General features: G+C 43.5%; 16 protein-coding genes, 1 long non-coding RNA gene and 1 other non-coding gene across 25 annotated transcripts in view; 6 read left to right on the forward strand and 12 right to left on the reverse strand.

Annotated features, from left to right (window-relative positions):
• hs3st1l2 (heparan sulfate (glucosamine) 3-O-sulfotransferase 1-like 2) overlaps nucleotides 1–11,600 on the forward strand; it is a 26,199-nt gene extending 14,599 nt beyond the window's left edge. Inside the window, exons 2-3 of the mRNA XM_084467925.1 lie at nucleotides 9,491–9,931; nucleotides 10,277–11,600. Coding sequence (XP_084324051.1) covers nucleotides 9,647–9,931; nucleotides 10,277–10,942 — 951 coding nt within the window. The 5' untranslated portion in view covers nucleotides 9,491–9,646 and the 3' untranslated portion in view covers nucleotides 10,943–11,600. The remainder of the gene's footprint in view (nucleotides 1–9,490; nucleotides 9,932–10,276) is intronic.
• A 1,168-nt stretch (nucleotides 11,601–12,768) lies between these two features.
• Nucleotides 12,769–14,998, reverse strand: LOC311343075 (histone H2A.V). Its single transcript, XM_084467930.1, has 5 exons — nucleotides 14,859–14,998; nucleotides 13,796–13,873; nucleotides 13,595–13,708; nucleotides 13,343–13,472; nucleotides 12,769–13,114 (listed from the first exon to the last, which is right to left on the reverse strand). Exons 1-5 carry the CDS (start codon nucleotides 14,859–14,861, stop codon nucleotides 13,053–13,055), a joined length of 387 nt encoding a protein of 128 aa, XP_084324056.1. The 5' UTR covers nucleotides 14,862–14,998; the 3' UTR covers nucleotides 12,769–13,052.
• A 902-nt stretch (nucleotides 14,999–15,900) lies between these two features.
• LOC311343072 (transcriptional regulator protein Pur-beta) lies at nucleotides 15,901–19,012 on the forward strand (the record flags this gene model as incomplete). The annotated part of the gene is made up of 1 exon (XM_084467927.1): nucleotides 15,901–19,012. The coding sequence occupies one exon, from the start codon at nucleotides 15,901–15,903 to the stop codon at nucleotides 16,819–16,821; it is 921 nt and encodes a 306-aa protein (XP_084324053.1). The 3' UTR covers nucleotides 16,822–19,012.
• Nucleotides 19,013–43,724: 24,712 nt separating this feature from the next.
• Nucleotides 43,725–45,445, reverse strand: LOC311343123. The gene is made up of 3 exons (XR_014633463.1): nucleotides 45,235–45,445; nucleotides 44,973–45,061; nucleotides 43,725–43,987 (listed from the first exon to the last, which is right to left on the reverse strand). It is a non-coding gene; the product is annotated as an uncharacterized lncRNA (long non-coding RNA).
• Nucleotides 45,446–62,111: 16,666 nt separating this feature from the next.
• Nucleotides 62,112–75,958, reverse strand: ckap2l (cytoskeleton associated protein 2-like). 3 transcript variants are annotated; one of them, XR_014633452.1, is made up of 10 exons: nucleotides 75,821–75,958; nucleotides 73,121–73,187; nucleotides 72,965–73,019; nucleotides 71,497–72,659; nucleotides 70,667–70,862; nucleotides 68,793–68,951; nucleotides 68,062–68,116; nucleotides 67,017–67,179; nucleotides 62,973–63,064; nucleotides 62,680–62,722 (listed from the first exon to the last, which is right to left on the reverse strand). XR_014633452.1 is itself a non-coding variant. In XM_084467681.1 (9 exons), exons 1-9 carry the CDS (start codon nucleotides 75,858–75,860, stop codon nucleotides 62,407–62,409), a joined length of 2,214 nt encoding a protein of 737 aa, XP_084323807.1. In that variant the 5' UTR covers nucleotides 75,861–75,958; the 3' UTR covers nucleotides 62,112–62,406. The 3 variants fall into 3 exon arrangements, 2 of the variants coding, with proteins under 2 accessions (XP_084323807.1, XP_084323808.1); XM_084467681.1 differs by lacking the exon at nucleotides 62,973–63,064 and having other exon boundaries at nucleotides 62,112–62,722; XM_084467682.1 differs by lacking the exon at nucleotides 62,680–62,722 and having other exon boundaries at nucleotides 62,730–63,064.
• Nucleotides 75,959–78,232: 2,274 nt separating this feature from the next.
• Nucleotides 78,233–82,306, reverse strand: il1b (interleukin 1, beta). The gene is made up of 6 exons (XM_084467852.1): nucleotides 82,273–82,306; nucleotides 82,029–82,082; nucleotides 81,302–81,506; nucleotides 80,373–80,543; nucleotides 79,304–79,437; nucleotides 78,233–78,632 (listed from the first exon to the last, which is right to left on the reverse strand). Exons 2-6 carry the CDS (start codon nucleotides 82,059–82,061, stop codon nucleotides 78,414–78,416), a joined length of 762 nt encoding a protein of 253 aa, XP_084323978.1. The 5' UTR covers nucleotides 82,062–82,082; nucleotides 82,273–82,306; the 3' UTR covers nucleotides 78,233–78,413.
• Nucleotides 82,307–85,121: 2,815 nt separating this feature from the next.
• LOC311343680 (metal transporter CNNM4-like) lies at nucleotides 85,122–107,954 on the reverse strand (the record flags this gene model as incomplete). The annotated part of the gene is made up of 7 exons (XM_084468601.1): nucleotides 85,122–88,388; nucleotides 89,049–89,230; nucleotides 93,242–93,338; nucleotides 98,639–98,808; nucleotides 99,716–99,850; nucleotides 100,030–100,173; nucleotides 106,559–107,954. 7 exons carry the CDS (start codon nucleotides 107,952–107,954, stop codon nucleotides 88,131–88,133), a joined length of 2,382 nt encoding a protein of 793 aa, XP_084324727.1. The 3' UTR covers nucleotides 85,122–88,130.
• Nucleotides 107,955–108,951: 997 nt separating this feature from the next.
• LOC311343031 (SEC14-like protein 2) lies at nucleotides 108,952–120,846 on the reverse strand. 2 transcript variants are annotated; one of them, XM_084467886.1, is made up of 12 exons: nucleotides 120,679–120,846; nucleotides 120,039–120,114; nucleotides 119,075–119,118; nucleotides 117,469–117,531; nucleotides 117,001–117,189; nucleotides 115,372–115,467; nucleotides 114,818–114,878; nucleotides 114,156–114,239; nucleotides 113,353–113,459; nucleotides 110,897–111,036; nucleotides 110,346–110,515; nucleotides 108,952–110,058 (listed from the first exon to the last, which is right to left on the reverse strand). In XM_084467886.1, the coding sequence occupies exons 1-12, from the start codon at nucleotides 120,730–120,732 to the stop codon at nucleotides 109,859–109,861; spliced, it is 1,284 nt and encodes a 427-aa protein (XP_084324012.1). In that variant the 5' UTR covers nucleotides 120,733–120,846; the 3' UTR covers nucleotides 108,952–109,858. The 2 variants fall into 2 exon arrangements, with proteins under 2 accessions (XP_084324012.1, XP_084324013.1); XM_084467887.1 differs by lacking the exon at nucleotides 119,075–119,118 and having other exon boundaries at nucleotides 120,679–120,743.
• A 401-nt stretch (nucleotides 120,847–121,247) lies between these two features.
• On the forward strand, nucleotides 121,248–124,766 carry rnf215 (ring finger protein 215). 2 transcript variants are annotated; one of them, XM_084468272.1, is made up of 10 exons: nucleotides 121,248–121,517; nucleotides 121,721–121,870; nucleotides 122,108–122,179; nucleotides 122,336–122,421; nucleotides 122,695–122,749; nucleotides 122,880–122,984; nucleotides 123,304–123,420; nucleotides 123,606–123,746; nucleotides 124,127–124,229; nucleotides 124,653–124,766. In XM_084468272.1, exons 1-10 carry the CDS (start codon nucleotides 121,272–121,274, stop codon nucleotides 124,673–124,675), a joined length of 1,098 nt encoding a protein of 365 aa, XP_084324398.1. In that variant the 5' UTR covers nucleotides 121,248–121,271; the 3' UTR covers nucleotides 124,676–124,766. The 2 variants fall into 2 exon arrangements, with proteins under 2 accessions (XP_084324398.1, XP_084324397.1); XM_084468271.1 differs by having other exon boundaries at nucleotides 124,127–124,716.
• A 125-nt stretch (nucleotides 124,767–124,891) lies between these two features.
• ascc2 (activating signal cointegrator 1 complex subunit 2) lies at nucleotides 124,892–139,335 on the reverse strand. Of its 2 annotated transcripts, none has more exons than XM_084468270.1 (19): nucleotides 139,218–139,320; nucleotides 138,612–138,713; nucleotides 138,237–138,395; nucleotides 137,657–137,830; nucleotides 136,724–136,853; nucleotides 136,315–136,382; nucleotides 136,045–136,158; nucleotides 135,112–135,224; nucleotides 134,941–135,015; nucleotides 134,260–134,364; nucleotides 133,806–133,874; nucleotides 133,563–133,637; nucleotides 132,327–132,552; nucleotides 131,569–131,765; nucleotides 130,950–131,069; nucleotides 129,460–129,678; nucleotides 129,095–129,185; nucleotides 128,884–128,987; nucleotides 124,892–127,343 (listed from the first exon to the last, which is right to left on the reverse strand). In XM_084468270.1, the coding sequence occupies exons 2-19, from the start codon at nucleotides 138,693–138,695 to the stop codon at nucleotides 127,172–127,174; spliced, it is 2,295 nt and encodes a 764-aa protein (XP_084324396.1). In that variant the 5' UTR covers nucleotides 138,696–138,713; nucleotides 139,218–139,320; the 3' UTR covers nucleotides 124,892–127,171. The 2 variants fall into 2 exon arrangements, with proteins under 2 accessions (XP_084324396.1, XP_084324395.1); XM_084468269.1 differs by having other exon boundaries at nucleotides 124,893–127,343; nucleotides 138,612–138,716; nucleotides 139,218–139,335.
• A 513-nt stretch (nucleotides 139,336–139,848) lies between these two features.
• Nucleotides 139,849–154,718, reverse strand: slc39a14 (solute carrier family 39 member 14). Its single transcript, XM_084467684.1, has 10 exons — nucleotides 154,565–154,718; nucleotides 150,443–150,543; nucleotides 149,618–149,976; nucleotides 148,761–148,938; nucleotides 145,553–145,722; nucleotides 144,324–144,446; nucleotides 143,734–143,907; nucleotides 142,972–143,212; nucleotides 142,157–142,341; nucleotides 139,849–141,819 (listed from the first exon to the last, which is right to left on the reverse strand). Exons 3-10 carry the CDS (start codon nucleotides 149,942–149,944, stop codon nucleotides 141,667–141,669), a joined length of 1,551 nt encoding a protein of 516 aa, XP_084323810.1. The 5' UTR covers nucleotides 149,945–149,976; nucleotides 150,443–150,543; nucleotides 154,565–154,718; the 3' UTR covers nucleotides 139,849–141,666.
• A 1,304-nt stretch (nucleotides 154,719–156,022) lies between these two features.
• Nucleotides 156,023–156,094, reverse strand: AC3HAE_014457 (transfer RNA proline (anticodon UGG)). The gene has a single exon. It is a non-coding gene; the product is annotated as a tRNA-Pro (tRNA).
• A 226-nt stretch (nucleotides 156,095–156,320) lies between these two features.
• Nucleotides 156,321–163,436, forward strand: LOC311342747 (STAM-binding protein-like A). The gene is made up of 10 exons (XM_084467569.1): nucleotides 156,321–156,447; nucleotides 157,710–157,951; nucleotides 158,617–158,692; nucleotides 158,785–158,880; nucleotides 159,256–159,685; nucleotides 159,912–160,036; nucleotides 160,511–160,648; nucleotides 160,952–161,064; nucleotides 161,210–161,309; nucleotides 162,363–163,436. The coding sequence occupies exons 2-10, from the start codon at nucleotides 157,749–157,751 to the stop codon at nucleotides 162,417–162,419; spliced, it is 1,338 nt and encodes a 445-aa protein (XP_084323695.1). The 5' UTR covers nucleotides 156,321–156,447; nucleotides 157,710–157,748; the 3' UTR covers nucleotides 162,420–163,436.
• A 533-nt stretch (nucleotides 163,437–163,969) lies between these two features.
• ppil2 (peptidylprolyl isomerase (cyclophilin)-like 2) lies at nucleotides 163,970–186,605 on the forward strand. The gene is made up of 20 exons (XM_084467780.1): nucleotides 163,970–164,108; nucleotides 164,849–164,898; nucleotides 165,043–165,088; nucleotides 165,348–165,410; nucleotides 165,709–165,760; nucleotides 165,866–165,917; nucleotides 166,611–166,702; nucleotides 167,743–167,832; nucleotides 167,949–168,024; nucleotides 168,563–168,723; nucleotides 171,410–171,485; nucleotides 171,574–171,680; nucleotides 172,962–173,051; nucleotides 174,406–174,439; nucleotides 176,548–176,665; nucleotides 177,315–177,371; nucleotides 181,888–181,960; nucleotides 183,190–183,252; nucleotides 183,459–183,601; nucleotides 186,327–186,605. The coding sequence occupies exons 1-20, from the start codon at nucleotides 164,077–164,079 to the stop codon at nucleotides 186,442–186,444; spliced, it is 1,593 nt and encodes a 530-aa protein (XP_084323906.1). The 5' UTR covers nucleotides 163,970–164,076; the 3' UTR covers nucleotides 186,445–186,605.
• Nucleotides 186,606–198,721: 12,116 nt separating this feature from the next.
• ypel1 (yippee-like 1) lies at nucleotides 198,722–210,831 on the reverse strand. 2 transcript variants are annotated; one of them, XM_084467889.1, is made up of 5 exons: nucleotides 210,776–210,831; nucleotides 206,811–207,095; nucleotides 201,000–201,043; nucleotides 200,382–200,490; nucleotides 198,722–199,068 (listed from the first exon to the last, which is right to left on the reverse strand). In XM_084467889.1, exons 2-5 carry the CDS (start codon nucleotides 206,925–206,927, stop codon nucleotides 198,979–198,981), a joined length of 360 nt encoding a protein of 119 aa, XP_084324015.1. In that variant the 5' UTR covers nucleotides 206,928–207,095; nucleotides 210,776–210,831; the 3' UTR covers nucleotides 198,722–198,978. The 2 variants fall into 2 exon arrangements, with proteins under 2 accessions (XP_084324015.1, XP_084324014.1); XM_084467888.1 differs by lacking the exon at nucleotides 210,776–210,831 and adding an exon at nucleotides 209,713–209,836.
• An 8,969-nt stretch (nucleotides 210,832–219,800) lies between these two features.
• mapk1 (mitogen-activated protein kinase 1) lies at nucleotides 219,801–238,063 on the reverse strand. The gene is made up of 9 exons (XM_084468523.1): nucleotides 237,762–238,063; nucleotides 228,063–228,245; nucleotides 226,781–226,970; nucleotides 226,243–226,359; nucleotides 225,757–225,871; nucleotides 225,154–225,285; nucleotides 224,261–224,370; nucleotides 222,852–222,980; nucleotides 219,801–222,752 (listed from the first exon to the last, which is right to left on the reverse strand). Exons 1-8 carry the CDS (start codon nucleotides 237,893–237,895, stop codon nucleotides 222,864–222,866), a joined length of 1,098 nt encoding a protein of 365 aa, XP_084324649.1. The 5' UTR covers nucleotides 237,896–238,063; the 3' UTR covers nucleotides 219,801–222,752; nucleotides 222,852–222,863.
• Nucleotides 238,064–242,106: 4,043 nt separating this feature from the next.
• Nucleotides 242,107–247,174, forward strand: grsf1 (G-rich RNA sequence binding factor 1). Its single transcript, XM_084468808.1, has 10 exons — nucleotides 242,107–242,572; nucleotides 242,673–242,817; nucleotides 242,906–243,061; nucleotides 243,411–243,572; nucleotides 244,214–244,352; nucleotides 244,748–244,872; nucleotides 245,601–245,683; nucleotides 245,907–246,042; nucleotides 246,715–246,762; nucleotides 247,036–247,174. The coding sequence occupies exons 1-10, from the start codon at nucleotides 242,321–242,323 to the stop codon at nucleotides 247,047–247,049; spliced, it is 1,260 nt and encodes a 419-aa protein (XP_084324934.1). The 5' UTR covers nucleotides 242,107–242,320; the 3' UTR covers nucleotides 247,050–247,174.
• A 907-nt stretch (nucleotides 247,175–248,081) lies between these two features.
• rufy3 (RUN and FYVE domain containing 3) lies at nucleotides 248,082–259,305 on the reverse strand. Of its 2 annotated transcripts, XM_084468807.1 has the most exons (18): nucleotides 258,891–259,305; nucleotides 255,449–255,622; nucleotides 255,185–255,302; nucleotides 254,396–254,497; nucleotides 253,626–253,749; nucleotides 253,251–253,315; nucleotides 252,869–252,934; nucleotides 252,697–252,766; nucleotides 252,431–252,523; nucleotides 252,016–252,111; nucleotides 251,646–251,813; nucleotides 251,341–251,438; nucleotides 249,473–249,592; nucleotides 248,972–249,107; nucleotides 248,800–248,882; nucleotides 248,682–248,709; nucleotides 248,460–248,537; nucleotides 248,082–248,236 (listed from the first exon to the last, which is right to left on the reverse strand). In XM_084468807.1, the coding sequence occupies exons 1-18, from the start codon at nucleotides 259,144–259,146 to the stop codon at nucleotides 248,093–248,095; spliced, it is 2,019 nt and encodes a 672-aa protein (XP_084324933.1). In that variant the 5' UTR covers nucleotides 259,147–259,305; the 3' UTR covers nucleotides 248,082–248,092. The 2 variants fall into 2 exon arrangements, 1 of the variants encoding a protein (XP_084324933.1); XR_014633498.1 differs by lacking the exon at nucleotides 248,682–248,709 and having other exon boundaries at nucleotides 248,097–248,236.
• Nucleotides 259,306–262,568: the final 3,263 nt, after the last annotated feature.

A 262,568-nucleotide genomic window follows, 5' to 3' on the forward strand; every position in this document is an offset into this window, starting at 1 on the left:
CGTAGCTCCTTATGGAAATGTGCAACAAGTGAGCGAGCAGAGAAAGTGACTAAAGTGATAAAAGCGAACAGAGCGGCAACAGCACAGAAAGAGATTAGCAGGAAGTTGGCAGATCATGTAGTTTGTCAGTTAATAAATGCTACAGCTTCTGAAGCCAACGGTAACAGTACGTTTTTAGCTGCTGAGTAGCATTAGCTACATTAATTAGCTGCTTGTCATTACTATGTGTGTGTGTCCAGAGGAGCAGAGAGAGATGCAAGGAGAGGTTAGAGGAGAAGGATCTAGAGAATTTTCCACAATGAATATAATTCATACTTCATAAAAACGAGTGTCCATCTAAAAACAGCCCAGTGCAGTACTTTGCCCTAGCCACCTGCATCAAATATCAAACAAAGAATATATTCTAATACTCACTTCATCAGCTGGCGTGTCAGACGTTGCACTGCTGAGTGTCAGAGCCTTGCTCGTCTCACCACAGAATTCCTGGAGATAAGAGATAGGTGCAAATAAAACAATTGGAATAGTAATGAACAGTAATAATGAATTGTCATGCAGCAATTATTGTGCTACAACACTGGCAATATGTACAACAGACATCACATTGCAGCAAGTAGGATATACGATGGTCCTCACAAGGAGAGCTGTCCTTACAACTCAGTTTAGAGATGCACCACTGACACACAAGTGACACAACTTACTCACACAATGGGCTCACCTCTATTCAAATTTGACAAGTTATGTGCTGTCCTTACAAGACACTGCGACCTGACAGCCCTTAACCTTATCAGGTATTTTCAAACATTCCACCAGCTTCTGTCTGACCCAAAGTGCAGAGATACTGGAGTGCAGTGCTTCCCCTATATTCATTCAGACTACGCTAGATTACGAGCGCCACTGCTAATGTCAATGGGCTACTAAGGATTTTTACTCACACTGTGTGAGCACAATGACACAACGTTATTTTGGACTTTTGAGTCATTAATTCGCGCAGCAAATCATGTGGGACCCTCCTCTCATTCTTCAGAGGACATTTACGTAAAATGTAACGCTCATGCTTATAAACGTTAGAGTAGCGAGTAGCATGAGTAGCGTAAAGTCAGCATAACGTAGAGTAGCGTAGCTCCTTATGGAAATGTGAAACAAGTGAGCGAGCAGAGAAAGTGACTAAATAAAACAATTGGAATAGTAATGAACAGTAATAATGAATTGTCATGCAGCAATTATTGTGCTACAACACTGGCAATATGTACAACAGACATCACATTGCAGCAAGTAGGATATACGATGGTCCTCACAAGGAGAGCTGTCCTTACAACTCAGTTTAGAGATGCACCACTGACACACAAGTGACACAACTTACTCACACAATGGGCTCACCTCTATTCAAATTTGACAAGTTATGTGCTGTCCTTACAAGACACACTGCGACCTGACAGCCCATAACCTTATCAGGTATTTTGAAACATTCCACCAGCTTCTGTCTGACCCAAAGTGCAGAGATACTGGAGTGCAGTGTTTCCCCTATATTCATTCAGATTACGCTAGATTACGAGCGCCACTGCTGAAATTTCACAAGGTCATTAATGTCAACGCGCTACTAAGGATTTTTACTCACACTGTGTGAGCACAATGACACAGCGTTATTTTGGACTTTTGAGTCATTCATTCGCGCAGCAAATCATGTGGGACCCTCCTCTCATTCTTCAGAGGACATTTACGTAAAATGTAACGCTCATGCTTATAAACGTTAGAGTAGCGAGTAGCATGAGTAGCGTAAAGTCAGCATAACGTAGAGTAGCGTAGCTCCTTATGGAAATGTGCAACAAGTGAGCGAGAAAGTGACTAAAGTGATAAAAGCGAACAGAGCGGCAACAGCACAGAAAGAGATTAGCAGGAAGTTGGCAGAACATGTAGTTTGTCAGTTAATAAATGCTACAGCTTCTGAAGCCAACGGTAACAGTACGTTTTTAGCTGCTGAGTATCGTTAGCTACATTAATTAGCTGCTTGTCATTACTATGTGTGTGTCCAGAGGAGCAGAGAGAGATGCAAGGAGAGGTGCGAGGAGAAGGATCTAGAGAATTTTCCACAATGAATATAGTTCATACTTCATACAAACGAGTGTCCATCTAAAAACAGCCCAGTGCAGTACTTTGCCCTAGCCACCTGCATCAAACAAAGAATATATTCTAATACTCACTTCATCAGCTGGCGTGTCAGACGTTGCACTGCTGAGTGTCAGAGCCTTGCTCATCTCAGCACAGAATTCCTGGAGATAAGAGATAGGTGCAAATAAAACAATTGGAATAGTAATGAACAGTAATAATGAATTGTCATGCAGCAATTATTGTGCTACAACACTGGCAATATGTACAACAGACATCACATTGCAGCAAGTAGGATATACGATGGTCCTCACAAGGAGAGCTGTCCTTACAACTCAGTTTAGAGATGCACCACTGACACACAAGTGACACAACTTACTCACACAATGGGCTCACCTCTATTCAAATTTGACAAGTTATGTGCTGTCCTTACAAGACACTGCGACCTGACAGCCCTTAACCTTATCAGGTATTTTCAAACATTCCACCAGCTTCTGTCTGACCCAAAGTGCAGAGATACTGGAGTGCAGTGTTTCCCCTATATTCATTCAGATTACGCTAGATTACGAGCGCCACTGCTAATGTCAACGCGCTACTAAGGATTTTTACTCACACTGTGTGAGCACAACGACACACAACGTTATTTTGGACTTTTGAGTCATTAATTCGCGCAGCAAATCATGTGGGACCCTCCTCTCATTCTTCAGAGGACATTTACGTAAAATGTAACGCTCATGCTTATAAACGTTAGAGTAGCGAGTAGCATGAGTAGCGTAAAGTCAGCATAACGTAGAGTAGCGTAGCTCCTTATGGAAATGTGCAACAAGTGAGCGAGCAGAGAAAGTGACTAAATAAAACAATTGGAATAGTAATGAACAGTAATAATGAATTGTCATGCAGCAATTATGGTGCTACAACACTGGCAATATGTACAACAGACATCACATTGCAGCAAGTAGGATATACGATGGTCCTCACAAGGAGAGCTGTCCTTACAACTCAGTTTAGAGATGCACCACTGACACACAAGTGACACAACTTACTCACACAATGGGCTCACCTCTATTCAAATTTGACAAGTTATGTGCTGTCCTTACAAGACACACTGCGACCTGACAGCCCATAACCTTATCAGGTATTTTGAAACATTCCACCAGCTTCTGTCTGACCCAAAGTGCAGAGATACTGGAGTGCAGTGTTTCCCCTATATTCATTCAGATTACGCTAGATTACGCGCGCCACTGCTGAAATTTCACAAGGTCATTAATGTCAACGCGCTACTAAGGATTTTTACTCACACTGTGGGAGCACAATGACACAGCGTTATTTTGGACTTTTGAGTCATTAATTCGCGCAGCAAATCATGTGGGACCCTCCTCTCATTCTTCAGAGGACATTTACGTAAAATGTAACGCTCATGCTTATAAACGTTAGAGTAGCGAGTAGCATGAGTAGCGTAAAGTCAGCATAACGTAGAGTAGTGTAGCTCCTTATGGAAATGTGCAACAAGTGAGCGAGAAAGTGACTAAAGTGATAAAAGTGAACAGAGCGGCAACAGCACAGAAAGAGATTAGCAGGAAGTTGGCAGAACATGTAGTTTGTCAGTTAATAAATGCTACAGCTTCTGAAGCCAACGGTAACAGTACGTTTTTAGCTGCTGAGTAGCGTTAGCTACATTAATTAGCTGCTTGTCATTACTATGTGTGTGTGTCCAGAGGAGCAGAGAGAGATGCAAGGAGAGGTGCGAGGAGAAGGATCTAGAGAATTTTCCACAATGAATATAGTTCATACTTCATACAAACGAGTGTCCATCTAAAAACAGCCCAGTGCAGTACTTTGCCCTAGCCACCTGCATCAAATATCAAACAAAGAATATATTCTAATACTCACTTCATCAGCTGGCGTGTCAGACATTGCACTGCTGAGTGTCAGAGCCTTGCTCGTCTCACCACAGAATTCCTGGAGATAAGAGATAGGTGCAAATAAAACAATTGGAATAGTAATGAACAGTAATAATGAATTGTCATGCAGCAATTATTGTGCTACAACACTGGGAATATGTACAACAGACATCACATTGCAGCAAGTAGGATGACGTGTTGTGTAGGTGCTTTTTTCACACTATAACCAAAGACAACAAGTGGCTGTGATTTTACAAAACACAACTTGCCGTTTTATTTTCTGTTGAGGCTGTTTTTTTTGTCTTGGACGTTTGGGGTTCCTTATGTGGTGCCTGCAATTGTACAGAGGAAATGTATGCTATTGTCATATAATTTCTCTATAAATCTGACCTTTTTGTACATCATATTTCATAATTTACAGGGATGTGTTGATTCACAACATATATACACTACAATACATTATTTCACTCTAACAACTTTGACTGCTCAAGCCCCCCAAATTACTGATTACTCATTGTCTGTTGCTCTCTTACCATTTCAGTGTTTCCCATAAGTTATGAAAATAAATGAAAATTAAATATATTCCTACATGTATTTTATGTAGGGGGACCATATTTTGATTGCCAAAAAATAGGAACCTCGAGACACAAATTTAGACAGGTTAATGAATAAAGTACCGCAGTATTCTGTGCAACGCGCCAGTCAATTCAAGTACATTTAAGTACAATTTTGGTCCCATGGAGGAGGCACATAAATGACGTAACTTAAACGCTGCTGCTTATGTGTATGTATGTATATATAGCACAAGACTGTAGCCCACTGTTCTTATGGTTTCCTCGACGATCGTGTGAGGCATTGGAGCAGTTTTTAACGCAGCAGTTATTTCCAGGCATTGTTAAAACAGTACAGAGTTGCATCAACCTCCTCTGCTAGCAGCTACCGCGTCAACAACAACGCAAAGCTCAGCTGCACTCGGAGGGGCGTACCTTCCAACATGGCGGAAAGGGGAGGGGCTCTGTGCCGTGACGACAACTCCTCATTCTCCATGAGGAAAATAGCCTACTATTTCTCTAGATAGCCTCGTCAAATTACAGTGGTGCCAAATAGTGACTTCTCACTAAATAAACCATAGCCTACTCATTTGACTTATTTGATTGTCACGATCATGAACGTGATCGTGTTATCTTTCACATACTAACCTGTCGGTCTTTAAACTCCTTGTACAACTCTGCGTGCTTGTCGGCTACGCCAGGTTACGCCAGGTTCGAGCTGTTGGCTCCCTTTGCTTATATTTGTTTGTAGCACTGACGAGAAACAGGTCTCGGTTCCTAAGCAAAATTGAATATACGACTGCACCCAGCGTCTCTATTAACGTTGTACCAGAAAACACCGTCTATAACGGAGACTCTCGCCCGCCCCTCCCTTGGTGCTTACCTGCAGCTACACGAGAGCGAGTGCCACTGCCCACTAGTTAATCACTCGCGGATAATTTTCTCAGACGGATAAAATAAAACTTATTATAAATGGCCCACCAAATGAAGCCTATTTGTGGGAAACACTGCATTTACCTAGTTTATGCTATATAGATGCTGTATATTTTAGGTGTGTTAAAACGTGCTTTCATGCTTGCCCTCTTCGCTGCAGGTAATAGCCACTGCCATGTACTTACCGAGGAAACTAGGTTAGAGCAAACAATTCACTGCTCACAAACGGCTGGCACAAACAGCCAGTAAATTAAAATATTACCATCCCTAGATACATTTTTATTGCTAATACATTTATAGTTCGTCAGTATCACTTACCAATTTTGTTAATCCAAGTTTCTGCCTGGGGCCATGGAAAAATGCACACTCTCTCCGGTGCCACTTCGCGCCAGTAGGTGATGGACAACTCAGCAGCCAAATCACAGATCAGAATCTGCCTGATTGACGTCAGCTTCAGCCAATCACTGATCAGGTGTTCAGCCAATGAAAGGCTCTCATTCAGTGTAACCCGATCAAGAAATGTGTATGGAGCTGCGGTACCACAAACCAGCAGTAGTAGGCGATTATACACAACGGGCACACACACACACACGCTAGAAATCAGGTCAACCGTAACTATGAGGACAATTCGAGAAAAAGCGGGAGGGAGTTATTTGCATCATGCTAAGTGCTTCTACGCTGCGAGACTTATGAGGACATCGCAACTGTCCTCACAATTACGGTATGTCCTTATAAGGTCGGTGCGTAAACGGATGAAATGTCCTCATATACCGGTGAAACCAACGCACACACACACACACACACACACACACACACACACACACACACACACACAAAACATACACCTTTCCGAATTGCGCATAACGGTGGCATCTGCTTTTCACAGATAATTAGCTTCAACTCAGTCTCCTGCTCTGTCTCCCCAGCAAACTCTCCTCTTTGTCATTATCGAAAACCTATGCTTCATTGACAAGCCTGGCATTGTCGTCCTTGTTGTTGTTGTTGCCAATATCCATGCAGGCTCATTTGAATCAAAGGAAGCAAAACACCAGGCAGACAATTGCAATGATTTATCTGAGCCTCATTAAACAGGGACACAGAGTACTAGCTCATATGGTGATGACAAACCGATACCCAGCTGTTACCCGCTGCTGAGCTAGTCAGCCATTTTGTTCCACCATTACCGCCAACCCCACCGTGATTCACAAACACACAGAGATAACTTTCTATTGGGAATTACATCATATCATGTTTCTGGTGCTTTAGGCAACGATATTTTCTCCCACAAACCAATAAGTATAACTTTCCACTCCACTTGCAAGTTGCAAGTTTAGATAGATACAAGTTTAGATTTTGCTTGCAAGTTTAGATAGATACAAAATTCTCCAAAAAAGTTACAAAGTTTCTTGAATAAGAAGATTTGAGGGAAAGAAGTGAGCCTGTGATGAACTCACGAGGAGCTGAGAGGTTGCCTACGGGCGAGCTCATTAGCATTGGAGCCACATTTGTTTGTTGCCTAAAATCTGCACAACAGTAGTGTTATTATATATACAGTATAATACACAGGCTGCCCAGAGTACATACATTACCAACGGGAGCTGACACAGACACCGCGACGTCATGGTTGAATTAGGCGAGGTGGAACAGAGGAAGAGGTGAGATGCAGACGGGGCCCGGGGGGAGCTGGGAGACGAGCAGGAAGCACGACAGCAGGGGAGCATCGCGGCGCAACGCGCTGCAGCCCGGGAATTGTGAACCCACTGACATTTGTCAAAACATACATACGACAAAACACACAGCACTTTTAAGAGAATGTATCGGCTGACTTTTGTGTGCTACAAAAGAAAATCGACAAATAAAGGCAGGGAAAATATCTCTCTATCACCACCAACAACACACACACACACACACACCTCCAAAACACGTTTTAAGGTAGATTCCGTTTACGTGAATTGAGAATTCAGCCGTTTGCCAGAGCACTTCCCGAGCAACATTTCCAAACCGCCACAGGCCACAACAACCACATCTTTATAAGACAGCCGCCACATGTATAAATCCAAAGAAGGCAAAGAGACATTTTCATCCACTTATACAGTTTTGGAAGAGACTAAACAGACACAGATGCTTAGGCAGCGTGCTTTACATGCAACTACGTCAGCTGCATCCGTTTGGTCTCTCACCTACATTCTTAATAGGGCGAGGTCACCAAATGAGGACACATACACATACACATATGTCCTCTGATGTGAGCACTAGAGGACATTTTGACCGCCAGGGGCCTGCAGAACCCTGCAGGTCCAGGTTTCTTACTCACTCCCTGAAGGTGCAATTAGTTCCTCGCCACAGGAACCATGCTAGACAAGTTCCTCCCCTGACCCTGAACATCGCTACACTAATTAATAAGTGGGTTGTGTCAAGGCAACAGCAACAACAATAACAACAGCAGGATATCATAGCACAATACCTCCTTCTGTTCAATCCTGAGGTTAACCTTCATGAGCTGTGATGCATGTTGACTATTGCTTCTGTAAAGATATGGTTAATCTTGATGGAAAACATTGGTCAAAAGGTTCTACTGTAACCTATAGCATTGCTGACTAAAAGGCAACACGGTATGAAAATGTTATCAGCACTAATAGCTTTGGTATAGTTTATAGTGCACACAATAAATCAAAAATATGGGAGCCAACATTGTGAGGCCTGTGAGGCCCAAAATTGAGGAAGTCAGGTTCTGAGTAACTTATTTTCTAAGAAAGATGAGCACAAACATTTAAACACACAAGATGAAACCCCATTCTCCGTTATCGTTGCTAAAACAAACAGAGACAACCCAAAGCAAGAGCAGACAATAGGCTACACTTTCAAATGATGAGGCCTTGGTTATTAAGGTAAAGGATAAATAAAGTGTACGGTAGGCTAATATTGCAACAGCAGGCTACTGATTTAAAGCAGCCTAATATAAAATTAAAACTAAGCCATAGGCTAGTTTACGGAAGAGGATTAGGGACTGACTTTAATCTCAGAATTCTGAGATTAAAGTCAGAATTCGTAGAATAAAGTCAGAACTCAATTTTATTTATTATGTGTTAGCCGCAGACGTCATTGCATTACAAATTAGCTATATTATCGTAGCTGCCTGCTAGGGTTAGCCCTAACCCTAACCCTTTTTTTTGGGGGGGGGGGGGGGGCTACGGTGCTACGCCCCTGGCTGACCTTACGTCAATACATCATCAATATCCCCCTAGTAATATTTAGCTAATACCCGACACACAATCTCGTAAACAAGCTCAAGAATGAAGCAAAACACATGCTTATCACAAGTTGAACATTAGAAATATGATGCGCTAGGAAGTGAAATATGCTACGAATGTGAGCTTTATAAATATGAAAAATTTCAGCACAGCGCATATGAGGGGAGGGGGGGGAGGTGGACTGGGCCCCTTTGGGAATGGTAAACCTCATTTTTTAAAGTACTTGCCTCCCTGGTTCAGATGTCGATGAATATTTTAAATTCCTTTGGCCATAATCATAACCACTGCCCTATATCCAGGGCCTATGGGCCTCTGAATGCATTAAGAGAGCATGGACATAGTCATGGCTCGGTCTGAATACATTTAAACGGTCTAAGAATTTGCAGAGCAAGCATGTGCAAAAGCAGTAGTGCTTAACTTTGCACTTATATATCCCCAACCTGAGTATGTTGACAATGCTTCCTTCCTTCCACTGAGGAAATTCTAAATTATTAACAGTGTGGTTATTGTAACGATTTGGGATCTCCTTCATCCTGTACGGCTTAAGTGAACCCCAATGTGGACTCTATTTATGATTTATAGATAGGCCTATTTTTACGGTAGAGTTGATAATAACATTTTTACATAAGGCCTATGAACAAAAAAACACAACATCAGCAGCACAGACATAATATTGTTATTTTTGGCTTTCGACGTCAAATAAATGAAAACAGTTAATATATGTGCCCTGCTTTGTTTCCATTTCCTGCAGGCTTGCGGCCTGAGGACCTCTGCTCTGTCGCCCCCTGTTGTCAGTTAACAAGCAGGACCAACGGCTTGCCCCTCTGGGAGCTGCATAAGACCCACCCACACCCCACCCGGTGTGTTCCTGTGGTTGTGTGTGTGTGTTCTTGGACCCGAGGTCACCATGTTCTGGACTGTGGTCTTTGCGCTGCTGTTTCTCCTGCTGGAGACTCAGCTGTGTCTGTGCTTGCGGGAATTACGCAACGGGGGTTCCAGATCCACCAACTTCATGACGTCACTTTTTTCACTGACATCATCATCGTCATCTTCCTCGTCATCCTCCTCTTCCTCCAACCACACCCAGCAGCGCCTGCCGGGCGCTATAATCATCGGCGTGCGTAAGGGCGGCACCAGAGCTTTGCTGGAGATGCTGAACCTGCACCCAGATGTGGACGTGGCGAAGGCTGAGGTAATGGAAAGTCCCTGATGGTGGCTTTTACTCAGACACTTGTAAAACCGTTCTGTACAATAAGCGACCAGGGTAGTATCTACACAATCAGGTATGTGAATGTTTCACTAAAAGCTTTCACATGCTGCCAGGCAAGACAATGTAACATCACAATTGCGCAAAGTCTCCAAACCAGGTGGTTCAAATATAAACAAGCTTTTAATTTTTACCGCAAAATTATGTCTTCTAAACATGGGTTCAAAATGCCCATTCCTCATGTTAAATGTAAAATCAGTACATCAGCACTCACAATGGAGGAAATGTTTTTCATAAAGAGCCCATTTCTTTCTCAATCCTATTTGTTAGGTGCATTACTTCAACGTGGAAGAGCATTACCAGCAGGGGCTGGACTGGTACCGGGCCCAGATGCCCTTCACCCGGGAAGGGCAGCTCACAGTGGAGAAGACCCCTGGTTACTTCGCCTCACCCCAGGTCCCAGCGCGGGTTTGGGACATGAACCCGGCGGTGCGCCTGCTGCTCATTGTCCGCGACCCCGCTGAGAGGCTGGTCTCCGACTACACCCAGGTCCTCCACAACCGGCTGGAGCGCCACAAGCCCTACCAGGCCCTGGAGGAGATGCTGCTCCACCAAGGAGACATCAACCCAGAGTACAAAGCACTGCAGAGGAGCCTGTACCACCAGCACCTGGCCCGCTGGCTCGAGGTGTTCCCCAGGGAACAGATCCACATCGTGGACGGCAATGCCCTGATCCGAGACCCCTTCCCTGAGCTGCAGAAGGCGGAGCGGTTCCTGGGCCTTCCGGCCAGAATCAGCCCCAGCAACTTCTACTACAACAGCACCAAGGGGTTCTACTGCTTGCTGTCCGCGGGTCACGACAAATGCCTGGATGAGTCCAAAGGCAGGCCACATGCACCGCTCAGCGCGCAGGCCTTCAGGAAGCTCTGTCACTACTTCAGGAAGCCTAACCGGCTGTTCTTCGGCATGGTGGGGAGGTCCTTCTCCTGGTGCTGACCAATCAAACACAGAATGTAGGGCGGTGAATGCAATCTTCCCTAGACAATGTTGAACGCAGGGGTGAGGGCTGGCAAGCGGACATTATACTGAGCCACACTGGGTCTAGAGAATGGACGAAAGACCAACAGAACAACTAATGACAACATTGTGTCTGAAGAGGGGTTGTTAAATTCAGAAAGATAGATCAATAACTTTGCATGTGTTTTCAATTAATTACTTAGATCATCTGAAATTAGGATGCTTTTTTTTCTGATACAAAAATAATAGATATTGAGGAAACTGATAAAGACCTCGGACAGAAAGAGGACTGTAAGATGCACTGATTTAACAGTGTTGAAATGGTGACTTGTCGAAATGAAGTTTAACTACTTGCTCTGGTATAAGCTTGATGCCGCATAAAACACCAACCTCTGTGAACATTATGATTAATACAATAGTTAAAAACTTAACCAGCTACTTAAGTTATTACCTTAACTGTAGTTATGTATGACATCAATATTTTTCATGCTATGTTGACTTTATAATTTTTTACTACTACGCTGATGTTTGTTCTATTTTTAGACTGCTTGAAAATAATACTAGCTAATTAGTTAGGCACTTTTTTACATTTGCTTTGAAATCATGTGTAAATAAATGGATGTGTATGTTTTCTAAGATGTTGTTAATAAATGTTTTTCAACTAAACAATGTTTTATTTCCATCATTACTAACAACTATTGACTGTAAAGAAACTGAGATAGAATCCCTACATGTAATGAAGGCAATATAAAAAAACTAGCAAGGAATTATTGTCTTCTCTAGTCTCGCAATCTCTTTACAACATACTGATGTCATCAAAAGGAGTCTATGCTTTGCCTTTCACCGCACGAATGCAATTAGCATCAGGTCTGATAAAACAGTGCTATGATTCCACATTAAAAAAGATTCAATGTGCCACATCAGAGGAGTCAACTGCCCACATAATGCAACTGAAGACCTGGCCTCTCCTTGTCATCCGCCCACCTGCGCCAAGGTGACGGCAACAGGGAGTGAGATGTATGCATAAACACAAATGATATCCTTCCCCTTTGAAGATGTGAGGCAGCCACTTCTTTCATCCGCTTCTTTTACTGCCTTGCTCCTCCTCCGAGTATGTTGTGTCATGCAATAACTAATCACTGCGGAGAAATCTTCTTTACAGTGAGACGGGTACCAAAGCCTCATTCTTTCCCTGACTTTTCGTCGACCCCTCGCCTGTTTACTTCTTTAGTCATTGTTGCAGTACATAAAATCACTGCTCTATTTGTGAACTCAAACATGGTTTCCTGCCATTCATATTCTAAACTCATGTTTATGTTATGGTTAGTTACAAGTGAGCATTTCGCTTCACGTCTGCAAAACTGGGGTACTTGCACTTCTCATTCTATAGCGGGGGACCTCATACGGTCATTATTCTACATTCCAAAAGGTCATACTTTACATATATCATATACCGTAACTGGTGTACGGTTTAAGATGTGAAAAAGGCTTTTAGTAGTACTTATATAGTAGTCCCTTAGTTGCACTTGTTTACAAGCCGACACTCAACTAGTTTGATTCAGCAAATTTTGAATAACGATATGAACATCACTACCACCTGCTGGTGCATCATATGCTTACAAGATAAAGCCACAATTTGCTGTGCAAAGTTTTTTGTTACCTAGTTCAATCGCCTCTCCTTATAATCATCGATTTATGAGGACAGGGTTTGGGTTAGATGTTTAAAAGTATGCAAGTTGTTCCAAGGAAATGACCACAACACAGGTTGGTTTTTTGTATAAAAATGGTTTAACAAGTCCATTTTTTTGTATAAAACATTACAGAATCCCAGGCCAATCAAACAAATTACAATTAACAAATGAAGAACTCCCCAGTCAGACGTTCTACAGTAACAATGGGTCCCCCCCATCCCTCCCTCTTCCTTCTATTGTGGGCTTTTTCCATGTTCCTAGCTATGGGAGAATATTACAATAACAAATTCTAACAATCACTCTTCTTTAGCTATAATATTAATTAAAAAAAAAGGAAAAATGAAAAAAAAAATATCTGGTCCAACCCAAGCACCAACATTTCAGCTAAAACACTGCATCTATGCAGTCTTCTGCTGACCCTTCTTTCCAATGAGGGACTTGTGGATGTGAGGGATCACACCTGAAAAACACCAAGCACAGAAAGTCCCATCAACGCTTGCTTCCTGAGCTCACATGCACTTCCATTATCGGAGTACGGCTATTAAGAACACTGCATTGTGCATTAGTCCATTATTGTAAGGATAGCACTGAGGTCTCATGAACCACAAAAAAAAAAAAAACACAACTGATGACAACACATGCACAAATTCGAGCTTATAGGAAAACCACCGTGGCTCAGGGAACTCACCGCCTCCTGCGATCGTTGCCTTGATGAGAGAGTCCAACTCCTCGTCCCCACGGATGGCGAGCTGCAAGTGACGGGGGGTGATACGCTTCACCTTGAGATCTTTAGAGGCGTTTCCCGCCAACTCCAGCACCTGCCAATCAATTAGGAACATACGTGACTCAGGTTCCACATCCCTCAGCATGCGCAGAGCGGGTTGGAGCACAGAATAGCATTACGAGTTGTATGCTTATTAAGACGGGGGCCTGTTTTTACTTCAGCAGTGAGGTACTCGAGGATAGCTGCACTGTAGACGGCTGCTGTGGCTCCTACACGACCATGGCTGGTTGTGCGAGTCTTCAAGTGCCTGTGGATACGTCCCACTGGAAACTGACAAGACAATCGCGAGAGCATTAGTTAACTAGAGGCATGAGATCTGGCATCACAAATTCAAAGTAAGATAAATGGTGGCAATACCTGCAGTCCAGCCCTCTGGGAACGAGATACCGCCTTTGCTTTCGCTTTGCCACTGTCTTTTCCGGCCTTGCCCCCAGCCTGTTTGGAAACGGAGCGCAGCATTATACGGTGGAACTTTGTGGAAAGTCATGGTGTTTGGATAAATAAAAGACGATTGTGCCCCGCTGTCATTGTCACAATGACAGCAGCTGAATGTCCAAGCACAGTAGCCTCACTTAAAAGTCAACACATTAGAAAATACCCCAGGGGCCAACAAGGAACAAAGCTTTGATATAGAGAGCGTTAGAATATCAACAAACGTGCGGGTGTGCATGGCAAAAAAAAAAAAAAAAAGCCACTCGGTGCAACAATTTTCCCGCCAATCGAATGTTTGTGCGGTCGCCGTCTATTCCAATGCACCATATCACACCGGCAGAGACTAGAAACACGAAGTTTGTAAACCAGATAAAAGGACACATTCAGGTAGACGTCGTTCAAACAAAATGCAGATTTTTTCATCATGCATGACTTATTAGTTATATAACATAATAACCATGTCTACACCAAGCCCTACGTTACATTCTAAACGTGCCGTGCCTTTTAAACCTGTCCAGGGAAGTAAACTTGTCTACAGAAAGACGCGTTGCACCGTGTACCTTTCGTGGACTTTATGAAACTAAATAAAGAATGCACACAACATAGAATACTTTGCACCTAGCTCTCTGCCATGGAACAGTGTGTGCAGCTATTGCAGCTAATGTTAGCTTGTCCCGTTTGGGGGGAAAACCGCGACTAAAGTGGCGGGTGTTTTAGAAACACATTAAAATCACTGTGTGGCATGTTAGAAGATTGCAAATACGAACTGTCTATATGGTTATCTTAAACAGTTAACTCAAACTACTCAAGATAACATTATTGTAGCGGCGTTAGCCTACAGTTAGCGCTTGGCAATCTTTTAAACAGCCGTCCAAGTCACATCTTGCACAGTTCTCTTGTTAAATGGCGTTTCAGAATCCTTCAAATTACACAAATATAAAGCGAAAAACCGCAGGAATACAGAAATAAATAACCATTAAAACATTACCATTTTTCGCCTTATTTGATTGTAGAACTGTTATGAAATAATTTCGGCTCCCGAAAGGAAGAAACAATAAACCCTTTCGCAAATCTTTGCTTGCGACCCCTCGCGGGTGTCAGAAGGACCAATCAGAATCTCTGTTGTTGCTTCGAATCTTTGTTTTGGCCAATCGGCGCGTGCCATACAGTCTCTACCCATCCCCCACCCAAGAAGCTCTTGCTCCTTTGCGCACGACACTACATGTAGGCGGGACTTTCAATGATACAGTTTTGAGTAGAGTGTCCTTCCTGGGACATCCTTCCTCCGAAAATAACATGGGTTTTTTGAATGATCGTACATAACAAACTCTGTAGGTGACGAAGAAGTAAAAGATGCGTCATGTTTTGAACTACACACATTTTCCATCTAGTTTCGACTGGCTTTTTGGATTATCGGTGCCGTTAAAGTAGTAAACGATTATAAATGCTATTTCAACGGCACCGACAATCCAAAAAGCCAGTCGAAACTAGATGGAAAATGTGTGTAGTTCAAAACGTGACGCAGCTTTTACTTCTTCGTCACCTACAGAGTTTGCTATGTACGATCATTCAAAAAACCCATGTTATTTCCCATAGACATTTGACCGAGGGAACCGGGAGCCTCGGAGGCGGGACATATTCTTCAGAGGTCTATTGACGAAACACGTTATTAAGAGGTTGTAAGTCTAAATGAACAGTTCTAGAGCTTTAAATTAAATTTGAATTACGTTACATAATTATAGAAGCCCTGATGGAAGCTAAATATACAATACAACTTTTACGTGGTTACAAATTCACTGTCAATGCAATGCCAATTACGGACAGTAGGCTCGAATATCATCGAATGGGCGGTTACGTCCTCTTGGAAGACAGACGAACCCACCAATTAAAACATTCGCTTGTCATCTGATGTTTTGATAGACACGCGTAGCAGCCAATCGCTGTCCAGTTGCAAGCGTCCGGTTCCTCTGTGAGCTTGGCGAGCAAGGGGGGGTCAGAGATACGCAGAGAACTGGCTGCTGGTGGTGAAGATGGCGGATGGGGACAGTGGCAGTGAGCGCGGCGGCAGTAGTGGTGGTGGTGGAGGGGGTGTAGGCGGCGGGTTTCAGCACTACCAGCGAGAACCGGAGACCCAGGAGCTGGCCTCTAAAAGGTTGGACATTCAGAATAAACGCTTTTACTTGGATGTAAAGCAAAATGCCAAAGGCCGGTTTATCAAAATCGCCGAGGTTGGCGCTGGGGGCTCCAAAAGTCGACTGACCCTATCCATGTCAGTTGCGGCAGAGTTTCGCGACTACCTTGGGGATTTTATAGAGCACTACGCCCAACTCGGGCCTAGCAGCCCGGAGCAAATAGCTCAATCATCCGGTGGGGATGACACTGGGCCTAGGCGGGCCTTGAAAAGCGAGTTCCTGGTTCGAGAGAACCGAAAATACTACCTCGATCTGAAGGAGAACCAGAGGGGGAGGTTTCTCCGGATCCGACAAACCGTCAACCGTGGGCCTGGCTTTGGAGTTGGGGGAGGTGGTATCCCCGGAGGAGGCATGCAGGCCGGACAGACCATCGCCCTCCCTGCCCAGGGTCTAATAGAGTTCCGTGACGCCCTGGCCAAGTTGATAGATGATTACGGAGGAGATGACGAGGAATTGACCGGCGGCGGAGGGGCCGGGGGTTACAGCGAGCTTCCGGAGGGCACCTCGATCATGGTGGACTCCAAGCGGTTCTTCTTTGACGTGGGATCTAACAAGTACGGAGTTTTCTTGAGGGTGAGCGAAGTTAAGCCCAGTTACAGAAACTCTATTACCATCCCATACAAAGCATGGAGCAAGTTTGGTAGCGCATTCAGCCGCTATGCCGAGGAGATGAAAGAAATCCAGGAGAGGCACAGAGATAAATTGTACGAGAGGAGAGCAGGAGAGGAGTCTGAAGGGGACGACGTGGACGAAGATTGATCCAGATCTCTGCTTGTTTTCAAGCTGATAACATGATGCAAAACCCGGAGATAGAGGGGAAAAAAGCGAGGCGGGCTATATTGTGCATGATGAATTGAACTTGAAATGGTAAAACAATGGATAAAAAAACAGAAAAAGTAGGCCTATATTTGACTGAGAAATTATTGTCTATATAAGAGAATCGTGTTCTAAAGTTGTAGATGGTGTTATAGCTAACTGAGTGCAGACTGCGGTAGTGTGCTCCAGTATGAAATTCCCTTTGAAGAAAAAGAAATATCCATTTGATAACCTCATAAATGTAGCCCAGCGTATTCAGTTTGACAGTGCTCCAGATACAGCTGTGGTTTATTATAGTCCCAGTAGGTTTCATGGACTGCAATGGCTGGAGCCCTCCCCAATCTGACCTGTGATCGATATTTTAACAAGGAAAGGTGTGATGTATCCAAACCATGAGGTGTGGAGAAAGTCCTCCCACCTTCCCCATTTGTCTGTGTTGTATGTCCCAATAGGCAAGTATAATAGTATAGAAAAAGATCATCAGATCCATGTTCTTTGCTGTAGCGGGCATCACGGGCAGGGCCTTGGTCCACCAAGGTGTCATGAGGGGATCTGATGAAAAGCACACCAATCATTTGGACTATGTGCGCCGCCTACTTCTGTCGGGATAGGCACACCAGCAAGCGCATCATTGTGCTGCCTGCCCTGCTCCAACAGCCGAAATGTGTTCTGTATGGTGAATGCCTATGTGTGTTTTTAGAATACATACATTTTAAACAACCATATTACATTAAATGTATATGGTTACATTAGCATTGCCTACACTGACTGATGATCGCAAGCCATCTTCAAGGTGTTGTATATCTAAAGCTGGTTTGGCACCGATAACTGCTACCAGTCCAGACTCTGGCAATCTAATATCTTGCGTGGATTGCAGGCCCAAGAATGACCCCCATCGTGTCCTACCCGGTGCATCCATTCATAGGCACACCCTCCTCCCCACGCTGAGCTAAAATCTGTAGCACTAGTCTTAATGTCAGAGTTGGATTATCAAAAGTTAATGTTGCTAGGCTGGTTCTATAGCCCAAGGAACTAATCTGTGGCTATTTGATGGCTGTTCGGATCCATTGGTTATGAACTCTGAACTTAATGACTGATGCAAAATTCTGTCTGATTGTAAAAAAACAACAAAGAAAAATTGGTGCTTTTGAAAATCAAAACCCCCAATTAGGTGCTTTATCTAAAGTTACACTGCAAGAGATTTACTTACTAAAATACTAAGTATAGATAGAAATATTTTTCAAAAGAGATATATTGAAGTATGTCTAAGAAATAGATTCAATTTATTAAATAACGCTGCCTAAAGTGGCTTATTGAAAACACTAAACTTGGATGCAAAGTACCAGGGTGATATTTCACACCTGCTTTTTTTTCTTCCTAATATTTGTTTTATTCCTTAGAGGAAATTTTAAAGAAAAGAACAATGATGTTCAGAACTCAGTATAATATAGATTTTTAGAGAATGCTTGGTATAATTTATGTCATGCTAACACTAAGCACCCTCGGTTACATTGAGTTTTCCAATCATCCTGGTTAGCCCATTGTAATGCTTTATGTCACTGATTGGTTTCCCATCAGTTGCCATAACACGCAAGCATCAACAATGATGCTCATTTTGTCTGTAGTGTTTTTTGAAAGTGTTTATTTTGCATGCCTGCTATTTTGCCGAGCCGCCTTGGGTATATTTTCATTTTTTCTTTTGCATATTCTAATAGCTGTATGACGGTATTTATCCATGTTCGGCGCACATTTGTTTTCTGTATTGCAATGGAATTAAGGTTCAAAGTTTACTTCTCAGCATAATAATAATGATCATTAAAAGAAAAAGATCCCAAATGCTTATGGGAAATGTTATTCACTGGCCCACTTCCTTTTAAGTTTAAGTGTGCAAACCTCGTTGAATTTAACTTTACTTTCCCGTTCTTAAACACAGCAGAAAATATGCCATAAACAACACCTGGGAGCAATAGTTTTTTTATATTGATATAAATATATATAATATACACATGACATTGAACTACATCCTTTTTCCTGTACTGTGTTAAGTGAAATGGCAGCTGTTTCAGTCATGTGTGTTCTGCTGTAATATTCTACCAAGTTCCTTTCAACGAGAAATAAAAAAAGGTGTTTTTTGCTCAGGAGCTGTGTGCTTTCTTTTATTACTACACTAGTGGGAGTTAATGCTCTATTGCCATCATTAACTTTCTCTCGTCAGCGCGTCCCATGTGGCATTTACCATCCTTAATGCCACATTGTGTGATGGTTGGTTGTGTCGGCAGAAACATCTTGACCTTGCTTTTGTTGCTCTTTTGTCCACTCGTCATTTTATTAGAGAGCATCGGATATGTTTTTTAATTATAAACAGGTTGTCACAATACTATTGAATTGGTTGGATTCGTAAAGGGTTGCAACTAGCCTGCATATACTGTCAGCCCCCAGATATATAGATATTTTCGGGGGGCGGGGGTCCTCCCCTTTAACAGACTTAATTTCTTGCATCACAGAATTTTGAAGGGTTTGAAACAGAAAATAAGAATCAGACAAAATCGGTCAAATATATACGAATATACCTTACTAGAAATATCAATATATTTATTTATTGCATACACCTACTTTAATATTTTATTCTTCATGCATTGCTTGTGAAGTGTTTAGCCAGCACTAGCAGTATACCATTGGCGTTTTTCCACTATACTGGTCCGGCTCGGCTCGGTTCGGTACTGCGCGGCTAGGATTTGCACTTTTATCGACACCGGGGGCCTCTACATTAGTCTTTTTTGCATAGGAAACGTCCTTTCCTAAGGAAATGAACCGGAAGTACGTGGACGAAAGGTGGTTCGAATATTTTAAAAAAAACAGGCCACCGACGAAGTTTACCGTCTCTACGCGAAGACGCATGAGAGACGCGGTAAAGCAGAAGAAAGAAGAAAATACAATTGATAATAATGGATACCAATTCCAGAAACATTATTTGCATCGAAATTAATTAATTTATTGCTGGTTAGCAAGCACATAATATACACCATAAGAAAATAAAATGCATCGAAATGAATTAATGTATTGCTGGTTAGCAAGCACACAATATACACCATAACAAAATAAAATGCTGGCTTCACATTTATGAAAGACTACTGGGGGCAGATCATTTCAACATCTTGAGCCTCTTTTTTTTTTTTCCACATATGAATTGGGATTCAAGTGGCCTGAAATATTCCCGTTGGCCATATCCAACCTAAGTGATCTCACTGTTGGCGAGAACCTGATTGAAATCAATACGAGAAGAACGCATGGATCAAAAGAGCGCTTGTTGTAGTCCCATCTTCGGAAAATTGTAATTCCACGTTAGAGACGCTAGAGGTCAGCAATACCCACCGTCGCGCAATGACGTTGGTTAGGAAAAGTGGAGTCGAATTCGTTTTAAACAGTGCGGTCTTTTCCTATGTTCGAAAGGAAGCACCTTTCCATCTCTCCTTGACCCGATGACGTTTTCCACAAAGGTTGAGGAGGGGAGGCATAAAGGTTAGGGGATTTGACTATTCGTAGAAGCCCTGGGCTTTCTGCGTGAAGTTGTGTCTTTAACTGATAACGCGCTTGTCTTGGGTTGACACTACAGCATTCACATGTATTGCCAATTTAGTTTCAGACGGACGAGGACCCTCACAATGATATCCGTGATGATGAAATTAGTTTGACTTCCAATATAATAGTATCCCATATCCGTCTGACTTCCAATATATTAGTATGACGTCCGTTTGATTTCCTCTCTCATCATTTCACCTTTGTTGCTTCCTCATCTAAATTGCTCGTCGAGAGACAATTTATTTCATGAGTAATTTTTACATATGACAATTTTTTACATATCTCCCCGAGCGCCAAACGATGTCCTTGATGTAAGGAAAACACCGCGTTGAATATCGCTATGATCTAATAGTGGGAAGACCACTTGTGGTTGCTGCACCCATTGGTTGGTTGCTGCACCCATCCTCCCCCAGCCCCTTCCTCTTCCATAATTCTCGTAACAGCATGTGAGAATTACTCACTCACTCTCAGGAAATCTACCATAGAAGTGTTTTGTATCTGTGAGTAAGAGATTTATGGAGAGAGAGATAGTAAAAGGTGGTGGGGGGGGGGGGGGGGGGGGATAGAGAGTTAGAGGAAGAGAGAAGGGAGTGTGAAGGGCATGTAATAGCACACTGGGCCCTGGGCCAGTGGTAGAAGGGATTATTCAGCATGGGCCTGGTGTGCCGGTGCTGGCTTGCTTTAGAGATACACACCATGCTAAGCCCAGGGGCACAGAGACAAGCTCAGAGGCTAACCCAGTTGTGCTCAAAATATCCTGTTATTGTGATAGATGGAGTGAGTTGAAGTAATACAAGTGTGATAGTAGCATAAGTTGTCAGCGTTGTAACGCACTGATAAGGGGGAGGTATAGGTGTTTACACTTGGATCTGAATTTAGTTCATCTTTACAAAACGGCGAGATGTCTCAATGTTCCTGACATTCTGTCGCCAAAACACACTCCTTGCTGTCATTTTTCCATGAATGACATACTTTCAAATAAGATGTCTGACTTGTTGTCTTACTTTCTCCCACTAGTGGTTGAAAAAATATTGCAAGAATGGTGGTAAGAATGGAGTCAAATATATATATTTATTTGTTTTATTTGGGATGTTTTGTGTTGTAGCTCTTGACCCCAACACAGATACCAAGAACATAGACGTTTTAACATTGGTTAAGAAGTTGTAAGTATTAAAAGTTTCTGTCTGAAATGTTTGTGCTTATCTTTCCTCCAGTGTTAGTATTGAGCAAGATAAGCAAGACACTCATACAATATATAAAGTTGATACACAAGTTGCATTTTGTGGGGGATTTTCACACTTTCTACCATGACAACTATTCTCCCGTGATAAACCACAAAGGGGATGCTCCGATTACATGGAAAGACAAAAAAAAAAGGCTGAGTACACCACATATTGTACATCCCCACATTGTCAGCCCTATGTGTCTTCTCTGTGGCTTTTCACTCCCGCTGGGTTTCCTCTTTCCTCTTCCTCTTGTGTGTTTAATACTCTTGCCTGATAAATTACTGCCTGGTGCATTGGGCTCGCCACTCCAAACCCAGAAGCTCCCAACAGAAATAAGGTGTGTGTGTTTCTATCGCTCTCTCCATGGGCGTCAGTTTAGTTTGAAATGTGCTGGGGACAGAGACACATTCAAAAGTGCATTTTCAGAAGTGCTGGGTACAATGAGGAGGCACTCTTTTGTGCAGGTAATGAAAGGTTCTGAAAGACGGCATACCCATGTAGCTTACTAATGAATAAAATGTATACAAAAACTGATGTCTGACGTTTTACGAATAAAGCGTTTCCAAAAAGCATTGGATATAGGCTATGACCATGTGCCCCATGTACCCAATGTTGACAACGTGACATGACTAAGCTACCAACATGAACAAAGAGGAGCTTGTCAGGAACTGCTACAAGGTTTGATAGGACCCAAACACACAAGGTTTTTTTTCACAAAAAAGGCTTTACTTACTGAGACACATGACAATGGGCAAGGGCAAGGGCAAGGGCAAGGGCAAGGGCAAGGGCAAGGGCAAGGGCAAGGGCAAGGGCAAGGGCAAGGGCAAGGGCAAGGGCGCACCATGACCAATACACCCACAATAGTGCAGGTAGTATTTACAATGACCACGCAGTGAAGGGAACAAAGGGGGAGACATAAATACACAAGACTAAACAAGACACAGGTGGGCAGGCAACGAGGTACAAACGAGAGGCAGGCGGACATTGGACAAAACACAAACTAGACACAGGTGAGGGGCGGAGACACATAATCACAAGACAAACCAGGGACGACAAGGAACAGGAAGTGAATTATGTGACACCAACCCAGAACCGTGACAGAGCTAGGAAAAGAAATTAACTATGTGTTTAAGTTGTGAAGGCAAACGTGTGGCTACACACATACTACAAATGTCATCAAGATTGAAAAAGAAGCTGATACAGCTGAACGCTGTATGTATGTTCGCTGTATGAATGCTGTATGTATGCTCATGATGTGATACAGCTGAACGCTGTATCACGAGCTGGCTGTTCTCAATTCACAACATGCATCCATCCAATCCACATCAGGCATTCTGACCAAAACTCATGCACTCCTCACCACAATTATTCCACTAATATTACTCCACTATCGTCATCTCCACTATACCCAACAACACTGTACAAATGCAAACCATGGATAAGTTAGGCTACTTGGTGGCTATGGCTAACATCAATTGCAAGAGTTAAAATGATAGTTATGTTATTATAACTATTATGTTATTATAACTATTATAACTCATAGTGCACTGAAAATTTCAGCTATGCACCAATCAATGTGGGCATCGCCCACATTGCCCACTGTAATCGAGGAGCAATGTTGCAAATCGTGACAGCTCCGAGAGACAAGCCTAGCCAAGCCTGGCATCAACATGAGGCAGTGCCAGACGGCATAGCCTACATGAAAATAACAGGGACAAAGAGCAGCTTATATGGCGCAACAACGCAACAAGTAGCTCTAGCTTGCCGGTGACCACTCCGTGTGTGTCCCGGCAAGGAACGAAAGCGGTGGTGGACTTAACGTCCACACAACACACATAACCCTCTCAATAAACGCGAAGCATATAAGAGACACAGGTAACGTATTCATAATTAACTTGAATTAATTCATAAATTAATTCAAAAATCCCAGCGTAATGCTGTGACGCCGCTAGGTGACAGTAGAGATAGACTTAATCGAAGAGCAACTTACGAATCGTAACAGCTCCAAGAGACAGGCCTTTATCCAAGCCATGGAAGGGGTCGCCGACTCAAACACAGAGTGGAGCCCCTGGATATGTCTAATATGTAAAAAATGATAAAAAGCGCCAGGGGAGGACCATGACGCATCCGCTCAAAAGTCTTCCACCGAAACGCCATAGAATAGAGCCGTCGAAGTGGCCACACCCTGTGTAGAGCAGAGTGTAGCGGCTCTTGGCAGCATCGCTATAACACACAAACAACTGTTGTGTGGCGTGCTGGCAGAACCAAAAGGAAATAAAAGTGCCGTTTTAAAAGACAGCATCCAAAGGGGCTTGAGACAGAGGCTCGAAAGGGTCCCTGGATAACCCACACAACACGGTGGGAAGATCCAACCGTGGTGCAAGCATCTCTTGACCAGTGGGTGACTGAAAAATCGGTTACCTTCACAGCCTGCGGGGCCAGCCGAAACAGCTGCCGCAAGGACTTGATAGTGGAGAAAGCAAAGTGTTTCTCCAGTAAGCACAGAAGGAAACCAAGCTCACTGCCCACCTCACAAGAGATGGGTCAACGTGGTTGTTGTCACACCACGTAGAGAAAGCGCTCCACTTCACCGCGCAAAGGACGGAAGAGGAAGGCACTTAGGCACTCTGGTTAGTGTTGATAACCACTGCTGGCAGTCTGCCCTGCAGGATCAACCAATCCAAAGCAACCGGTCTGACTGAGACCAGCCAAGACGCCGCTAGCAGAATGAGTGACAGATCCTCCTGTTTGACCAGCTCCAAAAGAGGATGGATCAGTTGAAGCGGCGGGAATGCAAACATGAGAGCCTGCGGTTTAGGGGAGTGTCAGCCTACGACTAAGTGGGGGAGTCCCTCCCCAATGTGTCAACAAGGTCTCCGTAAAGACCACAACATAAGACATCACTCAAAGGGAATCCCCTTGAGAAGTGCAAGGGGGCTTCCCCAATATTCCTGGTCTGGCAACACAGAGCCGGAGACAGAGAGTACCCTGAGCTTATGTCGCCTGGGGTTAGACACAGGGGCAGACACAGGGGAACCATATGGTGGGCAGCTGCCATCAGCCCCAACAGGTATGGTCACAGAGCGGTCAAGCTCCTGCGAAAGCGGGAGAGTGCCAAAGGACTGCATCTCGCAGAGGAGGCTAGAGTCCCGCTGTCATCGTGGCCGAGTCTAGGGAACATTTCTCAACTTTTGACGCAGGCCACGGAGCACAAAGAACGGACAGACCCACAATGCATTTCGAGGGCGCCCCATGCAAAGTCAATGAGATGCGTCCGTTGACGGAGGTAGTTTGCAAGAGGCGTTACCTCTGTGGGCTCCATCACGCCGCCGCTGCGTTTCTTCATGTAGATAGTCGAAGTAGTTGACTGGTTTCAGCAATTGCTGAAAGAAAAGGGAGGACGAACGCTGCTCTGCGCCACGTTATATACACGGTGCTGTGGGGAATGTGGGTGGTGCCCGCGTTGATTGGTGCATAGCTGAATTTTCTGAATTTTCAGTGCGCGCGAGCACGCTCACGGGACAAGCCCATAAGGCGAAGCCTACATGAAATAGAACAGCCAACCACTTGAGTGCAAAAAACACAAAACATCGCACCAGCAAATCTTAAGCAATAAATATCGCGTCTTACCTTTATTTATGTGGCAGTGGTCTGCAGATGCATCCCGTGGTGTAGCCTACCACAGGGTTCGAATTATCTTTTCATCTTTAAGAGGGTCTCTCTATCTCATAAAAGTTGGCGCACCACGCACATAGCCCTACCATGCGCAAAAAAAGCGCCGGTATTCGTAACCTCTTCGTAAGTTCTACCTTAACATTTCTTGTGTTTTTCGAAACGTTCTTTGCTACAAATCTCTTTCGTAGCCTACGTCGTTCATTGGTAAGGTTGGTCTGAAGCGCTCGTAGAACCTTCTTAGCTCTACCGTAGTGATGATTCAGCTCCTAACGCTAGTCTCCGCCACTGTACAGTAACCTTTAGAAATCCCTGTTGCGCATGTTCATTCCAAGTTTGCATCCGTAGCCAATTGAGGCCAAATGAAACGCCATGTTTGAATTAAGGACACTGTCTCGGCTGTTTATCTTTATATTAGGCCATGGGTACAGTAGGCAAGTTCAGCCCGACTCGCTTCCAATAATTTCAAAAACTCGCAACTAAAAACACAATAAAAATATATATATATTTAACAATTCAAAAATGAACAAAATTGTCTTCTAAATTAAGGAAATGATACTGGGAAACGAATAAACCATTATAAGCAACGAGTGAAATTAATAAGCGATCAAAATACTTTTTTCAACCACCGCCTCTTTCCCTTGACATTTCAACATTTCTGTGAGACCAGGCAACCTGGTCTCACAGGAATCCGTGAAATGAGTCGGTCCCGTATAGTAGCCTAACCTATATTTAAATTGAACGTCTTTAATGGTAAGAGACCGCACGGGAATGCATAATGAGCATTGTTTAAGATTAAATTACAATACCACATATGGCAGACACCTTCAGATATGAGAGACCCCCTCAGATTTTTTTCGACTTTGTTGCCTTTATGTTGCCTTAATGGGAGCTCGGCTCCCTCTGGCTCCCACGTAATTCGAACACTGGCCTACCACATCCATTTAGTTCAACAGGTCATCCCTCTGATACTGTCCATGGTACTAGCAAACTGCTCTGGTGCTTTTTACCTATGTATTCAGGCTAAAATTATTTGATTGTCTGATGCCTAAAGCCGCCAAAGACATTGACGACTTGACGTCGCTTAGCAACCAAATACGCTGGGGTTGATAAATTACCAGACTACTTGCAGAGTGATACGAGAGACGTGAATCAGAGCCACTTTCCTTGACAGTGGTCATTAGACGCTTAGTAGTGATGACTCGTTCGCGAATGAATCAGTTAGAACGAACGACTCTTTAACATGAACGAACCGACCTGATTCCCCGTTTCAGTTCGTCTCGTTCGTATCGCTCGTTCGCAGAGACTCGACTCCCAGCTCCACCCACTCACTGACTCGCGAGTCGCCGTTCGTTCACTGACTGTGTTTAGAGGTGAAGACTCGAGGACTGAGAAGTCACGAGAGCCAGCCGGGCAACAACATCCTGATTCCGAACATGAAGCGCTCCTCAGCTAAAAGGAACTTTGTTAATGTTGTCTTGATTGATGACCGTTTGCACCATTGCACGATCGTGATTTGTTTGAGAATGAGAACGAGGGAGGAGCTGAGTCTGACCGACTTGGCTGAGAACTGTGCATTCGCGATTCGTTTGAACGAGAACGAGGGAGGAGCCGAGTCTGACCGACTCAGTGACTGAGAATCATGATTCACCACTACCGGAAATGCGAACAAACAAACAAACAAACGACTCTTCTTGGTGAACAGACCGACGCGAACTGATTCATTCAAACAAATCATGAAATCCACCACTAATGCTTAGCAACGGTCAATTATCGAAAAATAATTCACCGCAGGAAGTCGGGAAGGCCCATGCAAGTGAACGGCGCATTCCATCCACATCATTGAGAAGAGCCGTGTAATAATCCATAATAATTCAACTCGAGTTTTTTGTCTTTTTAAGTGGTGGGTACAAAATGAATCTTGACGAAAACTGGTGGGTACTTGTCCCCAGCGTCCCCAGCATCATCGACGCCCATGTCTCTCTCACTCTCAATGTAGAGAGAGAAAGAGAGAGTATATACACACGCAATGTATGCAGAGGCCAAAATTACAGCAGGGATTAAGTGCCTGCCCAGGAAATATCCTAGTAATAACTGGGAGGCTACTGAGCTATTTTTAGCCAGTGTTGCCATGTGCAAGGAATGCTCTTGGAGAGAGCTCTCTCCCTGTATGCAGAGGAAACAAGACCTTTTATATGAGCATGAAACAGTGTCATCCTTACACGAGTGAAGACATTGCTAAGAGCCACACACACACACACACACACACACACACACACACACACACACACACACACACACTAAGTGATGCTGCTTTTACACTGTAGACATTGCCTGTCACTGACTAAAATCAAAAGGAAATATTTTTTGTATTGCACTTACTTACTTATTAATTTAAAAAAAAGGAAAAAGGAAAGATGCAATCAGTTCTATTTAGTTCTCATTTCCAATCTGTTATTCCAGACAGGAAATTAGGGTGTAAGAAGAATACCAAAGTAAACACACAATAACAGCAGAAATATGAAGAACACAAGATTATAAAAAAGCAAAATAGATCTAGTAAAATGATATTCATATTGGTGATGCCGAACTAAATCGATGTGTACATGTATAGAACACTGTCTTGCAATACACTGTAATGCCACATGTACGCAGCTCCACAGTAAGATAACACCATGGCTGCTTCTTTCCACTTTTTAACTCAAGTCTTATCCCTATTTGATTCAGTACAGGAATTTAATGAAGGAACCCAATAAATATATATGAAAACATAATTCTGAATTGTCTCTAGTAAGGAATGGCAAGAAGGTTTCTGTAACAAAAAAACAACATTTCCTTGTGGTTGTCATAAGAAAACAGACATGTACAAGCAGGGATGTGCTTAACAAGGTAGAAAATGTGAAAGATACAAAGAAAAAAATGTATATTTTTTGTTGTATCTGTCTATATTTGTATTATATGCACCATAAAAATAATAATGAATTGCATTTATAGAAATAATTAAGGCATCAGGCATCAAATCGATACAGGAAACAATCTGCATTACTTTCAGATTGGTCCTTCAAGAAAAGTTTGCCATCTTCAGCACAGCAGAGGAACTTTACCACGTCTCCGTTTTAATGCTTCAGAAGTTTCCACCCTTCTGGGTCTGCATCGGCCCACATAAAGCGGTTTTCATTACCCAAATTATTTGGCAAATCAGCATGTTCATCCAGCTGCGGACACAAAAGACTGGTTAAACTCAAAAGGTAACTGTAAATAATGACCACGTAAGTGTTATTGTTGAAATGGAAGCTTGAAAACTAACCAGTTAACTATATGATTCAATCAACATCACACAATATTCATTTGTCTCAACCTGCCTGTCTTTCTTGGGCATCTCCCCAATTTGTGTTTAATATGAAATCAGAGTCAACATCCATGAATATAAGGCTGATATGGGAAAGCTAACCTGCTGAAAATGATTTGCAACTGTTAACTGTAAACTGTTAATTGTATGTTTAATAAAAATGGACGTGACAATAAATAACATGAAACCGTGTCAGCTAGGGCTTTTTAATATGAAGTAATCCTGTCTTGGGAACTAGCCCACACTCCAAAACGAAAACACCCAACTGGCCTGGGCCCTGTGCACCTCAAAGCCAAAGCCTTGGTACTGTTTTAAATTGAGAAAGATGGTCACATACATTGTTGAATGTAACGGGTTGCCCAAAGGTATGATGCACAAAGAGTACAGCATAGGTAAAACTATAAGGAGACTATGAAAGTTGCTTATAAAATACGGGCTCCCAAGTCACCACTGTTAACCATTGGTTGTATTAAAGAATTATTGTCGACAAATCAGATTACACCACTCTTGTGGTGCGGGTCAATGGCCAATCTGTACCCTGTTAGGGACACAGTGAGTAGAATATTGTTTTGTTGAGTTTGACTTCCTTGGGGTTGAAGCTGAAGTGCCAACACTCGCACCAGTAGTTGAAGACCTGTGTGAAGCTACTCAGGCCCCGGTTGGTACCAATACACTTGATATACAGTATATGAAACTTATTACAACACTAGTCCAGAAATTAATCCTTACTATACCGACTGCGATATATTGTTTCACCCTCTTATGACAAATGTATAATGTAGGTTGCTTTGGATAAAAGCGTCTGCTAAATGCTTTAAATGTAAAATATCAAATATAACTTTATATTTACCTCCAGGCCGTTTCCGACTTTTGGACAGCAGTGTTTTCCCTCGCACTTGAATGAGAAAGCCACAGAGTTTTCCCACTCATAGACTGTCGCTGTGTAAGAAATCAGCAAGCAAACATTATAATCATGCAGGGGGCTATGGTAATTTAACTTATCTCAATATATAAATGTGGCCGAATGAGACAAACCTGCAAGTTTCCATTTTTAAAAAGAAAATCCAAATCACTTCACTGCTGAGATCTGAATTTTAGAGGCTCATTTACCTTTGTACTGGCTCTGGATTTGGGCCGACTTGGCCATCAATCGTTTTTTTCCTGGAAACATTTTAATGACAATCACTTGCTTCCCATTTTTTTGGGTCAAGCAGCCCTTCTTCTTCAAAGGTGCAGTCATGAGGATAGTGGCAGCTGAAAAAACTCTGCTTTGGACACCAGGTCGAATAGATAATTAACTTTTTTTGTGATAAAGTGATATATATCTGAAAAGGAGGAAAAATTACGATATTAGGCTTTGGCAGGGATAAAATGTTGATGTTGAATAAAATGTTGAATGAGCATTCACTTCTGAGAAGTATGTAAACCGTTCACTCTTCTCATTACATCATTACACAACTGCCACAAATTGGGAAGTCTTGTCAAGTCTTTCATGTTTTAGAGCATTTCAAAGTTCCATATTACTACATTAAAATGACTGTCTTACACTTGCAGTAAAAACACATTGCATGAGATATATTTAAGATCAGGACAACTCTGATTATACACTTTTGAAAATAAAGTTTTACCCACTCCAAAGTACACCCGAGGCCCTCGGGTGTAAAACTTGGGTAAAACATTAACAATGTGGGCATGTAACCACATCCACATTCCAATGTTATGCTCAATTAAAGGTGTGAAAAAGTGAGAGTGAGAGAGTGAGAGATCCCAAATCCAAATAAGGAACTGGATTTCCGGCTGGATGTTTAGACTTCAAATGGGATGTGCATGAATTTGCATGATCTATTCACTTCTACATCTCTACTGGTTATTAGAAGCTATGAAATGACTGACCCAAGACGTTTTAACCCCTGAAATACTGGCCTGAATTAGCCAGCGGAGCGTCTTTATCTCATGCAGCATGTGCCTATGCAGTTGATTACGGTGGAAAAGTGACACAGCGAGAGAGAGAGAGAGAGAGAGAGAGAGATCCATTTCCCAAATCCATACAAGGATGCATGCATGTTTAAACCGCCCCTCCGTGAAATATTCACTCGAATATATCTGCAAACTTTGAATAAACTATTATACATACGAAATAAACAAAAATACATAGCGTTTATCCTCGTTTAATTATGTGATAGACAGTAGGCCTACTTGCAACTGCCAGCAACCATTTAAATGCGTCTGAACGTCTTGGGCTACGCTAGTTATTGGTCATTCGAAATAAAGCCCTCCTACAGGTCAGGGGCGCCGGCCAAGTTGAAATCAACGTAAGCTCGCAAACTTTTTGCTGTCTATCAAGCAGAGACGGCTTTTCATTGGCGCAAAAAAAAAAAAAATCGCCATCGGGGCGCACCAGTGTGTGCCCCTGGCCAATGGTATGGCTTTTCTTTTTTATTATTATTACCACACGATTGGACAATTCAGCGAATCAATCAAATAGGCTACCTCCCTCAGCAACACTCGCGCAACACTACAGCAGAGAAGAGATGGATCGGTAACTAGGAGAGAGTTGTAAAAGCACTTTCCATCCATTTCACTGGAGTGAATTGGACTCCCCAGGCAATGTTATACTTAAAAGGAGCAAGTAAGTTCCATATTAATTTAGTCTTTCGGCCTGTAGCATATATAAACAATATAAAGCAACTGTCCCATATTTCTAACTGCATTTGAAATAACCATTGAGACACAAAAATTGACGCCATAGACCGAGTCGGCAAGCAAGGAAACGTCACATCCGGTCAGGGCCGTGGGGGAAAACAAACCGTTTTCCCCATACACACTCATGCAAAAAGGCGGTATTTTAAACCTTTGTCAAACGCTTGTCCGCTGTCATTTCTTGGTTTGAATCACTTGTATATGCTGTCAAAGGGCTATATATTAAAAAAATTATCATGATCGGGTCGATTGTTGTCCGTATATTTTTTAAAAAGTGGATCTTTCACAGTTGGTCTTCCCCCACAGCGTTGAGTCTAGGTGGGTGTTCCCTTGGTCGCCGGCCGGATCTATATCGTAAAAACGCGGCAAGTGTTTGTCTCTTGCTGTCATGTCTTACTTTCAGTCACTTGTATGTGCTGACAAAGAGCTTTATCTTAAAAAACTTGATATAATCGGGGTCGATTGCTGTCCTTACGCTTTGAAAGAATGGATAAATGATCCTACACAATGGCCTGAAGTGTCATTCCCCGACATCTTTTGTTTTCTGATCGAGTCACCTGGTAAGGGAGTATATCACTTTTACTGACAATATGATGAATTAAACTTAACATAATCTCAGTGATACAATACAATACACAATACAAGTGACTGAAAGTAAGACATGACAGCAAGAGACAAACACTTGCCGCGTTTTTACGATATAGATCCGGTGTCGTGCCAGAAGTTGATTTTTGCCAGAAACTGATTTCCGGTCCGCGGGAGCGCGCACGGTCTGTTAAAGTTGTGTTTCTGCCTCAAAATGGCTTGATATCACTCAGCAAAGTAATACTGACAAGATTTGATGTCAACCAGTGCTTGAATAATGTGTAAAGGGCCATTACAATGTAAAAATCAGCGGACCGGAAATCAGTTTCTGGCAAAAATCAACTTCTGGCACGACACCGGCCGGCGACCAAGGGAACACCCACCTAGACTCAACGCTGTGGGGGAAGACCAACTGTGAAAGATCCACTTTTTAAAAGATATACGGACAACAATCGACCCGATCATGATAATTTTTTTAATATATAGCCCTTTGACAGCATATACAAGTGATTCAAACCAAGAAATGACAGCGGACAAGCGTTTGACAAAGGTTTAAAATACCGCCTTTTTGCATGAGTGTGTATGGGGAAAACGGTTTGTTTTCCCCCACGGCCCTGACCGGAAGTGACGTTTCCTTGCTTGCCGACTCGGTCTATAGGACAGTGATCATGATTTGCTTCAATATCATAATAACAACAATGGGCTTAGGCCCTGCAAGTCAGGTTGTAGGCTATGAATCTGAATGAATAATAGGTAATAGGTAGTGGCCATCTCCAAAATGCACCAGAATACAGGAAATCAAATCTACCAAATATATTTTTTTCTATTAGGCTACTGCACCCCACCAACATTTTTTATCACCAGCTGCCACTATATGACACTATGATAATATTACAAGTAGGCTATGCATGAGTCAATCGTCTAATCAATAAGATAGCCTACATTCGACGAGTCCGCGATGGTTATTTTAAAAATAGTTCAAAAAGTTAAAAAAAAAAAAAAAAAGACATAGGCCTATATGTACATATTGAATAGGTCCTTGTCGATAAAAACACATCCCCAAACACCGCTGCAACAATGTTGAAGGAAGTCTGTTTGGAAGTCGACTCCATCCTCAGCAGTGACAATCCTATAGTAGGCCTAGCCTAAACAACGCAGCGTATACTACTTACAGCAGATCTTTGCTCTCTCCAGCAGGTGAACGCGGTGTGACGAGCTGTGCGCGAGGCGTCTCGAGGCTCGGCTATTAAAGTTAAAGGGCGTTCAGCCTGCATTATATAGGCAAGCGACGCCACGTGTCCAGGTACCGCAGCCAATGAGTGAATCGGTGCTATTACACAGGTTAAAGCAGTCACGCATTGTCAACCACTGTATTACCCATAATAAATTTTATTTTAGGTTATTTGGTAAAATACAGTATGGTCAGTGAGTCAGCCTAGCATCAGTCTTCTGTACAGCAGTGTGTCATCATTTGGCCATTCCATTCTGCCAGCCAGTATTTAGCAATGGAGATTAACAATATTAAAACATCTTAGTGTGTACTACAGAAATTATCAAACAACGTGTGTGTGTGTGTGTGTGTGTGTGTAATATAATGTGGGTGGAGTTTTTTATTGAACATTAACACTCAAATTAAAACTTTGACCCCATCATTTAGCCAATGATGTTTTTATAAGACTCAACTCAAAATCCATAAGTTTCTTCAGCAGTGAGGAGACATGTGGGTTTACCAAAATAGATTTATTCTAAATTGAAATATAGATATTTTACGAGTGTATTTATTGTTGCTTAACTCAACGGCATTGAACCCATACCGAAAACTAGGCTTCCAATTAAGTTATGAATCAGCATTTCTTTGGTTTTCACAAAACCAACATTTGTCATGTATGACCAGCTGTCTGGCAATAAGTCATGATTGGAGAAAAATACAAGAAGTATGCAAGAGAACACTGTAATAATAACAGTGAACTTAACCTCACCTCCATGTGACCTCAACACCCCTAAAGCCTCGATTTCATATCTGTGTTAAAAAACAAAACAGAATAGAACAAAGCTGCATCCTTGCCAACTTCTTCCCTTGTCAAAAAGGTTATCGGAGACTTGGTACAAGCAGGGATGTGCTTATGTAGCCGGTCTGCATTTCGCCGACTACTGTGTTGTGTTCTGGTGCACTGAAGACAGGACGCTGACGTTCTTTTGTGGCATTCTTTATTCTGTACAAGTTCAATGAGAGCATGATTCAGGATTCTATCTTCACGGAATGAATCAGCCTCTCTCAATCAAGTGGAATGCAGACTCACTACTGTCTAATAGTATTTCAAAACCAGAAAACATTTCAATGAACACATTACATTCTAAACCTGGTATTGGGAGTAGCCTACATACCTGTACAAATTCAATGAGAGCAAAGATTTAGGATTCTATCTTCACGGAATGAATCAGCCTAACATAAGAAAAAGGACAACTGAAACATTTGGGCTATATTACACAAAGATAGAATGGCGAGCACTAGCATACAGCAAAACAAACCACGAGGTTAGCTATGTTAACAATCTCTAAAGCTCTAAAAACATCAATGTTCTCAACAAAACACGACTAAATTTAAGTGCACTCATCCTGAAATACATGTACAAGTTACCATGTAGTCTAGTGTATACACCTTAGTCGAGCTAAAATCCAATCGAATTGGGTTACTCATAGTCGAATTAAGACCCCTAGATAATGCGATTCATAGTCGAGTTAAGCGTGCATGTACGGAGTCTAATTGGATTATGCGTTGAATTGCGTTCTGCGCATGCTCAAGATCTTTTCCCGGGGCCGTGAGCCGGAAGTAGAAGGAGACGATAGTTGTGTTGTTGTTGTTGTCGCCGTCGGAAAACGAGAAACGGCGATTTATTTAAAAAGGTGGCGCAGAAGATGAAGCCGGTGAATGTAGTAACCCCCTATAAGAATTGTGTCCCGGCCGCAGGAGTGCGCATGGCATGCATTCATTAAAGGTGGAAGCACACAGACACTACGCTTCGATTTCACGCTTCCAAGGCTGAATTAAAAGTACATGTTTTTCTAAATGTGGGTCATCAACGAGGTTGTAAAGTAGTAACTTCGGGCACATCTGTCAAAATCAAAGTTTTTTTCTCCCGACGTGTTTACGATCTTTATTCATTCATTGCGCCGCGGCGGGGAATGCCGTATACGGACGGGTGGCAGAGGGGCTGCTCCGGCGGGAGAAAGATGTTTTCAGTAGACAGCTGAGTGTCAACTCACTTCGGATAGGCAATTTATTTAAGAAGCTGGCGCAGAAGACGTAGGAAGCCGGTGTCGTGCCAATGTAGTTGACACTCAGCTGTCTACTGAAAACATCTTTCTCCCGCCGGAGCAGCCCCTCTGCCACCCGTCCGTATACAGCATTCCCTGCCGCCACCCCTATAAGGAGTGTATCATCATCAACATGCATTCAGTACACACTACGCTTCGATTTCATCCAAGGCTGAATTAAAAGTACATGTTTTTCTAAATGTTTCTCATCAACAAGGTTGTAAAATAACTAAGATCTTTATTCATTCATTTGGCCGCGGCCGAACTGACGGGGGTATTCTCTGATATTATGGATCTTACAGACTGCGTCGGGTTCTCAGACTCTCTGGCATCAACTATTTTATACAGGAAACAATCTGCCTTTATTTCAGATTGCGACTGCGATTTGTCCTTCAAGAAAAGTTTGCCATCTTCAGCACAGCAGAGGAACTTTACCACGCCTCCGTTTTGATGCTTCAGAAGTTTCCACCCTTCCGGGTCTGCATCGGCCCACATAAAGCGGTTTTCATTACCCAAATTATTTGGCAAATCAGCATGTTCATCCAGCTGCGGACACAAAAGACTGGTTAAACTCAAAAGGTAACTGTAAATAATGACCACGTAAGTGTTATTGTTGAAATGGAAGCTTGAAAACTAACCAGTTAACTATATGATTCAATCAACATCACACAATATTCATTTGTCTCAACCTGCCTGTCTTTCTCGGGCATCTCCCCAATTTGTGTTTAATATGAAATCAGAGTCAACATCCATGAATATAAGGCTGATATGGGAAAGCTAACCAGCTGAAAATTATTTGCAATTGTTAACTGTTAATTGTATGTTTAATAAAAATGGACGTGACAATAAATAACATGAAACCGTGTCAGTTAGGGCTTTTTAATATAAGGTAATCCTGTCCTGGGAACTAGCCCACACTCCAAAACGAAAACACCCAACTGGCCTGGGCCCTGTGCACCTCAAAGCCAAAGCCTTGGTACTGTTTTAAATTGAGAAAGATGGTCACATACATTGTTGAATGTAACGGGTTGCCCAAAGGTATGATGCACAAAGAGTACAGCATAGGTAAAACTATAAGGAGACTATGAAAGTTGCTTATAAGATACGGGCTCCCAAGTCACCACTGTTACCCATTGGTTGTATCAAAGAATTATTGTCGATGAATCAGATTACACCACTCTTGTGGTGCAGGTCAATGGCCAATCTGTACCCTGTTAGGGATACAGTGAGTAGAATATTGTTTTGTTGAGTTTGAGTTCCTTGGGGTTGAAGCTGAAGTGCCAACACTCGCACAGGTAACAACACTCGCACCTGTGTGCAGCTACTCAGGCCCTGGTTGGTACCAATACACTTGATATACAGTATATGAAACTTATTACAACACCAGTCCAGAAATGAATCCTTACTGTACCGACTGCGATATATTGTTTCACCCTCTTATGACAAATGTATAATGTAGGTTGCTTTGGATAAAAGCGTCTGCTAAATGCTTTAAATGTAAAATATCAAATATAACTTTATATTTACCTCCAGGCCGTTTCCGACTTTTGGACAGCAGTGTTTTCCCTCGCACTTGAATGAGAAAGCCACAGAGTTTTCCCACTCATAGACTGTCGCTGTGTAAGAAATCAGCAAGCAAACTAATCATGCAGGGGGCTATGGTAATTTAACTTATCTCAATATATAAATGTGGCCGAATGAGACCAACCTGCAAGTTTCCATTTTTAAAAAGAAAATCCAAATCACTTCACTGCTGAGATCTGAATTTTAGAGGCTCATTTACCTTCGTACTGGCTCTGGATTTGGGCCGACTTGGCCATCAATCGTTTTTTTCCTGGAAACATTTTAATGACAGTCACTTGCTTCCCATTTTTTTGGGTCAAGCAGCCCTTCTTCTTCAAAGGTGCAGTCATGAGGATAGTGGCAGCTGAAAAAACTCTGCTTTGGACACCAGGTCGAATTAGGAAGATAATTAACTTTTTTTGTGATAAAGTGATATATATCTGAAAAGGAGGAAAAATTACGATATTAGGCTTTGGCAGGGATAAAATGTTGATGAGGCACTCTCAAGAATGAGCATTCACTTCTGAGAAGTAAAAACCGTTCACTCTTCTCATTACATCATTACACAACTGCCACAAATTGGGAAGTCTTGTCAAGTCTTTCATGTTTTAGAGCATTTCAAAGTTCCATATTACTACATTAAAATGACTGTCTTACACTTGCAGTAAAAACACATTGCATGACTGATATATTTAAGATCAGGACAACTCTGATTATACACTTTTGAAAATAACGTTTTACCCACTCCAAAGTACACCCGAGGTGTAAAACGTGGGTAAAACATTAACAATGTGGGCATGTAACCACATCCACATTCCATGTCATGCTCAATTAAAGGTGTGAAAAAGTGAGAGTGAGAGAGTGAGAGATCCCAAATCCAAATAAGGAACTGGATTTCCGGCTGGATGTTTAGACTTCAAATGTGCATGAATTTGCATGATCTATTCACTTCTACATCTCTACTGGTTATTAGAAGCTATGAAATGACTGACCCAAGACGTTTTAACCCCTGAAATACTGGCCTGAATTAGCCAGCGGAGCGTCTTTATCTCATGCAGTATGCAGCACGTTGATTACGGTGGAAAAGTGAGACAGCGTGAATACGCGCGCATTTGACCATGCAGGATCCTTGATCCCTTCAGACTACACCACGCTGTCGGGGTTTGTGCATTATTTACTTTATATATGCCGCATGTGCCAGTATAAAGATAACAAAAGAAAGAAAGAAAGAAAGAAAGAAAGAGAGAGAGAGAGAGAGAGAGAGAGAGAGAGAGAGAGAGAGAGAGAGAGAGAGAGAGAGATCCCAAATCCAAATAAGGAACTGGATTTCCGGCTGCATGTTTAGACTTCAAATGGAATGTGCATGAATTTGCATGATCTATTCACTTCTACATCTCTACTGGTTATTAGAAGCTATGAAATGACTGACCCAAGACGTTTTAACTCCTGAAATACTGGCCTGAATTAGCCAGCGGAGCGTCTTTATCTCATGCAGTATGCAGCACGTTGATTACGGTGGAAAAGTGACACAGCGTGAATACGCGCGCATTTGACCCTTCAGGATCCTTGATCCCTTCAGACTACAACACACTGTCGGGGATTGTGCATTATTTACTTTACATATGCCGCATGTGCCAGTATAGAGAGAATATATATAGGCCTATATATACATTTCCCAAATCCAAATAAGGATGCATGCATGTTTAAACTTCAAATCAATCAGCCAAGCGAAGTCTATTTTAGTCTTGGATAATTCGTTTTAGTTTTTTTCCACATAGCCTATTGGTGACATTGACGATAACTATGATAACTCTCCATACACTATGACACTATGATAATAGTATTACAAGTATATGCATGAGTCAATCGTCTAATCAATAAGGTAGCCTACATTCGACGAGTCCGCGATGGTTTTTTTTAAAAATAGTTCAAAAAGTAAAAATAAAAAAAAGACATAGGCCTACATATTGAATAGGTCCTTATCGATAAAAACACATCCCCAAACACCGCTGCAACAATGTTGAAGCCGTTTGGAAGTCGACTCCATCCTCAGCAGTGAGCCTAAACAATGCAACGTATACTAGCCTACTTACAGCAGATCTTTCTTCTCTCCAGCAGGTTAACGTGGTGTGATGAGCTGTGCGCGGAGGCGTGTCGAGGCTCTTATTAAAGTTAAGGGGTGTTCAGCCTGCAGTATATAGGCAAGCGACGCCACGTGTCCAGGAACCTCAGCCAATGAGTGAATCGGCAGTGGTGGGCCGTCAAGGCCAGCAGGGCCTTCTCTGCTGGCCCTGACAAAATCTAAATAATATATTTATTTTATATTTTTTCAAAATTACATTAATGTGTGTCTGAACGCATCTTAATTCCATACATTTTTTCAGCATGTTACAATATATTTAATAATCAAATTTTGATGTGTAGTGATAGAACGCCCCCAGGGACCAGCAATATGCCGGCGCTGGCCCCCGTTGATGTCATCAGCAAAGTTTGAAACGTTGGGAGGTAGTGAGAGAGAGTTGATATGAACTACTATGGCCACCGCCTTCACACCACCTAGCGATCCTGTTTCTGAACTCCTTCGTTTGCCTTTTTCAAGGCGATCGTTTAGAGAGAAGACAGTTAATTTCAAGCGATCTTTCTCAGCTCTTTAGTGCATTAAAACGTACTCGCAGAGTCGCGGAATGCAACCAGACAGACCCGACTCTTTGCACTGGCATCTATTGCCACCCAGAAAAGCCACCACCAAGGGAAGAAAGAGGAGGACAACAGCTATACTAACATACACACCAACAAAACGGGCCTTGGAAGAGGAGAGAGAAAAGCAAGTTGCACCACGCAGTTCCAAGCTCCAGAAGAAAAAGCGAACAACAGCTACCTGGGAGAAGAGAAATGCCGAATGCCAGGTCTGTGGGGAGGACTTTGTTTCATCGAAGCCTGGAGAAGTGTGGGTGCAATGCTGGAGCTGTAAAAAGTGGGCCCAATAGTGCACAGAGGGAGGGAAAATCTACACATGTCACAATTGTTAACTCGTTAAACCTACAGCAGGCAATTCTGGATGAAATATTGTTTATGCACTTTTAAATTAATTATACTGTTTAATGAAATGTTATGAAAAATGTTAGTAAAAAAGTAATTGACCAGCTCACGAGCATTCCTGGATGAAATATTGTTACACTTTTATGTCATGTTATGATGTGAACACGCACATTCTAATGTTTTGTGTTGTGTGTGTGGATGAAATATTGTTTATGCACTAATTAATTATAGCCTACTGTTTAATGAAATGTTATGAAAAATGTTAATGAATGTTAATACACTTTTTAATTAATTATAGGCCTACTGTTTAATGAAATGTTAAAATGCTGACTGGTTTTTTCATACCATGGCCTTGTATATCTGTTTTTTGTCAATAAAACTGCAAATATAAATGGACTGTGTGGCTATAGCATAGACTGTAAAGCTAAGTGGGGTGTTGCTACATTTTTGACCCTCCAGGGCTCAGTGCGCAATTAGGCGGGCCTCCCCAAAAAGCATGCGCCGTATTGGCCAATAGGCTACTCTGTGTTCAGTCAGATGTTATTCAATTATAGGCTATTCTAAATCAGATTAGGGTTGTAGGCCTATAGTATTTTTACAACTTCCATCAATCAAATTCGCTAACTATGTAGGTGTAATCAATGTAGGCTACTTGCCAACAAGGAAGGACAGGAATGCGCCAACTCATTCGGTAAGTTTTAATAATATGTTTTATACATTATCTGATCACATCCTTGGTATGAAATCAACGTAAAAACAGTTGCTTAACTGAAATATTGTTGATTTGCCATGAAAACTATTTGTTTAATGCTGTTTTTTTTAGCCGTGTTACAACCGTAACTCACGCTGTTACAATTGAGACTCACATGCGCTTCAATTGTAACATCGGACAGCGTCAATTTTTGGTTTAATTCCTCACGACTTGTTTTCTCTATTGGATAACTTTAAGTAGGTTATGATAGCAGACACATGTAGGTCGTTTGCCTGAAAATATTACATATGTAGGTAAATGTAGGTAAAAAGGAAAAATGGTTCGAAACAAAAATATATTGGTGTGTTTCAGTGTTGATGCCGCTTAATAAGAATATTAAATAAACCCGTTCTCATAGGCCTACTCCTGGGCTGGAGGCGGTACACTTGTAATATAGGCCTAATTGAATCATTTGAAGTAGAAGTTGCGAAAGCATCCGGTGATCTGCTCGTTGCAGAGTGACATAATGAAAGATCTGATGGTGATGCAGCTGCGGTAATGCACAGTGGTGTGTGTGTGTGTGTGTGTGTGTGTGTGTGTGTGTGTGTGTGTGTGTGTGTGTGTGTAATATAATGTAATGTGGGTGGAGTTTTTTATTGAACATTAACACTCAAATTAAAACTTTGACCCCATCATTTAGCCAATGATGTTTTTATATGACTCAACCCAAAATCTATAAGTTTCTTCAGCAGTGAGGAGACATGTGGGTTTACCAAAATAGGCTTATTCAAAATTTAAATATAAATATTTTACGAGTGTATTTATTGTTGCTTAACTCAACGGCATTGAACCCATACTGAAAACTTGGCTTCCAATTAAGCTATGAATCAGCATTTCTTTGGTTTTCACAAAATCAACATTTGTCATGTATGACCAGCTGTCTGGCAATAAGTCATGACTGGAGAAAAATACAAGAAGTATGCAAGAGAACACTGTAATAATAACAGTGAAGGTAACAGTGTTATTAGGTGTTAAAGTGCTGTTTGAAGCCGGAGCCCTCCAGCATCACAATATGGAGAGTCAGGGTAAAAAAATGTCTTAGCATCCACAGAACGGATCCAGCTTCACATGTGCAGTTCAGGGGAAATCTTCCCAATTTACAAAAAACACTGCATGATACTGTAACTTAAGATACTTTGGACAGTTGATAGCAGTAACATGCTGTATTGTAGGAAGGCATTCAAGTTCTGTTTAAAAACAGTCAATGGAGGGTGGTTTAGCAGATTTATTAGGCCTACTTAAAATTAACAACTTAATAATGTTGTAATCTGGCTGTAAATTTGAGGCAATTATATACAGTGTAGTTCCCATAAAACAGTTTTTAACCATATTGACCATTGACCATTGACCATAAAAAAAACAGAATAGAACAAAGCTGCATCCTTGCCAACTTCTTCCCTTGTCAAAAAGGTTATCGGAGACTTGGTACAAGTAGGGATGTGCTTATGTAGCCGGTCTGCATTTCGCCGACTGTGTTGTGTTCTGGTGCACTGAAGACAGGACGCTGATGTTCTTTTGTGGCGTTCTTTATTCTGTACAAGTTCAATGAGAGCATGATTCAGGATTCTATCTCCACGGAATGAATCAGCCTCTCTCAATCAAGTGGAATGCAGACTCACTACTGTCTAATAGTATTTCAAAACCAGAAAATTTAATACAAGAAAACATTTCAATGAACACATTACATTCTAAACCTGGTAGTGGGAGTAGCCTACATACCTGTACAAATTCAATGAGAGCAAAGATTCAGGATTCTATCTTCACGGAATGAATCAGCCTAACATAAGAAAAAGGACAACTGAAACATTTGGGCTATATTACACAAAGATAGAATGGCGAGCGCTAGCATACAGCAAAACAAACCACGAGGTTAGCTATGTTAACAATCTCTAAAGCTCTCAAAACATCAATGTTCTCGACAAAACACGACTAAATTTAAGTGCACTCATCCTGAAATACATGTACAAGTTACCATGTAGTCTAGTGTATACACCTTAGTCGAGCTAAAATCGAATCGAATTGGGTTACTCATAGTCGAATTAAGACCCCTAGATAATGCGATTCATAGTCGAGTTAAGCGTGCATGTATTGGATTAGTAACTTCGGGCACATCTGTCAAAATAAATGTTTTTTTCTCCCGACGTGTTTACGATCTTTATTCATTCAGTGCGCCGAGGCGGGGAATGCCGTATACAGACGGGTGGCGGAGGGGCTGCTCCGGCGGGAGAAAGATGTTTTCAGTAGACAGCTGTCAACTCACTTCGGATAGGCGATTTATTTAAGAAGCTGGCGCAGAAGATGGAGGAAGCCGGTGTCGTGCCAATGTAGTTAACCCCTATAAGGAGTGTATCATCATCAACATGCATTCAGTAAACACTACGCTTCGATTTCATCCAAGGCTGAATTAAAAGTAGGCCTACATGTTTTTCTAAATGTTTCTCATCAACGAGGTTGTAAAATAACTAAGATCTTTATTCATTCATTGGGCCGCGGCCGAACTGACGGGGGTATTCTCTGATATTATGAATCTTACAGACTACGTCGGGTTCTCCGACTCTCTGGTACTTCCACAACAAGTAAAGACTCCTAGTCGGGTTTATCTTGCCCATGGGGGAAAACGTACCGGGGCATGACACGTTTCGGTGAATCGATTGAATGAATCGATTTACTCACCGCCATGTATACCCGGACAATTGCAGTTGTCCAATTGCGGAGCATAGTCGAACTATGGCTTTAATCGGATTAAGCAGTGCATGTAAACGTACTGACTCAAGTGGAATGCAGACTGAGAAAGGAACGCGAAAATCCAGCATATAGCCACCACTATCCAATAGAGGGCGCAGTTACACAACAAATAAATCTCCCAATACCTATAAGCTACCATGAACAATACAAGATTTTGGTGAAATAAAACTCACATAACCACAAAATATAAAATGAAAGGTTACAAAAATATTTGCCATTCTTTAACCTGTTACACTTACCAAGGTAAAAAAATATGAAAGATACAAAGAAAATGTATATTTTTGTTGTATCTATATATTTGTATTGTATGCACCATCAAAATAATAATGAATTGCATTTATAGAAATAATTAAGGCATCAGGCATCAAATCGATACAGGAAACAATCTGCATTACTTTCAGATTGCTTCTGCGATTCGTCCTTCAAGAAAAGATTGCCATCTTCAGCACAGCAGAGGAACTTTACCACGTCTCCGTTTTGATGCTTCAGACGTTTCCACTCTCCCTGGTCTTCATCGGCCCAGATAAAGAAGTTTTTATTACCCAAATTAATTGGCAAATGTTCATCTTCAGCATGTTCATCCAGCTGCGGACACAAAAGACTGGTTAAACTCAAAAGGTAACTGTAAATAATGACCACGTAAGTGTTATTGTTGAAATGGAAGCTTGAAAACTAACCAGTTAACTATATGATTCAATCAACATCACACAATATTAATTTGTCTCAACCTGCCTGTCTTTCTCGGGCATCTCCCCAATTTGTGTTTAATATGAAATCAGAGTCAACATCCATGAATATAAGGCTGATATGGGAAAGCTAACCAGCTGAAAATGATTTGCAACTGTTAATTGTTAACTGTTAATTGTATGTTTAATAAAAATGGACGTGACAATAAATAACATGAAACCGTGTCAGTTAGGGCTTTTTAATATAAGGTAATCCTGTCTTGGGAACTAGCCCACACTCCAAAACGAAAACACCCAACTGGCCTGGGCCCTGTGCACCTCAAAGCCAAAGCCTTGGTACTGTTTTAAATTGAGAAAGATGGTCACATACATTGTTGAATGTAACGGGTTGCCCAAAGGTATGATGCACAAAGAGTACAGCATAGGTAAAACTATAAGGAGACTATGAAAGTTGCTTATAAGATACGGGCTCCCAAGTCACCACTGTTACCCATTGGTTGTATCAAAGAATTATTTTTCGATGAATCAGATTACACCACTCTTGTGGTGCAGGTCAATGGCCAATCTGTACCCTGTTAGGGATACAGTGAGTAGAATATTGTTTTGTTGAGTTTGAGTTCCTTGGGGTTGAAGCTGAAGTGCCAACATTCGCACCAGTAGTTGAAGACCTGTGTGCAGCTACTCAGGCCCCGGTTGGTACCAATACACTTGATATACAGTATATGAAACTTATTACAACACCAGTCCAGAAATGAATCCTTACTGCACCGACTGCGATATATTGTTTCACCCTCTTATGACAAATGTATAATGTAGGTCGCTTTGGATAAAAGCGTCTGCTAAATGCCCTAAATGTAAAATATCAAATATAACTTTATATTTACCTCCAGGCCGTTTCCGACTTTTGGACAGCAGAGTTTTCCGTCGCACTTGAATGAGAAAGCCACAGAGTTTTCCCACTCATAGACTGTCGCTGTGTAAGAAATCAGCAAGCAAACATTATAATCATGCAGGGGGCTATGGTAATTTAACTTATCTCAATATATAAATGTGGCCGAATGAGACCAACCTGCAATAGTTTCCATTTTTAAAAAGAAAATCCAAATCACTTCACTGCTGAGATCTGAATTTTAGAGGCTCATTTACCTTTGTACTGGCTCCGGAATTGGGCCGACTTGGCCATCAATCGTTTTTTTCCTGGAAACATTTTGCTGACAGTCACTTGCTTCCCATTTTTTTGGGTCAAGCAGCCCGTCTTCTTCAAAGGTGCAGTCATAAGGATAGTGGCAGCTGAAAAAACTCTGCTTTGGACACCAGGTCGAATTAGGTTAATTAACTTTTTTTGTGATAAAGTGATATATACCTGAAAAGGAGGAAAAATTACGATATTAGGCTTTGGCAGGGATAAAACGTTGATGAGGCACTCTCAAGAATGAGCATACATTTTACCCACTCCAAAGTACACCCGAGGCCCTCTGGTGTAAAACGTGGGTAAAACATTGACAATGTGGGCGTGTAACCACACCCACATTCCATGTCATGCTCAATTAAAGGTGTGAAAAAGTGAGAGTGAGAGAGTGAGAGAGTGAGAGATCCCAAATCCAAATAAGGAACAGGATTTCCGGCTGCATGTTTAGACTTCAAATAGAATGTGCATGAATTTGCATGATTACATCTCTACTGGTTATTAGAAGCTATGAAATATAATAGAATAGACTTTATTTGTCATGTCACCATGAAAATTGTCTTTGGTCTCACTGAATAAAAACACATAGGATACATAACAAGCACATTCACCCCATTGAGTAGGCATGTCCACCAGATTGACACATCACATGTATACCCCCTGACACATCACATACAGTATACCCCCTCCTCTAGCCCCCACACACAAGTATACACATCAGGTACAAGGCAGCCAGCAACAGTGCCAGCCCGTTCAAGGCACTCTAATCTACACCTCCCTTTCATCTAGCTTTCCTTGGTTTGTTGACCATGAAGATCGCATTTGGGATAAAAGAGTCTTTGTATATTTTTTTCCTTGTCATATGTGCTCTATAGCGCCGCCCTGAGGGAAGCAGTTCAAATTCAGAATGGAGGGGGTGGGTGTCATCATCTAATATACTCATGTTTTTTCTTGACTGATCCAAGACGTTTTTTGTTTTTTTACAGCGGAGCGTATTTATCTCATGCAGTATGCAGCACGTTGATTACGGTGGAAAAGTGACACAGCGTGAATACGCGCGCATTTGACCCTTCGGGATCCTTGATCCCTTCAGACTACACCACGCTGTCTAGTTTGTGCATTATTTACTTTACATATGCCGCATGTGCCAGTATAAAGATGACAAAAGCCCCAAATCCTTTGGAGATTATATATATATATATATATATATATATATATACACACATTTCCCAAATCCAAATAAGGATGCATGCATGTTTAAACTTCAAATCAATCAGCCAAGCGAAGTCTATTTTAGTCTTGGATCAATCGTTTTAGTTTTTTTTCCACATAGCCTATTGACTATGTGGTGACATTGCGATAACTATGATAACTCTCCATACACTATGACACTATGATAATAGTACAGCCTACATTCGACGAGTCCGCGATGGTTATTAAAAAAAAAAAAAAAGACATAGGCCTACATATTGAATAGGTCCTTATCGATAAAAAAAAAACACATCCCCAAACACCGCTGCAACAATGTTGAAGCCGTTTGGAAGTCGACTCCATCCTCAGCAGTGACAATCCTATAGTAGCCTAAACAATGCAACGTATACTAGCCTACTTACAGCAGATCTTTCTTCTCTCCAGCAGGTTAACGTGGTGTGATGAGCTGTGCGCGGAGGCGTGTCGAGGCTCTTATTAAAGTTAAGGGGTGTTCAGCCTGCATTATATAGGCAAGCGACGCCACGTGTCCAGGAACCTCAGCCAATGAGTGAATCGGCAGTGGTGGGCCGTAAGGCCCAGCAGGGCCTTCTCTGTTGGGGGGATAATTAATAATCAAATTTTGATGTTAGAACGCCCCCAGGGACCAGCAATCCTGATCAAATCCTGAGCAAACCTAGCGATCCTGTTTCTGATCTCCTTCCCTTCGTTTGCCTTTTTCAAGGCGATCGTTTAGAGAGAAGACCGTTAATTTCAAGCGATATTTCTCAGCTCTTTCGTGCATTAAAACGTAGGCCTACTCGCAGAGTCGCGGAATGCAACCAGACAGACCCGATTCTTTGCACTGGCATCTATTGCCATCGAGAAGGAGCTGCTCATTGAACTGAACTGATCGCTGCCACTCTAATCAATGAAACCATCCCCACCGGGCGCGCCGCGGCGCGTCTCAGCAGCGTCCCAGGAGCGGCGCACCGCGCCGCAGCGCTATCTTTACGCAGCACTTCTATTTTGACGCGAGCCGCTGCTGAACCGCGTCAATTTCCACAGAGCAGATCGAGCCGGGCAGGAAGTGAAATAATAAAAGCCATAGAGCATCCGGTAAATTTTCAAAATAAAACACAATACTCCGCTCATGTAGCCTATACAACTTCACATCAACATTATGTCATGACCGGTGGCACCAGGTCAGCAGTCAATCAATCAAAGGGTCTCAGAGGGTCGGCAACATGGACGACGAGAGACTTATTATCTAAGTGGAGCAACATAAAATCATTTACGAAATCAATCATCCTTTTTATAAAGACAATGTGAGAAAGGATTTCCTTTATCCACACAGTTAAAACGTTCAGGATTATCGCGTGATCTCGTGATCTCGCATGAATACGGCTGGCTCGCAAGGCAGCGCGCGCTGCCGTTACGCGCCCGGTGGGGATTGACGCAGGGCACAGGACGCAGCCGTTCCGCGACGCAGCCGTTCCGCGGCGCTTACGTCCCCGGTGGAATACGGGCGTAGACCACTGTAAATGTGCATTTAAATATAGATTTAATATATAAGTATCTTCACTCATAACACTTGGTAACACTTTACAATAAGGTACACAGAAACGTAGGTAGTTACTGAGGAACGAATGAGTAACGAATGAGGAACGAATGAGTAACGAATGATGAACGATGAAGTGACAGTTACTCAGTAACTACTGAGGAGTTACTGCTAAACAGACCAGGGGACTACTGAGGAACGAATGAGTAACCATGAATACCATGAAGTATACCAATGAATATAACCATAACCAAAAACTTTTTTTATTTTCTACTTAGTAGACTAACTTAAAGTGGCTTAACTGACCTCAATCTAATTTATGTCATTGCTGTTCTAAGTTCCTTCCCATTCCCAAAGCATTTTCCGGTTACGATATCATGTAAAGGTAGATACTTGGTTACTGCAATGTTACAAATGGAGTAAATATTACTAGCATCCTCTTGTCTTGGATCCCCTCTAGACACTAGCCTTCAACCAGTTAAGGTGAGCACCCTTATTTTAACATCATAAAACCAGGAAGTAGAAAAGAGGTTTAAAAATAACACTATTATAGTGTTTTCATAGTGACGTTCATCAGTTATTAATCATTACACTGTGTACAACTACATTTCACAGTCACATGAATCTGAGTATATCTGTTAAGTATGTTTAACATTTAAAATAAAAAAATAATTACCTGCTTCCTCTGCTGCAGTTTGGCTACTGCGCTGTTCGGATTGTTCCCGCTGACTCGATGGCGCTGTAACATTTTGGAGCACAGAAAGAATGGTTGGTGTAAGGGGCTCAAAACCTTATGAAGGATATTGATGAATGCATACAGAGTGACGTTTTTGTTCATTTGAAAATTGTATGGATACCTTAAAAAAATATATATACAGTTAGTTAAGAAATAAGGGTTTTATTCACTTTGGGCAATGACATTATCCATTGTCTTTAATGTTATAATATGTAATAATAATATGTATGATCATATGTCATTTTGATTTAAGACAAATCATCATCAACTCATTTGTCATGGTTCCACATGCAGTCCATTGTGTAGAAGACATGTTTGAGAGATTCAGTTGTTAACATTACATACTGTAACTATGGACTAAAATGAAAAGAAAAAAAACAGGGAGAAAGGTATTACCTTAATAGCACTATAACAGTGTAATGTAGCAGTCTTCGGGTTTTTTAGTAGTCAAAGACAACTCCAAAAACTATTCAAAGACGTGGTAACTGGCGCTAACAGAATAACTTTACAAGTCCAATTTCAAAGCTTGGACCACATTTTCATCGCATATCGCCTAATTTAACATTAGATAAGTGGTTGAACCGTCTGTCTTTTGACCTAGTTAAGAGTTAAACTTTTGTGTTTGACAGATAATTAAAATTTGCTTGCAACGTCGGCTATCTAGCCAGCTAGCAATCCATTGGTTAGTGACAAGGTTAGCTAGCAAGGCCAAAAAATACGTGATAGAACAGACGTGGTACGATGTCAAATTAGCTCATTTTAGGAAGCTAAGCAATGTGACCGAATCATTACACTCTCAATTAATAATGAAATAACTTTAAAGCATGTACTTACATTTTAACATGGCTGTCTCTACATGTGGAAGCTCTTCCGTGGGCTGCCTTTTTCTCTTACTCTTTCGCAGAGTCTCCATTGTCAAGTACTTCTGCACGACCTCCTTGCCCGTTGACGGAAGAGAGTGGGCGTGTCCGACGCATGGGGTAAAACGATCTGCGTATAACGTGCCCCTACCCACTGTACACGTCCGTCGACGACTTTACAAGGGACGCTCCCGAATTGCATTGTGGGAAATGTGTTGTCTTCTGTAGGCAGTGCCGACGTAATAAACATAGAGGGAAAACGACGAGGAAGTCAGTGAGGTGCGGGTCACTTTTTGAGAGGAGCAAATTGTCCCTATTCAGCTGGATGAAATACATTTATATGTAAGGTATGCAGTAGGGCTGTACGGTATGGACTACGATTTATATCACGGTATGATTTGAGGCATATACGGTAATGCCGTATTATATCATGGTATGTTCATTTTATCTTCTAATTTCTATATAAATGTTTCTGAAGGGGTATCATCATCACTACCATCATCCTGACAAAATACTACTGTTAATACATGTTTATCATTTTCTTTGTTTCAGTCCTCACCCCAGAAGAGGCGATGGATCGCTACAGCCGTGTCAGATGAAGAGAGCTGGTTTTTGTTTTGTTTTTAGAGTGCCTTTTTTTGTTACATTTTAAAATGCCTTTTTTTGTTTCTGTTTGTGTTTTAAATTGTTAATATTTTCTATATTATCCTGTTATTATGTTATATGTTATTATGTGTCATGAGCGCAGTATATGTATATATATTTCCCTATGTTGTATACATTTTTAACTAAAGTGGCTGTAGATCCCTCATTGTCATCAACAGTTGTTTGGGGTTTTATAACTAACCCGAAAGTGCTTCACTACTGGTAAACGAATGGTTCAAAAAGCTTAACTACTGGTGAACGAATGGTTCGCGAAAGAGTAACAACTCAGTATGATGCATTACTTTACATGAAGGTACACAAAAAGCTTCACTACTGGTAAACGAATGATTCATAAAGCTTAACTACTGGTGAACGAATGGTTCGCGAAAGAGTAACAACTCAGTATGATGCATTACTTTACATGAAGGTACACAAAAAGCTTCACTACTGGTAAACGAATGATTCATAAAGCTTAACTACTGGTGAACGAATGGTTCGCGAAAGAGTAACAACTCAGTATGATGCATTACTTTACATGAAGGTACACAAAAAGCTTCACTAATGGTAAACGAATGATTCAAAAAGCTTAACTACTGGTGAACGAATGGATCGCGAAAGAGTAACAACTCATCAGTCAGATCCAGCTCTACCAGTCGATCCAGTGTGGGACCCAAGCCAGCCCTCGAGCGCTTGAAACCAAGGGAGGCAGGTTTAAAGCGTGCCCTGCCCTGCAGTGGTGGACAATTGCTTTTAAGCCTTCAACATTACTAATGCCACATAATAAACCTTAAATGTGAATATTAATGTATGTATTGTGAATATCTTTATTAAAATATGACAATCATCCCGTCTGTGCCTTGTTAATTTATTAACTAATTGTGAAATCCCAGGAAAATTCAGTTGCTTTCATAATCAATTGGTCAGTTTGCTATTTCACAGAATGATTCATTAATACAGTATCCCCTAGTCTGTTTACCAGTAACTCCTCAGTAGTTACTGAGTAACTGTTACTTTAGGGTCCCTGGTTGTTCATCATTCGTTACTCAGTAACGAATACAGTAGTCCCCTGGTCTGTTTACCAGTAACTCCTCAGTAGTTACTGAGTAACTGTCACTTCGTCGTTCATCATTCGTTACACATTTGTTCCTCATTCGTTACTCATTCGTTCCTCAGTAGTCCCCTAGTCTGTTTACCAGTAACTCCTCAGTAGTTACTGAGTAACTGTCACTTCGTCGTTCCTCATTCGTTCCTCATTCGTTCCTCATTCGTTCCTCATTCGTTCCTCATTCGTTCCTCATTCGTTCCTCATTCGTTCCTCAGTAACTACCTACGTTTCTGTGTACCTTATTGTAAAGTGTTACCCAATGTGAAACTAAAAACTGACTCATGCCCATCTATGTTGTACAAAGCGTGCTGTAGAAACTCCCAGGTGGGCACCCACTGCTTCGGGTAGTTTGTATCAAAAAAAAAAAAAAGCACACATCCACAGCCATGGAGGAGAAAGTGATTGTTGCCGTATGCAGACTCCTGTCGCCGCCGGAGGAGGGGTTGCTTTGCCACCATCGGAACAATGGAGTGTCTGAGAAATAAAATGGATCAGAATTGACAGCTGCCACCTATCGTAAAAGCCACCTATCGTACCGGGGTATCTCTGGTCTTGCCTTCAGAATGACGTTACAAGCACTGGCCCATTGGCCACTACTGTCCGTTGGTCAGCTATTAGCGCTACTGCTAGCTAGAGTGTCAACCGTAGCTACCCACGAGCTAACTGTTACATAGTTACTAACTGTACAAGTAGCTAGCTAGCAAGCTAACCGTTAGTGGGACATTAGGTGAAACATTAAATCATTAAATTAAACATTACATTAAATATAATATTAATAAATGCGGCAGATAAAAGCTTTGTAGACGGCTAACGATTAACCTATGAAATGCTGCTGACAGCCGTTGGTCTGGTCTCACCACAAAGAAATGTCCAGAATGTTCCACTGTTGAACTTTCACGATGAAAGAGCGGGAAAATGAACAACCCAACGGCTGGGTCAAAATAACCCAACCAGATGTTCACCTGCGAATAAGCCCCTTATACCATTTTAGCCTGCACAAATAACCCAGTAGTGTGTTTACAGTGCCCCAAACAACCCAGAATTTTGACCCAGCATAAATAACCCAGCAATGTGTTTACAAAAATAACCCAGCACTTTTTACTGTGTGTCATGTGTGTGATGAACAATCTGGTTGCAGAGTGACATAATGAAAGATCTGATGGTGATGCTGCATAGTCTAGCTGCGGTAATGCACAGTGGTGTGTGTGTGTGTGTGTGTGTGTGTGTGTGTGTGTGTGTGTGTGTGTGTGTGTGTGTGTGTGTGTGTGTGTGTGTGCGCTTGCGCTGTTGTTGAAGATCAACTGTCTTGTTGTTGAAGTTATGCAGTAGCGCAGAGTGTAATTCACAGGCGGTGTTGGCTGAATCGGCACCTAATATGACATTTGTTGGCATGTCTGAGTGTTTTGGGGTTGGGCGTTGGTGGAGTTCGTTAGGCCTACTGAAGGCCCTTGTCATGTCACGCAAAGTGTGTTAATTCTGTTGAGCACTTTTATGTCAAGTTAAAATCACTCATGTCTAGTCTTGTCGTTCACTTCCTGTTTTATTTTGTAGTTCCCTTTTCCCTCTTGTTTCAGGCACTTGACTTCCTCCTTGTGATTGCCTCCCCGGTCCCTGATTCATCTCACCTGTGTTCCCCTCCCTCATGTATAAATAGCCCTTGTTTCCCTTTGTCTAGTGTCAGTTCGTCTTGCGTCCAATGGGTATTGTCAAGCCTCAGTATTTGTTAGTTTTTGTGCACAGATACTTTCTGCATTTAATTGTGTTTTTGTAAACTCCTTAGTGAGCATCTTTGGTTATAGTTTTTTATCCTTGATGAGTGTTTTTTGTCGTCTTTTGAGTTTTGCTTTTGAGTCCCTGTCCCTGAGTCAAGGCGTGACAGCCCTGACTGTCCCCCACGGTACGCCCCCACGGTACGCTACTGTGAATCGGTGCTATTACACAGGTTAAAGCAGTCACGCATTGTCAACCACTGTATTACCCATAATCAATTTTATTGTAGGTTATTTGGTAAAATACAGTATGGTCAGTGAGTCAGCCTAGCATCAGTCTTCTGTACAGCAGTGTGTCATCATTTGGCCATTCCATTCTGCCAGCCAGTAGGCTATTTAGCAATGGAGATGAACAATATTAAAACATCTTAGTGTGTACTACAGAAATTATCAAACAACGTGTGTGTGTAATATAATGTGGGTGGAGTTTTTTTTATTGAACATTAACACTCAAATTAAAACTTTGACCCCATCATTTAGCCAATGATGTTTTTATATGACTCAACTCAAAATCCATAAGTTTCGTCAGCAGTGAGGAGACATGTGGGTTCACCAAAATAGACTTATTCTAAATTTAAATATAGATATTTGTGTATTTATTGTTGCTTAACTCAACGGCATTGAACCCATACCGAAAACTAGGCTTCCAATGAAGCTATGAATCAGCATTTCTTTGGTTTTCACAAAACCAACATTTGTCAACCGTCCCGTAAAATACGGGATCGTTCCGTATTTGGCAATTAAAAGACCTGTCCCGTAATTAACTGATACGGGACGCACTTTGTTCCGTATTTTGGGGTCGTGGAAGAATGACAGCTCGTTATGGTGATCAGTCACTCTCTCACTTGCGGACTGCGTGCGCACCTCCCACGGCCACACACACAAGCAATAAGAAGCAAGACACTGTACCTGGGGGGTATTCCATCAACCAAGCTAAACCCAAAGCCGGGCTTATTTTGCTTAGCCTGGCTTCTTTCAGCTAGAGTTGCGTTCCATCAATGTGGCTTAAGGGAATCTCCGCTAAGTAACCATGGCAACTTATCCGACCAAACAACCATCAAGCTAAACATAAAGCCGGGCTTCTTTCAGCTAGAGTTGCGTTCCATGAACGTCACTTAAGGGAATTTCCGTTTAGTAACCATGGCAATTTATCCGACCAAACTAACCTGGTCGGGAGCAGATTAACTGTCAGGCTAACTTGAGCGGTGTTTCAGAGAATCTGTCAGCAACAATTGTACCATCAGAAGGTTCCGCCAAGCCTAGTCCTCACAATTTTGTCATAAATGTACATATATGAAGTACTGTGACGGTTCCCTGTATATTGTGTTATAGTACTTTGTCATTGTACTCTTAGGTTCTATGGTTATTGGTTATGGGTTGTTGTTGTTTGATTTGTCCCCTATTCATTCTGTTGTCTATTTGTTTCTAGGACTGGGGAGCAGTGACATAATTGATTGGCAATTGGCGTGCACCTGGGCCCGGGTGCCAACGCCCTATAAAAGCCTGCTTCCCCAGTCCTTCCTTCTCTCTCTCTGTTCCTTTCATTTCCTTTCCAGCTCCACAGCCTTGCACACCTTTCAACACTTCTGTTGAAACAACACACACACATATAATCCACTCATGCCTACACACCACTGATTTACTGACTTCCACATCCCATATTTTGAATAATGATTTGAACACTTAAATTAGTTTATTTAATAAACTTATTTTGTTTGGAAAACTGTTGTCTCCCATCGTTTTTGTTGTGTAGCTTGGTGCCCCTAGGCCAGGTGCATAACAGTACAAACAGCATATATTTTCACTAAGGGTCTAAGATTAAATGACGCAAATGAAATAATTCAATGAATTGCTATCTATTATTACTGTGGCTATTTATTCAACACATTTTTACACAAATCTATGTATTATCGCGTTATCAGTAATCAGCGACTGGGTGAATGGTCTAGCAGCACTTGACCTGTGATACGTGCGACCCAAGTTTGCGTCTAGACTAATAGGCTGTTTCTGAAATGCTATACTACATACTACATACTGACACAGTATATACTGTGCACTACATACTACTCCCCGCCCTAGTATGCAGTATAGTATGCAAGTATGACAAGTATCATGCAGTGTACTACACAGTCACATGACCAAAAAATTTGGTCATAAATATAAACGGTTGAGCCATTTGTTCTGTTAACAATGAAAAACACGATTACAAAAACATACGAAAGCTTATCACATCAAAATAAACAACTAATTATACATTTATGTATTTGTATTTGTATTCGCCGCTCGCATTGTCCGCCATTATTTTAAATGTTCAGCGGTGCCGCGTTGCATTATGGGATACAGTATCCGACGTAGTGAGCTCTGGATGTATACTAGAATTTTTTGACCGATTAGGACATCATCCGGGTAACTGTCGCATACTGCAAAAAAACATTTTTCGCGTACTGCATACTACTTACTACTTTTACGTCACGATCAGTATACGAGCAGTATGTAGTATGCCATTTCAGAAACGGCCACAGTATTCTTGGCGTTGGCTTCATTTTGTAATTCCCTTTATTCATTTTATTAATTCCCTAATTAAGAATATTCAAAGAAATGGAAAATAAATGGCATGAAAAGTTATTTGATTTCTCTAGTAATCCTTCCTATATTACTATTACTTGCGTGGGGATAGAACCCCAGACGACCGGGTGCAAGTCCAACACGTTAACTCGAGACTATCTCCCTGCTTTTAAATCCATGGTCAATATTAAATTAAAATATGTTACGCTTAATACTACTTATGCATTCAACAGATCGCCGATTTTTGTGCCAGGCAGCCTCCCTGTTTCTATTAATGGTTACGGTGTTCCCTTTTTGAGTTATTATATGCGTGTACTCCTCATAGACCTCCACAAGCAGCTTCTGTTCGCCGCTGGAAAAGATCCCGCTCGGTCCTTTTCGGACATTTGATCCATGATTCGACATTCACGGTTCTGGGCTGGTTACATATCTCGTGAACACGCGTAATCCACGATAATGTGAGCCTGGTTTGAACAAACCTGAGCAATGCGCGGCTGACCTGCGTTGATGGAACGGCTTTAGCCTCAAGTGGAAGTTGGCGCTAGTTCTAACCAGGCTTAATCAACTAATCGCCGCTTTCGTTAGCGACTTTGATGGAATACCCGGAAACGTTCTGGGCTCGCTCATTGGTCAGTATTCTTCATGCGTGCAGCAGCAGAGCCAATCACTATGAAGTATCGTATCTTATCAACCATTTCAGCGACGTGCTCCTCCAGTCCACAACTACCGTATACAAAAAAATGGATGCTGCTAGGCAAAAAACTACCTCAGAGTCAGAAAGTGAGTTAGAAGAGGACGTCAACAACAACAACCTTCCTCCTCCTCCACCAAAGAAAAAAGAAAAAAGAAAAACGAAGTACAGAGCTGAGTGGGAAAAAGAATATGTGTGGCTAGAGAGCATAAGGGACGACGTGTACAAGGCAAATTGTACTGTCTGCCGCCGACTATTTTCAATTATAAAACGGGTGCCTTAAATCAAGCGATCTGATTGGTTCCCAACTGTTGTATATTGAGCGTATACACACAGCTATGACGCCCGTTCAGTTTACAGAGTTCAGTATCGCCTAACTTGAACTGTTGCTTATTTATATATAAAAACAATAGCATAGTTCACTGAAGCCTAAAAAACATGTTGATTGCTGGAGAGGGTGGAAATGTTGTAAAGCAATAGGCACACGGTGAGTGAACTGCTCGATAGTAGGCTAAATTGACCGTTCGCCAGGAGCGTTCTAGCCACGCCCCCCTGTCTCGGGGGCGGGTTCTGCTGTCAAGTCCGACATCAGCTGGCTTGTAACGTGAAGATGGAAGTTGGGAATTTAGGCGATATACCAGACGACTTTAGCCTATCTTATCTCGAAGGAAGCATTTCTTTAAAGAAAAAACAAAAGGCTTATGCCTTCATATCTGGATCTTATGTACATAGCGTCATAATATACAAAAATAGTACAGGTAAATAGCTATCTATTACCAAGACTAACGGTCATGTTGCTGCTAACTCTTTACTTAATTAGTTTACATTGTTAGATAATTTATTCTATTGAAATATAACAAATCTAAATTGTCAGAATAAATGAAAGTGTGAATCCTGACTGAAGCATAAACTTTCAGATAATTTATTTTGGCTACATAACATTATAGGCACAATCAGCGTTAAGGGAGAAGTTTATCCCAGCCAACGGAAATCTGCCGCTCGTCATATTGTCAATTTCGAGGTCGACTTAAAAGAGAGGAGACTGGTGGATTCGCACTGCAAGTGTCAACAAGGGTAACTGTATAGGACTACGTTTTACATGAGCTTAAACTCACTGTTGGTGTGTGCTGAACACCCTCTACCCTTGGTCGTACTTATCGCAGGCTGTGTCACGCATAATGACCGACTTTATCCACCGTAAACATTTTTCAATGTTCCTAGTTGGCTTCGGGAAAGGGAAAAAAAAGACGTTGGCAACTCGGTCACTATATCTGCTGTCAGTGTTGCAGGTTCCATGACAACACCGTTTTACCATATTGAGCTCTGAATTAAAAAATAATATCTAGAAGTTTCTAACGAAGTAAACACTGAGCAGCTGAGTTAACACTGCTGATAGCCCCGGCCGGTATGTCGGAGAGATGTCGGACAAAATGGAGGACATTAACTACTCGATAATAGGAGCGTTCTGATTGATCAGATTGCCTGTCAATCAAACTCTGGCGAACGGTCAATTGCCGGCGAACCGAGCTACCGTCTCTAACCTTCTCTCTGAAGGACGCTACAGTGTGTTGCATAGCAACCGCATTTTTTTTAACAAATACAAAAAAGTAGTCCCTCCTGGCTGCCTGCAAAGTGTACGGCGGTTGCTATGCAACACTGTACTTCAGTCCTTCAGAGAGAAGGCTAGGCTAGAGACGGTAGCTCGTTTCGCCGGCAATTTAGCCTCCTATCGAGTTCACTCACCGTGTGCCTATTGCTTTACAACATTTCCACCCTCTCCAGCAATCAACATGTTTTTAGGCTTCAGTGAACTATGCTATTGCTTTTATATATAAATAAGCAACAGTTCAAGTTAGGCACGGAGTGATACGGAACTGAACGGGCGTCAAAAACAGTTGGGAACCAATCAGATCGCTTGATTTAAGCCACCCTGATTTAAGCCACCCGTTGTCCGCCCCTCCGCTGCGCGTCAGGACGGACAACGCCCCTTAACTGTGGTATAATGAGCGTATACCACAGCCTGTCGTGATCTATTGCTTAAATATATATATGCTTTAAACCTGGTCATATAATTGTGTACATATAATCAATGCCATCTTATCACGGTTACAGAAATAAGGCCACAGAGAAAACAGGAGTAAAATCCCCCCCAATTTATTTTTGCCAGTCCCCTCAAAACACTACTTGAACGTTCCTGCTTCGGACGCAGGTACAAATCTTGCGTGACGACGAAGTGCCTGTAAATAGCATAGGCTACTTGTCGACGTCAGGACCAAGGGACACCGGCGGCAAGGTGTGTGTCGAGGTGTGTGGAGCTCTGTCCACAGTGCTTGACTGTGACGTCAAAGAAGGGTATGCTTCCCTACAACACTACGGTGGGTGGTGGGGCTCCATTGGAGTGGACGACAGGTATACAGGCAGGGATTCCACATGAACGGCAGACTTCTTTGGTTAGGCATTTCAGTGAATAATAATAATAATGATCCATCCTTGTGAACGACGCTATCCTCGATCAATGAAGTTTGTGTTCTTATTTAAAATAGCTCAAATCTTAAAGATGCACATCACATGGATTCGCTTTAGCTTTCCCCTCAAAACACTGACAGCAGATCGTCTGTGAATAGCCCCTCCTCTCCGTGTTTGTCTAAATCCCTGAATTAGAATCAGTTCAACAATCAGTGTATATGTGTTATCAAGTGGAACCGTGCACTGTTTGAAGCTGCAGCCCTGCCCGTATCACAATATGGAGAGTTAGGGTAAAAAGGTATTCCCGTCACACTTCTTCTATTCTTAGGTATGAATCATGAAGTACGTGGTTATTACTGGGGTGAGCCATATGTAGAGAGACAACTTTATGGGGTCAACTTGGAGTGAGCTAAGCCAGATGGGTTCATCTTAGTGGGGGGAGTTGGTTCCAACACGTATTTCATTTGTATAGGCAAGATAATGATTTTACTTCCTTTAACCATATGGTCATGTTCTCCCATACTGTCACCCTAGTTCAGGCAGCTATTTGGAGCGAGTACTACTATTCAGCCATTTTAAATGTCAACAAAAAGAATAGAGTAGGGAGACTATTCCACAGCAAGCCCACAGGCAGTCTCTCCCTGGTGCGTTTGGTGGCAGTTTACCAACCTGACAACCTGTCAGGTTGGTCAGGTTGTCAGGTTGGTAAACTGGTTTGATTGATGCATCCGGAGGATGCATCAAACAGATTAAACCACAATATAACATGACAGATGTCATTGAAGCAACCAAAGTCATTGACGCAACCGTCAAGAAATGCTAATAATAAGTGCTACATACTCACCATGTGGGATTGTTAGATACAAGGCCAGGATTAATCATGACAAATATCCTGTCTGTCAGGTCCTCTTTTGAAAGAATTGAAGGATTTCAACAAGCATTTATTGTTTATTTAATTTGTTTATTTAACAGTCTCAAAATAATTCTCTAACTCATCCAGGGTTTCCCACAGCACTTTATAGCTTATGTGGCCTCCTAAGCAACACATGGCTGCCGCCTTAAAAAAAATATCAAAATCAAAAAAATGCATTACCTATAGTGCCTGAAACTAATGCTTTAGTTGTAATTATGAAGACACACCGACAGGTCCTCAGAACCTCACCATTTCAACTGCAACACATACAAACCCTGTGATGATTCTTTGATGCATCCAGATGATATAACTCATTTGTCAGGATATGCAGTGGTTGTCTACCCAGATGTATGTGGGGCAGATTAGGCTACCAGTTTACATTCCAATTTGCGATGTACAGGTCTGGAAATTAGTGATTTTTCTGAAGGCACAAAGACCACATGCCAGGGCATCAAGGACTTTAGTTTAAAAACGTGAATTTATCTCACTTAAAAAGACTCATCCATTTCTAAGAGCATAAATGCCTTTTAAATCAAAATAATTGATTTATTATTCATACCAAGGTTTATTTTTGTATTCTTGGATCTGGCTAATGCTTTCAGATCAGTACCACATAGTCTGTTATGGGAGGCCTTTGATTACTTCAGAATCCCAGGTAGAATTAAAAGCCTAGTTAAAGCATATTTTCTGGATATTCAACTTTGTTTTACTATGGCAGAGTACACCACAAGGTGGCAACAGTTCATTTGGCCAGTTTATGCAGTTCCTGTCAAGGTAGAAAGGATGGAAAAATGATCAACTCTTTTGTCAGAAAATGGGTCCCACACTGCCTAAGCAGTGTAGCCTTGTATGGGAAGGGCAATGTAGAGATGCCGATATCTAGTCTGACAGAAAAATTTAAATGTGCTAAGGTTAGACTGGAAATAACTCTTACTCGGTCCAAGTTGCACCCACAGTTAAAGGTCCCATGGCATGAAATTTTCACTATATGGAGGTTTTCTAACATTAATATGAGTTCCCCTAGCCTGCCTATGATCCCCAAGTAGCTAAAAATTGCGTTAGGTGTAAAACGAGCAGTAGGTATCTTGCTCCGCCTTTGAAAAAATGACAGCTCAAACGCGCTGATTTGGGATCTGGCTCCATATGTCGTCATAAGGGGCCAGGTTACCTCCCCTTTCTCTGCTTGGCCTGCCCAGAGAATTTGGCCCGCCAATGAGACAATGAGCTAGGACCGTGCAAGCGCCACATGTGTGTGTGTGAATACACACACTGTAACGCAAGTGTTCTTTGTTATTTGGATAACCGTTCTGCTGTTGGTGTTATGGCGCATAACACGCAACACAATAACAAAAGCTTGCATAAAGCTCCCATTTGGTGGAAAGACTAGACTGCGTCGGGTTCTCTGAGGTCTCTGGTATTTCGAGATTCGTAGTGCGGGTTATCTCGGCCATGGTTGAGAAGGAATTGGGAGCCGGAGGACAAAAGGATTGCTGCCCAGGATTGTCCTCCGGAGCCCCACTGAACGCTGCCTGTTGCCCGGGGTTGTCTCCCGCCGGAGCCCCGCTGCCCACTACCGTGGCAGCCCCGCTACGGCTACCACAGCAGCCCCACTACCTGCTACCGCTGCAGCGGGCCCCAATCCCTTTCTCCTCCATTTTGCGGTTCAGTCTGTACTTAATGTTGACGTGGAAGTGGAAGAACCAGAGGCGTCTGAGAACCGTTTGAGATTCATAATATCATCCGGAGGCGCAAACAGCTTTTGACCATGATAATATATATTATATTTTATAGATATCTAAATATAATATTATTTAGATCTAGAGCTCCAGGACTCCCGCCGGAGTGTTCAGTGTTCCACTGTAAACACTAGCGCATGGTACCGTGGCCGCAAGCTGCTCAGGGCCACATCCCCACCCTCCACCTTGACCCGCCTCTAAAAATGGCACGTTTGTGGAGAGCTCATTGTGGGACTGGCTCGTAGTGGCTGTAACTCTGCACCAAGGCTGAATTTCTTGAACGCCTTAAAGTACTGTATTAGGGGCCCACTAACACCTATATTAAAGCATCCATAAAATAGTATGCCATGGAACCTTTAACGCAGGAAGGAAATGGAAACCAAAAGAAGCGACTAAGCAAGCTCAATCGGCACTTGGGCATAGAGACATCACGGGCCATGTTCAGCATGGGCGGGGGGGCTTAGGGAGGGACACAGGTAAACCTTCGTGGGGTAAGGCTTCTGCAGGAGAAAAGAGGAAAATGGTAGTGGAGGAAATACATAGACAGGAGGAGAATGTGACATGGGGGGGAGGTAAATGTAATTCAATACAATCTAGGAGGATCATGTGTTATGATTTATTGAAATGCAGATTGAACATGAATTTTTTTTAATTCATTGTCTAGCATTAAGTATTATTGTTCTTTTTTAAGTTACAAAGTTATTTCTAGAACCATATAATAATGACCAAGAAATATAAATATGTACATTTTTTGAGCAGTTCAATAAAATACAAAATTTCAAGGACCGACACAAATCTAGTCGGTGACATCTCCAGTGACACAAGGGGAGACAGGAGTGTGCGTTTCACCGGTGGGATCGGTTGAAGGATCGATTAAACCTTACTGCTGTGCTGAGCTCACTCGTCGTCATCGTAGACCAACCGCACCATCACCTGATCCTGGAGTGCCTCGTTTTCTCTGTAAACATACATGGGCGTAGCGGTGCAGTGGCCAGGGGCTTCGCCGCTCGCGCCCTGCCGCTCCCCACTCCCCTCCAGTTTGTCCTCGGCCAGGAGGTCGTCGTAGGAGGCCACGCACAGGTCCTGCTCGCGGAGGTAGGCCGGGTAGCCCAGGGAGGCCCTCTCGATCCTCACCGAGCGTCTGACGGGGGTGAAGAAGCGCACCTCCTGGCCGTCGACCCGGAAACGCCCCCTCTGCTGGCTCCGACCGCCCCTGCGGACCGAGCAAATGGGAACCGACACCCCCCGGGGTTTGAATGAGGTTCTCCAAGTACATCTGTGGCCAGACTCCCAAAAGTATCTCAACCCGTTACCCAGTACAGTGTAACAGCGTAACAAGTAGTGGCAATAGTGGAAATGTGAAAAGTAGTATAAATATATATAGAAATCTTTAATAAAAGGCGATGGAAGAAATTCTGCATATATTTTGGCGACCCAAGTCTCTGGGAATGACTGCTCCATACCAATTTGAAAGAGATCTTCATATCCTTCACGAGTTTCATCTAATGGACTTTGGTTTAAGCCCTTTCTGCAGACTCACTGCTGCTGGCCTCGTCTACAGAAAGTGTTGATCCCGTTCCAGAAATGTTACAAAAGCCAAGGGGGGAGGAATATCAGTTTACACGCAACAGGCAGTGAACCACATTAAAGAAATTATGTGACGCATGGGTAAGTGGGCCTTGACTCAATCGAGTTCCCAAACTGTTCTCTGATGAGGTCACAAATACGCACGAAAAGTAGGAGATATAAATTGTGTGTAAAAGTATGCCATTTGAACACACACACACACACACACACACACACACACACACACACACACACACACACACACACACACACACACACACACACACACACACACACACACACACACACACACACACACACACACACACACACACACACACCATCCATTCGACCCTCTGATCCAACCTGTCAAGCTTCCTTGATTTCCACTTCAAGAATTACTACTACAATTGGGAAAATACACAACGCAGAGACTATACGAACAGTTTGGAAATAAGCTGAAATCTAACAGTATCAAGTCAATACTATCTCAAGACCTTTTCGATTTATTTCAGATGTTTCCTAACCTGACTCTCGGCAGATGAATTTCGTTCCGCCTAGCTCCACTCATCCATCTGGGATCGTTCCATTGAAGAGGTGCTTTAGAACAGTGGCGGAGCCACGTGATGGCCACCCCTGGAACCTGACTGGCCACCCCAGGTGTCACCCCTAGTCACACCCCCCCATAAAAATCCCACCCGGCGGTCCAGATTGGCTCTACCATTTTCTGGTAGTCCCCAAATACTTCCGAACGGGAGCAATCCCAGATGGATGAGTGGAGCCAGATGGATGAGTGGAGCCAGGCGGAACGAAATTCATCTGGCGAGAGTCAGGTTACATGTTTCCCACTTTTAATACATCATAAACCAAATATTATTGGGCAGCTCTGTGATGGAAAAATCTACATGTTGTTTGTTTTTATAACTTAGGCCTTGTTCTGTCCTTTCGCGTATTGTCTTGCCAACTTGCCTTTCCCCAGAGTCGACTATTCATTGACCTTTGTGCTTGGGTAAACGGGTCACAAAGGAGAAGACATCCCCTTGGGCACTTTTCTACTTCTCCTCACTCTTCTCCGAAAGAAATTGAAGAAAAAAAAAAAAAAAAAAAAGCTCGCTCAACTGGAGGCCCTGGAGAATCCCAACCCCATCTGTCACGTCAAAGACCAAGAAGGCGACCAACCAAGAGGAAAGAAAAAGTTCAGTGGGGGCACCAGACGGCAAGGGCAAAAGGACACACGGAGGAAGGAATGCTTTCGTTGTAGCGTCAGGGATCATTGGTACAGAGATTGTCCCGAGGAACCTGAAATGAACAATGGAACGGCCGGCTGGCAGCACGCACCTCCAAGGGAAGTGACTGAATCATCCAAAAGGCGGAGGTGGAAAGGGGCATTCGTATTGACGGAAAGCTGGAGCAGGCCAGGTCCAAGGAGGAGGTATGAGCACCATAACACAAACACCACAAACACCCAAAATGGTAGGCTTAGCGTTAGAACGCACACAAGCACCACATCCAAATGATTGTATGGTTCTCACCAGCCTTACGTGACCTGATCAGCTCCCGCAGACAAGCATAGTTGTAAATGGTAAAAACACAACATTCTTAGTTGATTCAGGGGCAACACATTCAGTGTTGTCCTCCAAGGAGTGGAAATATATAACAGAATTGAGTGGTCGTGGTGTACGTTTGGTTGGAGCGGGTGGACAACCCTTTACGGAAAAATTCACAGTCCCGTTCCCCGTACAAGATCGCGATAAACAACTCAAACATTCATTCCTTCTGTCAGACCAATGTCAGACGAACCTGTTGGGTAGAGATTTAATGTGTCGCCTGGGGCTGACACAGGCCTCACGGTAACCTCCGATGCAAGCCCCAAGATCCAAGCATACTCGTGTGCGTTACGCGCACCAGGATGCTTTTATTCATGGGACTTGCTGCAAGAGGGACCAGGGTCAATAGCTGACATACTGATAACAAACGCACACCACTGCATGCAGAACCAGCCAGTAATTCAATCCATGCCCACAGATGAGTTGCATTGTACTACCAGAATGTCTTATGATGGACAATTACTCCCAATCAACATAGGCCAAGACAACCCCAGTACAGGTTACGCCATGAGGCGATCAATGGTATACACCTGTTTTCAACCCATTGTTGGAAGCCGGTGTCATAATTCCGTGTCCGTATTCACCATGTATTACCACAATATTCCCAGTAAAAAGGCACCTGTTGAAGGGCAACCAATGGCGTAGCGGTAGATTTAAAAGAGGTAAAAGATGCAGTGCATCCTAGAACACCCATTGTTCCTGATCCTCACACACTATTAACACAGGTAACTGGTAATAGTAACTGGTTTTCAGTGGTCGACTTAGCAAACGCGTTCTTTAGCATACCGGTGGATCCAGCAAGCCAATTTTGGTTTGCTTTTCAATTTAATGGCAAACCATATACGTTTTCCGCAGCACTGCACAACAATTTGGCTGGTGCTGTGTGTGGATGGTTAAAGCTCTGTTTGAGTAGCAATTTATTTAATGTCTACGTCTGGGTGAGGGTAAGTCCTCTCACACACATATAGTATAACGCCACAGTGTTTAAGTGTCACGCCCAGCTTTGCCGTGCTGGGTGTGCCTCCCTACCTGACGTGTCATTGTTACCCGTTGTGCCTTTTATCGCCACTAGGGGAGCTGTGACCATGGGCCGTGGCAGGCTAATGGTGGGCTGATTGGATGGGAGTTTAAAGATGGCCTTCCTGTCTGCTCTCGCTCTCTCTCACTGCTGCTCCGGCCTGACGCAGAAAGGCTGGCTGTAGCTGCGCTCCTCATTTTCACTTCACTTTGCTTTATACTCCATCTACTGATCTGCACTACACTTTTGGTTTGGCTTACCATTACTGATAACACTTTGTATTTAGTTACTTTAATAAATGTTTGTTTCACCTTTTCAATCAGCATGGTCTCCCTGATTATGTCAGCGCTACTCGAGACAAGTGGTCCTGACATTAAGGATGATGGTCTTGATGGCCTTTCTCAGTTATGTGGTGTCCCCTAACACTCCCTAACACCAATCCTTGGGGAGGAACAGTCAGAGCTGCTGCTAGGCCTGGGCGATATGGCTGAAAGACATATCACAATATAACTTGATCATATTGATCAATATCGATAACTATTCATCATTTTAATGACCTAAAAAGAATAGGAATTACTATGCTGGATTTAAACACTTCTGTTTAACACTTAAAATGACCTTCCACTGTTCCTCATTGATAAATGCTCCAATGTCTATACAACAATTAAATGAAAAACACTTAAATATTGTAAATAAGTATGGAACCGTGTTTGTGTAACAAACCCAGCTGCTACATTCGGTGGTCCAGTCTCTTATCGATATATAATGAACATGTTTTATATTGATATTGATCAAAAGTCTATCACGATAAGATAATTTATTGTTTTATTGCCTAAGCCTAGCTGCTGCTCATAATTATGATCTAAAGGCAAGAGCATTTGTTAGAGTGATGGCTCACTGTCTGATCACATTGAACAGGAAAAGCACTTTAAGTGTCTTCTTATAAATCAATGGCTGATATCGTCATGTTTGATCTTAACTACAACTAGACATGTCACTGCATGTCAATTTTTGAAGAAAATGAATGTAGTTGCATGCCAACTCGTCATGTGCGCAATATTACATGTCAGCGAGGCTTATGGACATCATTTTATTAGCTATCAAAACCAAACTACATTAGGCCTTGTTACTACAAAGGCTGTATTTATATTCATTGAATAACACAAACTTGAATAATAGTATGGTTTCACAGGGCTGGGTTAAGGTATGAATGGTGCAGCCAGGGTGCTAATCGCAACAGGAAGGAGACCAAAGATTATTCTAATAAAATCGTCAAAGGACTGCATTGAATTGGCAAAGTTAAGATGAACACATACCCAGGAGTGGCCGTTATCTTGTACTTCACTGCAGAGGAGTAGCCCTTTTCTCCCTGGATGAGGGCTCTGCCAGGCTGAGGGGTGCTCACAGCATCTGGCCCAAGGGAAGCGGCATCTCGCTGGGCCACCTCTTGGTCCTCCTCCTCCATTCGCTCTTTAGCGCCTACAGAAACCGTTCAAATGAACCACCAATAATAATAAGATGGATATGATACATTTCCAGTCAATTTGTAACCAGGTTTATGGACCTCACACAGCAGAAGATTGGACTCAAGGTCTTGGTCCTGGTTTGGTGTTCGATATAACTAGCCCACTTCCCAGTCAACACGGCACTTCCTTTGGTCTTAAAGGTCCCATGACATGCCACCAGGTGTGGTGTGATTAGCCGTTACAAGCCGTTTTGAAAATCGGTCTCTTATGGCATCACAAGTGGGCGTGTCCACCTAGATGTACACTGGATAGATCAGTCTACCAGCCTACCCAGTGGACTGTAGCAAACGTTGCTCATCTATCCGTCACACATCTAGGTGGACACGCTCACTTGTAAAGTAAGAAGACAGATTTTCAAAACGGCTTGTAACGGCTAATCACACCACACCTGGTGGTATGTCATGGGACCCTTTAAACAATACACCTGAAAGGATTTAATTTGGTCCCCATGTAACTTAACAACCACTGGTTGTTTGTTTTGTTCAAAGTTTAGTCGTCTGTCCAAATAAGCCGAGAATGCCCTTCGAGACATGCGAAGGACAAACCTGCATAGATTCCCTACTTTATAGATAGCTGGGTGGCAGTGGACACCCGCGGTGTGGTGCGCCAAGGTTTTGAACAGAGCTGGATGAGTGATTTCATTGAAAATAATGGTATGGGGTTTACACAGGGTTTACGTGTCAGCTGACGGCGCGTCCAGCGTGCGGCCCCCTTTAGACACCACACACCACACCGCCTCACTGTCAATGCGAGCACTTCTGTGTCGGTCTGGTACCGCAGGCCCGGTGAATATTGGGCCTGCTGGAGGTCTGGAGGGTGTCTGGTGCTTACTTACGCTCATCCCGTTTCTTCAGTATGTCAAACACCACGGTCCGCAGGTCATCCACGGGCTGCGATGAAGCACAATGGGAGGGTGTGTTACAAATTGTGCCAAAATTGCCTATTTTTATATGAACAAAACCACCTTCCCTTTATTTCGTAGGAAAAGGATTATTGAGGCAGTTTGTCTGTCCTTGATTACGGTGATGTGGTTTACTGGCATGCATCACATTCATGTCTTAAACTCCTGGACTCGGTTTTTCACTCTGCTCTGAGGTTCATCACAGGAGATGCCTATGGCACACACCATTGTGTCTTATATGGAAAAGTTGGGTGGTCCTTTCTAAAAGATAGACGTGACACACATTGGCACATTTTTATTTATAAAGCCCTGTCCGGGAAACTTCCCCATTATTTGTCTGAAATTCTGAAAATTTCAGATGGGCTTTTTCAAACACGCTCCACTGACATTTTCTTTTTCTCTTTAGCAGCTGGTATACTGGACTTCCTGTAACTCTCCGTTCAGCATTCTGGCCTCTGCCACCTGCTGGACCGTTAGTTGCTCAGCCCCGACCACTGAGCGGGCCTTCCAATCCTGATCAACTTGTGCAGTCTGTTGTCCGCGAAAAACAGTGCACTGGCCACCACTGAATGGTAGACTGACCAGCTGATACGGGTGAGGGGTGGTTAGCATGATGTAAACAGTAACAATGATAAACAATAGCAGGATAGTGCGTGATCAATTACCTCCAATACAAGGCGGACTGCCTCCTCAAACATCGGCAACACATCCAGGTTTCCCTGTCGTTCCATGAGTCGGGCCTGGCAGATCCAGTACTTGGCAAATTTCTTGGCTAACGGAGGCAAGCGAGACAGGACCTTGGTCACGTGCTCTGGGGAACAACCCTAATGGAGACATACCAAGACAGGGGTCAGCCAACAGACACTCCCTAGGAGTGTAAGGGATAACGTCAAAAACCTGTTCCGTACAATAGGACACGCATTATAATCGTGTCCTAATAATAGGGCTGCTACGATTCGTCGACAAAAATCGATAATAGAAATAGTCGACAATGAATTCCATTGTCGACAATTGTCGCCAAACGTGTTTTTCCAACGAAGTGAGGCATCTCACTTACATTACAATCTCTGCCGAGAGTCGCACATGCTCAATAGCGTCTCTGGCGGCGTCCTACACGTAATCTTCTTCTTGCTCTCCAATCGTAAATACAAATACATAAGATTCGAACACAAGACGGAACACCACACACTACAGGATAATCGTATCCGATTCTCGGCCGTGTAGGCTACATCATCCAGCACGAGACAAGAGATCGAGAGACAAGAGATTGTAGATCTAGAGCAGCGGTTCCCAAACTTTGGCGCACCCCCAATCCCCACTTCAAAAAGAAGAAAAAAAACCTGCAACAAAGCTTTGTTTTATCGCCATATAAAGACTCATGTTTAATCATGCGCAAATAACCAGAACACGCATGCCAACGTCAACAAATATCCAACAAATAGGTCAGCCAAGGGACACGGGAGCACCCTCGGGTCAGTGTGTGTGTGTGTGTGTGTGTGTGTTTGTGTTTCTGCGCGTGTGTTTGTGTGCATCGCTATTATGTTGACTACACACTCAACATTCCGAAAATATCTATCATGTTGGATAACCCCGATTTTGAGATCGGGTGGTCTTAAATTTATGAGATTCTATCTTAGAACACTACGGCAGACAGGATAATCTTGGCCGATTTTCGTCCCGATTCAGCTGCCATGGGAACGCCACCCCGATTCTCGTAAGGGGCAAATCAGCCACGATATCGGGACATTTATCTTGTAGTGTGGGGTGAGCTTATGGCAGAGTCGTGTTTCATGGTAACCAATCGGAGCCAGTGTTTTTACACACAAGCCAGGATACGCGTGCCACACACACACACACACACACACACACACACACACACACACACACACACACACACACACACACACACACACACACACACACACACACACACACACACACACACACACACACACACACACACTTTGATGAAGCAGTAGAAATGGCGAGTCCGGAGCAATCTGATGAAAAGTTGGCATTTTCAAGGTGGAGATATAAGCACTACTTCAAATTCATTGAGGTCAAAGGCAAGAATGTGCATGTAAAGTGAACATTATGTCCAGGAGCAAAGACTTTGTCGACATCCGTTGTAAGCAACTCTAATTTAATGAAGATTGTGTAATCATTGCTTTGCTAAAAAAAAAACTTTTAGTAAAGCCTATTACAGCTGGGGCAGCTCAGGTTTCAAGGAATGTTGAGAGGGTTATTAGGGCCCGTCCACACACTGGAACATGAAGTAGCGTGATGAGTCGTATTGAGATGGATCCGTGTGGACGCAAATGTTCTTGATACGATGCCAGGGAAAACAGAGAAAAAAAAGATTGTTTTGGTACGTGTGGACTTGGCCTTAGTCAGTAAATCTTGGCTCTTGCAACATGCTTACCATCTGGCCCCAGATAAATTAAGATTCAGATCACATCAAAAAGGTTGCAAGCATTTGTGCCACGTGTCTCTCCTCAAACTGGACCTTCATCGGTTCACAAACAGGTTGTTACCATACCTCTGTCAGCAGCTTGATGCAGTCGCCCAGGGACCTGTCCACAGCACAGATCAGCGAGTGGGCCTCGTCCTCCTCCCCCATGGTGGACCAGTAGGGCTGGGGCTGGGCCAGAGTGCGTCTCGATTGGGGCCTCACCGGCATGGGGGGGCGCTTGTAGGAGATGCCCTTGGTGTCTCGCCACTCCTGGAGCTTTTTCCTGTGGGTGAAATCATAACCCTGGGTCAAATAAAAGCAGCAGGTCAAATACGACCCCAGTTCAAGAATCACTTAAGCCTCCTGCAAGATCCACTCGTAGACCCAGGTTTGGGCTTAAATTGAAGGCAATATCAAGAGCACTTGAAGAGCACTCGCATTCACAAAATTCTGGCATATGGAATTTTCTTAGATATGCATAAAATCGATGGGTGGTCTGGACTTGTCGCATATGTCACCTATGGTTTCGTGCAAAAAACAACAACGATGTTTAGCCAAATGATGTGTATTCTTAGCTTCGGCTTTTGATTTAATTCAAAACACAGTAAATAATCATACTTGAACAATGGTAATGAAAATATTATATCATATTGTTTCTCAGTCAGATTTCACAGTTGTGAAACGTATTTCAGTTTCACATTATTACCAAAAAGTTATAATATAATAATAATATACGTTGTGGGCCATCAGGTCTACTTAATTCAAGATTTTGGCAATAAAACTCCTTGCTAGTTGACTGATATTTTAATCCTTCCTGGCTGTTGAGGTGTGTTGGCTGTGTGTGCCAGAAGCACAGATTCCAATAGCTACATGAATCGATTATTTTCCCCCCAACCAAACAGTATTGCCCTACTCACATCCTCTCCTCCTGGGCGGCTGTGGACTTCTTCCCTTCAGTCTGGGGGGCCCGGCAGCCCTGCAGTCCGGGTGTCTTCGGCACACGTGTACCACAGCGAGGCAGTGTCTGCGGGACGACCGGAGGGCTCGATGTTGCGGTCCTTTTTGGCGGTATGGTTCCAGTGTCGGCCTTGTTTACTTTACGCACTTGTCCTTTCTCCCCCAAATGGTTCCCTGGTCCCCCGGTAAACCCTCCACCACGCTGGCTTTTTGTTCCTGCTCTCATCCCAGAACCGGCCACGGCTTGTCGTGCACGACCCTCCACTTTTGCCCCAGGTCTCTCATCAGCGGTTCCCCTCACTGGCTTGCCCCGCAAGGCACCAGCTGGTTTTCCTACTCGATGGGTAAGATCCAACCTCACAGTCGCCGTTGTGGCTCTGGTTGATAGGAGGGTCTGTTTACCTGCAGCGGAAGGAAGACCCAGCTGCGACGGCTGGAGTGGTTTGTTTGAGACCGGCTTGGCGTGGCCACGGCTGACAGGTCGATCGTGGGAGATGAGGCTGGCAGCCCGCACCACAGTTGACACGCATTGGAAGGGCTTGTGTAACGCAGTGCTCGGATTTGCTTTAGGTGCTGAAGGGGCACTTGTTGAGCGGACTCGGGTTGTGTTGGATGCTGTAGTGATTGCAGAACAACCTTGTGTTGAGTTTGATTGTACGGTCCTTGGGCGGGGTCCCGCAGGAAAAGTTCCTTTCTTAGTTTCTACAACATAGTGAGTTGCGATGGAACCTGATTTGGCATGGGATGTCCTGTGGGGGTGTGTGATGGTCTGTTGTGCGGATGAGGCGCCTGACTTTACTGTGCTTGGGTGAATAGCGGGTTTCACTAATATCCCAGACTGCTTTGGGCGTTGATTGTTTGCAGCACTTACTTTGAGTGCTGCAATTGTGTATGTTTTCTTAACTAACGGTTTTCCTTCAACCGCTGGAGGACGTGTCAGAACAGTGGGTGCAGATGCACCGTTGACTCTTTGTGAGGCAGATAAGATACCACCTTTTGTGAAACTCTGTTTAACATTTGCTTTACCAGTGGTTTGTAAGACATGTATAGCTGCTTTCACTGTATTTGTCACTTCATGCTTGATGACGGCGGTCGCACGCTGGTTCTCTTTTCCGTTGGCTGGCTGTAAATGTGAGAAATAAGTGCTGGAGTCAAATGAACACGGCAAGCAGTTCAATGTGGGCCACCAAATGGGTTTTTACCCAAACCATCTCAATAGGAAAGAAAATTGCAGAATGTTGGCTATACTAGTTTAAGTACTGTACAATCCTTAATCAATGTAAATATACAGTGAAAACTTTGTGTTGCCACGGTCACATGAGAAACGCCATATAAGTTAAATGATTAACATTAGTCCCAACACAATAACTGTGTACAATGTACAAGCCCTATTGGAATTATGATTATCATAATCCCCTGAAACCTTACCTCCAGGGCAGACATGGTAGACTTCTTCCCTGGGTAGTCATCACGTAGGTAAGGCCTAAGTGAAGAATGAGTTAATCAAAGTGATCTCCATTTAAAATCACAAGTAGATTTGGTATGCATTAGCATTCATGGATGCCTCTCAAGTGTTTTGCTTACTTTGGGTTTGGTGGCTTTAACTTTCCTTTCGCTGCCAAGTACTCCATCAGTTTTTGTTTGCGCAACTCTGGAAATAGAGACAAAGAAATGTTGTATCATTACAAACAGGAGCCTATCATTACAAATGGGAGCCTATGGCAGCCCAGGTGGCGCACCGCCGCTGCTGGATTGTCAGCGCCACTGCAAAAACAACAACAAATAACAGATTTTTCTAATTCAAAACCGTTTGTCCGCAACAGTCAATCAAATTCGACCACGAAGCCGCCAAACAGGAAGTAAGCCAATTTCTCAGCAGCCCTGTGACATATCATAACCAAACTTGGTACATAGACCCATGACATCATCCTGGGGACACTCAATGAATTTTGTGACCTTTGACCTCTTGGGGGCGCTGTAATTAATGAATATGTGTTTTAACTCCTCTCTTCACATGAGTATATTTCAAACAAATGTTCACTGTCTGGTGATACTGTCAGACCTTCCCATATAGCTCATATAGCTCTTATTTTTCATGGAAACATCAGAATTTGGCCACCATGTTGAAAGTTGTCAAAATCAATAGTATATATCCACAGGCCACAAATTCTGTCTAATTGTCATGCAACTTGCCATATATGACCTTCAGCCCAAGCTGAACACATGTGTCAAACAGCTTTTTCAAATTCAAAACAGTTTGGCCGTGACAGCCAATCAACAAGAGCCGCCAAACAGGAAGTGAGCTCATATCTCTGCAAGGCTTTCATGCATCCAAACCAAACTTGGCTCATAAATTATAATCTTATGACCCTGTCCTGATGATGCCCAAGGAATTTGGTGACCTTTGACCTCTAGGGGGCGAGTGTGATCATATTGCAGTCAATCTTTTATTTTTTGACATGAAACTTGTTGAAAGTGCTGAAGGCCCCACGTCAGGCCTCTGACGTAGATCTATCTTGTTGCTGTGGCTACTCTGGTCTATTCTGCGAATTAGTTTATGGAGTCCTATTCAGCTTGACCCCCACATCGCTGCTCGCAGCTATAAATATATATATATTTTTTAAACCTGACTTTTTTTTAAACCTAACTAGCTTCAAAAGTTATAAAAATTGGGAGGCTAGTAGAACTTGTAAAGTTAGTAAGGGAATCAAAAGATGGGCCAGAATAACACATAGGTGGCACTATAACAAGGCCTTGCAGTTCAGGAATTCAACAGGCTTCAATTACCACTAGGAAGGTGCAATTTGCATGAAACTTGTTATACATGCACCATTTGTCATGATGAACAACTTTCACATCGCAACCCATATGGTCAGGCCATTGGGATATAATGCAGTGACCACAACTTGACCAAAGACCCACACATTAACTCCTTTGGTGCCGAAAGTGGGAAAAGACAAACTACAAACTAGGCACACATGTACCAGGTAACTGTGGGACTATATGGTGTTAAATTCATAGCAATAAGGCGAAAGACAGCAGAGATATGCATTTTAAAGTGAAATACATGCATATGTATACAGCTCTACAACACGTTTAAACAGCTCTAACATTGCATCCAAAACACGTAGGCGCAGCTGTTGAATATGGCTATTAAGAAGAGATTCCATAGTAAACCCATGCCAAATTTGAAGACTATATCTGAAAAAACAACCAAAAAACATTTGTTTGAAGTACTCCCTTCTGAACCACGGCCTCTCTACAATGCAGGCTGGGCCTTAAAGCGGTACACACGTCATTTCGTTAAAATCCGTTTGACAGTGGATTTTGACACAGTATAGAAACATGGTTGGTGATTGTTTAGTTTTTTAAGGCATACCAATGCCATATTACCATACCGACCAAGCTCACCATACGTCCACGTACATACTGTCGGTCATACGGTCATAGTGCCGGTCACACGGTCATACTGTCGGTTATACGGTCATACAGTAGGACCCCTTCATGGTTGTTTGCAACTATATTTTTACATATTTTCTTTTTCTATACTCATTTTTATGTACAATTCCTTCAACCTGCCCAGGAACTACAGGTGGGAAATAGCAATCTGCTAGAACCTGGCACAATGCATATTCACAGTACAAGATTAATGTCTTATTGTGCACTGTCCCTGTTTTGAAATAAATAACAAATCAACTCCACTTGTCTAACCACCATCCAAAGGCGAGTCGTTTTCTTGCACAAAAAGGGATAAAAAATAAAGAAAAGTATATCTAAACATAGCAGGGAAAATTATGCAGGAGATGTAAGAAACCCCAAAGAGTTTATAGTAAAAGCTCCCCTTTAGGATTTCCACTGTATCCTTAAGCTATGGTTATTTTTTAATGAAATAAAATAAAAACATAAAGGCCTAATTGTGATAATAACAGTAAAGTAAAACACATGCGGAGCACACTTAAAGGTGGTTAAAAAGACCAGATTAGTTGGCTGCCCAGTCCTCTGACTCCACGGGGCCTGTGTTCATACATGACACGGAGCGCAGGAAGCACTGCGCATCCTGACCTGGGATCGGTCCAATGGAGTACTATGATACTATTCAAGCAAACAATTGCGGGTTGACCGCAAATAAACACAAATGAAATATACAATCACTTGTGGGCGATGAACAGACGCAAGTACAGGCAATTGAAATCGAAACATCTAACGTTAACTATTAACGTTAGGCCTAGCCCACACAACACGTTTCACGTGTACTACACATTAGGACTAACGTGAATTAGCTACCTTTTTTGCACAGTTTGGTATCGGGTCCCGCTTCGTCCATGATTGAAGAAACAATGCAAAGTATTTGTATTTTAGCTGGAGACTATTAGGAGCTGTAGAAATTTAAAACGCTTCTCTAACAACCGACCAAAACAAAACGGGTGTGTTGTTGAATTTGTTCTTCTGGTCAGATCCGGTTTCAAAACTGCCGCGATGAGTCGTTTGAGCCTTCTGATTGGTTGGTTTGAATATCCAAATGTCAACAGACCTTATAGAGCGCCGAAGTCCCGCCTCTTCCGGTGGTCCCCATGGGTTACAATGAGGAGAAAGTAATTATTTTTTGGTCCCAGTCTTTATATGCCCCAGATTACACATATGTTGTTTGTGTATTTAAATTATAATTTTTCATGCAAAGAAAACTACAATTTATCGCGAAGAAGTTTGATAATGTGAACTACAGCCCTTCGCTGCTCTCGACGCGAATGATATAGACCGAGTCGGCAAGCAAGGAAACGTCACTTCCGGTCAGGGCCGTGGGGGAAAACAAACCGTTTTCCCCATACACACTCATGCAAAAAGGCGGTATTTTAAACCTTTGTCAAACGCTTGTCCGCTGTCATTTCTTGGTTTGAATCACTTGTATATGCTGTCAAAGGGCTATATATTAAAAAAATTATCATGATCGGGTCGATTGTTGTCCGTATATTTTTTAAAAAGTGGATCTTTCACAGTTGGTCTTCCCTCACAGCGTTGAGTCTAGGTGGGTGTTCCCTTGGTCGCCGGCCGGATCTATATCGTAAAAACGCGGCAAGTGTTTGTCTCTTGCTGTCATGTCTTACTTTCAGTCACTTGTATGTGCTGACAAAGAGCTTTATCTTATCCTATATCCTATATCCTATCCTTTATCTTAATCTATCTTATCCGAGTGTCTACAGCCGGCGACCAAGGGAACACCCACCTAGACTCAACGCTGTGGGGGAAGACCAACTGTGAAAGATCCACTTTAAAAAAAATATACGGACAACAATCGACCCGATCATGATAATTTTTTTAATATATAGCCCTTTGACAGCATATACAAGTGATTCAAACCAAGAAATGACAGCGGACAAGCGTTTGACAAAGGTTTAAAATACCGCCTTTTTGCATGAGTGTGTATGGGGAAAACGGTTTGTTTTCCCCCACGGCCCTGACCGGAAGTGACGTTTCCTTGCTTGCCGACTCGGTCTATACGCACTTGGAACTCTGGTACAGACATGGCGATCTCTCTGCTCCACTTCCAACTGTATTCCAACTGGTAGAAAACAGCATCGAAAGAGGTGTAAACCATTATAATTTGGGGCATGTGGAGAGTTTCAGTTATGCCGATGGGGAGATAGTCGGTCTTGTCCACGCCAGTCGCATGGAGCGTGACGTCACATACATGTAGTCTTTCTCGTGTATTATCTTCTACAGCCTTTAACTGAACAACTGCACAATAAACGGTTCAACTCTTGACATCAAAAATTATAATTCAAATCGACAAACACATGTGTAATCCAGGGCATATAAAGACTGGGACTAGAAAAGAATTACTTTCTCTCCATTGAAATCCATTCATATTTTACGACCCGGTGGTCCCATGGGGACCACTGGAAAGGGCAGGACTTCGGCATTTGTCAGGAAAATATATTTGTATTCTTAATCTAAAATGTATACTATAATATATTCATTTTATATGATTGTAATATAGTATACAGCTTTTTGATTATACTATTGGATCATATATATTTATATTATAAATACATACATAAAAAATAATAAACAAACCTAATTATTATTTTAAAATGTGTTACCGGTTCCGTAAACCAAAGAAAAAGCACACTACTCATACTTGTTCATTTGATCATTTTATTCAGGCAAAACAGTGTTAGTAAGCATGTAATACATAATTTCAGAAAATTACTTAAATACATAAATATTAATTGTACACACTAAATTAACATACATTTCACACTTTTAAATACTTAGTGTCCTAGGTACTAGGTGTAATACTGCAAGCTTTTTATACGTTGTTCTCTGCATTTTATGCCAGCAGGGTTCAATATAAGACCACAGGGCTCGCAGGACGTATCTCGCCCATGTTGTTGTGGATTCTGACGACACATCCATGACTTTGACTAAGCCACTACACTCCAAGTTACTGTACTCAGTACATACACGCTCAAAAACTGAAAACAAATGTTTTCATACATCTCTGCATCCAATTGACAATTACCAACACCGGACTGCATTACGATTTTTCTTTGTCAAACATGTACTCCAGGGCTTTTTGTAAACCAAAAGCCCACTTACATTTCCACCAAATAGTTAATGGACATTGATTTCAATAAAGTGTATAAATAGTATTTGATTTAATAAATATCTAGATAGCCTATCTATTATTTTGTTTTATGTTACTGTACTTAGTACATACAGGCCAAAAAAAAAAGCACAGATATGGGCAATAAATATGTAAATATGATTTCAGTAAAGAGTATAAATATGATTTGACATTAATATATATATAGGTATATATACCTAAAAAAAGGTGCATATCTCTGCATTGCATTGTAATACAAACATAGGCACAAGTCTATTCCTGAAGGATAGTGAAACTCTGGTAGCGGGATTCAGTCTCCACGCTCATATCGACTGGTAAGTTGTCCCCCGGGGCGGTGCTGATGTACCAACCGGAGTACTGGGCAGACATGAGGGAGCTGGCACTGACCCCTATGTCACTCCTGTAGAACAGGAAGCGCACCATGTCACTGTCCTTGCTGATGCTTTTCAGGTCGCTTGTGTTCTGCACCTCCTACAAGAACCAGAAGGAAAACATGAACGGCGTGTTGTTTTGAACCTTTGATGTGTTTTTAAGTGTGAAGCATGTAGAGTCCTAAAAAAATATGTACCCGCCAGGTGGACGCAAGAATTCGAAGTGATTTTCACAATAACGGAGCTTTTAAGTTATTTGTCAAATCAGATAAATACAGTGAGTATCAAAATGAGTAGGCCGACCTGTAGGCCTTACAAGTCTGAAGAGTAGAGCCTGCAGACACTTGTACAGCTTGTGGGTAGAGCTACTCACTGGGTCCACAGCTTTCCTATTGGCCGAACTGTCAATCTCACAGATACAATAATTCTAAAGTTTTAACTATTTACAACTGACACTATACTGCGATCACGGATATGGCTTTAACCCAAAAGTAGATGTATCATACTTTTAAGACCTATATTAAGTGATGGGACCCCAACAGGCGGCTTCTCCCCTGGTAGTCAGATTATGAACTATCTGAGGGATTGAATCACATGATGTGAAGTTCCGTAAAATAAGTTCAAGCCACCATCTCCGTTCTCTTCGACCAAAACATTCTAGAATAACCGACCATTATTATTTTTATTAGAATAGTAAACAAGCACCAAGATGGTGGGTTGAAAGTTCAATGGAACTGGAAGTGATCTATGCAAGCAGGTGGATGGTCTTACCTCTAAATTCAGGGTGGGTCTGTCTGCTTTCTGTGTGCACGACAGGTACAACTTGGTGCCCCTGATACCCAGGGCAACTGGCTGGGCTGAAGCACTCGGCGTGGGGTCCAGGTAGGTAGACATGTTCAAACTCACTGATGAGTGCGAGGGAAAGAAGAAGAAGAAGAAGAAAGAAGAAAAGTTCAGCTTTCACTCATCGGATAATCATGTCGTGAATCCACAGACACTTCAAGACCTCACGTCAATCCCATCGACTCAACGTCACTACTCCAAGTGGATCCAATCATTTGAAAAGGAAGGCCCAGGCTATCTAATTCTATCCAAGCTATCAAAGTAAATATCCCATTTACGTCATTCGGAGGAGAAGTAAAACCGAGGTACTGACTCACTGAGGTCATAAATGATCCCAGGGCACTTATTGCAAAGAGTAGGGGATTCCCCAGTGTCCTGGCTAAAACTGCCCAACCAGGCTTATTCAATCTGGCCCCCTAATCACCCCCTTGTATAATTGGCTGATTCATTAATTCCCTCACTCTCTACCTCAAGCTGGTGTGTGGTGAGCGTTCTGACACCGATTGGCTGCTGTGCATCACCCAAGTGGGTGCTACACATTGGCGGTGGTTAGTGAGGTCCCCCCCTTCACTGTAAAGTGTCTTTGAGTGTCCAGAAAAGTGCTATATAAATTCAATCAATATATATATACTAGTATTAATACTATTTAGTTATATAGAATAAACGTATTTCTTACAGTCAATGTATTTTTTGATAATTCAGGAGAAAACACTCCCTGCCTCTCCTTATTGACGTGTATCTAGAAATACATTGACTGTAAGTCGCTTTGGAAGTTTAGGGCATGTTGCTCAAGAATGGATGGGGAGTCAAACCCCTAACCATGACTAGGCTACCCTGCTCCTATATATGTTGTCACATTTGTCCTGCTCCCTATATAAAAAAAGGCAAAATGTATATAATATACATACACTAATGTACATATATAAACACTCACAAATGCCCACTAAATGTACGCGTATCCCTCAGAGCTCATGCTGGGCTGCATTTAGGCCCGTACCTTCGTGGTCTGTAGTGCCGCCCTGGAGCCGGATGGCATGTAGCTCCATCGCTTCCTTCACCAGGACCATGCTTCTCTTCTGGGTGTCCCTCAGGGTGCACTGCTGCGACGGCACGATTGCGGTGAAGCCTCTGATCGGCGTTGCCTCCGTCAGCTCAAACACCAGTTGTTCTGTCAGGAACAGAAGGAGATTGAGGTCAGTAAGTGAACGTGGTTCCTTCTCTGTGTTATCCCAATGAGTAATAGTGATTTGGGTTGGGCATTTGAGTATCCATGTGAAATAATTTATTTTTGTTAATATCATATTTTGTGTGTGTGTGTGTGTGTGTGTGTGTGTGTGTGTGTGTGTGTGTGTGTGTGTGTGTGTGTGTGTTCTGTGTTCTGTGTTCTGTGTTTAATAACTTTTTTTTAATTGATCATGTAGGCCTTGCAAAGGCTTGTAGCTTGATGAACCTGTCACATTATCAGTATTTCTTCCCAAAATGTTTGGATCTTTTTTCCCCTCCCCTTTTTTTCCCCTCCCCTTTGTAAGTGTGGATCCAAATAAAAGTGTGTGTGTGTGTGTGTGTGTGTGTGTGTGTGTGTGTGTGTGTGTGTGTGTGTGTGTGTGTGTGTGTGTGTGTGTGTGTGTTCTGTGTTCTGTGTTCTGTGTTTAATAACCTTTTTTAAATTTATCATGTAGGCCTTGCAAAGGCTTGTAGCTTGATGAACCTGTCACATTATCAGTATTTCTTCCCAAAATGTTTGGATATTTTTCCCCCTCCCTTTTTTCCCCTCCCCTTTGTAAATGTGGATCCAAATAAAAGCGTGTGTGTGTGTGTGTGTGTGTGTGTGTGTGTGTGTGTGTGTGTGTGTGTGTCTGTGCATGTGTGCCTGTGTCTTTGTGCGTGTATGTGTATGTGTGTGTGTGTGTGTGTGTGTGTGCTTACCGTCAAAGGCATTCTCTAACAAGAGGTTGAGCAAGTCCTCGTCTCTGAACTCAGAGCTCTGGACCTTCTCGGATTGGTCGCCCTTTAATCGGTCGATGGCAATGACCAGGTTGACTACCTGCCTCATGGTCAGAGGGTGATTGGTAATCTCCACATCCATGCCCTGGGGCATCCTGTCGCTCCAATTCTCACTTGAGGTGGTTTGCTGTCGATGAGGAGAAGATCACAACGATAAGACATTTGTTTCAGCGTCAGTAAAACCCCAGGGCAGCTGGGAGATTTATACATGCAGGGCTTAAGTAAGAAAGCCCTGAGGCCTGATAGAGTTTTGAGTCCAGTATAGAATGAACATGTCTCCATGTTATTATTATGCTGCACTCAGGGAGACGTTTGTTACAGGGTGCCAGTGGAAACTAAGAATATAGAAGTAGAAAACTTTCTTCCCCAATTATCTTCTTGAACTGGAATAACCCCAGAAATGTGAATGTTTTCTTTTCCATATCGCTGCTTTTCAAGGTTTTGGAATGTTTTGAAGTCTCTTGGTGTCTATGTGTAATTTACTTGTGTGTTGGTGTATATGCCAAGTGAAGCACAAGGTAATTTTCCCCCTTGTGTGGACAATAATAGTCTTGTATTAACTGTGTCTCCCGGTGGTTATGAATCGATGGAGGGCAACAGACAGATTGGAGTTGGGTTGCAGGTGAAGCTCTGCTGAAGAGAAACTCACCTTGATGCTGCTGTAGTCACACTGAAACTCCATGTCTTCGTAGTGGTGGGATGGCTAGCCAAGAGAACACACACTTTTACCAACCAAACATATTTGGGTTTGAGAAAAATGAAATGATAACGTTTGACAAAATATTAATTGGGATCGAAAGAATAATACAAATAAAATAATGACACTAAATGATAATAGATCATAACAATAGAATACTGTAATTTAAAGTGTATAAGACAGAAATCGAATTTACCTGTGACAGGTTTTTGGTTGACGGTATCAAGAAGTGTCCTTCGGTTTTTTAATCCCTTCAGAGTGGTGGAAAAGACTTTGTGAGTTTGTACTACAACCTCTACAACATTTATATGGGCCCATGCATGACAAGAGGAATTTCCCAGACACAACGGAAGTGGGTGGTTCACGGTTGTGGTTTTCAAATTATGTCTGGGATGTTGAAATCCTGTAATGACAGGCATCTGCACACGCAATATCCAAGTGTCAGGTGAAGTTTGATGACACTTCCTCTGTCTTATCCTCGATGGTTAGACAAGTGCACACCTTTATGGCACCTTTATCTCAGGTGCAGCGCCGTCATATAGGGGGGAAAGGTTATGACAATTATAAGGGCCCACAGCCCGCTAGGGCCCACACACAGCCCCCTAGCCTCTATGACAAAATGATTATGCATACACTGAACTAATATATATTCACATGAATGAATCCGAATTAAAACAAAGCCACAAATCATACAATATTCTAATTTTAATCATTTCAATAATCCCCTTGGCCCCTTCTTAAAAACGCGGTTCGTTCTTCCCAGGGACGTGCACACTCAGGAGTTTTGAGGGACAGGGGGGGTGTTGGATCGCGGACGAGCGCTATTGCGGGCGCGATTGTTGACGAGGGGGTGGGGGGGGGGGGGTTGGATCGCGGACGAGCGCTATTGCGGGCGCGATTGTTGAGGGGGGGGGGGGGCGTTCGATCACGGACGAGCACTTTTGCGGGCGCGGTTGTTGAAGAACACTCAGAGGGCACTTTTTAATACGAGGCAAAAAGGGCAGGGGCTCAAGCACCCCTAGGGCCCTATGTGTGCACGTGCCTGGTTCTTCCATGGTTCTTCCTCATCTGAAGTGAGTGAGCGATGAGACTTACAGTGAACAAACAAGCCAATTGAAACTTTAATTGAGATTAGATGAGGCTTGTTGTTGTTTTTGATATTTGTTTTACAACAACGTATTCCATGTGCTCTTTGTTTCACTTGCACATTTAAGTTAAATGCTACATATTTACCTGTGGACTCTCTTGAGCCAGGACACTTTGTTTTTTGCATATCAGTGCTTGATTGTTAAATACAATAAAATACCCACACCTATTTGTTGAGTGGTTAATTTTTGTTCCAGAGAAATTCCAGCCAACCTAAACAGATCTGCTGTTTGTATGCAGTTGGGTAAGAGAGGCTTATTCTTTGGTTTCCTAATTTCCTGCCTAAATCTGATACGTGGAAGGGAAGGCAGCTGTGCTTCATAAACAATTAAAACCATTACATCAATAGATCTATGCCTATCCAATAGCTTGATGTTAATCTCAAAGTGTAGAAACTCCTGGAAATTTTAGGGTGATGCCCTGTTTCAGATATCAGCTCTGATCATGGTCTGAGTCATTCCTGTCCTCAATACCTCAGCCAGGTACATCTATTTCCATGAAGGCCTTACGGAATGTGTTCAAGTCCATTTTATCTGTCTAGTCAAAGTCACTAAGGGCTAATGGGTGTAGGCAGAGAAAAACTCACTTTATACTGAAGAAAATTATTTAATCCAACCTTCGCCACTCCTGAAATCAGATAAACTGTCTATTTGGCCTACTTTCCCGCTTGAGATAAAATCTAGTGATTAACCAATAAGCCTTGCATTGTAATATAACCCGCAGGATATCTGTGATTTTCCACAGAGAAAACTACAAACACAGTAGTTTCACTTCCTTATGTTTCAAACCCCGTTCCATGCTTCCCTTTGTGTAAAACAAAACTACTACTACTAGGCCTACTTATTTTTCTAAGTTGATAACTACACCAAGATTAGGGACTGGGTTTAAAGTGTGTTCGATGATAGAGATTCAATGTTAAGCGTTGACTTCAATTATTTCCTAAATGTTTCAGTTGTATGTATCTATATTTATGTTGTCTTGTTAGCTCAGCTCATATGCTGTAACCAATACACAAAGCAGTGTGTAGCCTATTTTAAGAAGTGTTTGAACCAAATCAGTGCTTTACCAGACAGCCCTGCCCATTTTATAGCATTTCTTTAATATGATCTAATAATAATTATTAGAGTTTCCATAGTAATAACACTATTATCCAATAATGCTGGAACAGAGATTACGTTTTTAGGTATATGTAATTTAGCCTGGACACAAGCAGCATGCTGTGGGGGTGGGAATCCTGGTAAAATTGTCCAAAATAGTTTGAGGCCAGAAAAAGACTTGTGAATTGTAGTCACACATTTTCAATGATTTTACTTAGGTTAGATATAGGCCTGTAATTATTTTTTTTATTTTAATTTAAGACGCTAAATATCTACAGTTTTCAAGGCCTGCGGGAATTCCCCTTATAGAATAGAACTGTTGAATATCTGGAATGTATTTGATGAATTGTCATTTGAAACATTTGTGAAGAAGCTTGTTGGCAGAGGCAAGGCTTTCTTCGTACAGTAAAGGTGACACATATTTGAAGTTCTGACAATGTCTTCTAGTTTACAGATGTTTTTGGGAAAGATAAAAAAGGGAAGCATATCATGACATCATGAATTATTGGAAATTAATTAATTTGAAACTGGCGGTGAGTCAGCACCAGCTGGTGAACTAGGCAGTGAATAAACATTTGGTAGTTGTGGTCATTAAAATGCAACATCATTTAGCTGCTAAATGCCCTAAATGTAAATGTAAATCAGAAGATATCAGAAGAGAACACAAGTTCCATAGAGAAAAAAAATCTCAGGTTTATTGATAATGTTCACTTTCAAAACTCATCGAGAGTCATTATAAAAACAGTATTTACAACGTGTTTCTCTTTTTTAAGTTAAGCACACCAGAAAGAATGGAGGACAATCATTTTAATTTAATTTATTCAGAAGTCACTCCACTCAGTCTGCTCCCAAAAAAAAATTCAATGACATAAAAAAAATGATTGTTTACAATGATTACTTACAGTGTTCTGAGGTACAAAAAAACAAAAAACTGAGCACTCACACACTTACAGAAAACCCTGTACATATTTGAAGGGGTGGGGGTGCACTGAACTCAATGCGCGCGCGCGCACACACACACACACACACACACACACACACACACACACACACACACACACACACACACACACACACACACACACACACACACACACACACACACACACACACACACACACACACACACACACACACACACACACACACACACACACACACACACACAACGACCAGTCTGTCTCAAAGGATCAAGCTCTGTTTCTAAGATGAAGAAGTGAGAGTCGCTCGGGAATGATGGTTGTACCAAGTTGCCACATAGCAGACGTCTCGACCGCGGCATGACTTTCTCGAGCTTCAAATCATTTGACTGAAGAAGGCGGTGACTTTAAAGTAGCCTACAACGTCATGTTTCGAGTCCAAAAAAAAGCACAAGGCTGACGGGACCCGAGGTGATAAACAGCGTTGCGCAACACTCTTGTTCACTCAACGCCAGTGCGAAGCGCTGTTGGCCTAGCTAAAGTGCTTCTGATTTGCATCGTAGTATTCATCCGACGTTGCATCGTCATTATCCGCCCTATATCACGGCCAGGCACGTGGGAACGCGTCGGTTCCGGAGGGGGTTGCGTGTTAACGGTGAGTATCGGCACCGGACGAGAAGCAGACGGCCACGCTTGACACCTGAATGAAGCGGGTGAAGCGGTGAAACACGCACTGTTGCGCAAAATGTGTGTGAGTCACGCAGGAATCGTCACACAACCTCTGTGGCCTCTGTCGTAAAAAAAAGTTGCAACTTTGGGGAAAATGATTGGCATAGAGAAAATTTCCCTGGCGTCTTTGTTTTTGTGTCAACGTTTGGATGATTAGGCCTATTCAGAACAATAGAATATGATTTCATAGAAAAAAATATTTGTCACTTTCCTCCCCCAAAATGTTTCCCCGTAGATAAATATACAAATTCTGGTCGTAATTTGGCAATCATGAAACAACGATTGACATAAAATAAAATTACATATAAAACCTTGAAATGACAAACAATAAAAACTCCTATTTCCACCGAACAAGCATCAAATAGACAAGTCACATTTAGACACTACTTTTATATTACACATTTTGTTACTTTCCATAACATATATCTAGGTGTAAAATGCATAAAAATGCATAAAAACGCTTTGGAACTCAAAACGTAATGCTTTTTGACTGTGTGAACTGTCTGAAGCATGTCTCTGATTATTTCAATACATAGAAAGGCAACAAATCAAACTATTGGTTTGACTTCTTTGGCTTCTCAAAACTACTGTAAAAGAACCAAGAAAAAGTGCTTGATAATTGCCCTTTGCAGGGACTAGAAAGTCTACTTTTGGTTCACAAAGGGATAAAACAGGGCCAATGCCCTGCCAGTCCAATGCCAAGACTAAAGACGTTTAACAGGTTGTTGGTGTTTTTGTATCTAGCTTCAGTAGTTAAAAGTCGTTTTGGATTTTGGTCTTATACAAAAAGATTGCACACACACACACACACACACACACACACACACACACACACACACACACACACACACACACACACACACACACACACACACACACACACACACACACACACACACACACACACACACACACACACACACACCCCTCCATTTAAACCAATCGAAACATCCATGACCCCAGTCGTCAAGGCAAAAAACGAGGACGACACATTCAAAATCTCAGCTCCACGTCTCTGCTTGGTAGTGGAGGACCAGGCCCGGGAGGGGACCCCGAGGGGGAGACTACGACTAGCGAGGACCACAGGGGACATCGGTCCAGTAAAGCACCCCAGCAAAACGGTGTCGTCCTATGTGATTGTCTTAATCGGTCTGCATTGCTGTCCTTCCTTAATCTCTCGACGACTATGTAAGAAAGGCTGTGGGTAACATTACCACACGGGGAATGCAATGAGCGGACACACGCTCACACACGCACGCACACGCACACACACACACACACCTACACCTCTAAGGGACTTTGAAAAGATGTACTGTTGACATGCATGTGTACGTTTAGGATCTAAAACACATACATATCTGAACTATGAAATGTACGATAGAAAAAGGTCTTTGTTATATATTTCTTACAGTATTCTTACAGAGTATGTTTGACTACGTCAAGTGGATTTGAGGTCCTCCCACATGCTGGGAACTCACAGACGGTGGGTGGGGGGGGTGTGGCAGGGACATGGGTGTGCATGCGGAAGAGGTTTTGGGGGGGATGTAGGAGCGTACACGCAGTTTTACTTACACCACGTGTACACACACACACACACACACACACACACACACACACACACACACACACACACACACACACACACACACACACACACACACACACACACACACACACACACACACACACACACACACACACAGCGCAATGAACTAAAATCTGGTCAGAGAACAGGCCTGTGATTGGGTCGAGAGAGGGTCCTTACGGTTCCTAGAGCTGGTGCAAGAGGTCACGAAATTTACTGACACACGCCAACACATCCAGGGTGAAAGGAGTGTGTCTGTGTGTGTGAGGTTATATCTCCAGCCTAACATGCACTAAACAATGCGTGCACGCAATCCCGTCTCATTGGACCTTACCCACTTTGCAAGGAGTGTCTATAAATCCTCATCTTCCCCAACCCCCCTACACACACACACACACACACACACACACACACACACACACACACACACACACACACACACACACACACACACACACACACACACACACACACACACACACTCTCTAACTCATCCGTCCAGTTGGCCCACAGCAGACGCATGTGCATTCATATGCGGCAGGACGTGACTGCGGCCAGGGGGGGGGGTCAGAGGGGGTCAGATGCTGCTCTCGGATTGGCTGTGGTGGTTGGCCGTGGGGCAGGGCGGGGGACGGGGCGACCCGGCCAGGCAGTTCTGCTCGTTGAGCAGCAGGAGGGTGGTCTCGTCCGGCCCGTTCTCCGCGGGCGTGTGGCCGCGGGACCCGGGTTCGGAGGCGATGGGCGTGGCCTTGTCCGCCCGGCTGCTCTCGGGGGACTGGGGGGTGCTGTCCAGCTGGGATGCCACCAGACCGTTCTGGTACTGGGACCGCGTGATCTGGTGGGGAAGGGGGGGGCGAGAAAGAGAGAAAGAGAGAGAGAAAGAGAAAGAGAAAGATAAAGAGAGAGAGAGAGAGAGAGGAACCGCATTAACATCAACAACACCTGGCTGGGGCTTCGTACACAGTTTGAAATGGATATGATCGATCCATCCCTCCATCAACATGACTGTCCGTCAGGAGATACACACGGTGGAAGGTCATATTGAGTGTTAAACAGAAGTATTTAAATCCAGCATGGTCTTTATAGGTCATTAAAATGATCAATAGTTATCGATATCGATCAATATGATCAAGTTATATCGTGATATGTCCTTCAGCCATACCGCCCAGGCCTAGTTCAAGTGTTTATCTACATTCGTCATTCGCCTCAGGTTTGATTTGAAACCGTCACACTGTTTTAACAGTCACTGCCACCGCTGGCCAAGTTTATGCTCCCGGATCACACCCTGACGGAGCTCAGCTTCCAGCAACACGCTCGGTCCAAACAAACACATATAGCTGAAGAGAGCTAACACCCCCCTCCTTGTTGGGCCCCCATCTGGAGCCCCTCGGCCACCCGACGTCAGATGTGATGATGATGAACGGCTGATGAACTAGAATCATCCAGTGTGGGCGACTCAATGCGGCACCATGAACAATAACAAGAGCAGTGTTACCTTGACGAACTGCAGGTCGGTCAGGGCTCTGACGTAGAAGTCGGGGGTGTACTGCGGCGCGGGGCTGCCGCTGCTGTTGAGCTGGCTGTTGCTGCCGCTCACCGACAGGGCCTCGCTGCGCTCGCCGCCGCTCAGGGACGCCGTGCGGTTCAGCCCGCTCAGGTGTGAAGGGGAGCGGAAGTCTGGGGAACGAGGTCACACACACACACACACGCACACGCACACGCACATGCACACGGCAGATATCCTGTGAGTCACGGCTTGGATGAGACATTTGCCCAGTTTTCAGAAGAAACGAGATGTGTACATGCAGTACATCCTGCACACGCACACACACGCACACACACACACACACAGATGTGAACAGAGAACAACACAAAATGAGTGCATCTATGCTGTGAAGGGGCAAGCACAATGGCTCATCGGATGATGCAAGAGACAATGTTAGTCAACAGAGAAGGTAGGGTCAGCGCAAGGGGTTGAAATGGAAGGTTATAATAACGTTACAAACTTCCTAGAATGTCATTACATATTATGACGGTCCCACACACTCACACACTCGGTTAGGTCTTACAGTGGGCAACATGATCATTCATCAAGGCACACAATTTGTTAGGTGATGCCGGCCATTTCGCTAGGTTATTATTCTGAAATTCACTTCTATAATGATATTAGGGATGCTTGTCCAGGAACTGAAGAGACAAACAAGTTTTTTTTCATCACAAACAGGCTTGTCAACAGTGGTGGACAGTGTTTCAAATGCCCAATAAAGTATTTCGAAATGTAAGCTTAATTACAAATCAACAAACTTATAAAAAGGAAACAATAAATACTCTACTACTAAAACCTATTGAGGCATAATGTTTCGATGTAATGTTAAACAGATGTCTGGAAAAAGACTTGACGTTGCACAACAGAACTAAATGTGGTTTCACTTGGTATCTGAGGCAATCCATTACGTTATGCCCACAGATAGCATGCGTGTTGATTCTCACACACACACACACACACACACACACACACACACACACACACACACACACACACACACACACACACACACACACACACACACACACACACACACACACACACACACACACACACAGGCAAGGGAGGATTACCAGCCGAGTAGTTATTATTACCAGGAAAGGTGAGTCTTCCAGTGGGGGGTCTCAGGCAGTCATAGGAAACAGTTTTACCTGGACAGGTCAGTCGAGTTATCATTCAGGGACTTTAGCTAGCGGGGGGGGGGGGGGGGGGGTATCTTTTGAGCCGTCAGGCTAATACGCTAGTAGTTGGTTAGGTACGAAAGACAACACATTTCCCCCTCCGATATTATGCATTTGCTATGAGTGCCGACGTGTAAAATGGGATTAAATAAGATAAACCATGAGGTTTGCCAATATTGGTCGTCATCCCACCCCCGTTGTTGACGGGAACATTCCCAGACATTATTTATCTATCAATGTTATTCTTTAAATGATTCCATTGTTCAAATTCAGAAAAATAGTCATTACTTCAAGAATGAAGCATGACTCTCTATAATAGAAAATATAGACAGTCCCCCTTGGCGTTTTAGTGTGGGTGAGTTGGACACCTAAATTTTTGTTATATTAGAGTTAGACACATTACCCCAACATGACTATCCTTATTGGCTAACCTTCTTTAGGTTTAAACAATGAGGATAGTCACACAGGCCATCCACGTTAGTCACAAGAAAACATGATAAGCAGAACTCTAATTGCCTACGTTAACGTCTGTTGTGTACGCAGTGCTTCAACGTGCCATTTACCTGGTTGCTACGTTGAGGAGCCAACCAGGAATTCAAACAGCAAACCACTCTGTCGAAACAAACTAGGTACTCGCTAGCTATCTTCAATAGGCTAATTTCTGGGCACTAATGATACCAGAAACACCAATGTCATCCACATGCATTATGGCAGAAGCGGTGTGGTCCCCTTGGCCAAGATTTGACTGTTTATTGTCGTGGTAAAGTCTACAGTTAAACTAGATGCGAGGAGAACAGAATAGGACAAACACCAAATGCCAGCCATTCTTCGGAAAGACAATGCCAGGGTTCTTTGTAAGACCCTATCCCAGCTTGCACTCAACATTAATCAAGGCACACTTTAAGACAAATACAGGGTTACGAGTTAGGCCCTATCCCGGCATGCTCTCAACATTAATCAAGGCACACTTTAATCCATAATCCTTTAAGCAACTCCACCTGGAGTGATCATGTCCTATTCCCTTCTCCATCGACTCCCTGGGAGACTACGTTTGCTTTCTGTCTTTGGTCACCCCAGCTGTTGTGCAACAAGATGAAGTCTACCGATCTCGGCCTCTGAGCAATCAAGATCAAATATTGCATATTGTACATTTGGTTTATCACAATGGATGAGACGTTTTTGACCCACCACTGCGGATGGAGAATTAAGAAACTGATGGGACATTTCAAATAATCCTACAGACTTCCGCAGAAGTCGTTAGTACAGAGGTGAGTAGAGTAAATAGCCCACTAGGACGAGTCAAGGCAAGACTCCTACCCAGCCTAGGTGTTAAAGGAACCCAGACATGCCGAAGGTTACCTGGGAAGCGAGAAAACAGAGAGAACCTCTTAAAAGAGGCGAGAGACGAGGGACGAGGGGCGACCACTGAGAGAGAGACAGAGACAGAGTAAAATAGTGAGAATGTAGGTCAACTCTCTTCCAGGAAATCGACCACGGAGCCTGATGGCCCAGAACCAGGGTGAACTCTTTCCTGTGGTCTTATTTCATAAGCGTTTGAGAGAGAGAATGAGGGAGAGCCAAAAAAAAACAAAACCAACAGAGCGGAACTGTTCACTGGAAAAACACGTCGTAAAAATGTGTTTTTAAAAATGTCCCCCCCCCCCCCCCCCGTTCCGGACAATGAGACACTGAAGAAAAATGTCTGAGAAAAATAAGAAAACTAAGAAAAATACTTTTGGGAAGTTGTGGGTCATGACTAGTTCAGTGACACTTGCACTATGCACGTCGAGATCCAAAAGATAACTTCCGTGTGTCCGTGGGACCACAAGGGCGTGTGTGAGCTGGTACACCCACAGGAGAACGGGTCTGATCAGAACACAACGGCTTGACAACTGTCACCACATTTCCTCCTCCGCCCCCTCTCTGCTTATCTTTCTCACCTTACCCACACATTGACACCCATGCTTTCCCTATTCTCTTACCAGCCCGGGCCTGTGTACAGGTGCTCACCTGGCTTGAGTGAGTGGGTGTGAGAGTGAGTGACTTCCATATCCGTTCACCCTGTGGAAGCAATTAGCCAGACCCCCTTCAGCCATTCCCCCTGTCAACACTAGATGGTAGCAATTAGCCAGACCCCCTTCAGCCGTTCCCCCTGTCAACACTAGGTGGCAGCAGTTAGCCGGAACCACTTAACCCATTCCCCGCGTCAACACTAGGTGGCAGCAGTTAGCGGAAACCCCTTCAGCTGTATCAGAACTGGCACTCTCTGGTAACTTCCTGTTTCTGGACTGGTTGCGGTAACAAATCTCTGTCCATGCGAGGGCGCTCTCAGCTGCAGAATGTGCAGAATGAATGGGAGTCGACTGGGTTCCACCCTCAAATTCCACTTTTCTCAGGGTGTAATTTTTTGTCAAGTAATTTGAAAGTTGCTTTCAAAAGGGGGGGTGGGGGGCTAAGATAATACACTCAGCTGAATATTACATTTTTTAAGTTCACTTAGTCGCTGCCAGAGGTCCTGCTTTACGGCAGAATAAAATCTGCGATATTTCAACGACAAGCAGGTCAAAGAGATACATTGAGCCGTCTAGCCCCATAGACCCCCATTCAATCTGCACTCAGGCGATCACCCCCAGTGGAATTCTAATGGAACTGCAACCAAGTTCGATACAATGGGGCTCAATAGAGAGTGCCAAGGCTCTCCGTAGACGGGCTCTGGCTGTATCCCCTATCGTCACTACGCGGAAGCCAAAACCCCTTCAGCCGTGGCCCCCTGTCAGCACTAGGGGGCAGCATTTAGCCGCGCCGGACAACTGCTGTTGCAGCTGCTGAGATGACAGGAAACTCAACCCTTTCACAGAGAAGGCAGCGGGGAAGGAGAGGTGACGGAGGAGAAGACACTGAGGAAAGGGGGAGAAGAGAAGGAGGAGGAGGAGGAAGGGATAGAGAGGAGGAAAAACTCACCCAGCGTCGGGGCAATGAGCGCCATAACGCCGTAAAAGGAGAAGGGTCCGGTCTCAAACTTCATGTTCTCGTTGCCTGCTTCGACCTCCACACGTCCCTGATGGGGGGGGGGGGGAGAGGGCAGGCGTAAACACAACAATAACAACAGGTTCATACAATAATAAGGAAGGACGTTCCGGAACATGTCTCCGTGACGGAGGCACATTGCATATCCAAACTGATTTCCCTTCCAAAGATATGTACAGTGTTCTTCGACGTAGGCCTGGCCCGGTCACGTGCCAACACGCTCCCAGAATGTTTTTTCTTTCTCCAATCCACCTGAGGGTCAGGCTACGCTAAAGGCAAAACACGCTGTTCATTTTGAAATGGTCAGAAAACAGTATATTTTCTATTCTTTGTTGTTGTTTTTTGTAACGCTGCAATGACCACATGTCATCCGATGACATGGATTATTTCATGCATCTGTTGTCCATGCTTTAAATATTTAAAGAGTTCCACAGCAATAATGACACAGGTATGAGATGGGGATATGATGGCGGGAGAGGCTGTGTATTATTATCATCTTGAAATTTAACACACGCAGTGTGTGTGTGTGTGTGTGTGTGTGTGTGTGTGTGTGTGTGTGTGTGTGTGTGTGTGTGTGTGTGTGTGTGTGTGTGTGTGTGTGTGTGTGTGTGTGTGTGTGTGTGTGTGTGTGTGTGTTGGCTCAACCCCACATGCCGCAGGAATGTGTGAACCGCGGCAGCAACAACACATCACAGATAATCCCATCAGCAGCAGGACCTATCTATACCTCCATCCACCCCCCCACTAATCCATCTGTATCTCCGTACATTCACCCATACATCGTGTGTGTGTGCGTGCGTGCGTGCGTGATTCCCCCCCACCCCTTCAAATGTGTACAGGGTTTCAGTTTTATGCAAGTGTGTGTGCCTGCTCAGTATTTTTTGTTTATTTGTACCTCGGAACACTAAAAAATAATGATTGTTCACAATGATTACTTACAATGTCATCGAATTTGCTTTGGGAGCAGCTTGAGTGGAGTGAGTCATGTGTATTAGTGTTGTGTTGTGTTGTGTTGTGTTTTTCACATTCAAGTGTGTGAGACCAGTATGAACAGATGATCGATTCGAGGATAAAAACAGAAGTGAGAAGTGCGCTGGAGAACTCTTCCGGGGCCTATGAGCACAGCAGGGTGACACTAGTCACAACCTCGTCTCACTCAGCCCAGGCGTGCGATATGTCCAGAGTGCAGCGCTCGTATTTAAAGAGAAGGGAAATACTTTTGTGTCAGGTGCTCAGCCGTTGTGTTCTGGTCAGACCTGTTCTCCTTGAGCAGTGGGTGTGCCAGCTTTAGACACACACACACACACACACAGGAGTAGACATAAATAGGGGACATTCACACACGTCATAATGCCCACTTTGTCACACACACATACAAAGTGATGATAGATGATAGATAGAAGTCAGTGACGCATGATGCTTTGACCCGAAGGCAGCGGCAGTAGAGGACTGACTTTGGGGTCTAAACTGCCCCAAAGAAACAGCTCCTTGTTAAATCAAGTGGAGTGACGTTACAATCGGTGTCAGATCATTTCCATGGGACTGGAACTCAAGCTATTGAGGGGGATTTTGAGCAATGCATACACAATGTTAATGCAAGGACTCTCATCTAGGTGGTAGATCAGAATACCAGATATGACAAGTGATCACAATCCATTAAGAGTAGACATTAGTTTTCTTTTTCAAGTTGTCACACACGTACGTGTCACCGACGTACACTGTGGTCTCCCTGAGAGTTCTCCAAGTGTGCAATCAGGAGCCAAAGGACACGCTGACGTCGTCTCTCGGGTCCCCAGATGGAAAAGGTGTAAGAACCCCTGAACCAGTGGGGACCAGCATTGAAGACTGAGGGGATCCCAGCGAAGGACTCACTGAAAGTAAAGCGGCTGCATTGCTTTGCGGTTGCATAGGTATGACTAAAGGTCATTACGAGACTGACTAACCAAGAAATGAATGAACGCGCAATGGCTCAATGACACATCCTGACTGAACCAGAGTCAAGGAGTAATGTGCATGTGTAAGAGTGTAAGTGTGTGTGTGTGTGGGATGTACAACGGGGCTGGACATGAATAGGTGAACACGTGCAGTCTTTCTTGTTTCTTAATAACTTAGGACAAAAAGGGGGTGGCAAAACAGCTCATGGGCTGAATGTGTGTGTATTCTGGCCAACACCCTGTTGTACCCATGCCTTTGTCATGTGTCAAAAGGGAGGCATGGGTTAATGGTTAATATGAAAATGTGAACTCCTCTTAGTAGGAGGCATACATTGGCAGACCGCTTTTTGTCGTCGCTCTATATGGCATTAGTTCCACGCACTTACTGTCCTACGAACTCTTCTGTGATCTTAGGCGAGGTCGTCTTACAGTCAGGTCAATACAGTGTGTGTGTGTGTGTGTGTGTGTGTGTGTGTGTGTGTGTGTGTGTGTGTGTGTGTGTGTGTGTGTGTGTGTGTGTGTGTGTGTGTGTGTGTGTGTGTGTGTGTGTGTGTGTGTGTGTGACACACCCACACAATAGGGGCCGGGACCCTATCCCATCAGCATGTGAGATTCAGACCCTAGGCAACAGACACATAACAAACAACATAAACACATGATGACAGAGCTTGTAAACATGCATACACCAATATTCTCTCTCACACACACACACACACACTGAGTGCTATAAAAGGAGTGGAAGAAAGTTGAACACAGACAGTGAATTATGTGTCTGTGATGATGGGCCCGGTTCTCATGAAGCTGTTCCTGCTGACCTCCTACGCAATAGCCACATATACACACCCAAATATACACACACACACACGCAAATACACTAACACACACACGTGCAACTTACACATACATGCTAATCCCCACAAATTCCCACACACACACACACACAAACAAACAATCAGACACAAATCAAATGGAGCAGGATAAAGGCCAAATACTGAGTGGTTTGCTCTTGAAACATAAAAAGATTGTGTGAAGTAGAGCAACTGTGTTAACTTTGACACTTGATACGTTAATAATAAAACCAAAAATACAATTAGGTGTAATCTCCCATCAATGGTCGTCACAGACCAAACTGAATGAGGGCGTGATTCCCTGGGTGGACAGAATAATGGATGGACTGTTTTTATTCTGTAAACAATAAGTAACTTATGTTTGAACAAAAGCAAAAACATGCAGTTAAGTTTACATAGTGGGACTTTGAGTAAATGTTGGGTCGTCTTTTCACTATATGGCCATTCTGTTTCATAAACAACCATATCAGATCCTATTCTGGAAAAGAAATCTCAAATCTCTTCATACTATCAAATTGTACAAAAAAAAAAATCTAAAAAGCTGACAATCAACAATGATCAACACATAAACTGCAGTAAAAACGCCTACCCTCGCCTGAATCTCCATCAGGGGAACATTTCCCAGAGCCAACAATCCTATTTTTCAAAGCACACTTCACCTCTGTCTGCAGTTTCGATGGGTGGCTATACACTTCAGTCCATTCAGTCACGACTCTTGATTGAATGTCACCCCCCTATGCCACCTCCAACCGCGTAATAGATAAATCAGCATGTGGGGTCGCCACATCCTGCCTCCCACCAGGAAGGTTCCATTACAACGACGGTGGGGGGGGGGAGACCGCAATGATTCAGGGATTACAGTACCAAACTAATGACTGTTTAGGGACAATGACATAACCAACTTTTGGGAATGTGTGTGTGTGTGTGTGTGTGTGTGTGTGTGTGTGTGTGTGTGTGTGTGTGTGTGTGTGTGTGTGTGTGTGTGTGTGTGTGTGTGTGTGTGTGTGTGTGAGGAGAGGGGGCGGTGGTATTTTGAGCTGCAGCTCATGCAACATCAAGGAGCATTTTTCCCACCTCATGGGATTTAAGATCCTATTTATATGTAGACAAAGTGTATACAGTCAACACAGAGGCGGGAGATGTTTCTAGAACAAAAATGTTTGTAGCGCGGGGCAGAGAGCATGGCCGTGCGTGTGTGTGTACAGTTCATATTAAATATATCAATTGTATAGAAGCAAGCCAGCAAGAATGAGCGTGCTCACACACACACACACACACACACACACACACACACACACACACACACACACACACACACACACACACACACACACACACACACACACACACACACACACACACACACACACACACACACACACACGAGTGCATCCCCTTTCCCTCTCCTCACCCCCCTCCACCTCCCCAATCTGACTTTCTTTGAATTCGGTCAGTAGAAGGAAGAAATTCTAGTTATCATCCGTCTATCATTTCCGATGACCCTTCACTTAAGATAGTCATACTGGAAACAATTCCTCCTGTATGTTGGCGATCCCTTTCTCTCAGCGACCGGGCTAATGCTCTTTCCGCTGGCATTTCCTCTGCTATGTAGTGTAGGTGGCGTATTGTTAATGCTCTCAGTAGCAGCGCTGGGACCAATTCGGGATCACAAAGCTCAAAGCGAACAGCTAATCCGCCAGGATGTAGTTGATTGGCTTCGGACCAGGATTGGCCCAGTGACTGGCCAAGCCACTCCACTGTGAGCAGACCCGACACTGCACTACACTTCATTCAGCAGTGTCACAACCTCTCAGCCAATCACATTAGGGTTTGTTAACTTGAGAATTGAATCTGTTCTTTCTCCAAACTTTGGACGGACTTCGCAAGTAATGGAGATGCTGAAGGCATAGTGAAGCTTTTACATGGCAGATGTACAGCACGTATACGTTGATGTTTAATCTAATTCTCGCGAAAACACACACACACACACGCACACGCACACACACACACACACACACACACACACAGTGACAATGACTGGTGCCATCTGTCACACACCCAGGATTCTAATTGGACAGAGTGGAGATTCCACGAGTGTGTGACATGGACTAGTCTGAGCCCCCTGCCCCTCTGGGTGAGCGGGGGAATGGTACCGCGGAGAAACACACAAAGACAACTGTGACACGGATGAAATCGTCCTCACAATTGAAACGTTCCTTGACTATAACCATTTAGTGTTGATCACTTTTATCCAATTTTAAATCGCAGTCAATACAGATGCAGTTCATATACGAGCGGGAAGGTGTTGGCCATCTCGCTCAAAAAGGTTTGACATGTGGCTTTCGGAAACGGTGTCTCCCTTTCGGCAGTTGTGACCACAACCTGGTTCTGAGGCAACTTGTGGTGTGGGTGACATGAAGTATATATTTCCTAGTGTGTGTGTGTGTGTGTATATATTTCCTAGTGTGTGTGTGTGTGTGTGTGTGTGTGTGTGTGTGTGTGTGTGTGTGTGTGTGTGTGTGTGTGTGTGTGTGTGTGTGTGTGTGTACCTGCAGGATGAGAACAAAGAAGTCCACCGCCTTGCCCCTCTGGTAGACGTAGTGATGTGGCGACCGTTTGTCGTCACTGTTGAACTTGATCTCCTGGATGACGTCCGGGTGGCGCAGCATCCGCAGCAGGACCTTGTCCAGCACCTGGGACGGGCTGAACAAGCTCACCTCTGAAGGGGGGGCAGGGGGGGAGACACACAGAATTAATCATTAAACATTTAATGCATGCTCTGAATGCATGTCAAAAATTATATGCGTGCATATCAGCATCTAAACCACTTAATACTATTCAATGCAATTTACGATGCAAACAATGAACTACAGTTGCCTCGTAGCCCCTAGCTTTGAGGAAAGAGCTTTGAAGGAGTCATTTTGATCACGAACACAAACAGCGGCTATAAATGTTGCAACATGCTGAGGCCTGGCTGTGTCCTGTGGGTGCATGCTAGCAGGAATGGAATGAACAGAATCAAATAAAGAAAACATTATATCAAATAAAATGTACTTCGTATACAATTAACCGACTAATGCTGCAGTAAAGCAAAAAAAAAAAGGACAGAAGGAAAGAAGGACAGAAAGAACAAACTAACGAAAGAAAGAAGAAAAGAAAGGAAGAAAGAAGAAAAGTCTCCTGTATGAGGACTGCCGAGTCGTGCAGACGGCGGTCAGCGCCACCATCCTCTACGCGGCGTGCATCAGGTTACAGTTGCTACCAGGCAGACCCAGTACCAGGCCACATGTTGTGGAGGTATGCGGAGCGGCTCTTGTGCAACGCCCCATCAGCATGTGCTAGAAGGTGAATGGATGACATATGTAGCCATGCAGCCGAAATCCCAAACATGCTTTCACGGCACAAATGTACGTAACAACCTGCCTTCCTATACGTTGAGACGATGACTTGGCAGTTCAATTAACGGATAAGCAAAAATAGAACGTCATACTGTGGCTTGAATATGTCTGTTTGTGTGCACAAACATGCTCATACACAAGCTGCAGTGTCTAAGCACGGATGACGCTCTGATGTGATGAGTGACGCACAACAATGATGTGTGCATGTGTTGCACGTCCGTTCCCTACCTGTGGCCAGGAAGCGATGGGCGGCCAGCAACAGCTGAGGGGAAATCTTGGCTTTGGATTCGCCCTCGTTTTTGAAGGCGGAGAAGTCCCTCTTGTTCTTATTGGGCGCCACTTTTTTCCTGTTGAGGTTATCCGCTGTGGGAAAGGAGAGAAAGTAGACATTACTTATTTACTCACCGGAAGTCATTGAACTATAAATGGCTATTGTGAGTCTACTTATAGCCTTGTATTAATCAGACGGCCTATCGATCAAGGAATAACGACTACATTAGGAGGTTGTGAATGATAAGCGTAGATTGATCAACGCAACACACTGTAAAGGTCTGATTCATCCAGGATCTCTGATTTGATGATCTCCTCGATGACGTCTTCTAGAGTGACCAATCCCACGACTTCGTAGAAGGGGTCCCCCTCGCCCTCATTGTTCACCTTCTGGACAATGGCCAGGTGAGATTTCCCTAGAGTGGGGGGGGAACAAGAAATGCATGTTATCAGATGATTAGGTCGGTTAGTTACCCGTTTGCCCTCCGAACAAAAGGTGTGCATCATGTAGATGATTCAAATTAAGGAAAAATGCATTTATAAAAAAGGTATTGTGTACTGTTTGTAAAACTCTTAAGAGTTTTACAAACTACAAAAGGTTACATTTCACTAATCGAGTTTATATAAGCTGCAGTGATGTATAATGATTTTAATTCTCAAAAACTAGCCAAACTAGAATACCATGTCTCTTCACGTTCTAGAAGGCATCCAGTAAGATTCACATTGATGATTCAGTAGTTATGGTGACGAGGAAACAATGTTCACTACTTGAAGAGCCCTTCAAAACTTTTTTCTTAACGGTTTTTCTTGTTCTGAAGTCACTATTGATTTTGTGCATCGTGTCCACACACACGCACACACCTAAGCCAGGAGGAGTTAGCGCCATTGAAGCATGAAGTCACTGAAAAATGACGAATGGAACCACTATCTTCATCATCTATGTCGCCCTGACAGCCCTTTCATTTCATGTTCACAGTGGGGGAAGTACGTTTATAATTAACTTCAGGTAACACACACTCCCAAAACGAGCTGCAGACGTAGTATGACCATACAATGATGCTCATGCTCTCATTTCCCCCAAAGCAGTATTGGTGATACAGACTGAAATACACAAAAGGCAGTACTTGCTGCCAACATAGCAAACCTCTCCATCCCTATAATGGATTAATAAATGAATGGAACCTGCACAGTGCCATTAGGGTATATGAACAACAACACACACACACACACTTTGATCTATAAAATAAGCACACTAAAAGATGAAAGGGAGGAGGTGAGGGAGGGCTAGAGTGGCAGAACAACAAGGACCAGTAGCATCAAGCAGACTTTCAGAGCAGTGGGTTCATCGAAAACGGTGCTCATACGCCAATCGCTAGTGCTTAAAAGGGGGGGGAGCTAAATCCATCCTTTAACTCCTCCCTTTGGGTCCAAAGCAGACTTTTAGCCTGGGCGTTCTGGCCGGGTGCCACTCAAGACCCTCCAGACAGTGGGAGAAACAGGAAACGTTGTCCTCACTGTCTGAGGAGTCTGGCCATCCCTGTCAGGGATGTTTTTGCGATGACGACCCCGGTCGTATATATATTTAGTCGCGACCTTCAGGTCTCTGGAGAGAGGCGGTGTGGGGGAGAGGGGGGGGGGGGGGGGGGGTGGGGGAGTGAGCAGGGCAGACAGTGCACTCATCCCTGGCTCCTGCGCAAGGTCATTAGGCTACGACAGAGAGGCACCAGGGAGGCTTCTGTGGAAGATGGCCATGGTGTGATGAGCAGTGAGTCACCAGTGTAAGATGGGGGTAGAGCATCAGTCTGAAACCAAATGATTATTTATCATTATTATTTTCAACTTTAAGGGCATTCTCTTTTGTCGCAGATGGGGGGGTGGGTGGGTGTATATACTGGACATAAAAGGAAATAGAATAGAACTCATGGCTATCCCTGCTGTTATGTTCATATATATAACTTAGATTTAATTAAAACACCTTTGAGAGATGAAACAAGGTTGAGGTGGGACTCGGGAAGAAGGCTGATGAACAGCCAACACCGACCAGACACTAGGTAGTTTGATTGTTGTTGATTGTTGTTGACTTCGTAAGAGAGATCATTAAGAAACACAAGTGAAGGAGGAAATGATGCAATGGAAAGCCAACAGAAAGGATACCACTATTGCATGCACGCGTGCACGTGCGTGTGCGTGTGTGTGACCTATGCCTTAGCTCCCCATAGAGCTGAGTCAATATTTCAGAGGAAGTGTGACCACAGGGGACACACTTATTGTGCACACTGGAGAAACTTCAGTCTCTTGGGGAACACACACACACACACGCATCATCGATTTCCATTTCTATTTTTATGGGGGAACCTTCCCATGGAGGGCTGACCCGTGGCCGTTCTGTTGACCTGGGCTCCAGTCGGCTGTTAGCACGCTACCCTGCTGTTTGTTGACATGCGACCTCGTCTCTGACAAAAGGGAGCAGGGGGGGAGCTATGGGTCTGTATGGGAGAGGAATGCCATGCCATGCCATGCATACCACACACACACACACACACACACACACACAAACACACCAGTGCATAGACTGCATGCTGACTGCTGACACCAAACTGGAAAACAGGCCTCGCACAAAAACAGAGGGACAACACACACACTCCCACAGACCCATGCACAACAAGAATGCAGGTGCAGGCTTTGTACACACATACGTAAACACACACACACACACACACACACACACACACACACACACACACACACACACACACACACACACACACACACACACACACACACACACACACACACACACACACACACACACACACACACACACACACACACGATGGGTAGATCTGTTCATGCTCATCTGACCTGTTTTTCCAGTGACTGGCTAAAGCTGGACTCCCTGACAAAAAGTGTCACTATTCTGTCATGTTTGAGTCCTAACTGTAACATCATTCGTTGTATTCATCCTTCACTTATATGGACGCTTTCGCTTCTTCTGTTTTACAAATAGATGCACCAGTACATTTGTCTTTCATCATCAATAATGATATTATCATTATTACCATATTAACCACAAAAAGTCTAATGTAAATTAAGGCCGGCAAATTTGGTAGAAAGGCTGAAACAAGAATAAAAACCGTTCACAATAGTGTGTGTGTGTGTGTGTGTGTGTGTGTGTGTGTGTGTGTGTGTGTGTGTGTGTGTGTGTGTGTGTGTGTGTGTGTGTGTGTGTGTGTGTGTGTGTGTGTGTGTGTGTTCCAAGAATGGGTTTGAGGCAAAGACCCACATCCAACAAGAAATTCAACATGACACCCAACTTAATGGTTAACGGACATGGAAAGAAGGACACCTATGATCCCAGCTCAAAGGACACCGATTTCTCTATAGTGGTTCATTTACAACTGCTGGCCCCATTTCCTATTCCAACTTCCCCGTTTTTGTAGAGTGGCTCAATCTCAGCATGTCCGCATTAAAAAGGTTCTAAATCTAGGAGCAAACCATGTATGGGTACGGCTGACTGTGACTGAAGGTGGTCTTTTGTGGTGACTAAAGGCGGCGGAGTGACTCTCTGTAGATCACGCCGAAGCATGTGATACCACCACCCCAGACGGGGAGGCCTTGGAGACAATGGGCTTCAGTAAGAGGGGACGCTTCTACCATATCATAGCTCCACTCCCTGCAGAGGGACTGGAACTAGCCTTCCACCAACGGGTTTAACGGCAGGGGCATACCGGTGAACCTTCACAATAGTGTGGCGTTTGTGACGTTTGAGACGTGGGAGCACAAATCACAGCGCGCTTTTTTTTGTTCCTCAAAATAATGCGACTTCGACTTCCTCAACCGTGACTCGGCGTGTCCTCTGTGCGACTCAGCGACACGGAGCCGGCCGTAAACACAGAAACACGGAACGGCGCGTAGTGCTGAGAAAGCGGTGTTCTTTGCACACAGCTGAAATGCATTGTTGGTACAGAGACAGTGGTTTTATGACGCACCATATTCAGCGATAATAGAAGCCTCGAGTGATATGGGCTGACGAAACAGGGCCACCTGTCGGGCCGCACAGCACTATAAAAGGTAGCTGGCAAGAGGCTTCTGAATACTATACATCAGCTGAACATGAGACTGCATGTGTGCGTGTGTGTATGTGTGTGTGTGTGTGTGTGTGTGTGTGTGTGTGTGTGTGTGTGTGTGTGTGTGTGTGTTCAACTGCAAAGTTCATGCAGTTCACTATTTAAGGACACATGGCACTAGACATTGAATAACTAAAATGGTGGGGGTGGGGGGATGGGGGGGGGGTGCGGTCACGAGGGATCACTGTATGCCTGCCCAATATGTACATTGTGTGTTAAAAGGGCGTGGCAATTGAGATGGATACACAAAGCAGCCAGACATGGAGACAGGATAGACCAGCTAGTCCAGCATAAAAGAGGAGAGCCACCACGCAAGGAATTGCTGGGAAGGAGCAAACTTAAGGAACAACTCCCGTGATCATTAAACAGCCCTGGTGACCGGGTCCTTAGAAGGCGCCCTTAGGACTGGGTGGGGTGGCGAGCCATGTACCTGTGTACACGAACAATGCAGATGATGACATATGTTCTGTACAAGCCTGACAACTAAACTAGACAAAAGAGTAGAAAGAGGCCACTCGAGAGTCTTCAGTACGAGGCCGAGTGGAAGAAACCACTAAACATCTACCATGAATTAACTATTTATTTTTCTTTGTTGCAATCTTTGATAAAAAAAAAAACAATGCTTGCATTGCATGTAGCTAGAGCTTAAATGAGAAATCCGCATCCACTATTATGTCGTTACGATGAAAATGTATAACAGTTAATTAATTAGGTACAGGTAATTAGGCATTTTTATGTGTGAGATAGAGAGGAAGGTATAGGATAGAGGGGAGGACATGCAGCAAAAACCACAGGCGGGATTCGAACCTGGGTCGCTGCGTTCAGGACTGAGCCTACCGTATATGGTACCCGGTGAGCCACCGGGGCGCCCCGCAGTAATAACAAGATAAAGATGATAGAAAAGATAAAGATAATAACTGATAAAGCTCTCTTAGTAGGTCGTAATTGTGAATATTAAGTGGGCGAGTAATTCCTCTCAGTTGGCAATAACAATTGGACTGATATTGCTTGTCTCGTGTTGCTTCTTTGTGATTGTGTTGTGCTACCGTCGAATCAGGGAAACATGCTGATGTTAACATTTTCAGCACTTTTTGCAAAACCGCAAGGTCGATTAAAGACCTTTCCACTAAATGTCACTATCCAAGCCACTCCTTGTACCTGCCATGTAAGCCTAATAAAAGAGCAATCCATCACACCCCCGCGTTCACCCTCACCATGGGATGGCATCGCCATGGCAACCGGTGCAAAATAAGGTAAAGAGCAGCACTCTACAGGCCCACAGGGAGGTGGGTGGGGGGGGTTGGGTTATTGCCCTACACGGCAGGTTGTTGGTCAGTTGGTCCCGGCCGTCACCATGTCAACGAACACCCGCTAGGAACCCCGAGACCCTTAATAAACTGGTAGCACCGAGAGTTTATGTATCTATCTATGGCCGTCTAACAAAACATTAGCTCTTTAACTCAGGGGAGTGGCCATCTGGGTGTCTTCCAACCTGTGTGTCCAAGGAGAAGCCCTGTGACTTGAGAACTTTCCCAGAGCAGCAGGCCGAGTGGAGCGATGGACTTGATTCACCACTGGCGGCCATCGTGGTTCCATCTTTGTTCTAGACGCTAGCTGGGTGAGGGAACTGAATTACAAATCTGTTCGCCTCAGAGTTTGAATTTATAACCAAGATGGCCACTAGGTGTATAAGGCCAATAGAGTAATCCCTTACTGTGCATAATGATAGAGTAACTCAAAGGTTAAGCCATTACAAAGAAGCCGCTGTAGGAGATTAAGTAAGGGCAAAGTATCATTCTATCTATCTATTATATAGAACAATTGGGATGGGTGTGTGTGTGTGTGTGTGTGTGTGTGTGTGTGTGTGTGTGTGTGTGTGTGTGTGTGTGTGTGTGTGTGTGTGTGTGTGTGTACTAAACACTGTCTGTGACCTTGAGGTGCCATGGAAAGGAAAAATACACCCCAGCGGGAGATGGCAGTAGTGTGACACACACGCACACAAACACTGTCTTTTTGTATGCGTGTGTGTCTGTACTCCTGAGAATGTGTTTAGCGTCTTGGGAGGGAAGGCAAAACAAAGTGACTAGTAATTTGATGGTAATGTGGGAAAAGTCTATCCACAACCTCAATAGTGTTGACAATATTTACCAAGCCCATTGATTTCACAGGCACTCTGTTATCAGTTTGTTGTTTGTTGTCTTCTTTGTAAACTTCTAGCAGTATATATAGTTTAAAGGGACCAAAACACCATCAGCTGATAACCCAGATGCGACTACTTTGGCAAAGGATGAATAGAGCAATTCAGAGCAAAACACAAATCTCCCTGGACGCCAAAGCAAAGGTGAGGGTTTGTTATTGGCAGTGTCGAGGCTAGTCCATGATTCAGTCTGTTTGTTTATGGTGGTGGATGGTGTGGAGGCAGAAGGAATGTAAGTGTGCAATGTGTGTGGCTGTGCCTTTGATCAGACCCTCCACAATACTGTCCTTTCAATGGTGTATTTACAAATGTGATGGATGGACGGCAAAGTTGAACAGATGGAAAATGAAATGACGAATGAATGAATGAATGAATGAAAGTATTAATCATTTACACTTTTTCAAATGCATTCCACTATAGTCTAGTCACCACCATTTCTGAAACCCAACCCCCCCCCCCCCCCCTGACCGCACAAACCTTTCTTGAACTCCTCCAACATGGAGTCCAGCTTGGTGTCGTGGAACACAAAGTGCACCGGGTGGCTGTAGAACTTGGTGATGGTCTTCAGCGTGGTGCAGTCGTCCGGGTCCACGAAGGCCAGGTCCTTGACGTACAGGACGTCCACGATGTTGGAGCGCTCTGTCTCGTACACGGGGATCCGAGTGTAGCCACTCTCCATGATCTCCGACATGGTGTTGAAGTCCAAGACGGCGTCCCCTTGCATCATGAAGCAGTTCCCTATCGGGGTCATCACGTTCTCCACCGTTTTAGTCCTGAGCTCCAGAGCCCCCTGGATCATGTTCAGCTCCTCTTTCACCAGATCGTTGTAGGGCTCCGTCACCTTGAGCATCTCCACCAGCTTTTCCCGGTTGTACACAGTGCCAATTTCCTGACCGAGAACGCAGTCCAGCAGCTTGCTTATGGGCCACGAGAGGGGGAAAGTGAGGAGCATAAACAACTTAGTCACCATGATGGTGTTGGCACCCACTGCCAGGCCGTGTCGTGAGCAAAGGGCCTGGGGCACTATTTCACCGAATATGACGATGCCACACGTGGAGGCCACCACGGCACCGATCCCAGAGCCAATGAGGTCGTCCAAGAGGATGGTGAGCGTGGTGTTGACCAACACGTTACCCAGAAGCAGCGAGCACAACAAGTAGTTACCTTTCCTCCTGATGGGCTCGATCTTACTGGCGTACCTCTTCTCCTTCTCGGTGCCGCAGCTCTGCACTATTCGCAGCTCCATGGGATCCAGAGCCATGAGCCCCAAGTTCAACCCGCTGAACATACCTGAAAGCACTAGGAGGAAAGCGATTATGATCACCTGCAGCCATAGTGGCAACAGTGAGGTCTTCTCTTCCACGACCCGCAGTCTTCCGTCGTCCTCACCCAACTTGTACCAGATGTTGTCCTGGCTGTCTTTGACACATAAGCTGTACATCTTTTCTTTCTCACTTTTGCGAAGGGGTTTGACTTTCACGTTGAGCACCCCAGTGGTGCCCTTACCGCTGACGTTCATGGCTCCCCGAATGACTAAATCTTTGGTGTACTCGTAACAAGTCCTGTTAAAGGGGCCAGTATGGTCGTTCTCGTCCGGACCCGAATCCGTCTCCATGAACTTGATGATCGAGGACGTCTCTGGGAGGATATGTACCCCGTAGAACCTCAGGAGGATGTTGCTCTCCTCAGTTACCTGTATTACCCCATCGTCAGTGGTGTTGGATTCCCTGTCGCTCCTCTCCAGCCGCATGCCGATGATCCGAGTGCTGCTACCCAGGTCTGTGAGCCCAGCCTCGGCCTGTCCACCGGCCACAAAACACGAAAAAACGAATAAAGTTAATGTAAACCCCTGTCTACTCCAGTCTGTCGCCATGTTTGTTTCACTCTCTGAGAATTGGGAACTGACGTCACTTACTCATTTCGCACAGCCTCGCCCACTCTTTGCATAATTAACTAATCTAGCCAATCGACGCGTTGTACGTCATTTGAATTTCTTGAGCGAGCCCCCTTATTTTTATTTCTCAACATTAGCTGAGGGAAATTTTAAAGAGACAACGCAGCAGACACATGTCCCACGTTTAAAGCATAATACATAATGTCTTCTATGTCTATGACATGTCTTTTATCAGAGCACATGCAAGGGCGTCCGCAAATAAAATGTTAAAACATTCAACCCACTGTCAATTTCAAAGGTATAATTGCTACTATTGATATAATAACTTTTATAATAACTATTATAGTATTATGTAGAATATGTAAGAATATGTAAAAACCAGAAGATTAATGAAATTTAAGTTGTTTTTCTAATCCAAATGTTGTTTTATTGTGTATGTCTAAAGGATAAAGGACAACACAAAACGGTGCAACAAGTTAAAAGAGAGATTCTCTACTTGCGTCAATGAAATGCCTCACTTTTTATGAATGCAGTGCGCCCTCTTGTGGTCGGTACAGTTCTGTGACACTTCACGCAGAAAGAAATATCAAGTTTGGAAGCGAATAAAATTGCATTCACCAGGCAAACAACATAGGAGTGTGAATATTGAATATCGTCAACTATAGGTGTAGTTGGAACAAATACCATTCTCGCAAAAAAGCGGAATAAATATACAGACTCTAAAGACTGCTTCCTCTAATGCCCGTTAATGCGTGTACTCTGGGAAGGCCTATGCAATGAAACAAGCGAGTTTTACACACGCAATTCCTGTACACATAACATAGCCTACATTTGTTTTTAGTTTTTAGAAAATAATTGTTCTGAGCAATAGCGACCATTAAAGCCCAATAAATGGTAGCCTAATCGTAGTAATAATAATTACTCAGAAATATATTTTTTCATGTTTTTATTCACGTTTATATTTAAACATTATATACTGTGCATAGTCCAGCCATGTCGGAAATTATACATAACTTACTAACTTGAAATATTTAAAGTAATTAAAACTATTTGTTTGCTATGTATATGGAATAAGAGCATAATATCGAGGGACACATTCTTTGACAAGGATAAGCTCTCTGACCAATGGTAGAAAAACCATTTCAACCAATGCTGTTTTATATAACAGCTATTTTATAACTCTGTAATAGTATACTAATTATATACAGACTCACATATTTTTCAGTGCATGATTTGATTTCCTTGTTCTTGCATATATTAATATATAACACAATCTCAAATCACATGAAGCCCAGTATAGATATCCACCAGTATTATACCAGTATTTAAAAGCTATTCTTATTGGACACTTTTTCGGTTTCTGTTAAATCACCCATCACACACACATTCCCATGCATGCACGGGTGCACAATCTATATAACAACAATATAATTGTTGTACGACTGTTTCACGTTAAAGTACTGCACAGTACAAGTATTCTCATTCGATTGAACAAGATTAAAACCTACATTCAAACATTTTCAGAGAACTCGCACACAACAGTGCCATTAATAAAAATAAATAACAGCCTAAACTGCACCATATTTAAAGGTTATATCAAAGTCAACAATATTGCCTTTAAATTATGTTTCAAGAAAAATAAAAAAACTATATTCTGAAAATATTATCTGTGTCAAAATCAAACATAAATTATTCGTCGGAAAACATATCAGTTGAGTGCTGACTGAGTATGTCAACAATTGCATTCCATTTCCTCAAACATTTAAATCAGCCACATATAATAACCTGGAATTATATATTTATCAGATGGATCTGGAGTGTGTGTGGAGTGTGTCTCTGGAAAGGGCCAACGAAAGACCTATCATATTCAAGTATCGTGGGGTTCAAGCCATTTGTGCGGACGTAGTCTGGTCCACAACAATCTGATTTCTGAGTTCTTCTTTGCCAAGCCCATTCGCCGATTCTGATTGGATACTGCCACCAGCCTTCGGGGACTGTAATTGGCCAGGGAGCAGGACATCGACGGTAAACTTGATTCGTTTGGACTTAATGAGGCTGTAAGTGTTGTCAAAGCGGAGTACATCTGTAAACAGACAAATAAATATGGCGTAAGGTTGGGTAAAATCCAAATTGGATTCAAAACCATGAGCAGAACCTTGTTTTCTAAATACTGGATCTCGATAAAAAAGGGTTAGATAAGCCACGTAGAAAAGAGGTATGAAATAGTTTAGCAGATGCTCCAAAGCATCTCTTAATTATAATATCGTCCTCTATGGATCAAATTAATCTGGAAGCACATTGTTAACCCTTTGAGTTGACATCGATCGACTGATGAAAACTCCTTTGGTCCAAATACAACGGCACACTTACAAACTCCTGGCTGCTGACAGGTGAGTGAGGCTTCCTCAGGCACTAAATGGGAGTTGTAGCGCTGGCTATGAACAACCTCTGTCATCTGTGATGCCTTCTGCCATTGTCCTTTATGGGACTTCAGGAACACCCCAAAGCCAATGTCTGCCCCCTCACTGGCAAACTGCCACCTATGACGAGATGGAAAGTACAGGTAAACACTATTCTTAATACTGTTGTTAATATTTTTCAACAATCTATAAACAATGTCATTCAAGTAAAGACAATTTTATTTGTATAGTCCCTTATTATCGTTACGCCCAGATTATAGGACACCCCATAATCCACATTCTCTATGATTTTTGATCTTCGATACAATTCTCCCTTTTTAGGCTTTAAACATGCTTATGAACAAACAGAACACACAAGGCATGCAGGCATTCAGTTTATTGAAAATAAATGTGTACAATTGTTATTGTGGCCATCTCACAGTCCCCTGCCGCTATGGGTCGCAGCCGAAGGGTTACAGAACCAATGTGATATGAACCAATATATTATGGGAGAGACCTCACCTGAGAATGCAACCAGGAGCTAGAATTTCATACTCCATCTGCAGAGACGACCCTCGGTTCACCATCTCTGTCTGCTCATAGTTCAGCTGAACTTGGTCCCGAACATAGTAGGACTTGGGCACTGTGGCTACAAAGTGGAGCTGGAAACGACACACACACACACACACACACACACACACACACACACACACACACACACACACACACACACACACACACACACACACACACACACACACACACACACACACACACACACACACGATGAGCATTATGATTATCATGATAAATTTATATTATAATATCATCTGTTATTATGAATATCATTATCTGTAAATAAATTCATGAGTTGCTAAAATAATTTCTACAAAATCAAAAAGCATGACTTACTTGTTTTGTGGCACATTTATAATTGGTCAGGATGAGTAATGCAACATGATTTATCATATCTTGTCTTTGTTATTTAGCCCATAAGCAGTCTAAGATATAAGATTAGAGCAACTACCCCTTTTTAGCACTTCCGTTTATATATCAACCCAAACACACTGATGCTGGGAAGCCAAAATGCTATCCACAAGCTATTTATAAATACGCATACTTCTTCAATCTAAAATCAACTAAAGAGATGACAGGTTTTTGAGCGGAGAGTCTCTTTAATCTTACTTATGTTCACTTGTATCTGTTCCCTAATCCAAGAAGATAAACTGAGCTAGATGGGTTAACACAGTTTTGGTCACATTTATAAAAAGCCAGGACAATTCTAGGTAATTGTCACTCATAATACATGTTCATAATCTTGTGGACACAAACACTAACAAACTGGATATACCCGGAGAAAAAGGTGAGAAAATATTTAAAAAAACAATCTGCCCTCCAAAACACAACACACAACAACATAACAGGATGAGTCAATTACACGAGTGCAAACCCAGAGTAAATGATTTGCCGAAACAGAGAGTAACCTTATAAACAGGTCTGTGTTCATTAAATATGATTAAATAAGCAGAATAGCACCAACACACTTACTTACATTATTTTAAATTCAAATTATCGTCACAAGAATAAATTAGGAATGTAAACAAACTTAATTTTTTTTAGAATAGTAGTAGTACAAATAGTGGGTTGTACTATCTGATGCTTTGTCAAAGTTACTCTAGATGTGGGAGTGGTTCGATTCAACAACTACACTAATCCAGAGCCTAGAGTTTGTGTTGACCTCATGAACTTAGCCTCTTCTACCGGTACACAAGCCCACATAAAAGGCAACAAAACATGATTCAAAATGACACAATGTATACAACAAGCCTCTGTGGCCAAATACCTTAGCTTATACAGTACAATACAAAGTGATAACACAAACAGTCAAATTCTCCCATTTGAAGTGTTAAGAAATAATACACAAACAAAACGAAATGGACAAAAAGGGTTGGACAAAAAAAAACCCTACACTCTCTCCTTCAAAAAATTCCATGACGAAAAAAAAAATCATTCATTTTCTTCCTCATGTCTGTGCTGGGCCCAATTATTTATCTATAAAAAACAGTAACAGACTTCCAGTCAGTTTGCTAATCTAGAATACAGTCCTTGAGGGAGGAGCTACTCAAGCAGCTGTGGGGGAGGCTGTATCTTCTACAGGGGGACACTGTGCATATGGTTGTCAAGGAGCAGAGGCTATGACTATCCAATCTAATTGGCTAGGCAAAAAAAGGCAATAGACATAGAGGTCAATGAACTAATTTGCTAACGTCTTTGACTGTGTACTGAGATAAGATGTTTTGGCTGTGTACTGCTGAGATAAGACTTTTCAACGTTTCTGACCATAAGATCCATCTGTGTGGAACTTAATGATAAGAATGTCGTTGGTTTGAAACAGAATGCTGTACAAGGAATCTGTACAAGGTTTGTACAAGTACCAGTTGGATCAACCCCTTTGATTCCTCATTTAATTTTATTACTAGCTTTTCTAAACAAGTTACTTTTGCTAGCTTAGAAAATGTAAGTAACTTTCACGAAAAAATATCAAATATTTTTAATATCAATGTACTACATCAGAGAAAAAACATTTTCAGACCCATTTTAAGGAAGCCAAGCTCTAAAACAGAAAAGAACTACAGAAACAGTTTTGCATCGGGATGAACAGTTTCTCTGGTCAAGTTAAACGAGTTAAAACAGTGTCATGGTAATTCATTTAGGCCTCACTTGTTTTCACAGTTTTCCCTTTGGATATGTCCATGTACGGAATTGCCTTGTGACGTTTGTTAGAAGTTGTTAGTGTTAAAACCGATTGGTGGTTAGACTAGGCCTTCATTTTAAACTCTTTCTGACTGTTTAGAAAGACATGTCTCTCTCCCTTGCCCACTTGACCAGCAAAACTGAATCATGCTGATGCTGGCACTGCTGAAGAGGAACAACAGATCGGTTCTACTGTGTGTCCCCCGAGACCCGGGAGGACTTACCAGGGTCCGACAGCGAGGGTCTCCGTCAGGGTCCGTCAGTTTGCCCCCATAGATGGCGGGCAGCTCCTCGGGGGCTATGTACTGCTGTAATACCTCCTGCCAGTTGGCTGTGGAACCACATGCACAGGGATCGAGAATGAATGGGAGTAGAGTTGCAGGAAAGACCTTACGATACTTTGCCTTTGATACTGAATGACATTCCGTTTCTGGCTTGCTTTATCAGATCAGTTTGGAATGGATAGTTTGTATTTATCATTTGCACACACACACACACACACACACACACACACACACACACACACACACACACACACACACACACACACACACACACACACACACACACACACACACACACACACACACACAATAACAATCTACAACATCACAATCTTCTTCCAATATGCAAGCATAAATTGAACACGTTGGGGTAAGTTCTGAGAAAGGCAGATGACTCAACAAACAAACATTTTCTTTAGTTTATTTCAGAACTTCACCTTTGACCCCAGAAAACACATCATCATTACAAGTAAGCATAGACATGGATCTTGATCGGCGTGTGTATTATATAGTGTACTAAATTGGTCCTGAGTTGCCTCTTGGTTCCATCTTAGTACTAAATGCTAGTTGGGTGGGAATCACCCAGCCAGCGTTTAGAACCACGATGGCCCCTGGGTGAATAAGGCCCATAGTTCTGCGTTCGCTCTCCTACAGGTGGGATTCATTTAGAGATAGCAGAGGCCCATTAAGAACCAACAGGAGCGAACTGAACTGTTAATGTTAATTATGATGGAGATTCCTACCCCCCAGAATGAAGATCTTCTGTTGCGTGTTCTCACTTAGGAAGTGCTTGACGAGGTTGTAGGCCGCGGGAAAGAGCTTTGGGGCTGCAGAGGAAGGAGAACATTAGTTAAACTACTTTTAAGGAAAAAGCTCCCTTGTAAATGCCTGGGTTGTTTCCTACCCGTTGTGTTCACTATAATGCTTTTCTTATTCTTACTTTTTAATACTACACCTAATTGTATTTCAGCATATAGTTCAAAAATGATTTAAGGCCAAACTACAAACTAACATGTAGACAAACGGAAAGTGTATATCTAAACATATCTCAATACGTCAATGGTCAATAATTTGGACATTTGCATTCTGTTTACAATTGTGTTACATATCGTGCATATAGATATATTCTGTAGTAGATCTTTTTGTATATTTTATTTTTACATACATCTACATTTAGATTTCATTAATCATTATTATTGTCCAGTTCTTCTGCTATGACATGCTACATTTCGTGTCTGAGATTAATGAAGTAATTCGTAGCAACCCAATGCTTGCAGACATGGTAAGAGAGGGTCGGCTGTTTGGACCAGATGGGAACCAAGTCACTGTGTATATGTGTTTACTGCTCTTTGCCTTTGGTGACTATCAACGTCCAAAATGGACAGAACAAGAAAAACAACTGTACCTTTGATGACAAACAGCCTTTTCAGCCGCTCTGGGTAGTTTTCTTCAAACATCTGGAGGATCTTTAAGTACAGAATATAAAAAAAGCACGTATTGAAACCCTTCAACTCTTTCACTTTTCTATTTGAGGTACTATCATCTGAAATGGGGGATGTTTTAGCAGAGGTTTAGTGCTGTACTGGGGGAGTAATGTTTTCCTGTGTTATATTTCATGTTTTAATGACAAAATGTTAATTGAAGTGCGTTGTATGTTATACTGTACCCACTTTATGATTGTATCTCTGTCTAATTGTCTCAACTCTGTCTAACTATGGCAATTGTGAGGCAGGACAATTTTCATAATAAATCAGACAATAAAGTGATATCTTATCTTAATATGGGCTCATCCCAGAACTTTATTTAGCAATGGAAAAAGGTGTTATTGTTTTAACCAACAAAGCTATATTGACCTTTATTAAATTAGATTTATTTTTATGATGGTGTGTGTGTGTGTGTGTGTGTGTGTGTGTGTGTGTGTGTGTGTGTGTGTGTGTGTGTGTGTGTGTGTGTGTGTACCTCTGAAAATGTATCAATGGCAGGTTTCCATATGTGTTTCATCCCCAAGCCTTCAACATCAAAGACCATGGTGATCGATTCAACGTTCTTTCCCAGCTAGGAAAAAAACATTGAAATACACTGATCAAAATGTAAAAGTAAAAAAACACAACAACAACAAAAACAGACGGCGAGGCAAATAGCATTCCAAGTGTATTCATGTATCTTTACTGTTGGTACATTTTGTGGAATGTACCAAGTGTATTCATGTATCTTTACTGTTGGTACATTTTGTGGAATGCAAATGCGTGTTTAGATAGTGTGTTGTGTGGCTTCCTAAACACAAATCTGTGTTGAGGAATGCAAACGTTTGTTTAGGTAGGTGTTTGAGAATGCTGATTCTTAAACCTTCACTATGTACGTTTTCTGGTTAGCAGCCTCTAGTGGCCTCTAGTCAGCTTTTCAGATGTCATTTGATGCTTTTCGGCACTTTTGAAAAAAGTCAAGACCCACGTCAATCATTACAGAAACCAAGGCAAATTAATTCTGCGAGCATCCAGCCAGGTAACCAACGGAATTTGGATTTTTTTTTAATATATATATGGAATAAATGGCTGCAGTAGAAAATAACAGTGTAGGTTTTTGTACGTTATCATTTCGATGGCTAACCATCCCAGAGCCCTGCACTCCCTCCCAGTCTTTGTCCTCACGCTTGAGGGAGCCCAGCTGACATCAACCCAGTCCACCAAGTCTTTCATGGAATGTTATTTTAGTTAGTGTGTTTAGATGTTGAGAAGAGTGTTCCACGTAAGTGACTCACACATGACACTATTCTTCTGACTACAGCTTAAGTCAGAAGCCTCACACAAGATACTGGTGTCGGTTTAGTATATGGAACAGCTATAACCACAAAAACCTTTGAGAGGGTTGATTGGTAACCGGAGGATTGCTAGTTCAATCCCAGACTCCTCATGGAGTGTTGAGGTGTCCCTAAACAAGACCTAACCCTAACTGCTCCAGACGAGCTGGATGTCATCTTGCATGGCTGACACCGCTATCAGTGTGTGAATGTGTGTATGAATGGGTTAAAGTTAGGCAATATTGTAAATCGCTTTATGTGACCACTGGTTAGTAAAGCGCTTTTTAAATGCAGTCCATTTATTTCCCATTAAAATTTCTGTTCTCTCTGTGATACAGATTATTGACTCAAAGCTGTACCTGCAATGCAATAGTACAGTAGACTATCTTGTCAGAGTGGTAAGGTACAGTCATAAAATAAAGATATCGACTTATCGTCAGATAGCAAGGTAAGAGACTAGTTTTGGTTTTCATTATGCTTACTATAATATGACATGATACTATGATATATAGCCAGGATGGACTATTTTAAATGTAACTGCATATTGTAATAGATACACCTATTTCCTGTCTGGGATCAATAAAGTGCTTGCTACTAAAAGTAAAAAGTAAAAGTTCCCACGTTTATCCTGATTATTTATTTCAGTGGTTCTCAACCTTTTTTGAGCAAATGCCCCCCTGACCTTACCCTGATCTGGCTAATCTTATCGCATATCCCTATCAGCAACCTCCACTACATCTGAGGACCTGTAGCTTCACTTTCTGCTATGTTGTTATGTTTCTGCCCTTTACCCTCTGGGACTGCTGGTCACATTCCTTCTGCAAAATCTCGCAGTCTCTGATCTTGGACTTGATGAAGTCTTGCTTGGCCGCAGACAGGAAGAGACCTTTGGGATCCATCGGGCCGATGATGTCATACCAGATAGGACTGCCCTCCCGGTCGTAACCGCACATCGCTCCAGAGAGATACTTCTCCAACACCTGCCCGTGGTAGAAATACAACAAGGTTCAACTATAGACTAATGATACAGAGTATTATATAGCCTATATTTATATATGAAAAATATATATTAATAAGTATTGCTAGCATAATAAATAGCAATGCTAGCAATTATTAAACACATTTAATTTTTTTTAATCACAGTACAAACGTGGAGTTATTTCTTACAAAAACAACATCACTTCGTAGAGGCTGCTGGCTGAATCAACAGTCGGCGCAATAGCAACTACAAGTGTCTCAGGAGGTGTTGAATAATTTACCTCTGGAGGCCTCCATTCGGTAATGATTTTATCAACGTGCAATTGTTTTCGGAACTCCATATGCTGTCGAGGGAAGGAGAAGCGGGTTAGAATCAGCAAATAAATCCTACTCCCTAAATATGACTCCAACCTCCATATCATGTTACGACTTATATTTGCTTACACTACCCAAACAACCTTTTTTTGACCACTTGTGTTCCTTTACTCCGGCTGGCAGACGGCCCTATCTCCCTGCATATGTCTACACAGGACCTCTCTGTTCCACACATACAGGTCTGTCAGACAGCTAGCATAAACAATGGTGTAAATAATAAATATTATCGTCACACAATGTCCTCCCACCATGACCACTGTGTTCATTGTGTTTTTCCTATAAACCTCTCCTCTTTGATTTCCTCAGAAACACAGCTATGTACTTCTCTCTGTATACAAACATAACAAATAATCCTGGGTCCACTGCATCTTATTCCCATCTTCATGAATTCCTCAACAATGTGTCATATCAAGCGATTACAGGCAGCCATTAGATAGAATGGGGAGAGGTCGAGATGTTGCATACAATAAGGACAATAAGGATATTATCTTAAACTGTATCCACTGTCCGCCTGCAAGGACATGGTAATGGAATCAGAAATATATTTACATTTGTGGCTATTTGTTGAAACGGTAAAATGACTAATGATGATTACTAAAACGTCTAAAAAGTTTTCATACGTGTATGAAAACAACTTTGAATTAGGTTTTAGTCTTTGAATCACCCCGATTCTTCGCAAATGTTAGTCAAATAAATTCAACCGAACCACAAACATGAAACAAATAATAAGTAGGTTCACATCAGGTTGTGCTGGGCTCCCAGTAGCATAGGGTGTCATGTGTTGATTAGCTTACAAGATTATTGAAGCTAATTCTAGTAGTATCAGCATATAGAGGATCATCTCCATCATTAACTAAATGCACAAACTATTTATGTATGCTGCTATGTAGGTCTACGCAATACACTAAATCACAACATGTCAAACCAGTCAAACCAGTGCAATCAGTCCAACCAGTGTTGAGAACACAATGGATGTAATATTGGATGAAATATTGTTGTTAATATTGGTGACAATATAATTGTTGATGTTTTTGTTTTCTTGTGCAAAGGTTACACAACAAACATCCCAAGCAGCTAGATTATTATATTTTATATATATATATATATATATATATATATATATATATTTTAATATTGTAATATCGTTATTGAATCAATAAATGAATACAAAATAGCTAAAGCTTTCAAGAAAGACGTATAACTGCAATATTGACATGTAAGCTTTAAGCAACATTATGTATAATTCTGTTTTCTTTTTTTTCCCTAACGACTCATAAACAATCCTAGTCCTATTCATAGTGAAAAGGGTTTATCTCACTAGCTGTACCTCACTCTACTTTCAATATATAGAACAACAACATTGTGCGGGTTATGCTTGTACCTGCAATACCACATTCTCTTTTTTGAAACAATTTTTGAAACAACAGGAACTTTCAAAGACAGGATTAGCCAACCTAGCCCACAGATAGATGTGCGTGCGCAGACACAGACACAGTCTTTGAGGGGGTGTACCTTTCGTAGCATTGCTTCAGATTTCTGAAGATTAAAGTTTCGGGCTAAAGAAGAAAGAGGAAGAAAGAGGAAGAAAAAATAGCAAAAAAAAAAATAGATTAGGACAGTTGAATGAAACCTGAAACCAACTAGGGCTCCAACTTACCATGAACAAATTATTTGTTCATGGTAAGTTGGAGCCCTAGTCGGTTTAAGTGTCTATTTTGGATACAAAAGGAAACCTATCTTCTCCTTAATGACCCCGCCTCCAACTGCCGCCTCCTCCACTGTCACTAATAGTGGGGAAGTGCTTGGTCACAGGTCAAAATTGACCTAATTCGCCACTATAGTCACATACTTATTACACATACTTATACTATAGTCACATACATATTTTGATATACTTTTTTTTTAATAATTTTCTTTCTGTTGCGTTTTCTATGTGTTGCGTTTTTTGCAGCCCCTCAAGTGATCAACTTTTCACGGGAAACTATTCACTTGTTTAGTCAAGTATATAATGTATTATATTGGTTTTGGCTGCTTTACTAACAGTCAAACACAATCAAATGTAAAATTAATTTACAGAAAACTTGACACAGTGCAAACTGTGTCTGTCTGTATGTCTCCGTCTGTATGTGTGTATGTGTGTATGTGTGTGTATGTGTGTCTGTCTGTCTGTGTTGTGGACTTGAGTCGGTTCAGTCTGTAGAAATGTCCACTTTTAATCTGATTAAACATGGATTAGGCTCACGCACAAGGTTGCTCACCCAGCCAGCCTGGTTAGTGAGCCTTAACATGGCAAGATTCCTATTGCCATTGTTATTGACCGCTTAGTGCCCTCATCTATTAGCTCTCTTTTGCCCTGGCTTAAACATGTAACTGTGTGTTTTCCCATCGTGGCTTGTTTAACCGTTCACTGCATAGTCATTAACTGTGTGCAGTACAATGAGCGTGATGCAACAGGTGACCCATTGTTTTATCTTACCTCTTAGCCATCGCAATAGGAAGTGATCACTCTGTGCAGGAAGTTGAGGAAGAAGGTCGCTGACCTGCTCTCGAAACTGTAACATTGAGGCAGAGATAGTTAGAAAGAGGATCAGAGAATAAAGAGAAGTAGTGATACATTTGAGAGTGGCAAAGTGTTTGGGAAGGGGAGAGAGTTATTGATCACAGATAAGCATGTTTTTTAAATGCAACAAAATTGAAAGATTTGAATTGAATACCCGAGGTGTGACAATCATATAAATCTTGTGTGAGGAGTACAAACTTGCTATTTAAATCATGCTCTCGGTCTTCTACAACATGGATAATAATGATCCTGAAACAATATTCATGCAGACTGGATAATGCCCTGCATAGCGATTAGATATAATCTATTGTGAAAGCGTTGTCTGTGGGTAATGTCTGAAAAAACGTTACCAAAACTACGCACCAAAAATCAACATTTGACGTACCACATTTCATATCCTCATAACTAAGAAACGCTGACTCCAAGTCGTATAACAGCACAAGACACACACCAATAATAAAGCATATGCGTTATGATAACGCTATGTAAATTGGTGCAATTATTATCACCTACAATAACACACAATATATTAAATGTCTAATTCGCCTAAACTCACCTGTTCCAGGGCGCTGGCCTGTTTAGGACTTAGGTTCCCAACCACACCACTCATGGTGCCTTTCGAAAGATGCAGCTATTAAAACGAGACTTTAATCCAGAATGGTCAGGCGTTTCGCAGTTCTGCAGCCCGACATGCGACCTGCTCATCGGGTTACTGTTTGGACGATGCTGTCTGCTGCTACAGCGGCGCTGGCGCTCATCCCGACTCGAGAGAACACGGCACTGGGAACGCCCCGAGAGGCGGGCTGGGCTGCTTATAGACTCGCTTATAGAAAAAAAAAGTGACTCGATTCATTTTTAGATACAGAGATGTAAATGCGGTGGATCCTGAATTGAAGCCTGTAAAGTTTAATAAAGAGTAGCCTCAAAAAATCTCGTCTCAAAAATTAATCTTTATTCAGAAAGAAAATGTTTTCAGTCAAAATTGTACGTTTCACTGCGTCATTTCCTGCCCAGCCCGGAAGTTGTTTTCACTTGTTTACATTTTTTTCATCCTCTGTTTTCCTTAGCCACTCTGCAAACGATGGGTGACATCGTTACTTATTGATGTCATTTTTTTTTTTTACTTTGTTCTGACACACGGCTTCAGCGATGGCTCCGATCTGTTCACGGTACTATTTTTGGGTCCGATTTATTCTTTGGGTCACTTCGTCTTGGATCCAGATGTTAGTCACGGGTGAACAGGTAGCGGTGGTGGAGGTCTGTGTGACAGAGGAGCGACCGATAATCAGCGCTGTACTACAGGGACAGCTGGTGGAGGCTCGCCAGGGCGGAGTCCCCGGGCATAATGACAACTCCTTTGGGAAACAACACGACCTTGAGGGAGATCTGATATTGGTGAGTCAGTTCATTCATTCAAATTGATTGACATGCCCTACCAATATTGAATTGTATGACGATTGTGGGATCTAATTCGATCTCTATTCGGGGGAGAGAGAAATAATTTGTTGGAGTTATTTTATTAAACTCTTAAATTACTCCTGGTCTTGGTGGGGTCGTCAGTTCAGTTATCCAGCTGCTGTCATATTTTCTGTCGTTAGGTGCAGGATGAGCGATCCCAGGTAACCGAAGTTGAAGGGGAAGCTGCTGCTCAGGACAGGGAGCCATGGATTGGAGTAGTCCCTCTGAAGATGGAGATACAATCTTCCACTGGGAACCAGGATTCTTTTGCCGATACAGTAGTCAACAAAGTCAGTGCTAAATGACAAGAGCTTTTCATGTTTTTTATTTTTCTCCCTTTTGGCATTGTTCTCTGTTTGCTATAACCTCTTAATCATATATATTCCACACTATACCATTTGCTAGCCTGTTATATTAAACAATTGAGGATCACTGAGACATTCCTCAATTGTCCAAAAAAGTATATAATAAGTATACTGAAACCTATCTTATCAAAACCAAAAATAAGCATTCTGTGTATTTCCCAGATGAAACGAGCCTTGGTGCTGGGAGCATCGGCACTCATCATTCTGGCCCTCAACCACAACACCGTCAGTGAGGTAAATTACGAGCAGGAGAACCCAGTGTGTGTGTGTGAACTATGTTGAGATGGGTGGGAGGCTTTGGAAGGACACCACCCCATCGTATTTACCTGCTGGCCGTGTTCTAATGTAGTAGTGGAATGCATGATGTAAACCTGTGATGGGACTTCACAGATGGATTTGTCCCAAGTGTTGTCCAAGCCCATCATCATCATCCAGACGTCGGAGAATGTCACCAAGCTGATTGGTGCACTTCTCAGGTAAGGCGTTTCCAGAAACATAATCAACCATTACATTTGAAAAAAAAATACCACACTGAGACATCTCTCTAATGTCAATATTTAAGACATTTGAGACAAGCTAAATTCATAATCACTGTTCCTTTTTTGTAACCAACAAACATATCTGGTTTAAAATGTCCCTTTAGTGTTCCTTTTATATAGGGCAATTTCATTGGCCTATGGCTTTTACATTTGAGCAATGAGCAGAAAGACGGCAGACACCCAGTAACGAGTCAATTGATTTCCGTACAGGGGCCTTCACGCAACAGCCAAGATCACATACAAGACTATATTACAGGATAACCTGGTGAGTCGCTATACCAGCATTAACTGGTTACCGGTTAGAACACACAGTTCTGTTACCAGTTGTTTCAGTCTACTGGCTACCACATGGACCTCTCCAGTGAGTGTGTTACCACAGGTGTCTGTGTGTGCAGGGCGCCACCCTGACCCTGTGGTCATCTTGCGGCCGTTCGAGAGGTGGTCTGTACGGAGAGTGGCAGGGGGTGATCTGTACCGGAGAGACCAACTCCCAGGTTCAGGTACGTCACACCTGCAACACAGTGGAAGGCACTCAAAGAATGCACATACATTGCAAGCATGCACCTGAAGATTCTGTTGACTTACTCACTCACTCTGTTGACCTACTACCTACCTGTTTTTAGCAGTGTTCATTTGAGATTGCCTTACATGCCACATAGCTTCAAGAAATATCATTTATTTTCAGATATAATGTATTATTTATATTATGCTTTATTTACGCTTCTCTTGTCCATTGCTTTGGTTTAACCCCTAAGAAACGGTTGTCTGTCTGAATCCCTGAATGACTGAAACCCTTTGAACCTGGGTCTGGGTTGACAGAAATACCTCCAGCAGCTTTGGAACACTGTCCTGATGGTGGCTGTGGTCCTCAGCACGGGGGTCATAGTTCAAGCCCGCTGGCAGTACCACGACAACCAGCTCACTGATGACGTGGAGGTACACTACGTTAAATCCGTGTCCATTAATAACATCTAATCTTTGTTACTTCTTTAGGCAAAAAGCAAGCAAAATAGATTTGTAATCTTAATGAGACCAACCTGGTTAAACAAAGGTTAAATAAAATAAATGGATGTTTATTATTGTTTTGAGAAACTAATTTTTGGTGGATTTTCTTTGGCTAGTCATCCAAACAAGACATACTGAGGAGAATGTCTGCCCTGAAGACCAAGACATACTGCCAGCCCAAGCCCTGGTGTGACTCATCCCAGCCAATGGAGGCGGAGAACTGTGCGGTGTGTCTGGAGCCCTTCAACAATAACCAGGTCAGTGTAAGAGGAAGGAAGGTCTTCAGACCCAACGGTGATTCACCTACACGTCGCTCCATACATGGTTAGCCTGTGTATCTGCTCCGATTCTGTTTGTAAAGCTTGGAGGGGAAGTTGTGAATTGTGTTGAATGTAACAGTGATACAGCCCTCTGTAAAAGGTAAAACAAACCTTTGTTTACAACTTTGCAACATCTAATAAAAATGCATGCTTCCATCAGACATATTATTTCTATATTTCTGTTTAGGCTTTTGCTACTACCACTTGCTGCAATCTGATTAGCTTGAAAAGAAAAATGGGAAAGCACTCCTAAGGGCCCACTACCTCTGCTGTTGCTACTAATTTACTGGGTTTCTTATCTTGTGTGTGCCCTGTAGTGTCTGCGGGTGCTGCCGTGCCGCCACGAGTACCACAGAGATTGTGTGGACCCCTGGCTGATCCTGCAGCACACCTGTCCCCTGTGCAAACGCAGCATACTCGGTACGCTGATCCCTTATCCACACCTGTGAGATAGCATGAAGCGGTGTGCAGAGAAACACATTGACCTGCCTCCCAGCAGGGCAAAAGTCAGGGCGTGTACGAGCTGATACAGGGTGATCTCACAGGGCTCTTTTGAGTTACCCGTTGGCGGCACTGAGGTGCTGTGGAAATGGGCGTGGTTCATTTTTCAGTTGGCTGCAAGCTGAAGGCTAAACCTTAAGTGTGTGTGGCAAAGTTACGCAACATCCTTTATGCTTTCATCACCATTCGGCGACCACTGCAAATTTCCCAATGAAGGGAAACATTACCGTCTGTCACGCATGTTTGACCGACACAAACATTGGAACATGCTTTTCTTCAACAATCACAATCTTTCCGGATACAACCTTTAGCGCTCTGTGTGACCCTCTCCTCTATGTTCAGGTAACATCTGCAGAGAGAGTTAATGTTGGACGCAAGTTGGTGTCGCCAGCCTTCCCTGCACCACACCGGTCCTCAGCCTGGACCCAAACCTCTCCGCTACTTCCTCCATCCACAACCCTCCACCCCAGAGCATGGCTAGAAGTATGCGCTTGTCAAAACGGACCACTTGGCTCACTGCAGCTAGCCCTGTCCAGTCCCCTGACTTTGGGCCGGGCGTTGGGTAAGCCGGAGGGAGAAACAGGACGAGTCAGTATGGGTTAATGTTACAAGAGGAAACTAAAAAGTCAAATACTGTAGTACTGTACCACTGTTGTGGATGGCAGGGTACTCTTTCACAGAATCATGTTACTGTACCTGTGTATGTGTTTGTGTGTTAGACTGAACAAACCCACTAACTGCAGGCGCCTGAGAAATTCATAATTCCCTTCCAAAAATAATTCATTCATGGGAATGCAACCAGTCTCTCCCGTCGAATATTTCAGGATATTATGCATGGGCTCACACTCCAGCAAAACAAAGATCCACAGAGTTTTAATGACTACTAAACAGACCACTACACCGGCATTGCATTTCCTCCTAACCCTGTGTAAATGTAGCATCATAGAATATGAGGGGAACAGAGAACATTAAATGCAGCCATCAAGACAGACATTATTCCACAATGGAAGCAGCTTTTCATATAGGAAGTTTCAGGGCAATCCCAGATGTCGGATCAGGTGATCAGATTGGCTACATTTATTTAATGTCCAAGGATTCGGGAATCCACAAACAGAGAGGATGGGTTGTCGGGGGAAATCCCGGGAGCGCTTTACCCTGATATAACGCTAATGTAGAGGGTCACATGGTCCCTCTGGCGTGTGTGGTTCATGACGATGTCCTTGACCGTGTTCTTATGCTGTAAGAACCATTCTGTTACACTTGAACCATGCAGCCAACCACACAGCAGGGCATAGCTGGTGAGTCGCTTGTGCACAGCTGTACACTGCTCTCTCTGTAGCCGATCACATGCAGCCATAGCCAGAACATAGGATTATATTGGACACATTGATGTCAACTCACTAGAACGACCAATCAGAGAAAATACAACCGTATGATTTGCAATAATTCAGGTTCAGCATATCCAAATCCATAAACCTTAGTACAGAGATGAGCTTATTGTGCAGCGCCACATCCCAAAAGATAGATTTGAAAAATTTAAGTGTTACACTGCATTAAATACAGATGTATTTGATAGACATATTTGTACTGAATATGTATTTGTTTCAATTGAATTCAACACTTCCTATTTTCCTTCCTCTCCCTGTTCTCTGCACACTATCACCGAGCACCCTCTGGGATTGGAACCTAATACTGATGATCGTGGGTACGGGTTAGGAATTCGATACATGACTTTTAGAAAGAACATTTTGCCTTTTGAATCGGGTGCTTCCAGCATGTATCACCTACTGGAATGTATACTTGATTTGGGTGTAATTGTCTTGTTTCTTTTGGCCGATATTATCTAGAGACAGTATTGTAGTATTCAGTTTATTATGTGTTTTAATGACAACTCCAAATAAAGCAACCACAAATGTGCTTTTCTGTAACAAAACGCTCTGATAGATTTGCTATTCTGCTCATAAAAAAAACTGTGAAAAGTAGCTCTCCCTCACATTTGAGAGGGGAATTTCATGTGCAGCGTAACAGCATGTGCACTCCCGCACACACAAACACGCACAAGAGTGATGTGTGGATAAGAGCGGCTAAAAGTACTTTAAATATAGGTCTGCCTACACTAGGCATCGGTGAATGAGAGAAGATGAAGGGTGGACAAGCTCTCTCTCTCCACAAGTACTCCAGTAGAGGCTGTAGTAAAACCCGCTCTGACGTTGTTCTGCACAGTGAATCAGGTGAGGTCTGGTTGCTCTTCCAGATGCAGTAAGAGCATCTTCTCCTTCCCTTTCATGTTGTTCCTATGTTGTTCTTTCGATGTAAATGATGTAAAAAAAAAAGAAGAAAAAAAAGAATGCATTCTATATATTAATAAACAAAGAATATCTAATGAAAGAAAATTCTTGCCTTTTTCTCAAATCGAATCACTGGCGGGCACTTTGGCCTTTTTTAAAAGGAAATTGAACTGGAAGAATGGGGGGATGAAAACTGCAAACCTCTAATGATTTTATAACAAAAACGTCTGGAATTTATGCCGCTTGGTTTGCTCCGATAGCAAAACAAAACAAGATATGACCTTAGTGGAGAAAAGAAAAAACTAGGGCAACTTGTCGTCATCATCAACCTCAACTCTCAGGTCATGCCTTTTGATGGAACAGTTTAACTTCTAGTTAATATGGCAGGGCTGTTGGAACAATAGGCAGTCGGATTACATCGTCCTCCATCTTTAGTCTCCCACAAAACCCTTTCACTCACACCGAATCTGACTTTTCTATCTGCCATCAGTTTGTCAGTTTGTCCACCGAGCGGAGAGGAACAGGGGGGGTGGATATGGTTTACTGTACTTCCTGTCCTACACGCCGGGGGTTTCAGGAGGGAATCATGCCCTTGTTCCTCTTGCGGTCGGCCATGTTGCGGCGGTTGTGGTTGGCCCCACGTCCCTTGCTGGCCTCTTTCTTGCGCCGGTCCTGTACCGTCTCCTGGGTCTGGCCCTGGCCCTTGGGCTTGCCCACCACGCTGCCCGCCGGCTCAGGGCGATAGCTGTGACACGCGGGGGAGAGACGGGCAGGGACGAGGTTAGAGCTAATGCCAGCTGTGTGTGCCTTAGTGCTGCAGAATGACGCCGGTGAGATTCGTACACATGGATGGAACCGGTCAAAACTTGGATGGGTCTCTTGGGGGTTGTCCGAATCAGAAACATTTCAGCATTTGTTTGAATATTTCATTAACATGACGCCAAAACCAAACACCACTTGCATATCGGTTTGCATTAGATGACTCTCTTAAGGGTTAAGGCGTGCTACAGGGCTTGAACAAAAAAATGCATCACAGGGATTCTTTTGTTGGCCATACTCTTCTTTCGTTTATGACGAGTGTACATAAAATGTGTACAATAAGACGAGTGAGTCATGTAAAGTCCGAAACAAATGTAAATATACCGTAACAAATCAAAACGCTGTTTTGCCACGTCTCGCAATAGAAACGCTGTGGTAGTTTCAAAACACATCAATGTCTCTCCACAACGACACATCATTTCACGATTAATATCAATCAAACATTACCAAAACACCATTACTGCCCATAACATTCCTATGCTCCAATACTTCGGAAATGTAGGCGGCCATTGCAAAGTGTCATCAAAGTGGTCAAGCTCCATTGCAGGCATAACCTCCTCATTAGGTGTTGACGCGAATCACCTGTCCTCCTCTCATTGAAGCTTAATGGTCCCCTTTCCACAGAGGAGTCCTCTTGGGACAGACACAGCTGTGGCCCATAACACTCATTATGGCTCTGGTGCATAAAAGGCGCAGTCTCGTAATGAGTGTTATGAGCGCCAGCTGTGTTTGTCCTCCGATGACTCCTCTGTGAAGAGTGTCTATTGAAGGGGTGTTTACAGGGGTTAGCCCTGCCCCAGAACGGCCTTCAAACCTGGGAGGGCTCCGGAAGTTGGTCTCGCCTATAACACCTCATCATTTTTTTTTTTTTTAAAACCTTAAAAAAGGTGACATATTATACCACCAGGTGTGAGTGTGATTAGCCGTTACAAGCCATTTTGGTAACCGGCCTTTTCTGACATCACAAGTGGGCGTGTCCACCTAGATGTGTGCTGGATAGATCAGTCCACCGGCCTACCCAGTGGACTGTAGCACACGTTGCTCATCTATCCGTCACACATCTAGGTGGACACATCCACTTGTGATGTCAGAAGAGGCCGATTTGCAAAACGGCTTGTAACAGCTAATCACACTCACACCTGGTGCTATAATAGGTCACCTTTAAACCTTTCATTTGAAATGTCAGCATTTTAAAAAGGATAAGAAAACGGCGTAACCATCCCCTCTCTGCCATAACTCTGCGGTCTCTCTCTCTCTCTCTCTCTCTCTCTCTCTCTCTCTCTCTCTCTCTCTCTCTCTCTCTCTCTCTCTCTCTCTCTCTCTCTCTCTCTCTCTCTCTCTCTCTCTCTCTCTCTCTCTCTCTCTCTCTCTCTCTCTCTCTCTCTCTCTCTCTCTCAACATCTGAGATGTAAAGAGAGAGATAGCGCAGAGCTGTGGCCGAGGCGGGAGGTGTAGCGGTGCTTTACCCCCTCCTCTGGTGGACGGCGGCCCGCCGGGCCTCCGCCCGCTCCCTCAGCAGGGCGGGGTCTTGGCAGAACTGGTCCCTGGGAGCGTGGTTGGGGTTCTGGTTCTGTGTTAAGGGAAGAGAGAAAACACTCGCTCGTAAAAAAGCAACATGGGGAGGAAGGAGCCGACACAAATTAGGATTGTTGTGTGTGTGTGTTTGTGGTGGGTTACCTCCATGGGCCTGGTGTCTTCCTCCTCTTCCTCCTCCAGCTCAAACTGCGGTTTGTTCCCGGTCCTCAGCACCAGTGGGAGGGTGAAAGGCCTGCAGGGGGAGAACGACGCTCGAGTGAGGGTGTAGCCTGACGTCGACGCTTTCAGAAGCCTCAAACGGTCTACCCCTTTCATCAGTCTCTCTCTTAGTCTCCCTCTTGCACCTGTCTCCCCAGTCTCCCCCCCCTTCTCCCCAGTCTCCCTCCTTCCCCAGTCTCCCCCTCTCTATTACAGTCTACTCCCTCCGTCCCATAGCTCCAGCTCCCCATGCAGTTCCAGCTTCCCCCAGTGCTCTAGCACCACCCTCCCCCTCCCCGGGACCCTACCTCCGGCTCAGCAGGCTGTCTCCGTCCAGGTCGTTGGCCCCCACTTGGTTGACGTCGTAGGTGTCGTCGTACTCGTCGTCGTAGTCCCCGTCCAGGGTGTAGGCCGCGCCGGGCTCCACCATCACCTCGTCCACCACCGTCTCGTAGGCCCGGTAGCGATCCCGCTGCGCGTTGATGTGCTGCTTGTCGCCCAGGACCTCCTGCGCGCTCTCGCCTTTCCTGCAGCGTAAGCGGAGGAGGAAATCTTTATTTAAATCTTTATTTAAAACGGGGCCGGTCTTGACACACAAGACACTTGTTTACAACAGCAGCCGGGGGGGGAAAATGGCAGGTGTCGCTTGAGAGACCGGGAAGGGGGGGGGGGGGGAAAGTGGTTTAGATCGAACAGGAAACGGAAGATAAAACATGCAGCGGCGCAACCCGCTAACGTAAACAACCAAACAACAAAAACAAAAGAAGCAGACTTGCATAGAAAACCCAAATCACGTTGCTGGACATGATAAATGGAGGGATATCAATACGGGTTAAGAGTGAGGGATGTGTGTCCTGTTGGGTTCTGAACTTCAAAGCGGACAAGTGGCTGGCGCTCGCTCTCTCTCGCTCCCTGTGTGTGTGTGTGTGTGTGTGTGTGTGTGTGTGTGTGTGTGTGTGTGTGTGTGTGTGTGTGTGTGTGTGTGTGTGTGTGTGTGTGTGTGTGTGTGTGTGTGTGTGTGTGTGTGTGTGTGTGTGTGTGTGTGTTTTAGGACTTCCTGGACTTCCTGAATTATTAAACATCTTTTCCCCGAAACACTTGTGGCTTCAGCGAAAATGCCATCGTGGTCTTTAGAAACAGAGCTCAGTTACTGTGCACTGAGAGGAATAATTAGTGGAACCAATGATATAAGCAGCAGAAACAAAGGGTTTGCTGTCTTGAGATGACTTGGCAGATGAAACAGTGTAGGATTCACACGCAAGTAGACCAAAGGGAATCCTTGAGGCTATACAAATGAGTTGTGTTGCATCATATGCAAAACCATCATATAGCATATATCATCATATAGCATGTAACATGAATCTAACATGAAGTATTAAACAACTAGATAGAAAAAAAAAGGAGTGTTCTTCCATTATTAATGTTAATGAATTATTAGGCTTACTTCACTTTATTGCATCCTGTGAAAGGTAAAAAGATACCTGGGGGGGGGGGGAAGATAAATAGACATCAAATAAATCTCCACGGCCCACAGTCGGCATCCTTGTGCAAGATCTAGGATCCAGCAGTCCTACAAGGTTATATGGATGGATGAGGCATTCAGAAGGGGATTTTATTGAGTGTATTTCTACAGGGACCGGTCTACACAGTGTGGCTCTGAAACCTCTACAGACACCTTCCTGAGAACGTTGGTGTCCGGACTGGCTGTTTCAGCTCAACCTCCCCACCGGAGAAACATCTTCCCTTGACTGCAGAGGTTGTGCTCGCCGTCAGCCAGTGACGTGCACACATCACTCACCTCCTGCCCTTCCAGATGCGGGACATGTCCACCTGGTCCCTGTGGAAGACGTCAAACTCGTCGTCGTCAAACACGTTGGACCTTGCGCTCAGCACCGGCGGCAGCTCCTCCTTCGGGGGTCTGGGGACACGAGGGGAGCACTGTCTCACTGACTTGTACGGCCGACGGGTCACGGCTTCACATCAACACCGCCGGAATTTCTCATTTGTTAGCTAATAAGAAGCCCTTTAAAAGACCAATCAATTCTCTTGGATAAGAGATCAATCTCAACCTTTCGCCTTTCCTGGTAGATTGAATAACAATTTGGATTCAAACCTAAATTGTTCTGAGAATATGTTTTCCTACATACTCTCTTGCACGGATACTGTGCAAGATTTCCTCATGAAATCGTTTTGGAATTAATGTTATGATGGAGGGTCCGTTGTGTTTTTGGTTGGTCAGCAACAGGCCTAAATGTCCTTATTTTCATAATTCTCACACACACACACACACACACACACACACACACACACACACACACACACACACACACACACACACACACACACTGAGAAACTTCCCCCCCCCCTCTTTAAAAAGTGTGAACAGGTGCTGGCGGCCCCCCCCAGGCTGCGGTTACCTGGGCATGGCGCGGTCGAGCTGGTCCAGGCCGGGGGCCAGCCGGTCCTCCAGGATGTTGTTGATGACCAGCTCCGAGCTGTAGTCGTACTCCTGGAGGCAGGCCAGCAGGAAGCCCTCCCCCAGGTCGGGCAGCAGCTCTGTGATGGAGGACAGCAGGGACTCCAGCTCGCCCGCGCCCAGCGAACCCGCAGCGCCCTACACACACACACACACACACACACACACACACACACACACACACACACACACACACACACACACACACACACACACACACACACACACACACACACACACACACACACACACACACACACACTTAAACTCTGGGGTGCGCAAGTACACACAAATAGGCTTCAATGTTAAGAGTCATGAATGTTATGATAATACATTTAGAGCATAAGGGAATGAAAGAAAAAACGAATCAAAATAAGTTCTAGGGTCTCACCTGACAGAGGTGAGACATAAACGTTTTAAAAAAGGGGAGTTTTAAAGACATGTAAGTTTGCACTGGAGTTCTGACATCTCCCCCTAGTGGCAGTACATGCATATTACACACATGTACATTGCGTAAATGAACAACAAACTGATTCATGTAAACAATGAAGGGCTATCAAACACAGAGTCCTATTCTTTATTCAAAGAAGAGAAATGTGTGCAATGTCGTCAACAAATCCAATGAAAACAACACTTAGTAAGCGACAGTAAGCTCTTAAAGTCAAGGAAAACAGCACTTAACAGGAAGAGAGTACGTACGTTGTTTCCTTTATGGGGCATGTACTGCGAAGCTTCAGCTCCCCTGGGCGTCTCCCAGCCCTCCCCCGACTCCCTCACCCCCAGAGGGGAGGCGCGGCCCCCGGCGGCCCCTCCCTGGGCTGCTGGGAGGGCGTGGGTCTGCGTGTGGCCCTGGGGCCTCCTCCGGCCCACGCTGTCCCAGGCACTCTGCACCCCCTGGAGCAGGTAGGACGTCCGTGTCTCATCTCTGGAGGTCAGGTGGGACGGAACGAAACCATCAGTGGGGCCGCATCAGCCCTGTACTGGCCTGCCTTCATTCGTTCGTTCCCAGCTAAGACGTATCGTTTGTTTCCTCCCCTAGTGTTTCGTTCGTAAAAATACCATTTTGCCTTTTATTGACTATCGACCGGTTTTCTCATCGGTTTGGTCGTATTTCAACTTGCAACTTGGGAGTTTTATTTACTTAAGTGGAACATCACTTCGATCAACCCTGGTTGCTTATAAATGTTCTTTAGAAATACATTTAAGCCGTTTCTCAATTCGCGTTCTCGTGTGTACTCGTGTACTTGCTTTCTCGGTAAACATCATCAGTGGTAGCCCAAGCACTGTTCCAATTCCAAGTACGCGAGTACACGAGTACTGTCGTAAAACCCGGAAGTGTTCTCGATGAGGCCGTTCTACCGAGGATGCATCGGAGGTGACTCGTGTGGACTTGGGACCGTTAAATATCCCAGGATGCATCATCGAGTCCGCTGCTGTTCCAATTGCAGGTGCATACTCGCGTTCTCGGAAGTCTGTACTTGAAAGTCCAGTCTTGCCAAGTACGTACTTCCAAGTCCCCGAGTACGTAGTCCGCGTACTTGGTATTGAGAAACGGCTTTAATTTAGAGTGACACTACTAGGGTTCTGCTGTTACAGTGGTGTTCATTGATAAGGACACTAATGCAAAGTCCAAAAGGATTTTGGCATCCATTTAAGCCACAGCCAAGGCATACTTGGCAGCTCATTTACATGACTTTGAATTGTAATAAAATTCTAAAAAGGGGCAGCACACAACACAAATGAATGCATCTGATTGGCTCAAGCAGTTAGGGTGTGCCAAAAGGTACTGGATTCAATCCCCAATGTCTGCAGCCAACCTCTGTGGCGTCATAAAGCAAGAGGCCTAACCCTTACCTGCTCATCAATGAAATGCTTGCATGTTGTGAGCAAAAAAGGTTCTGCTAATGGACTAAATAGTAATATGATGATAGTTACATTAGAGGCAGAGCCTGCTGCAGTAGACTGATGTCGTCGGCTATGGGGAACTGTTCATCGTAGTCTGACAGGAACCTGGGAAGGAACAAACACACACTTTATTATTACAAATGAACAGCAACGTTTTTGAAGAGTTTTTGGATTATTAATTGATCCAATTACAAACACACAGATCTGAAAGTTCTTTATCATACATATAAAAACAATTTCTCTATGGTGTAACACCTAGAATTTTCTTCCTACCTTTTTTCAGGGAGAAATGACGTGAAATGTTGTAGGAGTTCCTCTGCGAATGTTTGGATATTGTCACCCCTGAAAAACAGCAGCCATGTTCACAGTCCCACAGGGAATCTAAACTAAATTTATGACACAAAACAAGATTCTGGCCCACTAATTCCCTAAGCTCTGATCAATGGCAAAATATTATTTACCATGCGTTAACAATTTAATATCACCCGATTAGATATTGAACATCTCATAGAAACCACCACTGTATATTCCAATTCCAAAACAAAAGTATGCCACATATATAAGCTTACAAACAGCGCTAGAACCGTTAATTCAATCAGACAATATTCCACTTGATGTTGTTAAGACGCCACAGAAAGATGTGGCACGATGGCGACAGATAACCCCGTGGCCCATGCTGTTACAGGGCTCCATTCTAAGGACTAACAGGACTTGGTATTGAGCTCACCCCTCCAGGATGGGCTGTAGGCAGGAGTGCTGCAGCAGCAGGTGGGCCACCTCCACCATCCTCTTACACGAGTGGCACATCCTCTTCCACAAGTCCTCCTTAAGGCTGGACGGGGCAGGGGGGGAGAGGGAATAGGTGTTAGTTGGACAGGCCATTGCACTTTTGTATACATTTTTCTGACCAGTTGAGATGAAGCCTGTGATGTATTGTCTGCTCTAAACTTTTGGATTGCCCAACGTGGTCTGTAACTGTAAAACCCTCTGGGATTTAATAAAGTTTGAACTTGAGCCCGTGGGACTGCTCTGGATACAGGTCAAATCGACTGGTGCCGTGGTGAGAGGTCAGGTTTATATTGCTGCCGATAGTCGCACCATGAGGTAGGCATGGAGACAACCACGTTTGTATTTGACCGGATGACGTGAATGTGGTCACGCTTGGACAGGGTTTGAACATTCAGAGTTTTTTTAGCTGGTTTTGTATTTTCATTCCAAAAAAAAAAAAAATCAGCGTATTGGCAGAAGAAAAATCCATGCATTTTGTTGAAGAAAAAAAGTTATTCGAGAAATCATTCGGTCTGGTCAAGCAGTAATTAATGAGGGAAGTACTTGTGTCAGGTGCCTTGGAAGACTCTGGTTCTTCTCGTTACCCTATGTAATTTGAATACGGACACGCATCGCTCACCTTTTGTCTGTAAAGTTTCTCTTCCTCACTGCCTTCTCAATGTCCGGTACAGCAGACTCATAAAATGAGACCAGTCTGGATTGCCATGAGGAGAAAAGGAGGGAAGAGTTACACTGACTCTGTCGTGGCTGATCAGGATTGGGCAGGGGTGACGGTGGTGTCCAGGCCTACCTGCTGAGGAAGCTGTGGGACTGGAAGGTGGAGCAGGCAGGGGGGTAGATGTCCAGGAAGGCGTGGATTGTGGTGGTTGAGTCACACAGGTACAGAACCAGGTCTAACAAGTCCTGAGGCGCACACAAACACAAATATATATGTTATATATTTTTTAAATAGATTATATGTAGTTTGGTGGACGCTTTTATATCCAACGCGATCTCTTGCGATACCCTGAGTGCATAGGGCATGAAGCTAGCGACCAGGGTGTGTGGAAAGAAGTTTGAAATGTGTTACATTCGGTTTCAATCGTGAGGAGTTAGCTCGGTCCATGTAAAACTCTATTTAAAAGTAAAACAACAAAAAAAAGCAGAGACACATGTCAGGTGAGTTCTGACAAACAAATTCAGCGCATAATAACTTTCCACTGTCTGCTTACGCACACAATGCTGTGCTTATAGTCCCTGTATTATTGAAAATCTACCACGTAAGAATCTACAGGAATCTACAAGAATCTACAGCCATATCTTGTGGGTTGAAGCATAGCCAGAGTTTAGGGTTGTGTAATGAAGGAAAAACTGACAAGCAAGTTTCTCAACTCATTTTTTTGTTGTAAATGGGGATCCACATAGAGAGAGAACACCTTGTTCTTGGCTGACACCTTGAGATATAACAAAACAACACTTTCAACAATTTCTACACTCTCTGGTCGCTTCCTTCGTGCCTATAGCCCCCTGCGTCACATTCCTCGGCTCCTCTCAACTTCGCCTTCCAGAGCGTTCTACCATTGGAAATACATGGGACCACGGCCAACCAGGTGCACTCACACTAGGCCCGTTGCCATTGCCACATATTCCTGAATAAGACAGGACAGATGGAGAGACAGAGCCAGAGATACACAGAGAAAGAGAGAGAAAGAGACGGAGACAGAGGCGGAGGCAGAGAGCGTACCTGCTGGCTCATGGTCATGGCAGTGGGCCGGCCGTTGGCGTTGAGCTTCATGGGCTCCATGGCGCCGGCTCCTTCACACTGAAGACCACACTTGTCCAGGATCGTGTCGAACACCTGGTGATCAACAGAGAGACGTCACGCATCTCAGGACGCAAATAAACCCGAGACAGTGCTTCAGCATTTCCCTGTCCTCTGGACGAAAGGTACACAGCCGCAGCTCACTAGCGGATGCTTGTTCAGTCCAGGGCCAGCCTGTCGGGTCGGACTTACTTGCAGCACCGACGGCACCGCCTCGTCCAGGTCACTGTAGTAACCGGGCTGCTGCGTGAAGATGTTTTCTAAAAAAAATGTAAGAAAGGGTATTCATGTAATCATCAAAATGGTTGCGTTAACAAAACATGGCTCTCCATCATTTATTTTAGAAGGAGCACCATGGAAGGCTGCTCAGTGTTTGACTCGAGTGAATCATTTTCTTTTCAGCAAGCAGGATAAACAGAATATCCCCGCCATGCAGTTGAGCACATCCTTTTGTTACATCGACAATCTCTACACACACCTTGGGTTCCTTGAACATTTACACCCAACAGTCTGCGTCTTCTACGATGCCGTTTCTTCAATGGTCATAGATGGGAGGAATATTTCATGTGGAAATGTCAAGAGGACAACATCAACAGCCTACCTATCATCTTATGCAACAGCTGGGTGTTGCCCTTGCCGAAGAGCACACACAGGTCCAGGATCTTGGGAATGTCAAACAGAAAGTTTTCGTAGATGATCTCCCCAAACACAGTTGGAGTCAGGAAGTTCTCCTGTGAGTGATAGGAAGAAGGGAGAAGATCACACACACGGAAGGAAGCAGCTGGTTACTCATAGATGACATAACGATGATACAGATGACACATCAGGGACATGACTCATTGGTTGGGTAGGAGAAAGGACGCAGCTTGTTTGGGAGTCCCTGGTGAGGATGAAGCAATATATGTGGCCAAATCACACAACCAACTGGGGACATAATAAAATAAATAAAAACAGTGACTGATCAAATATACAATTATTTCTGAAACCTAAACACCAAAATGAATGGCTTCTAAAATCACAGGCAGACACAGTCCAGCCCAGAAGCATATTACGCATTTATTTTATGCATATCATTAATTCTTTGCAGCATTTCTCCCATTGTTTTTCACTGCACGCCCATTGTTAATGGACAGCCCAACTCATTTCCTTTACATTAACCCAACATGCTCATCGTGTACTTTGAGTTGTTACCAGCACGTAACCATCAATATACAAGGTGTTGCATTGAAAGTTGCTAATTGTTGGAGTTCTTCCACCAGTCACTATATGGCCCATCACACTTCCAACACATCAGCACCATCACAACCCTCCTCCAATAGAGGGTTGCCAGCTCAGAGATTGCAGCGAGACCGACAGGGCGGACCTAAACAAGGTCCAAAACAAGCGTCTTCTGCTGGCATTCTTCAGCCATACCCATTCAATCCTGCATCTGTACGTGACCACAGGATGCAAGATGGCAAAAGTAACAAGAAAGAATTCAGGCTATGATTTGGGCGTGGCCTGCCGAGCCGAGGCCGAGCTGGGCGGTGCCTACCTTGGACTCCTTGTGCGTGGCCATCCTGATGAAGGTCATGAAGACGGCCCGGTGAATGCAGCGCTGCACGTCTGCCACGGCCGGGGAGCAAGGCAGCCCTGCCGGGTCTAGGCCACGGGAGGCGTGGCGCAGGTACGAGTCCAGACACTTCTGGAGCGTCTCGTCGAAAACGACCTAGCGGAAACACAGTGGGGGGAAGGAGAGGAGGAGGGAGACGGTTGAATAACAGATGAAGACACACCGTGGCTACATAACTGCAGCCCCCCCCACAGAGGTTGCGGGAAAGGGGGGTATTTTTAGCCATTTGAGAATGTGCTTATGCATAATTCAAGTACAGGATCACTAGTCTGGATACATTTGTCTTTAATGGTAAAATGATTATGAAACTGAAACAAAAGTTTTAACTAAATTACGTTCAGGCTGTTCAGACATGTCACAATATTTGTATTAATCCTTGTTATTCATCTTTTTTATTTGAATTACTTAAAGTGAGCTTTTTAAAAAGAAAAAGAAAAAAAAAGAAGCTTTTTTGGTCACTGACTGAAGGAAATACTGTGGACTCTGACCCCAGCAGACGTACCTGGCACCAGAACTTGTCATGGGGTAAGGCCAGCAACCACTCTAGGTCTTCAGTGATGAACTTGGCATGTTCCAGGAACTCCTCCACCTGAGCAGGTGAACCATCCTCGGGGGGAGGCTTGTAGGGCACAAAACACCGATCCTCCTTCCGGTCAGGATGCTAAAGGTGGAATATACGGCATGTTACTACGGACAGAGATACATGGCAAGACATCAGTTCACGTTGAGAAGCAAAGGCTGTGGTGTTTTGTTTCGGTGCCGAGAATTAATTATCTAACCAAACCGAGGGGTCCAAATGTGACACACACACACACACACACACACACACACACACACACACACACACACACACACACACACACACACAATGACTCACCAGAGCAGGCAAGGTTCGGTCTTTTCCGACAACACTCGGTTCGGTCACCTGTTGTTCATCAAGCGGTACTATGGCACAGGCCATGATCGCTACCTCACGTTGCTTCTGTCAAATAAAAACAACGGTTACATCATTTTTAAACTGATCATGATGTTGTGCTTCCTAAACCAGTCCTGTAAACCCACAGCGGTGTCCAACAACAGGGGTTTTCTTCATCAGATGAGGAGACGCAAGCAGACTATTTAGTTAAACGTCAGCCTGCCTGTCATGCACCAATACTTCTTGCGTCAAGTGTAAACACGAATCAACAAATAACATTGGGAAGGATTCCACAAAAAAAACACAGCATATTTTGAAATCCTTCAAGATGAGTGTAGCAAGTATGCTAAAGACTTCCGAACTTTGTTATAACTCATGACTATCATGTATTCATGTATTGACTTGACACGTTGTTGAACATATAAGCTGTTCAACTTAACAGCTAGAGGTTTGATAAGGGACAGCGCGTCAATGGGAAAGGCTAACGTGGCTAGCCGGCTTTGCGTTTAACACCAATGCCTCCCTTTTCAAAAATATCAGATGTTAATGTACAGAAGTCGAACTCACCTCTCACTTTAATATCCGCAATATGCAAAAGCCATTGCATTTAATCACATCACAAGCCTTGTCAAACTGCTGTTGGTGGTGTGCCCACTCTCATGGATCTTTCCGAACAGGCCAGGAAGTGGCAGGAGTTTTTACATAACGCATGCGCAAAAACACATTTCGACTCCTGACGTGTGTAGTGCCACCTAACTGGACGAAAAAGGTACTGCAGCAAGACTTCACCGTATACAAGTATTTGCTTACGACGCTGGGTGCCACCGGTTCAAAGGAGATCCCAAAACAGGAATGTGATTATTTGGCGTAGTGGGCAATAAAGTAGTTATGTGTAATAGATAATTATCTAAGTTGTATTCATGTAAGAAAAACTCATAATTACTAAATGTTTGTTTGTAGAAGTCAATTAAATAAACCCCAGCAAGTTCAAGGTTTTAGGAATAAACAGTCACAATATTTTCACAGAAAATTATGTTTATTTATAAAAACACATTCCCACAACAAAAAGAAAATGCATGTTTTTTTTTTTATAAAATAGACATTGGGTAGAACATTTCCCAGTCAAGCACATATATGCCATACAATGGCAAAATGTGTCAAATCATTATTGGTTTTATTTGATCAGCTAAATTGTCTTTTGACAGTGAAATAATATATCTATTTTTTGCAATGATTTAAGTTAAAGCCAGCATGATACACATGGAAAAGAAAACTGCACTTGAAAAGTGAATATTCACTGGGATCTTTTGCAAAGCATGAACCGTTTGACAAAGAAAAACACATGTTAAAACAATAAAAAAACAACATCAATAAGATTGACTTATTTCTGTGGACATCACTTGAGGTAAAAAGTGACGATGAATGATGTATCGTCTTTGCATACATAAGTAAAGCATTAAAGTAATGAGAAAAATGTACATAGCTCAAGCAATACATTATCCAGGAAAGACTTCAAATACCTTATGGTACACTGTTGCAAGGTTTGGAAATGCAATGCCTCAGCACAAAAATGGCTTACAGTTAATATAGGTCTGCTGATTTACTATGACAAACTTTGATTGAAATACTCTGCATGGACAGAATAGGTTTTTCCAATAAAGGCTGACTTTACTGTATAACACAAAATAATAATCATACAACTCTGTAGGTCTTGGTAGGCTCTAGCCACATTAAAAAGTTGGGGAACTAAATTTAAAAATAATAAAAAAAATAATAATCTACACACATGCTGATCCCACCATGGCCCCATTGACATGTGCTCAACTTTACTAATCCCAGCCTATTCTTAAGCCCTTTAAAACCACAATATAGTATTTCAATATCGACTGACAAGAGTAGCCATAGCGACTATCTAATGTCAATTATGCTGCTTGTATGAGTAAACTGCTAAATGTTGCACTGCCTAATTTAACTTAGCCACACCAAACTGCCACAAATCAAAAGTCTCTTCCTTCCCTCAACTTCCCTCAACAAAATAGTTTGACCTAATGAACAAGCGTTAGCCAGCTACAGAATATGTTGTTCCTATAAGAATTAGACAGACACATATTCTTATAAGATCGCACAGTCAACATATTTACCTATGTTACTCAGTATACAGTATTTAAACAAAACATTTAAATAGATCATAAAATATACAAATATTCTGAAATTCATATCTTACTATAGGAAAACAGTATACAAGATGTGCGGGGAAGCGTTCCATCCCCTGAAATATGACGGTAAGATAAATGCCGACCGTGAACTAAATGCTTTGGTAATGAAGGGCACACATGGCAGGGTAGAGTCGCTGAACTCTTAAATTACCTTGGAATTTAGATGAAGGACCAGGTTTTGAAATGTGCTTCATGTGCTAAAAACAACCTTGGATCTACTTCAAAAAGGTTACAGTATGGTCTTAAGTCGTCCACAATGGATTGAAGTACACCATCGCACAAAACAGGGATCTCACGCAAGAGACTTGAATTATGTCGTTCCAAAGAGGGTAACGTGTTCCAATACAGCCCTTCGCCATTCTTCATGGCCTGCCCATATTTGGTCTCTCGACAGATTCAGATTTTCTTCACAAAACCAAAAGACACACACACACACACACACACACACACACACACACACACACACACACACACACACACACACACACACACACACACACACACACACGGTCTAGCCATAGTAACTTCAAGGTCGACACTCCAGATCCAGTTAATTTGTACAATTAGAGTATGAGTACTGCGATGGCTGGCTTGTGTTGCGTTCCTGCCGCACCAAAGCCTCAACCGATGAGGAATGAGTTGAAATTAGATTGAAAGAGCGAAAGAACGAAAGAACAGGAGGAAAACATGTCAAGCCCGCTATGCTATCCGGTCTAGTTTTGGTACAGTTCACACCCACATACGGCTCTTTAAGCCAGGGTCCCTCTCTCCAGTCTCTGCACCCCGATGCGTTCCCTGCGCTAGTCCAGTCTCATCTGGCCCGAGTAGGTGGTGAGGAGAAGCATGATGGCAAAGCCGGTGAGCAGGCCTGCGTTCTGGATGGCGAAGATGACGATGAAGCTGCTGCCTCCGGCCTCCTCCTCCTCCCGACTCACCGCGTTCATCTCTGGGAACTGAGAGGGAGACGAGGATACGGAAAGAGGGAGAGAGCAAGCACACAACACAATGATTACTCAGAGGGGTTACGTTATTGGTCGTCTGTGATCGTCATACTGGTGTGTCCCCACACACACACACACACACTTAGTGCAAACACACTTTACCATCCCTGATAGGATGTGTCTATGAGTATTCTTAAGAAAGACCACGCACACGCACGCACACACACACACACACACACACACACACACACACACACACACACACACACACACACACACACACACACACACACACACACACACACACACACACACACACACACACACACACACACACACACACACTTACCATGTCCGCCAAAGAGATGTAGAGGAACATTCCGCCAGCCAGGGCAAAGATCCAATTAGGTGAAAAGCTGTTTCCTGCCAGGATGCCAAAGCCCATACCCAGGTAGCAGCAGCAGGCAGACAGGAAGTTGAAGAACAGCGCCTGCTGGATGCTCATGCCAGCGTTCAGCAGGATGACAAAGTCCCCTGGAGGCAGCAAGGGAGTGGGAAAGAGAGATGAGGAGAACAAACAGAAATAGTCTGTGGAGGGGCACGAGTCGATCCACAAATAGAACATCTGATGATGTTTTGGAAGAAAAACAAAAACATAAAAACATCACAAATAGAGTTGGATTGATTTAAGTTGAACAATGTAATGCATGCGTATGCATGTAGATGTGAATAAACAAACATACAGAACTATTCATCCTTTTCACTATTTCTTTTCATATTGTATTTTTGTAGCTGTACCCCGCCTATAAAACCAATTCATAAACTTCTCTGTTCACCCCAGCATCAAAAATGAGAATTCAAAGTGTGACCTTCAAAACAATTATTATCAACAATAACAATTATTAAAACAATTAATTCACCATCAATATTATTATTTGTATTCATTATTTTAGCATTTTTATGCTTTATTCATGAAGATTTAGACAGGAAGGTATGGGAGAGAGCGAGGGGAGGCAAAGGACCACGGGCAGGAATCTAACCTGGGTTGCTGTGGTACGGTCTGAGCCTTAACGGTATGCGCTCTAGCAGGTAAACTGCTGGGCGCCCCAAAGCACCGCTATTAACAACATATCTCCGACCCTTGCGGGCGGTGCCCTCACTCACCGAGCTCGTGGGGGAACTCCTCGCACAAGATGGCCACGGAGGTGCTGATGCCCTGGAACACGGAGGACGTGAAGGAGGCGCCGATGGCCAGCCCGTCGATGAAGTTGTGCAGGCCATCGCTCAGCGTGATCATCCAGGCCAGCGTGCCAATGTCGGAGTAGGCCGTCCCCTTCAGCCAGTAGCATCCCCCCCTTTTGCTGCTGGGGCCTGCGACCGCGCCCGCCTCGGGGCCCGTGGAAGCCTGCCACACAGCAGGGGAGAGAGGAGACGCTTTGAACGATGACATGACCACAGACGTTAATTGTGGGTATTGGTGCCTTTGTTTTGTTTTGCTCAACTGCTTTGGCAATGTTAACACTTGGAGGACACGCAGAGACAGATACATGTAGAGATAGAGACAGACAGATAGAGACAGAGAGTGAAACAATTTGAGTGAAGTTGGAAAGATTATATGAAATTAGCATTGCTGTTCGGACAATAATAATGTCAGAGTCCATCAGGTCCTTGTTCCTTGTTTTCCAAGCGTCAGTGAAACTCCTGTTTCAGCTTGAATCAAACACTATGAAATTAACAAAATGTGTTGTTTTTTTACGAGGGCCGTAATGAGTAAGTGATATTATACGTGTCTGAGAATCAACTGCAAGTGTCTGAAACCCTCTCTTGGACACAGCATTCTACATTAACCACAGCCCGGACACTTCTCGGTTCACTGGCACTTCAAATGCAAAGTGCGATGCCCACTCCAAGCCCTTGTTGCCCCACCTGTGGTGTCTGTGCGGGGCTTAGCATGAGCTCTCCCTCCCCGGCGTCCGCCTTGTCGCCCAGGGCTTCCCCGTTGGCCTGGAGCTTCTCCCTCACGCCTTCCGCATCACCATTGGCTGACAAGTAACACTCCGACCCGTGGAAGTGGCTGTGGCTGTGACCATGACCATGTTCCTGGGCGAGATAGAATAAAAGAAGAGTTGCCAATGAAAAAAATTAGGCATACTTTTTTTGTTTTAAAGACATAAAACAAAAACAATAGTCATAATTTGAGCCCTTCAAATTATTAGACTGTACACAACAGGGTCAGTCAATCACCGTCATAGCCCCGTGGATACAGGTGATAACAGATGAGCAGTTGTCCTACATTTGTACAGTCAGGATAACCGAAACGTGTATGACCTGCTCCTGGTAAAAGCATCCTACACAACCAGACCAACCACTTCCAATGGAATTAAAAAGGTGGGTCTAGGGTGGGTCTCAGAGTATTGACAATACCAATGACACCAATGAAGAACGTAAGCAAACACATGTAACGCAAAGATAAATTCATCTGAACAACAAAAAGGAGGTGACGCCTTCCGCCTCACCCCGTCTTTCCGTTTCAGCAGGGCCTTGAGGACTTTCTCCGTGAAGAAGAACAGGTAGAAGCCCCCAAACACCACCGTGGACTTGGACACATAGTTGTTGACAGTGGGGTCGAAGCCAAACGCCTAGCACACAAAAAGAAGCAGTGTTGGCATCGCAACCACGTTGAAGGGGCATTGAAAACCACACAATCCCAGCTGATGGGCTGAACCCAAGGGCCGCTGCCACAGCATTGGACAGTATTAACGGCATACACCAGATCCCCAGTGGCCTGTTCCTCTCATCAAATCAACAACACTTTGACTAAAGATCAGTTGTACTTCAATGAAGCCTGTTGGGAAGTTAGGTGTTCTTTTCAAGACACAACACTTGTTGGTTCCACTGACTAACACATCTTTCACTGGTGACTTAAATCGAGAGTGAACCGGTTACATTTTTTTTCACTTCACTGACGTTTGTCTGCTGGTTAACAAAGAAAAAATGCTGCCAAACAATCCAGTCCTTTTGAACTTTCTAATCCCTTTTTATCCCAGCACAGTTGGCTTCTTGCAGGGAAAACAGCCCCTGGTTTGAACGACAACCTGGCTTATATGTGTGGACGTATGGGCAAAGGGACACCCTTTGTGGTTATGCCAAAGCCAAGCAGGGATGCTGCCATCATGGATCATTTACCTCTCAATCCCCATTTTAAGTACCATGGTAAAATTATTAGATACATGGTGAACATAACATGTGACTTGGCTTGACTGAGGTTTAAACATTTTCGTCAAAGATTAGATACAACCAATATATTACCGTGACTATTAGCATGTGCTGATGAATTGGGCACTTAAAGTCCTACATTTGGATTTATCAAAATGTAGGGCACTTAAAGTTCCTACATTTGGATTTATCAAAAAAAAGCGGGGAACAAACACAAAAAGTCGCCATAGTTATACATTTTAAACTTAAAATGTGTGGCCTCAGCTTTATGTAAAACCAATATTAAAATAGCCTACTTGAAAAGAAAATCATCTTCCAGAAAATGGAAGATGATGGGATGGGATATCCCGAGCTAAATTTAAAGTGGTATCAAATAGCTCCGGATCATTTTAAGCAATTGATCCCAACGAATGGAAGACTCTATTCCTTTTGCAGGAACTGTGTCTGCATTACAGTGTGACATTAGAAGGGGAAGGGGGGGGGGGGGGGAGGAGGGAGGGGGGGAGTCTAGACCACCAGACCACTCTACCTCCGGGATGAGCTGGAAGAGCGCGTTGGAGTAGAGCGTGCCAATGGCCAGGGCTATGAAGTAGAGCAGCAGGCGCTTGTAAAAGGTTTTCCTCATGAAGGGAACCACGCTGGCGCCCACCAGCGAACACAGCGAGATCAGAGTGACGCACAGGAATCCATAACCCCAAACTGACCAGCCGGCGAACCATAGAAAGGGGGGGGGGGGGGGGGGGGGGTGGGGACGACATACCACATACAAGAGATGAACGAAACAAAAGGGAAATGAGAGAAAGAGGTTGATTAGTCAAAATGTTTAGAATGAGGGTATTCCAACGGGCCACCACAAAAGGAGAAACCGGGACAATATTAAAATAGACAAAATAGAAATAAACCACCATGAGAGATCACGTGCATGTCAGGGCGACATGCATGTCCTGAAAGAGTAAAGGTGAAATTAAGTGCAATTAATCAACATCCTTTCCAAAACGCCCCCAGCACCAAAGGAGTGATTGAGAGTGATTAGAATAGCACCCTTTGAGAACAGGGTGAGATGGGAATTTTCTGAAAGCAAACATTTCCTTTAAAGAACACACACAAACACTCACACCTCCATTTGGCAAACACTTTAACAAAGTACTTTAACAAACATGAGTCTTAAATAGGTAAACCAGAATTGAAGTGGTAGTATTGTACTCAGATGGTAACCTTCATGACACTGCAGCATTAAAAAAAAACTGCAGACTAAGCAACTTCTTATCAATGAAAGGGCTCATCGTTTGGTAAACACAGCCACCATACCAGTATACAGCAGGAATGTAAGCACTGTTCGGGAGACACACACACACACACACACACACACACACACACACACACACACACACACACACACACACACACACACACACACACACACACACACACACACACACACACACACACACACACACACACACACACACACTTCCCCGAGTTCACTTGGTTAGCAAAGGCACCTCAGGCAGAAGAACCAATGAACTGAAAACCCATTCTTCCAAGGTGCTCATTTAAGCCTGTGAAAGGAAGAGAGAAAAATTAGAGGAAACAAAAGACAAGAAGAAGAAGAAGGTGGGTGTGGCGTGGGGGGTGGGGGCGGAGAATGAGGCCCTCGGGGGCCATTTGTGCGTGCGCCCATGGGTACACCATTATCCCTCCTTCACGTGACACTAAATCCCTGAGAAAAAGATGGAGAGATACGCAGCCCGTCGGAGCATTCAAACCTTCCCAGTGGAGTTAAGGGACTGATTGTCGGATGGGTGGGGCGGGGCGGACGGACGGACGGACGGACGGACGGGGTGGCAAACCTCGGGAAGGAGCTGGAACACGGCGGTGGAGAAGAGCGTGCCGATGGACAGAGCGATGAAAAAGACGAGGGCGCGGCGCATGTAGCGCGAGGCCATGACCGGCACCAGAGCGGCCCCGGTGAGGGAGAAGACACTGACCAGCGTCACACTGAGGAAGGAGAAGCCCCACACTGGGCCCCGCCGCGCAGGGAGCAGGGAGGGGGACGCACACACATGTTAGAATGGACACACACACACACACACACACACACACACACACACACACACACACACACACACACACACACACACACACACACACACACACACACACACACACACACACACACACACACACACACACTCTCCTTGAAGGTCTTCCTGTTAAAAACGTATAATAATTATTGCAACAACCAACCACCGCCATAAAACGGAGTCTCCGAGCCGACATCCTCTATAACTTATGGAAGAAAAGTGAAGCATTACAGGAGAGATTGGGGTCAAATGTGCTCCGTTGAGTGGTGCTCCAGGGGCCCCGGTTACAGAGGAAATAAGAAGTTAGAATGTATTGTTAGGGTAAAAGAAGACCTGTTGAGAGAAAAGTGATGAAACCACAGGAAAATTTGATAAAAGATCAAAAGCCACACAGTGTATTCAATTGCATGCAGAAATTCTCTTTCAACGATTTAAATCCACAATCTACATAGAGACCATCTGAATCTACCACAACTGCTAACGAAAAGCCAAAGCAAAACATTATGGGATACTTTTGGGTTCAGTTTTCTTGTTAAACTGAGGATGAAACCAGAGCGGGGTTGGCTGTTTGCGCGCTACGGGGGGCAGAAGCTGCCAGAGTGCTCCTCGCTTTGAGGGTCAGCCGTTGTTTTGCCAAGTTAAGCAAAGGCTGGGCCCTTTAATCTCTTGTGCTGCTCTATCACCAGAATGGTCGGGTTCATGTGCTCACACGGTAAGAGGGTGTTCATTCTAATAAAAAAACACACTCCCCCAAGATTTTCGTTAGATGTGGAAGGTGGCCCGGATCCGGTATAAGATATGCAAACATCTCCATGAACGTTGGAACATATTATTTGCTAGCGTTCTAAAAAAAGCGTACAGCTTTCCCCAGGCCGTTACGCTTCCAACGCAGTCCAAGTCAAACAATGCTAAACAAACAGACAAGCAAGCAAGGATGTCGGCTATGCTGTCACGTCAGCGCTCTCAATCGCTATCTGAAAGATAACAAATACCGAGGGGGGGCAATCTAGGCCAGGATTGCCAAGGATGATATTGGGGGTGGGGGGTTGGAGGCTACATGGAGTTACAGCGAGGGGAGAGCCAGGATGACATTTGGAGAGCACCGCCGCAGTCTCACAAGACAGCATCTTCACTTCCCTTCCACGGATCATCTTTACCTGGGAGTGCTCGCTGCTCCTGGGAAGTATCTGCTGACTGCGGAGAAACAGCGAGGTCTGATGGGCATTCACGCGGTTTTAGAGGTCACAGGCGGTAATGCAATCTCACGCTGTGGCAGACAGGGGCTTTTGATGGCCCGGATATCATCACCATGGTAATGATGATGCAATGTCATTTTTATGGGGCTGAAACTGATATGTAATCTTATCTGCACCGTTAGAGCTTTTTTCCCTGAACTATTTGGTCATGTCTGGTAGTTATGAAAAAGCAGGGTTAGATTCTACATTAGATTCTAAGTACAAACAATAGGCATGAAATTGACTCGAATATGGGATAGATATAGCAAAACAAGTTTGGAATACAAATAAAAAATAAGTGATTTCATATTCTTTCCTTTCCAAGGCCAGAAAAAAACACAACCCTTTATTAATTGTGGACCGTTGACAGAGTATTTAAAAATAGAACATGTGACAGAAAGGGCATTCCATAGCTCACCTTCTAAGCCAGTAGGTCTGGGGGCGGACTCACTGCTAAGCCCCTCCTCCTTTTCCATGCCACAAGCGTTGGCGTCCAATTGCTGTAGCATGGTGGGGCAGAACATCTGTAAGCCCTGTCCATCCAGCCGCGACTGCTCGCTGAAGTTATACACGGCCAACGTGTCTGACGCCAGGCACTGAAGGGGGGACAGCCATCACACCATCAGACCTCCGGTACATTCTTCATGGCATCACATCACTTCATTCAGATTCCGGCAGAGCATGCATTGTGGGATGCCCGGCACCGCTTCGATAACAGATAAACATCACATGCAGATTGCCATTAAATATCTCAGGTCTGGTGAGAGGAGCCAGTCTAATGGCATTCCTCAGGGACTGAGGAATGCCTGTTTTATTGTTTTGTTATCAGATGATCGTCGAATGAACAATGCGTCAAAGAGATCACAAATATACACACGAGGATGCTAGCTCCAACAGCAAATTGTCCCTTCTTAGTGGCATAATACTATGCACAACCTACAAGGAACCAATCCCTGGGTACTGGCCCTGCTGAACAAAACTAATTGACCCCCTGTTCCTCAACAATCACTACCTTTCAATGTGGTTCATATTGTTGTCCAAAAAGCATTTAATTAACATATTCATATCACACAGCTCCCCAGTTCTGTTTCCCCGAATGTAATTGATTTGAGGATCACCAAGTATCTCATTGACAGTCCATGCGCGTCCATTATTCTGCTGCAGTGGAACGGGAAATTTGATAGTCCTAAATGTACTAAATGTGGCACATTTTCCATAACACTGACTTATTGACTGCAGCCCTGCTGCTTATGGGAAATCCCATAATGTCCTCACCTTGGAGCTGATGGCTTTGGGCGTGGCCACCGGAGGTCTCTCGGTCGCAGTGACGGAGGTGTTGTTGGCATCGTCCGCCTGGTCCCGACTCAGGTGGGACAGGAGTGCGCGAAGCTGGGGCACTGTGATGGTGAAGTTGTCCCCGTAGCGGGTCAGGAGACCCTGGAGGACTTCGGTGGGAGACTGGGCCTTGGCCTGGGTGTTGTCGTCTCCTTGGGCCAGCACATTGTCCAGGGGACACAGCAGCATAATGAGGAGCAACATCAGACACGGCCGATGGAGCCTGACGGTGTTGGTGGGACAGCCATGAATAGGCTGATGGGGCATGGCTTCGTCTAGGCTGGCCTGGACTCTGAGCTCTATAAGGAGAAGGCGGTGGATGAAAAGACGTCGTCTCAGTACAATCACATTAAACTCCTGCGGCTTACAGCCCTAGTGACCCATTTTTCACTCAGATGTACAGTATACAACATGCTTGGCGGATAATTGACCTACAAAATAGCTGCCATTGAAATTGTTATCTTAACAACCCAAATTTCATGCAAACAATATTCCTGGCAGTATACATAATGCATGTATTATGCTTCCACTGCACAAGAAGTGGAACAAACATTAACCGTTGTGCCAGTTGGAGGAATACAAAAGGTCAACACCCTGGTTACACCCTGCTGTAACCACCCCCAAACACACAAATACAATTAGATGACACACACAAGAATGTAACACCTGCCTTGTAACACACACCTCAGAGTTACCTAGGCGACACAGGGAGCATGATTCATTCATTCATTCATTTGTTCATTCATTTCACTGAAGACCACTCACCTGTCCCTTTTAAAGCCGTTGAGCTGGTGCTTGTTAGGTGGTATGCTAGTCTTACACCCAGAGAGGCCACAGGTCGCTCCGATAGCAGGGACGGAGTGAGGCTGTGGAAGAAGAGAGGACCCATAAGCAAATTATGCTTCAGCCCAGTGAAGGAGAAAGCGAAAACTGGCTCAAAAAATAGCTTTCTTTTTTTTCACTTTAACCCAATGCTGCAGTAAGTATACAACACAAATACAACACAAAAACTGGATTCCAGGATAAACCTTCCAACCTGCGTCGCTGCTCAGTTTTCCAAACCACACATCGCTTAGCAGTGGGAACATTCCTTGTTACTTGCGTTGCTGCTGCATACAGTAAAGGCCTTTGAACTATCCAGGGTTGGAATTAGGTTGGTGCTGTACTGCGGCATGCAGGCACTGAAAGACTTCGATAGCGAAGGAAGGGTTCCCGGCAAAGGCTTTTGAAGGAGAGAGTCGTGCTCATTCTTGGCTTATTTGCATGTCTTGCACTCTTACCAACTTTGCATGAGTGCATGAGGGGCAAAGAAGAACATTCATTTAACACCTCGCTACTCCAACATGTCAACCGTTAATGACTTATTGGCTAATATTAAAATATTTTAGCATCCATCTAGAATAACCTCAATCCAGATATTATGCAACAACAAAAGATGTGCTTTGATGAAAGCCCATTTAACATTTCACTCATCTAATACAGTAAAAAACATCCTTTTGCCTTCAGAACAGACTACATTCTTTATAGATTTAATGAATGAGCTGGACGCATTTCTTGTGTATTTTGGTTTCCATGAAGTTACAGCTTCACAGTTTCCGCCGATTTTTGGTAACACATCCATACTGTGAACCTTGGCTTCCGTTCTACCTCGTCTCAAACATGCTCTATATAATCGAGATGTGCGGACTGTTCCAGCTTCTGGAGTGCCCTGAAGTCACCACCATGTCTTTGGGACACGCAAGATAGGTATTGTGAGCTTAATTAATCTGTGGAGGACATTATGTCCCTAAAAAGGAATACACCTGTCGGTATCCAACCAGACAGGTACAGCCTGGCATTCACGTATACAACTTACCCCAGGCTTTCAAATCAGAATTCATGAAGCATGACATACTCAAAGTAAAAAACAAAGACAGCGTAGCCTTTACAAGCTACTACTTTTTTAGCAGATGTTTATTTTGCCTTGTATCATCAAACCACGCCAACTTGGCAATAACCATGTCCTGAAATGACTGCTAAATATATCTTCCAGAAAAAACCCCGAACATAACACCTCCAATTTGCAGGCAGACAAAAACTGGTCTCTAAAAGACCACCACCTTGGAAACGGCTGGGAGCGAAGGGGAGGAGGTTAATGTGGTCAAACCAAATCCTTTCTCCAGTTAACCCCTTGGGACAGAATTGGGAAATCAGGTCTCTGCAAATATTTGAACTGGGTTAAAAGCCTTGAGAGACACCAAAGTGTCAGGGCAACCTGGCCTCAATCAGTACACACTTAGCACACTATGATAACCGCACTCACGTCACCTTGGCCCACCGTGCCAACTCTGTGCGCGTGTCCCTTTGTGCGTGTGTGTGTATGTGTGTGTTTGTTTGTATATCCTAGGCCTGGGCAATAAAACAATAAATGATCGTATTGTGATAGACTATTGATCAATATCAATATAAAACATGTTCAATATGTATCGATAAGAGACATATTGGGTTTGTTACACAAACCCAGCTGCTAGGTTGTCGACATTGGAGTATTTATCAATGAAGAACAGTGGAAGGTCATATTCAGTGTTAAACAGAAGTGTTTAAATCCAGCATGGTAATTCGTAGTCTTTTTAGGTCATTAAAATGATCAATAGTTATCGATATCGATCAATATGATCAAGTTATATCGTGATATGTCTTTCAGCCATATCGCCCAGGCCCAGTATATCCTATACGATAAGAACTAGTAAAGCCTCTAGCTGTAGCTCATATGCAGCAGGTACATGAGCGTGTGTGTGTTTGTGTAACCAGTAGTCCGAGTTACAGGTCATACTTAATCTTTACATATTAGAAGAAAGAATGGGAGAGGTTGTGGACAGATATTGAAGGAGACAGGCAGACCATTCCCAGCCAGCCGTTCTCTTTGTGTACATTTATATCACTCCAAAGTAACTGCAGTGTATAGTAAATTTTCTTTGGAAGAAATACACACAAACTAACTCTGTATAACTTGTTCTTCATCCACGTGCATGAAAACGTGAGAATTCTCTTACTGTACGCATGCCGACCAACACAACACACACACACACACACACACACACACACACACACACACACACACACACACACACACACACACACACACACACACACACACACACACACACACACACACACACACACACACACAGAGGGGCCTCAATAACACAAAAACACCCTGCTGAGACAACATGTTCTCGTCATCACCTTCATACTCTGCCTTTGGGCAGAAAAAACACTTTGGGACACGTCACATGTGAAATCCAACATTGACCCCGACGTGTATTTCTGTTTCATGAGACTGGAATCGAGAGATGTTTTTATGAAGGTGGGGGCACGGTGAGGAACAGTTTGAGTTTTACTCCTGAGGGTTGCAAAAACAAGTCTATGTGATAAACATGCTGGCCTCTTTGTAAGAGTAGCCCTCAATGTATTTTCATTAGGCTCAGTCCTCCTTTATGTCACTTTAGATCAGAAAACGTGAAGTGCTCCCTGACCCGTCTGCTAATATAATTCACAGACAACTCCAAAAAACATGCATGTTAACTAGAAAGATACATCAAAATTAACAAATATATTAATATAAATGAAGAAGTTCTATCTAACCGTCACAAAAGCCTAAATGCTGTCAAATATCCAAGAAGACCGTAGTATAGAATTCAAACGGTTGAAAACAGATACAATCATAGCCCAAAATGAACAATTATTGTGACGGAGAGAGTACTTGCCCTTCTGATCTTGACTTTTAAGATTTCTCCTCTTCCAGCATATATGTGTTGCCTGTGTGTGTACTCTGCCATCTGCAGAATGAGTACATTGCCTACTTTATAGCATTAGGGTGTGTAGGGGGAGGCCAAACCACCGCAGTCCAACAGACCTGCTATTCTTTACTGACCATAATTACTGACTATAATTATAGCATCACCTGGTACTGGGATGATTGCATCAACCACCACTGTAATTAGCCAGGAAGGTAATAGCTCAAATATTAGGGTGGTTAACTGACCCTTAACCAAACTGCTTGCCTACTGAAAAAAATAATGTGATGGCAGAACACATTGTCTTAATCCAGTCAATTGGTCACTTGGCCACTACCTTGCCGACCAATTATAGCATTGGGTCATGAATAATTAAGACAATTACTATAAACTTTATAGGATATGGTTCAAAGTGAGGTGTCGTGGTGTGTGTTATCTAGTTATAAATTAAGCATACATTGACCCCATGAGTAAACTACAAAAAGTAGACTACTGCACATTTGTCACCTTCAGTACCAGGCACCATCACAACTTTCCAAAGGGAGAGTTGGAACTCCTGTCAAAAAGCTTACAGCTAGCCTAACCCTAACTCTAGTACACACAAACGCTTTCAAGTGCAGCTTGTTTAAACTGAACGTTGATATCTAACACAGTGCTTTGTTCATATCCTCCCCATAATATCTTGTTTTCCAGTGTGCAACCACCACCAATGTACAAATTTATAGTCAATGGTCATTCATTCCAATGTGTGTTATGCACCACAACACAATCAATTCCTATTGTAATGGTCGTGAGTTACACGTTTCTTTGTGCTATATTAGTAACGGGTGCAGTTTGGCAAGTGAAATGAAGGTGGAAACATACACGACAAGTTTGAATGACAAAGGCTTTGACGGTGATAGTGATAACTCAAGTGATTGATCAGCAATCAAGTACCCTACCACAACTACTGGTAGAAACAAGGTGCGGTATTAGTAAACATGAATTTTTGGTTGTCGTTAAAAAAAGACTGATCAGTGATCAGGGATCAGCCGCGATCAAATGGCTAAAATGCATCATTGCTGTAGTTATCTATATGTTAGCATTAGCTAATCCCTTGTCGTTAGCTTACCGGGTGATGCTGGCCAATGCTGTACGGTGGGGAAAAAAAAAGGTTGACGTCAATTCCTCTCAATGTGTTAATATGTTCGTTATGAATTTAGAAGCAACATGTAATGTGTTGGTAATAACTAAAGCGAACGCCAGAGAGAGATTCATGTCTCTTCAGAGTCAAAATCTCAATACCCATTCAATGAAACTACACAGCAACGTGTTTAAGATGTGGGGCAAATTTCGGTGACGTAGAGCGTTCCCGCCCACTTTTGTGAATTATGCATTTCTCAATGGCAACGTGTCCCTCTAGTGTCAAATATCAAAAAACAAAATAAAATCCAGGAAATGCAAATGATGATCACAATATATGTTAAATTAATTAACAAATCATAAAAATAACCCTGATGTGAATTTGATGCATCATAATATGATATATAATACGTTTGAGACGAAGGCCAATTTGTACAGTTAGCTAAACGCTTTCTCCACAGTCATCTCACATAATGCTTACAGACCAGTTGTCTGTTTTTAGCTTGCCAAACAAAACTGGCAAAAATTCATACTTGCATTTCTATAATCATTTTGCTGTCCCTCAGCAACCACCTGTATTAATTAGACAATTTCACTCACCTATGTATTTTGTACCTTTTCAGTTTCCTTAGTTAACAACTCGAGTCTTCACTGTTATCGTGTGAGTGTCTCCTTCAGTGGTTTGGTACATTGTACATCGTATCTCATCTTCTCTTATTGTATTTCTGCCTGGGCCTTAATTCTGAGTTAAATAGTACATTTTCAGATGAAGACTCATACATGCCAATTGCTTAGTCTAGACGAGGTCCCCTGGGACAACATGAAACCACCACCAGTCACAACTTACCACTCCTAAGATTCATCACCCATTCAGAGTCCTATCAATTCCATGTTGTCCCATCTAGTCCTAATGTAGTCCAAACCATTGTACACGGAAAACAGCTCCTGGTAGTATTTTGTTTGCCTTTTAGGTTTTTCCTGATATGTAATTAATCTGTTTATACAGGATGCATAAAATGGAAAGCTGTATTGAAAATTCTGTATTGAAAATAAAGTATTCATGTTTATTTCGAAACTTTTCAACATAAGGTGATGATGTCCCACAGCGAGATAGAAAGTTGTGTCTGCTACTTGGTTAAAAATCTGAGAATGTACCAAAACCTTTTTATATCTCAGACTCCTAACTCTCTAAAACAGCCTAGATGTCCTGTATGTTGACAGCTTGCACCATTATCTGACACTAGGACCTTGTCGTTTTTGTGTTCTTTCAACTTTTAACTTTCCCAAGCCTATTAATTAAGGTCTTGGGCATTTTCTGTCTTCTCCCTCGACGTAATATTGTCCCTTTTTACTAGGCAGGAATTGTATTTGGTTCAATACAATTTTAGTAGCATTGAAAATTGCGATGACGTCTACATAGGTAACTTCAACGAAAGTGTCAAAGAACGGGCTCGTCCGGGATTTGAACCCGGGACCTCTCGCACCCAAAGCGAGAATCATACCCCTAGACCAACGAGCCACTGAAGTGACACCAATAATGGATAGCAATTGAAAATAAAACACGTTTGCATGAAGACGTACGTGAGCAAAACATTGAATCATTTCCCACCTCTCATTTTCTCCAACGTATACCTAACATGGGGGTACCGACTCGTGAAATATGAATAAATAACTAAATAATAAAATAACAAGTCTAGGCGTCTATCCACGTGAGTATTCGTCAGGCGGAAGTTGTTGTTATTGCGGAAGCACACAGATGGAGCTTCAGCAGCGCACATAGCGACCTAGCTCATTTTAACTCTGCGTGATTTAAATGTTATTTAGCTCGGCCATATGCTGGTCATTGGACATTTCGTTTCACGGATTCCTTAGGTGAGAAGTAAATGGCTTGTCTTAACAACAATAATCTCATCCTTTGTTTATGTTTTGTGTGAGTCTGTGAAGATCAGAAGCAAGCTAGTGAGCTAACAGTCAACTACTTAGCCCATATAGGTGTATGACTGCCGACATAAACATGGTGATGTGGGGACGTCGCGTAATCTAGTAGTAAAGAACATACCTGATCCCCTGCTTAGAAGATCGATAGGCAATCAGAGATCTGATTTTTCATTAGTGAATTTCTGATGTTTGCCATTGTTGTCAACCCTTAGGGTTGACATGTTTCTGTATATACCCATATTATGTATATTTGTTCTGCTTTTAAACATTTAGTGACGTGTTCCATCTCTATTCCAGTGTAATTATGCTCTATACTAGCATGATTTTTTCTTATTTTACTGTCTGTCGTATGCACAACGGCAGGGATTTTAAGTGTCATGTAAATGTCAGAAATGGTCAAAGGCCAATTATTTGCTGTTAATTAATGACAGCTGTAATATCCTAATATTGATCACACCATAACAAGAACATAAAAAAAAAAATAATAAATTTAAAAAAATATATATATATATATAATTTAACGCAGGGATTCTGAATTGTGAACCCTAGACAATGATGACGAAGCGTGTCTGGTCAGGGCTGGTCACTGCTTTCCACTGATGAGTTTACTATATACAGCAGTTCCTTTTTCTGCATTGAAAACATCCGTGACGTTACCACATCTTTAATCAAACCAATGCCATATTTACCACAATTTAAATTAAGTCAATGACATCATCACCAGAACGGTATGGCAAGCCAATTTGACATAAATTCACTAGACTAGATAATAACAATTGTCATTTCAGATATCCACAAAGACATTCGTCCTAGGAGAAATGATGTCACGCTTGCCATTCATGTCTATGGGGTTTCTCATTACATCTACAATTCAATTGCAGATATCCAATATGTGAATTACGGCTATCTGCAACTGAATTGTAGATATCTGTAATTCCAGTTTGAGATATCTACAATTTGATTATGACTATTATGTCATAATTCCAGTCAGAGATCACTAGCATCAACATCATCATCAACCTCATCAATACGAATCCTCCTGATTAAGGTATCTCAATGATAGTTTTGTTGAGTTGATGCTAGTGTTCTGGATGTATTGTTGAGGCCTCTCAACTCCTATAATAATTATAATAATAATATTTTTTTTGGTTGTGTCTTTTCCCTGGTGACTAAACCAATTGTTTTGGTCCATGTAGAGTACCGGTTGTGTGTGCGAGGACATAACCTGAGTCATTATGGCGGACCACAATGACATAAGCCTGCCTCCGGAGGAGCGGGTCCGTGCCCTCACCAAAAAGGGGAGCTCGGTGGAGGTGAGCGATGACATGCCCCCCCGCCGATACTTCCGCTCCGGCATGGAGATGATCCGTATGGCGCTTATCTACACGGAGGAGGGCAACATCGAGTGCGCCTTTGTCCTGTATAATAAGTACATCACGTAAGTATGGAATGGGCAGTTTCTTTTTTACAAACAATGTGTTGATGTTTGAACTTTGAAGTCTCACAGCGAATGGATTGGATTTAAAGTCGCAATGTGTAAGATTATCCCAGTTCGTTGTATATATATATATAATATATATGTAATATATATATATATATATTTCTTATCTAAAGTATTGTTTTTAGAAAGTAAAAATGCTTTCAGTTAAAGCTCATATACATTAAGTTTTCATTTAAATAACAGCTACTTTGAGTGGTATGTATTGTAGTACATACTGTACATTCTTCTAAATGAGTGCATGTGCTTTGAAGAGAACTGAGTGACAGATTTACTGTTCAAGGTAAAGAATGTGTAAAATTATCTTTGAGAAATTTTCGGCAATAAGGAAAAACTCAGGTGTGTCTAAATTTCAAAGGTCAAAAATTATAAAACGACCAAAACATTATTCAAACTATTCACTATTAACTATTCAAACTTGCCCTTCCCTACTATATCCTAGAGAGAGTTTAGGACATTCTTTATGACTGCTCAACTGGCACATTCAATTATTTGTAACCATTAAGTCCTCTGCCTCCTCTTTTTGTGTAGTTTTTTTACTGAAACCAAATTTTTTATGTTGATTGATCATTTCATTTTGTTGGGGGGGTGTGTTGTTTTTTCAGGCTGTTTATCGAGAAGCTTCCCAAGCACAGAGAATACAAAACTGCTAATATCCCAGAAAAGAAGGACACACTAAAGGTGAGAAAACATACTGTGTTCATGACATAATTTGGCTTTATTTTATGCTAAAATACTTACACGGTTTTGTCTCTAATGTCGTCCTCGGGTAGAAACTGAAAGACATTGCATTCCCTCAAGCGGAAGTGCTGAAGAAAGCTCTGCTGAAGAGATTTGAACAGGAGTATGCAGAGTACCTTATGAAAAAGGTAACGACCCCACTCCAAGAACAAGAACTTAACTTTCACTTGAAAAATGATCACAGAATATACAAAACAATAATTAGAATTGAAAATATCTAATATCTGTGATATTTGATGGTAGAACAGTTTACCATAACATTTATATACATTACAACCCAGTAAAGACTTCTGTTAAAAACACGCTTAAAAGGTATCAGCTTTATACAAAACGCAGACTTTTATGACAACGGAAACAAAATAATTCCCCTGTGGGGTCATTCAACTCTTGAATGAAATGATAATTGAATTGAATTGGAATCAGACCATGTATGGGATGCTGCATGCTGGGGGGGGGGAAACGCTGGAACAAACGGTGAACAGGGTGCTGTCGTCCGTGAGCAGAAGGCTGAGGATGCGTCCCTGGCGAGGGAGCAGTCCAAGAGGAGGGCCCTGGAGGCGGAGCGGGAGCGCGTGGTGGAGCTGCAGCGGCGGCAGCGGGAGCAGGAGCAGTTCAGCGCCTTTGAGGAGCTCATCCGCCGGCAGGAGCTGGAGAAAGAGCGTCAGCGGGTGGTGCAGGAGTTTGCCACTCCGGGCACCCCTCCTCCTGAAGGCACCCTCCTTTCCGGTATCCAGGGGCCCCCGCCGGCCTACTCGACAGTCTCTCCGGCCACGCCCCCTCCGGAGAGCCACAGCGACCTACCGGGCGGCGCCAACAACCTCAACCCGTACAACAACCCCCCCACGTACACCCCTGGCACAACCACCCCTTCTGCACCCCCCACCTTTGACCGGTCGCTCAAGCCGGGCTCGCTGGCCAGTCCGGACAACAACTGTGAGTTAATCTTCTTCTGAGTCTCAGGGGAGTGGGGGGAGGGGCCTCTGAGGAGTTAAATACCACACCCGCCTGCTTTAAAACTATTTGTTCTTCTGGGCTTAGCTTGCCCAGTTTTTTATGACCTACTTTATTTCCTGTTCACAACATGCCTCCTTTTGCAGCAGGCCAGATTTCAGACCTCTCCTCGCGTCCGTTGTTTCTCATGGTGCGTAATTTGCCACAGGTAACATGGTGGATGCCTTGCGGCAGCTGGTGGTGCCCGGTGAGCTGTGCCGGAGCTTTCTGAGGCTGGCTGAGGCGAACACGAGCCGAGCGGTGGAGACCTGTGGCATCCTGTGTGGCAAACTGGTGAGGTATTGTTTACAGCGAGGCTCCAAGGGAGACTGCTCTGTTGTACCAACGGTGGGTTGTGCCGGAAGCCCCAAATACAGAGAGAGATCTCCATAGCTTTTTCTTGAGTTATATTTAGTTTTGAAGTTGCATAGAAATATGTGGTTATGTGGTCTCTTGTACTTAGTACTTTCGTACAGCAGTTGTTTTTCAATATATTCCTTTATTCCTGCATTAACCAGACTATGAATGTTAAGCCTGGGGTCAGCAGACCAAATCCCAGTGAACAGAACATGTCTAAAATGTCCTCCGGGTGTCTTTTCTATGTAACTGTACTGTAAAAAGCACATGCTTCTTTCTCTAATGAATGAGGCATCATGGCGTGGTATGCTGCCGTCTTTCATCTCATCAACCGAGGGCCATTTCCATCTTGGGATGAGGGTTTGGGAAAGGGTGAATATGTTTTTTTAATTTTTTTTGGTCCTTCTCCAGAACCGGAATGCCTTCACTGTGACCCACGTCATCGTCCCAAAGCAGAGCGGGGGGCCTGACTACTGTGATACTGAAAACGAGGAGGAGCTCTTCCTGATTCAGGACCAGTATGACCTCATCACTCTGGGCTGGATTCACGTGAGTCAAGACTGGGTTAACACAATACATATTAGGCTTAGTGTATCGTACTGCCATTGTTCCCACCGTTCCAATACATATTGAGGCATGTTGGGTATTGTGTTGAGTCTAATCCTAAAGTTGGTTTTCTATTATTTCCACGTAATAGGTATGCTGGTGTCAATTTCACACCTCCTCTTCCTTTCTCCTGCTCCAGCACTAACTGCTAATGCTTGTCTCCTCGAAGCGATAATAAACCATAAATCAAACGGAGCATTCGGACAAACACACCCAAAGTCTTAACTGCAGTTTGTCACTTTCCAGACTCACCCCACACAGACGGCCTTCCTGTCCAGCGTGGACCTCCACACACACTGCTCCTACCAGATGATGCTGCCGGAGGCCATCGCTATCGTCTGCTCACCCAAGTTCAACGAGTGAGTTCAGTTTGGTTGCTTCATAGGCACTTGCATTCGATCTCGTGTTCAGATCTGGTTTGGTAGATAGACATTTATAACAGCGGGACGGTTAATGTATTTTTATGCAACCGTGTTGCTGTTTTTGTGTTCAATGACATCGCAGGATCGGCTACTACCGCCTGACAGACCGTGGAACAGAAGAGATCTCCACATGTAAACAGAAGAGCTTTCACCCGCACAGCAAAGACCCTCCTCTTTTCACAGTAAGGGCTCTTACTGTGAAACATACTCAAATCAACAGCCTGTGCATTCCAAGCATAAAGACATAAGCAACCTTTGGAACTAAATAACTAAGCAACTTGTACATAACATTGCACACTTTCCAGCTTAGGGGTTTACATTGTATAGCTTACATTTTTATTTTATATTAATGATCAATAATACTTGTTCCCCTCAGGGCCACACACCACACACACACACACACACACACACACACACACACACACACACACACACACACACACACACACACACACACACACACACACACACACACACACATGCATACTAGTGGTGGATTTCATGATTTGTTTGAATGAATCAGTTTGCGTCGGTCAGTTCGCCAAGAAGAGTCGTTTGTTCGTTCGTTCGCATTTCCGTTAGCGGTGAATCATGATTCTCAGTCACTGAGACTGAGTCGGTCAGACTCGGCTCCTCCCTCGTTCTCGTTCAAACGAATCGCGAATGCACAGTTCTCAGCCGAGTCAGTCAGACTCAGCTCCTCCCTCGTTCTCTTTCTCAAACGAATCACGATCGTAAAGTGGTGCAAATGGTCATCAATCAACACAACATTAACTAAGTTCCTTTTAGCCGAGGAGTGCTTCATAGTTGGAATCGGGATGTTGTTGCCCGGCTGGCTCTTGTGACTTCTCAGTCCTCGAGTCTTCACCGCTAAACACAGTCAGTGAACGAATGGCGATTCGCGAGTCAGTGGCGAGTCTCGCAGAACGAACGAGACGAATGACGACGAACGAGTTGAACAAGAGTGGCGAATCAGGTCGGTTCGTTCATTTTAAAGAGTCGTTCGTTCGAACTTATTCGTTCGCGAATGAGCCACCACTAATGCATACCCACAAATGCACCGAAAAATGTGCGCCCACACACACAACTTTACATACTCATGTTCAGTGGTTATTTTTGTATTATATCCTTTTGTTCACTGCAACAACATACAAGTCACTACCCAACTGTCTTGTATGTGAAAACTTACATTACAATAAAGCTCTTTCTGATTCTGATGTCTCCATTTCCCACAGCATGCGGGCCATATCACCATCACAGATGCAACAGTTTCCATGTTGGACCTGCGGTAAAATTGTAGGGTTCGCAACAGGACAAAGACTGCATTATGAAACACATTTATCTCATTAGAGAACAGTTCATCGTACGAGACAGCACAGCGCCATCTACCGGCTCTGGAACCCTTGATGAACCTCAACCTCGATTTGTTCCCGCTCTCCACTGGAACAATATTGTGACCATTTTTTGCTCTTTCAATTTTCCTTATGTTGCACTTTGCAGGCGAAGCAATGGTGTCAGACAGGCACCTCTTTGCCATGTCTGTCTGTCCTATTTTGCTCCCTTAGTTATAACTTTGAGGAAATAGTATAACTTAGCATTAATGTTTGTTGGTGAAATGTAACTGCAGTACGGGTTATGTATCAGATGTCTTAAACTCTAACTTCTGTTTGTTTTTAATTTAATTGTAATAAGGGTTGTCCAACAGTTAAGTGCCAAGAAAAAAGAGGATTCTCGTCATCCAATGAGGTTTTCCATTACGATCCTGACTCAGACCGTTATATAATTATTTTCCTTATTTTTAATTTGTATATTATATCATACTTCCGTTATCTATACTGTTGAGAATAAGTACTAACAGATGTGGAAGCCAATAGTAACTCAGGTACTGTGGGCAGTGTCCCTGCCTTGTGTCGTGTCCGTTGAATACAAAAAGACTGACTCTGTGGAATTGTTTATCTAAAAAGGGTCTTGTTTCAAATTGTCATGATCCATTATTTTTTTATTTTCCTTATGAAAATATATTTATCAAAGTAAAATGGGGCTATGCAAAGCATCTGTGTTACAAGTCTGTTGTTCTTCTCTCTGGCTCAATGCTTGAATGTACCAGCTATTGTACATTGCTAATCACCATGGCCACAATGCCTTCCTGATGCCCAACAAAAGGTATTTTTCTGTTTAGTAAAGTCCATAAATATATTTTACTCTGATTCAATAACGTCATTAACATTAATAATCTGACTAAATACGAAAACATTTACATTGTATACTTACTTTTCACTCATGTTTGTGTTGACATTCATAATTTTGGGTCTGTGGTTTGATGCATTTCAATATAATAAAGTTATTAGTACAATGGATGCAAATGAATGTGACATTCCAAACGTGTTTATTGCAATTGTATTCTGATGATTTGCCGCTAGAGATGTAAGAATAAGATTGGAAAGATAAGAGCCGGACAGTTAAGAGTTGTACCCTAAAGAGATCTGCATAACATTGCTCTAGCAATAATTTAAAATGCCCTTATTTGTTATGCAGTGATAATAACATGCATTAATTATTGTAGTTGTTAGTATGTAGTTACAGAGACCTTTCTTCCTGTAACCATTCTTAAAACCTAGCATTATCTTAGATAAAGCTGTATTTAGCAGTCGAATCTAACTTGGCAGGCACTATACTTCCCAGTACTCTCTGACTCTTACGACTGACTCGCATCTCACCCTTGTATACACTGTTCATTGTTTGAGAAGAAATCAATACATTTGGAGTGTGACTATTTAAACCTATAGGGGGCAGCAGTCCTCCTAGTCAAGACCAACCGCTGGAAAAAGAACCACGAAGAAGTCATCGCGTCGCATACAGAATATAAACACTGCCAAATATTCATAGTCCTTATCTAAAGTTTATAACTACAACAAGGACATAGTTGTGATCTAACTACATAGTGTCATAATGGGGAAACGCCAACACCAGAAAGATAAAATGTAAGTAAGGAATAAAGCTTGATAATAATATTGAGGTGTTTTTGTCTGATCTCTCATATGCTAACATATGTTTCATTATGAAGTGCTTAAGTCCCCCAACCTTTGAGAATGTGTATTGGATACAGATCTGGTTGCCATATGGGGTGTATTCCCCATTACGTTAATGAATTATACGAGTTTGACTTTATTTAGGCACATTTTTCTTTAGGCTAGAGCCATAACACTAGCCTAAAGTTAGCCGCAAGCGACTAACGAGGACGTTGGCACCTATTGGTCGCATTTCCCTCCATGGAGTGCCCTATTATTATGAGTGTATTTGATGGTGATAAACGCACCTCTACAGACAGCTTTGGTCTTCCTCTTATTTCTACATGCCTTTGGGTTTAATAGGGCACTCCGTGGAGAGAATTGCGCGTAATGACTACTTCCTGAAGTGGCAAACCAAAGAAAAAGTGCACATTGGTTTGCCTCTTTCTTTTCCCAGGCGTGAAAAATACGGTTAAGATTATTCTAGTATCAACCAGGTAACTCGTACTGCTAGAATGCATAAGGCCAGTTGGTCTCGTTTTCATATTTTCTTTACAGAAATGTGAAGGTGGTAGATAATGTTTCAATTTTTCTGAAGTCACGTAGTAAGGGTTAGACTGTTACGCTCAATATATAATTTTTAGTAACGATGGGTGGTATAAATGTAAAATAAGTCACTGTCGACTGTCTTTTCTGTATGATGTGTGTTCCAGGTATATAACCTCTTCGGAGTACACACATTTCTATGGAGGAAAACGTGCAGGTATGTTTTATTCACGTATACATTTTTATTATTCAAACATGACATGCCTATAAATATTGCTGAAAAGTATTAATATAATACCTGTTTGACGTAGAAAATTAGTTATCAAGTAGTGAAATAATAATTTTGTTCTTTTCATCATAGAAATTCCACAGGCAAATTTTAGACGACTTCCATTCGATCACTGCAGGTATGGTATTGTATGGTCCCCATTGACTTATGTATTTCAAGTACACCTAAATCTTTAAATCTTATACACATAATTATGAGATGTATGTTTGTTTCATCTTGTATATTTGTTTAGGTCTATATGCGTATGCACCTTATGCACACTAACCCAGTCACACATTTTAGAGGCTAAATAATTTAGGTGGTTTATATATATCCCAAATAGGAAAACCTTGTACATTGTTGACACTTTTGAACACTTTGTGTCCTAAATCCTTAAGCTTGTCCCTCCAACCATTTGAGTATCCAGTTTGTACCGAGGAAGGAGTGGTCTTTGACCTACTGTAAGTATTCTTTTGCCTCTTACTTGTGAGCCTGAAAGTGGATTACATAATATGATATTAACAATAATATGATATTAACTAAACATGCTATATTCGTATTGGTGTAGATTTGGCTTGATACAGGCAATATCAGGAAAAGGGTAGACGGTATGGGACAGTTTCAAATAAAACAACTTAATAAATAAAACATTGGACATTGATCCGTTGTTGTAGTTCAAAGGACTACGACTGGGTCTTTATGAAGTTTGGGATAAGGCGACAAGAAGGACATGCAATTCATTCATACCCTGTGATTTAGGAGCATTATCCCTTGGATTAAGAGGTATGGCACCAACCCCATCTCAGGAGAGGTAAGCAAGCACATGGGGACATTGACCACTTTTATTTCTTGCTAAAAGACAAAGAAACTTTTTCACTAAAATGTCAATACCTTTTTTATTTTTTAATTCCTGCAGAAGCTTGAAGTAAAGTCCCTCATCAAACTAACCTTCGCCAAGAACAGTGATGGTAAGTGTTCATTCATGCATCCGTCTCGCTCAATCCACAAACTGTGGTAGGCGAACCACTGGTTGTACGCAATGCGCCATTTAGTGCTATGCAGAGGATTTATTTTACACAATATAATAACTAAATAATAGTAAGAATGGAAATACAATAACCATGAGACCATTTAAATCGGGTTTAAATAAACACTACAATTAGGAATGGTTCCAAAACACTGCAATTGTGGCGACAAAAATGCAGACAGGAGGATCATTTTTCGAGCAGAACTGTAAAAAACTGACAGTGAACTGAGCACAGGTGGTATTTGGTGGTATGTGATGATTTTCTAAAGTGGTTCCATGAAACAAACCACCAGGTGCACCCTTCTCATTAGGCTTATGGAAGTTCAGTTATCAACGTGCTGGCCAACTTTAAATATTATTTGTATTTAGCCTAACATTTTTTAAACTGTGTCTGTGTCTGTCAGTTCTAGTGCTACCACGAATAAGAATTGGTGGTAGCACTGGAGAATATATGCGTGAACTGTGCCTAGCTGAATAGGGCCGCAGGCTTAAGCTACTGTATTTTGTTGTATTTTATAACATCGGTCATAATGGTGGGGAGACAAATATGAGGCGATATAAAACGTTTGAGAACCCATGGGTTACATGTTGAGAGATTAGGTTAGTTAAACATTTCTATTTCCTTCTGCTTCAGGGAAGTACCATTGTCCAGTCCTGTTCAATATCTTCACCAACAACTCTCACATTGTTACCAACAAGGTCACTGGCAATGTGTTCTCCAATGAGGTCAGTGAATACGCTTTGTACTGAAAATACAGACCTACAGATACAAACACTCCCTGGCTCTTGTTTCTTGGTCCAGAAGCAAGCACTTCACCGAACCACATGAGCTACTTGTTTCTACCGGTAGCTCCGGGCCGTTGCCTTGACAACTCCACTCATGGCCCCCTCAGCATTGGTTGCTGAGCCAAAACATGAACCACAAACGTAGAGGAGAGGAGAGGAGCCTGTCAGGGTTTTTTTTAACAGCTCTTGCACTATTGCTTTACATTCTATAACTCCTGACAGATATAAAAAGCTGAAACCTTCTGCTCTGCCATGGTTAAATAGAGAATTAAGGATAAAGGCAAAAAAAGTGTAAAATCACCTCACACTGGTAAGCACACACACACCGGTAAGCTGATTTATTTTTGTTTACAAAAATAAATCAGCTTACCGGTGTGTGTGTGCTGATTTTTCACTTTTTTTGGATTTATACTATTGTTGGCTGCACATCACCAGCACCTGTGAATCAAAAGGCTGTGCAGGGACTTTGTTCTCTTTAGAGAATTAATGATGTTAAAGAGACTATGCAGGAAGAGAGTAAATGGAAAAAGGATAAACTCAGTGTCTCCCTTGCTTCTCTAAAAGATCTAATGTTCACTCATCACCAGTCTGAAATCAAAGACTCAAGGACACCTATTTTTCGGAACTGCTCCAGTCATAATCACAGATTCTATTTTTAATTTCTGTGACTGGTCCCCTGCTTAGCCAGCCAGTTGAATCTTCCCCAGAAAGATGTGAAGAACTGTATTAATGACCTCTGTAAAACCATGAGATCTGGCAGCACTGAATTCCGAGCGCTGATGTAGACGTATGCCCACCTGTAACATTAACCCACTCACAGTGAAATCCCATGTCAACCCTGGAACACACTGTTGATGTTTTTTTGTAAATAACTGAACCATTGACAAGGCCCCACTGTTGGCCATCTTCTTTCGGGCAGAACCCTGTATCATCTTAACATATTTCTGAACATTATTGGGGATGTGTGCTTGCCCTTTTAGGCAGTGGAACAGCTCAACATCAAGACCAAGAGCTACAGAGATCTCCTCACTGATGAGCCCTTCACCAGAAAAGACCTGATCACGTTACAGGTGTGTTGTTGATCGTATCCTGCTTCCATGTTGTATCCTATGTCCACCGTTGATATCGTTGACCTGCAAAGGGGCCTGATAATCTGACTGTAGATGAATGTGTGTCTCTCCCCTAGGATCCCACCAATTTGGATAAATTCAACGTGTCCGACTTCTTCCATGTGAAGAATAACCTCAAGGTGTTGGATCCGGGTAGGTGCTCTCCAGTTGCCATGCCAACCCTCAGCCCCTTTTGACACTCAAGGGATAGGCAAGGGACTATGACAAAGACCTCTGCACCTGCCTCAACTGCATTGGACAAGCTTTTTGTAATAGTCCCTTGAAAACAGACTGCATATTTCAATGCGTCAATGACTCTTGTCCTTAAAGGGTGACATCAACTTGGGAGGTGTCTATGTGTGGGCATCTGAACAAAAAAAAAAGATCATTTGGAAAATTGGCATTCACATTTATTAATTGATCAAGCAAACTCTTTTATCCATAGAGTTTGTTCTCAAGTAAGGCTTATAACAATCAAAGCATGCAATCAAAAGTATCTACCAAAAAGGTCTAGTGTGGCACCACCTAGTGGACAGAGGGCACTATAATAGATCTTGATTGATGTAGCAGAATTCATAACCAAAAGTACCCTACCCAAGTATCCATCTCTAACTCAAAGTCTAATGCTTTGTTAGCCTAAAATCTGCTTGTCCGGTGATTTACTAGTCCTCCTTGTCCCGGTTCTGTCTAGATGAGGAGAAGGCCAAGCTGGACCCGGGGTACCACCTGAACAGCACCAACCTGGAGACCCGGGAGACGCTGGCCGAGCTCTACAGGGACTACAAGGGGGACACGCTGCTGGCCTCCACCATGAAGGAGCCCACCGCCAAGAAGACGGACAAGCTCAACGCTGTAAGACACCCTCTTTAATCCCCGCCTGTGACCTCTGTGTGACGCAGTGGATCGGTTGGGGTTCAGTGGTCAACACATGATGAGCATCGAGCAAAGCTCCGGACGCTAGGTTGGGTGTTCGGAATGGAGCAAGACTGCTATTTTCTAAACCTAAACATGGGTTTTTAGGTTTAAACAAATGCTAGGCATGTAGGCAGTAGTGACACAGGTTTGATTCCCGACTCTTCTCAAATCCATTTTCCGTTCTCTCTTGACTGCCCTCTCCATAAGGCTGAAAAAGCTTTTCAAAAATATATAAATAAGTTAAAAGGGTGGATGAACTTGTGAAGTGGGCTAACTGTCTTTAGAACATTTCCTTTCAATTCATTTTATCTTTACAAAGACAGATGAGCGAATCCTTATTGATCTGAATAATATATTTAAGGATCTAGCTAGTTGCCCAAGAAGTGAGCCATTATGTTATTGCTTATTTGTAACTACTGTATTTCCATGGAAAGCATTTTATTGTAGTTGGACAGAAGGTGGCGCTCTATACACCACAAATACTGTTAAAAAATGTCTTCCTCACTGTGGGACATTCATAAAACATGGGAAATTGCTTGGGCAGAACGGCAGTCTACATAAAATAATATAATGCCTGTTACGATGCATTGTACCAACAAAAGGCTACTCTGAACATAAGAAACGGTAAGCAAACGTTGCAAGTTACAGACTCGTGCAGGTTCATAATTAGTATCACTGGTTGTGCACTGCTAGTCAGGTTTAACTAGTAGGAGCAACCACACATTAACAAAGCATGAATGGCAAACGATGCAGTGACCTTTTTATAAAGGAGCTCTGTAAAAACCCTAAATTCTGCACTCTAACAACGTGTGGATCTGATTTTATGCTATGGAACTAGATAAAAAGATCTATATACAGAACTATATAAGTGACTATAATGAAGAATTAAGATGATGATGATGACTGGGCCTTATATATGCGTGTGTGTAATATATATTTATTTTACTCAGAAAGTTGTTACTCTGCTACTCATGTGTCCTCCTTCACACTTGACTTGTTTGGACACTTTGAGGCCGTGCAAAGTAGCTTCCCTGTACTTGATCCGGCGCTGGGTTGACGTCGCTGGAGTTCAGGGCGAGGTGGCGTTTCGACAGCCTCTTAGAGAGTTAGAAATGTAGGTCAGACGGAGCAAACAAGGTAAACTGCTCCGTCACAAGAACTACAGCAGAAAAATGTTCAGACAGGGCTGTTGTGGGGGAGAATGAGGGGCTATGGTTCTCTCTCTCTCCCCCTCCACTCCCACCCATGTACATACAAAAATATCACCGTTTTTGTTGTCAGTTGCATAATCTTACACCCGATCAGCGAGCAGTGGTACCGCTTGGGGTAATGCAAGCTGGGCATGGGGACTGGTTGATCTAAACAAAGACATCATATGCAATTGAAAACAGGCATGGGATTCCTCCCTCCAAGACTGCCTTTTTAGGAGTCTGCAGTTTCCTTCAGAGCCTTCCCTGTGTTCCATTGAACTTGTCAGAATAATTATTCTCCAGAGAGCTCTGTTGACTCACCATCATCTTCCCCTTGTTTATGCTTGTTGTTCCGCATGTTAGAACCAGTTAAGTGCTTTAACGCTGGGTCGATCGGAGCCTAGAGGAATGTCTGTTGAGTTGACCCTCCCTGGGGTTCAGGGAGGGCAGCAGTGAGCAGCACTCGTCCTCTTGGTGGTAGGGAGCATGTATGTAACGAGTACAGCGCTGAACTTCACCACAGTACAGACCGGCTACAAGCAATAGTGGCAAGCAGAGTCCGATGATTACCTGCCACCAGTCAGCGAGGAATCGTTGGAAAATTTGGCAGGGAAAAAGAGTTATAGGTCATTAAGCAATTGCATTACATGGAAAGGGCCAATACATTTGTTGCTGAAAACACAAACCTACTATAATGGAATAAACACTACTGCATCTTTCCTCAGTGATACACAAGACGCTTTCACACCTTTTATTTTAATGTTAAGTGTTAATACCTTTTTACTAACAGCTTTTTTCAGTGAGAAAACAGATTTTGCATTAGTATCAGAAATGTACCTTCTATTTATTAGAATAATATGAAATGGGCTCCTTGGAACTAAACTGACTTCATTTAGCATTTTGTTGGTACATTATGGAGAATGAGGTGGAAAGGTTTTGGGTTTGTACCCGATTGTCTAGTGTCTACCTGATGGCATCCTGGAGCAAAAGGCTAAACCCCTCCCTTACCTGCTCACGTGGATATGTATCTCGAACGTGTTCACTGTAGATGCTAGCCTTATTGATGTGTATTAGTTCTGAACACGCACTGCTTACATGTGAAAAGGGGGGTGTAGGATAAAATCCTCCTTTATTGATCCCAAATAGGAAATGTAGGTGCCACAACAGCAAGTACAGGACAGAACTAGAATACAAATATATCCAGAGGCCATCAGGAAAGATGTCTATATACATGATAAGAGGAGTAAAAATGAAGATGGAAAAATAACCTTTTTTTGAAGAATACAATATTTGGACAGCATATTTCATTGTCAGGGACAATCTCCAAGTGCCTTGACAGTGCATTAAAAACAACAGCGCAATAAAACCGACATCAGGGAAAACAAGAAGTCTTTATTAACAGAGTGGTGTTTCTGCTGCCCGTGTTTCTCCAGGCTCACTACTCCACAGGCCGAGTGTCTGCCTCCTTCACCTCCACAGCCATGGCACCTGCCACCGTCCATGAAGCAGGTGGGCAGCCCGATCCTCCCCGAACCATCCTCACACTCCTTTATCGTGCACTCAAGCATAATCAACCCAACCTTTGTCCCCCACGCAGACGCCATCGCCGATGACACCGTGCGTTACAAGTACGTGAAGAAGAAGGGCTACGTCCGCCTCCACACCAACAAAGGGGACATCAATCTGGAGCTGTACTGTGACAAGGTGAGAAAAACAGGCTCCCCTCCTGTTCTGCCGTCTGCTGCATGGACAGGGGAATAAAGGAGAGCAATAATGCACCTTAAAGCCACGTATGAATAACCATGAAATCAACAACTTGTAGGACGCATGAATAATCAGTATGTTTGTCATGCGCATTAATAAGATGATCTGAATGAAGTTGATCATTTTAATTCATGAGAAACATAAACAAGGGCGTGTGGGGTGTAGCATTTTGGACCTACAATGACGGCTTTGACAAACATGAGGAGGATGACCCAAAGTAATTCAGCCTTTATCCAAATTAAGTGTGCATGTCAACATACTCACGGACATCGCCAACATAAACATTTTATATTCAGACTGTGACCGATTTGCATTAGATCGATTCGGTATGCATTTGGTTCTTTGGTTTTGGTACTGTTGAAAATTCTTCCTCCTTTCATTCCATTTCCACTCAGTTTTGTGACAACAAATCTTGACTAAGGGACCAGATTCTCAGAATTGTGTCAGTTTATCCTTACTGTAGTTATTCATAGTGCTAATCCCAACTGCCATTTTGCCACCAAATGTTACATCACTTCTCGAGGAAACCACATAATAAAACATTTTAAATAAGCTCTAGTCTAAATCTAGAGCATCTGTAAAAATATGCATTTCAATGCATGACGTGCATTCTCTTTTTGTTTTCATGCGTTTCAAGAGGGTTTGCACCCTGGGAAGACGTGCATAATCTAGCACTGAATGTTTACCCCGGTAACCAAGTGCTGGGTGCTGTGTTTCTATTGGCTGTTAAATCAGAATAACAAGAGCAGAAGCTTCGGCGCCCAGACTAACCGTAGCCCCGTCTGCGTTGGAGGTTCAGGCTTCACTCAAGATCGCTGCGCTATTTCTGGCCGGCTCTTCATAAATGAATGAGTGTTGTTTGACCTGTCACATGCACTCTCACTCACTGCTGTCCTGCATAGCCGCTTAATGTAGCGGTGAGGCGAAAGCTTTATGATGCTCCGGTTTTTGCCCGCTGTCACTCCTGTCGACGTTGGTGTCGGTCAAGTGTTCAGCGGTTAATGTTTGTACTTGGACCAGGTTATTTTTTAATGTGAGCGACTTGCAGGCTTGTGATGTCGTTTAAGAAACCCCTTTGGGGCTATTGTGGGTCCTGTGACGCAAAAATGACTTGAATTAATTAAATGTATAGAGTTGAATTAGTTACACTACATGCGTTTGTTTGCCAACTATTATTTTATCACGTTTTTCACTGGTTAATGTCCCTTCTCTTTCTCGTAGGTTCCAAAAGCTGGGGAGAACTTCACCCGTCTTTGTAAAAAAGGCTACTACGACGGGACCGTTTTCCACAGATCTATTAGGAACTTCATGGTAAAGACATCGGATTATTCTTGGCTCCTTGGGCCGCTCATTGGCTCTCCTCCTGAGCTGGACTAGATGTCATTCCCATACAAGTCACAGGGTCTTTCCGACACATCAGTACAGCCGCCAAATATATGGTTCCTGCACAATCTCAAATCTAGGCCTTTACCTCACTAACAAATCCATAACAGTTCTGTATTTAAACTGGCGGGCCTCCATCGACCATGTTAACCACTTAAATGGCCGTGGTCGTCACTAGGAGGCCAAGTCTTGCCCTGGATAGCATCCTAGAGGTGTGGCTCTAAAGAGCTTTGGTTTGGGCATTTAACTTGAGATGGAAGTTCAGGGTAACCCAGGGACACGCATTGCGCTTCATCAATCTTCATTTAACAGAGGAGTCCCATTTGCTCCGGTACTGTATGTTCCTTTGGACCGGTACCCCGTCATTTGAGTCTTAAGAAGGGGCAGTGTTTATTTCTCGGTTTGCATGGTTTTCATTGATGGTGGCAAGCTGTAAAAAGCTCTCTTAATGGCCGTCGCCGTAGTGCTTGTGCTCCCAACATACAAAAGCAGGGCCTCTACGCAGACAGTGTCTCCGCACGGTGCGCAGTAAAATCTTTCTTTATGAGAAGAGACGAGGGGGTGGTGCTGTGCAGACATAAAAGCAGTTTATCAGAACCTTACGAGGGCTCAGACGGCTCCAGTTTGACTTCTAGAAGCTAAACATTGTTACTGTGAAAACCTGGAAGCCCTTGCAGCCCGCTAACCTCTCCGATTGGCAAGCGGTGCCCGTCTGCCTGTTTACGTGCACAGGCTGCCTTTGCAAAAACAAAATGGACTAAATCTGCTCCATCTGTGGGCATGCAAATGCTGAAGATGTAAGCGAAATGTTCCAGTTTTGGAACGGTGGAATCCAATTCATTTAGCATTCTTTCCATCCTATTTTCAATAGGATAGAATGATTATATTGAAATTAAAAAATTTAATTAAGAGAGATGGTGTATTTTTACAAATATGAGATGGACTGAATTTCATGCAGATGAACTGATAAATGTAGTCACCTGCATTATTTGATTGACAGACTAAACCACAGACTAAAGAGTCCAGAGTAGATTCTCAATAGGCTGCCTGGCGTGACGTTAGTAAAGGGAACCCAGCGCAGTGTTAAAGAGACATTTAAAGTCTTATTGCTCTCACGAACTCAGGGGTTTTCCACACTCACTGTTTTTTGCATTGTGTAATGCTACAGAGAAATGGGCTCCATGATTCCCAAACATCATCACAGAATAAGGTTTTGTTTTAATGCGGGCAGAATCGTAACCAAGTTTCCTATTTTCTTTTTCCTTTTTTATTTTCTTTCCAGATTCAAGGAGGGGATCCTACAGGAACCGGTACAGGTAAGATCAGACCAGCAGAACACCCCCTCTCCCTCATAGAACTGTACCATTCAATTATTTATGGACCTCTTTTGGGTTACTTTGTGTCAATAGCCCGGCAACTCTAGGTATGAGCAAGTGTTGCTAAATATAAGCTCTGAAGGCACTAGGGAGCATAAACGCGCCAGACAGAGATGCAACACACACACACACACACACACACACACACACACACACACACACACACACACACACACACACACACACACACACACACACACACACACACACACACACACACACACACACACACACAGTGCCGAAGTAAGAGGGTTGAGTGGTCTGCAAAGCAGAGGCAAAAAGAACATTTTGACAACCTGTTATGCAGAAGAAAAAGGTGTTGCTGCTCTCCGGGTCTGGATCCTTGCCCGAGGAGAACGAGGTCTGCGAGCCAAAAATATTCAGTTCAACCCAATTAGTGCAATATTTATTGCAATAGTTTTGCACCAGCATCTGCTCAATTTGGAGCGCAAAATGTCCCACTCTCTATTCAAAGATGAGGTCACTTTTCTGCCCTGTTGTCAGTTGCATCAGGCTCACCCGGGCTAACGTGTGTGCGTGTGCGTGCGTGCGTGTGTGTGTGTGTGTGTCAACTGACACATGGAAGAGTACAGAAACACACAAGGAAATTCCTGACCTCGTGGGCAGACTTGTCTCAATTGGCTAGTCTGAACACACACACACACACACACACACACACACACACACACACACACACACACACACACACACACACACACACACACACGGCAACATACAAAACCACAGGGGGGATGTTCGGGACACTCTCCCCCCAGACAGTTGTTTGTATTGCCTTGACAGGGAAAGGTCAGTGATTATGTACCGTTAAATTGAGCTATCACCAAAGTGTAATATTTCTAGTATTTGGCGTGCACATAGATGTGATCTCATGGTAGGTCAGCCCCTTCTCACGGTTGTCCTGAGGTGGTTTCATTTGGCTATTCAGGCATGCATGCATGCATGGACGGATGGATGTCGTTTTTTTCCTCAAACCTGTATTTCATAGATTAGCTGATTTGTATCTTAATCCAACTGCAGATATGCAAATATCCTAAAAACGTTTAATCAAGTCAATTGTATCTCCAATCTTTGCCTCTAGCGCCACACGTAAACCAGGGAACGCGGCCACGTATTAAAAACGATTAAAATGCACTTACTGCGGTTACGGCTCATGGCAGCGACTTGCTCTGTTTGATGATGAATAGGTGTTTACACGCCCAGCCTCTTCATTGCGTATGTTGGACCTGACCCCGTTTCGTCTGAAACTTGGCTCAAGGTTGTACAGAAGGAGCAAAGTGTCTGAATGCAACATGCTGCTTGGTTCATTGCTGCTACACTGTGCTGTGCACATTGTCTTCCAGCTGCTGCTGCAAATACTGAGAAGGACTGAGGCTGCTCAGAAGGGAATGCTCTGTTCATATGTGTGCATGCTGTTCCACCATCTTTCGAGAAAATGACTCTTGATTTTCCTACGTTCTCTTTGAGACAAAAGGGCGACGAGTTGATCTCATAGAAAATTAGGATTTGTTGACTGTTTACCAGTGACGCCACACACGCACATACACCTCTACCTTCACTACCACTTACTGAAGGTCAACCCCCACTGAGGCAAAAGGTCAACAAGTTGATTAATTATGCAGTAATGTCACTATGGGGGCGGGCTGTGACTGCTGCTTAAAGCCCCTGAAAGGTAGATTGGCTGAGGAGGTTCCACACACACGCACAAGCACACACGCCATCTGGCATAACACGGGTCAGTAGGACACAACTCAGAGGGAGCAAAATATTTTCTGTCCTTCCTACCCCCCCCCCCTGCATGCCTAGTGTGACTGCAGAGAGCCGTAATGGTGACATTTGATTGGCAGCTGGAGGGTCCCTCCACAGGGTTCTGTGACCAAGGTCTATGTCATCTGGGGCCTCACTTCATCGAACGGCCACCTTGAATCTAAATACTAGCTGGGCATAACAGGAAGACAGGAGGTTGCTAACATGTCATTAGTTTAACCATTCTTTTTCTTTTCTCTTTCTCACTTTCTCTGTGTTTATAGGAGGGGAGTCCTTCTGGGGGAAGCCCTTCAAGGATGAGTTCCGCCCCAACCTGTCGCACACTGGCAGGGGCGTGCTGAGCATGGCCAACTCCGGCCCCAACACCAACAAATCCCAGTTGTGAGTCCCAGTCTTCCCACCGTCATCATATCATGCAGGATCTCTGTTGGGGTCCAGATGCAAATCATGATAGGTTGACACAGGGGAGGGGGGGCGTATTGGGATGAGTCATCAACCGCTGTGTAAAATCTTTTTGTTTACTGTGTAAACTTAACAGAGCGAGCCGGAGTGAAGCAAAAATGACACGCACATTTCGCGCAGGGCTCGTACGGCGAATTGTCACGCATCTCTGACAATGTGAAACTCTGCATGGAGAGGGAGTGAACGGCGCGTCCACACCAATGTTGCTGCATAACAGTGACTTAAAAAGGCTGTGTTTTGGCTGACTTCACGGTGACTATAAAGCCTGCATCAGACCTCAAATCCCTGTTGTTTTTGTTTTGAAGAGAAGAGCGGTGATTAATTGGCTCATTGACAAAACCAGCGTCAATCTCTCCTATCTTTTAATAACAAGAGCAACAGGCCGCCTTTGCTCCCCTCCAGACACAGCCTACCTCCAAACACTCTGCTTACATAAAGCTGGTATTACAACTGTCGATATGGGCGCCCAGGTATTTAAATCATTAATGCGTGATTTCTTGTTCTGTGCTCTGTGCATGGCACGGGTTATTACTCACTATATTGCCTTTTTTCATTTTCCCTTCCCCAGCTTCATCACGTTCCGCTCCTGCCCTTACCTGGACAGGAAGCACACCATATTTGGAAGGTAAACACCACCCCTCCCTCCCTCCCTCCCCCTGCGCCGTTACGTAATGTGGTGTAACCACTGCAGCCTGGCTCCACTGTAGTACGGGCCAGATGGCGGCTCTGTTTGAGCAGCTAGTGGCACAAGACGTGTCATTGTTTTCATCTGCCAGCTGAGGCTGTGCCATGGTGGACAGAAGGCTCAGGAAACGGTTAGCCCGCAACAGCCACCGCCACCTACTACCATGGCCCCCACCACCACCACCACCACCACCACTTCTTCCCCTCTGACACATAAAAGGATGGAAATGATGATTCTTTTTCTCTCATTAACACCTCCTGAAGAGTGAATGCAACCGAGTAAAAGGACAGAAGACATTGACTAAAACGAGCAGGATGATTATTTATCGTTCTTAATTGTTATTTATATCGAATTTGGCGATGGAACTTATAAGTGTGAATTAATGTTTTTAGTTGAATCTAATTGCTCATTATTGTTGTGTCATTATTTTTCTCGTCAACTGGTTAGTATGTATGCCAGTGAATGACCTTCCTCTGCTACCGCCCTCTAGAAGTGTGCGCCACCTTACACAACTTACTACACACTACAGCGCCACTGCACACACAAATTAAGAATCTACAGTCTGATGGCAGACGAGCTCAAATCGGGGCCATCGGGGCGTTTTGCTTTCTTGCACTTCATATTAGATTCGACCAATCCTGTGGCTCGAGACGGGTATCTGGAAGCACGTCATTGGCTAAAGAAACTTCGCCGGTAGATGTTAACGATAAAGAGTGGCATATAGAGTGGCTACTGTAGAAACACACTTATTAAAATACACTTCTGAAAGCTTCATCCACTCGCGCCAATGAGTTTATTTGCGGTTGAAATCTCCGGAATGAAACCAAAAACAAGGCGTGAGTCGGCCCTTTCACTTGGAGGTTTCCGGCCCTTGCTCCTGGCCCTCTCCACCCAGAAGTTCTGCTAAACATAGGAGGCCTGCTGGTTCCCAGACGACGTATCCCTTAATCGTAAAGGTCTCAGTCAAATGCGCCATAAAAGTGTCACAAACACTCATACCCACGGCCGTCTGTTGTAGCAACGTTGAGCCAGTGTTTTCGTTTTGTAGAGCCAAAGTCAATTTTAAACTTTTTACTTTGGTCTTGTTTTTCTGCTGGCCCCTCTAGAGGAAGTGGGTGTTAAAGCTAAGAGGTTAGAAAGTGGATTTCTTCTAAAAAGCATATTAGCATGACCTTTTGGGAAACTTTATTCTAGATAAATGTGTATTTCACCCAAGCTCCCCCTCATTCTTTAGATGATGACTTTAGCGTTGGGAAAATGATCTGGCACTGCGGCAGAGCCCTTAATGCGGTGTTTAAAAAGCGATTCCAACCCCGCTAATTGAATGTTCCGCTGTGCATGTGAGTGATTAATGTAGACGGTTGACGTCTTTCCTCTTCAAACCAAACACGGTCCTCCTTTCTAACGATACCTCCCTTAAAACAGTGTATATTTTGTTACAGTTGAAAGTAATGAGCAGCTATCTTGGGTCCTTCCGCTAGGTAATGGAGACCTATTCACCTTCCAGCCATTCTGGTTCCTTCCGTTAGGTAATGGCCCTTTATTCACCTTCCAGCCATTTTGGTTTAGTCTATTAGGTCATGGTGTTCATTCACCTAGCAGCCATCGTGGTTCCATTGTTGTTCTAAGTGATAGCTGGGTGCAGGAAACAGAATCTGTACTCTGTACATAAATTTCCCACAAGAAGCTTTGTTTTGAACCGAGATGGTTCAATGAGGCGCATGAACTAACATGGCAATGTTTATTAACTGTAACCCACTGGCATTGAAAACTAGTTAGTCCAAACCCCTCTAATCAAAAGGAAATGCAGAAGCTTGAATGAGGGCAGGGTTGGGTTTGTGGGGGCAGGGTTGGGTATGTGTCAGAGGGTTCCCCTCTGACACATAAAAGGATGGAAATGATGATTCTTTTTCTCTCATTAACACCTCCTGAAGAGTGAATGCAACCGAGTAAAAGGACAGAAGACATTGACTAAAACGAGCAGGATGATTATTTATCGTTCTTAATTGTTATTTATATCGAATTTGGCGATGGAACTTATAAGTGTGAATTAATGTTTTTAGTTGAATCTAATTGCTCATTATTGTTGTGTCATTATTTTTCTCGTCAACTGGTTAGTATGTATGCCAGTGAATGACCTTCCTCTGCTACCGCCCTCTAGAAGTGTGCGCCACCTTACACAACTTACTACACACTACAGCGCCACTGCACACACAAATTAAGAATCTACAGTCTGATGGCAGACGAGCTCAAATCGGGGCCATCGGGGCGTTTTGCTTTCTTGCACTTCATATTAGATTCGACCAATCCTGTGGCTCGAGACGGGTATCTGGAAGCACGTCATTGGCTAAAGAAACTTCGCCGGTAGATGTTAACGATAAAGAGTGGCATATAGAGTGGCTACTGTAGAAACACACTTATTAAAATACACTTCTGAAAGCTTCATCCACTCGCGCCAATGAGTTTATTTGCGGTTGAAATCTCCGGAATGAAACCAAAAACAAGGCGTGAGTCGGCCCTTTCACTTGGAGGTTTCCGGCCCTTGCTCCTGGCCCTCTCCACCCAGAAGTTCTGCTAAACATAGGAGGCCTGCTGGTTCCCAGACGACGTATCCCTTAATCGTAAAGGTCTCAGTCAAATGCGCCATAAAAGTGTCACAAACACTCATACCCACGGCCGTCTGTTGTAGCAACGTTGAGCCAGTGTTTTCGTTTTGTAGAGCCAAAGTCAATTTTAAACTTTTTACTTTGGTCTTGTTTTTCTGCTGGCCCCTCTAGAGGAAGTGGGTGTTAAAGCTAAGAGGTTAGAAAGTGGATTTCTTCTAAAAAGCATATTAGCATGACCTTTTGGGAAACTTTATTCTAGATAAATGTGTATTTCACCCAAGCTCCCCCTCATTCTTTAGATGATGACTTTAGCGTTGGGAAAATGATCTGGCACTGCGGCAGAGCCCTTAATGCGGTGTTTAAAAAGCGATTCCAACCCCGCTAATTGAATGTTCCGCTGTGCATGTGAGTGATTAATGTAGACGGTTGACGTCTTTCCTCTTCAAACCAAACACGGTCCTCCTTTCTAACGATACCTCCCTTAAAACAGTGTATATTTTGTTACAGTTGAAAGTAATGAGCAGCTATCTTGGGTCCTTCCGCTAGGTAATGGAGACCTATTCACCTTCCAGCCATTCTGGTTCCTTCCGTTAGGTAATGGCCCTTTATTCACCTTCCAGCCATTTTGGTTTAGTCTATTAGGTCATGGTGTTCATTCACCTAGCAGCCATCGTGGTTCCATTGTTGTTCTAAGTGATAGCTGGGTGCAGGAAACAGAATCTGTACTCTGTACATAAATTTCCCACAAGAAGCTTTGTTTTGAACCGAGATGGTTCAATGAGGCGCATGAACTAACATGGCAATGTTTATTAACTGTAACCCACTGGCATTGAAAACTAGTTAGTCCAAACCCCTCTAATCAAAAGGAAATGCAGAAGCTTGAATGAGGGCAGGGTTGACTGCTACCAAAGTCGAACAAACTTTAACGTCACACTTCTTGCATCTCTGAAATTGCCTATTTTCCATCACATCATTCACACACACACACATGTGTGTCCAGAGGGGATGTGTGAAACCTAAAAGATGGTGTTAATGGTTTTACTTCCTACTGCATTACTCTTCAGCCTTCAGCCGCGGCTTGTACTCCTCTGTTGGAGTGTTGTTGGAGTTGTTGTTGTTTCCACTTCATTCCTGCAATTATCCAAACGGCTTTAATTAAAGAGTGTTATTTTTGAGTGATTAAAAGGTCCCCTTGGGCCACTTTAAGTATCGACACAAACACACACACACACACACTCACACTTTTCACATCCACTAAAATAATAGCCTGAAGAAGAAGCAGTTACCCAGAATTGTAATAGTATATTCTTATAATAATGTGTTTATGTTTTACGCAAATACAAGGCAGACATCCAGCTAAACGACAAATAAGAGTGCTACAGACCTGCAACTAAAGAACAATGAGGAGACAGCAACAGACATCAGATATTCAGCTAAAGAACAAAAATAATTAAATGAACCAAAACCAAGGTAAATCAAATGAACAAAAACATCAAAACCAAAGCAGGTCCTCACAGATTAGTCTTCAGCTCCTTTGGAAGCTTTTTGGAAGACTCCAGACTTCCTGGATCTGAAGTCCAATGGGAGAGAGCGTTCCAAAGTTTAGGCGCTACACCCTCAAAAGCACAGCCTCCTTTTATCTTGAGCCTGGAGTGAGAAACAACCTGATCAGAGGACCCCAAATTCCTCCTGGAATGATACGGCTGCAGTCGCTCTCCAGTGGTTCCTATGCCATTGGAAGTGTGATTTCTGATACATTTTTCACTCTGAGGTTATGTGCTTCTTATCCAGACTGGCTGTCTGGAGGTCCTAACGTGATTTCATCTGTCTGTGTGCGTGTGTGTGTGCAGGGTAGTGGGAGGATTTGAGGCACTCACGGCCATGGAGAACGTGGAGGCTGACCCAAAAAGTGACAAGCCTAAGGTAAGGTTTTGAGATTCTTTGGGCCTTATTCACCTATTGGCTAACACTATCCCGGCTAATCACCGGGATAGTGTTAAAAACCATGATGGCTTCTATTTGGGCTTTTATCACCTAGTGGCCAATGGCAGGATTGGGGGTCGTCTGTCGGGGGAGATGATGATGATGCTGACAGGCGTTGCCATGGTAGGATAGCAGTGACCATGGTAGGATAGCTGTGACCATGGTAGGAAAGGAGTTATTGGGTTCCACTTTAAATGCGGCATAACTTTAATTTTCCTCCAGAAATGGCGAGTTTTGTTTTCAACAAGTGAATATATTTTGTACTCGTTAAAATAATTGCAGTCGTTGCAAGAGCAAGAACGCTATAATTTAATAGCGTGTTGATTCAGGTGGGAGAGTAACTGAGAGAGGGTGTGTGTGTGTGTGTGTGTGAGATAAGTAGGGGAGACTGTGTGGGAATGGGTGAGAGAGTGCAGGTGTGGGTGATAAGTGTGTGGATGTGTACACTCAAACTCAGAAATGTATTTAGCTCTGGCATTAATTATGCATAGCTCCAGAAACACTACAGATGTACAGTAGAAACCAGGGTCCAGAAACACTACAGATGTACAGTAGAGAACATAGTCCAGAAACACTACAGATATACAGTAACGAGACCATGGTCTAGAAACACTACAGATGTACAGTAGAGACCATAGTCCAGAAACACTACAGATGTACAGTAGAGACCATAGTCCAGAAACACTACAGATATACAGTAATGAGACCATGGTGAGAGAGAGAGAGAGAGAGAGAGAGAGAGAGAGAGAGAGAGAGAGAGAGAGAGAGAGAGAGAGAGAGAGAGAGAGAGGAGAGAGAGAGAGAGAGAGAGAGAGAGAGAGAGAGAGAGAGAGAGAGAGAGAGAGAGAGAGAGAGAGAGAGAGAGAGAAGAGAGAGAGAGAGAGAGAGAGAGAGAGAGAGAGAGAGAGAGAGAGAGAGAGAGAGAGATATGCATGCCTCTCAGCAGGATGCGGATCGCAGAGTGGATTCAGTGGGCAGATGAGTTTAAATTATGAATGAGTTTGAGAGGTAGACGGGGGACGTTTCTGCCACTACACTACACAGACTCACCTGACCACTGCTTTCTATCAACTGTGTGTGTGTCTATTTATATGTATGTGTCTATATGTATATATAAATGTGTGTATTTATCTGAACAAGCTTGTGTTTTTTGTTTCTCTGATCCATAGTCTGAGATTAAACTGCTGACCGCCAGCGTGTTTGTGGACCCTTACGAGGAGGCAGATGCACAGGTGTGTGTGGTTGGGTGGTAAGGGGGCGGGGGGTGATGTCCTTCAACAACCTGTCTGTCCAATATATAGCTCAGGTCGTGTAATCGTGCTTACTGTGTCGATTTTTATTGCGTGCGTGTGTGTGTGTGTGTGTGTGTGTGTGTGTGTGTGTGTGTGTGTGTGTGTGTGTGTGTGTGTGTGTGTGTGTGTGTGTGTGTGTGTGTCAGATCGAGGCCGAGCGGCAGCAGGAGGTCCAGAAGCAGGAGGACGAGAGGCAGGAGACCAGCGCTGCCCAGAGGAAGGCCAAGGAGGACCAGGCGCCCAAGACCTTCAAACAGGGCATCGGGAAGTACATCAACCCCGCCGCAGCGTAAGTATAGCACACACACACACTGAAACATAGACACACACACATTAGCATTAGCTCAGGAGGTAGAGTGGGTTGGCTGGTAACCACAAGGTTGGTGGTTCGATCCCCGGCTCCTCCCAGCTGAGTGTCGTGTTGTCCCCGAGCAAGGCACCTCACCCTAATTGCCCCTGACGAGCTGGCTGTCGCCCTGCGTGGTTGACTCCGCCGTGAATGTGTGCATTAATGGGTGAATGTCAGTCAACACTGTAAAGCGCTTTACAGTGTTGACTGACATTCACACACATTGACAAACTCACCCACTCACTCACTCACTGACACACTCACTCACTGACTCTCTCACTGACACACACTCACTGACAAACTCACACACACACTCACTCACTCACTGACTCACTTACTGACACACTCACTGACTGACACACTCACTGACTCACTGACTCACTCTGACACACACTCACTGACTCACTGACACACTCACTGACACACACACTGAACCACACTTTCACCAAGGCAACCCGAAATCATTCTGAAATGATGCTTGGGCGTGTGTGTCTAAAAGTGCACCGCGTATAAACGATGGTCATCACAGAGTGGCCTTCTACTTTCTCGTTTGGTTTCCGCATGTCATTTCGAAACCTTCTTCAGGGTTTGAAAATGCTTGCGTCTAATATATACAAAGATAAACCTGATACGATGGACTTGGCCAGTCTCACTTCAGTGATGTGGGAAATTGGATTATAATGAATGCATGTCGCCGGCTCGTAGGGAACATGGCGGAGGAAGACACACAACGTGTTAAAACGACAATTACAGCGTTGATCTCCTTACAGGGACCCTCAAACGGTTGATATGTATTCAGCTATCTCCTATATGTGTGTTGTTTCCTCTGTTGTGTTGTTGAGTTTCGGGTGAATCGCTGGAACTTGCTGGATTTTTAATCCGTCAAGCAGATATGATTTCTTGGCAGCCCGCACAGCCTTGCAGAGTGTTATGAAGAAGAGTGTTGTGCCCTAATTGTGTTCAGGCAGCCTTTTTACGGGCTGCAGCTTACATTAACAGTTATGGTCCCACGCAGACAGAGATGATCCATGGCCGCGTCAAACGGCAGACGACGTCAGATGTTTACCGTCCGTTAGGGGGGTCTGTTACATGTACACGGCTCCTCTGACCCTGTCTTTTTGGGTTCGGACTACGCAGGACGCCATTTGTTTTGCCATTTGTGTTAATCTGGAACTGTCGCACTCGGGCATGTTCTGAGAGAGGGCTTCCATGAATTCCATTTCCGTGTAAAATTGCAGAGAAGTCGGACCATTGACTTCATTAGTCTGGGGTTTGGGATCCCCATTGGTCCGGGGAAAATTATTTTTCGCAGAAACACACTTTTTTTCTTTTTATTATGATGTAATGTTGGGTGGCATCCATCCACAGCAAATTGCGGAGCTAGTGGCGGTACTCAAAAGGCCACTGTTGTCATGATCTGATTGAAGAGGGAACCCGACCCTGAGTTGGTTTTGCCTTTGAGTCTGCTGCTAGGCTTGGTCTTTTGTCTTGTTAAGTGATAAACACACTGTTTCTGTTATCAACTTAAATTGGGTGTCCTTAATGATTTAAATGCATTTAGAATCTTATGTGTAGCTGTGGATGATTTCAGTTCATTTCTAATCTGACGTGGAGCTAGACAGTGAGTAATCAACACGTATATCAAGTCGGAGAGTGGTGAAGATGCCTTTTTTAAAGGTGTAGTGTGTTGAATTTCTAATAGTTGGTATATAATATTCATTAGTATGTATTCATAGGTCTTAATCCAATTAACATTTTGGAAGTACCTACTGGCACCTTACAGGCCACCGTAGCTTTTCCTGTGTCGTTGGAAAGGGAGGGATGAGGGGAGGTGAGGGGACGGATATTCAGTCGGTTCATCATGGCAACAACCAACTCCTCCCTGCTTTTATTACAGCCCATAATACTCCCGATGGGCATTCTTTTCTATTTTTAATATGAGTTGAGTAGCCAAGGCCAATTTCTTTATTTTTCTTCCATTTGCGGGCTGGAGGAGTGGATTCAAATATATAGTTTATGAGACCGGAGAGTGGGAAGATTTCAACAAAACAACCCCAGCACACGGGGATACTGAAATGGCAAAAGGTCACCATAGCAACCGATGGGAATGGTTGTTGCTGCTGGGGGTCTTTCTACCAAGGTCAAAGTGACCTATGGGTAGACCTGGCTGGGGAGCAAGCAGAAGATGGAGGCTCTTGTTAAAGGTACGAGCGTGGATCTGGGAGCAGAGCCAGCGCAGTGATTCAACACTCAATCCATGCTTCACAGTGGAGGACGTCACTGTCAGCTGTGATTCACTGCTCCATTGTTTTTATTACATGCAGTGTTTCTTTTTAGATGGATCACAATAAAACCAACCCAGTCCCTAGCTCATAACTGATCCCCCCCCCCCCCGCCACGCCCACCTATCTTGCATGACTATCACACCATTATTATTTTTTTTATCTTTTCGAAAAAGAAAATTATTAAATATAGTAGTATAGTATAAAGTTATTAAATATATAAATTAAATTTAGATTTTGAAGGCATTTAAAATAATAAAGTCAAACCTGGAGTTAGTATTCAGGATGTGAACAGCCCATTAAAATAGGAGCCAAAGTGTTGCCATCTATCAGGAAAGTCCATTGTTGTGAAGTTGTTTGTTGTTGTTGTTGTTGTCATGCAGCAAGCGGCCAGCCGCCACAGACGACAGCGGCCCTTCCACCAGCGGCCCTTCCACCAGCGGCTCCACGGCCAAGAAATCAAAGGGGAAGACCAACTTTGGCAACTTCAGTGGCTGGTAGCCCACACACAACCCATGTCTGCTCTGTTGTCTCATCCCAGTCGTTTCAATGTATTTTCACTGTCAAGATTACCATGTTTTTCTTTTGTTTTTAATGGTCTTGAATTTGTTGGCTTCCTCCAAAATTAACTTTTTTTTATGGTGTAATAAACTGAAAACCGATTTTGGTAACCACTGGGTTTTTTTTTTGTGATTGAATGGCTCCCTTGTTTACCACCTTGTGTCACATGAGGCTGTATCTTTATCAAAACCACACTTCACAACAACAAACTACTTTTAGCAGTATACTGCCTGTCAACCTACCAGACTGCATGATGCAATTATCTTGAGCAATCAATCACTTTCTATTTTAACTCATGTTTGCTAATTAAAATGCATGGGAACCTTTTAACAGATGGAATAAAACCCCAAACAATAAGTCTCGGGTGAGCGATGATTATTATAAGTTTAAGAAAACAATGATGGATGGATGAAACGCAACGAAAAATGATTAAAACAAAAAAGAAGGCTTTTTTTCCTTAACCAGCAGCCCTGATTTCCCGTTGGCTCTGATTGAGAGGGTTTGCGCTTGACGACAGAGCAGCAGGGTTGCGAGTTGTGTGTACACATTACACACCACGTCATTCAGGGTCCAAACAAACCATTCCCTTCCCCACACAACACAGCCCTCCCTCTGCCCTCGACCCTGTGTTCCGGTGTCCTTTGGGTGGTTGTTACGTGGACCAGGGCCAACGGGTTCCTAGCAGTCAGGAAGCAACACCCAGCAGCTCGGAGCCGAGGGCCAGACTATCAGCTTTTATTTACAATGTTTCATATACGCCCAAAAGTGGAACACAATTGCCAGCCGGTCAAAGGGGTCTGCCACTTGTTTTCGGGCTTTGCTGCACAATGCAGTATTTACAGACAATAAATGTGGGTCTACATTATACCCATGCCTTAAATTAAAATAGTACGTCGGCTGCTCACGTGAGTGTTGAGTGACAGCCAGGCGAAGTGCTTTGGAAGTATCTGGTTTAAAACCCCCTGCTGTTCATTAGCAGCTGGGAGTCGGGGGTAGCCGAGTCTGGGTGTCGCCCAGTATAAACCTGCTCCTCATCCTCACCGTTTCCATGGCAGCAGGTGGCAGGCCCCCCGGGCTCCCACCTGGGCTCACACCCCACCCCATCCCGCACTGACCTCAGCTGCTCTCCCTTGGGCTCCGGCACGCAGGCGACATCATCGTATTTTCCCCTTTTGCAACGTCACTGTTCATTTGAACCCATTGATTTCAATCTTATCCTAATATTAAAATGTGCTCATATTTTCATCGTTTTAAAAAGTATAGTACGGTACCAATATGACTTGATTGATGAACTCTCCTGCTGTCAGAGGATAGGGTTGGAGGGGGGGGGGGGTGGGCGGTGGGCCAGGGATGTGATTCACAGCTTTTCACAGCCACAGTATTTCCCAAGTGACTCGTAAGACAAAGGCCCGCGTTGCGTCTCACAGATTACATCCACGCAACCGTCATCATGATCCAACCGACTTCCTCGCAGGCCGAGACAAGCCAAGAACAACAAATACAGACAATAACACGAAACCAACAGAACACATTTAAACATGCACATCCCCCCACACACACACACAACGATGTCTGGGGTGCTCCTATTGGACGTAGCTTAGCCGTGGGTTTTATGAGGCAATGAGGCAGAAATATGGTGGATAAGTCAAGGCCCGCTGTGTTTCCTGTTATTGCGCTGGTGTGTGCACGTCACATGCTGTTGCGGTGTGCTGCGTGTGTTATGTTAGGAGGGGGAGCGTGGTGGTGATGAGGATGTGGTGAGATCCTAGTCTGATGGAGGGGCCGTCGTCTACCGAGAGCCATCCATCCGGCACATGGAATCACACACACACACACACACACACACACACACACACACACACACACACAAAACTGTCCTTCAGCACTACCCTGGTATGCTTGGTCAAAAGCCACAACGACTGTAGTGCTGACAGGTGACTGTCATTCTCTGTCTCCTCTCTCTCTGTCTCTCTGTCTCTCTCTCTCTATCTCTCTCTCTGTCTCTCTCTCTCTCTCTCTCTGTGCGTCTCTGTCTCGGTGTCTGTCTCTCTCATTTTAATTATTTACATGAAAAGAAAGTTAGCATTGCCAAATCATACAAAAAAACAAAACAACATCAAATAAATCAAAAAGTGTAACAAGCTCACCAGACAGCTCAGGGAGTCAAATAATTGTAATTTACCGGTGAGGAAATTTTTAATAATGCTGAATTGTGTTCTCCTTCCCGTCTTGACATTGTTCCCACGGCCTGTCTCCGGAGGGCAGCCAAGTCTGTCTACATCAACCTCGTTCTATGGCCAGGCCGCGCTCCACTCAGCCTGTACGTCTTCAGGCTGCTGTCAGGTGAACCGTCGTTACAGGGCCAGAGAGCACCGCCGTTTGCTTTGAAGTTCTGTCTCCTCTTGCCAATGAGAGATATCATTTTGTTTGCCGTGTGCTGTAATTTGGGGAAGTGCTTTAGGGGAAATGAATGAAAATGTGTGTGTGTGTGTGTGTGTGTTTGTGTATCTGTCTGTTGGTCTGTCTCTGTCTGTCTCTGGCTCAGTGCATCTGGCCTTCTTTAAAAGCGATCAGTGTCATATTGTGACAGTAAATTCACTTAGAAGATAATTGATCTGATGTAAGTTTAGTGTGTGTCACACACACACCCTCTCTCGCTCGAGACAAACGGTGGAATAAAAGCTCTGGCCGTGCCAAGATTGCAGGCTGCCATGGCGATAGGAGTCTGTCTCATGTAAATGGTCCTCATTTATATTGCGCTTTTATCCAAAGCGCTTTATAGTGTTGACTGACATTCACCCATTTGTGCACACATTCACACACCGATGGCGGAGTCAACGACGCAGGGCGACAACCAGCTCGTCAGGAGCAATTAGGGTGAGGCATATTGCTCAGGGACACCACGACACTCAGCTAGGGGGAGCCGGGGCTCGAAGCAGCAACCTAGCGGTTACCAGCCAACCCGCTCTACCTCCTGAGCTAATGCCGCCCCCCTCATGTGGACATTAGGGATAACGAACAGCGTTTAGTGTCTTTTGATCAGTCTGGGGTGCTGAGGTGGATCGGAGCACTTGGCCCATGTCTTTGACCTGGTGAACATCACATTCATGTAACCGTGAGCCCGTTCTTTAGCAGTGATCAAAGCCTTGTTCCTAAGGCGGTGAGTCGATCTCATATCTTAACACAGCATATGTTTATACTGATAATGTTGTATGTTGATTATTTTTAGAATGCCTCTTTGAACTATCTCTATCCTTAATGATTAATCACTGGTAATACCATCTTAACAAGACTAAGGAATACATTCAGTTGTTTTTACAAGATAATCATCACATTACTGCTGAACTATGGAAGTCTGCTTATCAAAACAGCTGACAACGAACATTTGGGGGAAATTCCTAATGGGTATCAGATGAAGAGAATGGTGTGATGTAAGTATTAGAAACACATTTAGATATTCACTGGTGTTATGACTTTGAGGTCAAAGATCAATGGATCCATTTCAAAAGAGTCCCTGAATACGTGTGCTGTATCTCTGTTCTTCACAAGCCACTCGGTACACAGAACAAGCATCCTTTAATCTGCCATTACATTAATAGGCTGATGGCCGCTGTGTTTACTACACTGTGTCATTACCCAGAACACAACCACGACCAACCAATGCATAATGCATTATGATTATTCATGCTACAATGTATAATGAGTATTTAATATGTGCATACTTTTACTCCTTTCTTTTATGTATTCATTAATTGGTTTCGTTTTTAGGACGTGTTTTTAGCACTTAAGATACGAATGAACTAAATGGGAATGACGCCTGTATGTATCATCAAAAGTTAAGAAGGCAGCATTTCACTGATAAAAGTGGGACATTTGATTTTGTCTAACATCAGTGGCACATCAGAGGGTACTGTAGTCAGTGGTTCACTTGGTCTGTGCATTACATTACATTAATTACTGTGCATTACAACATTAATGGTGTCACATGGTCCAGCAGAGAGACCGTTTTGAGTGAGTCACAGTCACTTATTGCTGGTAAAAAAGGTTACATTTCAAAGTTTAAAAAAACAACTTGTGGGTAGTCTCTCACACTCATGAGCTGCATTGATGTTTTGTATAATATGTGTATATATGTATATATGGTAAGACTTCAGAATATATTTGTATGTATATATATATATATATATATATATATATATATATATACAGTATATATCATTTATAATAACATTATTATATTTTATTATATTTATCAATGCCAAAATAAATCCATAACTGGCTTAACGAGAGCACAAGAAAATAACTGCAGGCAGGGATAAAGAAGGATTTAGTATTTTTATATTATAGAAAGCAAAAGGGCACATAATTAACCTGTGCCTTCACATATTTCACGGCACAATAGAGACAAATACCAGCGTTTTGTTCAATTTGAATTAGACTTATGATAATTCATTGAATCGGCTAAGTCGGAATCAAAACATTCTTGAAGCCATAAAGCGTAAACCCAACTTGGGCATGGTGTATGAAAACACCCTTCATGCTTATTTTGTGTTGCCTAGCAACAAAGGCAGCAACTGATTCAGTGTATAAAAAGACACACGTAGGCAATTTGAATGGCTTTGAATATGTTAGTGAACCAAATGAGTTCAGAGTTATGGTTAGATGCACATTAACATTAGGCCTTTAATAGTCTAATACAAACTATGTGGGGTCCAACCACCCCGACCAATTTAAGCATGCAAGATTCAGGGATACAAATAGTCTTTGTTTGGGACGTCGCTTAGATGTATCTGTAAGTGAGAGAGTGAGGTAGTGAATGATTGAGAGAGTGAGCAAGTAAGAGAGTAGGCGAGAGAGTCAGTGAGGCAATGATTGAGTCATTGAGTGATGGGTGAATATTGAAGTGAGAGTGATTGACTGAACGATTGAGTGAGAGAGTCATTGAGTGGACGAGTGAGAGAGTCATTGAGTGGACGAGTGAGTGAGTGATTGAGCTGAAACAAACACAGGTGCGGCTCATTCCACTAATCATGGGGCGTGTTCCATAAAGTGACCGTGGACCATGAGCCCTGGTGCACGGAAGTAGTAGAGCCGTGATTAGCATCATGAGCGACGCCGGCGTTTGTCCTGCGATGGCACCTCTTTGGAAAATGGTCATTATCAATCCCATTTCACTTGACTGCGTCACTCAACCGCTGCGTAATTGCAAGTGAAATGTGATGTTCAATTCTCAGTAACACACAAACAAACACACACACACACACACACACACACACACACACGCTCTATATTCTTGTGTCCTAACTGCACTTTCGACTGCACACTTTGCACAATGCCATTTCATGCGTCATTCACAGCTCGGTGCCACCCTTCGTTTTGGTCTCATTCGCCCCTCTTCAGTATCCTTTTTGTATTGGTGACATCACCCTCCCTGCTCCCTATTGGTCGAGCTGCATGTTGGCCGGACCGGGGATGGCCAATAGGTCCTTCACAGTAAACACTGAGGAGGAGTGTGTGTGTGTGCGTGTGTGTGTGTGTGTGTGTGTGTGTGTGTGTGTGCGTGTGCGTGCGTGCGTGCGTGCGTGCGTGCGTGCGTGCGTGCGTGCGTGCGTGCGTGCGTGTGTGTGTGTGTGTGTGCGTGCGTGCGCGTGTGTGTGTGCGCGTGCGAGGGGGAGAGCAGCAGAGGCGAGGCAGTCACCATGGTGACGGGATGCTGAGCACCACCGCGTTCTTCTGTAGGCAGATCCTGAATGAGCTTCGTGACATCACTCACCCAGAGACTGTGGCGAAACAACAACATCTCCCCGGACCATGGAGACAGTTCTCCCTTCATCCATCTCTCCTGTGTCTCATCCCTGACTGATTCGCGGAGTTGAATCGACAGTATAATCACATGGAGAACGTTACAGCACGGAACATAGATTGCATGTGACATTTGGCACTTGTCCTCAGAACCAAGACTCAAGCCAAATGTAACATGCCAACTCCGCTCCGTAATATACACGTTGGACCGGTTGGACAAACACGTTGTTGTTCTGCGGTCGACCAGGACGGGGGTCGAGGTGGACGGATGGGTTCTTAGGCCAGCCCTGATACTGATCATCTGATGGTCGGTCTCTCTCTCTCTTTCTCTCTCTCTCTCTCTCTCGTGCTTATTTTCATTTCCCAACGACAACCAAACAAACACGGCAAACATCCCTCTCCTCAAGCTCCACTTTGTTGAATCTCTACATATGTTTACTTTCTCTGACTCTCCCTAGCTCAATCTCTAATCAATCTCTCTCTCTCTCCGTCTTTCTCCCTTTCTCTCTCTCTCTCCCCCTATCCTTGTAGCTCTCCCGCTCTCTCTCAATCTCTCTCTCTCTCTCTCTCTGCTTTGCCTGTGAGTCACTCACAGGCTGAGAGGTCGGAAGAGGGAGGGGGGGGGGGGGATGAGGCCTGGCCCCGCCTCCTGATGACATCAGAGGGCTGTAAATAGCAGCAGAAGCATTAAAGCTTCCAGTCATGGCTAGCTGCTGAGAGCTATACGCTCACCCCTCCCTCTCCCAGCCAATGAGAAGACGAGACGGGAGTGGGGGGGGGGAGTGGGGGGGTGGGGGGGGTGGGGGGGGGGGTGGGGGAGAGGGACAGAAAGAAAAGAGATAGAAAGTAAGAGGGGAGGGATGGATCACAACAGGGAATGTCCGTGGCATTTACAAATAGGAAACAAACTCTGAAACAAACTCACAAAAACATACTGATAATTACTGAAATACATTTTTCTTTCATTTCCACGAATTTCTCTTGTGCCTTGGTAAGTTCACAACGGTACAAAATTACATAAGCACTAAGCCATAAAAAGACCAATTTGAAAGATTCCTTGTTTGCCTTGTTCCACGTTGTTAAGCAAGGCAAGATGAAAACTAAACCAACCTAAGAATCTCTCAGTCTCTGTCGCTCTCTCTCACTCTTCCTAATTCCTGCTGAATATCTGAATATTGTAACTCAACCATACAGTGTCTTCAAACCAGTTGCAATGCCTAACCAGGAAAACACAGCCACCCATTTGTTTGACAGGACTGTAATAATAGATGTGGTGGGGCATAACCCTGGCAGAGAGACAGCACACACACACCTACACACAAACGCATGCATGCAGACACGTTGCAAACACACATTGACCTTAGATTAAAACTGTAGCACATCCACTGTGTCCTGACCTACCCCCTTGAGCATGGCACCAATGATGTAAAGCAAGGGTTTGATTCGGCAACACCTGTTGAAGTGCGCATGTGCCTGTAGAACTGTGAGGCGTACACTCGGTCAGCTCTGTGTCTAGCCAAACATCACACTCCTTGAACATTCTTCGACTGATAGCATTTCCTCCTCGTCTTTCATCTGTAGGCGTCCATTGTGTTTTTATCTAGGCCGGTGGTCATCGTAACAGCAGCCCAACTTCATCAGTAGGAGTGGAGAGGCACATGACGACGGACAACTGATTCTGATATGTAATCTTGAGATATACGTAACATGGTTAATGGCTACATTTTCTGACTTGAATAGGTGACCATGCTCACCTCACCATTCCTGTTGAGTAGCAGACACTTCTATTCCACAGCGATCACTATTTAACTTACATTTGTCCATTTAGAAGCTCGTAGGGGTTAGGATCTACCTACATTGTGAACATAAGGAAATCACACCTAGTTCCTCTTTGGCTGGGAGTCAAACACCCTGTTACCAGTAATGAATGTATCACCATTTGTGTACTCAACGTGTGTGGTATTGAGAACACTGTCATTGAAATGATCTGGTGGCCTTTAGTGACTTACTTAAAAGTCCTTGAGTAGTCCTTTGGTTGAAAGAAAGCCCAAGCCATCCGAACAAATTAGTCCAGTGGCCACAGTAAACCACAAAGGTTAAAGCCTTTGTGGTGTACTGTGCTAATCTGTAATCAACATCTAACCAGTTTAAGAAGTCAAACTGGATGTGTAACTTGGACCATTGAAGTGTTTTTTGTTGTATGTAATTCTAAAAGAAATACTCCATAGATATATCTATATATTCCTCTTTTGAGAATCATCAAACTTATTCCTTACTTATAATGTATGAATAGAAAGACTAACTGTTCTGTTTGATTGCTAGTACTGCTACAACAATGTTAATATATCATCTGCCACTCCATCCTAGGACATCAAAGGACAGCAGGAGCGTTATAAAAGTGGTACAACAGGTAGAACAGGTTTAAGCTGTTTGTAAGCTTTTCATAGAACTCCACACAGCTTATTTAGATTATCTAGATAGATCTAAATGGAAACACATAAGGATATTCAACCACATATATCTGCCGGGAGCTTAATATTCAAGATGGGACAAGGTATTGCGCAATGACTGTTGTGCTGCTACATGAATACAAAAACAGACAGCTGAGTAGAAAAACAAAGTGGTGAAGGGATAACCACAGCTGCATCAAGACCCAAGGGAACACTCACAACACATGCCAAGGTATTGTAGACAGTTTCTTAGTGATGCTTTTCCAGGGATCACTGAAAGGCTTGTTTCATTGGAAGGGAACATCCGTTCCCGTCAAACGTTGAATGAGTTGTGTGTTGTGTTTCGATACGGGAACACACGTATCCCATGTGGGGGCAATCAGGTGTCTGAGTAGCTGAAAACACACAGAAACTTGGAAAACCTGTCTTCCATTTAAAATTTATTGTGATAGAGTTTACAATTAAGGTGATAACAGACATGTGCGACATGTTTTTACTAAGACAGAATGCGAAGCAACACGTTCAAATAAAAGAGCAGATTGTTTGCGTTCAATTTAGGAAAAAAAATAAAGAAAACAGGCACAACATATAGCAAATATAAATACAGAACATGCTTTACACCGTTGTCCAACAGAAAATCTTTTATTTTTTTGTCTCTTCTTGGGTTTGCCCTTTTCCCCTTGGAAGTAACACCCTTTTAAAAACATCTACAGTGTAACAGTTCAACAAAAAGGTATGTAGCCAGTGTCACCGAAAAAGTAACCAGAAAAAGTAAACAGTTTTTATAAGCAGCAAAATGAAAAAAAGAACACCTCTTTGTCGCATTCCTTGTGGACTGCGTTCAAGTCGTAAGTTTTGTAGGTGTGGAAACATTCGAGAAACAAGAGGTTTTGGTACAGCGAAGTCGAAGCGTTCCCGGGGCGAGCTCCTGGAGTCTGGGGTACAACGGCCCTGCCGCGAGAAGAAACGCAGCCGCGTCCGTCGGAGCCGCCAGAGCGCGCCCCCCCAACCGCCCCCCCCTGCTTCCTATTTGGTACACACTGGCCGCGGGGGACACCGGCCGACCCGCTTTGCTTTGCTGTCGATCGGAAGGAATCACAAGAGGGACAAACGAAACCGTTGTGGGTAAAGGAAAAAAAAAAAATGTGTGAAAAAAAAAAAAAGGAGGGAGGGGGGGCGGTGTTGCTGGGTAAAAGGCTCTCCCTGTGTCACCGTGGGAGGCTCCAGCTCACCCGCCCCCTCCCTACCCTACCTCAGACGCCCTCAGCCAGAAGAAAAGAAAAAAAGAAAAATGTAAGCAATAAAAAAAAATAAAGGACAATCTGAGACACTGTCTTAACTACATGACCTGGCTCTTGGCCTCACAGATTACTGGTACAGACACCAAAAAACGGGCACGAGGGGGAAAGCTAGGAGGATGAAATAATGGGTCGAGGGTAGAATCCAATCAGGAAACAGGGGAGATAAAAAGTAAATAAAGTACTAGGCGTAAGGTAACAAAACACAGTTTCATCCGCTCGCTCACGCACACTGAACACTGGCAACCCGGTCGTGCGTGCTCGCGGATGAAGCCAGAGGTAAAGGTAATAAAAGTGCTTCAAGTTGGGGAAGTAAAAGAACCAACCCTGTAGAAATATGTAGAAAAAACCTTAAATATGTTAGTTTATGTACATACAAAACCGTAACACGGGCTAATGTCTCAGCTGTTATTGTGTTGTTGTTTATTCTCTTCTCATTTTCAAGTAGGAATTATCCGCCGTCTACTCAGAAATTTCAGGATAGTCGTCACTTGTATAAAATAAAATGTAAAAAAAAAAGAAAGTGTGTGTTTGATTTGAATGACCTTGCCGGCAAAGTACTCATCACCATCAGGGCTGGAATGAACCATTTCCAGCCCCACACTACTAAGCAGGCCTTACACCGACTCTAAGGTAACTACAGACCATGTCCCTAACACTTACTAGCCTCAACAATAACAGTTGGAACGTTCCATAGCGGTCAGGATTTATACCATCAACATTTGTGTCACATAAAATCTGTATTATTAATAATATATAATGTGTGTCTGTGTAATTGGTAAGATCTATATTTATCTATAGATATATATATAAATATCTATATATGTATTTAAAGTGTATTTCTAATAGTCAAGTGTAAAAAAAAAAAAAAGTAGATAAATGGGAAAAAAAAAAACCTAACGAAGGGCGGAGCATCGCCGCGATGTTGTATTTTGAGAGGACGCACCTCATATCTGCTAGGGGAAGACACAGGCGGGTTTCAGTTATGCAACGCGCACAACACAGAAAACATGGGGGAGGGGTGGTTGGGGGGGGGCATATATATTTTTTGAAGAGGCACAAGATTCATGCTGCTTAGAGGCGAACTAGAGGCAAAGAGTCCATCTACAACGAAAGTGACAAGTCAGACACTGCGGTATGAGCAGGGCAGGCATAAAGTGCAAAAAGACCTACACGAATGGAAGGGCGGGGGGGTGGACAACAGCAACGATTCATCAAAGGATATAGTCATCTATTTTCAAAGGACTTTTAAAATGGGCAAGATTTGAAATCGTGGTCACGGGTGTCCCAAGGCAAGCCGCTGTTGTCTATTTTACGCAGAAGAAGGAGAAGTAAAGGGGAAACAGGGGAGCGACAGCGGAGAAAGAAACCGCGTCCGATCGGACCCCCCTAGCCCCCCCCAACCCTAGCGCGTCGTTTTGTCCCGTTCATTCAAAAGCGTCTTCATTAGGTGACGGTCGGTCAGAGAGTAAAGGCCATAGAAAAGCGTGCAGCACAGACTGAGCCCCTAAACACATGAACCCAAGGCCTCCGCAAAAAAAAAAAAAAAGTGCAAACGAGGTGAGCGTCCTTCAAGTATGTCGCCGTGTATCCGGTCACACCGAGCACGCACACGCACACGCACGTCACATATGACTATGTACAAAGTGTGAGCGCCGGTGAACATTTGTAAGAGTCCATGGACCGGTGGTCGTACACCGCGGACCGTTTCATAGTATGGTCATGTGACCCCGTCGGTTGAGGTCCTCCGTCACCACGGCGATTCGGGGCATAGGTCAAAGTTCACCCGCCATAACTCATAGGTTTACATACGGGAAAATATCATGTCTTTTTTTTGTTTTGTTTTTTACTTATAGGCCTTCTGCAAACACGGACCAGCCACGATTGCATCCAGCCGAACACCACAGTAATAGATGATATATACGTTTATAACCATATATATATTTATATAAATAACAAATACTAGTTTTTTGAGTGTGGAACAGAACCAGGAAATAGGAAGGGGGGGGGGGTCCCACAAAAGCAAACAATTAATAATAGTAATAATAATAGTAATAATAATAATATAAAACAGGGGTGGGGCCTCTTGACGAGAGCTGCTACATAATTGGACTCTATGAAACACACACGCAGTGTGTGCTCACACACACAGCTCTCTCTCTCTCTCTCTCTCTCTCCCCCAATAACCCCTTGTCACCCGAACAATAGCAGACCGCCAGAGGGGGAGTGTGCTCAGCTACAGGCGCTGACACCAAGCCAAAAGGCAGACGAGAAGTAAACAAATGCTAACCAGTAACATCCATCGGGGCTGTCCAAACACGAGAGTTTTAACCATTTTAAAAACGAAAGAAAATAAAGCATAGTATCAGAGTATCAACAGCGTGATCGAAAAGCAATGAACAGTCACCCTCCTGGCGTCTCAGTGGAGGCCTCCCTACGGCACTGACACGACAGGGGCCCGGTCCCACGTCAACGTAGAGCCGCGTTCACAGAGCCGGTCCTCACTTCACCACAGACACTCCACAGCAGCGTGGGTTTGCTAGGGAGGGAGGGAGGGAGGGAGGTGGTGGTGGTGGTGGTTATGGATGGGCGCGTGAGGGCTGCAACAGAACACACACACACACTCACATATCGTAATAGTAACGGGTGGAGGACTTCCTGGACAACCCCTCCCCTCCCCTCCCTATATCCAAGTTACTCATTTTTATCCTTGTGTCATCGTTCACATATTGTTGTTTATGTTTTTTCACGATGAGCAGTGTGTGGTTGTGAGTTCACATTTAAGCGGTGGAGGAGGTGGTGGTGGTGCTGTTTGAGGGTGGTGGTGGTCGTGGTGGTGGTGGGAACATGATGAGCGACGGCAGCCACTCCACGCAGTTCAATAAAGAGCATTCAGAGAGGTCATGGGCGGGGGGCGGGGCCAGTCACTCCCAGCCGTTGTCCTTGATCATGTGAGCCAGCTCGATGATGAACTTCCCCTCTTTGTACTTCTGGCTGCTCTCGAACGCGTGCTCCTGTGGAACCAACGACAGAACGGCCCGACCATCAGGCGCTTTCAACCATAAACACTCCGATGTACACAGCGGACACATCTGTGGGCTATGAACAGACAATAGAAAAACATGTATTTTGTTCAGATAGAAAGAGTATAGTTGGGGTGATGGTACAATTTTTAGAGCCATCATGGGAGTGTCGTTGCGTAGCCATCGCTCAGCTGTTAGTGAGTGAAATGCACTGTGAGAATATCGGTTTCAGGACGACTGCGCTTGCCTTCCGATATGAGCCAATTCCATTTCAGATTGGATGGTTGTGACCAATCATGGCACCTCTACCGTGGTTGGGTCGAGGAATCCATCTTGCCTGTTAATCACAGGTGTGCGAAATGCAGCACCTTCTCAATGGTGGAGAAACGAGGGCAGGGAGAAGGCGGAGAGGCGAGGGCACGCCTCCAATCTTACCAACGTACTACAAACTAACTTACTGACCGCAGGAACGACAACAGAGTTTCAGAGTTTGTTTGCAAGTATGCAATACAAAATCTTATTGGTGTGATGCTACAAAGGAACTGAAAAGGGGGGAAAGTATCAGGCGCGCAGTATTAAAGTATCCAAAGACACTGTAACGTCATTATCAGGGAGCGCATAAACAAGCAAAAAATAAGACTACTTTCATTTCAAGGAAATAAAAAAAAAAAGTCTTCTTCGCTAACCGGACAGCCCCCCAAACAAGTCCGACAACACAACTAAGTATGCGGTAACTTTATTAGGCTTGGATCACAGCCAGTATGCGTCTGCAGCGCCTGAACGGAAACTACTGGGTTTTCTCCTGTTAATAAGGACTCTATATATTTTTTTTTGCAACCCATACTCTGCCTTTGCAAACAAGCCCCGCTGTCTATGAGGGATCTCGCGGAGAGAGTGCTCCCGTGTTTGTGTTGGGTCCCTCCGTACTCTACCAGTCTTTGCAGACAATTACCCGGGACGGGGTTGCTCCACCGCGGCCTGCCATTTAATCACCGGCGAATCCCAGGGGCTGTGAGCCAGTCTGGCTGCAGCCAACCTCTGGCCACAGTAATTACCTCAATGCTAGGAGAGTTCAGCATGCAAAACGCACACACTAAATACAAAACCCAGAGCAAAATAGTTACCACTTTGCACTGTAATAAGACGAGGCCAAAAAGGTGCTGCACCTTAAAACACAAGCTGTGCGATGTAAATCATCAACATCATCGTAATCATAGGCACGGCTCTACGAATAACATGCCTTGTGTAACCGACCTGTTGCCCTGAGGTTCGGGGTGGGGGGGGGGGCTGAGGTGACTACTTACGTATTTCCAGCCCAGGGTGGTTTTACAGTTTTCACAGTAGATGTCAGCCACGGCGTGGAGACCTGTGAGGAGAACCCGCTCCTCTGCAGGCCCGCAGCCCACGTTCACCCTGTTGGGGAGGAGGAGGAGGAGGAGGAGGAGGATGGGGAGGAGGAACAACACACATTGGTCAGGGTGAGATTGCTATATTCACATATTGAGATTATTTTTTAAATTTTGTAAATTGTGTGAATGTGCTGCCATGGTTATCTTTGTTGGCTTCTTGGGTTACTAGTGTGGTACAATAACATTATAATAATTGCAGAAAAATTAACCCCATTCACAGATCATCAATAGTAGGGTAAAGTAACTTCCTCTTCCTGTACTTTTAACATTCCCTTGGTTTTACTCATGTCTGCCGCAGCACCAACATGGGCTGTATATATTTACTTGACTAGCTGCGTCTATATTGGTGTCTTAATCTAATGGACCCATCAGTAATGTTATGAACTACACCTGTGTTTTTCCTGCGGTTTGAAATGGTAGATTCTCGCTGTGCATTAACTTGTGTTGTGACAATCTCCCTCATAGATTGCTTTTCTTGCTTATGCGACTCTGTATTTTTTTAAGAACACTTACACAGAATTGAAGAGATAGGCCCTCCCTTGGCTTCCTTGGAACGACTGAAAGAGAGAAGAAAGTGTTGCAATCTGTGAGTACAGGTGACTTACTTGAAGGGAGGTGTTTACTCTGGCAACATGGCATGCAAAGATGTTGCAAATATAAGTCTCTCAGATGCAACCCCCCCTACCCCCCAGCCATATCATTGATCTGCACATTTTGATGTGTCACACAAACACATTTAGAGAACAGCATTAACGTTTTCTGGACCTGTGGCAAGACATGACTCATCGGCTCCACTGGGTACAGATTCAAACCAAAACGGTTTTCACAAACGGTGCCTAAAACTGCAGAGCATCCGTCAACATATCCAAAATCGTACGATTATGCAGAAGAACAAGACCCATTAGGATGAGGTTATAATCTATTTTTAATTGTGGATTTCTCTTTTTTTTCCTGGATTGTTTTTCTCTAAACCATTTTTCTCTAAAGTCTAAACCAGAAAAATTAGTAGACTTTTACTTTTACATTTTACAAAAAATCACAAGACAACACAAACAAAGGCCTGCTGTATACAGTATGCTGCACACGTCTTGTGTTTCTGGCCCTCTTTGTTTTCTGAAGTGATACGGTCTTAGACTGCCTGTTTTTACAACCAGATGCCACGTCGTCTATGTAAGCAATAGCCCAGCGTCTGGTTTAATCTTGTGGTTTGTCTAGTGTTTTACAGATACCACCCTTATCAGTATTTTATCCAAAACAACCTTACACTGGGGAAGAAAAGTGACATCATAGATTAGCAATTCACATTGTTTAGATATTCTTCTCTTATTTTATTTTTTACTGCATTCAAAACATATTGCAGAATATCCCAGAGTCATGCATAATATCTGCATATTCAAACTGCATACCCTATTCCCCAAACACAATATTAGTGCTGCAAAACCAAGGTCTATCCATTCTATCCACCTAAAGTCCCCCATGTTCATATGGAAAAAATGTCAACATTTCTGTTTACCACCAGGGCATCAAATCTCCTCTACGAGGGATCCTCAGAACACATGGAAGCTTAAGGCAAGTGTTTCCGTAAAGGTGCGCCTTTGTGTGCTGCGTATACTGAATGCCGCTGCTCTGCTCTTCCAGGGTGGTTAATACCTTAAGCCTGTCAGCTTGTCCTTCATGAGCCCTTAAAGAGACATGTGGGAAGCTAGGCCTGTCTCTCCACCCTGTCTCTCCACCCGCCTTGACCAGTGGCAGAGAGACAGGGCGACACAGGCTAGCTTCCCCCAATCGGCTTTGCTTTTTCCATTGCAAATGAGCGGCACGGATGAGGCAGCGCAGGGTGCTAAGCTAGCTAATGCTACCAAATAGGGGCTGCAGCTGCCTGCTCCACCGCCGCGGTAGCCCCTTAACCGTCTCCACAGGCGGAGGGAGAGGGAGGGTTCTTTTCATTTTTGTGTACTGCAGCATTGGGATTGAATCAACGTGGTTTTGATTTTAAGGAACCAAGAATGGTGTGTAGGCCGAGAACACTTTGCACTCACGCGTGGGAATGGAGAACGAAAAATAAGTTGCTGAACTTTTGTGAATGTACGTACAGGGGTTTCACTGTATGTGGCTTTGGTTAAAGTGTCTCTGTGGTTGGGTTAGCAATGCCATGTGAAGTAAATGGACTGCATTTATATAGTGTTGAGTTTCATTTGAACAAAGTCCAATTTTTTTTTTCATGACATGGAAACAAAAGACAAAAGAGAGGCTTAAAGATGGGAGCAATGAAGCTATAGGTCAAAGTGGACTACATCACCACTACATTTTGTATTTGGTTTATTTTTACCTTATAGTTAACTCTCCTCAATTCTAGAGATGTTAAAAATGTACTGGAGCTGCTCAATAAGCTAATGTTTAGCATCCGGTGAACTTTCTCTGTCAATATAAACAATTGTCCGCTTCTTAAAAAAAAAAAAAAAGAAATCCTAATACCTAAATGGAACAACAAGGCATACTCTTCTGGTCCCCAAAACCTGAAACGTATACACTGAAGAGCATAAATCTGAATAGTGAGTAGTGGCGTTTGGCCGGCATCCGTTTTCAGTAATGTGTTTTCTGGCAAGACCTCCAAATCCTTGTGGATCCAGTGGTGGTCTTTAGCCAACCAATCACGCCAACATATGCATTATATACGGTCCAGCCCAGGAGCTCCAGTACATCTCTAAGCCCCTGGCCTGCATCCAACCCTGCTCCCACATCACCCAAGGAACATTGCCCAAGGAACATTCCCCTTTCAAATGCGTTTCCACATTCTCACACACAAGCTGCAGTTGGTGTGTTCTTTAACAAAACAAAAAGATTTGTGCAAAGATTGAAATGGATAAATATGACACATCCCGCTCTGATCTCACATCCCCTAAGGAACATTCCTATTTCAAAATGTCAACGTTTTCATGTATCTGTTCATCTGTTGTGTTTACTAAACGAAACAACAAATTTTTAAGAAAATACTGTGATGCGAAGATATTTGTTTGGCGTCTAGGAGGTGTAAAAATACAATTCTGAATCGAGTCCAACAGCGAGAGATGGCGCACCCAACATTTCTGGCACCCGGTTCCCCTACATGTCTCATAAAAGGGCAACTAATGTGTCTCTCAATCAGTGGAGCCGCTTTACTTGTGGAACTGCACTACAGGCACAAATTAAAACCAAAGCCTGAACGGACGCCAGAGATGTGTACAAAACCAGAATGGCACCCAGAAACTTTACATATTATAATATGCAAAACAGGGTGAGAGATTTAAAACTAGGGTTTTTAAATAAACACAAAGCTTTAGTAATAACTTGTCTCGATTTAGCTTGAATGGGGGAAAAAGTGGCCAGTCAAAATTCGGAGTCAAAGCCACAGCGTTGGGTGAGGGTAGCAGGTTTTGCACGCAGGGTACGGCGTGAGGAAAACAGCTGGACTCCGCTGTCACCATCCATTTGTTTGTGTGGCGTTTGAGTGATGTCCCTCGGAGAAACACCAAGGATGAGTCACTTAAGGACCGGAGAGGAGGGGGTCGTCTGCTGCCCTGTGTGTGTGCGTGTGCGCATGTCCTTACATAAGTGTGTGTCTGTACATGAGTGCATGTTTATGCTTGTCTGTGGATGCGTATGGTTTATGTGTCCTCGTCCGCACATGAGTGTATGTCAGTGCACGCGAGTCTGCGTGTGTTAATGCGTGTCTGTGCTTGAGTGTGTATCCTTGCGTTAGTGTCCGTGCGTGTTTATGTGTGTCTGTGCTTGAGTGTGTATCCTTGCGTTAGTGTCTGTGCATGTGTGTGTTTGTGTGTTTATGTGTGTCTTTGCTTGAGTGTGTATCCTTGCATTAGTGTCCGTGCATTTGTGCATGTGCGTGCATGCATCCTTGCATCAGTGTCTGTGCCGGTGTGTGCGTGTGTGTGTGTGCAGTTGGGCCAATGCCTCCCTCTCTCTTGGCCAACTCCACAGGTTAATCTCCCCACTCTCTGAACCTCTGCATCTTGCCAAGCACTGAAGGTCTTCGGTCCCAGCGCTCTGCGTGTGAATAGTCGCACGCTACATTGTTGAAGCCAAAATAACACCAATAATGCAATTACACCCCAGCACATCCGTCGCCATGTCCATCATCTCTCATCATCATAATCATCACCACTGAACATGTGAACGGCGACACACACACACACACACACACACACACACACACACACACACACACACACACACACACACACACACACACACACACACACACACACACACACACACACACACACACACACACACACACACTCTTGGCTGCATGTAGTGGAAAACACCCATCCGGGTGTCGCCTTCTTACCAAGTAACATAATCGGCTTACAGGAGTTGGTGTGCTGGAGCGAGGCAATGGCGTCCCGCTCCACCGCACAAAGGCGTGAACGTCAGGGGACCAGTGGCAGGTTCCAGTGGGGGGGGGGGGCTAACACTTAGATGTTCCCCATACACACTGAGGGGCCGAATATCAGTGGTGGTTTAGAATCTAAAGGATCAAATGTTCCACCACATGTTGGGGCCCACTTGGAATCTAGAGCAGACCAGTTGACAGTCAGCGGGAATGTTGCAATCAAATCCAATTACAGTTAAAGTGGCGCAAGGGCTAATGAGGCTGTTTGTCAGAAGGGGCCACGAGGTGTTCGCCGGATTGGCCTTCTCACCTAGCGACCATCTTGGTTCCGTCAGTTCTAATTGCTAGCTGGGTGGCTAGCATTTAGAACCAAGATGGGCGCTAGCAGGGGGCCTGGAAGCCGAGTGCTGGTGCCTAGGACTCATCATTCTCTAACAATGAAAATCCAGGAAAATGTCAACACGTTTTTCAGATGAGTGAACAGTTTGGGTGTTTGCAAGCGTTTTTTGGGGGTGATTCAAATAGACTGTGTGGCTCTGCAAAAAAACGCATGCCTTCTTCTTCTAGGATATAATTAATTAAATCACTTTGCATTTGATTTGATTTGCATTTATGCTCTAAAGCGCAACTGGTTCCCCGGCATTCCAGCCTCAGCAGAGCCGTGGTGAACAATGTGGCGTCACCAAATTAACCAGGAACCACAATAGCAACAACAACCAAGTCCTTAAATGTCCTCTTCTCTGCCTCTCCAGCTGAATCCACAGGATTATCACAATTCACCGTTTGCATCACCAAATGTTGGACACCTCTGAACTTCTAAATGTCCTGGTGGTCAAGGTGTATGTACCCTGTTGTGTACTAAGGGCTTCCTGGAAATCTTGGTAACCATGGTGATCTGATGCTACTATACCATATTACTACATTCCCTCAGATTAGCAGGCAGCTCCCTAGGCTTCCATGCTTCTGGGGCCAATAGATCAGCACAGGGAGATCTCCTGATTCACCTCATAACCAATTCGATGACGGTGGTTTGGACGGACCGCTAGCCGGTCTCTGTACAAGAGATGCATTCAGTCTCTTCCTTATTGGGGTTATCTCCTCAATTAATGGCCAGGAATATAAAATGGGAGTTTGGGGAGTACATTTTGCACCAAAAAAGGTCCAACCACATGTATTTGTCCAACCACCTGTTTAAAAGATAGTCAAGACTACACCGTATATCAAGAAAATGTATTCCAGTCGCATGCGTCAAGGACTGAAGATAAAATTGGAGATAGGGGAAGATAGTACATCTTGCTCATGCGTTTGTCTATATAGCTCACAGGTGCTTAACGTTAATGGAAAACAACTTTGTAAAATCAGTAGACCGACGTTGTCTGGATTTGTATCCATCAAAGAATATAAATCTTCTCAGGTTACCATGTTGGATCATTGAGCAAGGGAGAAGTTTCTGTAGGAAATATATATTTTTAATATTTCTGCTCTGAAAGGACCTGTCTGAAACTATGCTTCTCCAGATTTGCCAGAAGAATTACACAGCGATAGACATCTGTGTGTTTCAAAAGGATTGGATGGCGCCGGTTTAAATTAAATCAAATGTCTCTACAATTGTCCATTTTAGGGTCTTCATTGATAAAATCTTAAAAGCCTAACGTTAACGGAGCAGGACATGCTGTACACAAACTACCGATTGATGGATTGGATTGGATTAGTGGTTTATTTAACTTGGTAATGGTCTTAACTCAAAAGTCAAAATGGCAGAAGAAGTCACCTTGAAAGGTTACAATCATGCACATATTTATACCATATGCCAAATATTACGACACAAGCATAATACATTTTTTACAATAGAATAACTTACTGGAATCAATAGCAGCTGCTTAACGGATCGTTAACAGATTCCTTAAGAATCAAGCTTGGCTGAGCTGCCATACCTTTGAGATGAGCTCATCGTGGTTGGCCAGGTGTGCACGGCAGTGGATGCAGCTGTAGGTACGGTGGCAGCTGGGCAGGTAAGCCTGGAAGGTCTTAGACTTGGTCATCTTCACCATGTCAATTGGGCAGGGCTCCTGGCTGCCGTCCGGGCTGGCGCTGGGGGAGTTGCAGCTCTGCTGGACTTGCTGACAGAAGAAACACTGGAAGATGCAAGCCAAAGCCGTCGTTGTTGTGGAGTGGGTGTGTGGCACGCTCCACACAGACACCACGGGAGAAAATCAAACCTGCGGGGGAGAAGGGGGAAGAGAGGTGCAGGTCTTTGACTGGTCTCTTGCCGTTTTAACTTGCAGCATTAATACAACGATGCTGTTTTCAAAGTCAGGTTGCTAATTCGCTCCATCATGCTGTCATTCGATACCAATTGCATACTGTTGGCTACCAAGTGGTGAGGGGATACAAGCTTCAACTGGGCACCCTGCCACTATATATATATAAATAAATAAATAAATAAATAAAAAATACATACATACATTCAATTAAATACAAGTCTATATGTATACCCACACTTTCCTTCATTCAAACTATGGCTTCAGGAATAAATACCCAACCCAACTAAAGTGGAATGCCGGCTTCTGAATAAATCCATTTACAAACAACTTTCCACATTCTGTACCCATTTATCTCAATACACTTGTCATTGAACACCATGCAACCTGGCCTGTAGCCCCACCATTAACTGTGTGTTTGCATAAAGATTATTTGGGAGCTGCACATTAAGATCAGATACCAATTTCCCTTGCAAAACAGCGTGCTGATTACCCAACTCACACAACAAAACCGAGAGTGCATACCGAGCCCTTCTATTTAGTGTTGGCAAGTGAGATAATAACTGCACCCATATGTTTGGGTGATTATTATGGTATGCTGGAGGTGCCTGTGAGCAGGAACAGTGTGAGGTCTGTACAGGCAGCGGAGCCAGCCAGGTGACTCTCAGGAGCCTAGCAGCCCATATAGCAGCATACCAACGTTTGAGACCCATTCACTTGTATTCACTTTAACTCTTTCTCTGTTGTCAGTTCTGTATTTGACTTACATAGGTGTAGAGCTACTGTATAATGTCCTATAGGTGTAGAACCAACCTGCTATCCAGTATTAGTATATAGTACGGCGATTTGGGTCAAGTAAATGCAATTTGATGAGTACGGTCTCTATTCATCCATCTACATGGAAGATGCACTTTAAAAAACACAGAATAAAATGACTGTCATATTTTACAAAGCACCAGATCCCTCTGTCCAAGTTTATTGTTTACCGACACCAAATCCGACACTAAAAGCTATTCAAGTGGGTGATTTCGGCTTCAGGTGCAAGAAAATCAGTCAAATATTCAGAACAAATTTAGTTGAAAAGCAATAATAGCCAACATAAAATAGACTAGAGCGTTTTCTGAGGGAGAAGATTGGATTGTGAACATTTATTTTATTGCAAATAGCCTTAAGTGATAGAATACCTATTCTGATGTTTTTATACTGCAAGTTGCTGCTCCTTTCTGTCAAACTGTTAAACAGTGTCTTATTTCAACACCTCAGCAGCCAGAAGTGGTTGGTGTGGGTAGAACAAATGGATAATGATGTGCAAAAAGGATGGTATTTTAAATGCATCAACTCTGGGTTTTGTACATTTTGATGAAACAATTACAGTTCAGACAAGGGCTAAGGGTTTTATTTGGACAAAAATAACACATAGAACTCCAGACAAGATGACTCACATACACATAATGACATGCGGACAACTCTAAACTTTCCAGCTGGAAGCTGGGTGCTTTCACAGGAAAGCAGCGGCGGCCGAGAGCAGCCAGAAGGCAGCAGTGTGAACAAAGGAGCTTCCGTGCGACACACCAGGAAGAAGCCAGCCACCAGTAATACACTGCTGAGTAGGCCTACACGTCAAGGGGACCAATATTCTCATTATGGGCCATTTACATAACCCACCAGGACGAGTTAGGACTTACCATTATACAACTGTGATTCGTACAACAAACCGTACCACTAATGTGGTCTACTCATAGCATGCAGTTGGTCTGTGGAAAGGTAAACACACTCACACGAGACAACATGCTGGTATTGCGCCCCCATCGCCACAAAAGAAAGTGACAGGATGTTATGACGCACACCGTGCATTTTGTGTGTGTGTGTGTGCGTGTGCGTGTGCGTGTGCGTGTGCGTGTGCGTGTGTGTGTGTGTGTCGAAGACAAGTAAACAGTCTGCTGCACTTCTTTGTTCTTGCCCCTCTACACACACACAAAACCCACAACACCTGATCTTACTTTGTCTGAACACATGGGTGTTAGACTGTAGGGTTTCTCGACTGAGTAGACGTGGCTTTATCACTTGGCAACAAGTCAATTTGGGAATTGGATTACATCTTCTTAGCCGTCTACATTATTCACGTCTGTAAGTAATTCGGTGGTTGCACAGCAGAGTATAGCTCCAAGCAGAAGTGCCATTAAAAAAGCCAGCCCATCCAAAACAAAGACAGCACCGCGTGTCCTGGTAACCGAGATGGGAAGGCGGCCCGACAATAGACGCAACTGTCTCAACAAACAAAGAAAGGACAAAAATAACTTACTTTTTTTTTTACATACTCGGTTCGATCTGAACGTCCGTAGTCGCTCAGATTACTTTGTCGGATCAAACAAGCGATACGAGCGTCGCCAACCAAGAAACCCCATTATTTATCATTTAACGTTACATTAAGATCGACACTGGCTAGAGGAAGAAATGACAACCTTCTCTGGTTCTCGGGTGATGTTGGCTTATCCCTGCTCAACTCAAAACATAAACGGGTGCAAACGTTAAAAGATGATTTATTGGAAAATAGATCGATCTATTAAGTACTCACCACCAGAATCGGATTTGACCACAACGCTGCTTGTTATTAAGTGTCTGTTGGTGGGTTTTCTAATGACGATGTTCATAGCATGGCTGTAGTCTCCGTATTACTGTTAACTTGTTGTACGCCTCGCAGGGTGGATTATGTTGCCAGGTGAGAAGTTGCGTCTTTAGATGTTGAGGACTATCGTATCCCAAAGTCTTTGTTGTCTCTTTTGTGTTCGTGACAGACTGGCCTGGTTACTTTGATGATATGGAGACGTCACCGTGGGGACGAGCCAACGTTTGACTGACACCCTTGGTGTCCAATCAGCGACCGTATCGCTCGGGGGAAGAGGAACGCACATAGACACCCGGATGTGTAAATAAATACAAGGAATTGGATGCATTTGAGTGGTATAAATATTCGCATTTCCACTCTATGCGGTGATCAATCAGAAATGTCATGTATCCCTAAAATGTTAATGCTCGGCCAGCTTGCTCTGTGAGTGTGCTCGTTTTCACCAGGGTCTATATATATATTCACTTATAATACAAAAGACTAATTCATTAGGGAATTATGAAATGCAGCGTCTGTGAGACAAAAACACAGTATTTCCCGCTGGTATAAAAGTAGGTCAGTATATTCCCCCTTTGTGTATTGTGGTCAAGACACTTCTTGTGCTTGACGTGTAAAAAATACCCAAGAGCTTCAGGATATTGCACTCAGTATCCCATAGTGTACCTTTGAAACATTAAGAACTGTGCACAAAAACATCTGGAAGCCATCACGCTGGCTGCCATTGTCCTGATATCGAGGATTCACACTCATGTTCCCTGAATTTGCATAAGTTGTTAAGTAAAATGCCAACGAACCCCAAACACTCAAACACAAAGAAATATGCATCGAATATATTTTGACACCAATTCATGTGACACAGCTCCATGGAACAACACACCAATAAGCCACATGTGTCTGGGCATACACATTATAGACCTATGCATGTGTCATAAAATAGTATTTATTTGCGCACCAAAGCAAAACACAGTCAGAAGTTAAGGCGTTCAGCATGTGTAATTCGCGTAATACTCACTGACAACAGCCTTTTCCTTTCAAGAAGGGGAAGAAAACACTTCCCCGATGTTGTCTCTCAGAGCATTCATAAATATCCCCGTGCCATGGTTCAGAGAGGTTGTTGACACCGTTCCTGGTTTTACCTCTTCACTGTTTGGATCGTTTCGAGTCCCATAAAGTCTCCAAAAATGCATGCGTAGTATTGTTATTCCTGCACAAGCCGCGCTAGATCCACCAATCGGTTTAGTGCAAAAGGTGTTGGGAGCCTATAGCTGCGCAGGCTGTATTAGTTTACTGTGCACGTTGGAACTGCACTAGGTTAAATTATGGGAGACGTAAGGTCATTTGGTGCGCTTGTATCTTGTCAATATATCTCATATTGCATACACTAACCTAAACCTATAGGAATCGGATCAATTCACCATCTTCATTGACCGTGAATAAATCACTAAACGTTGATCGTTGGAAAAACGAAATAGCTATTGTGTAACGATCGTTATCTAACACTAACCTAAAGATGTGAGTGTATGAACTTCATCACGTAATTCTGTAATATGCTGTTGAAGCCACGAAGGATAAACAGCCACCCTCCTCTCCAGTTCTGGTGACCAATAGTTACAAAGATTATCTGCCTCAAACCAATCCCCTGCCAAATAAGGACAGCCCGGAGATCTTTAAACCAATCATCGTAGCTTTCTAAAGTAAAAGACAGGACGGCGCTCACGTCGACAGGGATTGTTTTCGACCAGGCGCGTAACCGCGGTAGACACGTGCCAACAACAGACGCGCACACTGCGCACGTTTGAGCGCATTGGTAAAGCAAGTGGCCATGTGAAGCAGTAAACAAGAGCACGACGGAAGGAAATCAGAGAAATAATAATGGCATGTTCTTATTACACATCCATAGCATGATAGTACATCTTTTTATATCGTCTTTACTGTAGTATAGCTGTCCAAATAATTATTACCTCGCACATAGCTTAAAATATTAGGATATGGCAGTCTAGGAGACTGCAGTAACTCTACGTATCTACTGCTACAATAGCGCCCTCTAACGGAGATACAGAGAACCAAGTTTGCCTTTTCAAGCCACGTCCATATACTATGGATCCATATTCTATTGATGTGGCCCAAATATGTCAACCAAATCTCAAAGGGAAAGAAGACTTCTCTTTGAGATTTGGTTGAAACATTAGTATAAATCCTTCTCATATTTCTATGCTAATGATATCCTATGACCAAAGTATATACAGTTTTTTCTGGATTTCATCTAAAGTGCTAATTAGGTGAGTGCTGCAGCACTCAACTATTGTTCTTCTAAAGTGCCATGACATGCCACCAGGTGTGGTGTGATTAGCGGTTACAAGCCGTTTTGGAAATCTGCCCCTTATGACATCATAGGGGGGCAGAAAGTGGGCGTGTCTACCTAACCCTAAAGCCTAGTTCAGACCAAAGATTCGCGACGCAACGACTTGCAACGAGACGGTTTTAGAACGTCGCAGGGGAAAAGTTGCAGCAGTGTGAACTGGTCGTCGCAAGGCGTCGCAAGGCGTTGCAAGGAGTCGCCAAAGATTGAACATGTCAAATCGCCAGGTCCAGTTTTAGAACGCAACGATGTGGCTATTTCTCTTCAGCCAATCAGGACACAGCACAGAACAATTTAGGCTTATATAGGCCTACAAGTTGTAGATCCTTATCTTTGGTTCCAGAACAACGATTGTAGATAACGTTAGGCTTGAGCTGATTCATTGACATTATTTTAACGGGACCACCGTTACCGTTACACGTTAGCCGTTGTTATGGTTACATGCTGCCAGTCCGACGTGTTCCCATTCCGACAGTCCTGTGCGCGTATGCAAATTAGCCATGTGCGCCAAACAGAAGAAGGGCCCTATCTTGCGCCCGGCGCAATTTACTTTCTACACCGACGCATGTGTCGTTGCTAGTTTGCACCCGGCGCAAAGCTGATTTTCCCCCGCAGCAACCAGGCACCACTACACTTGCATGTTAAATATTATGATGTCAAAGATTATGCATACGTGTGAAACTGCATAGAAATAGCGTGTGGATTGTGGAAACATTTTTTTTCCATAGGGCTGCATGAATGAACATGAATGAAGTATAGTAAGCTATGCCATGCGTTAAAATAATAATAATAATAATAATAATAATAATAATAATAATAATAATAATGTGGCGACGCTCAGAAAGATTGAGACAGGAACCCAGGTTTAATTGGTTTACAACTTCCGTGCCCCATACACCGCACGACTACGGAAGTTGTCTTTATTTTCAACACACACCGCACAGAACACAGCACAACCAACACACATACATACATGACATTCTCAATAACGGTGCGACACGAAGAACACAACATGATAACAACACTACACTCCAACAACCCTAACCCATTAATCCCACTTAACTCAACACTCCAACAAATACAATGAGAACGTCGATCCAACGGCAACAGCGAATTCCCATGATCCCCTGCACGGAACCCGAACAGGCGTCCACGGCAGTGGTCGCCACACAGCTCCCCCCTGAGGGGTCAGTCGTCCCCGACGACCCCCTCACCCGACACATAGTCCCTCAAGTGTTCGGGGGCCCGGCGGCGCCGGGTAGGCCGCTGGATTCCCCCGGGAGTGGCAACCGCGGGGCCAATGGCCCCGTCGGGGGAGTCGGCAGGGGCAGAGGAGTCGGCAGGGGCCGGGGGGCCCCCCGGGGAACCCCTGGGCGTTCCGCCCCCCTCCTCCTCAGCAACAACTGGGGCGAGGGGGCGGTACGGCGAGAGCCTGTCCCGGTGCAGCACCACCACACGCCCCCGTCCCGGCATCCGCAGGCGGTAGACCACCTCGGACACGACGCCAAGGATCTCCCCAGGCCCCTGCCAGTGGCTCCGCAGCTTAGGGCAGACCCCCCTCTTTCGCACGGGGCAGTACACCCACACCCTGTCCCCGGGTGTGAACGCTCGTCCCCGACAGCGAGTGTCGTAGCCCCTCTTCTGCCTTACCCCAGAGGCAGCCTGAGCCTGGCGGGTGTAGTCATGGACCACCAGCAGGCGATCCCTCAGCCGGCGGAAGTAATCCATCGCCGCACCCCCCGCAATCTCAGGCTCGGGCGGGGACCCGAACACCAAGTCCACTGGCGTCCGGAGCTCCCGCCCGAACATGAGGGCCGCCGGCGTGCAATGACTGGTCTCCTGTACTGCCGTCCGATAGGACCACAGGACCAGGGGAAGGTGGCGGTCCCAGTCCCGCTGGTGCTGGCTGGTGAGGATGGCGAGCTGGGTGGCCAGGGTGCGGTTAAACCGCTCCACCAACCCGTCGCTCTGGGGATGGAGCGGCGTCGTCCTCGTCTTGTGCACCCCCAGCCGCCGGCAGACCTCCCCAAAGACCTGGGACTCAAAGTTCCGCCCCTGGTCGCTGTGGAGCTCCTCGGGGACCCCGAAGCGGGCAAACATCTCCTCCACCAACTTCTCCGCAGTGGTGGCGGCACTCTGGTCCGGCACCGCATACGCCTCGGGCCATTTGGTGAAGTAGTCCATGGCCACGAGGACGTAGCGGTTGCCGGAGTCGGTGACTGGGAATGGCCCCAGGACGTCGACCCCCACCCGCTCCATCGGCGCTCCCACCAGGTACTGCTGGAGCGGGGCGTGGGAACGCTGGGCAGGCCCTTTCTGTGCTGTGCAGGTGTCGCAGCAGTGGACGTGTAGCTCAACGTCCCGCCGACAGCCCGGCCAGTAGAACCGCCCGCGCAGGCGGTGCAGGGTCTTGGCGTTCCCGTAGTGCCCCGCTCCCACCGAGCCATGGACCAGCTGCAGTACCTGTAGACGAAGCACACGGGGAACCAACAGCTGTAGAATGTCGCCCTTACCCCTAGGATCCTGCCACCGGCGGTAGACCACCCCTTCGTGGAGCTGGAAGCATCCCCACTGGGAGTGGTAGGCCTTCACATCAGACCCCCGCGCCGACACCTCCGGCCAGCTGGGGCGCCGCCCCGCCTCCAACCAGTCCCTCACCGCCGCCAGGGTCTCATCGGCCCGCTGCTGCTGCTCCAACTGGCGTGCCGACAGCGGGAGCCACCCCTCTGCATCATTAGCGGCCTGGACAGCCCCGGTGGTCTGGACAGCCGCCACCACCGGAAGCTCGTTGGCCCGCTCCTCCTGTCGCAGGCAGTAGCGACACTCCAGGGCTGCACAGGGCCGTCGGGAGAGCGCGTCGGCGTTGCTGTGGAGGCGTCCCGCCCGATGCTGGATCTCGAAGTCGTACTCCTGCAGCGCCTCCAGCCATCGAGCCACCTGACCCTCAGGGTTCTTAAAACTGAGGAGCCAGGTGAGGGACGCGTGGTCAGTGCGGACCAGGAAGCGCTTGCCATGCAGGTATGGTTTGAAATGCCGCACAGCCAGAACCACAGCCAGCAGCTCCCGTCGGGTCACGCAGTAATTGCGCTCCGCCCGACTAAGCGTGCGGCTGAAGTAGGCCACCGCATGCTCCCCATCCTCCCCCCCCTGGGAGAGGACCGCACCCACCCCCACGTCGCTGGCATCGGTGTCGACGGTGAAGGGGCGCCGCGCATCGGGGTAGGCCAGGACCGGGGCCTCAGTGAGGACCGCCTGGAGTCGGGCGAAGGCCGTGGCGCAGGCGTCGTTCCAGACGTACGGCCGGCCCGCCTCGGTCAGGCGGTGGAGAGGGCTGGCGACCGTGGCGAAGTCCCGGACGAACCGGCGGTAGTACCCCGCCAGGCCCAGAAAACTCCGCAGTTCGCCGGCGTTGGCGGGGGTCGGCCAGTCCCGGACTGCTGCCGCCTTGGCCGGGTTCGTGGCCACGCCCCGCTCGCTCACCACGTGCCCCAAGAACAGCGTTTCCCTGGTCAGCAGGGAACACTTGGCAGGGTTCAGCCGCAACCCGGCCCGGCGGATGGCGGCAAGAACCTCCCGCAGGTTCTCCAGCGCCCCACCGAAGTCGCGGGCATGCACCAGCAAATCGTCCAGGTACACGACACAACGACTCCGGGGGACGTCCGCCAGCACCCTCTCCATCATCCGCTCGAACGTAGCCGGCGCGTTGCATAGTCCGAACGGCATGACCCGAAACTGCCACAAACCCTGCCCGATGGTGAACGCAGTCTTTGGTCTGGCCTCGGGGTCCAGCTCCACCTGCCAGTAGCCGCTACGCAGGTCGAGGGAGCTGAACCAGCTAGACCCTCCGATGTAGTCCAGGGCGTCGTCGATGCGAGGGAGCGGGTACGAGTCCTTCCGCGTGACTGCGTTGAGGCGCCGGTAGTCTACGCAGAACCTCCAGCTGCCGTCCTTCTTCCTCACCAGGACGGCCGGAGCCGCCCAGGGACTGGACGAGGGCTCGATCACCCCCGCTGCAGCCATCTCGCGGACCTTGTCCTCAGCCGCCTGGCGTTTGGCCATGGCTAGTCGATGGGGCCGCAGGCGGATGGGCCGGGCAGAGCCGGTGTCGATGGCATGCTGCACCAGCCCGGTCCGCCTGCAGTCCTCATCCCGAGCTGCAAAAATGTCCCCATAGTCCTCGAGTAGCAGCCTCAGCTGTTCACTCTGCTGCACGTCGAGGCCAACTCCACTGCGCAGCCAGAGCGCGTGGACAGCCTCGACGGTCTCCGGGGAAGGGGAGGCAGCAGACACAGGTCCGCTCTCACTGCAGGGCCGGGGCACCCGGTCCGTAACCCGGCGACTGCTCCGCTGACCGCCAGAGCCCCTGTGTTCTCCCCGCCCGGACTGGAGTGCCACGGTCTCTGCGCCTACAGTGATGGCTGCCCCAGCCATGTCCATCCTGGCACCCCAACGGACCAGCAGGTCCAGGCCGATGATGCATGGGTCCCGAATGTCGGCGAGCCAAAACTCATGCATCACCTCCTGGTCACCCACCTGGACGACCAGCTGCTTCCTCCCCCTCATTCCGGCCTCCTGCCCCGTCACAGTCGTCAGGCGACCGCTGGTCGCCATCCACCCCCCCGAGAGTGCGCCGGTGGTGCCCGGAAAAACACCCGGACGCACCAGGGAGATGGTCGACCCTGTGTCCACCAAGGCCTGGCAGGGTCGGCCGTCGAGCCTGCAGTGGAGGTAGAGGCCCCTGGCGCGGGCAGGGCCGCCGACCAGAGCGCACCGACCGTGGAGAGGGGTAGGCTTTCGGAGTGGTGGTCCCCTCACTGGCCCACTCCGCCGTAGTTTTCCGCCGAACGAAAGGGTCTAGCCCGTGGTGCCGGGGCAGGGCAGTCACGGGCCAGATGGCCTGGTTCACCACATCGGAAGCAGCGCCGGTCAGCTCCGGACGCACGGTCGGGGGGTGGTGGCCGCTGCCGGGGGCGCTGGGGCGAAGTCCAGGCCTGGAAAACCTCCTCTCCGTCCTCCTCCTGCTCGCAGTAGTCCGCCCGCCGGACGTGAGGTCGGGAGGCACTGGGCGGCTGCAGGCTGGGTTGGTCGGAAAGCTCTCGTTCTGCCTGTTCCGCCTCGTCGAGCGCAGCACCGAGGGTCGGGGGCCTGGTAAGCCGGACATGCTGTCCCAGCCGTGGCGGGGAAAGTCCCCGAAGGAAGGCGTGTAGGGCTAGGTCCTCCTTAACCGCAGCAGGGTAGGTGGGGTACCCACGCTGGGCGTACAACAGAACGTCCGCGGCGTAGGCCCCCAAGCGTTCCCCTTCCTGGCGGCGGCGGCCGGTTAGCAATTCCCGGCTGTGGTCAGCGACCGCCCGCTGCCCGAAACGCATTTCCAACGCCCGGGTCAAGGCCTGGAGGTCCCGCTGGGCTGCTGGGGCCAGGTCCAGAAGAACTTGCACCGCCGTCCCCTCCAACGCCAGGGCAAGCTGGGTGGCTGACTCGTCCCCACCCCAGCCATAATGTAGTGCAGCGATCCAGAACTGCGCCAGGTAAGGTTCCAGCTGCGTTGTCCCGGAATATCTGGGCAGCCTGGCCACCTGGGGGCGGTCGACCGCTGCCAACCGTGCGATTCCCCCATCGGCCACTGGGTGGTGCTGTGCACCAGTCGCGCCCGTCGCGACCGGTGACATGCCAGGAGCTGAAACGCCGGGCCAGTCATCTGTCTCTTCTTTTTTTGGGCGCGCTGCCATGGGCAATCCCCACTCGGGAAAGATTTTCTTCTCCATCGTTCTTTTCTTTCAATCCCACTTCTGACACCAATGTGGCGACGCTCAGAAAGATTGAGACAGGAACCCAGGTTTAATTGGTTTACAACTTCCGTGCCCCATACACCGCACGACTACGGAAGTTGTCTTTATTTTCAACACACACCGCACAGAACACAGCACAACCAACACACATACATACATGACATTCTCAATAACGGTGCGACACGAAGAACACAACATGATAACAACACTACACTCCAACAACCCTAACCCATTAATCCCACTTAACTCAACACTCCAACAAATACAATGAGAACGTCGATCCAACGGCAACAGCGAATTCCCATGATCCCCTGCACGGAACCCGAACAGGCGTCCACGGCAGTGGTCGCCACAATAATAACAATAATACATTCGAGAAAGTATATTCCAGGCTTCCAAAACAAAATCTAGTTGGTTAAATTATTTGGGAAAGAACAGCTTTTTCGTTGAGGCTCGAGCGCGAGGACTTTCAGGCAGTGTTGCCAGATTGGGCGGTGAGGCTGGAGCGCGATAGCCCAAGGTAGAAAGCTAACCATTGCGGACGTCGCGGAGCCTAAACAACATCAATATTTAATCTAGAAACACCATGTCAAGCTTAAACTGTTATATGGCTAAAAGCTTGCTGCTTGCTACATATCCGAGTGTACTCCCGGTAGAAGCTAAATGCTAAAACAATGCTTGCTTGTCCAATAGTATTTAGGGGCGAGGGAGGGCCATCAGACCTATCACTCAAACCTCAGCGCTATTCGTAAGGAGATTTGATTCATGTATTAGCCGAGCTGGCGTTGACCGTTCTGGTTAGAAATAAATAAACCTGCATTCCGCGTGTGATCTGTCCATAGCTGAATATGGTACTATGCTGCTTTGACATAAAGAAGTTGGTGTTCAACATGACTGTTGTAGTGTAAAACATTTAAAAACTGGTGTAAAATGTTGCTGGCCATATTAATGCGAAAACCATGAATGTTGCGCAGCATTTATTATGACGTCATCATAGAGCCGTTCTCTCAGCACCCCCAACTCGGACTGACTTCCCGCGTCCCTGTGTAAGGTTGACGTTCTTTAAGTTCTTGTAAGATTATTTAAAGTTGAAGTGCTACATAAATGTAAGATAATTTTATGCATGACTATTTTGAGGGTTGTTTTATTTTAGCTCATGTAACAAACATACATTTTCTGTGGCTGTGCCTGTGTCCCTGCACACGAGTGCGTGGGCCCGCGCGCGCGTGTGTGTGTAACGTAAAAGTTATTAAGTCAATTAGGTCGCATTCAGGTGTTTATTGTGCTCACCATTGGTCTTTTACATGCCTATTTTGTGCGTTGTGTAATAATGTCATCTTATTGACTTTCAGTGTGTTCTTTTCAAAGACCTTTTGAGGTGTATGTGTGAGAGATAGATGAGAGGTTCCTCGTATACCACATAACGTCATAATTAATAATCAGGTTGCGTTTAGGTGTGTATTTGCCATTGCAGAAGTAGGCCTATATGATTTATCGGATTTCTGGCAATGTACGTTTTGGGCGGGTTTTTGGTTGATTTGGCGGTTTTTAGTCTATAGTTGAGCTGGAAATTGGCAACCGAACAGCTCAGCTATTCCATATTTTATCTCAAATGTATTAAACTTGATCACATTAGCTATTAGCAAACTCTTCGCCTTATTTGTTTCCAACCATTTTAAATGTTTTAAATGGTGTGCATGTTTACTCCATTTAGACTCAAATCCCTTCACTTGATTTAAGCCATTTAACATTTCTTTACGTCTTAAACTATGTGGCATAGTGTTGGCCAAATTATTTAAAGTTTACCTCATCAAGTGTGCATCTCAAAGGCTTTCCTCTCATGACGCATTCTATTCTTAAAAGCTGCGCAGAAAGGCAAAAACGAGACATTTCTAAAGTGGCAGTCAGTCTTTAATAATAGCAAAGTCAATTGTTCGTTCAAGTTGAATCCTTCACATGACCGCAAAAATTAAACTGACCAATTAGTTTAAATCCTTTCTATGACAGGTGAAACAAACAAAAACTGTTGAAATACAACCAAGACTTCCATCTTAATTTTTTTTTAAGTCGACTACACAGTTACATGTTATACCAATCAGAACGTACAGAGATAACTAGTTCAATTGGAAAATTCCACAAGATTAGCGTCTGATAGAAACATAACATTCATTTTACAATCAAAATATTTGCACAGGAAAAAAAGATTTTCGAAAAAGGGCTAAATAAAAATACAAACATTGCACAAAAAGCACAAATCACGCAATTATGTCATTAAATAAAAATGACAGAACTGAAGGATAAAATGATAACCCAAACCCAGCCCCTCCCTCCCCATTTATTTGATTGAGTTATTTTAGTTATTCTTTTAAAGCAAATACAACAGATTCCTGACCGAACGAAAGCTGCACATTGAATCTTGGATAACAAGACTATTTAAGAAGGCACAAAACAGACAGGTTGCACAAAAAACTGCAGCAGAAGCTTATAATATACAACAGAATAACCCGGATAGGTATCCCAGTGCCCTTAAATCTTCTCACCCAGTTGTAATATACAGGCAAGCTCTACGTCCATCGGCATCAGTTCTCAGACATAACGTCTGCCCTCCCCCCCACCTGCAATAATTGTAGAAACAAGTGCATTTCATGTTTTTATCAAAGAGATATGCATACAGCAAGTGCCACAAGTATCGGGACAATAGTTCAAAATGTAAATACTGTGTGTGTGTGTGTATGTGTTTTAAATCGACAATGGACTGAACCAGTCATCTGTTACGTCTATATATGGCCTTGAAATGCAATTGACCAAAAAGCATTATATTTGTTTGCATCCGATGTAGCACCCGATTCCCCACCACGCCACATGTACAAATTGTGAACATGTTTTGATCCAAAGCAAGCTAGCCGAAGCAGTAGCTACTGTACATTTCTAATATCATACCATTATTTACTTTGAAATGTATTTGGATAAGTGCCTGTAGAGCCTGAGACTTAGAGAATCTATTTACGTAGATTCCACCAAATCTACCATGATAAATGTTTTAGTGTTATTAAGACTACACCTTAAGACAGTTCAGCAATATGTTGATGGAAATGCCAATAGGTGATCAAAATGAGAGTGCTTTAAGTCAAGAGTTGTAAGTTTTACTATGAAATATAATTTTTTGGGCCATTTGTAAACAAATTAAATTGTCGGCAACTTCTTGCATTGATCCTTGCTTGGAGAAGATGTCGATATTTACAGTCATGATTCCATTCATTTCAAATGAAACATTTAAACAGAACAGTCATTAATAGGCAATAATTGGTCAAACAAAAAGGGATATTGGTCTTCAGATCCGTTGCAGTTATATCTACACCAAAGTGTGCAATTTAAAGCAAAACAAAACAACTGACTTCATGAAATATGCAACCTGAAAATATCTTATTGAGTCAAACATTTCATTGTAAGCATGCCTGGATTCCATAGTTTTTCTTGCACGGGGAACAACATGAATTTATGTTGGGGTGCAAGCATGAAGCTTACTTTCCTTTTCAACCACTTCGGGACAAGGTTTAACATGCAGGTGCTAAACCATGGAACATGGCAACATAAAGAACAAAGGTAAAAAAAAAAAAAGAAATACAGCAGTTGTGAATTGGAGTAGCTCTGTTAAAAACAAAAACACAAAAGCTGCAAAACAAAAATAAGTGCGAGCAAGAAGTGAACAACAATGACAAAAGGTAAGAAAAAATATATACAATACCAACTATATTGTAAAAAGCGAAGAAAGAAACGGAAAACGTAAGCACCGAGTCATTGAGAAATGAAATGAAAAACGTAAAAGAAAGTAGCTGGGTTTAGTGGAACCGCATACTTGGGTGGCACTTAACATTGTCTTTGTATACAGAGCTTTTAACAGTCATGCAAGGGCACAGTATTCGTTCTAATGAGGCGAGTATCAACAAGTTGAGACAATGAGAAAACAACATTTGATATTTCTATGTACTCGTTCGTGAAACAATGGGAGGCAGAGTTATATCTCCTTCAAACTGGTTCTAGTGGATAACTGAATTCATATGCTGATGTATGGATTTTCTCCCGTTTAATTAGGTAAAACCTTCTACATAGAGAAAAGCTTGAGATCAGAATTGGCCTAAATAAACAAACCAAAAGAGAAACCTCTTTCCTAAGTGGAGAGAAATTGGCACTTTGAGACCACGAAAGACAACCCACTACAGTCACACACCATAAAGCCATTAGGATACCATGATGATCTGTTCGCTTTTTTCAATATATAGCTCAATATATAGCTCATATATCTATAGCTCATGTGCTCATCCTTATTATCAATAGATTGTAACGATTCCTGTAATTTTAAACAACTAGATTTTTTTTTTAAATAATATGTTGCAAATAAGAAAACGCATGCAATTTATTGCCATCAGTTAATCAGGCAACAGTTAAAAAAAAAGAAAAAAAAGAAACCCAAACCCAAACCTTTGACAGACATGATTAATTGTTAATAAACAATTTATATTCATCTTCATTTGATAGCGCCACACTATTGGTCATATTGTGTGGCCATCGTAACCTCTAAAGAAGAGCAAGTGTGAGACAGCGTGAGATTGGTAGAATAGAAGAGAAGCATAGAAGAAGTAGAAGAAGAAGAAGATTGATTGACTCCTGACGCCGTTCCTGAGCAAAGTGGACTTGGCGGGCGAAAGCCAGGGAATTCAGGCGACGCAGATAAGGGAAGGACGGGGGGGGGGGGGAGAGGAAATGGAAAGAAAAATACACAAAAGAGCAATTTGAGGCTGAGACAAGCAGTGGCATTGCGTAAACCGGTCCAGAACCGCCATCTGTAAGAAACAGAGGACAAAGGTCCTGTTTTTTTCACAGTGCTTTTCTTAAACTATTGTTGTGATATCGTGCAGCATGGGAACGCGCTCGCTACATACCGTTGTGAGATGTTAGGACCTGAAGGCGGACTGGAAGCGGGCAGTTTCTGCAAAGATCAGCTCCTTCAGCGTCTCTTTGGGCAGGTCGTCCAGCTCCATGTCGAAGGTAAAGGGTGTCTCAGCCACGGGCTGCAGGACCACAGAACCACAGTGTTTTAGTGTGTCCGGTTTACAATGACTTTTAGCTGCCTTTGCTTAATTTCCTGCTTTTAGGTCTTTAAGAGGAAGTACTTAAAGGTGGCATATTATACCACCAGGTGTGAGTGTGATTAGCCATTACATGCCATTTTGAAAATCTGCCTCTTCTGACATCACTAGTGGGAGTGGGAGTGTTCACGGCTTGTAATGACTTATCACACTCACACCTGGTGGTATAATATATCACCTTCAAATGTAGTACACGGAATTAGCAGGACTGGTCATGTATTTGAATATTCGCTGTCAATTGCTACTTCTGTAGCCTATTTGAATGGGGAGCAATCACCAACAACTCGACTCCTTGGCAAAGGCAGTGGTTCTAAATGCAATCAAAATCACTTTCATTTTCATTTAAATCATTCCTAGACAATTCAACTCATCGATAGAAGAGACACAGATGACACTGTCTGAAAGCAGCTATTAAGTCGACTGCATCTTCAATGGTCTAATCATCGTGTCCTTGGGAAATTGTTGCATGTCTAACAGTGGGACCTTCCAGGAAGGGGGCGCTAAATGAGTGATAGCACAGCATTGCTTGGCTTATAGATGGTAAAGCTTATAAGCTATATCATCTATTTTTTGTGGGGTGATTTACAGTCTTCTGTGTGCAATTTGCAGTGTTATGTTTTGCTTTCAATAAATGTCCTTATTGTTGGTTTGATAATGCCATCACACTTTGTGTAATGGCAGTGGCACTTTCCAATCATTTCTTTTCGAAGTAGTCTAGTAATGGTGTGTTCGAGATGCATCGTACACCACCCGCACAAGTTGCTCTTGTGACGTAATTTCCATGTAAAATCGACATAAAATGACCAACGTGGGACAAATACAAAAAAATACATCTACATGAGTGTGGCCATCTTTGTTTGTCAAGACGTACGATCAACCTCACTGAACGTTGTCTCTCAGAATCCCAAAATATTAAGACCAAAGGGGGTGTGCCTTGGTGAAATGCCTGGGAGATTTCCAACTTGGCAACTCGTGAGGGTTGTGTACGAGGCATCTCAAACACACCATAAGTTACACGATGTCAGGAAAGAAATCATCGTTGGTACATTCCATTTGGCAGCACTTAATGCTGCCAAATGAAAATTATGAAAGAAGATTCATAAAAGGTAAAAATCAAACTGTGTCGGGAGCAGCTGTAATATCATATAATATATAATCTTAAGTCGAGTACACCCCAACATTGAAAAGAGCGTCCCTCTCACCTCGTCTGTCGGGTCATAGTACTGCTCAAGGTAAGGGTGGGCCAGAGCCTCTTCCACCTCAATCCTCTTGTGGGGGTTAAAGGTCAGCATCTTGTCCAACAGATCCAGCGCTACGGAGCAATGGTGCAATAAGGTCATCAATTACCTCCTACAGACGTTCATAGTTTTTGTGTACATTTCCACCTTTTGTTTTGAGCAACAGGTAAAGGAGAGGAAACACTTCTGTGCTTTGCCCAGTAGGGGGCACCAAGGCACGCTGTTCGTGTTTTGTACTTTCATTTCAACAGAGGCCTATTGTTCTACATGTAGAAAGACTGCAAGGTGGTGCTTGGCCAACACAATCTGCTGAATATTGAAATGACAAGGCGACACGCAACCTATCTATTTTGGTATCGCTGTTACCACATCCGGGAGCCTTCACTGAAAAAACATGACCTAATTCTGTAGAGAATACACTGAGTCGGACTGACAACTACCTCCAACTACTACCAAAAACGATGTAGGTGGACGCTTTACAAATACGGAAATAGCAATGTTTTGTTTTAGCAATGAAAGAAAAAAGTTCATGTCTCATGGAGATGTTTTTACCTCCTAGCTGAAAGATACAATTCTATCATATATATATTTATATCTATTTTATTCTCATGGAGAGTGAGAATGGAACACAGCGGGGTGAATTAGCATTGATAGCATTAGCGGCTGTGGTCAGTGTTGCCAGATTGCAGCCAGTGTAGCCCAACCTGATCCCGCAGATTGGGGCGGGAAATCGGTCCCAATCTGGCAACACTGGCTGTGGTGGCCGTGTTCCAAGTAGGGCAGGGCACTGGATTGGTCCAGGCTAATGTCAACCGATGAGTCACAGGAACCGGGTGTGGATGAAAGAGGGCTCTGACCTTTGGGGTCGGCGTTGGGGAAGAGGCGGTTCCAGGGCACCTTGCAGCGCAGTGGCAGAGACAGCAGGTAGTTCCTGGCCTTGATGTTGATGATGCAGTTCAGGTCTTCCTGGGAGGGGGAGCCCAAGATCCCTGTAGAACAACAATCGAGACACTTAACCTTTAGAAAGGACTTGTGGAAGAATACGTTTCTATAAAACATGCCCAGGGCGATTGACAAAACTGCGGTACGACAATGATTTTTCGGGATCATGGGAAAGTCAAGTAGAGAAAAAGCTTTTAGAGACTAGTGCTTTTAGGGGATGCTAGGGTTGCCTAAAATAAATAAATATAAAAATGACTTTTATTTGTCCACTGAGAGATACCAAAGGAAGTGGTGACTTATGGTTTTGCATGCTAGGATATCAAAGAAAACAGTCAACGTTTTGATAACCAAATATATATAAATAAATAAATATTCAACCTTATGCAAACCAATTATTTAACGATAAATGTTGCAGGATGCAGCTTCCGGATGCAGACCTTGAGTTCAGTGTGTTTCTAGTGATAAGAGCAGCATGCATTTAATCACAGACCACACATGAGTGCAATGGGGACTTTTACCCAAAATGTGGTTGAGCTGGTCCAAGTAGTGTTTCCCAGGAAATATTGGCCTGTTGGACAACATCTCAGCCAGAATACAACCCACCGACCAGATGTCTATGGACTTGGTGTAACCCTGCGTGAGTGAGAGAGGAGAGGAGACGGTCACACCTGGGAATACATATTACTTCTATGGTGTGCATGTTCATTTAGAGACGCTAGACTGAGGACATTTTTCCTCATTGTTGTGGTGCACTCCTCCAGTTACATGAGCCGACAACCCTTAGGAGGCTTGAGAACCTCATGATATTTCACATTTTAAATGGGACTTTTGGGAATGGAAATACAGGAATCAGAGATTATGTTTTCACATTCTTCCTCTTTTAGAGGAACGCAGGGAGCCCATAGTTTATGGATCCAATATTCACTCCCTCTCTTGGGTGTGTGTGTGTGTGTACAAATTCACATTTTCTCAACAACACTGTGCGGTCTGGGTTGGACACTCACCTTGGAGTTGAGCATGATCTCTGGTGCCCGGTACCAGCGGGTGGCCACGTACTCCGTGAGGAACCCGGTATGGTCGTGGTCGGGATCGGCTACGCGAGCCAAACCAAAGTCACAGATCTGGGGAGAGATGATGTCGATAGAGAGACAGAGAGACATAGAGAGACAGAGACATAGAGAGACATAGAGTGACATAGAGACAGAGAGTCTGAGGTTTAGATTACATTTTTAAGATGTTACAACACTGGCAGGTGAAGAGAAGGGATCGGCAACATTTATTTGAGCGCAACTGACATTTACTTTATGGTGAATGGAAATAAAATGAGCATATTAGCAATAATGCTGATAGAGATATTCATAACCTACATATATACATATACTGTATATATAGAGAGATATATAGAGCTATTCCCCTATAACCTTTAAGTGCTCTTGGAGGCTGGACTCCTCTGTGTGTGTGTGTGTGTGTGTGTGTGTGTGTGTGTGTGTGTGTGTGTGTGTGTGTGTGTGTGTGTGTGTGTGTGTGTGTGTGTGTGCGTACCTTAAGATCACAGGTGGTGTTTAGTAAGAGGTTGGAGGGCTTGAGGTCACGGTGCAGCACGTTAGCGGAGTGGATGTACTTGAGCCCTCTCAGGATCTGATAGAGGAAGTAGCAGATATGGTCGTTGCTCAGATGCTGGGTCTTCAGCAGCTTGTACAGGTCCGTCTCCATTAGATCCTGTACGATGTATCTGCCCGGCAACTGGTTAAAGAACAATTTCCTCCCTTGTTTGATATTTACTTTATTTTTCTGTTTAACATTTGCATAACTTTAACGTAGGAGGGGGGATGGTAGTTGTTTATCCATCTGAAAATCAAAAGAAATAAAGAACAACAGCAACACGGCTGTTGCCGTATTATTTCGCTCTCTATCTAGATAGATAGATAGATAGAGAGAGAGAGAGAGAGAGGTTCATATATAGAAGTTCCCGGCAGAGGTTGAGCAAATCCTTCATTATAAGTCCAGATGAATAACATAGCGTATTTATTTTAAATAATGAACAGCCTTTCCCTTTGGGTTTGAAGCCCTATTACTCCATCATTTTCAATGATATAATCTACCACAGATGTGAAACGGACTCTGGGTTTCTTTGTAATGAGCGTAATACCTCCCTAATATTCCAGGATGAGTGCCTTTCTTTAGAAAAGACCACAATCATGACTAAACACAGACAAGAACCTAAAAACAGACCAAAATAAAAAATGCCAGTTCACTGTAGAAGGAGAGAAGGACTTACACAATGTTCACATTAAAGACCACCCTTCAGACAAATGCATATACATCGCGAATGTACTAATTTAAAATGGTATTAGTATAAAGCCCAAAGGACAAGCAAATTTAGGTTCATATTTGTAGCGCGATCCAAAAAAGACGATGATTCGTATTGCTTTAACTGAGCAAGAATATAGCGGGGCAGTATCTCAATGCTGGCTTTGTATACGGGGCCTCTGTTTGCGTCGCTTTCAGCCAGCGCTTTGAACCAGGATGACTGCTTGGGGAATAAGGCCTGTGGAGGTTCTCACAAGTCAAATGGATGCCTTCGTTAATACGCAGATAATACACTTTTTTATTTTTTGCATTTTCATGCTTAATTATAGAAAGAGATCGACAGTAAGCGTTGGGAGAGAGAGAGGGCAGAGACATGCAGCAAAGGACCACGGGCGGGAATCGAATCCGGGTCGCTGCGGTATTAGGTAAGGACTAAGCCTTTAATGGTAAAGCGCGCTCTACCCCGGTGAGTCACCGGGGCGTCCCGAGACAGGTCTTTTAGGTGAAAGGATACACGTCCTTCATCTGGTCGATGGTGGGCGTCCGGATGATGTCGTTGATCCCGATGATGTTCTCGTGTTTGAAGCGCAGCAGGATCTTGATCTCTCGCAGCGTGCGCTGGCAGTACGTCTGGTGCTCAAAGGGGCTGATCTTCTTGATGGCCACCCGGATCTTGTTGTCGCGGTCATATGCAGAGCTGGAGTGGGGAGTGGGGGGGGGGGAGACAGACACAGAGAAAGAGTTCTAGGCTAGGTCATTCCATTTGAGGTGTTGAATGACAAGATGTGAAAGTCCAGCATATAATATAAACAAAATGACTCACAGATCTGTTGGTCGGTAGCATTCAACCAAGTTTTTCTCTATTCACACAAACATATCTTCACTTTCATATCCTTTCTAAATAGTAATTAACCTGAGAAAGAGTTCAGCGAATTCACTGCTTTGAATCACTGAAGGGTTTGTGGTGAATTGTGCAATGGATACGTGCCATAGAAAAAAAGGTTAGAGTCAAACATTTCCGACCTAATAGCACAGCCAGCTCCACTGCTTCAGGCTACTACTGCTACCGTGGCTATCTCCGGAGCTACAGGTTGAAGCTAAGGAAATAGCTGCCACAGCAGCAGTAGCCTGAAGGGCTAGATAGCTAGCCTCTAACACATAGTAGAGCCTCCATCAGCACCCACACTACACCCACGTTGCAACGCCCACTGAACACATGCTGTAGAGTCAAGGGTGTTTCCACACACACACACACACACACACACACACACACACACACACACACACACACACACACACACACACACACACACCAGTGGAGTTACAATAAGAATGAGTTGCTATAGTGATGGATTAGTGAGAATGCAATGTAAACAGAAATTGTGCCAATGTTCTAGTGAAGAGGGCGACCTTGCTTTCCTTTTGTGGGACATAATCAACACAGCTAAAAGAAAGAGGGCTTCTTTCATGAAGATAATGTCGGGGTTCTGTTCGTCTGACCAAGGCCATCAGATGCATAAATGCCTGTCGTCATTTCCACCCAAGATATAGACTTAGCGACACATGCTTCAAACTAGATGAAATAACATCACACACAGTGCAAGCAGTGTTCAGCCATTTGGAACAGTTGATACAGACCCGATCACTGTGTGAATTTATTTTGATTTGAGCATCGCTCCTACAGTGCACATTTCCATTATAATATTACAACGGAAAGACCCCTTAAATTGCCCCAATTGAATTACTGTCAAGCCTGTTTTATACCACTCCTTCCCACAGCCTTATGAGCCCATCGACCCAGTTTACCGGGTTTATTCAGAGACAGGGTTGATTCATTCACTTCAAAACAGGCCTCATCCGTTAACGTTTGATCTAAAGCGAAACAGGCAACGATGAAGATGGATTAAGGCGCCGCGCAGTGGGTAAATCATATGATGGGTGGGCTTTAAAAAAGGTGTGTGTGTGTGTGTCTGTGTGAGCAATACACACACGGCATGAGGCAGATTGTATGTGGATCAGTTCCACCACTATGTTGTTCCTCTCAGAGCATGCTCAGTCGCTCAGTGCCCAAGAATGACATCGAGGAGGAAGAGGAAGACGGGAGGGGAGGGGAGTGGGGGGGGGGGGGGGGGTCTGTTCACAGTTAGTTTCCAAGGAGATTGAAATACAAGGCTTTACACTGCAGCCTCTGTAACTTGTTATGCAATAGGCTGTTACCACGGCGACGTTGAAGGGGCTTGGTAGAAGTGCTGTACTGGCAGAGTTTGTGTAGCGCCCAGCACACGAGCCAGCCCATAAATGTATGTTGCACGCACGATCACAACATGCATCGTCTTAATCCAATGTCTTGGGCACGCCTCCACGAAATATCGGAGAATAACAACAGCAGGAAGAAGACCGTTGAGCCTTTTGCCAACCTCATTTCCAATATGTTAATCTGTATCTAGATTTTTCATCAAGAGGAATAAGCCCGAACAATTATCATCATATCACTAGCGGTGCTGTAAACTGTGCCAGGAATATGGGTTGAATTTCAACTCATTTCACGGCACACCTAGCCTAGCCTTATACCCAGTGGTAGTGAAAGTACACACATTCCTTCCTCGAGAAGAAGTACAGATACTTGTGTAAATAAAGACTCTGGTAAAAGTAGAAGTACTGATTCAAGATTCAAGTAAAGGTCGAAAAGTAAAGGCTCTGAAATGTACTCAAAGTATGAAAGTAAAAAGTAGCCCTCTGGAATTTCAACCGGCTGTGCAAAGCTAACTGAACCTCACATCATATTAATATAATTTGAAGACTGTTAAAAGTTAAACCATTCTGACTTCAAATCAAATAAACAACATACTGTAAATAATGAACATTAACTTCTTAATTTCTCCCTCTCGTCTCTGTCTTTGACGTCATTTTACTGTTACGTCTGTCGTTTGTGATATACACTGAAGGATACACCAAAGGATCGTCTTTCCTATGTTTTATCATCCCATTCATTCAGATGGAAATCAGTCTTGATATTGGGTGGACATGCAATGATGCAAAACAAAAAGATTATAGATGATTCCCCTCAAATGCATTAAAACTAAAGTAACAAGCCTGTTTTGAAAGTGTAATTAGTACAGAACAGCAGATATCTGTTAAAATGTAGGGAGTAAAATAAATACCTGAAAACTGTACTTAAGTTTAGTAACAAAGTACTTTGTTACTTACCACCTCTCATCATACCAGTTTCTTGTCATTCTGGTCACTGGCCTAGACTTTTAGTCCAATATCACATCTCACAATTAGGCTACAGTTCAGTATTGAACTTCCAAATACAATTTAGAAATTCTGGATATATTATGTCATGATGGTTGAAATTATATGACATGTTGATATCACACGTTATCTTGATGTTAAGTAAAATGCTTTAAATATTTTGCATCACAATTTGCAAGGCCAGCCTGGAACTGGGCTAATATATTTATCATAAATTCTATTGCAGAAGTTTATGAAATACAGTAAGCCTATATAATATAAAGCCTGATGGCTGAACATTCATTTTGGACACACATTAGTTTTTTTCTCCCCACATTTAAGTTGGCGTCTTGTTAATATACACACTTTTTTCAAAAGGACACCCACATCATATAGTATTCTGGGAAGTAGACCCTAAAGCTACTCTGTTATACAACAGGCTTACTAGACACTAGACACTAGTGGAAAAATAACTAAAGCTAGGCTATAAACAGATATGGCTCCACTATGAAAACACTAACAATCCAACCCAGTTTCCTCTATGTAAACTAAAATACTAAACATGTGACAAGCTCTGTTTGTGGTAAAACACATAAAATACATTTAAATATACAATTTAAAATTGTTACAACTTCAGAAAATAAAACCTTTCTTCTTTGCAGTTCCTTAGTGGAAAGTGGTCGGAAAATGTGTACCTTGGCAGTCGCTACTGCTGCACAAAACCCCAGTTCTCTTGCAAGGGTCGATGTTCAAAAGTATGATGGAGGTGGTAATTTTGTTTGCTATAACCGCTTAATAATGGATATCTACTACAGCAGAGCCATACAAGTTGACCGGCTGAAAGCACAGTCGCTACACCATTGTTCCAACAAGATTTATTTTGCCTATCCAGCCCATGTTTACACCACACATACCAAACCTCTGGTTTAAAACTGTCAGTCTGGAGAAGAACTAAATCATCTCACTAGCACTTGGGCTCTCTCACATAGCAATGCAGCGAGATGCTTAAATACTTACCTGCAGACCCCCAGACCCCCTGCAGGCTCATTCAGTGGCCAACAGTGCCATGAGAGTTAGAGTCTGTGTTCAGAACCCAAACTGGGCCTTACAGTGGTCCTAATTCACGGCCTGCTTGGTTCTAGCTGGGTGGCCGGGCTTGAACCAAGAGAGGGAAACAAGATGGCCTCTTGTGAATAAGGCCCATGGGGGTGATTTCTTCAGAGCTGTTTTCTGTTCATTTTGGAAGCTCATAGGCTCATTCTATTCTAGGGGTCCTAAAACAACGTCACATCCTTAACCTTACCAGCGTCATAACTAAAACGAAGACCCTGTTTATGCGAGACCTGCAGAACGTCAAAATGATATGCTGTACTGCTAAAGTAAACAGTTTCTAGGTTCTTATCAACAGGGTCATAGATTCGACCTCCCAAGAAGTCAGAACAAACTGTCAAACACCATCTGACCTAAGCAGTTGGATAACAGTTTTTGGGGATCTTGTACTCTTCGATCTTGAAGTATTTGTTTCAGGGTTAATTGTGCAATGAGGAATGAATGAAACAGCATCATTGGCTGTATTTTGGGATGGATTATGACAATTCCAAAATACGTACGTGCGAGTGTGTAGTGTTCGATTGAAAATCAACGGAACAAAAACACACAGATGATGATGTTGTCATAGTTCGAATGGCCAGAGATCACATGCACCAGATCCAGGGTGGGGTGGACGTAATGAAAACGGACCAAAGCTATTCTAAAAACAGATGTGTGCCGCTCTTAACACTGCAGGGAAAGTCTGCCGGTGTCCAAAATAAAACTGATAACCATAACTGCAACCAGACATGAAATACATCTCCATGCACCTCAACAGCTTTAAGAGAACGCTGAATATATGAAGTATTGAAGTATTAAGTATTGATTTAATGCTGGGATATTCCTACCACAGTTGAACACAAATAAGGCTGCTAGGATGCGAGTGTGTACGAAAAACTACACCTCTTCGTCGGGCCGCCTTTGGACCAGTGTGAGTCATGGACCCGGCATGAACTATAACTAACTACTATATAGGACTATAAAAGTAGCCCTTAGTGGCAGCACAAGTGAACACCTGATTATGCATGAAAAAAAAAACACCTTCATATACCGTGAAACAGTTAGAATTTCGAAAAATACTGTGATATAAATTTTTGGTCATACCGCCCAGCACTAATATATATATATATATATATATATATACAGTTTGCAAATGTGTTAACAAATGTTTAGGACATGTGTCAGCAGCATCCTAACAGTATGTTATGACAACTTCACGGTGTGTGAAGTCTGCGTTAATGTTTTGTGTGAAACTGAACTACATTTCATCATGCCATTTTAGCACATAAAATTACACAGATTACAGCTGCCTGTGAATCGTACAACAGCAATGCAGAGTGTAAAGGCTCTCTCTCTCTCTCTGTCTGTCTCCCTCCCTCCCTCTCCCCCTCTCTGATTGGCTTCAGAATAGTGCTAATGCAGAAATGCAGAAGCAGAAAGGTTGCCGTGGAGATGGGTGCCATGGTGGCATTTCGAGAGAAAAGCTCACAGCAGAACAGGACTCTGTACATATGCAGTGGTTCACAATCTGAGAGAGGGCATGGCTTTGGCGCCCAAGATTAGATTAGGGAATGAGATTATAATGCTGTTGAATGCTAGGGTACAATTAGAAATGTGTTAACCACAGTGACGACACAGATTTAAGGCAAACTGTTGATGAGCCTGAGCTTTCTTCCCATGGCTAACTTTTGTGTTGAGGGTATATTTCTACCGCCTTTAGTTTAGCAACATTTATATGAGAGAAGGGAAAGGGGAAATTAAAAGATACACACGGTATAAAAATGCCAGAGAAGCCAAGAGGCTATTTTTCATCAGTAGTCCATGGCCAAGGTGCATGCTTCCTAAAATACATGAAAGCAGAGGCAAACAGGACATACAGTTTAAAGAATGGAAAGGGCCTTCTTTTGTTTGTCCAGCCCTAGCCTAATAGACATCTGCTGGTGAACCTTTCCTTGTAGTGCTGAACGATTTGGGAAAATAATCGAATTGCGATTATTTCGAGCAATATTGCGAATAAGATTTTTTCTTTTTAAAGATCCAGATGATCTGTATTATTCACTAAACAAGCAATAAATCATTCTATAGTCTGACCAACACAACATTAGAAGCAGTCAATATATAAACTGCTCTTTCCTTTAGGCCAGGCCTATGTGTTGAGATTAATTGATGCATGAAATGATATAAGAACATCTTTATTTAACTATTGAATTGTAAAAGAAAAATGTATATGAATCTATCTGATCTCCAGTCAGTTACTGGAACAAATCCCCCAAAAAATCCCAAAATAATAATAATAAAAATGTTAATTATTTTTTTTACGCAGCCTTTGCGATTTTGCAAATCGCGTTCTATTACATTGCGATGTCGGTTTAAATTCGATTAATCGTTCAGCCCTCCTTGTAATACATTTCAAGACGGTGATATGTGCACCCCCCTACCTCAACGGCTTAAGTGTGTAATCATTTTCCTCTCCAGATGTTCTCATGCAAGATTAAATCAGAGCGAGAGAGCAGGGTTCACTTGCGTCTCGCTTGCTGATGGAAGGCTCTTATGCCGTAGAGACAATAGGTCTGCACACTGTAAAAACGATAATTTGAAATTGCTGGTCTTAAAATGATTTTTACATTGAGTGAATATAAAACCACAAGTTGCACTGTAAACTTTTTATTTGAGCTGTTTCAACTAACTTACAAACGTTTCTGGTTAAAAGTTGATCTCACTCCATAAACTGAGTTGGCAAAATAAACAAATAAGAATTGAATCCTATGGTTCCAACTTCCCATGCATCAGCGCCCGGAGGTGGTGGAATAGGTGGTTGATTTCATGCATGTTATTATTTCACTCCCCCCCTGTCCCTCTTAAAGTGCTTGGGCCCAGTTTTGCTGTGGGACAGGAGGTCGGGAGACTGGTGGGCGAGAGGAGTGGTAGTGTGTATGAGTGTTGGTTGGAGATAGCTGGTGGTGGTTGAGTTTTTGTTGTTTTTGGTTAGTTTCTACTTGTTTTGGATTGATTAGTTATTGATTAATTTATTTTTATTGTTTTTTTGGTACAGAATCCCATTTAGGTGGGCTTCTGTTTTAAGGGGGGGGGATGTGACGACCCGGGTGGGTCTTTGACCCGCCCCTGCTGTTTGTATGCCTGTGTTGCTCTCTCTACTAATTAGGAGATTGTCGGCAGGTGTGGGTTGGACCGGGACGCGGTATATAGAGCCTGCCCAGACAACAGACCTGGCTTCTCCCTCCTCCAGGCATTTGATTTCCTTTGTTTGTAACACATGGACTGATCATGACCTTTTTGGTTACTTTCATTTATACTGACTTGCACCACACTTCTTATTATATTTATTTCAAAATAAATTATTTTTTGTTTTATTCAGCGTGGTCTCCCCAGTTTATGTTGCATGCATAGAGCCAGCATGTCACATATGGGATCCTATGAATCCTATGGCATCCTAAGTTTTAAAGCTGTTTATTATCCTCATGGTGAAAAATAAACATGCTAAATGGTTTAAAATGAAAAAGCTGGTTTATTGTCAGTTTGTGTAATTGTTAATAGGATTTATTTTGTAAGAAAAACTCAAAATGGATGTTTTTACACATGAATGATTCAATATAATATTATATATATATATAATAATACTTAGAATTCTTAGTGTGTACAACTAGATTTGTGAAGCTTTCATTGTTATGAAAGACAAGTTATTTGGACCAAAAAAACTTATTGTCTCAACTTTGAAATTAGCTGGTACAACTATAAGAATTAAGTTGGCACAACTGTGTGATATTTTCTTCAAAACGTAGAAGTTTGAGTTGACATGAAAACCCCAAAATCCTGTGCAGACGTCAAGTTGCCGTGAAATTTCAAGTTGAACTTTTTATTTTTTACAGTGCAGGTGACTCCCTTGTGCTGTTGTAGGGGTGGATCATTTAAGTTTTAATCGAGAACCCAAGAATTGAAATTGAATCATGGGATACCGAAAGATACAGAGCCCCTTAACGTTTGTGCCAGGATTGTGATAATGTTGCTTAAGAGACAGAATGCATTGTACTACTTCACCGTCTTCCTTAATCTTTACAGTCTGCAGTATATGCGACATGTATACTTCCACGGATGGCTTATTTTTATTTGTTGAGTTGCCGCTTGCTTACTGGCAGAAATATGTGGATTCAGCATCTGGTTGATAAAGTAAAACAAAAGGCAAACACAAAAAAAAGGCGACATAAAAGCTTAAACAAGCGTGTTCTTGTGTAAACGACATTTTGACTTTGAAGACAGGTGTATTTGTCTTAACAGAGAGTGAATGGTGTTTCTGGTGGTGGCCTAGTGGTGACCTCACTAGGCCCGGACATGCAGGTCTTACGATTTAAAACAAAACAATATATTAAAAGACTAACTAACCAAATGTCCCCGCCACAAACTCAAGCCTCTCCCGGCAAGACAACATGTACCTGCCTGTACATCGCCAGGTCTGCTATTACTGTGGTTATTTGCTATCTGCTATTACTCCTAACATCCCTGAAGAAGGGTACTTACAAGTGGCACAGATTATAAAGGTTAATATTTGGGAAAATCTGCTGCCCCCTCGGCAACTGAACTTGAAGTAACCAAAAATCCCTGTTCCGACTTAATATCCGAGTAGTTTCTGGGATTACTTTATGTTCATCGCTGTAGTCATGGACTTTATAATGTGGGCCTTCTTAATTTTCCTTGTGATGATTACACAAGACCTTGAAAGTATTTTAGAACCTTCCTCACTGTGCATTTACTTTGGTTAAATTGAGGCTCAGTGTTTGACTTCTGTGTTTGAGTAACAGTATGCAATCATTATGGAAAATAACTTATCTCCAATACAGACATTCTTGATTGGTAAACGCACATCAAATGTCAAAATGTATTTTGTCTACCTTTATTGTTTGCCCTGATACTGTTTTAAGTATGTATTTAAAACATAGGCTACTTACAGTGCTGTTAGTGTATAGTGATTGCTGACTTTTTACAGGGAGCTGATGCAAATAGAGTTAAGTTCAACTGAAGGTAATGCAAAAATATGTGGTTACTGTGCACCCTTATTCAGCCAGAAAAATAGGAAATGAAATACAAGTTTAACAAAAACAGCAATACCATCAACGATAGCAATTAAATATGTTGTCGTTTATTTATTTATTTTTAAATATCTGTAATTTGCATCCATCAGTCTGTGATAAGATCCACACCAATTTCTCCCATACCCAAACAGTGCGGCGCATGGATGGATACATAGCAAACTGCCTTACATTCATAAAACGATACTGTCCTCATTTACAACCATTCGGTTAACTGACAAAACCTTGGCGCATGACAACTAGAAATGGAAATGCCCAACTATACAGGACGAATACATATGTCCCGACTCCTTGGGACAAATCAGTGGTACCACATTGAGGGGAATGCAACATTCGTGGCACAACAGGTGGAATCTGTGCGACCAGGCGCCTTCAAACTTCCAACCCTTATTCTGGTGGTTTTCTGTGCTGCTTCGAGGTGATGATCACATGTGGGCTGGGCAGGGCTCCGTTCATACAACCCATGCACAGTGCTCACAACATAACTCAGCTCGTAAAAATAAAATACATCTATAAAGAAGTCACGCTTCTTTTTTTTTGTACAACCGGATTTAACGTGGTGGTCTAACTTATCCTAAATCAACAAATCCCCACGATGGATCAAAGACCAGACGCGGAAATGTAAAAAAAAAAAAAACTACATTAAAAGGGACTTAGAAAGATTGATAAAATATGGCTTAAATATGACTTAACGGCCGGATTCTGTATGTGTTGATGGGTGGAGGGGTGAGTCGGTGGGGGTGCTATATTTCCCGGAAACCGCTGCGATGATCAACAAGGCATCTTACCACACCATTCCGTAGGCGCCCTCCCCGATGTACGAGAGGTTGCTGTAGCGAGGCCCGACGTCGAAGGCCTGCCCACGGACCAGCTCGGCTCCCGACCCGGAGCCAGCAGTCGCAGACACCGCAGCTGTCGCCATTATGAAATACTGGGTTTAAATGCTTTGAATAGATGCAAGAAAAAAAATAATGTTAATCCTGTTACTTCGACTTCTTCGCCCGTCTTTGGATAACTCTGTTCCACTCGTCGGTGTCAATGGACAGTTCTTGCGAGACTTTCCGTCCGTAGCCTGTATGCGCCGTCTTCTTCACCGACCGCACCAGTCAGATATACTGTGTGTTGTCGCAAGAGTGAAAGCTGCTGCTGCAGGAAATAACGGAGAGGATCATGTGACTCAGGGCTTTCCTTTTTTTCCCCGTGTTGAATCTATGAACCGCAAATAGTTTATGCATATGCCGCTCAGGGCATGGATGCACTTGATAATCGAGTTTAAGTAAATAGCAATTATTTTCATGAGTTGGATGATGATATATAATGTTATCATTATAAGTTATATATATATAGGCCTACATACATATATATATATATATATATATATAGCCTATATATATATAGCCTATATATATATATATATATATATATAATGCAATAATATATTAATACTACTATTACTACTACTACCACTACTGATCATCATCATCATGGTGATGATGGTATATAGTGAAAGTGAACGATATGATAATGTTCAGCGTATATGTTATGCGTTCTTTCTCTACCTGTAGTCTGATGTGGCCTACTTCTCTAGTTCTGAATCATCTCTGTATGCAAAGCAGGCCTAGGAATTAACGTGATACCAGGAAGTGTTATTAGAATTATTCAAGTTTATTCAGATACATAAAGCAAACATACAATTTGTTCAAGGGAACATCCTGCCCCTGGCATGAGGAGTTTATACTGTTATCTTCCACAGTTTGAGAACGGGAACTGAGAGTCTCAGGCCGACAGATAAGAGGAAAAATAGACCCATAAAAAATAGAGTGGAACTTGACTAGCACGTTAAATCAAGGAAAATACATAGATGACACATACATGACACAACTCCCAACAGAGACAAAGACATCCTTGATGATAACAAGATGTGTGAGTGCCGTACATTCACATTCCCTGGTACAGAAGTAGAGAATGCTGGAACAAGGACATTGATATATGAAGATAAATGGCCCTATTCCCAACAATACAGTTCACTTTTTATATACAGCGCTTTTGACATCCACAATGCAGCATATGCATTCAGGTTTCCTTATAGGCTCTTGCTTTGACACAACAAAATTCAGAGACTACCGAACTGTGGTAGAGCCACCCGTGGCTTGTGTCCCAGTATAGCCTTGGTCCTGACCCTCCTGGTCCTCTTCATGTATGTAGCTCTCCACAAGCCACTACCTACAACACTCTACCTAGCCCTTGACAACCCCTGTCCCCTGCCTCCTCCACACAGACTGACTACTTGCTTGAATTATATAGGCACAGAACACTATCTGACCAGCGGGTGTGTGTGTGTGTGTGTGTGTGTGTGTGTGTGTGTGTGTGTGTGTGTGTGTGTGTCAGATGGCCAGAGAGAGAGTGTGTGTGTGTGTGTGTGTGTGTGTGTGTGTGTGTGTGTGTGTGTGTGTGTGTGTGTGTGTGTGTGTGTGTGTGTGTGTGTGTGTGTGTGTTCATACATCTGATACTAAGCAAGCAAGTGCAGACTGTGCACAGCAAAACCCATAGTGTTAAATTGAATCTGTGCGAGTCAATTTTAACTCTATACTGGTGTTTATTTTTGTCCCAATCTGTTCAGAGTTACAAAAGAACAACAGCAAGTGCTGAAAATCTTCAAATCTAATTTAGTGTTAATTTAACTCTAAATAGTGTCATGCTTTCCACCAAATGCTTGGAATGATCCAATAATAATAAATACAATGTTTAATGGAAATAATTGTTAGCTTAAATTATTGTTAGTTCTAAAAAGACACAACATACAAGTTTAACTGTCAACCATCATATTATTTATTGTAAAATGAAGGTTCCAATATATCACAGAATTAGAAAAGGTGACAGTGAGGGATCAAATACATGTTTCCATCAGAATTGTAAGCATATTGCTTATCAAAAGCTTTATAGTAAAACAAACTATCAACGCTTACAATAACAAATGGACTAGGTCTCTCCTCGATACAAAATGCACTGAAATGGTCATGAAATCATGCTTTGACATCGGGTCCTCAAGATATGGGAATAAGGCCACAATGCCTTGGGCGTACTTCACTCATACAGCATTGGAAGGGATCCGCCTGAAACATGTATAAGACGTTGAAATTAGGTACTGGGACATCATACAGGCATTTTAACCGTCAAAAACTCTTGAAACATACCCATGCACCTCCAACATGTCGGCAACCAAGATATTCATAAGCTGTCTTCTGGTTACATCGCACAGTGTGTTTTATGGTACTCAATAATCTTCTCTCCCCCTGGCTTTCTTTGAAGAATTTCATTGACCATATGCGAAACACATTACCACATCAAATAATTGTATAACCAGTTTCAATCTAACTTCAACAATGAACACACATTTACTAAAACAAATTACCTTTTTGGCTGCTTCTCTGTGACTTTGGTCTTCCATTCTAATTTTCTTGCTAGGACATGGAGTGTCATCCACTGCGGAGGCATCTGAGGGGTGGTGTTGCCGAGGCACCACCGCCTCTGCAGCGGGGCTCAGGTAGGAGACACTCGCGGGAAACAATACCTTTCTACTCCATGTCACGGTTCATGTACTTCAGGGAGTCAAAGCCAAAGTTCCTTTCCCCCAATTCCTTCTCAACCATGGCTGAGATAACCCCCACTACGAGTCTCATTGTGGAAATACCAGAGACGTCAGAGAACCCGACGCAGTCTAGTCTTGTCACCAAATGCAAGCTTGCCTTATTGTGTTGCATGTTATGCGCCATAACAACAGCAGAATGGCACTTGGCATTGAAACGGCAATCTGGCATGGTAGTATCGGGAGCGATAGGTCCATGTGAGCAGCGACGTGGTTCTGGTGAAACGTGTGCACCAGAAAAGAAAACACGGGGAGCAACACTACGAGATGTTTTTAAATTACAAGACTGGTCAATAAAGAGAATATCCAGCATTTTCCAGCACAGTGTTCAAATTTCAAGCACATTTAAAAACTTTACTTTAAGACCACTGACTATTTCAATACGGTATTCACCTGACCGACTCTGTTAAACAAAACTAGCCTGCCGTTAGAGAAGATATTTGCTGGTATAGCTATGACCGAGCAAGCCATCAAACTTTGTACAGAACTAATCACTATCATTGCTAACATGCTTTCTAGTTAAATACAAATGTGAAGTCTTCAGTCACCATATTGTGAGAGAGAAAATAATTATTTGGACATATTTTTAAAATTAGAATGAGGAGCTTGAATTACCTCGTGGTCACCTCCGAGAAAAAGAAAAGATGGCGTCCTCGTCTTGCTGAGAAAATGTTAGGAGAAGCGTGATGAGTGTGAGTGTTGAGTTCCAACACTGCATAATGACACTGATTCTCTTACATAATTTACTCCATAATGGTTAAACCAACTATTTGTAATTTCAACTCTGAATTTTGACACTTTTGACTCTACACTGGATAATTAACTCTTATTAACTTAATTGAGGGGTGGTCCTAATTGTGTGGTGTAGAGAGATACAGCCTCGGAGGGATGCTATCATGACACACTCACACACACACACACACACACCACACACACACACACACACACACACACACACACACACACACACACACACACACACACACACACACACACACACACACAGCTGTGGTATTATCTATGTTCATGGACATATAGCTTAATGCTGGTGGGCAGAAAAACAGCTGCTTGTAATGACTGAGGCTACCCTTTAACGCGTGTGATTCAGAGACACTGATGACAGTCACTAGCAGCAGTAGTAGACTGTAGTCTCAGAAGGGATTAGATGAATTTAGGCAATTGCTCACTCATTACTTCTATGTGCATTCAAACATTGTTTTATATGGTAATATCATGTAAACACAAATGGACTAAAAATATGGTTTGTTGTCTATACGTGACTGACTGGAAGGCTATATAAAACCATGGCAAACGGTAAACTTCCATCCATCCATCACATTGTACCGTGTCATTCTGCTAGTCTGCCATCAGTGTAATTAACATCCTATCCGCTAGATGGCACTACACAGGAGTTGTTCAGCCGCAAAACCCTGCGAGGGTGTGTCTTTAATTATGCAGAAGCTGGTCGTCTTCCGACACCAGGAAGAGCTCAGCTTGAAGTGTTTCGCTGCTGAAATACCCTTGAATGAACCACGTGAGTCAGTTGAACACCAGCACAGTAAACAATCCCAGTTTGCTGTACCAGCGTCGAACTGCACTGTAGGCCTACTAGTTGGCTTCGGGAAAGTCACGGACTGATTGAAGCGCAGTGCGCATACTGCGTATCTATTTGTGGTTAATAGGCCAGAGGGTCGGTGTACAATGTCTGCCAAGTGTAAATCTCTGTTTTTGCTGCATCGGTGTGCGACTGCAAGGAATGTCACCTTGTTGACAAAGAGCTTATCACGGGTCACGACGCAGGAGAAAGTACTGCCAGGTCTTGGGACAGAGAGGTGGACAAATATCCAGCAACACCAGTATCACAACTGGTCATCTCCAATCACGCCGTCCTTACACATCTTTACCAAAACCCAGTCTGCGTTCAAAGTCATCCATCTGGGCCTCTGCACTAAGGTAAGTCAGAACAATCAAGTCAATAGGAGAAATCGTGACATGACTTACACCTCGCACCCTCCCACTATCGCGGGACTGCAGCTAATGATGTTTCTTGCAGACAGGGCCGTCTGATGAGAACGAATATCCCCCGCTGCCAGCCTACTCGTTGGAGTCTGAAACTGCGAAAAATGAGGTGTACATTGTCCACGCCAAAGGTCTCCCGTGGGCATGCACAGCCGAAGACGTGCTCCAGTTCTTCTCGGGTGAGCACCGCATCCAGAAGAATTTGGTAGCAGGACTGCATATAACCAGCCAGCCAGCTATTTTACTTACTACATAAACTGTGTTCAGAATGCAGGATCCGTGACGGGGTGAAGGGCATTCACCTGACGCTGAACCAACAGGGGAAGCCCAACGGACAGGCCTTTGTTGAGATGGAACATGAAGAGGATGTGAGCAAGGCCCTGGAGAAGCACAGACAGTACCTTGGCATGCGCTATGTTGAAGGTTGGTACTATTCTTTTTAAAATATCTTAACAGATTGATTTATGTTAGGGTCTCCTGTCATACGGTATCCTAACCCCATAATGTGCCTCCTGCGCTCCGCATGAACATTTAATAACAATCATGTTTTTTGCTATGGAGTCAACACTCTGTTACAACATAGTTAACCACTTACCAATGTGGAAGCGGTTATCTGAGAGAACCCACTGATACTTTGTGCATGAGTTGCAAGACAAACATCTAAATCCACCAATGGTTTCTCATCGACAATTTGACCCACACCTCGAGAGTGGTATTAGTGAAGACAGAAACACCTGAGCCCGCCTCAACTGTATGTGCGTGTTTTCCTCAGTGTACGAGGTGTCCGACGGCGAGGCAGAGACCATCCTGAAGACGTCGGCCTGCCAGCTGGCGCCCAACGTGGCGGCCAGCGTGGAGAGCAGAGACGGCGTGGTGCGCATCAGAGGCCTGCCCTTCAGCTCCAACGAGTACGACATCCAGACGTTCTTCTCGGGTACGCTCTTGGAGGCCCTTGTCCTGCTCTTCACTCTTGTTGTTGTTTCCGTGACACACCTCTTGTGTGTCTCCGTCTTACATTTGTTGTTGTGTTTAAAAAAAACAATCACATTTGGTATTTCATGGGAGAGAGTGTATTGATCGTGCTGTGATGAATCCAAATTGGAATGGCATGTGATTGCAGGCACTGTGAGTGATGTTGTCACTTCCTGTCTGTGTTTTGAAGTTGGCACTCTCCTCCCCACCATAATTGGGGGTCTTTCATTACTCCTGTCTCTTTCCTGGCAGCTGTCTTTATTCTTTCTACAGCAGTATTTTTTAAAACCTTCCGTGTTTGGTTGTGTAATCCATTCCTGGGAGCACTGGAATCGGTAGCTTTGCTTGTTAATCCATTGTCAGTCAAGGCTGAAATCCTGCTCTCCTAATTGGAAAAAGGGGGATATCAGAAAATTTGTTGGTGTTGATGTTGGTGACCAAACACTCAACAATCAAACAATCAGTGACGGCTGTTGGAATACAGATCTATTCAGCACTTTTCAACAGAATAACATAGCTTACAGTGACTTTTAATGTGTCACATTTTGACAAAGTTACGCAATGAGAAAAATAACCATGCAACCTTTCCCTCCTCTGTCCCAGGGCTGGATATAGTGCAAGACGGCATCACCATCGTGCAAGACTTAAAGGGGAGGAACTCGGGAGAGGCTTTTGTGCGCTTTGCCTCTCAGGACATGGCTGACGAAGCTCTGCAACGGGACAGAGGGCACATAGGCAGCAGGTAGGCTGCTGCTTCACAAACGGCCCATAGCACGCAAATTAAACAACACTTTTGTCGCCTTTTGAAGTACCAAAGTCAAGTCTCGTATCTGAGGACAGTTGTGGCTGGATATTATTGTTCACAGATTTTAAGGATATTTATTATTATTACGGCCATCTCGAAGAGATTGTGATCACAGTCAGCATCAAATCAGTACACTGAGGTCCTTTTTATTAAACTCATGGTAAAGACCTCATTTAATGAGAATGGACAATCGAGTTTATTAATACATTCAAGGCATGCATATACTGTAACATTTTTGTGGTTCTTTAAATCAACAAATGAAGCTCAAATCGCGACGATCCTTTGACTATGTGTGCTGCTGTCTCGTGTTTGGTGGCCCCGCGACCCTGCAGGTACATCGAGGTGTTTCCCAGCGCCAGCAGCCAGATCCGCACCAGTTGGAAGAGTAAAGAGTGGGTTCAGAGCGACTCGTCTCCGTCTCAGCCCAGATCCTCCCCTCCGTGGGCGGAGCACAACGGTGAGGGCCGCGCTAAGCCAGTTATTTAGTTTACCGTGTAGTACCGAATCACTAGCGGGGTAGGGCTGTCAAAATTGCTCAAAAATGACGTTTGAATATTCGCTCTTAAAAAAAACACATATATTCAAACTATTCGAATATCTATAATTGCGCATTATGTCAATGACGCGCATTACGTCAATAACAGGACAAACTAATACAATGAGACATAAATACTTGTATATGTAGTTTATTTAAGTTGAAACATATTTGACAACATATTACCTACACAAAAATAAGTAAATGAACTAATGGCCAAGACCGCAGACCTCGCTCTCGCTCACTCTTTTTCTCTCTCTCTCTCTTGCTCCCCCTCACTCTCTCTGTGCATTTTGGTTGAAATAAACAATAACAATAAACAAATGCTGAGTGCTGATCAAGAGTTTTGTGCAAGCAACTTAAGGTTCCGACTTTTGTCCCAAATATGGCAGGCTTCATTCAGTGATTGAAACAAATATAACATTAATTGAAGTGCAGTGGCGCGGCTGCCGGGTGTGTGCTTTTCCACATTCTAATATAAATTTTCACCTGCGAATGTCTGTTTTTAAAAACTATTCAAATATATATTCGAATTTAGAATATTCGTTGACAGCCCTACTAGGGGGGCCGTCTACATTTGGACATGAAACAGTATTTTCAAATTGGTCAAACATATAAATGTTGATCTTTTATTTTATTTCCCCCCCCAGCGGCATCCAACCCAGCCAACACTTTACATTACGTGCACATGAGGGGCGTGCCCTTCAGTTCCACCGGACGGGACATCGCTCACGTAAGGCCGTGAAATCATCATCATCAGGGGACTCCAACACTTTTGTATAATATGTTATAATGTATGCCATTCAGTGAACACTTTCATCCAAAGGGGTCTTAAGATAATGCTTTTGGATCCCAGACGGAAAATTCCCGGTGCAACAGCAGCACGTACAGGACAGTACTGGAATTACAAAGAATACAAAAAATTTTTTTTTGTCGTACTCCTTTTTGAATTCCAGTTCTTCTCCCCACTGGCCCTGTCCAAGATCCTGGTTGAGTTTGGGCCGGATGGGCGGCCCAAAGGGGAGGCGGACGTGTACTTCAGGACCCACCACGATGCAGTGTCAGCCATGTCCAGAGATAGGCTGCATATGGGTTGGTGTCTTCAGGAGGCTTGTCGGATTCTCATTCAGTCACATTCACGCAGGATTGCATAAGCCAAATGTTGTAAAGACATCTTTCTATATTCAGGATATATTTGGCTTCCCTCTCACCACGTATATTGAAGTCTAATATTCGAATTGCACCAAGTTGTGATTTAGTTGGATATCGGACTCCTTAATAAAAATCTTATTAAATTAATATCTTACTTAGATTAATAGCATTTATAAATACTTGATCCTGATTGGATGATAAACTTTCAAGGGTGTGTATTATTTTTCAACAGGACACCCCTGCCTTTTTATCAGTTCCAAATCAATGCACTACAACAACTGTCAAAGTATTGACCAAAAACGTAGAAAACCCCCCCAATAAAGTTCTAGATTAGCAACTGATATGTAACCATTGTTGGTGACTGGTATATTACTATTATTATTTATTCATTTTAAGTAATTGTTTTCCAATTACGGGACCCTCTGTGGTGGTTTATTCCTTACAAAAGAGTTTGATTGGTCTTCACAAGAGTTCATATTTTCCACAACTCTTTATTGTACAATATATTTGGCATGCATTATAATACTGGATCTGTAGTGGCATATTTGTAAAACTGTGATGTTCAAATTAATCGTATAATTGATTCTATAATGCATTTTCTTCTTTGTTTAGGTGGCAGATACATCGAGTTGTTCCTCAACTCCAGAAATAATACCATGTGTAAGTAGTAAACCTTTTTTATACATAAAAGTTCTGAAGAAATGTTATCCGATGGCGCCTGTGTTTTTTGTAAATACATTTTTAAATCCACCTTTTGTGGGACTAGTTAAGTGAAAAACATGTTTGTTTTCTAGATTAATGTGATTCATGGATGCTGGTTTCAAGTGATGTACATCTTCACTCAAGTGAAACATTGTCGTCTAAGAAAACCAACTCACAATTGACAAAATACTTTCAACGTGTCAGGCAGTAATTCAGATTTTCTCTCTGTAGGTGATGATGACTGAAAGAGAAGATGTCCTCTACACAAGATAATTGTTTATTTCCGTATAATGACAGGATGTTCATTTGATACAATAAACATTCCTGGGCTCAAACACAAACTGCCTAATAAATGCTCTTAATGTTGAAGAGGGGTATTTCTTTTAAACTAAAAAATTATCCAATACAACAATAGTCAAGTATGTACAGCATCATTCCATTAGATGACTTGCTGACAGGTAAGTACTTTAAGCTCTTGCATTTCGTTCTTGGTTGAAGCCTTTGTCCCTTTATTGTGGTCGAATAAATTAATTGTTGGTCAAGCAACCATTGCTAGTCTTCATACCATTAAAACAAACCTAGAATGTTATTTATTCAAAATTCTGTCCTTATTACAGCATGTTAAGTGCAATCGTATCACTTTGTATTGTAAATCAGTATTTTAAGATGGTTATTTTCAGACATCACTATATGAGAGGCCTACAGCAAGCTCAATATCAATGAAGGTATACATCTGCCCTGGTTAGGCAACTTGATTGCAACAAGTAGGCAAATTTTGTTTTAAAAGCATGAGTCGAGACTAATTCTAAATATTACATCAGAAGGTTACTTTTACTTTGAGTTGTATAGCAGAACCGGTTAATATGATGAAGAAATAGGTCTAGAATTACGATTACACCAAAGATGGCGTCCGTCTGTATATCATTGATTAGTTCAATGTAGGCTTTGAATTCATGGATCATGGCAACAATTTTACTTTAGTATGAGATGGAGGATAAAAATCATAAGCAAATCCACTTGGTGGACACTTAATAGTGTTTAAAATGCATAAATACATAAGATGAAGAGCTGTTGGAAGTAACTAAAATTCCCCTTTTTAAGTCTAGCAGTCCCCATAGAGTGCTTTAGTTTGTTGGGAAATCCAAAAAAGTGCTTTTTGGCAGTGCCAGTAAATTCCACAATAATAAAAAAAAAAAAGCAATGCCTTTGCTGAAATGTCTTGAGGGTTCCCCTTATACATGTGTCCCTGCTGTGCGCAGCAAACGGGTTGATGGAGAATAGGGTGTTGTCAGGTGGGACTCGAGGCGTATTGCTGTAGCAACAGGAAGTAGCAGGTGTCGCACACGTTCTCCGGCAGGATGGAGGAGGGCAGCGGCAGCTCGTTGGTCAGGCAGCTCTCACAGAACACCCCACTGCAGTTCTTGCACTGCTTCTACAACAGGCAAAAGCAACCCAACAAGTTATACAGAGTGTTAGATTGTACATATTGGCTTCTCAACACAATAGGTTCAACTATCATCCATTTTCTATCATGATCAATCAATCCCAATAGGTCAAACTGAATCATCATAAAGGGACTATTTTTTTGAACGGAAGGGGAAAAGTGTTGACACTTCAGAGTGGGCAATATCTTCAATCGGGCTCAGCTCGTGTACCTTAATCCTCGTAAGGGACTCCTCCTGTTCACAGATAGTGCAGATGGACAACTGGCTCAGATCCAGCACTGATTTCTCCTAGACAGGACAACAAAGGATATCATTATTACAGTTATCCTCAATGGGAAAGCTCCACATTCAGCTTTACCCATCTCACCAACCAAGCCAGGTAATTATCTGTATATATGAATTTAAAATGATCGCTTATTTGTTTGCCCATACCTTTCCATCTTCACATTCAGACGAGGGCCTTTGAAAAGGAGGGAGGGGTGCTGAATGTAAGTAGGTAGTGTGAAGGTAGTGTTAATATAATTACAATTTGATCATCTTAAATGCTTACGTGGTTGAACCCTGGGCGTCTTCTGAAGCTTCACTCTGATCGCTGTCTTTCTGGGCCTTCTCAGAGTCTGGGACATTCACTTTCTGCAGTGAAGAAACAGGCCGTTACAGTGCAAAACACCACACACACACTACACATACTGTAGACATGGTTCTATAAATATTCCTCTTACAAGGCTGTGTCGCGGTTCAGCTTGCTCCGTGTGCGGCCGTCCCTTCTGTGGCACAGAGGGCACCGGGGGCTGGGTGCCAAAAGGTTGATCGCCCTTTCGGGCTCTCTCTCTTCTCAGCTCCAGGTCCAACTTGTACCTGGAACAACAAACGTTGAGACTTGCATACCGCTAGTATGCATGGATGTGCTTCACCTGAATGTCAGCTTAAAGTAATGCCTATTTTTTATCCAAATAATATTACAGCATGTTCCCTGCAACATTTCATTTGCTTTATTCGCAGGGTGACCATCTTGAATTTGAGGCGGCTGCCAACGTTTTCTGAATTTGGTTAACATGGCTTGTTTTTCTAACTTTCTGGCTTATTTTGTAAAACTGTTACAAAACTATAAAAAACACACACAGTCAACTTCCGGAATCCTCAGCAATTTTCCAACTGTTGTTTGGAATTCAAGATGGCCACCAAGGCAATCAGACAAATACAGCAATGTTGACGTCTACTACCTCTGTCTCCTCAGGTGCTCCACCTCCGTCTGCAGACTCTCAATCTTGTCCCCAAACTCCTGTTTGAACAGGCGGTTGGCCTCCTGGGCCAGATCCCGCTCCCTCTGAGCCTGCTTGGATCTGGGTTGAGCAGGGGGGGGGGGCCACATAAACTCATGGTAAAATGAGAACTTAAACAAAAAATAAACCAAAACACAAAACTAGGTGGGAGAGAAGTCTAACCATCAATAAAAAAATAAAAATAATAAAGTCCTTAAATATATGAAAAAAAGTCAAAACACAAAGGAGGCAGCTGACGTCAGAAGGCATTTGGTGAAGCCGAAGCAAGCGGTTTTTATTGAGTTATCTTAATAGCCTTGTGGTTATGACACTTTACACCAACGTTATTGTTTACATACAAGTTGAAATTATTAAAACCCATTTGGCCCTGGTTGACTCTCTAGTAGTAGGTTAATGATCCCGACCTGGCGTTTTACACAGATGCAAACTCTGAAACACAACATCAACACCGAAAAAACGACAACTTCAGAACAGGGCGACAAGGATGACTGTAGACTCCCTTGGTACTTATTATACCTATAAAATAGAGGATATAGAGTAGCGTTGAGTGGGTAGAGGACATGATTCCAGGGCCTTTTAGTTTTTTTATGTGCCAGAATCCAGGGAGCCTTCACTGTGCTAAAAGCATATGTGCCACCGTTGGGAACAATCCATCCAATCATTGGTTACTTCCAGAATTATCTGTCCAATCATTGGAGACTTTCAAAGCCAACACTCCACACAGGGGGCGTACCGACAACCATGTGTTCCACTGTTCTTAGCCAATGAGAAAAGCCGAAGCAGTCAATTCCAGAAATGCATAGCAAAGTCAGCGCCAACAACATCTGTCAAGAGACTAAATGAACTGTGTGTAATAAATAACCGTTATAATTGTAATATTATATTACTAACACAGGGAAAGAGGAGGTTTTGCTAAAAGGCAGGTTTCAGTCCATAGTTCTAGACTCTGCAGAGTCTTCCGGCGTGTGGTGTATGAGAAGTCAGTTTGAGTCCCCCCCCCCCCCCCCCCCCCCCCCTGCGACAACAAAAACAGTATACCAGAAAAATAAAAAATATTCTAGTTGGATTATTTCTACACAAAGAATGGAATTGCGGCTCTGTTTGTAACTCGGGGGTCCTGACGTATGAAACTATAGTGCAGGGAGAGGGCTTCATGGCTGAGCCTGAAGGAGCCTTCCTGCAGCAGAGTTCAGGGACCTGGCCTGCTTCACCAAATGCTTATCGCTGGTGACGTGCCCATGAAGATGAGATCAAATCAAAGAAAAGCAAAAGATGAGCGGATCACGGGGTAAAAGGAAAAACAATGAGGATGGAGTGAGAAAAGACAAACAAACAGGAAAAAGAGGAATCATTGTAGGTAGAAGTCGTAGTCGAGCTGATCTTATACGGCGTGATGTTTCTTATCAAAATCAACACGCTGGATAAAAATACACTTTCTAGATCTTGGAATGTAGGTTCAAAAAACGCTGTTCACTTTCTAAACGTTCTAAATGTGTTTGGGTTGGGTAGTCTGAGATTTTATACACTTTTATACACGATTATATACACTAAATGATCCACTTGTCCTGCCTGTTCTCTCCACAACTCCGCCATTGCACACCTGATGTTTTTGATGAAGTGTTTGGGACTCATTGTTATTAGTCCAAACAGGTGTGTACCAGTAGAATAGGAGATTAAGAATCTAAGGCAGGACAGAGGGGCCGCCACAGTCATGTATTCTTAAAGAACTGGGATAAGCCCATCCTTTGTATGAGGACATCATCTGGATGTTTAAGGAGTGTGTCCGTGTGTCGCGTCAGGATGCCTACCTGCTCTCCAGCTGTTTGACCGTCCCGGCCATCTGGTTTATCTTGTCCTCCATGCAGGAGATGACGTCTGTCTTTTGTTTGGAGCTGGCCTCGGAGCTCTGCAACACATAGGGACCACGTGACGATCTCTCTCACACACACACACACACACACACACACACACACACACACACACACACACACACACACACACACACACACACACACACACACACACACACACACACACACACACACACACACACACACACACACACACACACACATATATATATATAGACACAAGATGGTAGGAGGGCCGTTACCTGTGCCTTGTGGGTCAGCTGCTGGTTGAAGGTGCGGATGTCCTCCATCTGCGTCCGGAGCTCCACCAGAGCGTCCTGCTTTTCACACACGTCCTTCTCCAACATCTTCATGGACAGCTCCATCTCCTGCTTCATGCCAATCTGGACCTCCAGCTCCTTCTCCACGTCCTGAGAGGCCACAACCACAAGAGAAGTACAGTAAGTATCAGACAGTGTAAAGGTTAAGAGCCGGCCACTTGATGCTGCGTTCACGTTTAGCCAAAGTACAATATTGCTGATGCCAGATTAGCCAATAAAGTACACTACAGAGTGTACTGAGGAGCTGTGGCTTTGTGGCGGTAGTTTAATGCAGGCTGGCTGACTGACTGACCAGGCGTAGGAGGGTTTCCTCCTTCAGCTGTTTGCGTGTTTCTCCCAGTGATTGTCCATCTGTTGCTACTGGTACTGCTGCATCGCTTCTCAATGCCTGGAGAAGACGACGAAATGGAGATAAACATCAAACAGTTCCCGTAAAAAACAAATGAGTCATTAGTCATTGTGAGAATTCTATTGTTTAAATTTAGTAATATTTTGTATAATTACTTCTTAGATTTAATCTTTATAAAGGTGTGTCTATGCGAAAGAGCTATGCCTGGAGTAAGAAGGTTTTCCCCTATCTCATTAAGGATAAAACAATTAAAACATTTAGAACCGTAAGTCGTGAGTCGTCGTTGGTTAGCCAGATACCACAACCCAGAGGTACAAGGGACAAGCGGTTCAGTGGACTATGTTGATAATGGGTGTACCTTTCGGTTTGACTCCATCTGGTAAGAGCTCTCCTCCTTTACTCGTTCCACATCCTCTTGTAAGGTGATGATCCTGTTGTTCGCCACTGCAAGCTTGGGTTGTGGAAAAATGCATTAAGATTTTAAATTGATTACTTTTAAATGCATTATTAAAACAAGATTTTAAACAAAGTATATGTATGCAGTTATCATAAAGCAGGAATTCATGACTGAGATACTAGGACTGAAACCCAGGTAGAATCATAATAATACAATGTGAAACCCACCTCCTCCGTTAGCTTGGTATTGGACTTTTCAAGAACATCCACCTTTGCCTGCAGGTTATTTACGGATGCACTATGGAAATAGACCAGAACCACACAATTTCACAACTGACGTTTCATTACGACTACTGAACATCTGATGAGGATTAGAATCAGAAAGAGCTTTTTGACGCACCTTAAATGTCTGTTGAGCTCCTCCACGTAATTTTTCTGATCAAGAATTGCCGTGATCTGACCGTCTCTAAAGGGCGGGGAGAAAAGGGCACATGAAAAACAAGTTTGTTTCCAAAGTCCAAAACCCAACAAAAAAACTAATAACACAACTATCCATAGCCTCGTATTTAAACTCCTTTTAATAATAGGCTCCATGTTGATGTCTTTGAAAAATCAAAACATACATCAGGGACAAGCCGGTGTTGCTAGACTAGAGTGAAGACATGGGAACTATTGTAGATCGAGAATGTTTCATGTTGTACACAAGACTCTGTCAATGTCTCCACCATGTCATGAGTTGTAGGATCAGGGTGGTCAGTGAAGGCGAAGCAGGAAGCACTCACCCCTCTGTGCTCTTGCTACTGTGGCCGCTGTCTTTGAGGTACATTGAGAAATCGATGACACCGACCTGCACACAGTGGTAGAGAAGAAAGATGTTTGCATGTTTTCACAGAGCAGCGCGTGTGAGACGTAGATAGAAGATTATTCATATGTAGTTTTATGTTCCAAATGTTTATCATGTGCATGGCCAATGTATTCACTTTGGTAACGACTGATATCCCAGCAAGGTTTAATATTAGCCATTGGCCATCAGAGAAATTGTCAAACGAAGCAATACATATAGCTCATATAGGTACAAATAGCTCAAAACAAACTGTTGAACAAGTAAACCAAATATTATTAAAACAAAAAGGAAGGGATGAGAAATGTATGAGAACCTGTGAATCCAAGTCTTCTCCCTTCATGCAGAGGTTGGCATCGATGACGTTAAGGCCCACCAGAAGCCCTGCGATCACAGCTCCCTCCTCCTCCATCATCAAGGCGTTCGCCTCGTAGAACTCACTACAACAGAGAGGGGACAGATATTATATGTGATATCCTAGCGACTGCCTGTAACTTTCTGTAGTAAATCATAGTAGTATAAACATAATTAGACTCAAAATGCCTTAAATAAATATAGTCCTTGCCCTAACAAAATACACCTAACCTTTTATCTTTTATCTTTTACCTTTTGTAATACACACTTCAGGAGCCATAAAATGTTATGTAGTATAATTTAGTATTGTAGTATAAATTCTGCTGCAGTTTAATATTTTTCTCACACAGGGGAAATCGTTAGGTTACCAAGAGTACATGTTTGATTGGGAACGGGTCACATGGGAACCGGTCACAGGTGTGTTGGTTGGAAGAGTGCACCGTTTTTCGACTGCTACACAGCACTGCACCAAAACATATAGTTGATACACTTTGCTTTGCTTTATTCATGAAGAGTACCATTGTAAATGGCACACAGAGAAAAAAAGCAAGAATCCAAGCCAATGTGTCGGACTGGACTATATTTTAGCCAGCGAAAAGAGGTAGAGAGGATCATCTCTACGGACACTTCTAAAAATACAAAGGGATTTTCTGTTTTACTGGTGGGAAGGAGACACATTTTCTGTACAGGAGTCACTTTCAGTCATTTTCATCATCCATCAAGTGGTGCTACCTTAGCAGGTCCTTCCTGTTGATGATGGTCTTCATGTAATCAGAGAGTTTCTTCTGCATTAAGGCCAATCGCAGCCAGGCTCGTCCTCTTCCTAGAGGTGTTCTGACAGAAAACACAGCAAGTTCAGTCAAAACTATTAATATACTTCCTCTATCTGCAGTCCATCACTCATTATACTTCCATCACTCTTCAGCCTTGGTTAAACTAATCTTCTCAACACGACTTCTGTGATCAGATCAGCCAGATCCGATCACAGACCGTGCTTCTAGACTTGACATTTGAATAAAAGCATTCTGGCCAGATCTGTGATTGGAAAACCCATTTGCCTTACCGCCTAATATTTAAATAGTCCCTGGTTTAATGCAGTGGATTGCTAAAGAGAGGCAACTGTTCTTTTGCCTAAAATGTTATGATTTTTATTGTTCAGGAGAGCCTAGCAGACACAACCAGGGTATAAATTATTTCATATTCAATATTCCCTTGATGTTTTGTTGCCAAATGGCCAAGGCCATAAATAATCTGGATGATGACTGACCTGGCACATCGGATCACAACCTGACCAATCTGGAAATGTCTACATTTGACTATTGGCACACATCAGTTGGATCACAAAAGTGTCACCAAGCCCTTGACTTCACCTCTTTTATTGGATAACATCTTTGTCAAATCCCAGCAATAAAAAAAACAAATTTACTCAACCAAAATAAAAAATTATCTAAAAAGAATCCAAAAACGCATTCATAAAAAAGACAATCATTTAACTTGTTAGCTTTTGTGGACCAAACTTACTTGAGACCAGGCAGATCTTTTACACTTGCAGTGATCTCTCCTGCCTCAGGTGTTAGCTTCTCCACCAGCTCCAACGCCCCCCAGAATGACTTGTTCTGCCCCAGGAACGTCTTTTTGGCTGATCAACCGGACAGAGAAAATTTGCTCAACAATAGACAACATTCAGCAATATTATGGCACCTTGGCATGCAATGCCCATTTACAAACAACATAGTATAGTTTTTTTTAACCTTATAAAGAAGAAAAAACTGTTTTTCGACATACTTTTCAGCCCGTGTTTCAAACAGTGCTCCATCACCACGAAGAACTGTTGGAGAGGCGCGTAGTCCGAGTCCAGTGTGCGGCCGAGGTTCAGCGCCGACTCGATCAGGCCTTTGATGCTCAGCTTGGCCATGTTCATCAGGTTGAGCCTCTCGATGGCAATGGGATCCTTTGGATCTAGGAGGGCAAAATGAAAAACAGACGGGAACATGAAATAAGACTGGCTCACTGACCCCGGTAGAGGCCCTCAACGATATATACACAAGAACTTACAATGCAGCAGTTGCATATGGCTACTTCTTTTTGTCTTTCTGCAGCGCTCGTGGTCCCTTTTTTAGAGTGAGAATGAAATCAAACTTTAGTGGAGGAGCTTGCCAGAGAGTCGCTCCAGTGGTGCGGAGGACCGCGTTGCAGTTGACAGCGGAGCAGTCCATAAGTCTTGGACTACTGTTTGAAGGACGCCATGTTATCTCCTTGGCTGTGTCGAGGTGGAAGTGATAAGAGCACTGCAGGTCATTTTGATTGGTGGACAGGATCTGAGGTGGCCGTTTTATTACTTGGGTGTCGAGTTGCTTGCAAGTGAAAATCCCAATGTTTGTTTGTCTGGTAAATTTGATCCCAACGGAAAAGCTTCAAAGCATGAAAACCTCAAAAGGATAGCATTTGATATAAATATATAATGCAACGGTGGGTTTTAATGCAATATTGGTAGATCTGTCATTCATTGTCAGGATAAGTATTCCTTTCATTGCAGAGCTTTTTGATGGTGGCAGCAGGTACATTTTGCATGCTCACCCACCAAAGACATTCCTGGATATGTGAATAACACACAAGAGTAAGCCGATTTGAATGCTTGAGAGACTATTGATTTACAACATATTAGCAGCTCCATTAAATACATAAGTGCTTACTAATACCGGTTCAAATATTCTATGTTCCACAGCTTAAAATCACGAGGGCTGAAAGAACTGCGGTCAAATAGCCGGAATTCTTTGTTTAAATTAGATTAGTTTGATCATGTGAATTGAATGATCACATTCTGTGGAAGAGGTCCAGGCTTCTATTTTGAAATGTATAATTGCTCCATCCGGGGAGGATAGTGCAGTTTTTAAATGCAGTTTATAAGATGGGAAAGCTGGGTTACACCAAGTCGTCGTTCAGGTTGGATGGGGTTGAATGGGATACGCCACAGCATGCAAGCATAAATCTGCTGCGTGATTGGCTGGCTAATTTAGCATCTGGCTGTGTTGAGCAAAACAGATCCCGGAAATGATTTGCTTAAAAAAACACAACACCTAGAAAGCACGTCTGCTTTCCAGGATAAAACACATCCAATGAGCAACCCAGCCCCCTCCCCCAACCGAATGAAGCTCCATCACCCAGTAATGTACAAAGCTGTTAGCATGCTTAGCATCAGGTCTTCACATCCCCCACTCCCCCTCCATGTTCCCCTGAAATCAAACACGACGCTCATTAAAAACGACATGGATTCACACCATCCTTGGCAGCGGCAGAGCTGTGGTGGTGGGGGACCTGGTGACTTGCTACTGTCACCACGCCCTAACCATAACAACGCCATGTCTGTGACACACAGCACCACCAGGCTAGGCTCTGCCACATTACCTTCGTGTGCCGGCTCTGGGTCTGGGGTGAGGGAGATGTCGTTGAGCTCGCGCAAGCACAGCCATTCCCCGTCGACAGACACGCGGAAGTTGCAGAGGTATATGGTCTCCCGTGCGGCCTGGGTGATCTTGTCCGTGGTGGGGGTCGGCACGTCGGTCTGAGGCGTCAGGTCAGACATGATGACTCAGCTGATGCGAAGCAACACACAGACAGACGACCACTCCGCCCGAGAGAAAGGGTGCAGCTTTTGTTGTGAAAGCCAAATGATGATAAGGCTTAAAATAAAAACTGCCGCTTCGCCAGGCACAAATCTCTACGTGTGATAAAAAAACAACAGTGGGAAATGATGGAGCACAAAAAAAAATCTCACAGTAGCTTCCAGCAGGCTTTTAAAAAAACGAATGGATTTCCTTTATTTCCGCATCCTCATCTCCTGCCTTTACAGAAGGAGCCAAGAGAAAACACTGTTGTCTTGAGAACCGCTGTCTTGCCCTCCTCTCAGCCTGAGGATTTAGAATGCAAGAGAGCACTGTGGTGGAAATCACGGCCCGCCTCCTGTGAGCTTAGTGCCCGTTCACTCTGATTGGGCTGCTTGTGCACCGCAGTGAATGCACTAGGTGGGTGTTGACCAAGATGGCTGACAAGTAGGCTGTGAAGAGGAACGACGGTCACATGAGCAGATGGTGCATGCGTAAAAAGGGGGGGGGGGGGTTCTCCGTGTGTACTATACTCACTGGGTTCCCAGTGAGTATTCATCCAAGGCTAATAATGATGGAGAATAGCACCCATCCTATTCCCATCAATAACGACCTCTATGCTGTAATAGAAGATTGTATTGATAATCAAATGGTTAAACAAACTGGAAATAATTATTGTAAGTCACAGAATGTCAAATAATGTTAAGTAGGTAATAGCAGGGATATGACTTATCTTAATTGAGCAGCATTTTATGTATTTATGTATTGACATTTATATTGGAAAAAACAAATACACCCCATTTCCAGGCAATTGCCGTCTTTGTGCCATAGATGGGGTATTTCTCAACTAACAGACAATAGACAATGCATTTACTGACAACGGTGAAGGTACAAGATGAAAGCACCAACTAACTTGAAACGATCTATACGAGTTAAAGATCGAGCCCATGTTTCAGCACCTGAACACCATTCAAGCACAGGACGGGGTCCAGCTGTCCATCATGACGCTGCATGGTGGGGAGGCTAATGTCACAGCTAGGTGTGGACATGTAACCCGTTTTAGTAAGGTAGGTATACCTGTACGTGTGTGTGTGTGTGTGTATATATACATTTATATATATATATATATATATATATATATATATATAATTATATATATATATGAATTATTAATCGTATAGGCTTAAATGTGTTTGACGTAGCTTTAATGGCCCAGTCACTGGTTATAGCGGACTAGTTTTCCATCATAGATGTATGGGTATGTATGGCAGACCACACCGTTAGTCCACTGAAATACAATGGAATACGAGTGTGACCATGGATATATTTATTACGATATAGAAGTAGGGTTAGGCTTAGCAGTGTATGGTTATTATTTCTGTGTTTGATATAAGCCTTGTTTGGCTACAATGCTAACCACCACCACCACCACCACCAGCTGAGCCAACGAAACCCGCACTTGAAGCACGGCGCGTCAAGGCAACTACTGGAGGATTTAGCAGCCATTTAGCCCTAAGCTTCTGACAGCACTTTGTCCTGACTCGGTACTGTACACACAGGAGACGCACAGGCACGTGATCCCCAGTCAGGGGACCTCGTTATAAAAGTTCAACACCACAACTTACTTTTACTCTTTTTCCGCTCGATGTGGAACTCATACTGGCGGACGGGAGTAGGCGACACCGAGCCCCCGAATCTCAGATTGCACGAGTTTAAAGCCTCTTTGAAGAAGATCACAGAGGTGGGAGAGAACGTCTCCTCCGGGCTGTCCACCACCAGTCCATTATTGCCGTCCTGACACTTTGTGTGTCCAGATGCGCTTAAACTTTCCGAAGACTGCAGGTTGAGCTCTTTTGGTTTCGTATCCCCCTCCGCCGCCATAATCGGGTCAATATAAACGTATTGGCTAGCGAACGAGGTGACCGCATAGTATAATGTCGCTATCGGTTATTGAAACACATCAGATCGATCTGGGAAATGTTTGTTTATTATGCCCGATTCAGCAAACCTCCCTGCTCGCCGCTAAAACCTCCAGCTAGCTTTTTTTTCCCGTGTGACCTGACAAACCAGGAAACAGTATTGGTGTTTGTCTCGCGAGAGTCTGTACACGTCCCAGCAAGTATTCCAAACTGAGATTTCATCGTTCCACCCAGTGTTCAGACTTTACACCCATGGATTAAAACCTATTTTATACAGTCTAGTGTTCAAGTTGATGTTCCAAAAAGATATGCATATTGTAGCCTATCAAATATATTATGTGACTCTGTTATCAGCAGTAAAGACACATAGGCCTATTGTTTGGCATTATGGTAATATAAATAGGCCTAATTAACGTATATGTTAGCTCTTGCATGAACATATTTTGAGATTAAGATTTTCATATCATTAGATAAAGTCAAGATAGGTTCACAGGTTAAACATCATAACTATGCTGCTTGCATTATATATATTTTTGTAATCTCCAATATTTGATTTATAACATGTTTATCTGCTTTTAGAGCTAAACTGTTCTTTATAAACCGACTAATGACTTTTACTTTTATTTAATTAATTTAGACTTAATTTAAGTGCAATTTATATTACTGTGGAGCATGGTATAACCGTTTATATACATAGATAAATGATGGTCTTATTTATCTCCCTCTTCCACTCTTATTACTAAAATGTTGTACTCGAAGTTTAAATTTAAGGCTCACTTCATTTTCAATTTAGATACTGCTACTTGGTCATATCTGAGCCATGCGTTAGCAGAATTTTGATCTGCTGAAGTAACATCAATCTTTCAATTAGTTGTTTACGGTGTTGTGCGCACTAACTTGCTGAGCATCAACGATGACGACCTCAGAAGGAAACGTATCCCTGAGCTTGGTGTCACCAGAAACCTACCCATAAACTCAACGGTAAATATTTTCTGTTAATTGAGGCTTGTCTCACCTTGAGAGCTATGGCAGCTTCTTTTTTGCATGCAACTGTTAGAATGAACAGTAGGGGGAGTAAAAGGAGGAAGTATCGGAATACAGAAAGACCTTTATGTAGCATAAAATATGTGATTGAAGAATATAGGTATGTCAATATATACATAGGCTACTGGTAAGCTATAACAGTGTTCATTCTATTAAAAACACATTCTAATAAATATACAGTATATAAACATTCTAATATATAGGCCTATAAAATCTGAATTTTTATTGTGGAAAAAATGATTGTCCCATTTTTTTTAAATTGACTTTGGTGCTGAAAATACTTAAAAATATAATTGATGGAAAACATACATGGAATTCATTCCATAACTGGGATAACAACAAGTATTCGGCTGATGAGCAACTGCGGGGGCCCAACTGGGCAAAGTAAGGTTTACATTGGGTGTAAATATAATAACTCTTACTGGCATGGCTTCAAGCCAGTCAAGCTGAATGTGAGTTATGTTCCAGTCCAGTTCTTCTTGACAGAGCTATGTGAGATAGTTTACACTAAAACCTTGCAGCAGTTCTGTCTCGATTTTTTCAAGCTTTTAATTATGTTTTTCACTTCTACTTCACTGATAATAAAGTGCCAACAATATTGGTTTAAACTTGTTGTGTATGAATTCAGAAACGTGTGTGTGTGTGTGTGTGTGTGTGTGTGTGTGTGTGTGTGTGTGTGTGTGTGTGTGTGTGTGTGTGTGTGTGTGTGTGTGTGTGTGTGTGGGTGCGTGCGTGCGTGCGTGCGTGCGTGTGTGTGTGTGTGTACTGGCCAAAACTTTTAACTGCATGGTAGTACGGGTAACAGTACAGAATATAATTTTTCTTCTTCTTCTTCATTTGAGACCGCAGATAGCGGGTATCCTATGCTCATCTATTTGCGACTACTTTTGTCTGTCATTAAAATTGAATGTGTACTGAGACCATGTGTAGACACTGAAGAAAAAAATGCAAACACTTTATTCAGTGGATCCCTTTTCACAGGATTATGTTTGTTAGATGGAAAGATTATTATTATCTTAATGTTGTGCATTTAAACTCTTAAACAATAATAGGCCTATAAGTTAAAATGGTAACATGGTATATGGCTATAACACTTACTTAAAATGGTTATCTGGTTATATGTTGAGTCAAAATACAATGGTTACTATGGTTAGCGAATTCTTAATTATATTTCAATTGAATTGAATAAAAATGGTAAATAATCTGCATAATCGTAGGGCCATAATTAGGGTAAACGTTTAGAGATGCTGCTTAAACATATTCTGTAGTTTTTTGAATGAGAGAGGGTCTTGTAAAAAAGTGATTAGAAATTATTTAGATAGAGCCATTGCTTTTTGAACTCTTGAACCTTGTTCACATTCATTTTATTCCAGACTTACGAGTATTATGGGGTAGGCCTACTTAAGATCAATTTTCTGAATGCCATGATGTTGCTAAAAGATTTTCAGATGAAAGACAAAGTGGAAAAGCCTTTCCTTTAAAGCAAAGCTACTTGAAAGATGTCCAGTCCTTGGCTGCCAACCAATGCAACCATGTGGTATGATAACAAGGATCAAAAAGACATTGTCAGACAACACACACACACACACACACACACACACACACACACACACACACACACACACACACACACACACACACACACACACACACACACACACACACACACAACTACAGCTACGAAAACACAAAATGTCTTAAAGCCAAAAGAAAAAATCTAACATAATGATGACAAATGTATTTTCCATGATAGTAACTTTTTCACATTTTATATTTCATTTCTCAAAACTAAAACTGTTAACAAAAACCACTAACAAAAACCCAAGACCCACGTTTAGGATTTTTTATCATAGTGTCTTCACAACGAACTCCTGAAGTTGTCAATCTTCTGAACGGAAATTGCTGACATGCTTAGGGGGGGTGTTAATTATGTTTTGCATTATACACCTATATATGTGGGACATTCTCTGAAACTTCCCAGTTATATAGTGTTTTCATGTTAGTCTAAAAATATTTGGTGTTGTGAATAAAAACACAAAACTGTTTTGAGAACATTTTAAGTTATGGAAAATCGTAAGGGGTAATCAACAATGAGCCTTTTTTGGACAAATTCTTTCTTAGAATTATTGTGTGTTAACAATGTGGACTGTATTAACAGTTTATGCTGAGAGAGCGTTTTCCATTCAGTTCTGAATGATATTTGTTGCACTTATTGAGCATTTTACATTTCAGGTTAACAACATGACATTAGATTTGATGTTGACCAGCAATTTTCTGGTGGTATAACATTGGTTAACAAAAAGGTTGTTTTGACATTGAGGTTTGAATTACAAGGTCGAA

Source organism: Micromesistius poutassou (assembly GCF_964030765.1).
Source record: "Micromesistius poutassou genome assembly, chromosome: 5".
Classification (NCBI taxonomy): Eukaryota; Metazoa; Chordata; class Actinopteri; order Gadiformes; family Gadidae; genus Micromesistius; species Micromesistius poutassou.

Bases quoted from the DNA above. Each gene is read 5' to 3' on its own strand.
- LOC311343031 (XM_084467886.1), bottom strand. From the start codon at position 120,732: ATGAGTGGTGTGGTTGGGAACCTAAGTCCTAAACAGGCCAGCGCCCTG. The intron at 113,460-114,155 runs GTAGGAATCTCC...GTGGTTCCACAG, and splicing joins GAAGATCTTCATTCTGGGGG to CCAACTGGCAGGAGGTATTA. The intron at 110,059-110,345 runs GTAAGTGTGCCG...GTCTGTTTACAG, and splicing joins CTGTCAGCAGCCAGGAGTTT to ATGTACTCCGCTTTGACAAC.
- grsf1 (XM_084468808.1), top strand. From the start codon at position 242,321: ATGTCTGCCAAGTGTAAATCTCTGTTTTTGCTGCATCGGTGTGCGACT. The intron at 242,818-242,905 runs GTGAGCACCGCA...AACTGTGTTCAG, and splicing joins CGTGCTCCAGTTCTTCTCGG to AATGCAGGATCCGTGACGGG. The intron at 244,353-244,747 runs GTAGGCTGCTGC...GCGACCCTGCAG, and splicing joins AGAGGGCACATAGGCAGCAG to GTACATCGAGGTGTTTCCCA.
- LOC311343075 (XM_084467930.1), bottom strand. The intron at 13,709-13,795 runs GTATTGCCACCA...TTGTCTTGTCAG, and splicing joins CCCAGAGGGCTGGACTGCAG to TTTCCAGTGGGACGTATCCA. The intron at 13,473-13,594 runs GTAAAAACAGGC...ATTGATTGGCAG, and splicing joins TCGAGTACCTCACTGCTGAA to GTGCTGGAGTTGGCGGGAAA.
- slc39a14 (XM_084467684.1), bottom strand. From the start codon at position 149,944: ATGCCCCATCAGCCTATTCATGGCTGTCCCACCAACACCGTCAGGCTC. The intron at 148,939-149,617 runs GTGAGGACATTA...TCCCCCCTTCAG, and splicing joins CCAAAGCCATCAGCTCCAAG to TGCCTGGCGTCAGACACGTT. The intron at 143,908-144,323 runs GTGAGGCGGAAG...TATCTCGCCCAG, and splicing joins TGCTGAAACGGAAAGACGGG to GAACATGGTCATGGTCACAG.
- ckap2l (XM_084467681.1), bottom strand. From the start codon at position 75,860: ATGGACGAAGCGGGACCCGATACCAAACTGTGCAAAAAAG. The intron at 73,020-73,120 runs GTAAGCAAAACA...TTCTTCACTTAG, and splicing joins TTAAAGCCACCAAACCCAAA to GCCTTACCTACGTGATGACT. The intron at 62,723-67,016 runs GTATGTGTTCAT...CTCGGTCCGCAG, and splicing joins AAGATAACGGCCACTCCTGG to GGGCGGTCGGAGCCAGCAGA.
- ascc2 (XM_084468270.1), bottom strand. From the start codon at position 138,695: ATGGCCTGTGCCATAGTACCGCTTGATGAACAACAGGTGACCGAACCG. The intron at 132,553-133,562 runs GTAACTATCATC...CCTGACCTCCAG, and splicing joins CAGCAGGCTCTGCCTCTAAT to AGATGAGACACGGACGTCCT. The intron at 129,679-130,949 runs GTGAGTGATGTG...CTTACGCTGCAG, and splicing joins CGCATCTGGAAGGGCAGGAG to GAAAGGCGAGAGCGCGCAGG.
- ypel1 (XM_084467889.1), bottom strand. From the start codon at position 206,927: ATGGTGAAGATGACCAAGTCTAAGACCTTCCAGGCTTACCTGCCCAGC. The intron at 201,044-206,810 runs GTATGGCAGCTC...TCTCTCTTTCAG, and splicing joins ACGATGAGCTCATCTCAAAG to TCGTTCCAAGGAAGCCAAGG. The intron at 200,491-200,999 runs GTAAGTGTTCTT...CCTCCCCAACAG, and splicing joins GCCTATCTCTTCAATTCTGT to GGTGAACGTGGGCTGCGGGC.
- ppil2 (XM_084467780.1), top strand. From the start codon at position 164,077: ATGGGGAAACGCCAACACCAGAAAGATAAAAT. The intron at 165,761-165,865 runs GTAAGCAAGCAC...TAATTCCTGCAG, and splicing joins CCAACCCCATCTCAGGAGAG to AAGCTTGAAGTAAAGTCCCT. The intron at 177,372-181,887 runs GTAAACACCACC...GTGTGTGTGCAG, and splicing joins AAGCACACCATATTTGGAAG to GGTAGTGGGAGGATTTGAGG.
- il1b (XM_084467852.1), bottom strand. From the start codon at position 82,061: ATGGAGTTTCAGTGTGACTACAGCAGCATCAAG. The intron at 80,544-81,301 runs GTAAGCACACAC...TGTTCCTGACAG, and splicing joins GTTAGAGAATGCCTTTGACG to AACAACTGGTGTTTGAGCTG. The intron at 78,633-79,303 runs GTAAGACCATCC...TGGTTCTTGTAG, and splicing joins GACCCACCCTGAATTTAGAG to GAGGTGCAGAACACAAGCGA.
- LOC311342747 (XM_084467569.1), top strand. From the start codon at position 157,749: ATGGCGGACCACAATGACATAAGCCTGCCTCCGGAGGAGCGGGTCCGT. The intron at 158,881-159,255 runs GTAACGACCCCA...GTCCGTGAGCAG, and splicing joins CAGAGTACCTTATGAAAAAG to AAGGCTGAGGATGCGTCCCT. The intron at 161,065-161,209 runs GTGAGTTCAGTT...ATGACATCGCAG, and splicing joins TGCTCACCCAAGTTCAACGA to GATCGGCTACTACCGCCTGA.
- rufy3 (XM_084468807.1), bottom strand. From the start codon at position 259,146: ATGGCGGCGGAGGGGGATACGAAACCAAAAGAGCTCAACCTGCAGTCT. The intron at 255,303-255,448 runs GTATGTCGAAAA...CCGGTTGATCAG, and splicing joins TTTGAAACACGGGCTGAAAA to CCAAAAAGACGTTCCTGGGG. The intron at 249,108-249,472 runs GTAGTAGACGTC...TTGTTGTTCCAG, and splicing joins GAGCACCTGAGGAGACAGAG to GTACAAGTTGGACCTGGAGC.
- rnf215 (XM_084468271.1), top strand. From the start codon at position 121,272: ATGGCTCCGATCTGTTCACGGTACTATTTTTGGGTCCGATTTATTCTT. The intron at 121,518-121,720 runs GTGAGTCAGTTC...TTCTGTCGTTAG, and splicing joins TTGAGGGAGATCTGATATTG to GTGCAGGATGAGCGATCCCA. The intron at 122,422-122,694 runs GTAAGGCGTTTC...ATTTCCGTACAG, and splicing joins CTGATTGGTGCACTTCTCAG to GGGCCTTCACGCAACAGCCA.
- mapk1 (XM_084468523.1), bottom strand. From the start codon at position 237,895: ATGGCGACAGCTGCGGTGTCTGCGACTGCTGGCTCCGGGTCGGGAGCC. The intron at 228,246-237,761 runs GTAAGATGCCTT...TCCCCACTCCAG, and splicing joins GGCGCCTACGGAATGGTGTG to CTCTGCATATGACCGCGACA. The intron at 225,872-226,242 runs GTGAGTGTCCAA...TCACTCACGCAG, and splicing joins AGATCATGCTCAACTCCAAG to GGTTACACCAAGTCCATAGA.